Source organism: Cupressus sempervirens, chromosome 1 (assembly GCF_028749045.1).
Source record: "Cupressus sempervirens isolate cs-2001-9-10 chromosome 1, ASM2874904v1, whole genome shotgun sequence".
Taxonomy (NCBI): domain Eukaryota; kingdom Viridiplantae; phylum Streptophyta; class Pinopsida; order Cupressales; family Cupressaceae; genus Cupressus; species Cupressus sempervirens.
In genome coordinates this window covers 35,782,977-36,071,334 of record NC_143118.1, presented here as the reverse complement: position 1 = coordinate 36,071,334, position 288,358 = coordinate 35,782,977, and the positions used below count along the sequence as shown (strand labels likewise).

Below are 288,358 nucleotides of genomic sequence, written 5' to 3'. Positions count from 1 at the left end.
CTGATAATGTGTATTTTCTTCTATGTACAAAGTTATTTTTCCATTATTGGTAATGTGAATGGAAACAAGGTAAACCTACTACAAGACAAAGAAGTGAATATATTGCAAAATTGGGAGATAGTTTTGAGAATTCCTTAGATGGCTACTTTGATGAATTCAAATAGAAAATGGTGAAAATAATAAGGATTCCTACATCCTTAGTTGACAAATACTACATTGTTGTGTGTTTTCTAGTTGACACTAATTACACATATGTACAAGTAGTTAAGCCAAGGGTAGCTTGGCTTAAACCTTTTGGATATGAAATTGATATTAATAATGTGAGTGCAAAAATTACTGCACTACTTACTGAAGCAATTGATGCAAAGGCCAAGCCCTTCAGCAAGTATGAAGAAACAAAAGCAAGAATAACAATGGATATAAAGATTGCTTCTACTGACAAGAAGAGGAATAAAATGATCGAAGACCTAGAAGGGAAACTAAGCACGCCAACTAAAGGCAAAGGACCTTTAATGATCACACCAGGTTTTGGAGAAGATGAAGATAGTGAAGGTAATGTAGAGGAAGAGGAAGAAAGTGTTGAAAAATAGGGGAAAGCCCTAGCACTTGTCACCCCACTAGCAAAGAAGGCCAAAATAGTCAAAATCATAATGCCTAAGGTGATGAATAATGTAAAGAAGGTAACATCTATGCCCCTCTCTCATCCTGCACTACTAAGACCAAGAACTAGAGCAGCAGTAGCAATAAGTACTAAGCCATCATTAAAAAAGGGTGTTGTGAGGATTACTAAACCAAGTGAAGGTTCTAGTGGCACAAGTACTGAAAATAGAAAATTGTCAGCCACTAAAGGTCAAACAAAGAGAAGAAAAATGAAAGCAAAAAAAGATGATGAAGAAGAAGATGCAAAGAGGGTTGAATCTGGTGAACTAGGTCACTATCAAGTCGTTGTGTATATTATAAGCATGCTTTCAACACTTGTGTTTTTTAGACTTTGCAAATTGGTCATGTGGTGAAATTATTGTAGTTTCTTGTTGGTTTTGGTTCCTAATGATGTCTTTTTAAAGTTCAATATACAAAGAAACAGTGTTTTAGGATGGCGTTGAACTTAAACTTGAACCTCAAAGTTCAAAAGTTCAAAGTTCAAAATACGGATTGTTGGTTCAAAAGTACTTATCATCTTTCAAAGTCCAAAGTGTAGATGTAATGATTGAAAATATAAACTCAAGGGATGAAGTTGCAATCAACCAATCAATTTAATGATTTGGCTTCAACATAAATGTCTATAAAAGCTACAACTAGGTTCAAAGTGATTCAGATGGCACTTTTTAGTTCATTTGACCTTAATGTTTTTAAATTCAAGGAAATATGCAATGATTCAAGATCCCCAAATTGTGAACTCAAGTAAAGTTCAAGGTTCAACTATCCAAAATCCAAGGGAAGACTCAAGTTTGAGTGTGAAGTTCTAAATATTTTGAAGGTAAAGTTAGTAGTTTGAAGTCAAAACACAAATCCATAAGTTTAGCATAGTGATTATGAAAATTACAAAGTGGAGATTTATCTCATTCACGAGGTCACTTGATCTCATTTGAAGATAGATATAATGACTTCATAGATATCAAATTCAAAGGAACTGAATTTGCAACAATTACTTGGGGATACAAAGATATTCATAAAATTTATAATGCTGTTGAATGAAAGATATGGATGGGCTTATAAGTTTATACAGTGCTTCCTTATTTTGAATCTAATTTGCACTTAATCAGCTAACATCATGGGAGATTCCAAATGTATTTGATGTAAAATTTCAAGTGTAAATAGAATCCCTATACCATGGGCTTTAAGGAAGGAATCACATGAAGAGACATTCCTAATTTTCACGTAACATATATGAATATGCGCTTTAATGGGTTGATAGAGATATGTCTAAGACACATGTTGAGAAGCCTCAAGTGTCTTGTAAGATGCCAGGTTGCAAGATCTTTGAACCCATCTCAAAGATCAAGCCTTTGTGTGTGAAGATGGCTAGCCTAGGAGGAAACCTGAATTGTATGTGTATCCTCCTATTGACATTGTTTCAATGCACAACCCAAGTCATCTCTAAGAATGGGAACATCAATAATAGAAATCATTGATATATAAGGAAGAGCCTATTATACTCCATTTGAGTTCCCAAATAATATGAGAATGTGAATTTCATGCATGACTATATATATACTCTTTTTGAGCCATGTGGAGATAATATCCTATCCACATGGTTCAAGTCAAATGCAATATGTCAATAGTTCATGTTGGCATTCAAAGATGAAGATGTCTAAATTTGTTTTTTCTCATTCACAACATCAAGACCATAATATTCAAATTTGTATGCATGAGCACAAAGACTTAACCTCAAGATCATTAGCCTCCTTGGTGATTTACCATGATTGATGGTACAGACAATGTGTGTAAATTTTTAGACAAAATTATATCTTGGCATGAATGTGAAATGTGACATAGTTCGAGGCTATTAGTCTCTCTTTTCATAATGGACCAATATGACTCATAGAGGAAGGCATGGCTACAACATTTATGACTTATTTCTTGTATTGAAGATTACCACACCCAGGACCCTAAGCAATAGAAGAAAGGTATTATAAGAATATATCAATATATGCAAGTATTGAAGGTGTTGTAATTGGCAAGAAAACACACAAAGATAAGAATTTTGGTGTATTGGGTTACATAATGCCTTGTGTCTCCATCGAAGTATGAAGTTTCACCCTAGGTATCAACATCCTTTATTCATATTCCTCAAATGAGCTTCCATCAAGCACTAATTGAGAGAAAATGTGAAATAATCTCCCAACCAAGAGAAAAAACCAAGAATATATAGAGAATGAACATAAAGTGTTTGATAAAATGTCGATAAAGGCACACCGAGTAGAGGTGGGTAGATCTCATTTCTCTTGGTGATGATACTCCTTGTGACATTGAACCTCAACATAATTGACGAGTATCAATGTGGGTGACAACTTCTCATTATTTATTCCTCTTCCTTGTTTGCTAAGAAGACTCCATGTGTCGTGAGCCAAAGGAAGATTTTTATATGTATATCTACAGAAAAGATGGCGACATCTAAGATTTTAGGATATCATTGATGGATATTCAATCTCCCAAGAGCATCAACCATCTTTGAAGATAAATATGGCACACATGTAAAGATAAACTATGTCTAGGGATCATCATAGAGTGTGGTCACTTTTTCTATCTTCAAAGCAAAGTCAAAAGACCCATATGCAATCTAAGGAAAATTTTCCTTTTTCATAAACTTCAACTCTAATGCTATGAAGTGATAGGGGCTCACGAAGTTAAAATGAGGCTAATTCCAAATGATAATATAAAGGTAAATTTTTCAAGAAATGATTATTGGAACCAAAATGCAACTAGGAGACATTATTTATTGCAAAACCTTTGCAAGAAAAGGGGTTCTTATTTTCAGCAGTCCTAAGTCTACCGAGAAAGACATATTTTAAGTGTTGATTATAACAGGGAAAGGGGGGGTTTATTTTATTTTCTAGCACTTTGTTTATAATTGTAGGGACGGGTTATCATATGGTTTTTTATTATGTGTTCATAATAAAGATAGGTTATGTTTATCAAATCTTGTGGTTTGAAGATGTAATTCTTGGATCGTTGATGGCCACATGGTTACTTCTTTCATGTTTTGAATCCATTCCTATGGTTATTTATAGTTGCAGAATAAAATAATATTTTTCTCCATTTCTCTGTGATGTAAAGAGGATTGAATGATTGGTCGTATGGTTATTTTCTTCTTTTTTTTCTTTATTATATTCATAAACCTTGTAATTGCATGAATTCCATGTTGATGGGTGAATGTTAGCAAACCTTAATGTCTCAATTCAGAGGAGAGTTATCAATTAATGATAACTTGTCCAACTATTAGTAGATTTTTGTTCTTCCATTTTGGCATTTTGAGTCATATTTTGTGATTCTTTTAGAAGGACAAATCTATTCACTAACACATATAAAGCCTAATAATATTGACAAGGTATGCAATAACATTAGAAACTCTACAGGCTTATCAGGTTTCAAATTTATAAAGTATGGAACATTAAGTGTTGTTGATAAGTCTAAGGTAGGGGAAGCCATATTAGAGATGATGGCTAAATTCAAACTGACACCTATAGAGATAAGAAGCAAGATTCCTACTGAAGTGTAAAATAGAATTGATGCCAAGTGGCAACAAGCAACAATAATTGAAAAGAAAATAAGAGAAGGGTCATTAGCTAAAATCATGCCTAAACTAACATTAGCTAAAATAATAGATTTGTTCCTAAATATAGAGCATTTATAATATTGAAAAATAAATTTGAGGTTGTTGTAAAACAAAATGAATTATTGTGGAAGAGTAATTATGGACTAACTATAGAAGACATCAGCAATAATGGGAAAGGTAAAGGAGGTGTATAGGAGAGTAAAAAGAATGAAGTAACTATTGAAGACATTTAGAGTGATGAAGAAGACACAAGTGTGCTAAGCATACATGAACATTGAAATGTATAACCTATTCATTCCATGACACCTAACACTCCTATGATACAAAAAATAAGGGATTGCCCCAAAATAGGAGAGACCCAAGCTCTAGTTGTTAATCCTCTTGCTCATATTCAAATAGGTGACAAGGAGCCAGAAAGGACAAGTAAGCAACAAAGGATTTAGATGAGCAAACCAAGCAAGAAAAAGAATCAAATGTAGTTCAATCTACTACAGGTCAAGAAGGACCACAAGTCTTAGGATCTCTAGATGAGGGAAACAAAGAGACATATCAAAAAGAGAAATAAGATAGGAACATAGTCTCATAGATAGAGTCAAGTGTGTAAGCTCACACTCCACCCCCCACAATGTCAGATCTCACATCTTCACAATAGGTGCAAGACCCTACAAAACAAATCATGTTAATTGTTACCATTATTTTCTTTGGGATTGATACACAAACTAGACCGAGTGGCGAAACCCCTTCACCTACTCTAGTTCTAGTTGTGTTGAGAAACAACACTCCAAAGAAGGGAAAAGGGAAGAAGAAGAATAGTTCTCCTGGTAAATTTTTTACCTTGGATGAAACTATTGAAATACCTAATTGAGATTTTAAGAATATCACATTTGAATAAACTGTAATCTTGCAAGATATTTTGGAAAGAAAGAAGAGACAAGAGGAAATGAGAAGAGAGCAACAACAAAGAAAAGTATTGCATGATATTAAAGATATATTTATTGATGTTTTTGATATCCCAAACATTGATGAACAGGCCCCTATTATCTCCCAGTTAGTGTAAATTGTTGACAAGCAAATGAGAAATTAATGGCCTGGTCAAAGAAAAAGTTTGAGAAAAATGTGCTGGAAAAAGTTTCTACTATGATAGCATTGAGGAAGGTTGAATTATTGACACTTGTACATAATCTTAAAGAAATTATAAAGAAAATACAAGATCCATACAATATTCTTTATGACGTGCCCAGATTTACCAATGAATTTTAAGCTAGCATTCACAAGATTTAGGCTGATTTACAAACATCGAGAAGCTCTATCTCTTAATCAGTTGAATCAAGATCAATGCTCTATAATAGATTATTATTTACATAAGGGAGGTTTGCTAAGATAAACACAATAGATGGTAGAATGAGGACCAATCTTATCTTCATACAATCAATGATGATACATCACTTGGAGGTCATGCAATGAGAGTTGACTTCAACAAAGGATCTAGTTCAAAAAGATCATAACCTTTCTACTGTTGATAACTTAATAGACTTAATTTCCAACTTGGAAATCAAGATACAAGTTTTGGAATTAGTAAGAACCACATGGGATCATGCTCTTTTTGTGATCATCCAAATTCATAAGTCATTCATTGACAAATATGGTTTGATTCCATCCTCCCAAACCAAAAAATAGACATAAGTGACAAAATCAAGGGAGATAAGAAATAAATGAAGGATTCAAGGGGGATACTGAGGATACTTTAAAATGGTGAAATTAGAGCTCAGATGAAGAACAAACCCAAGAATAAAGGTACGAAAATCAACATAAAACTATTTGAGTCATGTAAGATAAATGAGTATGATGTAAAAGGAAGTCTTTGTAAGTCTTATAAGGACCGAGTCATGGGCATGGGGGGATTAATATCATTTTTTGAATTATATTGTAATGGTTTAATCATGACAAGGTATTTTTTCCACTAATGTCAAAGGAGGAGATTATTGATCTCTTGAAGTTTTGTTGTCTATCCGTGTCAAACTCTTAGTCATATACAAGGAAAAGTTGGTCAGTCATCACTACGATCAGGTTACTCTATATAGGTTGAGTCATGTAAAGACTTGTAAATAATTATGTATATGTTGAGCTCTATAAAAGCCAAGCAAGTCTTTGGTCGCCAAGATTTCCTATACAAGACGAGTTCAGTAAATGTCAAGTAAACAAAGCATATGGATGTCAAGTCATACAGAAGAAGCCAAGTTAGTTGAGGCCTAGTATTAGTAGGTGTATGCACCCTAAAATGGCTACCTAGACTATGGCCCCTCATTATTCAATTTATCAATTTTCTGAATCAATGGCTTGCAATATTTTATTAAATCAATTTAAATCAATTTCCTTGATCAAATTCGATTATTTCAATATTTTCTAAGGTTGATCATTTTATCCTAAGTATTATTTAATTAAAATAAAATCTCCCTTTTAATTAAATAAAATAAGTCCCCATTTAATTAAAAGAAAACCTCTCTTTTAATTAAATAATTTGTCCACATTTAATTAATTAAGAGAAAAATCTCTCTTTTAATTTAATTAAATATTTCCTATTTAATTAAAAGAACTTGCTCCCTTTTAATTAAATAAATCCCCACTTAAAGAGGAAATAAAATAAATTATAAATTATAAATTCCTCTACACTTAAATGCACATATTTCTAAGTGGGATTCCATTTAATTCTTTTCCTATTTTCTCATTGGTGGATCTTTATTTCACACGGATCATTCTTTTCCCACCCTTGATTAAATTTTTTTGTCTCTTAATCTTGATCGTCTAATCTTCTTTATAAGGGAGAGCCCTCTCCTCATTTTATATACACACGCTCTAGGCTATTGTTATGTTACAGGTTTGGAGAGCGATTTTTGAAGAAGGAGTTTGAATACTAAAGCTTTTTGTGGAGAACTTCTATCTTCTTGTCTTCTTCTCTCATGCATCCATGGCTTCCATCATCATGATCCATCCTTGAATTTTTATATTAGCTTAGATCTTACTTTCATAGATTAGATCTTGCATTGATACATTAGATCTTGCATTGTTTTGCATTGTTATCATATAGATTAGTTTTCATCTCCACTTGCATGCATATTGGATCTTTGAATCTCTCATTTTATGTTGTGCTTGCATGGGTACAAACTATTAGAATTGCTTTAGAATAACTAAGAGGGGGGGGTGAATCAGTTATTCAAGGTTCAAATGTCCTATTCAAACTTTTCACTAAGCATAGTGAAAACATTCAACCATTCATTCATCCAAGCTTTAACTTATCTAATCAACAAGTTACTGTAAGTCAACATGCAAGTAAAACACACAAGAAATCAACACATGACATAGTGATTTACGTGGAAACCCAATTTGGGAAAAACCACTAGTAACATGCTACTCAATTTTCACCCTCTTGAAGTGATGCCCTATGAAAGGCATGCCCTGTTAAAGCTTACAACACACTACTAAATGTGACCTTGTTAAAGGATTTAACCACCCTATTAGAAGTGGGCCTGGTTAGAGGACTTTAAAACATTCACTTGGAATGTCACCCTATTAAAGGATTTACAAATGGCTATTAGGCCAACCTAAGTCCATAGGATTTTCAAATCTAATACAATTTCTAGAGAGTATTAGAAAATCTTGACCTAACTACAACATACAACTTATCTTGTAGATCTCAAATCACTTCTCAGCTCATACCCTTATTTGGCCTTCAATCTCTGCAAATCTTGATAGCTTGCCTTCCCTTTCAAGCTTTATCTCCTTGAATCTTCATGCTCAATGTACCAATGCAATCATCTCTTCATGACCACTCATAGAAGCAGAGCCTTTGTGCTCTTCCTTCTCCTAGATGTCTCCTTCTTGACACCCTTTCAACTACTTTACAGATTCAACCGCAACAATATTAGTAGCTCTATGCTTCTTGGTCTATGAATCCTTAAATAGAAGTCTTAGAGTTCCTTTTCCCGCTCAATTCTTCCATTTTCCAATTTCAATTCGCATGGATTAGGTAGGATTCATTGTATCTAACCCATATTCTATTTCCTCTAGAAACTTCTTGAATAATCCATTAAAATTCACCCAAAAATGGTTTACATAAGATTCTATGCCAACAACTCATCATCCTTATCCTCCAACTCGTTCACAAAATTTAATGCAACCACTATGTCGGCTTAGATTTGATGAATCTTTGTCATTTGAAATAATGCAACAGCTCGGCACTATTGAAATACTAGTGCTTGGCACATACTGAGTTACTCGGCATCAACTATGTTTTTCATGATGCTTAACACCTGAAGATCACTCGACACCAACTAAAAATTTTCTGATGCTCGGCACCTGATCTTCACTTGGCACTTGAAGATCACTCGGCGCATACTAGAAATATTTGTTACTTGGCTACTACTAAGAATTTTCTTAGCTTCAACTAAATTGCTCGACATCTACTGATGATCTTAGTTAAGGCTTTGTAGTCAACCTTGTTACAACTCCTTCTAATGTATCTAAGTGTGACCAACCTCTGTATCTTTAAGTATGTCATCAATGCATTTCTTGACCAATGTCTTAACTAATCCTTGCACTTCATTACAACATCATAACTCAACCTTTCCCTTAGGTGCTCTTGTTACATCTTGTTGATCAAATCCTCTTCATCAATCAACTAAGTGATAGTGCTTGGATATTATAAGAAAATATCATTCCTACAAATAGCAAGTTTGACATCAATGGCAAAACAATAATTGAAAACATTCTTTTACAATGATCTCCCTCTTTGATTTTCAAAAACAATGAGATTTTCAATCAGATTTCCAACACAAACTAGGTCAAGCTGAGGGCCTCCATTACAAACCCTTGCACTCCATGAATAAAGATCTATGAGCCATCATTCAAGACCTCATTCTTGAGAAATCTTGGATATAATGACTCATAGAAGTGTGCCCACATTTTAGGCATACATTTTTGGCATCCACCGTGGGGAAACCCACCTTTACTTTCTAGTTTTGGATATTTTTGGAGTTAACCCCCTTGTGTGGATTTGTTTGGAGACAAAAAACTTTAGATCTTAATGATTTGATCATATCTCCCAAATGGCTTAGTGTTTTGGTCTGAATTTTTTTTTGTAGTTTAAAGATACATTAGAGAAGCTTAAATCTAATTTTTAGATTTTTTGAGGTATTTTCAATTTTTTCTTGATTTTTCATGAAAAATCATTTTAGGGCACAAATTAGCACATTTTCAAAAAAATTTGCACTTTAGGAAAGGTCTCCAAATTCTAAATAGGGTTGGTTCTTTGTATTTTTATTTTACAGATCATATTAGGGCTCAATGATTTGATTTGCAAAAACTGGTCTATTTTAACAAAATGGCTCCCTAGGGCATAAATGAACGGATATTTTCAAAATTATGACATTTTTGGAAATCTCTCTAATTTTTGATAGGGGTCACTTTTTTGCATTTAGGATTTTGGATCCGAATTCATATCATGTAGGTCCAATCTTGATTACTAGGTCAAAAATTAATTTAAAAAAGGGCATTTAACGAATAGCTTTCATTTAATTTTTAAAATGGATCAATACATGATGTGAGCTTTCATTTGGATTATTTATTGATTATTATCACTCTTAAAAAATAAATTTTCATAGCTAACCCTAGTTTTGCATAGGTTGAATATATATTGCATATCTTGTGTTTGCTTGTTTCACTTGTTGCTTTGTTCGTTACGAACAAGCGTGCAAGCATAAACGAAAGGTAGAACAAAGAAAAGATGCATTGCAAGGATTACTAGGTAATTTTTTTGGATCTCTGTAACATTTGGATTTGGAAGTAAAATGAACCCTTTCATGTGTTTGGCTTGAGTGCTTTTACATGCTTTCATAGATTCACATTTCATTTGGTGTTCTAAAATTGGATCTAGATTTGCTTTCACACATCTTGGTTTCACATAGTAATTAGGCCCTATGAACACTATTTGGGAGATCTTAAGAAACTGAGCTTCATTCCATTGCTTTACATGTGAAGCTCCTCTTGATGACAGATCCCCTTGTAGGTAGAGAAGGATATTTGTTATTATCTCACTATTCCGCTTGGATTTGTCCTCAACATCCATTGGTACTTTCTCTTTTAAAATTGGTGGTGTTTGTTATTGGATTTTCCAAAAATTTGGTGAGGTGATTTCAAATTAGTGAATCAAAGAATCTTGTTTGCTATGTTTGGGTAAGGTGAAGAGGCTAGAGGAGTATGCTATGTTCCCTTTTGGGCACATCAGAAACTTGGAACCCTTGAATCCAAACCAAGTCCCCATGTGGTACAACTTTGTGAGTCTTCCTTGATTAGAGAGGGTTAAACCATAGTGTACATTCCCTTTATTGGGTCAAAACCATGTGGACAGAACCTCAAGTAGTAATAGTCATTTTTGACGTGGTAGTAGCAATCACTATATAAATGTCTTTGTGGGGAAATCCTCACAGGTGTAGTCTTTTGTTAGGCTATCAGATCTTCTTAGTATCTCTAATTAATTAAATTCTTGAAATATGTCAAAACCTGGTGTGCTAGGGTTGGATTTCACCCACTCTAGATTGCAAAAGCTACAAATTTGAATATTACTAAGAACCATAGTGCTACCAAATTTTCTTTTCTAGGACTATGTGCAATATTGAAAAATATTTTGAGAACATACAACACTATTCTTGTTCATGTGTAAGGTTTCTTTGTCCCTTGTTCATTGTTTGAAGATATATGCTTGAAATCCCTGATTGTTGTCTTGTGTGCCTGGTCCATGTTTAAAAATATATTGATTCACCTAGTTGGACATTTAAAATGAACAAAATCTGAGTTCCTAAGTCAAGACTTTATGATCAAACTACTTTGTTGTCCTATTATTTCCAATCTCCCTAGGTTGATCCAGTTCATATTAGGCTACTTACCCTATTGTTAGAATCTTGTTTGCACTTTGGGTTATCATGCTTTGAATTCTTGAATTAGTAATCATTGATTTCACAAGAGACCTTGTTTGGAGTTGGTGAGTTAGAGACCATCCTTGTTGAGAAAGATATACCTTGGATTCTCTGATATTATGCTTCGAGAGTCTTAGTAATCTCTTGTCCATCCACTTTCATCAAAATTCAATTTCAATTAATTAAAATTTGGGTAAATCGTCCTCCTAGTCTATATGTGCTAAAGTATTCACCCAAAGTTGTGGGCACCTCTATGTCAGTGTTAGTTTACGCCTATTGCAATATTTTATATCTTATCATTTCTCTTTTGGACAAGTGAGTGCTTTTACTATCTTAGTTTGGTACCAACATTTCTTAAGGTTATCCTATCAACTAGTACATTTTCTTTCATGTTGGTTACAAGTGCTATTACATGTTGCTCAACATTCAAATGAAGATAAATGGTATCAAATTTCACAAAATGACTCTTGGTCTTCTTTCTTCTTCATCTTCCATGTCTTTCTAGTCTCCCATTTCCATTCTTCATCTTCTTCATGTCTTCTTTATTCTTTTCCTCCTATTATCATATAGTCTACCTTCTTCTATTCATCCTTTCTCTTCTTCAATGTTTAATTCTTCTTCTTCCAGAACCATGGATCTTGAATATCTTGTTAGGGACCCTCGTTTGAGCATACATGAACTCGATCTCCTTATTGAATTTGAAAAGTGTTGTTACTCCAATAGATATATGGATGCTAACCTTGTGATAAAAATGATAGAAAAGGGGAAGAAATCAAACATTCTTGCTAGAATCATACGCAAGATCATATCATGATATCCCTCTTCTAAATATTCCTTATCTTCTAAGTCTTATCATGATTCTTCTAAATATCATTCACATTTCTCTTCTTCTAAGTCTTATCATGATTCTTCTAAATATCATTCACATTCTTCATCTTCCAAGTCTTATCATGATTCTTCTAAATATCATTCACATTCCTCATATTCTAAGTCTTACCATAATTCTTCTAAATATCATTCGGCTGGTCTTCACCTACCTCTTCTTCATGATATCATTCTTCTACTACTTCTACCAAAAGTCTTATTGCTCTTATTGAAAAGTCTTGTGATATGCCTATCTATAATGCCTATAGTGACAATGATTATGATGATGATGACTATTATATTCCTATGAGTCATAAAAGTCCTCCTAGTTCTATGCTTGTTCTTAAAGGGGATGAGTCACGGATAGATATTGATGGTAATCCATATGACTCAAATCTTGAAAACAACAGTGATAAATTTTGTGAACAATACCTAAATGATAAATCTGCATTTTTAGGAAGAGAAAACATTTTTTCTACTGAAATAAAACATCAATGCAATAAGAGTTTCTCTTCTAAGAACCCTCAATCTGAAAATAAAGATTACACTCTTGAGCAAAGATTATGTTAATGTTGAACCTTTGTCTTCTAATGCTCCCCTTCCATCTTCTACTTCCTCCACTATCCACACATCCCATAAAGGTTCTGAGTCTCTGAAATCTTCTACCAATGCTTCATCCAACAAATATCCTAATTCTTTTCATGTAGTTCCCTATAGTTATCCTCAAAGGCTACCTCTTAAAGAAACTCAAGCTAACCTTCACTTGGCTGCAAATACTTTTGATAATGCTAAACCTAAAGAGCCTAAGGCTTCATGTGCTATAATGTCTACTTCAGCTAGTCCTTCATCATCTATTCCAAAGTCTTCCATACAATTCCAACATGCTTCCTTCTGCTTAGGAGTGGCTTCATGTCAAGAGTACTCTAAAAATGATAAAGAAAAGAATATAAAGAAAGATCAAGATCAAGAACCCTCCATGTCATCCAATTATTTTCATGATGTCTTTGATCCATTTCATGGTTCTTTTGATCCTTCGTGCCCTTCCTCATTCATTCCACCAAGTCTTAAATCTTCTCGTAAGTAAGATCAAGCTACTACTTACACCACTAAGCTTATTGACAATCAAAATGACCTTAATATAGTTGTGTCTTCCAAAGATGATACTTCCATTAAGGTTGTTAAAAATATTGTTATTACTTCCAATGATGAGTCTACACTTATGCTATCCAAAGATCTTTGTCAAGATCAAAGTCTTCCATTTTCTTGTTGTACCACTCCATGTTCCCTTCCACTTTCTACTCTTCCTAAGTCTTCTCAAGCTTCAAGTACTCTTATCAAAGAATTTTCTCCTATTCAAGATGTTCATGATCTTATTGAAAATCCTAATGCTCACTCTAAAGATGTTGATGTCCTTGATTGTCATATAGATGTTGATGAACTTATTAATTACCCTTTTGCATCTTTCACATCCATCCTTGGACCTCCCCCACCAATACTAAATGCTTCACATCTTCTTTCCATCTTGGGTCCTTATGTACCTTCACTTTCCCCTCCCAACTCTCCTATTTCATCATCCATCTTGGGTCCTTACATCCCTCCCTCACCTATCTTTCCTCAAGATCAACGTAGATGCATATCCTTGAATCCTTTTCATCCACTCACTCACCTAAACCAGTCATATCGTCCTTCTTCTTCCACAATTCCCAAGTATTTTGGAAGTAAACTAAATGTTCAATATAAGAAAAAGAAGCAATTCAAGAATCTATATAAAAAATAAGACCACCATGTCTCCTCTAATTGACATGGGGGCATAAAGTCAAAAGAGATATCTAAGAAAAAAACTATAAGACAAGTATGGGTTCCAAAATCTATCATTGAATATATTATCTCTAAATCATCAAAAAGAAATGAAAAGAGGCCTACAACTATATGGATTCCAAAGTCTCTCTTGAGAGATTCTAATGTTGAACAATAATTGAAGTTGACATTCAAGCTTCCAAAGAATTCCACTTCATCTTCTTCCAAAAGCATTCTTCCATTCCATGTGCCTAAACTGCAACCTCTTCTATCCACTCACCATATTCCTTTATGTATTCCTTCATTCATGTTTTATCCATCCTCTTGCCACCCTTCAAGGTGTGTGTTGACATTGATCTTGCCTTCATTTCCATCTTTCAATCTCACTCACTTTGAATAAAGCCATATCCTTCATTTTTGTCTTCCATCTTCCTTTCACTGTTAGAATCTTTGAGCATATCATTTTAACTCCTTTGCATGTCATGGTTTAAACTTTCAAGGTGAATTATCTAAAAATCTTGACTTTTTCCAAAAAAATTCAAAAAATTTTGAAAAAAGGAAAGAAAAAAATATTTTTTTTGAAAATGTGCCTTGGTGAAAACCTGGCAATCAGGCACCTTGGAAGCAAAAGTAAAGAGAAATAAATTCATCCTATGGTGAAAACCACTCCCTTATGGCACCATGGATAAGTACCATGATGAAAACCTGACAATCAGGCATCATGCGTAGTTCTTCTACATCTTTCATCCATTCTATCTTCTCTCTTTGATCTTGACAATGTTGACCCATACACAAACATTTGGCTATCTTGTGAGTTATCTTATGATGATCTTGTTTGCATTCCTTTCATGTTTAGCCTTCGTATCTATTTTTCTCCATTCATTCTAGTCTTTTGCTATCCTTTTCCCATTTACTCCTTTGGTTTTGATCTAATAAAAAAGAGTAAAATATGATGCTATGAAGCCTCTTGACATGTCTACTCCTTTGGATTGCATCTTTCCCACTTTTACATTATGCTTTCATGAATTATCCTATCTTGACCTAGTATCTCTTGTCCAAATGTGTTTTACATAACAATTTTTCCCTAGCTTGGGTACTCTTGAGGAGTCAATCCTTGAAGATCACTTTCACTTGCTTCATACACTCCTTGCTTATCTGTCATATCCACCAGCTTGCTAATCACTCTTGTTCTTCACCTTGCTAGACATTGGGACTGCACGATGTGATCTTTCTTGAGAGTCTGGTCCTTATTTTGGTCTGAGGGCATTGTTTATCTTTGTATATATTTATTTATCCTAAAAAAATACAAAAAAATGATATATTTAAAAAATCCAAAAACATGATATATTGTGAAAATTCTCAAAATTGGAAGATGTCCTTAAAAAATGATCATCTTAGTGAAAGCCTAACAATAAGTGTTTTGATGTATCTCCAAAATAAATTTATAAAAAGTTCTAAAAAAATAAAAAAATAAAAAATCCAAGTGGTAAAAACCTGGAAACAAGTGCTACTTGAGGCCTTTGCACCCCTGTTTCTTAGTGCACGTCCTCGACACTTAACCATTCTCCATCATGCCTTTTCCTTGTTGCCTTGGTTTAGAATTTGGATTTTTCTAGGGGCCATAACTATGTTAGCTTTGGTCTCTTGGATGAGTTAGTCTTTAGGACACCTCACAGACGATGTTTTTCAACACCACCCCAATTGTATTTTTCAATACAACCCCTGACATCAAGTGTTTTTCAACACTTATTGGTTTGGTCTTACCCAATTTTGTTATGTAATCTTACTTTTTTGGAAGCATTTGATCTGTATCCTCAGAATTCAGTATCAATTAACACACTTAAATTTTTAAACACAAATACTTAATGCTTGACTTATGTCATGATCTTTTCTTTGTGTGCTAACTGTTATTGATTTTCGTTAAGTGTCCTTGTCTAATAAGTCTCTCTGAGATGCATAGCTAGAGGACTTGGGGCATGGGACATTTTTTATTTATTTTCTGCTTGTGGGTGTAGTCTTGAAACTCTAGAGTGTCTCTTGTTGTCCTCTTGAAACACTTAGGAGATTTGAGGCATTATCCTTGACTATTTTGCACAACTGTTCTTCTGGTCATCCTAGCATTTATGCCTTGATGTGAGCATGGTTTTGCTAAATTGGGTAAGCTAATATTAGAGTCATCCTGACCTTTATATCTTTGATGCTTATGTTAGAATCTTTCCACATTCTAATCTGATATAAATCACATTCATATCTTCATAATTGTGTTTGTGACTAGTGATGATTGTGTATTTTTTGATGTCCATTAATAATGGCCTAATGATGAAAATGAGTTTCTTTACATTCTCTAATGAATGATGAATACAAAATCCTATGTTATAGTTGCTTTACTGCAAGTACACCATTGCATTTTCATGTAGCTTGCATTATTAGACTTCATGTTAGTTTGCATTTTTAGGCTGCATTATGAGTTTGAGACTGTGGTCATGTTTTGATCTTCATTTCCTTATCTTCTTTCATGATCTCAATCAAAATTTCTATCTTAAACAGTTGATTGATTTTGGAGCATTCTCTTTCTTAGGCTTTATCTTTTCTTCTTTCCATTTCTTTCCATCTCTTCCAAATTTCTATGTTCCATCTACTTTCACCCACATCTTTTCTTCTGATTCAACTTTGCGACATAATATTTCATGTTTGATGATCTACCTTGGTTTTGTGATTCTTATATCTTTTATCTTACATCAAGAACATTATCTTTTGTTTGATTTGATCAAATTTATCAATTTGGTGTTTCTCCTCTATCTCGTTTTGATTTTGATCACGAGGGGGTAGTACTTATCAAACTTCAATCCTTGATTCATTTTTATCAATTTTATCCTCAACTTTTTCAAGTCAAAATTTATTTTTATTCTTTGTCCTGATGTGTTCCCAAATCGACCACACATCTAGGTTGTTTTATGATCCTGAATCTACCTCACACTTCAATTTCTTTCTTTGACTACATGTGTTCCCAAATCGATCACACATTAGTCAAAGAGAGGCAAATGTATGCACCCTAAAATGGTCGGCTAGACTATGGCCACTCATTATTCAATTTAATAATTTTCTAAATCAATGGCTTGCAATATTTTATTAAATCAATTTAAATCAATTTCCTTGATCGAATTCGATTATTTCAATATTTTCTAAGGTTGATCATTTTATCCAAAGTCTTATTTAATTAAAATAAAATCTCTCTTTTAATTAAATAAAATAAGTCCCTATTTAATTAAAAGAAAACCTCTCTTTTAATTAAATAATTCATCCACATTTAATTAATTAAGAGAAAAATCTCTCTTTTAATTTAATTAAATATTTCATATTTAATTAAAAGAACTTGCTCCCTTTTAATAAATAAATCTCCACTTAAAGAGGAAATAAAATAAATTAAAAATTAAAATTTTCTCTAGACTTAAATGCACATATTTCTAAGTGGGATTGAATTTAATTCTTTTCTTATTTTTTCATTGGTGGATCTTTATTTTACATGGATCATTCTTTCTTCACCCTTGATTAAATATTTTTGCCTCTTAATCTTGATCATCCAATCTTCCTTATAAGGGAGAGCCCTCTCCTTATTTTATATACACACTCTGGGTTATTGTTATGCTACAGGTTTGGAGAGCAATTTTTGAAGGAGTTTGAATACTAAAGCTTTTTGTGGAGAACTTCTATCTTCTTGTCTTCTTCTCTCATGCATCCATGGCTTCCATCATCATGACTCATCCTTGCATTTTCATATTAGCCTAGATCTTGCTTTCATAGATTAGATTTTGCATTGTTTTGCATTTTTATTATATAGATTAGTTTTCATCTCCACTTGCATGTTTATTGGATCATTGAATCTCTCATTTTATGGTGTACTTGCATGGGCACAAACTATGTCAAGCTAAGGGCCTCCATTACAAACCCTTGCACTCCATGAATAGGGAGCTATGAGTTGTCATTTGAGACCTCATTCTTAGCAATCTTGGATATAATGACTCATAGAAGTGTGTCCACATTTAAGGCATACAGCAGGAAGAACAGTTATGATTGAGCATCAAAGACAAAATGTGTCAAGTAACACATTGTGTACAAAAATGTCTGAAAGGGTACAAACATTGATGCAAACCATTTTGGGCTGACATATAAATAACATTTAATGATCATAGAGTTTGTTACAGTAGTTGTTACATGTTTTGACTATTGGAAACTACAATTGGAATAATTATTGTTTTGTTATTGATGTCAAATCTACTAATGAGACATGTTGTTATCTAATCTAAATGTCATATATATTTTGATTGATGAAGAGAATTTGAAAAGTTACTTATAGCAATATCACCTAGACGAAAGGTTGAGTTATGAAAAGAAAGCTACAATGGACATTTGATTAGCTAGACTTTGATAAGACAAAGTGATTATTTATATCAAGAATGTAAAGCTTAACCAAGCAATTGAGTAAATGATTAAGGTATGGAGAGTAATGCTAGTGTCAACCAAGCCACAGTAAGTGCCAAAAAAATTTAGTTTTGATCGAGCATCAATATCAACCAAGAAAGTTAGTTGATGTTGAGCTAAGAGTCCTACAACAACTAAGTGATTAAGTGATGATCAAGTGTTAGAACTTAGTGATTGTCGAGTAACATTATTTTGAATATATTTGAGGAATCGTGATTTTCAGTCGACTCAATTGATTTCTTGGGATATGGAAGCTATGTTGAAGATAATATTGATGAGTTGGATAATTTAATTCTTGGTGAGGATTAGGTAGAATACCTAAGATCAAATTTGAAGGATGAGAAGTTTCTAGAAAAGAAGAAAGACGAACAGATACAATGAACTTGATGAACAAGATCATAAACACTAAGATCTACGGTGACCATGGAAAATGACCAAGCAAAAATTGCTTATTTAAGGAGGTATAGAGTTAAAAGAAATATAGTGAATGTGAAGCAAGATAAAGAAAAATTTTATGCAGATGTTTCTGAAGTTGATAAGTGAATCTGAGTGGAAGGCTTAAGTTTGAAAGGAGAGGATCAACTACTTGAAGGGTTTCCAAGAGAGTCAAGAACATAGATGACAGTTGGGAAATTATCAGTGAACCAACACATGAACTGAATAGTGATTTGAACCTACAAAAGTGAGTTGTAATCATACAGATAAAAACCCCACTATTTTATTTTTGATAATCATAAACAATTTGTATTAAAATTGTTTTAATAGAGGTTGACCTAATAGTTATTTGAAGGACTTAACAGTCTATGCAAATCCTTTAGCAAGATGACATTCTAAATGGAATGATCAAAGTCCTCTAACAAGGCCACTCCTAATAGGGTGATTAAATCCTCTAACTAGGTCACATTTAATAGTGTGTATTGTAACCTTTAACATGGTTGGCTCCTAATAGAGCTCACTTCAAAAGAGTGAAAGAGTGGTGACATGTTGTTGGTGGTTTTTCCCAAATTGGGTTTCCACATTAAATCATAGTGTCAAACTTGTGTTGAATGTTTTATGGTGTTTTACATTTACATGGTTACATTCAACAAGTCTTTTATAATAGGACAATGAACTACTAGTAATTCTGTTTATCAATGTATAGTAGAGATTGCGCTACAATAGGCTAAGTAGAACAATGAATGTTATATGTTTGATCGTTCAAATGGTACTTATGGACCTTGAGTAACTGATTCAACCCTCCCTCCCCAACTTAGTTATTCTAAACATTTATAGCAATTGGTATTAGAGCACCAGTGCTTACAGAAAAAATTTTGAAGGTACTTAAAGCTAAAGATCACGACTCACAAAAGAGAGGTACCAAAGTTGAACAAGGAGAACTTTCCTACATGGAAAACTTTGATGAGGTTGCACATATCTAGTATTAGTGATGGTGCTATATGCTTTTTGGACAATGAGTATGTGAAGATAACAACTTCTCCTCTGATAGCTAAACAACTGAAGCAAAAACAAGAACACAATCAGGTAATGTTGGAGACTTCCTTAGCCCTAAACTATGTTGAGTTTGATGATATAAAAGAATGTGATAATGCAAAAAAAATGTGGGACAAATTGAAAACCATATACGGAGGTGATGATAATGTATTGATGTTGGATATGATTGATTAATTGTGTATTGTATTTGATGTTACACAAATTTCATATCATTATCAGTCAGTATATGTTGAGCTCACTCGAGTAGTGAAGATAGTTTTCTATGTCTACCAAGAATTCTTGTGATTATCTAGTTCAGAATGTAGTGTCTACCAAGTTCACTAGGGCATCGAAGAAAAGTATGCAGAAGATGAGTGTTAACTGAACTCACTCAATTAATGAAGGAAAGTTGGATGGAACCAGTGCTAACTAAGCTCACTTGGTTGCCAAAGGATTTTTGTAAGTTTGCAGTGTTAACCAAGCTTCTTTTGGTTAACAAAGGAAATCATTTTTGAGTTAGTTTGTACCAAGCTAGGTTAGCTAACCAAGGATTTTCTTATTTTGGCATATCAAGCTTAATTGATTTATCTATTGATTCCAACCGACTAAGGTGATGAATATTAATTATTATAAGTTGTATTTGAGCCAACTTGACAATATGAAAGATATGAGTATAAGGTCAAGTTGTGGTTTCAAAGTGTGGATGTGAAAGTATGAAGATGTTATTGAAGATTTAATAATAAGAAGAGGAAGAAAATTTGAAGGATAAGCAGAATATCCTTGTGGAGTAACAAAGTTATATTCAATAAGGAAGGATCAAGTACAAGCTAGAACAGAGATCTATAATCAACAATTAAGTTGTATTCAAATCAGGTCATCTCATTGTTACTCTCTAACCATTGTAGTAGTGATCAAAATCTCTTAACAGAGTTGGCTTAATAGTTATTTGCAAATCCTCAAGACCTCTATATTTGATAAGGAAGGATCAAGTATAAGCCAAAATAGAGATTTGTAATAAACATTTAAGTTGCATTCAAATTAAGTCATCTCATTGTTACTCTCTAACCATTGTAGTAGTGATCAAAATCTCTTAATAGAGTTGGCTTAACAGCTATTGAATTGTCTCAAGACCTCTACCAAGGCCACTTCTAATAGGGTGATAAAATCCTCTAATAGGGTCACACCTAACAGTGTGTTTTGTAACCTTTAACAAGGTTGTCTCCTAATAGGGCTCACTTTATAAGAGTTAAAGTAGTAACTAGTTGCAATTGGTAGTTTTTTCCAAATTGGGTTTCCATGTTAAATCCTAGTGTCAAATGTGTTCATGGTATTTTCTTTTATGTGTTTACAACTAAGTTAAAGTAATGGTAATCATAGATAACATCTAAAAATTTTATTGACCAAGCTCATTTAGTTATTACCGAGTTACAACATTTTATGTGTGTTTACCGAGCATCAACACTATTCAATTTTCATTTGCATGTTTGTACTAACATCTAAGGGATCTGAGATTTACTTTGGTAGCAACTAATTCACCCCTCCCCTCTCAGTTACTCCTCTTATATTTCCAAAAATTAAGAGCCAAATCAAAGAGCCTAAGAGGTAAATTTGATGACGAGAATGATGGAATGTGGAAACATAGTACAATACTCTACAAGAGTCAAAGAAGTCAATGCTATTCGTGGTGCAAATGGAGAAATCAAAGATGAAACAATGATAAGAAAGGTATTAAGGACTCTACTTCCTATATATTCTATTAGAGTCTCTGCAATACAAGAACTAAGATGCACTCCAAGTAACACTTTGACCTTGGAAGGTGTAATTGGTAGACTTACTACTTTTGAGATGTCTAACTTTGATAACTACACACCTACTACTATTGAATATGTTTTTAAGTCACAACTGGTTCTTAGCAAAAATAAAGGAAAACATGTGAAGAGTGATAGTGACAATTTTGATGATAAGCTTGATGAATTTGAAGCCCTTATCTCAAAAAGATTTGGAAGAGGCAGAGGTAAATACAAAGGCCAACTACCTATTATTTGTTTTTCATGCAACAAGGTTGGTCATATTGCTACTAGGTGTCCTGACAGAGAAGATAAGGATGAATGAAAGAAAAGCAAGTACAAAGGAAGAAGAGATGATCGAGACTACAAGAAAAATAAGGATGACAAAGGTAAGAAATCCTAGTATACTACTGAAGAAGAAACTAATAATGAATCTAAGAGTAATGACGATGAAGTTGTGTGTGTTGTTATGAAAAAGGATTCTAATGAAGATTACAAAACTGAATTAATCTCATATGTAAACACAAGTGACAGATGGATAATTGACAGTGGATGTTCCAATCATATGACTGGTGATAGAGATAAATTTGAGGACATTGTACCATACAAAGGTGAATATGTTAAATTTGGTAATGATATTCCATGTGTTGTAAAAGGTAAAGGTTCAATTCAATTGACTAACAAGATCAAATGTGATAATGTTTACTAGGTTGAAGAACTTAACTATAATCTATTGAGTGTTTCATAGCTGAACAAATCAGGTTACAAAGTTTAATTCCATCACTAAAAGGCCAAGATATATGATACTAATGGAAAGATAATTAGAAGTGGTGATCAGACAAGAGGTAACTTGTTCTATCTAGATTTATCTATTGAGACATATTTGTTTGCACAAAAAGAAGATGTTTGGTTACGACACAAGATGTTATGTCATGTGAATTTTGACACTTTGGTGAATATTAGTAAAATAAAGAAAGTAAGAGGATTGCCAAAACTAAAGAAGATCAACAATGTTATGTGTAAAAAATATCAATTGGGAAAAATGACCAAGTCTAGTTTTAAAAGCAAAACATACACTTCTAGTGATATTCTAGAATTGGTTCATACCGATCTATGTGGACCTATTAATGTTCAAAGCTATTGTAGAGATAATTATTTCATCCTATTTGTTGATGACTATTCTATAATGATGACTGTGATGTTTCTCAAAGCTAAATCTGATGCTTTTCAATTATTTAAGCGGTATTTAGCCATAGTTGAAAAAGAAACAGGGAAGAGTCTGAAGTGTTTGAGATATGACAAAGGCGGTGAATTCATTTCGAATGAATTCAATACATTCTACAATGATAGAGGAATCAAAAGATAGATAACAACAAGGACCCCTCCTTAGAATGGGATAGCTAAAAGGAGAAACAAATCAATAATAGACTTATGCAAGAACATTGATGATAGAGAAGAATGTATCAAAGAAGTTTGGAGAGAAGCTATTAGTTTTATTGTTTATACCCTGAACAGAGTACAAGTCAATAAAGGTACAAATGCTACACCTTTTGAACTATGGTATGGATATGCTCTGAATGTGAAAATTTTCAAAATCTTTGAAAGTAAATTCTATGTATTAAAAGATAATAGGAATGAAAAACTCAATCAAAGAGTGATGAAGGTATATTCCTAGGATATTCCACTAAGAGTAAAGCTTATAAGTGTTTGAACTATAACACTAACAAAGTTGTCAAAAGTGCAAATGTGAGAGTTGATGAATTTGTAGAAAGAAGTGACCTTACATGTAATGAAGAACTTGAATATTATAGTACATTCATCTATGTGGATAATGGTGCTCCCAACACTCTAAATGGACAAGAAAACCAAGCTGCAGTTTGCCAATAGAAATGAAATGATGAAGTGAAACAACAGGTTTTTGAGATGCAAATAGTGGGTGTTGAGCAACAGACAAAAGATGCAAAGTCATAGATAAACAATGTCAAATATCAGAGAGACAATGTCAAACATGCAGATTCTAGACTAAAACCTAAACAAGAAAGAGGAAATGATCTTGAGATTATTTTTCAAGATGAACCTGTTGGAGAATAGAGAAGGAAACCACTTGTGCTAATTAAATTTGTAAGAACACATTACAAACCTGAATAATTTTTTGGTGATGTTGAATCAAGTGTTATGACAAGAAAAAGACTCAAAGATGATACATGTTTACTTTATGCATTTGAGCCTAAATCAATAAAGGATGCTCTAGACAATGAAGACTCGATTTAGGAAATGAATGAGGAAATTGAACAAATTGAGAAGAACAATACTTGGACCTCAGTACCAAGACCAAAAGACAAAAATGTTAATGGAACAAAATAGGTTCTCAGGAACAAACCCAATCAAAATGGTGAAGTTATAAGGAAAAGGGCAAGACTGGTATGCAAAGGATATTCTCAAGAAGGAGTTGATTATGGAGAAAAAATTTCTCTTATGGCAAGACTTGAAGGAGTCAGAATCTTGCTTGCATATTCAGCCTACAAGAATTCCAAGGTATATCAGATGGATGTCAAATCTACATTTCTGAATGGTATACTTGAGGAAGAAGCGTACATAGAAAAACTTGAAGGTTTTGTTAGATTATGGTGACTGATTAGGAAAGTACTATACATAATTCATAATTAGTGGGGTTTGGGTCATCGCCTCGAAAAAAAAAATTGGTACTATTCATAGATTCACCATTCGTAGATTCACCACTAAAGTTATGGCTAATTTATGACCAACATGTTATAACCCTAAAGTGTTTTAATACTTGTATAAAAGGGCTTAGGGTTAGGGATTGTTTCATAGTGTGATGTGAATTTGGTTCTTGCGGCAGTATTGAGCTGTAAGGGATTACAGATTGTAATCAGGTTGTAATTACTCGATTGTAATAAGATCGGACTTGTTGTTTGGTGGACGTAGCCCAGGGATTGGGTGAACCACGTTAAATCTTGGTGCCTTGTGTTCATTTCTGTGTGATCTATTATTTTCTGTTATTGGTTATATTTGCATGTAGTTTTTATTTATGTCTGTGGTTTTATCCTAATAGGTTTTGTAGATCTAGACGAGAAGAATATGGTATGTAAACTAAACAAATCTCTTTATGGATTGAAACAAGCCCCAAGAGCATGGTATGAAAGACTCCATAAGTATTTGGTGAAGATTGGTTTTGAAAGGACAAATGATAACAATAATCTATATTTGAAGAATGGAAAGAACAATGAAGTATTGCTATCTGAAATATTTGTTGATGACATTATATTTGAAGCAAGAGAAGCATTATGCAAATCATTTGTTGATGAAGTGAAGAAGGAATTTGAAATGTTTATGTTTAGTGAAATCAAATTCTTTGTGGGATTGCAAGTATGTGAAATGAAGTTTGTGTTGGAATACTTTAGAATAACTAGGGGGGGGGGGGGGGGGGGTGGTGAATCAGTTATCCAAGGTCTAGATAAATAAATAAAACTTTTCACAACTTAGTGAACCCATAAAACATTTATCATTGTGCATGCACCCATAAGATTATGCAATCACTTAAAACTTGTAGGTTACTGTTAAATCAATTTGTAGCAATGTAAACATCAAACATAAAAAGTTCATCAACACACTTGACACAAAGATTTACGTGGGAACCCAATTTGGGAAAAACCACCAGTAACATGCAACCCTTTTTCACTCTTCTGAAGTGATGCCTTGTGAAAGGCCAACCCTGTTAAAGGTTACAATACACACTGTTAAATGTGACCTTGTTAGAGGATTTCAATCACCCTATTAGTAGTGAGCATTGTTAGAGGACTTTAGACTATTCACTTGGAATGTCACCTAGTTAAAGGATTTACAAATGACTGTTAGGTCAACCTTAATCCAAAGGATTTACCCTGAACTAATACAATTATTATAGAGTAATAGTAAGGCTTGATCTGATAACAACTTACAACTCCATTTACAGATTACAGATCTTTATTTTAGTCCTCCATTTCGATTGGCCTTCACACATTTTAGCTCTGATAGCTTGTTCACCCTTCAAGCATTCATACCCTTAAGCCTTCTTGCTTAACATGCCATTGCAGACTCTTCTCTTAGGTCACTTGATGAAGAAAAACCCTTGACTCCTTGTCTTCCTTAAGTCCTCACACATGACAACCTTTGCTCCTGACCAACTTTTTCTATAAATAGGAAATTAAGATCTCTTGTCACTTATTCTCCATCGTCCAATTTAGCGTTAGGAAAAATTAGGTAGGATTCAATGAATCTACCCCATATTCCATATCTCTTCTAGAAACTTCTTCTTAATCCTCTTTGAATTTGCCTCAAAATGGTTTACCTTGAATTTTGTGTCACCAGCTCATCAATCTTATCTTCCACCTAGTTCATTCAATCCAAGAAAACAAACTTGTTAGCTCAGATCCATCGAATTCATGATCTTTTAAATAATGCAGCCACTTGACATTAACTTGTTTCTTATGCTCAACACATATTGCAGTGCTCGACATCCTCTATAAAATCACTTAGCACGAACTAAAGTTTACTAGTGCTCAGCATCAACTAAAATTTACTCAACATCCACTATTTTGATTGGCATACACTAGAATAGACTTTTACTTGGCTCAAACTAATTTTTTGCTTGGCTTGCACTAACTTTGCTCGGCACCTACTATCCACTCGGTCAAGCTTGGTAGACAAACTTTATTTAACTTGTTCTTCTATACTCGCTTACTGTAACCAGCCTTTGTAACCTTAAGTAGATTATCAATACATCATGTTATCACTATCTTAACTGATTCTTGTACTCCTTTACATAATCATAACTCAACCTTTCCTCTAGGTGCTATTGTTACATCCTTTGATCAAATCCTCTTCATCAATCAAATAAGTGATAGTACTTAAATCATATAAGTAGTTATCTTACTAAAAAATAGCAGGTTTGACATCAGTAACAAAACCATGATTGAAAAATATATATTGATCATACTTGTATCAATATGTTCTCAATAATCTCCCTCTTTAACAATTTTTCTCAATCTATTCTCAACAATCTCCCTCTTTGGCATTGATCGCAAACCAAACTGATCAACCAAACTAACAAGGTTAAATAGTAAGACCAACAAAATACCAAAAAGAAAATAATTCCTTGTATTGAAATCTCTCCCTCTATCAACAACTTAAATCTTCTGAATAGGTTACACAGCTTCTTTGTGTTATCCTTATAACTCTCTATGAATTTCTTCTTATATCTCCCTCTTACTAGGTAGATGTTGTAGAAACCCACGACAACTCTAGTATACCTTGTAAAAGGTGGATGGACAAACTAAACTAAAATGGAAAAATACTCAATGTGTTGCAGCACTAATATATTTCATTAACCATGTTGTCCATATCAATTACATTTTGTCCATATCAATAACATTACAAGATGCCTCTATTTATAGAGGTCTTTGATTGTTTCTAGAAACATCTAAATTAGCCGACATAGGACAAATAAACTTTTCTAGAACTTTAAAAACCTAAATATTAATTTGACCTAACCCTATTTAGTAATCCTCTTTGAATTTCTAGAATCCTATGTTATTCTTTTATAATTCATTTGAGGGGGAAATTACATATTCCAACACTCCCCCCTAATTTCAACCTCAAATGTTGTTGCATACAAAATTCAATGTACCATGTAATCTTCATATCTGTTAATGCCTTTGTGAATACATGACTATAGTTTGCCTCATCTACCAAGATTGTGACTCCTTTTGTCTTCCAAGGTGCGGCCTTTAATTTCTACAAACATTTCGTCAGCAATTGGCTGCCAATAATTTCCTCTTTTCACAAATCCACTTATAATCTTTCCTCATCTATCACAAATGTTAGTGAAAGGATTCACTAATAACCTTGATCAAATTCATGTCTTCTTTCAGCTACCCCTTGATAGCTTCATCTATCAGAAACGGTGACAGGGTTCTCCAAATAACCTTGCTCTACAAAATAAAAAAATCTTTTTGCTATCACAAATGGTGACAAACAAATTCCTTCCTTTTTCAGCTATCCCTTAATTAACTGCTTTTGTCAAAAATGGTGATAGGATTCTCCCAATTAACTTAATTATAATTTGCCTGTCACAAATAGTGACATGATATTCTTAACCTTGCTCTGATACCATTTGTAGAAACCCAAGACAACTCTGATACAACTTGTGAAAGGTGGATGGACAAAATAAACTAAAATGGAAAAAATGCTCAAATTGCTACAACACTAATATATTCCATTAACCATGTAGTCCATATCAATAACATTATAAGATGCCTCTATTTATAGAGGTCTTTGATTATTTTCAGAAACATCAAAATTAGGCGACATATGACAAATAGACTTTTCTAGAACTATCTAAACATAAATGACTTCTAGAACTTTACAAACCTAAATATTAATTTGACCTAACCCTGTTCAGTAATCCTCTTGGAATTTCTAGAATCCTATGTTATTTTTTTACAATTCATTTGAGGGGGAAATTAAATATTCCAACAAATGTTAGGATTTCTCTTTCTCTATTCTCTTGATTAGTAACTATCTCCTTCTTTCTTGTATTTTCCTTGATCAATAACTCTTTCTTTTTTCTCCTGATCAGTAACTATCTCCTTCTTTCTTGTATTTGCCTTGATCAGTAATTGTCTCCCTCTTTGACAATAATGCCAAAGACTTGTCATCTTAATATGTAGATATGAACTTCTTTCATTTTCTCCCTCTGTCACCTTGCTTGTGACTGATTTGTAGTTTTAGCTCTTTGATTACTTTAGGTAGCTCCTAAAGTAAGATCCACTACATCAATTTGCAATATATGAAAATCATCTTGTTTGATACAGGGCACTCCTTTTGTTACTTAGATAGCCTTTGATAGAGGTATCACTCCTAGTTTACCTCTGAGATACCCATGAGCATCCTTAGGTAATTATTTTGTGAAGATATTAGCAATTTGTTCTTTTGTGTTAACATATTCCATCTTCACCTTTTTATCTTGAACTAATTCTCTCAAGTAATGATATTGCAATGTCCTTTTTCTTTGAGTGCATCACAGGATTCTTTAATATGTTTATAGCACTTTATTACAATAAAGTGTTACTAGTTATGTGATCTCTTCCTTCATACCTTTGAGTAATTGTTTGATCCATACAATATTTGCATAGTTTACAACAACAACAACATATTCAACTTTAGCAATAGATTATGAAGTGTAGTTTTGTTTCTTGCTGGTCCATGTAACCAACCTCTTGCCTAAAAAAATGCTCCTCCATTGGTGCTCTTTCTGTCATCAATATTTCCAACCCAATCAGCACCAGTATAGGCTCTTAATTCAAATTTCTCATTTTTCTTATAGTAAACTCCTATGTTCCTTTCATATATCTCATGATTCTCTTTACAACCATCAAATGATTCTCCCTGAGATTAGCAGAGAATCTTGCAACTATCCCTACAGATAATGCAATTTCAAGTATGTTATGTACTACATATTGTAATTTTCCAATCATGGACCTATATAATGTTTGATTCACCTCAACTGAATCATCATTCTTTGACAATTTGTGTCCTATTACCATAGGTGTACTTACTGGTTTGGAATCCTCCAAACCAAAAGTTTTCAATATTTCTTTGACATATTTTGACTGAGTGATGTATATACTATATTTCATCTAATATACTTGCAAACCCACAAAGAACTTGATCTCTCCAAACATAGACATCTCAAATTCTTGCTTCATTTCATTTGCAGAAGTCTTACATAAAGCATCTTGACCTCCAAATATGATATCATCAACAAAAATTTTAGATAAAAAAATACCTTTTCCTTTCTCTGTCTTCATGTACAAATTGTTGTTATCATCAGTCCTTTCAAATCCAATCTTCACAAGATAATTATGAAGTCTCTCATACCATGCTCTTGGTGCTTGTTTCAAACCATATGGAGCTTTGTGTAATCTACATACCACGTTCTTATTGTTAACATCAACAAATCCTTCTGGCTATTCTATGTAAACTTCTTCCTCTAATATACCATTCAGAAATGTAGATTTAACATCCATTTGATAAACTTTGAAACCTTTGTATGCATAATAAGCAAGTAAAGTTCTTACTCCTTCCAATCTAGCAATAGGAGCAAATATCTCTCCATAGTCAATTGCTTCTTGTTGTGCATATCCTTTACAGACTAATCTTACCTTGTTCCTTGTGACTTCACCATTTTCATCTAGCTTGTTTCTAAATACCCACTTGGTGCCAATCACATTTTTATCTTCTGGTATAGAAACTAGAGTTCATGTTTTATTTTTTTCAATTTGTTCAATCTCTTCTTCCATGGCTTTACTTCAGTGCACATCTTCTAATGCATCTCTCACTGATTTGGGTTCTTTCATGCTCAGTAAACATGTATCATTTTTCAATTTGTTTCTTATCATTGGTCTAGCATCTTTATCTCTAATAATTTGTGCAACAGGATTATATCTCTTGACATATTTGGACAATCTTGGTTCACCTCTAGTTTCTTCATTTTGTCTTTCAACTTTAGAGTCACTATGTACATCTCTATCAGGTAGCTTATGTACACTGATCTCAAAATTAAAATGTTCTTCAACTTCATTTTGTAACTCGACATCTGAATGTACCTCAGTTCCTGAATGCAACTTGGCATTCATAGTTTCTGACTTGGCAGTCACTGAAATTTGTTGTTGGTTTGTAGCTTGATTTGTAGCATCTTCTTCAGCAGACATACCTTTATAAAAGTATACAAATGATTTGTACTTTTCTGGTTCTTTCATACGTTCAACCTCATATACTTTTGTATATTCATCAAAAAATTACATTTGCACTTTCCACAACTTTGTTAGTGTTAGTATTTAAACACTTATAAGCTTTACTTCTTATGGAATATCCTAGGAATATACCTTCTTCACTTTTTGCATCTAGTTTACCATTCCTGAAATCTTTAAAAATGTAACATTTGCTTCAAATACCTTAAAATATTTTACATTGGGTGAGTATCCATACCATAGTTCAAAATGTGTTGAATGAGTACCTTTCTTGACTTGTACACAGTTCAAGGTATAGACAACTATACCTACAGCTTCTCTCCAGTATTTCAAAGTAACATTTTTCTCCATCATGAGTGTCTTAGCACAGTCCATTATAGATTTGTTCCTCCTTTTAGCTATTCCATTTTGTGGAGGGGTTCTAGGGGCAGATGTATGTCTTTCGATTCCTCTATAATTACAAAACATCTCAAACTCATTTGATGTAAATTCTTCTCCTCTGTCAAATCTCAAACACTTCAAACTTTTAACTATTTTGTTCTCAACTCTTGCTAGATGCCACTTAAACATTTGGAAAGTATCATATTTCTATTTTAGAAACATAATTGTCATCATTCTAGAATAGTCGTCAACAAGCAACATAATATAATTATCTCCTTTGTAGCTTTTCACATCAATTGGACCACACAAGTCAGTATGAACAATCTCTAGTATTCTTTTAGAGGTTCGAGTTTTACTCTTAAAACTTGACTTTGTCATTTTGCCTAACTAACATTGTTTGCACATTATATTATCAGGTTTCTTCAACTTAGGAAAACCTCTAAATTTTCTCATGTGACTGATACTGACCATATTATCAAAATTGACATGACATAACCTTTTGTGCCATAGCCATACATCATCAAATTTTTCAACTAGACAACTAGCATCCTCTATATCAAGATAGAATAGATTACTTCGAGTTTGATCACCCTTTCTAATCAGTTTCTCATCAGTATCATATATCTTAGCAATCTTGTTTTCAAACTCAACCTTACATCCTGAATTATTCATTTGTGACACATTCAAGAGATTATAGTTAAATCCTTCAACATAGTAAGCATTGTCACATAAAATCTTATTTGTGAGTTTGATAGAACCATTTCCTTTTATCAAACATGGTGCATCATTACCAAATCTTACACTATTTCCATCATAACAATTCAAAGTAATGAACTTACTTTTGTCTCAAGTCATATGATGTGAACACCCACTATCAATGATCCATTTGTTATTCTTGTTCACACAAGTCACAAGTGCAGTTGACTCATCTTCATCAGATTCATCCTTCATTGCAACATACACCACTTCATCATCAGATTCATCTCGTGTTTCCTCTTCAACAATATAGCAAGACTTCTTTCCTTTGTCTTTGTAGTCCTTGTTGCCTTCATCTCTTCTACTTTTGTACTTGTGACCACCTCTGTAGTATTTCCTTCTCTGGACATCTAGCAGCAATATGACCAACCTCATTACAATTGAAACAAATGATAGGTAATTTACCTTTGAACTTGCCTTTACCTCTATGGAATCTTCTTGCTAGTAGTGCTTCAAATTGTTCTACATCCTCCTCATCTGTATGACTATTACTAGACACATACTTTATCTTCTTCTTCTTCTTCTTCTCATCAGGTTCCTTCAATGACACCTTAGCTTTGGAAGCATATTTAATATTTCCAGGTTTGTGATTATCAATGTTAGATAGCTCAAAAGCAATAAGCCTACCTACCAAACCCTCAAGTGATAGATTATTCCTTGGTATACATCTCAATTCTTGAATTGCAAAAAATCTAATGGCATATATGGGTAGTAGTGTTCTTAAAACTTTTTTTAGCACAATATCATCATCTATATTGCTAATGGCTCCTCTTATTGCATTAACAACTTATTTTATCCTTGCAACATATTGAGCAATACTTTTACCTTCTTCTATTCTCATATCATCAAACTTACTTTTGAGACTTTCAACTTTGGCTCTTAGAACATTAGCATCTCCTCCATAGATGGTGGTTAAGGCATCCCACATTTTCTTTGCACTATTAAGACTTTTGATATCATCAAATTCAACATAACTTAGGGCAGAGGAAACCTCCAACATTACGTTCTTTCTTCTTTTTCATATCTTTGGCAATTGGGGCTCCAGCAGGATCAACATGTTTAGTAGTAATGGTAGATTGTGCATGATCTTCAATTCCTCCAAGGTGTAACTTCATCAAATTTTGCCATGCAAGAAAGTTATCACTATTAAGCTTGGGTACTTCTCTTTTTGACATTTTGATCTTTGTGCTTCTAGTACCTTCAAACTAGTCCTCTTAAGCAGATGGCTCTGATACCAATTGTTGTAATACTTTAGAATAACTGGGAGTGGGGAGTGGGGTGAATCAGTTATCCAAGGTCCAAATGAATAAATAAAACTTTTCATAGCTTAGTGAACCCATAAAACATTTATCATTGTGCATGCATGCATAAGACTATGCAATCACTTAAAACTTGTAGGTTAGTTTTAAATCAACCTGCAGAAATGTAAACATGAAACATAAAAAGTTCATCAACACACTTGACACAATGATTTACATGGAAACTCAATTTGGAAAAAAACACCAGTAACATGCTACCCTTTGTCACTCTTCTGAAGTGATGCCCTGTGGAAGACCAACCCTGTTAAAGGTTACAATACACACTGTTAAAGGTGACTTTGTTAGAGATTTCAATCACCATGTTAGGAGTGAGCCTTGTTAGAGGACTTTAGACCTTTCACTTCGAATGTCACATGATTAAAGGATTTACAAATGATTGTTAGGTTAACCTTAATCCAAAAGATTTACCCTAGACTGATACCTTATTAGAGAGTAACAGTAAGGATTGATCTGATAACAACTTACAACTCCATTTGTAGATTACAAATCTTTGTTTTAGTCCTCCATTTTTCTTGGCCTTCACAAATTTTAGCTCCAATAGCTTGTTCACCCTTCAAGCATTCATACCCTTAAGCCTTCTTGCTTAACATGCCATTGCAAACTTTTCTCTTAGGTCACTTGATGAAGCAAAACCCTTGATTCCTTGTCTTCCTTAGGTTCTCGCACATGACAACCTTTTCTAATGACTACCTATTCCTATAAATAGGAAATTAAGATCTTTTGTTGCTCATTCTCCATCGTTCAATTTAGGGTTAGGACAAATTAGGTAGGATTCAATGAATCTACCCCATATTCCATATCTCTTCTAGAAATTTCTTCTTCAATCCTCTTTGAATTCATCTCAAAATAGTTTACCTTGAATTCTATGCCACTAGCTCATCAATCTTATCTTCCACCTAGTTCACACAATCCAAGAAAAAAAACTTGTCAACTCAGATCCATCAAATTCACGGTCCTTTAAATAATGTAGCCACTTGACATTAACTTGCTTCTGATGCTTAGCACATACTATGTTGCTTGACATCTTCTATAAAATCACTCGCCACAAACTAAAGTTTACTAGTGCTCGGCATCAACTAAACTTTACTCGACATCCACTATTTTGCTTGGCATACACTAGAATAGACTTTTACTCGGCTCAAACTAATTTTTTTCTTGGCTTCCACTGACCTTGCTCAACACCTACTATCCACTCGGTCAAGCTTGACAAACAAACTTTGATTAACTTGTTCTTCTATACTCGCTTAGTGTAACCAACTGTTATAACCTTAAGCATATTATCAATACATCATGTTATCACTGTCTTAATTGATTCTTGTACTCCTTTACATAATCATAACTCAACCTTTCCACTAGGTGCTATTGTTACATCTTTTGATCAAATCCTCTTCATCAATCAAATAAGTGATAGTACTTAAATCATATAAGTAATTGTCTTACTAGCAAATAGCAAGTTTGACATCAGTGACAAAGCAATGATTGAAACATATATATTGATCATAATTGTATCAATCTATTCTCAACAATCTCCCTCTTTAATAATCATTCCCAATCTATTCTCAATAGTTTGGTATTTTCATTACTCAGTCCAAATACATCAAGGAGATACTAAAGACTTTTGGAATGGAAGAATCAAGACTAGTGAGCATACCTATGTCTACATGACATAATTTATCTAAGAATGATGAATCTACAAATGTGACCAGACAATATACAGATCCATGATTGGAAAATTGTAATATGTTGTTCATTGTAAACCTGATATTACATTAGTTGTTGGGATAGTTGCTATATTTTCAAAATTTCCTAAAGAGAATCACATGATGGTTGTAGAAAGGATATTGAGATATCTAAAAGGTATAGAAGATTATGGATTGTATTACAAGAGAAGTAATAGCTTTGAACTAAAGGTATTCACTAACTCTGATTGGGTAGGAAATATTGATGACAAAAAAACACCAGTGGAGGTGCATTCTTTCTAAGAAAGTGATTGGTGTCATGGACAAGAAATAAACAAAACTGTATTTTCCAATCAACAACTAAAGCTGAGTATGTGGCAACTGTAATGAATTTTTCAAACATTATGTGGATTAAGCAATTATTGAATGGAATGAAAGAAGAAATTACATATCTAGTGGTTATCTATTGTGATAACACAAGTTGTATTAACATTTCAAAAAATACAGTGATGCACATAAAAACAAAGCACATTGCTATCAAGTATCACTACTTGAGGGAACTAGTTCAAGACAAAAAAGTGAAGTTAGAATATGTGAACACTAAAGAACAAATTGCTAACATATTCACTAAAGCCTTACCTAAAGATTCTCATGAATATCTTAGAGGTAAATTAGGGGCGATTCCCCCAAACAAATCAACTTAAGGAGAAAAGGTCTATTGCATCAAATGTGCTAATTACAATATCTTACACATTGATGCAAAAAAAATCTATTTTGGGAGATGCCTATGGTAGACAGTCAAGTACAACATAACAGATTAGTCATACATAGATGATAGAGATCAACCAGACATGCAAATATATACAGAATTCAAATGTATGAAGTAATTGAAGCCAAGAAAGCTAAGTGCCTTTGGCATTGTTGTCAACAAGAATATATAATAAAGAGGGAGAGATATACTAATGAGGGAGTAATGTACTACAAAGAGAGAGAGAGAGAGAGAGAGAGAGAGAGAGAGAGAGAGAGAGAGAGAGAGTCATTGAAGAAGAAAGAGAGAGAGAGAGATATATACCTTAGAGGGAGAAAATAAATAATGAGAATCATAATGAAACTAAGGATATTGATCACTCATGATAGTGAAACCTTTGGATTTCATGGTAACAAAGTGGGAGATTGTATTCATGCACAAATTCGTATTGTAAGATGTATTGAGATGTTGCCATCAATGCCAAAGAGGGAGATTGTTGGAAAGTACAATTGGAACAATCATTGTTTTCTCATTGATGTCAAATCTACTGATGAGACATGTTGCTATCTGATATAAATGTCATATCTGTTTTGATTGATGAAGAGGATTTGAAAAGTTACTAACAACAATATCACCTAGAGGAAAGGTTGAGTTATGAAAATAAAGCGACAATGGATTTTTGATTAACTAGACTTTGATAAGACAAAGTGATTGTTTATATCAAGAATGTAAAGCTTAATTGAGCAATAGAGTAAAAAATTAAGGTATGTTGAGTAATGCTAGTGTCAACCAAGCCATAGTAAGTGTTGAACAAATTTAGTGTTGACCAAGCATCAATATAGACCAAGCAAGTTAGTTAATGCCAAGCAAAGAGTCTTATAGTGACTAAGTGATGACATATGTCAGAACTTAGTGATTGTCGAGTAACATTATTTTGAATATATTTGAGGAATCATGATTTCTAGTCAACCCAATCGATTTCTTGGGATATGGAAACCATGTTGAAGATAATATTGACGAGTTGGATCATTTAATTCAAGGCGGGGAAATTAGTAGAATACCTAAGATAATTTGAAGGATGAGAAGTTTCTAGAAAAAGAAGGAAGATAAATAGATATAATGAACCTGATGAACAAGATCGTAAACCCTAAGATCTATGGTGATCATGGAAAAGGACAAAGCAAGAATTACCTATTGAAGGAGGTATAAAGTTAAAATAAATATAGTGAGTGAAAATAAAGAGAAAGGAATTGCTTACATAGATGTTGTTGAAGTTGATAAGTGAATCTAAGTGGAAGGCTTAAGTTTGAAAGGAGAGGATTAACTGCTTAAAGGGTTGCCAAACAAGTCAAGAACATAGATGACAGCAAGGAACTTATCATTGAATCAATACATGAACCACACAGTGATATGAACCTATAAAAGTGAGTTGTAATCATACAGATCAAACCCTACAATTTTTTTTTCCTAATAATTGTAAATAGTTTGTATTGAAATCCTTTTAATAGAGGTTGACCTAATAGTCATTTAAAGGACTTAACAGTCTATGTAAATCCTTTAGTAAGGTGATATTCTAAATGGAATGATCAAAGTCCTCTTATAAGGCCACTTTTAACATGGTGATTAAATCCTCTAACTAGGTCACATTTAACAGTGTGTATTGTAACCTTGAACAACATTGGCTCCTAACAAAGCTCACTTAAAAAGAGTGAAAGAGTGGTGAGATGTTGCTGGTGGTTTTTTTCAAATTGGATTTCCACGTAAAATTATAGTGTCAAACTTGTGTTGAATGTTTTATGATGTTTTACATTTACATGTTTACATTCAGCAAGTCTATTATAATAACACATTGAACTACTTGTAATTTTATTTATCATTATATAATAGAGATTGAGCTACAACATGATAAGCAGAACAATGAATGTTATATGTTTGATTGTTCAAAAGGTACTTATGGACCTTGAGTAACTGATTCACCCTCCTCTGATTGACGTGGATCATTGATCCCTATGAAGGTGGGACAACCAATTAGATGAAGAGGCTAGAAAGGAAACATCTAGATCATTGATCTTATTCTAGAAGACTCTACGTGTCTTTATAAGGGCAAATCCAAACCCTATTTTATACGTTGTGTGTGTGTGTGTGTGTGAAGAGAAAATAAGTGAAGTATTGTTCGAAGGAGTTAGGATTTGGAGGCTACAAGAAAAAGTTATGAAGTAATAGAGTTTAGCAACCTAGTGAAGCAATGAAGAGCAAAGTAAAGATATATCAAATAGGAGATCAGATTAGAGATTGGAAAGAGGAGATCCGTAATCAACATTGTAAGTGCAGATCAAAGGATCATGTAATGAATCATTTTGGCAAGTGAATCAAGGTAAATCTCTTAATAGAGTGGTCCTAATAGGCCTATGTAAATCTCTTAACAGAGTCCTTACTTCATCGTAAGTGTTGAATCCTTTAATCAAGGTAGACTTGACAATCTTTGTAAATATCCTAATAGGATAGACCCCTCATAGGGTAGATCATCAAAAGTGATCAAATTTTTAGTCCTAATTGGCTAACTTTTTTATTGTAGTAGTGAAGATTTGTGTGTGTCATCCCCACCCTAGTTTTACCTTCACCTTGGAGGGTTTCTAGGTAACCAAAATCTTTGTGTTATGTGCTTACATTTTCATGTTGATTGATGTGATACATAGTTAGATCTATTTCAACATTTGAAGTTTTAAATTTATGTTATGCATAATCTAGATATGAGATGAGGTATATGGCGAATGCAGTCAGGTTGTTTTGAAGGTTAAAATTTTTAGTAATCCTAATTCACCCCCCCTCTCTTAGTATCTCAATTGCCCAATAAACTTCCAACAATGACACTAATCTTGATCTTCTTTAGCAAGTATTCTTAGAAAATTATTTAAATCTATTTTAAAAGAATAAAAAATCTTATGAAATGAAAAAAATTATATTACAAGATACATTCAAATCTCCTTCAATTATGTAAGACTCTTTAATTCTCTAATTCTTAAAATTTTAGGGAAAAATAAATATATGTTTTCCTTAGTTTAAATAAAATATCTTACATTTTAATTTCACCTTTTAAATCCTAAATATTTCTTTTCCATTTCTTTTGATAATTGATAATTTTTTATTTTTTTTAAAAATAGTTTACATTTGTATCCAAAAGAGGCCTTAATTCCCGAATTTGACTTTATATCAAAATACATTTCAACAACTATCCTACTACCTATTGACCAACACCACCCCACAAACCAAACCAAAATATATACATATTAACCCTACTAAGGAAAATGGGCACGCAAACCAACATAGATTCTAGGCACAAACTTACACATTGTGCTTCTATCTTTCAAACATCTCCTCCCTAGTTTCATTCTCCATTACTCCTTTTCTTTACCTTGTTGAGTTTATGACCCATTATTGGCGGTGACACCACCCTAGGTAGATCCCCTACATCATGCTCCCAAATCTTGTTTGGTGTATGCTTCCACTTGCTCTTCCTTTCCTCAACCAACCTGCATTGATCTACATCACACTTCTCCATGAAGAATAATAGTTCCATCCAGGTCATCCATGCTTCATCAACCCTTTGCATTATGGGAGTCAAAGAGCTAAAAGCCATGAATGAATAGAAGTCATTAACCACACCCTCGACCCACCTCCAATGCCCTTCTGTTGTATGGAAACTCGTGCTAATCTCTGCCATATCTAGTCATCGCATAACCCTTAGTCTCCATTGTGGCTCCATACATATTTTAACCACCCACAATGCTTCTTCTTTGTTCTGAGCCATCAAGAAAGCCCAAGCACAAAACAAGGAATAAATTTCCACATTTGTTCGAGGATGAAATTCTTCACTTATGAACTCCTTACCAAACAACTTGCAAATAATGCGCACAAACTCCTCCTCCTCAACTCAAAACACCTTGGCCAGTCTTCATAGCATAATTTCCCCTCTAAATCCAAGTGTTTTCTTCTTCTTTCGTGTTAACAAATAGAAGTAAGCCTCCATGACTATTCTCTCCAACTGTTACTTTCAATCGTCATTCATTAATAGATTAAATATCATGTGAGTCTAATATAGCACCTCGTATATCTAGAAACTTTTGCTGACACTTCAAACCAAGCAATGAGTGACACCTTTCCATCAACTCGTCATCAAATTGCTCCCAAAAATCCTTCTCACGTAACCCAAGTCATTATCTACCTACCCAACTTATCTCACTCATTATACATCATTATTACTATTTAACCTTAAAAAATAAACAATGGGTTAAAGAGCAAGGTTTTAAAAATCTTCCACAAATTCAAATTTGTCATTAAAATTTACACCAATGTTGGCCACCTTGTCAGATATAATATTTCCTTCATGCAGTATATGACTTACATAAATTTATTCAAACCCCTCCAAAAACCTTCTAATGCACTTAATGTGTTTATCTAGGAGCAATGTTTCCATCTTACCCTTCACAACACCATTGATCATAATTTGGGAATCACCTCGAAGGTGGATTTTCTTGCAACCACATTTCTTTGCCAATTGTAAAGCAAAGATTGTTGCCATACATTTGACTACATTGTTTGTCCCTTCTAACAATAATTTTGCACCAAGAGTTAAAATGTTAACCTTTGCATCTAGAATGACACAACTCACACCACTTCTTCCTAAACTACCTTTGGAAGTAGCATCAAACTGCACTCTAACCCACCCTTGTGCATTCTCCATCCTTCCTGAAACTCACAACAAAAGATCAAACCTTGAAAACCTTTCTTTTCCAATTATTATCCATCCTTTAAAACCATTAACTTAAATTTATGAACAATACTTTTTAGGGCCTATCTTAAATCCCATAGAATTATCGTAAAGTGTTCCAAAATACTAGCTATTAAAATTCATATATAGTTAGCAATAGTATTAAAATATATTGGGCGGTGTGTCGCCTTTAGCCGAATTTAAGATAAACTCTCGCAAATTTGTAATTATATTCCAAATAAATCCATGTCTTCACACCTTGACGGTCACCCCTGCGTGTCATATGATTTTTAGTTCCTGCCATGGGCAAGAATACTTATGCATTCATGTTAGTGCTAATATGACATTAACACTGACCAATCAGATCAAAGAATTAAAAAAATTATATGAAACTTCAAATATTCATATCTTATTCTAATTTTTCATTATTTTATAAATCACATTTTTCATTCATCCTATTAATTAGTCCATATTATTTTTCTTCAATAAAAGTATAAATATTTTTCTAACAACTTCATCATGCATTAATGAATGCATTAATTACAACTTTATCTTTTCCACATTTGTGACAAGTTGATAAGATTTTTTTTTCAATCATTTTATCTTCCACCTCACACAACATGTCTAATCAAAATTAATTGTCAATAGTAATATAATTTCAATATGTTATAACTTTATATTTGAATTTATAATTTTTCAAAAAACTTTGATTTTTTAATAAAAGTAGTTAAATTATTACTATTATTTTACTTTTATCAAAATAAATTAAACAATATTATTTTTTAATTATATTTTAAAATAGTGTTTGTATTATGTATAATTAATAAGTGTTACAATTTATAAATTATATCATTTATTATTAATAATATTTTTTATTTAAACAATTTATCATTTAGTTTAAATATATTTAAAACTTAAATATATATATTTTAATATTAAATTAATAATTATATTTTACATCAAAAAAAATAGTAAAGGAAATATCCACAAAAAAAAAAAAAAAAAATCAATTCTAAAAGATATATAAATTATTATTAAGTTTTTATAAACTATGTATTCAAATTAAATAGTTATATTCTATTTCTTATTTATTACATCATATTTATTCATCAACATCAAATTTATATGTATTACATCTATTTATTATTTACAAATGTACATATTAAATTATATAGATATTATTTCATAATTAAAAATTACTTAATTTTATGAAAATTTTGGAAATACAAAACATAAAATAGTAAACCTTCTCTAATTGTGTAAAATTAAACAATTAGTTTTACTTATGAAATATTTTTATATTTCAATACATTCCATTTTTTCTTATACAAATGTATTGAAATATAAAAATTAAATTTTTAGTTTCATTAATTAAAATATAATATATTTTAATTTTTTATTATAAGCATGATTTTAATTTGACTATTGTTTTATTAAGAAAAATAATTATATTTAATTCTCTCTCTCTCTCTCTCTCTCTCTCTCTCTCTCTCTCACACACACACACACACACACACACACACACACACACAACTTATGTTGGTGTCACTCTATCTTACTATTTTATCTCTCTTCGTCTTGCTCCTCTATATTATCTATCCTTTTTTCCTCTGCATATATGTTTATATTGTTATTTTCCTATACTGCTATTTATCTCTATCTAATGATTAAAAATAGTGTGACTTCCATTTTATAATCAAGATGAGAATAATACATAAGTGGGGGAGTTTTTCCAACTACTTATGGTTCTCTAATAGCATGCTTAAACATATAATATGATACTTCAAATGCTTCATGACTTCTTCAAGTTCTATAATTCAAATATTGTTATGGATATCTTTCCTCATTGCACATATTTTAAGTTGTCAATGTAGAAGGTGCAAATTTTTCTAAGGCATATGTATTGATCGTAATATGATATTAAGTACTTAGTATCATATTGGGGACTTTGGCCTCTTATTCTTGGGCTTAAATGCCCAAAGATATAATAATGATAATAAAAGTGCATGAAATAGAGAACAATATCCAGTAGACTCAATAATAGAAGTGCATGTAACATATATTAACTAGCTATAGAAAACATTGAAGGCTGTCAAATTTTGAAATGGGAAGAAGTATGTATATAGAAGGTTGTCAAATTTATGTGCAATAGAATCTGACAATAGATAAATACATTAGCATTGTAGCAATTCTATGACTACCCATGACTTGATTGAGTTTATCATGGAAAAAATTAAAATGAAGTTCATATTTCTCTGCATTTTCATAATGCAAAATCTGCATTGCTTTTCCATTCTCTGAAGTGGGAACTGCATTCACAGAAGCAAGCACATATTAGAATAAAGAAACTATGCAATCCGTGTTTCAAAAAATAAGTAGAAATGCATGTGAATAGCAACAAAGACAATGACAATAATAAGAGCCATAGAATTTAAGAACAACTTGAAATAACTAAAATTAAGTAATTCTTCTTGTTCATACCTTTAGGAAAACACATGTAGATATTTACTAGTGACATATACGATTCATTATATGTAGGTTGTGTTGAAAATGATGTATATGCTTTGAATCAAAATAAAGTGATGCCAGAAGTGATGTTCTTGTAGAAAAAGTAACATATCTATAAATATATAAGAAGCGAACATTGAAATTCAATCAGTGTATTGGGAAATTAGATTTATTGAATTAAAGTGATGTGGTTGAGGATTTATTGATTACCATAGTAAACCTGAGATGCAAAGACAACTAAGTTATGTGCAAGAGATAATATATATGGATTTGTACATAGTAGAAGATATACACAGTGTATTTACATTGAATGCCCAAATGTGATGCCTGCAAAATTGATACCGTGATTAATGTATCATAAATGACATCTAATATTTAAATCCTAGGTGCCTATCTAATTAATATTTCACAAACCTGAGATGTGAAGACAACTGAGTTATGTGCATGAGATGGTATATATGCATTTGTACATAGCAGAAGCTATACACAATGTATTTACATTGAATGCCAAAATGTGGTGCCTGTAAAATTAATACCATGATTAATGCATTGCAAATGACATTTAGTATAGAAGATGTACTTGATTTTTATAATTATAAATAGATAAGGATGAAGCAATACCTTTGTTGTTTCATGCCTAATTTATTGGTTCATATGCAAAATTGGTACCATGATTAATGCATTGTAAATGACATTTAATAGGGAAAATGTACATGATTTTTATAATTATAAATAAATAAGGATCAAGAAGTAGTACCTTTGTTGTTTCATGCCAAGTTTATTGGTTCATAAGGACTGCACGTGTGATGGTGTTGTATTGGTTGAGTGTGTATGTGCCACTTGCTAAAAAGTCTCAGAGCATAAATATTACTTCTGATTTTTTGTCAATGTGTTGTGGGTAATTTATGTTTTTAAGAGTAGGAAGTAATTGTTTCACAACATTGTTTTCGACAGAGTAATGAATTGGTTGCTAGCTATCATTTGTGATAATTGTTTTCAGGTACAATAAATATTTGTATGAGATAGTTTCATCACATCGGTTGCAGTGACCTTTTTCTCCGTCCAGTGCTCCATAACTTTCAAATTTGTAGTTTCATTTTGGGTAGGAAGCATGGAATGGACTTGAATATGGATTTTTCACAGTTAAATTTCCCATGACATATTCACAATGTGCTTGTATTAGTATGCTTTAAAACATGGAAGATGAAATGCTGAATTAAAATGACAGAGGATCTGAAATAAGTTACCTAAACTGAAGTCTGCAGTAGCCTGTGGAGTGTATTTACTGTTATTTTGTTATGTAGTTTGCAGATAAATGTTGTTGGAATTGTTTGTAGAGTTGATTTTTGATCATTTTTTTTAGCTATGCTTCTAAAGATCAGTGATAGTATTTCATTTATTTCAAGTTGTTGATGTATTTGAATGTATTGGGGCGTGAAATTGGAATGCATATATAGCTAAACACAAATAGTAGAGCTAGTTAGTTTTTTAGTTTCATGCAATATAGCTGGTATTGTTTCAACCATGCTAGAAGCTTTTAAAATTAGTATGCAGTCACTGTCTCCCCGATCAAAATCTATTTTTGGTTCTATGTCGAAGTCTACTATTTTTAATGCCATGCCTGAGATTATTTTACTTTCATATTTGTTAAGAACGTTGATGTCATTGACATTTAATGTTATAGTAAGCTCTCCTTTGGAATCTGTAAGATCAACACTTAGAACTTCAGGTGTTTTGGTTGCTTTGTTCAAGAAAGCTTTGTAAACTACCAAGACATCACCTTTGAAACTTTGGCCTACTATTTTTGCATTCTAATCCTCTATTAATATACATGGTTCATTGTCTTCTTTTATCCTGTAACAATTAAAGGTCAATATTTTTTATTCTAAAATATTTGCAAGGATCAAAAGATTGAAAAGTTTAGATTTGAAATACCTTTTAGTGAGTTCCTGGTGATCTTGTGGTAGTTCACTTGCCACTCGCTTTGGTGAAGTCATTGTTGTTGTAAACATAATCCAAAGTAGAGTCAAACTACATATAGTTGAATGAATGTTGTAAGATGGTCTGTCCACTATGCTTCAGTCTTGTAAATAGAGCATGTACTTGTTGGTGAATTTGTCCATACATGGTCAATGAGTGGTTTGTTTATGTTGTGTGTTTCATTTAATATGAATTGAATATTGTATTTTTGCATATGTTTCATGAGTGTTGTTGTGGTTATGTTTTGTGCGGACATGTCTATGTTGAAATCTCCAACAATGTAAAGCTTGTTCTTTGATATGTAGCTTGTAGCTATTTCATCAATAAGCATTTTGATTTCAATAATTGTTGTGTGTGGTCATACGTAAACATTACAAACATTGAGTTGAGAATCTGATTCGTTAACTGTAATTGTTATAGCTTCAATATTTTTTGATCTATGTTCTATTGAATTAGTCATGAAAAGATTTCTTGAACTAAGTATTGTTATGCCATGTATATGATACATTGAATGGGTATTATATTTTCCAAATAAAATATCATTATTGCATGGGAGAGAAAATATTTCTTGTAAACACATGATATTAGTGGACATTGTATCATAATCATTTAAACTGTCATTTGCATGAGCATGTAGGCTACGCGTGTTCAATGTGAATATCAATATGTGTGCATTATGAGTTGTACAAGACTGTTGACTTTCAAGTTTCCATGTTGCATTTGAGTATAGTCAAGACATTTCATCATGGATTTTTTTGTGAATTTTGAAGTTGTCTAGAATCAAAGGTTTTAAGAGATACAATGAATTAATTGTTCTTGTTCTTCAAGGTGTTGCGTATGTTAAGCCATGCTGTGTTATGCCACTAGGATCAAATGCAAGACCATCCATTGTGAGGGCTTGGGCTCTATGCACTGTTCTAGCACATGGTAATTGTTTTCTGATTCAAACTTTTCCAGTAGTTGATATTTTTGGAATGGGTCTTGCAATTTGAAGGATGGAAACCCATTCTTTTTGAATGCCCTGAATGTAATATTGGCATAGTTTATTTCTTTGTTGTTGGCCTATTTTTGCATTGTTGAATTGTATCCAAACTATGTCCACTTCTTGTTGTTTGGTATATGCCTTAAATATTCCATCTGACCCATTTACGAGGCCATCTTTTGTGTTATAGTTTCCTGCAAAAAAATCAACAAGAATGTTTGGCTTTACAACTATTTGAGCTGGTAGAATCATTGTCTATGTATATAGTCACATTGCATTGAAATTTTCATCTTCAAGGTCTATTGCATCTAATATAATGTAGTTCCTAGGAACTTTGGAAAACATATGGTTGTTGTGTGCATTGACATCTTTATTCTTGTAGAATAGATATGGGAATGTTGGATCAATAGGGAGGGGGTCGAAGATAGGTTTGATTGAGATAATGTATATCATCATGTGTATGTTGTCTTAGACTATGTTATTTAGAATTGAAACAAATTTCTCATCTCTCTGACACATTGTAGTAGTCAGTGACTAGCATTTTAGATTATCAGTCCAAAAGTTATAAGGCATTAATTTTGTTGTCAATGGTTTGTTGTCAAAAATGGCCGAGTCAAGCACTGGAAGTGCTTGATAGAAGTTGCTATAGAAAATTGTGTCTAGATTGCCAAAGTATGATATTTGCAATTACATAATATCACGTAGTCGTTTGTCAATGTAACATAGGAAGGTGGAATCTACCAATGAGATTTCGTCTATGAGGAGTACATGTAATTGATTGTAGTTCTTTGATGTTGTATCTAATGTTTCTGTACTTAGTGCAATGAAATCTAATTTATTGAAAGGTATGTGAAAAGTTGAATGCAATGTACTTCCACTTATATTGTATCCACTTTTCCTATATATGTAGTTATTAGGCCTTTAGGTTTATCTGGATTATTGTCAATGAAATTGCTATAAATGCGAATAAGTGCTTGGAAAATGGTTGTTGGTGTAAATGTTTTCCCAGTTCCAACTCCTCTGATTAGAAAAAGATGCAGGGGAGTTTTTATGTCCTTTAGCTTTTTCATTACAATATCCTTGATGATTATTTGTTATTCTCTATTTAACTTTCTCCTTAAGTTATTTTATTCATTGTTGTTCATTATTTGAGGGAGTTGTGTGATTTCAAAAGATTTTGGACTTGTATTTTTGAACTAGTTCAAAAGTTAGGTTTTTATATCTTCATGGATGTCATATTGTTCCTCAAGTTTTCTAAGTATTGGTTGTTGGCAAGTGTTGGCTTTGTTTTATTCATTGTCATTTATCGCATTAATAACATTGTCAATATCACCCCACAGTGAATATGTGTTGTATGAAAACTTTGCTCGATTGTTCTGAATTATATTTTCATTATGCATGTAAGCTTTTTCCCATGAGCTGTAATTTTGTATAAATGTATCCTCAATTACAATGAAGGGAGCATATAGCAATAATTGTTCTCTACAATAGTTCTCTACCTGTAAATGTTTGTTGAAGTTAATGAAACGAATGATGTTTGGCTTAGCTTTTGGTTCAAGCTTACTTCTATCTTTTTATAGCTTGATACGAATTCTGCTAAACATAAATTAGCGATAGGTTGTGGGCGACGTAGGTAATATTCAATTAGTGATATGCACATTACATTTTCAAAATTATCTTGCTCTTTTTTTAATTGTTCAATTGGTTTGAGTATAAATGTACGGTCATTATGTGATCATGTATCAATAAACATGCATTTTCTAGAATTGGAGTGTAGTGGTAGAGCTAGAACTAAATGAGCTGCTTGTTGAGTGGACATTTGTTGTAGGTTTAGTAGGGAATTTCCAAGTTTTCCTATCATCTTGAGTGCAACAATATTGTCTCATTGATGATCATCACATATTTTTTTGAAAGCATTTGTCATAGACTTATCAACTTTTGCTATGTATGAACTACAATACATTGCAGCTGTGTATGCATTGAGAATAAATTGTGCATCTGTATTGGCTTTCCATAGAGGAGGTATCATTTTTCCAAAGCTATTATTCCAAATTTGTGAGGGCTTTCTTTGGAGAAATATTGTTGGTCTATGGATTGTTGGCCTTAAAGCAATAATGTAGTTTTCTTCAGTTATGTCTATTTCGTTGAGGAAGTTGTCAAATGTAAAAGATGTGTCATAGATTGCAACTTGGAGTTTGCATTAATTTTGTTAGCTATTGAGCTTATTCTTTTGTCTTTTTCAGGAAGGGGCTCAAGCATTGTTGTTGTTCTTATTGGTGGAAATGGAAAGTTATGTCTACAATGTTTATTTTTTGATCTTTTGCATTGCTTCATATGGTGATGTCTATGGAGAACAACAATATCTAGATCAAAATTTTCTGTTTTGCATGTAAGATATGTATTAATAAAATTTGTAATAGTTTCATTACTTTGCTTTCCATAGACAGGTGCATCTTTTACCCATATGAGAAAGTGATCATGTTCGGTTCGTCGATTTTGGAATTCTGTTACCGAAAAGAAATCGACTACATTTCCAAAAAAAGACTGGTTTGAAAGTATCAAAATTTTAGGGCATTTATCTGATGTCTATAGTACCACACACAAGTTATTGGATCCGTTTTAATTAGTTCATTTGTGTTGAGTTCTTATATCATATTTGATTTGTTTTGTGTTGTTCATTGATGATTGTTGTATAGTTGTTTGAGTGTGTCAATTAGAGCCTTAAAGTTTTGTTCAGCACTAGTAAATGTCAGAAAAAATGTTGGAGGCCCTAGTTGTCGTGTCATAGCAAAGATGTATTTTTTAGTTGATGTGCATAGTCTAGAGATATATAGATTCTTTTGAAGTCGACGTACCCTATATCCTATTTTAATATTTTTTCTAAGTTTGGTTTGTGTTTAACATCTTTTGCTAATAGCTTCCTTCCTTTAAGTTGTCCTTTGCGAATTCTTATCGACATTGTGGACATAACTTGATGTATGAGTATTTTTATTGTTTTGAAGAATTTTTTTTTTATGTGATATAAAATATGTCTTTGTGAGTGCATCAGTTCCCACTTTGCAATTTCTCGATATGATAGTTTTTAGTCAATGTCATGGTCACGTGGATCACTAAAAAATAGTGTTGGAAAATTCATTTCCTCTGCTTATTTGTCTTTGAATATTCCAATGGGACATTGGTTTTGTGCAGGTGCAATTTTCACTAATTTGTCTTGCATTTTATGTATGTTGATAGATTCTGTGAATCCATGTACCAAAATTTCACAAGGTTCATTCTCAGTATCACTTTCACACTCAGTTTCAATGTTATTTAGGTCATTCTTTTCGACAATCTCATTATCTATTTGTAGAGCTTGTTTCCAATCTCTATTAAGTTTGACATGTTCCATTTTGTACAATATTCTTCTTATTGGTTGTTGAAGAGCTTGCATAATAATGTTTGGTCGTACCATTCCCTTTTGAAAAGCATTTTTGTATTATAGTCTTCTTTTCAAGGACACAACAATTGTTGTTGTACTAGTAGTTGGTAGAGGCAAAGCTCTTTGTGTAACATTAGTATCTACAGGGACATTGATTATTGAACCTCTTAAGCCAACTTGAAATCTTTTGTGCCCCAACTCCCAAATTTTTGCAAATGTGATTCACAATGAAATAATATATTCTACTAATTGTGTTAGCATTTGCACATATTGCATCAGCTTGTTCATTCGAATGTTATGCGGTGTAACATATTGAGGAATCTTGTATTTCTTTAATGCATTATTTCATTTGCGACAAATGGAATATGATAACATGTTGCAATTTGATTTGACTAAACTACAATAAGTCTGCTTTTGTTCAAGTCAAATTTTTTTTGTCTTTCTTAAAGTGTAATGTTTCACAAACATTGCACACGTGTGTTGGTGTGTCCTTAATTGTGTTTTGGAATAGATCAATTGGGGATAACGTTCTCTTTCTTTTTTTAAAGAATTGTTCTACATTATTGTTTTGAATCGATTTTTTTAACTTTTGGAGAGAAGTCTTTTGTTTTGCAGGCTTGTTTTGTTGATTGTTATTTTGTTTGCTATTTTTTAATTTTTTGATGCAAGTGTTTTGTCTTGTTTACTTGTCTGTAGCTTTTATTTATTGTGGTCATAGTTTTCATATTTACATTTCTTGTTACTTAATTTTGTGTCATATTTCTAATTGATTTCTTAAATTGAGAAAACATAGTTATTTTTGGTTCTATAAATTATGTGTGATTGATTGTATTTTAGTGGTTCAAAATAGCCACAAAGTGGATTGACATCATAGAAGAGAAGTGAGTATGGTTTACTTGTTAAAAATTCGTTGAAATGCAAGTATTTTTTCCTTGTTGTAGATGACCAAACACATATTCCTACATTCAACCATTTGGACAACCATCGTATGCAAAATATATCTCTCCAAAGACGTAGTTCATTGTTAGTTGTTTTAGGATTTGCAATTTTTTGCATTCTTCACAAATATGTGTCATGGTCCCTAACTTTGTGCAATTCGTAAAGTATTTCTGGATATAATTCATGGTTGTAAGAATCAAACACCTCTGATTCTTGTTTTTCTAGACTAGTCAAAAAGTATTGAATAGTTCCTTTGCGAAGGTCAGTTGATGTATAATGATTCTCAATCAAATGTTCTAATGAATCAAATAGACAATCCCCAACATTATATGTAAATGTTGGAATTCTAGCCAATCCTTGTTCCCTGAGTGCATGGTCAATGTTGAAGGACAACTTTGAGCTTTGGTTTCTATAATTTTCCACATCTACAGTTTCAACGCTTTCTATTTTTATGTTCATAAATCTAACTATGACTATTATTTTAAGGGAAAAAGAACACTATGTTGTCTATAAAAAACAATGATGACATGCTATTTTTTAAGTGGACAACAAAAATAGAATTCTTACCATTTTCTATAATTAAAATTTCACGTAATGGCCTAAAATTTTAAATTGGACTTGTAAAGAAATTAGTCTACAGTGAGGTGATCATGAAACCTACTTTTTATTTTTTCAAATGGAAGAAAAAAATTATAAGAAGAAAAACCTCTAACAAAAAGGAACACGATGCTGAAAATATACCTTATACTAGTATTAATGTACAAACAGAATCGAGGAAAGTGAATAACAATAGCTTTTTCTTCAATACATTTACCTTGATGAAGAAGCTTTTGCTCATACAATGCCTGGGACAATTTACCCACTTTAGCTAATTGCGCGAAAATGCTAAGAGAGAATGAAATAGCATATGAGAAGCTATGTAAAGAAAGAGAAGCACAAGTAAATGTTAGAAGAAAATATTACATAATCTCCACACAATCTAATCCAGAAACTAATTTACATAACTATGATGGATTGTGGAAATCTGATTGCATTAATAAGAAAATATTACAGCCTTAGGTAATTCAATATTAGTTCAAGAAAAATATACAGTAAGTGGAGAAGTTTAAGGTCCATAGCTTAACTATAACAAATCCATTTCCACTTTATTCAATATCCAAATAAGCGTCTAATCCAAAACCCAAATCATTCCATCATTCTATCCTATCCAAATATACAAGAACTTAAAAACAAAACAAACCAAAATAATTTATTTAATTCATAAACAAAGATAATTAAAGTCACATTTGAATTAAAGTTGAAATTATTATTGCTTCAAAAATCATTAGTAAAAATATAACATAAATTATACTCAATGATATTGAAGACATTTGAATATTAAAATAGATTGCAGAAAAAGATACAGTGAACAAAGAAAATAAATAAACAAAGATAATTAAAATCACATTTATATTAAAGTCAAAATTATTATTCCTTCAAAAATCATAAGTAAAAATATAACATAAATTATACTCAATGATATTGAAGACATTTGAATATTAAAATAAATTGCAGAAAAAGATACGGTGAACATAGAAGAAATTGTAAGAAGAAAAACCTCAAGCAAAAAGGATTCATGTAGTGGCCTAAATTTTCAAATTGGACTTATAAGGAAATTAGTCTACAGTGAAGTGATCGTGAAATCTAGTTATTTCCCTTTCAAATGGAAGAACAAAATTATAAGAAGAAAAACCTCAAACAAAAAGGAAAGTGACACTCAAAATATACCTTACAATAGTATTAATGTAGGAACATAACTGAAGAAAGTGAGTAACAGTGGCTTTTTCTTCAACAATTTTACCTGGATGAAGAAGCTTTTGCTCATACAATGCCTAAAACAATTTATCCACTTTAGCTATTTTTTTTCAATCATTTTATCTTCCACCTCACACAACATGTCTAATCAAAATTAATTCTCAATATCAATATAATTTCAATATGTTATATCTTTGTATTTGAATTTCTAATTTTTTTAAAACTTTGATTTTTTGATAAAAGTAGTTAAATTATTACTATTATTTTACTTTTATAAAAATAAATAAAACAATATTATTTTTGAATTATATTTTATAATAGTGTTTGTAATATGTATAATTGATAAGTGTTACAATTTATAAATTATATAATTAATTATTATTAATATTTTTATTTAAACAATTTATCATTTAGTTTAAACATATTTAAAACTTAAATATATATTTTAATATTAGATTAATAATTGTATTTTACATCAAAAAAAATACTAAATGAAATAACTACAAAAAAAAAAATTCAATTCTAAAAGATATATAAATTATTTTTAAGTTTTTATAAACTATGTATTAAAATTAAATAGTTATATTCTATTTCATATTTATTACATCATGTTTATTCATTAACATCAAATTTATATATATTACATTTATTTATTATTTACAAATGTACATATTAAATTATGTAGATATTATTTCATAATTAAAAATTACTTAATTTTATGAAAAATTTAAAAATACAAAACATTAAATAGTAAACCTTCTCTAATTGTGTAAAATTAAACAATTAGTTTTACTTATAAAATATTTTTATATTTCAATACATTTCATTTTTTCTTATACGAATGCGAATTTTAATATAAAAATTAAATTCTTAGTTTCATTAATTAAAATATAGTATATTTTAATTTTTTATTATACCATGATTTTATTTTGGCTATTTGTTTTATTAAGAAAAATAATTATATTTAACTCTCTCTCTCTCTCTCTCACACACACACACACACACACACACACACACACACACACACACACAAAACTTATGTTGGTATGACTCTATCTTACTATTTTATCTCTCTTCCTCTTCCTCCTCTGTATTATCTATCATTTTTTTCTTTGCATATATGTTTATGTTGTTATTGTTCTATATTGTTATTTATCTCTATCTAATGATTAAAAATAATGTGACTGCCATTTGATAATTAAGATGAGAATAATACATAGTTGGGGGAGTTTTTCCAACTACTTATAGTTCTCTAATAGCATGCATAACATGTTTGAACATATAATGTGATACTCCAAATGCTTCATGACCTCTTCAAGTTCTATAATTCAAATATTGGTATGGATATCTTTCCTCATTGCACATATATTAAGTTGTCAATTTAGAAGGTGCAAATTTGTGTAAAGCATATGTATTGATCGTAGTATGATATTAAGTACTTAGTGCCATATTTGAGACTTTGACCTCTTATTCTTGGACATAAATGCCCAAATATATAATAATATAACACGAGCACTAAACAACAAAATATGAGCCATCTTATCAGATCACAAGTGCATTTATAGGACGAAAATTTAATAACAAAATATGAGTCATCCTATCAGATCACAAGTGCATTTCTAGGCAAAAATTAATGCATTCACAATGTTAATTTAGAACTATTTAACCTTATCTCACTCATCTACACCTCTACAACCATTATGCATTAAGCAGGAACTATGACGCATTGTGTCTCTTGTTTCAAATTAGCAAAGTGTAAAAGAAATGAATGTTTTTAATGAGTTTAAATATTTACTTTTTCATTTGAAAATAAATGAGTTAGAAGTTGGAGTGGTCAAATCAATTTGAATTTTATAGTTTTTGATGATTTGTTAGTTTTCAATCTTTTGATATAAATAAAGTTATAAGTAGCATTTATGATATGGTAGTACATTTAGTATAATACATGTTCTTATTATATAACAGTTTGGTCAATTTTAAGCATGTCATTTTAAGTTTTATAAAAAATATCAATTGTAAAAAATTTAAAACATATCATAAATTAGTTATAGCTTAAATCAACTAACAAGTTCTTAAATTTATAAATTAGAAATATATGCAAAAATTTAGATTAACTAGAATAATTAAAATTTATATGTTCACTTTTAAAAATGATTATAAATTTATATTGAATATAAAATAAACAAAATAGAAACATATACGCTACAAATTTAGAAACATTTATTTTGAAATATCTAAATAAATTTATATTTTATCATAAATATTTTAATATAAAAAATATTATATTATTTATAAAAAAGTTACAGTTTATTAATATTTTATTCTAAAAATATTAGATGTTAATTTAATTTTGTCATATACGGTTCAAAAGCGTAATAACGGCCATTACGGCCATCAAATTCCAGCCTGCCTCACACTATTTTTCCCATATATTTTTTCATGCTCTCATGAAAGAACTCACGCATCTACTAATTTCGTGCCACAAAAATAGAGAGAAATTGTCTCTGTTTACTGCCATTCGAATATGAGATTTCCAGGTCGGATTCCCGTGTGTTAACTTTTCTTCTTGTTTCGAGATATGCTTGGTAAAAGGAAATTAGAAACGGAGGGGCCTGATAAGGATGACAATTTTGAGGATGGTTCGCCGGTGGACATGGAAATCATTAGGGAACGCATGAAGCTCGTTCCTATTCCTGAAGGCACTTTTCAAGAAATTCCTTCCGATATTTTTGATGATCAGGTAGCTGTAATGAATCTTTTGATGATCAGGTAGCTGTAATGAATCTTTTGAGATTTTCTCATGTAAACGTTTTTTGTTTGCTTTCTTTTAAATGAATTATTATAGTTTTGACATTTTTTCTACTCTTCTTTAAAGTTCTTCTGTTTAGCATTGGGTGTGATATTAAGTGTTTTTGGTTTTTCTGTGGGCAGTTGTAAGGTCGTAGACTGCCACTTAAAAGTTGTGCTGGGAATGTTACCGATGCTCTAATGTAGCTTTTTATTATCACTGAGAAACTGATCCAGACTCAACTAAAATCATCCGATATTTCATCAAAATCACTTAAAACTTAAAATTAGGTTTCCATGTAGCAAATCATGCTGCAACTTGGATGCTTTTGTTTTTTCAGTAAGAGATTTGAACGTAGTTCATATTCTTACGAGTCTTTCTAGCTGGTTGTCATTTTATGCAATACATTGCAAGCAGTTAATAAACCGAGTGATACCTATCTCTGGTTGATGATCTCATTCAACCACGGTGTTGGTCTGATTTTTTGCATGATAAATTTTCCCAATCTAGGTATAAAAAATCAGATTTGAGTCCATTGTTAGAGGCTAGGGTTTCTGGTTTTTGGTCTTGCAGTTTTGATACGCTTTGAAAATCTTTGTTAAACCCTAGGTTTTATTCCTTTTGATTTTATCCTGGCGCAAAATCTTTTAAAAGTGCGAATATTCCTTTCCCGCTTAATTTTGAAGTCGTGCTGAGTACCTTTCTCAAAGACTTTCTCACCTTTTGATGTTGGTTAGATCCATGGCTGTCGCATCGTCGTTATAACAAAGTGCAAGGTTGTTTATCATCACGACATAGCGATTGCTGGAAAGTTGAGTCGTGATATCATAAAGTGAAAGCCGGCGCCAAAAAGTGTATTATCTTGGAAGGGATTCAGTCATTTAATTCATGACAGAGTCGTCAGTGTCAGAGAGGACACACATGGAGCAAGTTGCAAGTGGTGTCACCGGAACTCAGATTTTCCAGCGAGTCGCTATGTCGCGACTGGAAAATCTATGCGCCCTGCCAGTAGCGACTGACCGGAAAATGAAGAAAGCGGCAACCTTTAAAATTGATGGCGACCTCGGAATTCCCACGTGATATCATAAACGTGCGTGTTCACTGTTCTGACAGCGGTACTAATTGGTATGATTATGATTGACATGTCATCTTTTCTCCGTCACTGGAATACAGTTCTCACTAGAGGTCGCTATGTCGCGACCGGGAAATCATTGTGCCTTGCTGGTAGCGACATAGCGATTGGCTGGATAATAGAAAGGACGGCATTCTTTTGAAATGGGCAGTGATTATGAAGATCCCAAGAAACATATTCTGGAAAAGTGTGCTTTTAAAAATAAAATAATACCTATAAATGAAATAAAACAATTAAATGCATAGATTAAATATTAAAAAAATGAAAATTTGTTATCGCTTCAATAATTTGCCTTTCCATCTTTGCGATAGGAGAGCTCTCGTTTGATACAAAACTCTAGATCTTTGGCATTTTGAACTTGAAGAATTAAAAATGACTAACAATAGTATGTCGACCCATAGGCTTGGAATGGCTGTTGGCAGTCTTCCAACGATTGAAATGGCTGTTTAGCTGTTAGGCGTGTCAACTTCTCCTATTTTGTACTCAGCCAACTCGCGACCCCTTCATCTCCACATTTCTTCTCGCTCTCACTAGACATTAGGCACTAATAGTGAAAAAGCCTTATCAAAAACCCTAATAAAAAACGCTCGCCAATTTCCGTACGAATTTTGAAGATTTTTATGTAGATAATTTAAGGTTTGCCGAATTTCGAACATCATGGCCAAGATTCAGCGAATCCTGTGACCAAGGTAATTACTATTAGTTTTAAAAAGATAAAGATGTATAATGTAATAACTAGAGTCTAGTAGTAGTATTCAAATGATAAATGTCAAAATTGAAAAGATAAATATCAAATATAGACATTGCAATGACAAAATGTAGAATTTTCATTTCACAATCATGTTAATCAGGATCAAGTGTTCTTCAAGATTCAAATTTACTATCAATAGATCAAACTATCAAGATTCAATAATGTTCAAACTTCAAACTTCAAAAACAAAAATGACTCTAATCTTCCCCAAGCTCATCGCCTAACTTCTCAATGTCCTAATCTCTTGGACTGCTGGCTTGAATCAGAGGTTTAAAATGGAAAGTTGAAAGTGTAACTACCTGAGATGGTCATCACATGGGATAAATTGCATGTAGAATCGGCTTGAGAGAAATTCAAATCGCTAAATAGGAAAAAAACATTGGCTTGGTAGTCTTCGTTTTGGGTTTTGGTGTTCACTTTACACTGATGTTTACATGTGAAATATAATTTTGTTTTACGTTATAAACTTATAAGTTTTAACTTTCAACATTTATGTTTTGGGCATTCCTTTAATATTTTTTTTGTTTATTTTATTAATCATAAAAAGATTTAATATAAAGTATCCATAGTTACCAACAAATTCCAACACCCATTTTCCTTAGCATTTACAAATATCCAACACCAACACCTCAACTTTCTACCTGTCACTATCATCTATTTAATAAAGTGGCATATTTTCAAAAGGCCCCAAATATATTCAAATTCCCCATGTGACCCATTAACATAGACTACGAACATTCAGTTGTTGAAACACATGTACAACATGGTGACTAAAGACCAAAAAATCTTCATCACTAGTACGAGCAAACTAACATCCAACTGTGTAGAAAGGAATTTCCACCAAAAACCTGTGGCAAAAGGCGAAACTCTTCCATCTCGATGATCACTTTAAAATCTGACCTGCAGTCTCTTAATCCTAAAAGATCCCCTCCACGAAAAAATCACTGGCACTGGAGGCCACGAGAACCCACCAAAATCTTGATAATCCTTAATAGCTTGCTTTAGCTTCAGTTGATCTCCCTGATTACATTCCTTATATTACTCTTAACCCTCTTTAGCTACCGAACAAATGTCATCACATCCAAATCCTTTGCATTCTTCGGGTCCTCATAACACTCACTATAATCAAACCAATAACCAGGGTGTGCCCATTCCAGCAGCAAATCCAAACCCACAGTCAACTCACTCAACAATACTCTCATCTTCTCCTAACTCCAGGCCCCAAGCAAAAATCATAGCTGTGATATTGATATTCAACTTTCATCTATGGGTAGCATTCTGAAACACTTCACCCAAAATTTTTTGAACAGTGGTAACCACCTGTCTGGCTGGGCACTTCACTCTATGGTTTTCCACCAGGCTGAACAAAGCCTTCTGCTGCAACTTTGTTTGCAATGTGAAGATCACTTCCCTTATGTAAATACTCGCCACACACTCCAGAAACAAAACCACCCACCAAACCTTGCACTTCACTTGCACCAGAAAACTCGTCGTTTCACATAGCCAAACTTCTTCCCTCTTCCAGGCTTAAAAGCTCCCCCGCACGTGCAAATCATCAAACATTCTCAGTTCTTTGCCAAAATCATAAATGTGCCATCGAAGCTTCACACAAATTCTGCCTTTTCACTGAATTCTTTTCCAATGGCATCTGCGCCATTTCAAATATTGATTACATCTCTAAATAAAGTCCAAATGTCCACCTTTTCCACATTTTCCAATTCTATAGTCTCAGTACCCGACCAACTAATCACACATTTAAAGTGCCTTAATTTAATTCAATTTTGAATATCTATGCAATAACATAACTTCACTTTAATATCCTATAGATAATTCTCATGAACGAAGTTCCCAGTATCACAATTCTTGTAGTCCTTGATTCTGTTCAACTTCGTCAAAATTAACAACCCACTTCAAGAGTTGATCTGCCTCCTCATTGCCTTGTGTATGGATAGGAGTTATTTTATAACTCTCAAACATCTCCAATTCTCTTTTAATTACCCAGATGCAATTTTGCAAATGCCAAGCATTAGTTGTTAATTTGGAAATAGCTTGGATAATTAGTAAAAGCCACCTCCTAAATGGATCCTTCTAATACTAAATTCACTGGCTAAACACATTGCCATCAACACAGACTTCACCTCTGCAGTATTATTTGTTCCCATCTATAACTGTTTAGCTGCAATTGCAATTACATTTCCATCACTGTCCCTGATAATAACTCCAGCACTAGAGGGCCCCGGATTCCCTCTTGCAGCCCAATCAAAATTGTCCTTAAACCACCCCAATTTTGGCTTCTGCCACACAAGATGCTTCTCCCTTACATTCTTCCTCTTAATACTCAAGACTTCTACACCAGACCTTATTTAGACTATCCTTTATTGTACAAGGGATAAGAAGATTTTGCCTTTGTGTTCCGAAGCCCTTATAATCTCTTAAATCAAATTATCAATTCTCCATTGGAGCTGCTCTATAGATTCTTTCTTATCCATAAAACTGCACCCATTTCTTTCCTTCCATATCTCCCATACCACAATTGAAGAACACACATTCCATATACTACACAAGAGTTGACTTACCTCCCATCTTTGGCCAACTTTCAAACATTACCTATGCCAACCTAATTTTCTCTGAATATTATCCCAATAGTGGCAGCAACATTACACTGCACAAGAAGGTGGTCAATGGTTTCTTCTTCCATTTCACACATCACACACCTAGATGGTCCAGCAAAGCCTAATCTATTTTTCCTCTCTTCCGTCAGAATTATACCTTTCATAGCAAGCCAAACAAAGGATCTAGCCTTTGGTAAGCAATCTTTATGCCAACACAAATCCTTTGCCACAAAGGGCACATTAATATGCATATCCACAAGCTGACAACCGATTTAACTGAATACTTCCTAGATACAGCCCCATACAAAACTGTCCTATCTATGTTCTCTGTAATCACCACTCTCCTGTTCTGTAGAACTGCTTTCATTTTGTCTCTATGCAGCTGGTTCAGGTCTGCAAAGTCAAAATTTTTTCACCTCCACTCCATCCCGAAAAGCCCTTTGTGTCTTACCACCTAATCCCTAACGTTGTCTCCCCACTTTTATGTAAAATAGCTCTTTAAAATCTGCAAGTTAATATCTTCCATAAGGGCTGGCCTGCCCCTCCCAAGAATCCTCCCATAATTTAGTCATTTGATCATTACCAATCTGCCATGAATTCACAATGAAGTTCCAAAAGGTAGATCCTTTATGGGGGATTCCTGATTGTAAAAATTCTGGGATTCTAAGCTGAATCCAATCCATTGTTTTACACAACTTATCCCATGCAAGAAGGGGAATCTTGTCTTCCTCACTTGCCCAATTCAAAAAGAATTTTTGCATCAGCTGTCCAATTGCCATCATAATTTTCTTAGGAATCTGCATGCACATCATTAAGAACACATGTATTGCAGAGATGACAATTTCTAGCATAAGGATTCTCCCAGCAGAAGTCAGCCATCTGCCTCTCCAACATCCATCTTCTTATAGCAGCTATCAACCAAGTCCTTCCAAAAGCCTGCCTTATTCGCACCTTTAAACAAAGGGATCCCTAAATATTTATGCGGAAGAGCTTCAACCCTCATTCCTAAAGTTTGACAAATATCAATTTGTTTCTGCTGAGGGGTGTTAAAAACGAAAATCTCAGACATCAATGAATATATTGGCCAGAGACATGCCCATACAGCTCCAAGCTCTCTTTCATAACACGAGCTTCCCTTGCTGATGCTTCACCAACCAAGGAAGTATTGTCCACGAATTGCAAATGTGAGATAGGGTGAACATCTTCAGCCACCTTAATCCCCTTCCACTGACCTTGCTCTTTTTTCCTTCTAAATAACCTGTCAGACACTTATGCCAAAATATTAAACCGAAAGGGCGATATTGGATTGCCTTGATGGATACCCTTAACTGTTTCATATAACCCCTGTGGACTTCCATTCACCAACACTGAATATCTTGGGGAATCAATACAACTTTTAACCCGATTAATCCTACTGTCACAGAAATCAAAATTTGATAGAACCTGCGGAAGAAATCCTCCATCTACTTAATCGTAGGCCCTTTTTATGTCCAATTTAACCATCACCCTCTCTGCTTTTGACATTCTAATAGAATGCACCGCCTCATGTGCAATTATAACATCTTCAAAAATAGGATCTACCTGGAGAAATGCCACTCTGTTCCTCTGAAATGACCGAGTCCAAAACCTGCTTCAACCTATTAGCCATCATTTTTGCAATAATTTCAAAAACTGTGTTTCAGAATGAAATAGGTCTGAAATCCTCAAATATATTAATCTTAGACCTCTTAGGCACCAACGCTATGAAAGTATTATTTAGATCTCGCAAGATAAAATTGTCCTTTCGTGATTCTTCCGCCACTTCAAGCAGACCCTGGGCAAAAACATCCCACAGTTGCTGAAATAACGTTACTGAGAACCTATCAGGGCATGGGGCCTTATCCCCACCCTAACCAAATAAGACTTTTAACTTCCTCTAAAGTTACCACAACCATCAACATCTCATTCTGGGCAGCAATGTTGCTAGGAGGAATAACTTCTAACACTTCTGCAATAAGTTGATCATCAACATCCACCCTCCTCCTTGAGTGTGAGAAAAAAATAATTGCCTCCCAATTTATCCTCTCCGTATCTCGTATCTCTCACCATTAGCACCTTTAATTGAATTGTTTTTTATTATGACCCCTTTGCATCTTGACAGAGTTGTGAATTTTTTTGTGTTCCTATCACCATCCTTAAGCCAGATTTCTGTATTTTTGTCTCCAAAACACCTCTGTTGCAAGAATTTCATTATATTCCTTATTCAACTGCTTCTCTAAATTAAAATCAAACTCATTCATTCCATCCTCAGTTTCCTTAGTATGCAGAGAGTCTCTAACTTCAATTTCTCATCAAAAATATATTTGTGATGTTCTCTATTCCACTGCTTATTTTGCTCCTTTACACTGCACCTTCTTAAAGAAAATGAAAGCCTTATTGCCTGTTTTCTTTGGAGTGCATGGCCACCACTCTATTCAAACTTAAAGGGACATCAGTCAGGAGTGGCATCTTCTTGGATTCTCAAGTTGACGGGGCAGTGATCAGATCCCGTAATTGGGAGGATCTCGGCATGACAGGTGCATTGTTCCACAACCCAATCGCCAGCCAATAAAAAATGGTTTAACTTGTTTTGCAATATTCAGGAAGCCTACTCTTCTATTTGTCCATGTGAAGTCACCACATCTGAATGGCAGTTCAAAAAAGCCATTATCCAAAACAAAGTTATTGAAGTCCTGCTGACTTTCACCCATCCATCCCACACTACCCATTTTTCCTAGTTGGTTTCAGAAAGGCATTAAAGTCCCTTCCTAAAATAAGAACTTCATTTTGATTGCTAGCCAAGATCTCAGATAATTCCAGCCATAGAACCCTCTTTTGATCACTATTATTTGTCCATAAACATTAATAACCGATAATCTAAGATGAAGCTGTTTTGAGCCCACCCTTAACCATTGCCAAGACCTTTCTTGTCCATCTCCAATTCCATAATGGATTCATTCCAAAGGACCCCAAGGCCTCCCAATGCTCCTTGGGCTCCAGTCAAATGACATTTCCCTCTACTAAAGCTCTTAGTAAAAGTATTGAAATCTTGCTCCTTAATTTTGTTTCTTGCGATAACACTGAATTTGGCATCGTTTGATCCAACCATCTTTTGATCAAACAAACATTGTCAGGGTGACATTTCACAAGAGGAGTTTTATGGCTCCGGGGAAAAGCCTTTTCACGATCTCAATAATTTACTGTTGCCAAGAGCTTTTCCCACCATTGCCAAATATAATCTGATTATTTTTACGTCCCTTTTTCTTTCTGTCTCCAATTTTCGCCCTACTGTTTGTGCATCTGACTGCTCCAAGGATCTGTTATCAATAACTCTCGTCTTCTCTTCAATACCAAGGAAGTCTCCATCATCCTATTCCTCTTATGTCCCAAATTCAGATTCATAGTCCATAGCACCCCCACTTGAGTCCTAAACCCCTTCAAAGGAACTTTTTAGATTCCTTGTTGGGGAGATTGGGATGTCTTTAAAGGTCACTTTTGTCAGTGCACTCTCCTTCTCCAAATGACCAGCCCTAATTTCACTGTGCCTGGTTTCACAATCCTGTAACAATTGTGCACCATCATCTTCCCTTGTCTTGAAAGATCTCTCTAACAATATCCTATCTCTATGATTTTCTTTTTCCCTGCTGTTGAGGCTGAACACAATTTTCTTTAGAAGCATGCCATATCTACTTCTTTACCCAACCTGTCTGTCCTTGTTTGTCAATAGAACTCCGTTTGGCTGTTTAGAGTGCATTGAACCTCTATTGCAATCTTGATCAATTTTTGCTCCCAGGCTTGGCCTTTCCTTTATTTGAACCATCTATCAATTGAATTACCACCCCCCCTCCAAAGATCCTGTCTATTGCATTTCCTTGCTCAACCTCCCATCTAATATGTCCTCCTCCATTCATCTGCTCACCACCCCTTTCTTTGTTCCATCTTTGTCAACCATTCATGTTGTAGCAAAGATCCCTTTGCAGCTTTTGTTTCTGATAGATGAATCATGTCCTGAGATAACGCATCTTGTACTAAACCCTTGCCTTACTAGACACCACAAAAATTTCCTCCTCATGATCCTCCCTTGAGCATTTCGAACAAGTCAAAGCCTCCTCATCAACCATCAGTCTTTGTTGCCAAGTTCTAGTTCTAGTCTTTAACTCCACCATATCTAGCAACGAGTGCCATGATTGCCATAAAATGCATATCTTCAGATACATATGGAAGTCCTATTTATCTACAACCTCTGCTATTTTCACATATTCCTCAGCTTATTTTCTATTAACTTTAGTGTTTCACCATTCCATTCCAATTTTCATGAGGGGGACACGTCAAATTGATCCATATTGGAATGTTCTTAATGTCTTTATTGCTTGGGTCAAAATCTAGTTCCCATCGTTTAAGATAAAAACCCTTTCCATCCATCATATATGGGCCACCATTCATTATCCATTAACTATCAAGTGCATAATCACATGTTACCAAAAAGAAATCATTTGCTAATGTTTTCAAAGCACAAATTCCCCCTAGTTATGATCACACCACTCTTTAGCCTTTGAATAAGCCAACCATTGGCTTCCCCATGTCATGAACAAAGTATCGACCTTCAATTAGGTTACAAATTCATTCCATTCCTCTCCATTCACCAATAAAGAAACTACAATGCATTGTTCAATGCTAGGACTTACTTGTCTTGGAGTCTCAGTCGTTTGAACTTGTTTTGGGCGCCAAAACATTCCAACAATGCCATTGAAATCCACCTTATCCTCCAATGTGATCAATCCAAATTTATTAGCACGATAGTCCTTAGGAGCCAAGTTTTGCCCCTTTCCGTTCCTCCCATCCCTAGCCTTTGCAAAACCTGAAACCCTTGCCCACCGTTCTTTGTGAGTCTTGTCAAACTCTCTCTATTGATAACCACTCAATTCCTTCTCCTATTAAACAACCATCCAAATCGATAGCTCTCACTATAGGTAAAACCTTGGTGCCTTTCAAAACCACTCTAGCTTCCTCAATCCACCATATTTTACAACCAAGGTCAATAAAACAAGAGTTTATTGCATGTTTCTATTACTTTAATATTTTGTTATATATAATTTTTTAAATAAAAAATAACTTACGTAGACCTAGGGTTAAAAGTTAAACTTCTTTTTTAGTTTGTAATTTCTGTGGACCTATTTAGAAGAAACGTCGAGGAGATGCCTAAAAAAATTTCTTTAATGTTGGGGGTCTCAGAAACTTCACGGCATCTGAGTCTCCTTAGAAGGAGACGTCTCCTATTGGTCAAAAATCAAAGGAAACACCTTTGAGTTGGTGGAGAAATGTGCCAAAGGTGAGGAGTGATTGAGAATTGTTTTCCCGAAGTCCTCTTTTTGAAATGTCCTTATTTCTAAAACTTTGAGATTTTGTGGTATGACACCTCCTCGTCTCACAAACTTTGAGAATTGGTGGGTGGGTGGGGCGCACATCCTTGTGGAACACTGATTATAATAATGTTAGGACTATAGTTAATTGCCTGTAGGCAGTTTGTTGAAGGGTATGCAAGTTTTAATAGGAAAACACTGAATTATAAGTGAATTTAATGTAATCTGAAATCATCTAATCAATCCCGCATGATGTATCACATAGCATTTTGTTTATGCTCAATGGTGTAATTTGGAACTTCCTTGCTCACTCTCTTTTGATATGGCGAGCATCCACTGCTCCAACTTGCAATTCAAGTTTGAACTTGTATAGTCCTTAGCACCCATATTTAGATGCCTTAGGACTTATTAGAGCCCCCATTTTGGCGATTTCGAGGTCCAAATGTCGATTATGCTTGATCCTGGCAACTTGTATTTTCTCCTCCCCTCTCCTATTCACTCTTGTCAAGCTCCCATTTAAATTTGAGCCCTCTCTCCATAGGGCCATTTGGCAACTTGCCCTTTGGGTTTTAGGGCCCAAAATTCACTAGGGCCCCATGTCAGGGTCCTACTAGGAGATTTTCATTTGTGGTCATCCCAATTCAAGTTTGAATCTGGAAATGATGGAGTAAAGTATAAAAGGACCTTACCACTCCTCGTTTTGATAACTAGGGAATCATCAATCATATGCAAGCATTTTGGCAACCAAGCTATCAAGATTTCAAGCAAGCAAGAGCAATTGGATTCAAGGCTTGAAGGCAAGAACCAAGGTCAAGGTCTCCAAGTGTCCAATTCTTCAAGATCATCCAAGATCTAACACAATCTTCTGCAATTGATGCAAGTTTCTCTCCCATGATGGCCAAGTATAGGGATTATCAATCAATCAAGAAGATCCATTCTTTTATCCACTTTCTCTCCTTTGTAAGTGGTTATCAATCATATCGACACTCAAGATCTAGGAGTGACAATCATAGATCTATGCATTTTTTAAGGCATCTGTGAGTCTAGATCACATTCCAAGTTTAACTCTGGTTTTCATGTACATTTAATGACCTTAATGGGTATGAGTGATTTCTACATACATCCATGAGGATTTATTCTTATTTACTTTCCTTTGTGCAATTTCTTTTCATATTTCAAGGTTGATTCCTTTACAGGGGTTTGGACAAGGGAATCCCATTTTAGATGACCTTTTCACTGTATTTCTTTGTGCAGGAACAAGTTACAGAGCCCTTGGATCAGATCTGGGCAAATAAGGTACAGTCTATAGCTTATGAAACTTCGGACAAAAACAGTACGATCAGAGTCACAACCTTTTGAGAGAGTCACCTCCTTGTCTTCTTATCTATTAATTTTTCTTGATTCACACCTTTCCTTTTCTCTTTCTTTCCCTCCCCCTTTCAAATGAAGTTTAGTTCTCCTTTCTATTTATAGTTTCTCATGTTTGAGGGAGTCACAACATTTCATCTCATGCCTTTTGATCATTCACTAAACCTAACTAAATTTTAGTTATGTTTAATTTTATTCTTTTATATATAATTTCGTTCTTTAAAATATTTTTTTATTGTTATTGTTTATTAATAAATCCTATTTCAAAAAGGGGACATTTCAGCCCACCCTTCCCAAAATTGCTTGTCCTTGAGCAATTTCAATTATTTTCAAGTCTTTCCATGTGAAGGTCCCTAAAGTAATCCTTAGATCTCCTTGTGATACATTTAGCTTCTGCTGCACAACTATGATTTTATCTCATATATCTCCGTCTTTAATTCAATTGAGAGTTAGCTCAAGCAATGCCTCAAATTTTCCAAGGATTTTAATATTACGATAAGTTTTCTCTCACATAATGTCACAAGCACCTCCTTGAATTGTAGCAAGGGTGTGGTTTCCACAAATCAAGATGAGAATTGGAAGCATGACATGCATCTAGAATGTTGTGTGTATTAACTTTAAGAATAGAGCATGTGCACCTTGTTTTAATTGGAAATCAAGAGTATGGATCTAGAAACAACTATAAGTTCTCACACATGAAATAACTTGCTGAAAACACATCAGCGATAACGCATACAATAGAAAAGCATGTACATCCATGAAGTAACCATGCTGAAAACACCTCAAACATGAAGCAAACATATAAATTCACAGAAGATGCGAAGCATATCCATAAATACATATGAAGCATAAACATAAAGATCAGTAAGGCATGGAGTATACACCTAAGGCATGAAGTATACACATGAATACACATAGGGCATGAATCATTCACACAAATACACATGAGGCATGAAACATATACCTGAATGCACACAAGGCATGAACCATTAAAGTAAGGCATGAAGCAATATCAATGCATGTATGGTATGAACTATACACATTGGACATTTAAGACATGAAGCAATATCAATGCATGTATGGTATGAGCTATACACATTGGACATGCAAGGCATGAAACAATGCACATTAATACATGTGAGACATGTAAGGCCCAAGGCAATACACAAAGGCACAGAGCATACATGTGGAGTGTTTTCATTGAGCAAACATCCTGAAGTCCACTAGTTGTGAAGCACACATGAGGCATACATTTGAAGAACATGGATATAATACACGTGGAATAAGAATGGTTATGTCAGACACAAAGTAGTTAAAGGCACATACATATAGAAATGCAATGCTGACCTACTTGATTGTATTTTTGACCTGCTAAAGAAAAGGACAAGTTATCCCTAATTAGATGGTGGTTGAAGTAGGTTTGCCCTGTAGACTTGTAGAACTACTGCTCTGATACCAATCAAAATGACCCCTGTTGGGATATTCCTATATTCTGCCCTAGAATATCAACTGAGATATGAATTATATTGAGGAAGTACAACTTGCTGCTTTAAGTCTTTATTAAGACTGTGCAACGTGGTTAGTTATCATTATGAATGATGAAGAAATTTATAACTGCCAATATTATAAAGAGAATCCCAATTGTCATTGTAAATTATATAATGTGCTTGTGGGATTCAATAATACTTTCTGTAACAACCTCTCCTCGGTATGGAGTCCATCAGAATATCCCGGAAGGCGCCTCAAGCTTATTACTTGCCATCAAGCCCAAGAGTATTGGATGACACCTGCCATTTGGCTTGTTGGTCCCATGTGGGGTTGGTGTACTTGAATGGAACTTATGTTCTACTTGCATCCTTTAGTATGTATTTTGTTCTATCCTCCCTAATGAGACATTTTGCTGATTAAAGTATTATGATCAAAGTTGATTGTGCATGCAATAGATAAGGAAAGCAATGAAAGAACAAAGAAAAAATATTTTACTAAGCAAGTGTAAAGTGCCTTGACAATTTTTGTAGTTTTATCCCTGTTTTTCTGCCTTAGGAATTTTGTCAAACACTTCCTTGCAGTTTCAGTTTGCTGATGTTTGTTGTTTTGTTATGATTTTTGAATGCCGATGATATTGATGAATACAAATGATTGCAAAATAACTAATTGGAAATCAAAGTGATATGCAACTTCTTTTTATTATTTTTCAAATGCAAGTACATGAAATTCTGATGTAAAATGCACAGCCAAGAGGTATTTTCACAAACACTTGGTATGCATCCTATGAATGGCTATGCAATGAGACGTTTTTACAAACATTTGGCATATAAACTGAACAGCTGAATTAAGTTGATTTCCCTTCAATACTTCAATGTTTACAATGACTGAATACTTGGGTAACAAAAAAACATATATTACTTATCAAATGTATCCATCTACAATTGCCAGATGTAAATACCAAAAGAACCTGGAATAAGTAGCTGAGATGACATGCTTTTCGGCTTTGCTTTTTTCGGATTTGCTTTTTCGGACTGCTTTTTTGGATCTACTTTTTTGGACTGCTTTTTCGGATCTGCTTTTTTGGCTCTGCTTTTTCGCTTTGCTTTTTCGGACTGCTTTTTCGGCTCTACTTTTTCGCTTTGCTTTTTCGGTTCCGCTGCGAAAATTGAAACCTTTCTCCTTGATAAGTAGGAGATGATTTCCACAGCTAGTCAAATTGTGATGTGAATATCAGGATTTAACTGTGTGATTTTTGAGTCAAACTCGATGACCCATGTTTCATGAGTAGTGATTCAACATGAATCCATCTCTCATGAGAATAAATGGAACACTTAGCACTCATTGGATCTAGGTGATGCTCACAGGGGTGAAGCACCGGGACTTCCCGGGAGGTCACCCATCCCAGTACTACTCCAGCCTGAGCGCGCTTAACTTCGGAGTTTCCTCCACAGTTAAACCCAAAGCTTGCAACCCCATTTGCAAAACCTTCACCAAGTGTTGTGCCTTATGAACCATTCATTATAAAGCCCCTTAAGCTCATCAATTGATAAGTAGGAGATGATTTCCACAGCTAGTCAAATTGTGATGTGAATATCAGGATTTAACTGTGTGATTTTTGAGTCAAACTCGATGACCCATGTTTCATGAGTAGTGATTCAACATGAATCCATCTCTCATGAGAATAAATGGAACACTTAGCACTCATTGGATCTAGGTGATGCTCACAGGGGTGAAGCACCGGGACTTCCCGGGAGGTCACCCATCCCAGTACTACTCCAGCCTGAGCGCGCTTAACTTCGGAGTTTCCTCCACAGTTAAACCCAAAGCTTGCAACCCCATTTGCAAAACCTTCACCAAGTGTTGTGCCTTATGAACCTTTCTCCTTGCCAATTGATGTAAAAAATTAGATGCACGGGCTGGAAAAAAATCACTGAATATTATCTCCCAATTAATCACAAATGAATTGGCTGAATACCAATTCCTCCACTCCCAACTAGGGTTGATATCTCACAACCGAAATTGGCACCTTAGAGTCTTCAAACCCTTAGGCAAGTATGCAAGATATCAACTAGGGTTGATATCTCACAACCGAAATTGGCACCTTAGAGTCTTCAAACCCTCAGGCAAGTATGCAAGCACTAAGGCTCTCAACACAATAGATGAATATGCAACTCAAGATGTGTAAAATGACCCCCCAAAGGCTCCTTATAAAAATTTCACAAGCAACTCCAAGAAGTTTCTCGAGGAATCCAACACTTTATTCTTTTAAGTGACTTTTTGATATTTTATTATGTTAGTCACTTTAATATTAAATCATTTAAATATAAAGTTACTTTTTAATATTTCATTGTTTAGTAACCTTATAAGTAATTAATTTAATATATCTTTTCCCCCTTATTTCTTCCTTTTTAGCCTCCGGGGAAAATAAAGGCTAAGATAAAATAAGTAGCTGGTGCCTGTCAAAAAAGGGACATTACAGCAAGGTAAAGAAAACTTTTTGTGCAAGGAAATCATATAAATTATAAACTGTTCTAAAAAACCTTAAAATAATGTTGGAATAATAAACTGTTTTCTACTGCCTCCTCATCCTTGTCAGTGCGGAGACTCAGCTATGCTATATTTATATGCCATAGAAGCTTTCGAAAGTTTCAAAGATTTCAAATTTGGTATAATTATTTGACTACAATGAAATAATTGAACTACCACATCTATGATTACTATGAGTGTGTTATCTGCTCTCTGTTACATTTGAAAATTGCCAAGATATCAGAACTAAAGAAACCGTATGGTAAATCCTTTATCATTTTGTTGCCTATGTTTAAGTTTGTCTGATAATCTTTGAAGAAATGGGCCTGATCAGATTTTTACTTGGAGTCCTCCATTAGACATGAAGAGGCTCTTTTTTTATTGCTAGTAGTTTCTTGCATCTTTATAGTGTACTATCGAAGACAAGTTTTCTTGGTTCAAGATTATCAAGCATAATGTATTAGATGCACTAAGTCTTACTGTTGTTCTTAATAGGATTATAACCACACTAATAGACAGGGTACGTTTTCCTAGTTATAGTTGCTTGCATGATCCAAGTTGTGCCAAGAATCAAGTTAAGTGTTGCATTTACTTCAAGCATGAGGTGGATTTCTTATAGATAATCTGGAATTGGTATCTTATTATTTATGTACAGGCAGTCTTGAAGTACAATGATGGAGTGGAAGGCATACAGTCAGCAAAACAAAAAACTGAAGGGCCATTACTTGATAGTGAAAATTGCATGAATGGAAATTCTGGAATAAAGGGTTATTCATTCTTGGAAGCTGGTATTATTTCTGCCTATCCTGTTGCTAATCAATGTCATGCAACTGAGTCCCAGTATCTACTTTTTATGTCTCCCATAAATATTGTTGTTTTAGTGTCTTTTTTAATATAAAAAAACACATTGTAACATAATTTTGATCAAAGGACATTTCACTCTCATTTTAATGTTCAACTTGTAATAAATTATCAATCAGTCAATCCCTGGATACCAATTGACTGCCTAGCCGTTAGAGCTTTACCCTAGGGAAGCAGCACTTCTTAGTTTCTCTTACTAAACTGTTGATCTCTTAGCACTATTTGAATTCTCCCTGTTTTTTGGACATACACATCATGCACACAACTAGGAAGTCTTGTCTTGAGTTACACTAGTTTCTCTCACTAAACTTTTGATCTCTTAGCACTATTTGAATTCTCCTTGTTTGTTGGACACACTCGACATGCACTCAAGTTAACTAGGAAGTCTTGTCTTGTCTTATGCTGTGTACCTTATCCAATTTTGTCATCTAATTTTGGTGCTATAAAAATATCAGGTGAAAATCTATTCAGAAGTTTTTCCTTGAAATTCGATAATTCTATCCAAATTTATCATTATTAAAAGAGTCCAAGCAAAACACACCTAAATTGCAATCATGAATTTGTTACTTCTATTGCAAGCTGCTTTTGGATTCAGTTATGTAAGTATTTTTGCATCAATGTTTTGGATCACACTACATGATCCATTATTAGGATGAAAACCCAAAACGTTGATGGATTACGGAGTGTGATCCAAAATGTTACTCTGTGATTCATCAACGTTGATGCAAAAATACTTACACAACTGAATCTAGGAAATCTACTGACTCTTTTTGTTACTTCTACTTGAAACCTAAACTGTATACCTCTAATCAAGGTTTTCAAGAAGTAAAAATAACATATATAATCATCTTACAAGGTAACATTCTACTAACTCAAATTCTCCTATAAATTTAGGCATAAAAGAACAATCTAATGTGTATGGGTTTTAAATTATCAAAACAACAAAATGACAACACTAACAATACAAGGTTCATGTTGTCTTCTAATTAAGCTAGGATAGAAGTTAATGATCAATTTTTTTCATAGATATATTGATCTCCAAGAAAGAACTATCTGTTGATTATTGTATGGTTTATTCATTTTATTTATATGCACAATAATTTTTTATAGGAATAGGAGATAAGTAGTTAGTATAATATATCCAATGTTTATGTTTATAACAATAAATGTTTAATAAGAAGGTAAGAGAATATGAGTCTCTAAAATTCTTAAATTTATACTTTCATGATACGTGAATATAATAATATGATAGTAGAACATACAATCATTGAAATACATTGACTAAGAAAGCATGGGTATGTGACATCTTAGCACATGGCAAGTTAAGAAACCATTTTATGCATTTATATATAATAATATATCTTATCTCATCCCTTCTTAACCTACTCGAATATTAGAGTAATTATAGAGGAACCTTTTTTTAGCACAAAAATGTTCCAGATTCTTTATGACACCATTCAATTTCAGTCATATAAGCCATCTATATAATGTCCCCTTTCTAGGCTGCTCTTGTTTTATGACGAGTTAGCCTATCATTGACCCTTGTAGGCTAAGGGAGATGGTTAGGAGTCCTAGGTGGCTTATTCCCATTCTAGAGGTTAGCAGAATTTAGGGTTAGCCTTTGACTCAAATTCACACTTACTATTTATAGTAAGTGACCATTTTAGGAAAGTTAGGATTGTTATTTGTTGCAAGGTACTTGGACAAGCTATCGTTGCAATGCACAGTTGGTTTAGTTAGATAATGAGGGATTTACTATTTATAGTAAGTTGGTGGTTGATAGAGAGGGAACCTTACTATTTCTAATAAGAAAGTTGGGTGCACAGTGGACAAAATTTAACCCTAGGTTTAAATGGAATTGAGAAATAAGGATTATTTGTGAGTTATGTTATTCCTTTATTAATAATTATATATAGAGTGTAATTATAATGTTTTAAGCTCACTTTATGTACAATGGGACCATGACCCTCAATTAAATGCCACTTGAAGTATATTTATGATTTGTGTAAAAGTGAGCGCCCAACTTGGAGGTGGAATAAAGTTTTATCAAAAACTTGAACGTGTATTGAAATGCTATAATGGAGATTGGGTTTATAAAAGCACATTAAAAAGCAAATCAACCTCATTATTGCTGATTATTTGACTTTGCTTTGGCATCTTGGGATTTGTGTGTGTGGAGACAAGGGTTTGCAACATTTTGTTTTCATATCAGTCATTGGAGAGAAAATATTCTTTTGATCTATCAGAGGTTGTGTGAATGTGTCAATAAGCTTGAGGCTAGCAACATATTGCTTTGAGAATGGGTTGAATAGTTCAAATTTCAGAGCTCAAACTGGTTTCAAAATTGAATACCTCACATATCAAACACTTCTTTGATACCTTCATCTCTGAGACAACAAGTTTGAGATCCAATCTTGAATCGGATATTGAACAACTTGACGGGCTCGATAAAATCAAGGAACAACAAACTGAAATGGCTACAATACACTCTTCTCTGATTGCTAGAACCGAACAGAAGGTGAAATCATGGGCCTCTCTCTACACCAGCACAAATACTATTGCACCTTGGTTGAACATAAACAAGATTGTCCAGGGAAAGATTGATGATGAGCGTGTGCGACGTGCATGTGAGCTCAACTTGCGGGTTCGTGGTTTCCCATCCACTTCTGATCCTCTTGTTGCTGGACACTCTTTCTTCTCTGACCAGCTCGGTATCTCTGATATCACCTTAGACAAGTGTTGGTTTGGTAAGGGAGATACCCTTTTCATCAGGTTTTTCTCTTTTGCTGACAGGCTTCGTGCTCTTAGAGTGAAGAGAAAGTTGTTCTCTCTCCACTCTAAAATTTTACTTGATGAAGATCTCACTAAGGCATAGGTTATGGAGTTGAAACTTGCTCGGGGTATTGTGGCAAAGGCTAGGCAGGCTGGTAAATGGGCAGTGATTAGGAATCTAGAGCAGTTGTTCGTGATTCTCCTCCTAGTGGATGAGAAGGGAGGACGACTCCAAAACTGCATTACCGTTTCAGCAGCAGTTTGACAAGAGGAAGTCCCCTTCTCTTCTTGTCAATTGATGGAACGTTAATGGCTCTTAATGGTCATTACCTGGTCTTATTTGTGATGCTGTGGGGTTCGCTGATATTTTGGCCGTTATTGAGACTCACGAGAATGCTATGCGCCCTCTCCCAGGGTATCTTGGATATCAGTAGTTGTTTGTCTGCAGAGAGGAAGTTTGTACTTTTGGGGGGTCCGTGGGTGTTGCTTGTTTGATTAGAGATAATATTTTCAGGTCCACATCAGTTGTTCACTTTGACGCCTTTGCCAGATTCATGTGGGTCCGTATTGGTCGTCAGAATCACCAGTGGAGGGACATCTTTCTTGCTGTTTGTTATTTTCCTCCGATCTCTTCTCCGTGTGCCATTTAGGATGCTGAGGACGACAATCCTTTTGTTGACCTTCAGCAGAGCATCTCTTAGTTTGCAGCTTTAGGTGATATCATTATTCTTGGTGACTTAAATGCTCGTACCAGGAATATTCAGACTGCTACACAGGATCATGGCTCTGATTTGATTTGCACTTTTGAGATAGATCCGACCAATATGGAACTTCAGCGTGCCTCAGATGACGCCCTTGGGCCACTCACTTGTTATGGCCACCACCTTCTCCACCTCTGTAAGTCTTCTAGTTTGTTGATTATGAATGGTTTATCCTTCCTTGGCTCTGATCTCTTTACCTGCTGGCCACACTGTGGAGGTGCAAGTCTTGTGACTATGTCATCACCTCTTCCTCCTTCATTCCATCCATTCACAATTTCACCATTTCTCGTCTCCCCTTTGCTGATCATGCTCTCCTTAGCATTGTTATCCATGGTTCATCCCGTTTATTGTCTTCTCCCCATCCCTCCCACATCCCGTCTGACACTGCTTGCACCCCTACTCGCTTCTGCTACACTGAGGGAGATGGTGAGATCTTTTCATACCATCTTAGGAGACTTCTGACACCTACTACTTTTAATGATTCAATGCAGCCTTTGCCATGTTTGATTCACTTGCCTCTACCATTTGGGCTTCCCCTCTCCTTTCTATCCCTCACTGCTCCCCTCTCTCTTTCAGGTCTAAGCGTTGGAATACATGTCCTATGAATTGATAGTTTGATGCTTATTGCAAAGCTTTTCATCGTTCCGTTTGCTCTACTTTCGAGACTCATTCTCTCGTCTTCACCCACTTGCACTTATCTATCTTCGTTTTCTTCGCCATATGAAACTTTCTTTTGCCTCTTCGCAGTGTAAATCCCTTTGCTCCACGCTTATTCAGAATTGCTAGATCTTCTGGCGCATCCTTTTTCTTCGTTGTCCTCCTCCGCCCTCTACTCTTGACTTCCACTCTTTGACCTCCCACACCATTACGCTATATGATATTCTAGGGAAGCCACCTCTTCATTCCACTCCACCTCCCTATTGCCATTTATTCACCCCCTCCAGTATTTATGAGGCCATTAGATCCATGAGATGCAGTAGAGCAGCATATGAGGAAGGTTTTCAGGCTGAACTTTTCAAACTTGGTGCTTCGGTTCTTGGATCCTACCTTCCTACACTTTTTAATAAAGTCGTTTGCATTGGGTTTCCTGATTCTTGGTCGAGGCATGTGATTCACCTTGTTCATAACTTTGGACCTGTTTCTAACCTAGGTAACTACAAGACTATTACAATCGGGCATACGTTTGCCAAACTTTATGCTATTGCTCTGAACACCACACTATCTGGAGAGCTTGATAGAAAAGGATGTAGAGCTAAAGGTCAGGTTGGTTTTCGGGCAAACTATCAGACTATGGATCATATCTTCATATTACATGCTATTATTGAGGAGGCTAGACACCGCTCTGAGAAAGTCTATTGTTGTTTAGTGGACTTTCGCGAGGCTTTTGACTCCGTTCCTAGGATGGCCTTATTTCAGAGACTTAGTGAGATTGGGATCTCGGATAGGGTGTTGACTACTATTATGAGACTATATCAGAAGGTGATTGGCAGATTCAGGATGCCGGAGGGCTTTTTTATGATGATTCAGATTACCATTGGGGTGAAGCAGGGTTGCCCTCTGTCTCCCACCTTGTTCGGGTTGTATATTGATGAGTTCGAGGATTTCCTTGTGAACTCCTTGCAACCTGGTGACGGGTGCTACTTACATCAGATTTTGATCGCCATTCTCCTTTTTGCAGATGATGTTGTTCTCTCGACCTCTTCTCCCGATAGTTTACAGAGACTCCTTGATGGTTTGGTTTCTTTTTGCTATTAGCGTCAACTCATGGTCAATCTAACTAAGATTTGCATCACGATTTTTAACTGCTTAAAGACCTGTTATCTTCATTTCTTCTTCCAGGGACATGATGTTGAGATTACTTCTTACGTGTATCTCAAGAGTGAAGTTTTCGGGACCTCACTTCAGCTTGAGACCGACTATTCAGTCCAGAGTTAGTAAGGGCATGGGCTCCCTGGCTATGCTTGAAAGACAGTGCTTCAGACATCATTTCTAGGACATTTCGTCCAAGTTGTCCCTCTTAGACTCCTTAGTTAGACTAACCATTCTCTATGGTTCGGTGGTTTGGGAACCTTATCTTCTTTCTTCTGATTGGGTCTCTATTGAGCGTGTTCAAATGTTGCTTCTAGGACATATCATTAGATGTCACAGACTCACCCCCCACAACATTATCTTGGCTGAGTTTGGTGCTCATCCTTTCAAACTTGCGGCCATTTTCAACTTGATCTGGTGCCTTCATCGGCTTCGAGGCTTTATGGATTTAGATATTGATTGACATAGATACTCTCATCTTGCTCTTTGTTCTTCTGTTCGGTTAGGAGGTTTGACACTAGTACTAGATCTCGTTGTTGTTACGCCCAAGCCACCTCTTTGTTGGGTTCAATCGAGATTGATATTGATTGTCTTCCTCCTTAAGAGTTCTCGCTAGATGCTCCTGCTCACCTCCTTCCCTCAAGATAGGCATTGAATGAGCATGTTAGACAGGATATCTACAGACAGTACATTATTACTACCTGGAGTAGTCCTTTTGGTGGAGTACATCCTAAGATGGCCTTTTATGCTGAGCATTTTTTGGAGATTTAGAATGGTATTATTGTTCGTCCTGCTTATCTTTATCGGCTCTGGAGTCATGCTATGAGATTCTCTTTTGGCTCCTTCAGAGTTGGCTCTCACCGTCTTCGGGTTTGAACTAATCACCATATGGTTCGAGAGGATCAGATTTGTCGTTTGTGTACTTTGGTGGAGGTTGAGACTGAGACCTACTTCATATTCCGTTGTCCTATCTACTATGAGATCAAAGGGAGATTTTACTGCCTTTTCAGAAATTGTTTTTCTCTTTTAGTGTTCTTCAGTTATATTGACCAGTGATGTCTTGCACTTTATTTACGAGAGGCCACCTAGCTGCGTGAGCATACCCTGCAGTCACTCATACCTCAGGGTCATATTTTGGACCAGCTCATCACCGCCTTTTCCCCACTTGTCTCAGCCACCGGGCGCTAAAAGGCCATCCAGTATCACTCATTCCAGATCAGTCAGACACTGCACTAGTCTCTCCAGGCAACGACACTCCTCCAGCGGTTCTCGATGATGTTCTAAAACTAGATCGTTAACATTTATATCCTTCTGTTACTGATTTCTTTGTACCAAGGAAGGATCTTTAGTCCTTACCTTGGTTTCTCTGGCTTAGTGTTTTGTTTTGTTTCTTCTCAGTCATTGTTTGGTGCTCCTGTTTTGGCTGACTCTTCTATACGTATTAAATAGATAAAATCTTGTATAAATAATACTATGATGTCATCTTTAATTTATATCTACGTGTGCATACATAAATATTTATTAAAAGGATGTGGTGGAAAAGTCAACCAAAAACCATTTGAGGTACGCATAATTTTTAATTAAAAAAAACCTAATACTTTAAATGTTTATTTAATAGCTCATGCATGTTTAATGTGTGGATCCTGTTATGCAGTAGCTAGGTCCTCAACCATGGTAATTCATGATTTATACTCATTTGCCCAGTGGTGGTGATGCTCCTATGCTCAATTCTTTTCCGACAATGCTTCCACCCTTTTGACGTGCTCCATACAAGGAAGTTCTCCGCAGTTAAATCATATTACCATAACAAATTAATTATAAATAATCATAACGGCTAACCGCCTTTTCAATTCTATGAATTCATGATAAATAATCATCTAGCATGTTATTTTCATATGAAATTATAACGACTAACCATCTTACCATTTCGTAGGATTATAACAAATTTAACTGCCAACTGACTTCATGTGAACCTCAACGGCTATATGAACATTTTAAATTAGGTCGAAAATTGGGATGCAACAGATTGCCTTAGCAATCCAATGTTTGTCAAAGTTAGAACCTGTTGGAGTTCTTACAATGGTATCAAAGTGGTTTCTTGCAACTTTGTTGGATTTGAAAGTGAAATTTATATTGATCACACATATGACATTTGAGTGATTATCACTCTCGCAATTGTTTAGTCATGGAAAATAAAAGGGATAAGTACTTAGCATGTTTGGAGAATATGATACTCTTCTGTGACTGATTTCTTTCTACCTAGAAATGACTCTTAGTCTTCCTCTTGGCCTCTCTTTATTCATTTTCTTCTTCTTTGTTGTTATATGCTTTTCTTTCGGACATTGTTTGGTGTTCCTGCTGTTGTCAGCTTTTCGATTGTAATCTTCTAGTCCCATAGACCCCTTTGTGGTCTCTTGTTGGACATTAATATCATTATCTTATCTTATGTTATCTATAATATATTAAGAAAGATTTTTCTTTCAAAACTTTCATGGACTTTCATCCGAAGTATGCTATAATACTTATTTGGCAAAGAAACACTATCATAAGATAGCTCAAGATCTATTTGCATGAAGAGATGGTTCACGTAATGAAACAAATTGTTTCTGTTGATAAGAAGGTGGAATTTGAGGAGGAAGTTTGATATTATTAGTGCTGAAGAGGTTGTTATCAGTCATGACAATAACCCTGGTTTTATGACAATAGTTTTCCACTTGAGCGTGAAGAAGAATTTAAAGTCATGCCGAGTCTAGGTGGTGTAATGGGGGTGACCTTGGGTATTGACACTCATGACACCAGTGCCACGAATGAAGGCTGCATGGAAAAGTTAACCCATAACAGTTCTGATTTTCATGGCGACAGTAATATGATACTTTGCATAACATGAGACAATAGTGACTACACGTGCAAAATGCTACTATTGAGCTGTTACATAAAAGTACTAAAGAAATGTGTACTAATCACACATTGTATGTTGAGGATTCATGTCACAGTGTGTTTGTTTACTCAAATCAGACCTTAGAAGACAAGTTGGAAAGTTCAATTAGTAGCATCAAATCCCAAGATCGCGAGTTGGATAGGCTTGTAGGTACAATGAAAGCTAAAGTGTGCGAAGAGATTGTCTGAACAACTTCCACCTTACCAGTTGAGCCATATTTTGAAGTACACAACAATACCTTTGTTAATGTGTGTGCTGATGACAGCACACATGATGTTGCTTATCATGAGGCGAATGATGTAGATACAACCTCATATGATAGTGCAAATTTTGGGTTAGAACACTTGCATGGTAGTCATTGGTTTCAAAGTCCTTATCATTTGGCTAGGCAACTCATTATTAATCACAATATGATTGCCACAATCATAGAGCACTTTGATGTTGCTTGTCATATATTGGCTATGTTGGTTGGGGTATTCCTATGTTAGATGAGCATGGTGATAGTGGCCTTTACCTTGTAGAGCTCCTTGCTCTTCGAGAAGCTATTGGAACAATGAAACATAACTACTTACAGTTACTTTATAGGGATTATCTTCTCAAGTGGGATTGCATTTGCTATGATGTCTTCAAGGGAGAGGACGTAGATGAGCTTACTCATGAGCTTGATGTGACTATGAACTCCTTTGAGAGTGTGCAGTTGGCCCTCTGTGAGTCGTAGTCACAGATTGAGGAGCTTACCATGGAGTTGAGTTTGACACAACCTTCGCTAACTACAAATACAATGAAGTCTCTTAGAGTAGTAGTTAGTGATGACCTTATATCCATGAGTTATAGCTATGAGTGGCTTGAGGATGTGGTTACATCCATTGCTGATACAAGTGTAGTAGTCTCAGACATGATGATTATTTTGGTTGAGAGCTGTTGAGAACCGCTTGTTGCATTAGGTTCTCTTGAGGTTAGTACTATGGCAGATGATGCAGGTTCGATTGCTGATAACTCTTGTGTTGTAGCAAAGAATCCTCTAAAGAGTTATGTGTTAGTACTTGACATTAGCCCATCATCTTTAAAGGGGACTCACAATGTCTTCTATTTGAGAGTATGGTTCTCATGTAGATTTGTTTCCCTCTTTTAGAATCAAATCAATTACTTCATCCAATGTGGCTAATTCTAGATGCTAACTTATTATGCCGCATACTCGGTGTGATCAACTTAAGGTTGTAGAAGAAAAGGTTAATTTTGCCTCATATTGTTTTTACTATACAAATTCATTTATTGAATACCTACTTGAGAATCCAAAGATTCAAGAGGGTCCGTTTGGAGTCATTGAGGGTACTCCTAACCGAGGTTCATGCGATCTTCAACGTTTAGTGGGAGCAATTGTAGATTCTCTAAATACAATGCTTCCTCCTAGAGATTTTCTAGTTGGGTTTGCAAAGAGGGTTACCATAGTTTGTGCCCAATTAGTTGTTCGGGGTCAAAGATTGGAGCCATCTCTTGATTTCAGAGTTATTAGTGATGAGCCATTGACACAGGTTGGAGATTTCTATTGTGACTACATAGTGAGGAGTGCATATCATTTTTCTTTTGATCCACATGTGGAGGACTTGATTATGTGTTGGTGTGGATTGGCTCCAAGATTATACCATCCTCTGTGGGATGAATACTCCACCATCTTTGTTAGATGGAAATAGTAGTTGCAAGTATTCAAATCCATCTTTGGTGGGGGAATTACTTGTAGAGTTAGCACATGTATGGGAGTAGTGAAGGTTGGAGATAGCGGTGGTTTTGCAGATACCTATAGTCATCCATACCTCCACATAGTAGATGGATGTGAGTTTAGTTTGCTTTGGGACACAAGTGATCATAGGGGTAGTAGTATAGCTTTGGTTTGTTCCGTTTGTTGGCTTCACCACTTTTGGCATTGTGCAGTTGAGATTAGAGTTGAGCAACGACAGATAGCTAATGATATTAGGGACATTACACAACACTTGGCCTTGGGATCTTGGTGAAGCGATGTCTTCTTTGCTGCTGAGATTGTTTGAGGACAAGCATTTTTAGGGAGGGTAGATTGGAATGTCTCCTATTTAGGCCACTCTTGTTTTATGACGAGTTAGCCTATCATTGGCCCTCGTAGGCTAAGGCTAATAGTTATAGGGTCCTAGCTAGCAAAGCAAGAGGCTTATTCCCATTCTGGGGGTTAGAAGAGTTTAGGATTAGCCTTCATCTGACTCAAATTCACACACTATTTACAGTGACTATATTAGGAAGGTTAGGGTTATTATTTATAGCAAAGCAATTGCACATGCTATCAATGCAATGCACAGTTTGTTTGATTAGATAATGAGCAATTTACTATTCATAGTAAGTCTATGGTTGATAGAGAGGGACCATTTTTATTTTTAGCTAAGTTGCTAGTTCGGATTTCGGTACTGATTTAGGTTTGAGATTTGGGTTCGAAATTCGTTCAATTTTTTTTTGGGCTGGGTTCAGATTCGTGTTGGGAATGTACATACAAGAATATTTAAAAAAAATATTTACATAGATGCAACAACAAATAAGTTCATACACTACTATGCTAATATTGAAGCAACATAGCAAAATACACCACGATGTCAATGTTTTAGTTCAAAACCAATGATCTCAACATTAATAATCAACCATCATTGATCAAATAGCTCAAAAAACCATCAAACAAATCATCATCATTCTGCTGTGGCATATATGTAGCACAAAAAGTAACAGTATAGGCCCATATTTAAGGCAAAGGTTGTGATTGTTACCACATTGCAAGCTTCCGACATCAACTATCATACTCTGATTCAAAGAAAGTAGCTTAGGGTCAGATTGGATGAAGCTAAGAAAGCAGGCTTTGGATACAAAATTATCCAGATTTTGTTTGATCCATAGTTTGCTATACATGTTAGGCTATATGCATGACTTGTGTATTACATACATTCCATAATAGATGCATGGCACTTTTATACATGTTGATTCCTCTTCTAAGGTAGCATTTAATTCAGATTAAATATAATTAGTCATCTAAATCTAATCATGTGCTTAAGTCTACTTCGGCAAAAAAAAACTTGTTGAAAAAGTAAATATAGGGTGTTTTTCAACCACATTCTCTCAAAATATTCTGAAATTCTGTCTAGGTGGAAATCAAAGTCATCGAAATGTTGTCTAAATTTTATGTGGGTTCCTCTTAGAGAATTTCCAGCAAAATTTGGTGTCCGTGGCAGACTTCTGACAGAATTTGACAAGGACCAGACTTTTGAGAGAATTGAACCAGAAATTCCCATATCCAGGAGAGAATTTGGTCACTCAGATTTTTAATAATGTAATTGTGTGCATACTGGACATAATTTAACTCCTAGGTTTAAATGGAATTAAGAAATAAGGATTATTTGTGGATTTATGTTATTTTAATGATTAATAATGTGATTACTTTGTAAATAATTATTTATGAAGTGCAATTATGATGTTTAAAGCAAAGTCACATGGATACGGATATGGATACAAATACAGATACGGTATTGGGTACGGATACGGCCATTTTTTAAGACCACCAATATGATTATGGTGTTAATTCTGTAACTTGTAAACATACTGATCTGATAACAGATCGGTGTGATTTGATATGGCATGGTAAATATTGATCGAAGTCTTTGCATTGTTCTCTTAAGAATATCGGCGCCAATCCTTGTGTGTTAGTTTAAAACTAACTTAAACTCCTTTGTTTTGGTTTGTGTTTAAACTTACTAATTCATGGAAAGTCGCCGACTTCTTGAGGTTAGGCAAATAGACTTTGGAAGAGACATGTCCTTTCTAAGGACAGAAAGGACATGTACCTTGGTTTCTATATTTATTAAGGGTAAGGTTGAAGTCTAAGAGCACACAAAGAACACAAAATAGTCTGCTCCTTAGTCAATACTACCCATATACAACTTGCAGAAGAGAAGATAGTTTTTAGAATTATATTTCTAATTCAAGACAATACTTTGAAGTTATTCACAACAAGCTACAAGGAGAGGAAGAAGGTAGAATCTAAATCTCTGATTAAGTCATAGAATTTGCAGAACTTTACATGGTATCAGAGCTCTGGTAGTCGAACCTAGGCTTTGCGAAATTCAGTAATCAGACTTTATATATATCTAGCATCTATCTCCTATCTTCAATGGCATACACAATCAGACTCGAGGACAGGTTTGATGGGAAAGAACACTTTGATGCCTAGAAATTCAGAATCATGATGATTCTTGAAGAAAATGATGTAAAACAATTTGTTGATAGAGCATCCAAACAATTTAGTATTGAACCTCATATAAAACTATATGGAGTAAAGGAAATAGAAAAGCCATTCAGATCCTATTAGATGGAGTAAAGAATGATATTGTACCTATGCTAACAAAACATCAGACAACATTTGATATGATGAATGCATTACTAAATACATATGAGGTCAGCAATGCAACTAGAGTTCTCACACTAAAAAGGCAACTAAATCACATACAAATAAAGGAAGGAGAATCAATGAATTCTTACTTCCTAAGGGTTGTCAGCATTAGAGATAAATTGTCAAGTATAGGAACCATTATTAGTGACACGAAACTAACACTGATGGCTATAGATGGATTACTAGCTTCGTGGGAAACTTTTGCACAAGGAATAAGTGCTAGAGATAAACTTTCTGACTTCAACAAACTTAAGGGGGATTGTCTTCAAGAAGAATCTAGAAAATTAAAGAAAGGAGGGGAACTGAAAATAGAAGATGAAGAACTTCATGTTCTTAATACAAACTCCTACAAGGGCAAGATGAAGCATTTCAAGACGAAAAAGGGAATCAAAAGAATGGCAAACCCAAGAAAGATCTATCCAAAATAAAGTGTTTTAGATGTGAAAAATTATAGATCTAATTGTTAGAGAATTCTAAACAAGAAGTGAACTGTACAAATGTTACTAGTAAAGAAGATATCATTGGTGATAATTCAACACATTTCATCGAAGGAATTGGAAATTGCACCTTGAAACTAAAATTAGGAAATTCTCTTTTCCTTAAAGGAGTACTCTACGTACTAGGAATAAAAAGAAACCTAATCCTGGTTATAGGACTCGAAGATGATGGGCATAATATTGCATTCATGGATGGTAAATTAATAACTTGGGCAAAGAACTCCTCAATTAAGAAAGCAAAGTTGATTGGTTAGAGAAAAGGATATTTGTATGAATTAAATTCAAAATTTAGTCGACCTATTCAAGCCTTAATTCATGAAGCTGCAGAAAAAAATGAAATATGACACAAAAGATTAGGGCATCTAAATTTCAAAACCTTATCAACTATGGAGAAGATGGTTACTGGGTTGCCTAAACTAAATAATGACCACTGAAGCATATGCAAAGGGTGTGCTCTGGGTAAGAACACCAAAAGTCCATTTCATGATAGCACTAGAAAAACAAATAATGTTTTGGAATTAATTAGTTCAGATTTATGTGGACCTATGTCTGTTCCTTCTCTTGGAGGATTCTAGTACTATATTTTGTTCATAGGTGACTTCTCTAGGAAACCATGTATTTACTTCTTAAAATGCAAAGAATCAGAAGAAATCTTAAAGAGGTTTAAAAAATTCAAAATAGTAACTGAAAACTTACTAGGACATAAAATTAAAACTCTTAGAACTGATAATGGAGGTGAATACACCTCAGAGTTGTTTAAAAGGTTTTGTAAGGAAACAAGAATTAAGAGGGAGTACACCGTTCCTTATAATCCAGAACAAAACGGGGTAGCAGAAAGAAAGAATAGAACAATTATAGAAGTTGCTAGAGCTATGATATTTGATCAAAATCTAGAGTATTATCTTTGGGCAAAAGCCTCTTGTACTTCTGTCTATATTCAAAATAGAAGCCCACACTCTTACCTTAGAGATAAAACTCCTGAAGAAGTATTTACTAAGGTTAAACCTAATATAAGTCATCTTTGGATTTTTGGGTACCTCGTATATATTCATGTTCCAAAAGAAAAGAGAACTAAGTTAGAACCCTCTGGGAGGAAAGGTATTTTTGTAGGGTATAGTGAAACATCTAAGGCATATAGGATTTTCATATCTGGACAAAAAAGTATTGAACTTAGTAGGGATGTAATTTTGAAGAAGATCTAGCATTTAAAAGAGCCCTAAGTTTTGAAGAACCTTCTCCTTTACCTAGTTCTGAAAGAAATATTGAGTTCGAGTCTCAGAGGGAGAACATAAAAGAAATTGAAGATGAAATTTAAAATCTAAATCTTGGAGAAATTCAAAGTTTAAAGAAAAGACCACTTTGGGCCATTAAAACAGTCGAGAAAGCACAAGACTTTGTTGCACCTTTTGAAAGTCAGAGAAAGCGAAAGACCTAAAAGATTTTCTATTTATACAACAAACATGAATGATTTGTCCAAAACAGAACCAACCAAGCCTTCAGATGCTATTAAACATACAGCTTGGAAAGAAGCTATGACAGAAGAATACTAATCGATTATGAATAATGATGTTTGGGAAATTGTTCCAAGACCTAAAGGAAAATCTGTTGTTTCTTCCAAGTGGATTTTAAAATAAAGCATGTTGCTGATGGTAGCATTGAGAAATATAAAGCTAGATTTGTAGCCAGAGGATTCTCTTTGAAAGAAGGGATTGATTATGACGAAACTTTTGCTTCTGTTGCCAGATATACCTTTGTAAGAGTAGTCCTAGCAATTGCAGTTTCGAAGGGATGGAAAGTACATCAGATGGATGTAAAAACAACATTCCTAAATGGAAAGATTACTTGGAGCAACCTGAAGGATTGGAAACTCATGATTCTAACATTTTTGTTTGTAGGCTCAAGAAAGCTCTCTAAGGGCTTAAGTAGGCTCCAAGGGCTTGGTATGAAAGAATTGATAAATATCTCACTAGTTTAGGATTCTCCAAAAATGAAGCCGATCCAAATTTATATTATAAAAAAGATAAAGATGATATGGTAATTCTGATACTGTATGTTGATAATTTACTAATAACAGGTACGATAATCTCATAGATGAATGCAAGAAAGATCTAATTAGAGAATTCGAGATGAAAGACTTGGGACTCCTTCATTACTTCCTAGGACTGGAAGTATGGCAGAATTATGACAGTATCATACTTAATCAAGAAAAGTACACATCAGACATTTTGAAGAGATTTGGAATGTGGAATTGCAAGTCTTATGTCTTCTCCAATGGAGACTAATCTGCATAAACTTAAAGAAGCAGCAACAGAATCACCTTCCATAGATTCTACTCTCTACAGACAGATGATTGGGTCCCTTATGTACTTAGTAAATAGAAGACTTGATATTTGCTATGTTGTTAATGCCTTAAGCCAGTTTGTGTGAGCCAAAGGAGATTCACCTAGTTGCAGTTAAACACATTATGAGATACTTACAAGGCACTCTCAATCTTGGACTCAAATATAAGAAAGTTGGCTTAGATTTACATGGATTCACCGACTCAGATTGGGGTGGAAGTCTTAAAGACAGGAAAAGTACTTCAGGATGTTGTTTCAATTTAGGATCAGCAATGATATCTTGGATATGTAGAAAGTAGTCTTCAGTAGCTCAAAGCTCCACAAAAGCCGAATACATTGCAGCAACAATGGCCTTTTGAGAAGCAGTTTGGTTAAGGAAGTTACTTGTGAGATTATTTGGGCAAGCCATGAATCCTACGATTATTCATTGTGATAATCAGACTTCCATCAAGCTTTCGGTGAATCTAGTTTTTCATGACAATTCCAAGCATATTGAAATTCCTTACCATTATGTAAGAGATATGGTAGACAAGAATTCAATAAAATTAGAATACATTTGCATTGCAGATCAGACAACAAACATACTCACCAAACCTCTATCTAGAGTGAAGATAGACCACTTCAAGAGAAGACTTGGTATGGTTGAATTGTAATCCATTTGTATTCTTTAAATTATTAATAAAATAATTTTATTGTCAGGCTATTGACTGTTATGGGCTCCACCATTTGTATTCATTATTTAAGAAGTGACGATCTCTGAGATAATGAATACTTGTATAAAAGACATTATGAGAGATGATGATCTCTTAGATAATGTGCTAAATAGTAGAGTTCTACTGTAAGATCTAGATGAGTCCAAGAACATATTGTGATGTAGACACTGTTATGTCTATAAGTCACAATTTGGATTAAGGAAGAATTTTATTATTTTTTAGGGTTTATCCTGTATTCTGGTAGATCGTAACTCAGGATCATGTTGTGATATAGGAATACCATCATCTATGAGTCACAACTTGGATAAATGAAGAACTTAAATTATTCTTCAGATTTATCATGTATATTGTATTCTTTGCAATACTGTTATCACTAGTAGCAGTGATTTGTCATATTACAGGTTTAGTAATATGACATTGTAACATGTGTTCTATGATATCACATGCTAAGAAGATTCAAATAGATATAGAGTATCAATTCTTGCTTGTTCATCTTTATTGGTGTTGCTAGATATGATAACTCTCAGTATGATTATCAAGTTAAGAGGGAGTATTAACTCTGTAACTTGTAAACATATAGATTTGATAACATATTGGTTTGATCTGATATGGCATGGTAAATATTGATCTAAGTCTTTGCATTGTTCTCTTAAGGATATCAACGCCAATCCATGTGTGTTAGTTTAAAACTAACTTAAACTCCGTTGTTTTGGTTTGCGTTTAAACTTACTAATTCATGGAAAGTCGCCGACTTCTAGAGGTTAGGAAAAATAGACTTTGGAAGAGACATGTCCTTTCTAAGGACATATCCCTTGGTTTCTATGTTTATTAAGGGTAAGGTTGAAGTCTAAGAGCACACAAAGAACACAAAATAGTCTGCTCCTTAGTCAATACTGCCCATATACAATGCACAGAAAAGAAGATAGTTTTCAGAATTATATTTCTAATTCAAGACAATACTTTGAAGTTATTCGCAAGCTACAAGGAGGGGAAAAGGGTAGAATCTAAATCTTTGGTTAAGTCGTAGAATTAGCAGAACTTTACATACGGTAGGACACAACATTAATAAATAACACATACACATATATTTAACATAGTTTTAAGTTATTATAGGAGATTTTTATTACTTCAAAAGCAATATTGACACATAAATATTTATAAGTTAATTTAACACTTCACAATATGTAAACATAGTAGAGTTGCATTAGAAGATAACCCCAAAAATAGGTTGCTGAAATAGAAAAAACATTTTATTTGTTTTTCTCATTTGGTGCAGCTTTTGTTTAAACTTTAAACCATATTTTTTAAAATTGTTTTAATAAAGTTTTTTTGAAATCAAATTTGGGAAGATTTACGTCAAATCTTTTTAAAAATCAAAACCCCTAGTATTTGGCATGGTTGGAAAATCAAGTTTTTTAGGCAGACCTGGGTACAATATTTTGATGTGTATCTGGGCAGTATCGGATACATTTCCAAAATGGATACGGGGATACGAGCGCCCAAGGAGGGACAATGGAGTTTTTGGTAACTTTGGTTTAAGGTTCAATATGGACAATGGGGCCATGGCCCTCAATTAAATGCCACTTATAGTACATTTAATATTTGTGTAAAAGTGAGTGCCCAACTTGGAGGCAATATAAAGTTTTTATTAAAATATTGAAAGTGAATTTGAAAGTAATTTTAAATGCTATTAAGGAGATTGGAGTTATAAAAGCACATCAAAAAGCAAATCAACCTCATTATTAATGATCATTTGAATTTGCTTTGGTGTCCGAGGATTCATGCATGGATGCAAGGGTTTGCAGCTTCTTGTTTTTCGTATCAGTCATTGGAGAGCGGATATTCATTGGTTTTGCATTTATATAGAGGGGTTGAAATACCCATCAGAATGGCTTCATTAAGAGGTCTTCATTGTGCGAAGTTGGTGAAAGTTTAAAGGGTTTAGAGACCGAATTTTAGAGATCACTTCCAGAAAACACTTGCAGCCATAAACATGAATTGCGATCAGCATTGTGGGGTCGACCATCAGCCCTAGGTAGCCACGTTGTAATATCCCGGATGGATATTTTCCTCAATTTGTCTTTCACAGTAATTTTCAGAATGTAAATAGATGGCTCATGCAATAACTTTCAGATTCAACCAGCAAATAAACAATATTTGCATGCATGAAAACCTCAGACGTTACTATTATCTTATAATATTCAGCAATACAATAGCATGACCATAAAAAACTTATATCAACTCCTCAAAATGTGTTATTGCATTATACATCAACAATACAATAACCAGCTATCAAAATCCAATCTTAAACCAGTATTACAGTCAGATTGAAAAACTAAGAAAGAACTTGTAAGCACACGTGAGACACCTAGTGTGACGTCCCCATGGATTGGGCTTGCGTCCATTGTCTACCGGCATGTGGGTTGTTGTCCTCAAGTTGGATGAAAGCTGAAACTTTTCAAATAACTCTCCAAGAAAGAAACTGAAGTCTGAATCATAAACCAAGCATGTCCAAAGTGAACTCCTTCTTTTAAAGACCCAACAAGTGACCTCTGAGCTTCCTTCCTCTCCTCTTGTCCTTTTTCGTTCTTTGTCCTCTTTTAACTCCCTCTATAATATTAAATTGACCTATTTTATAAAGTTGCTTTAAACTTTCAGAAGTCAAATTTAATATTATATGAATTTTAACTTCGGAATTCCTAATTCCCGGGGACATTACGCACATGTTGGCATTTTGGTGAAATGATTCCATCCTAGGCTAGAACTCCTATCGCTTGTGTTTTCTTGGTTGTATCTTGAGTGGTTAGTAGCAAGGAAGTATTCTGGGCCATTATCAAGAGGGGAAAACAGTTATCAGCAGCAAATGAGACTTATATAAGAAGTTACATTGTTGGGAGTTATTTCTGGATTTCAATGCAAGCAATCAGCTTGTCCTCTTGTCATGCCTGTGCAAATTTGAGTTTGTATATATTTTCTTAAAGGGAATAAAGATCACTTCAAGCCCTTAAAAATTGTATTCAGTTTCAGTTTATTCTGTGTACAAAGCATATTTGTTTCTTGTCGATTATCTTCGTAAATTTACAATCCACAAACACAAGCAAATACATTTAAAACCAAACACAAAACAAAATAATATTTTTCATTGGCTTAGCAAATCCAATGGTTGTCAAAGTTAGAACCCATGGGTTTCTTACAATCTATTTACTCTGTTAGGTCTATTATTTGACAAAGGTCATTTTCTTTTGAGTAAAGTACTAAACACTATAAAAAATATCTCATAAGCCTTACTAAAACTCAAAATTGATTTAGAAGCTACTCTTTTATGTATAGAAGGTGATAATTTCACAATTATAGCCTAGAAATTACTCTGTTTACAAATAGCATGAGTAAAACAAAGTAGAAAATTGAGGGAATATAGATATAAAGTATGGAAGTTATAATAATTCAGATATTTGAAATGCCCAATATTTGATACAAATATTGCTATTGCTACCTTCGAACCTAATTATTGAAGAGATCTTCTACATGAATCATTCAATGGGAATTCTTCTCTCTACTAACTTACAAAATCCTAGAAGGAAAACTTCCAACTCCCTCCAAAATTCCAAATGCATATAAACATCTTTATCTTATAAAAGATAGAGAATAATCCATGACAAATTTAAAGAAAATCATCTAAGAGATTTTTAAGAAAATTATATCCACTCAGTTTTTTTTATCGAAATTATTGCAAAATCTATATGTAACTCCCAGTTATTTTCTTGTCATAGAATATGCTATGTATATCAGTATGCAACCTTTCATCAATAGTTGTCGTAGAATAATATGTCAAGTGTTATAGCTTTCATCAAAATATGCTCAAATAAAATATGAGAATTAATATAAGAAGTTGAACCATAAAATTAGAATTTGTTCATAGAATTTTCTTAATTTGTTTTTTCAAGTTCTATATAAATAATTAAAAATATAATCTTCTATTCGTATTTTTACTTTTGTTTCAAACTAATAACTAAACATTCTGTACATATCAAATTATCAATAATATAAACCAATGTTGTGCACATGGTTCAAATTATTTTATTCATAATTTGTTAATTCAATAGCTTAATCTAATACTTATGTGACATAAACATTTTAGCTATTATATGCAACTCGTTCTAATATTTTAATCCACTCTATATGATTTGGATAACGAAATCAACTTATTATCCATATACGATTTTTTTAAATAAATCTTATCTAATCAATAATTCCAAAGAAAATAAAGCTTCTCAATAATTAGTACTTATCAAATTAAACTAACGAAGACCATTTTTTCAAGACTAATATCATTATTTTATAACTGAATCATTATCAAAATTCTATTCATCATTCTGAGTTATGGAGCTAAAAACATGGATTATGACACCAAAATAGTTTGTGAATGTTTTGAAATCTTTGTTTGGTAAGGCTGTCAAAATAAAGTCACATCTATTCGTTTTGTTAGCATCTTAAATTTGTTTTTTGTCTGTAGCTTCTATCTTTTCTAGTGCAAGCTTGTGTTAGAAAATCTGTCTAGATTTTTGGAATAACTTGAATTTTTCAATATTTTCTGTACTTTGGCCTATAGTTTGACGTTTGAAACTGATGGGAAGTATCAGAGACTTTTGATGGAGGATGCTCCTTAATATTGACATTATTTTTGTTAATATTAATGCAATGGAGGATCCTGGCTCTAAGCTATGGAATTTGAGTGCCTCTTTTTGCTGTCTCATTCGCAGGTGTATTCTTCCATTGATTGCAGTTTATTTCTACTTTGGATTATATGTATATAGTAAATGTCTTCTTGGCATTATCATGAAGTAATTCAAGAACCAGTCATATTCTGTCATCCATTATCTGTGATTACTCCCTTTCTCATCACTTCTAAGCTTTGATTTTATGTAACTTATTTATAATGTTCCAGTCCCTTTTGATGGTTTTTGGTCATCTGTGAATATAGGTTTATAAGTACAACTGTTTTTTCTCTTTTTCATCATTCGACATCATTTGGTTTTGTTACTTATCTGTTGTCCAGTGAACCGGTATGTTATGTTGATTATGAATACATACAAATGTGTGATTGTTTCTGTCATCCCTGTAAGCCTTATTCAAAAATCATGCATATGGTCAAACAATCACTCTGCTAGAACTTGCAAGATGGAATATTTAACTGCATTAAAATGTTCACATTGTACATAAGTGCAACAGAAATGAAGCAGTATTATCAATTCCTTACAATGAATCTGCTCAACTGGTTCCAGCACATCATACTCTGTCAGATATCTGCCCTCCTGACTTCAGCATGTGGACAGTCGAAGATGATTTGGTTCTCAAGAATGCAGTAGAGGTAATCAATATTTTTTGTTTTTTATATAATACTTTGTAATTATATTTGGTTCTATATTATATGATTTGTAAATTAAGTCTACTGTGCGTCATTGTTTTAATCCTGCTGTATCTGATAAGTCCTTTGGTTTCAATGCCCTAAAGCATGTTATTGGACTGATCCTCTCATATTATGATTAAAAGTGATAAATTTGTTAAAGTGCTGTTATTTTTTCCTAGACATTTTGGGCTGGTACATTCTACATGTTTAGTACGTTTTATTCCCACAATATGCCTGTTTCTTCTGATCAATTTTTAACCATTTGAAGGAAGAATCCAGAATCTACTAAATGTTTAATGCTAAATATTTGATTGCATGCATATTTTGCAACCTGGAACTAGCGTTACTCTTCAGTTTCTTGAATTTAAGTTAAATATTATATCACCGAGAATCATAGTTCTAGACATAATGACAAAGAGTTTTTAGTTCCTTAAGATATTATGCTATTTGAATTTCAATGCTTTTGTATCTTGAAAAGGCTTTTATGAAATTCCAATTTAATGGAACAGATCATATGATTACTTCCACTAGTGCTAAAATAAGGTATTTGATGCCCAATCTTGTCTCTTTCAAATGCTTTCATTAACTGAATCAAATGTCGGATGACTGGTCAAGGAGTATAATACTCATTGCTGATTATGACATATGATCTCATCAAAGACTGTGTTTCTGTTTTAGGTTTTGACGCTTTGCCAAATTTCACCAAGTTCAACAGAGCTGGGTTCAGCCATATGCATGCATGCATTTATACCACACACACATACATGTACATTATATGCACAAAACATGCAAAACTAAATATAGATCACCGGTGATATTTGATGTATTAATTGCAACTGTAAAAAAGTTGGAAGTGAAATGAAATCGAACTACATATGGAAAATCAGTACAAATCATCATGCTAGTGTTTATCAAAAAGCACCAATGGCATCAATTGCTTTGTGGGAACAGAAGCTGCCTCAGTGCCACTTGCATTAGCTGTAAGGTGCCCATTTCAGATCTAGAGACAACTAAAATTGATAAACAATTAATTAAGTTTTAATTAAAGATTTAAACTTATTATTATAGAAATCAAGCATGATATTAAGGGACCATCAATAACAATATATGTCATCATCAGAACAATCAAGATCATTCATGATGAAACCAATATGTTATCAATGATATAGTACATAACGGTTAAAAGGTATCCTTTCTACCATTTAACAACGAGAGTATAAAATCCCCTTCTGGCCTAGTACTGATTTGCTGTTTGAAAATGAGAAATATCTGGATTTTGTGTTTCTTTTTCTGATTTTGAAAACTATACTTTTAAAATTCTTTTCAGAAATATATGAATTGACAAGGAAACAATATTGCAAAATGACACACTCTCAGAATTCTCCATAATTTATTCACTAACAAATTTAACAATGTCCCCAAATTTAAATGAACTTCAACAACCAAAGAACCTGATTGTAATTCAAATGCTCCTGGTATGAGCCATATGGAAAATGCAGACTCCAGATTGAAGTTGGAACTTAATGTGGCCCTTCCAATTCAGACACTCACCCAGCCGGCCATGATTTGCTATCTCCTTTATTATGACTGCCGAACAGATTCGTGGCCCCAATTGTAATGGAGATGCAGCCTTGAACCAATTTTTGGAACATAAATGCAATGCTGGGCATGTGAGTGCAGCAGCTAAGTTTCAGACCAATGGCAATGGTGGTAGTGTTTCCAAATGCTGATGCTGGGCTTGAAATTCCCTCCTGCAGACCATCATTATCAGGCAATGAACCCGTCCTCTATGAAATATGGCCTCCAATGATGATTCGCTGCGCTGGCTTTAATGTCAGACTTAGTCAACTCAGATTTTGTCCTCCAATTTGAAATCACAGTTCCAGCAATACAATTCACCAACTGATAACCTCAGAAAATAAACCTCTCCTCCAGATACAGTGAGAAACAGTAGGAGAAGATCAGGCAAGTTGTCATACAACAGCAACAATTTGAAATAAGATAAGATAAGATGCGGTGAGAAGCAGTAGGGGAAGATCAAGCAATACAATTCACCCAGTAGGGGAAGATCAGGCAATACAATTCACCAACTGATAACCTCAGAAAATAAACCTCTCGTCCAGATACGGTGAGAAACAATAGGGGAAGATCAGGCAAGTTGTCATACAACAGCAACACTGAAATATTGCAGTCGGAGAAGAGGGAGACCCCCACTTGCTCCCTTGTTACTTGTTGGAATGGCAATGGGTCTCTTTGGTCAATGCCTGGTCTTCTATGTGATGCTGTGGGATCCGCAGATATTCTTGTCATTTTTGAGACTTTGAGAGCCTAGTACATCTTCTTTCGGGTGTTACTGGCTATCAGTGGTTATCTATATGTAGAGAGGAGGTTCGTGCTTCTGGTGGGGTACGTGGCTCAGGTGGCGTGGCTTGTTTGATCGAGGAGGATATTTTCAGCGGCACCTCTATTGTACACTCGGATACATTTGCCAGATTTATGTGGGTCCACATTGACCATAAGTGTCACTGTCAGAGATCTTTTTTTGGCTGCTTGCTATTTCCTGCCAACTTCCTCCCAATATGCTATTCATGGTACCGATGACGGTGACCCGTTTGTCGACCTTCATGAGACTATTTCTCAGTTTGTTGCTCTTGGTGACATTATTATTCTCGGGGATTTTAATGCGAGAATCAGGGAACTCCAGACTCTGCTTTATGATCGTAGCTTGGATCCCATTTGCTCCACTGAGATTGATCCAACTTCCCTTGCGCTTTAGCAGCATTCTTAGGATGCTCTTGGGCCGTTATCTATGTATGGTAGACATCTGTTGCAGCTTTGTGAGTCTTCGGGTCTGGTGATCTTGAACGGCCTTTCCTGCTTTCCTGGTTCAAAGTTCTTCACGTGTTGGCCTCATGGTGGTGGTGCAAGTGTTGTTGATTATGTCCTCACATGTCCCTCTTTCATTTCTTGCATTCGCAGTGTCACCATTATGCACCTTCCTCTTGCAGATCATGCTCTCCTCAGTATTCACCTTCGCCTCTTCCCTCGTCTTTTGCTCACTCTCTTGGCCTTTCATCTTTCCTCTATCACTGCTTGCTCACCCATTTGCTTCCGTTTTCTCAAAGGGAATGCGAGCTCTTTTCCGCTCATCTTTCGAGGCTCCTCAACCCTTTGTGCTTTTTTGACTCGAGTGAGGCCACTTCCATGTTTGATCTACTTGCAACGACTATTCATAAGTTTGCCATTCTTTCCATTCCTCATTGCCCTCCTTTGCCCCTTCGCAGCAAATGCCGTAATACTTGCCCTATGAACCAGTGGTTCGATACAAACTGCAAATCTTTCCATTGTTATATGCATTCTGCTTTTGAGGCTCACTCCACTGACTTTGCCTAGATTCACTCTTCTTATCTTCACTTTCTTCGCGGTAAGAAACGTTCCTTTGTCGCTTCCGAGTGCAAATCCCTCTGCTTCATGCTAGTCCGCAATACCTAGCTTTTCTAGCGCACTCTTTTCCCTCGCAGTTCTCCTCCACCCTCCGCCCTCGACTTTTGCTCCCTTACCTTCCACACCACGACTCTTTATGACATTCTTGGGCAGCCTTCTATCCATCCCATTTCGCCTCCTTTTGACCTCTTGTTCACCCCTTCCCACATTTTTGAGGCTATCAAATCTATGAAGTGTAGTAGAGCTGCTGATGAGGAAGGTTTTCAAGTTGAGCTTTTTAAGTTTGGTGCCTTAGTTCTGGGTCCCTATCTCTCTATTCTTTTTATTAGAGTGATTCACACTGGTTTTTTGACTTCTTGGTCCAGGCATCTAATTTATCCTATTCATAAGATCGGCCCGGTCTCTGATCTGGGGAACTACAGAACCATCATGACTGGGCACATGTTTGCCAAACTGTATGCAACAACCCTTAATACTATGTTATCTGGTGAGCTAGATAGGATAGGTTGTAGGGCTAGAGGGTGGCTTGGTTTCGGAGCAGACTATTAGACTATGGATCACATCTTCACTCTACGGGCTATTGTTGAGGAGGCTAGACACAAATCGGAGAAGGTTTACTGTTGCTTTGTCGATTTTTGCAAAGCTTTTGATTCTGTTCCAATAGTGGTTCTGTTTGAGAGGCTTAGGGAGATTGGCATCTTTGAGATGTTAAGTACTGCTATTATGAGACTATATGAGATTGTGGTTGGCAGATTTAGGACTCCCGAGGGTTTTTCGGATCTGATCCATAGCACCATTGGAGTTAAGCAAGGTTGTCCTCTCTCTCCTACGTTGTTCAGGTTATATATTGATGAGCTCGAGGACTTCCTATAGAGATCCTCACTCCTTGGAGATGGTTGTTATCTTCATTAGGTTTTGATCTCCATCCTTCTTTTTGCCGATGATGTGGTTCTCCTTGCTTCCTCTCCAGACAGTTTACAAAAGCTTCTTGATGGCTTGGCTTCCTTCTGTGATCAACGACAGCTTGTGGTTAACTTGAGTAAGACTTGGGTCATGATCTTCAATTGTTTAAAGACTTTCCATCTCCACTTCTTTTTTTAGGGTCAGGAGATCGAGATTGCTACATCCTATACTTATTTGGGGGTTAATTTTTCAGTATGAGGCCAACTATTCAGCCATAGTTAATAAGGGTATGGGTTCTCTTGATTTGCTTGAGAAACTGTGTTTCAAGTACCATTTCTAGGATACCTCATCCAAGTTATCTCTCTTGGACTCTCTTGTGAGGCCAACTGTTCTCTATGGGTCTATGGTTTGGGGTCCATCTCCTTCGTTCTAATTGGGCCTCGATGGAGTGGGTACAGACTTTATTTTTGAGGCGCATCATTAGATGTCATAGGTTCACTCCTAATGGTGTCATTCTTGCAGAGTTCGGCGCTTATCCTTTTAGTCTTGCGGCCATTTTTAATTTGGTTTGGTTCCTCCATCATCTTCGTGGTTTTGTGAATCATGCTGGTGATTGTGTTCGATACCCCTATTTAGCTTTTTGTTCTTCTGTGTCTATTGCGAGTGTTGAGTTTGGTTCTCGCACACGTTGTTGTTATGCACAAGCCTCTTCTCTACTCAGTTCGATTGGGATTGATATTGACCACGTCCCCCTCTTTTAGTTCTCGTTGGATGCCTCGATTCATCTTATCCCCTCTCGGTAGGAGTTGAATGAACATGTCAGACTTGACATCTATAGACAGTACATTACTACTACCTAGGTTAACCCTCCTGGTGGGTTACGCGCATAGATGTCCTTTTATGTGAAGCACTTTTTGGAGATGTCTGATGGTATTATTGTTTGTCCTAGCTACCTTTCCTGGAGGTGGTCTCATGCCCTGTGTATCTTTTTGGGGTCTTTCAGAGTTGGTTCTCACTGTCTTTGGGTCCAGACTGACCATCACATTGATAATGGTGAGCGGACCTTCAGGCTTTGTACTTTGGGTGAGGTGGAGACCGAGGCACACTTCATTTTCTGTTGCCCCACTTATTATGAGATCAGAGGGAGATTTTTCTGTCTGTTTCGGGAATGCTTCTCTCTCTCTATGATTTTTTCAGCTACTATGATTAGCACTATATTGCACTTTATCTTTGAGAGACCACTATGCTCTGTGATAGCACGATCCAATCACTGCTTTTGCATCAACACTCGTCTACTCAACTCATTATTGCTTTTTTCACACCATTATCTCCTTTGCGTGGTGTGAAAAGGCCTTCTAGCTCCACTAGATCTACCAAGCATTCCAGATGCGTCAGGTCCTGGACTGGCTATTTGCACCAGTGACACTCCTCTATGTGTGGCCATAGACAGAGCAGGGCCTTTACTCATCGGCATGCATATCATTTAATGAATGACTTCTTTTCACCTAGAAAGGACTCCTAGTCTCTCTCTTGGCCTCCTTTCTGGTTCCTTGTTTGCTTTCTCTTGTTGTTGTTTGTATTTATTTTCGGACACCTTTGTGTGCTCCTACTGCTGTCAACCTCATTGATGTAATCCTCTAGTCCCATAGACTTTTTGTTGGTTTTTTGTTGGACATTAATATCATTATCTTATGTTATCTTTTCTACCAATTCCTAGAAATTCACAAAAACCCTCAGCCGGACAATCAATGGGAAAATATATATAGTATTCAAGATTATTCTCCTTAACCACAGAATTTACAGTAGGAGATGTTAGCCAATTGTATACTTTAGCACAATTGCCAAGAACTTCTTAGAATCTTAGGCTCAACCCTTATACTTCAGCAAGGGCCACAAATTATCAAAACTCAGAAAAAGCCACAAAAGCAACAAAAGCAAATAAATATTCAAGCGTCTTTTTCCCAATTAAATGAGCTTCTATTTATAATCCTTTGTTGGCCAAAGTTTCCTAAAAAACTCCACTTTAGACATTTTGGAAGTTTCCCAAAAGAACTCAACCCTTGAAACTTTCCAACACTTTTTAGAAGTAACTCTTAATGTCATTATTATAATAACATAAATATTATTATAATAATGCAACTGAATAATGAATGAATAAATAAGAGCTCGTGCAATTATTTACCTTATTTATTGCAGATGACGACCAACTGCCAAAGCCACCCACTCCATTGCCAAAAATAGAAACTGCAAAAAATAGACTTACTAAAAATAGTAAGTCCACAATTGGGACCCGCAAAATACCCTGTCAGCTCATGAAGGTCACTATGATGAGCTAACTCCATCAACTGCACAGAGTTGCCAAAAATAGAGACATTACAGTCCTCCCTACCGGAGATTGCTTGTCCTCAAGCAATTCGACATCATACAAAAGCCTGCACGGGGATCTTATAAGAAGCAAGTGATGTCCTTGTCCTCATTGAACCAAGTGAATGCCAATACCATCATCAGAACCAATAACATGACCTACAATATAGCACTGAATACTTGTGTTGGTGATGTAAAAGTCGTAACATCACTAATAGACAAATCCATAGGAGATCTCAACACATTCTCCTTCATTATATCTACTCAATCATCTTGCAAACACTCCAGTTTAGGCTCAGACCAACTTTGTACCCAATGCAAATCCTGAACATGTGGCAAATACCAAACTATAAATACTCATCACAGTATAAACTCTATCCTCAGTATGATCATCTCCATCAACATCCTCATACTACTGTGATGACTCATCCGCAATCATATCAATGTAAATCGACATACTACAATTCGTTGCTCCCTTCGGCCTCAATGCACAAATATGACCTTTAGAGAAAGGCCCCTTGCACCAATAGCAAAGCTGCTGCCTCCTCAAATCCTCTCCAGAAATATCATTAGACCTCCCTACTAACTTACCCTTGTCCTCAACAACTAGTGGGGGCTCATCATTGGGCGAAAGAGCAGAAGATTTTGAAGCAACCTTGCTTCGAGAAGAGGACTCAAAGTCTCGTGGCTTCCTCATCGCTACCTATAGAGAGGATGGGTCCAGTGACTTCACCCATCCACGGAGTGGCTCATTCAATCGCTTCATAAATAAAGATCACTCGTCTACGCTCCAAAATATCATAAACCATTACTGAAAGCTTCTGGAGCTCATTGATGTAACTCTCCAATCCACTAGACTGCTTCAACTGAGCCAACTCATAGAAGTACACCTTCGGATCCTTCCTATCAAATCTCTCGATCAGGCGATCTACGGATGATAGGAAGTGATCTAATCATGTTGCAAAGAAACTAACCCATGGTACCACCAGTCATGGGCAACTGCATCCAGATGCAACACTCCAAATCTAATAGCGTCCACCTCTGACATAGGACGCAAAGCCAAATATGTGTCGAGCTTATGAATCCAAGCTTGAGTTGTAAGTCTCCCGGTACCATCAAAGTGCTTGAACGTCATCTTACTAGCAACTTGCTATAACTCAGTCTGTCGAGGTCGTTGTCTCTCAAGTCTTAACTTGCTCTGGAATGCTCTTGTTTTTGAGTTAGGAACATATCAAAATTCAAATGATCTTTAATAGCCTGTGGTAAAGCATCCCACTCCGTAAAGTGTGCTGCCACATCATCAACAAAAGGAGCAGCCTTAGACTCAATACTGATTGCATCCACCTCAGGTCTCAGAAACGTGGGCCTCTGCGGCCTATCCTGAGTGCCAATATATATGTCAGCTCTGTCAACTAATCCACCAAGATCCTCAACTCGAACCCAATCTGCATCTTTGTACCTATCACCAACTCGGGCTCTATCCTTGACTCGAGATCTATGAGAACTAATAGAAATATCTTGAGCTTTCTCCCTACTCTGTCCTCGAGGAAGTGCTATCTACTGCAGAGTGTTAGACAACTGCTACAGTACACCTATCATTTGCTATTGTTCGACTGCAAGGTTCCTAAATGTTTGCATAGCCTCTCTGTCAACATCAACATCTCTAAGTCCTGACCCGCTTGAACCACCTGGACTATTAATATAACCAAACTATATCTCAGGTTCACCTTCCCTAGGTGGAGTGGTACGTCCTCTTCGGGTATAGTGTAAACCTGACACAAATCTCCTATCATCAGCCATGATACTGAATAGAAAATAACGGATCAAATATTAATTGCAATTCTAACCAAGCACTGACCACTATCAATTGATTCCCAGTTCTTGCAGGCTGGCAGGAAACTACTCTGATACCGCTCTAAAAACCCCTTCTGGCCTAATACTGATTTGCTATTTGAAAATGAGAAATGTTTGGATTTTGTGTTTCTTTTTCTGATTTAAAAAACTATACTTTTAAAATTCTTTTCAGAAATATATGAATTGACAAGGAAACAATATTGCAAAATGACATGCTCTTAGAATTCTCCATAATTTATTTGCTAACAAATTTAACAATGTCTTCACAATTTAAATGAACTTCAACAACCAAAGAACCTGATTGTAGTTCGAATGCTCTTGGTATGGGCCATATGGAAAACGCAGACTCCAGATTGAAGTTGGAACTTAATGCGGCCCTTCCAATTCAAACACTCACCTAGTCTCCTTTATTATGACTGCTGATCAGAATCGTGGCCCCAATGTATAATAGAGACGCAGGCCTGAACCAATTTGTGGACCATAAATGCAATGCTGGGCATGTGAGTGTAGTGGCTAAGTTTCAGACCAATCGCAATGGTGATAGCGTTTCCAAATGCTGATGCTGGGCTCGAAATTCCCTCATGCAGACCACCATTATTAGGCAATGAACCTGTCCTCTATGAAATATGGTTTCCAATGATGATCTGCTGCCCTGGCTTTAACGTCAGACTTAGTCAATTCAGATTTTGTCCTCCAATTTGAAATCGTAGTTCCAGCAATACAATTCACCAACTGATAACCTCAGAAAATAAACCTCTCCTCCAAATATAATGCGAAACAGTAGGGGGAGATCAGGCAAATTGTCATACAACAACAACAATTTGCAATATTGCTTCTAGCAATTCCCAAAAATTCACAAAAACCCTCACCCAGACAATCAATGGGAAAACATATATAATATTCTAGATTATTTTGCTTAGCCACAAAATTTACAGTAGGAGGTGTTGGCCAATTGTTTACTAAAACACAATTGCCAAGTACTTCTTAGAATCTCAGGTTCAACCCTTATACTTCAGCAAGGGCCACAAATTATCAGAACTCAGAAAAAGCCACAAGTGCAAAAAAACAAATAAATATTCAAGCGTCCTTTTCCCAATGAAATGAGCTCCTATTTATAATCCTTTGTTGGCCAAAGGTTCCTAAAAAACTCCACTTCAAACATTGTGGAAGTTTGCCAAAAGAACTCATTAACACTAGAAACTTTCCAACACACTTTTTAGAAATAACTCTTAATGTCATTATTATAATAACATAAATACTATTATAATAATGCAACTTAATAATTAATGAATAAATAAGAGCTCATGCAATTATAAACCTTATTTACTGTAGGTGACGGCCAACTGCCAAAGCCACCCACTGCACTACCAAAAATAGACTTACTAAAAATAGTAAGTTCACAATTGGGACCCCCAAAACACCCTGTCAGCTCACAAGGGTCGCTATGATGCACTAACTCCATCAACTGCACAGACTTGCCAAAAATGAGGACATTATAGAGATATGGAACGAAGTTTATAATGATGGATACAAGCAGGAAGTTCCCATATGGAGTTTATTCATTCTCAGACAATGGAACATCCTCATCCTAAGTAATCAAAGTTGAGATATCATTAAGGCTTCCTCTCTCCGCTAATCTAGATTGAATAGCCAAGACCGAGCCAATCTTTCTATAAGATATGATACCACAATGTTTGGATTTGAGCTCGAGTTCAGCAACAATAAAATTCACATGAAGTTGAGAAATGGTAAGAAATACAAAAAATTCGACATTGAATTCATTTATATAAATGTGTTAAATTTGAAATAAAACAATATTGACATAATATATTTGTCAACTTCAATTTAAATAGTTAGTTTTTTGTATATTTGTTAAATATTTATCTTTCAATAGTTTAGAAGTCCAAATTGAATATTTTAAAATATGACAATTTAATTTATTATATATCAGTATTAAAAATAGACCTAATCAAAATAATATAAAATTGTTAAGTTTTTTAATAGAGATTAATTTAATGAAAAAAACCGTCAGAAAATAAAATAGATAATATAGTAGATAAATGTTAACTTTTTATATAACGATTTAGTACAAATATAATAATAATATTTGACATTGTCAAACTCGAGTTATGCCATTAGTGACTGCTTGGACAGTGTTCTGCGCTTGAGCCGTGGGTGACATTCTGGTCTTAGTGGCTGCTTAATCTTGATCACACAGAAACTTGAAACACAACTAGGAAATTACTTGCACTCCAAAACTGTTGTCACAATTCATATAAAAATGAATTTAAAAATCACTCCCTTTTAACTCAATACTCTTCACACCTTCCATTTCTATTCTACTACAAATTCGCAATGTTTTCAGATGAAAAATAAATTGAAAATTGGAAAATGCCATCTTAAAACCCAAAAAAATGCTTTTCAAAATTATATTGAAATTAAAATCAAATCCAACTATTTTCGTACAAATTCAAAGGTCTATTTTAACAAAATTCATATAAAAGCTCAAAGTTCACCAAAACTCGATTCTCATGCTTGAAATTCGGTGAATCCTGTGACATAGTTCTAGACTATAATATATGAAGATACCCATGCACTTAATCATGTCTTTGTGATAAGGAACATCATGGTAACTCAGTAGTGGAAACTATAGCACTTATAGGGGTTAATCGGATACAATGATCCAATGGATCTGCTCTTACATGTGGCATTATAACAGTCTTTCGTGACAATAGACTGTTCGTACAAATTACAACAATGTAATACAATTTGCAGAGTGACGAGATCTATTTTTGTCCCACATTATGCCATATTTTAGCCTTCATATAAGCCTTCATGCTCATTTCAATACCCATTTTCTCCTTCTATGTTGCATACGATCTAATATATGTAAGTATATTTAATTTAGTTACTAGATAAAGTATGTGAATAAATAGATGTGATTGTCTTTATCTAGCATGTTGATTATAAGTTGCAGGTCTTCCTGTCACCTACTATGCATCTTCCTGTCACTATTTCACTAATACAAATCTCCATCAACTTTTAAATATATAACACATACTTACCTGGATGGAAATATTACTTAGTGATGGTTACAATATTAAAGAGGAAGACCGCAAGCCTTAATTTGCATTGCATGTCGTTTCTTGATAGCATGGAGACACATTTTGTTTTCATCAATAATTGATGCAGACCTCAAACATAAGACATGTATGTCTGGAAAGGACATGAAGGTGAGTTACGTGCCAAAGGATGGAAATAAACTTGGCCCAAAAATTAACCATTATTATTGCTGAGTATTCTGTATGTAACGGGTGTCAGTAAGTAAAGAAAATATATTGTAGTTGAGAATCTTTTCCATGAATCATGTGGACAGGCAACCTGTCAACCAGATTCTCTCTATATTTGTACTTGGCTACAGTAAAACCATTTCAAAACTGTGGTTCAACAAATATGGACGAAGGAAACAATATTCTGTTGGATCGATAACAAAAAATGGCCTATTCTTTGCATGTAGAAGATTTCTGTTACATGCTAATTATGTAATTCTTTATACATATCAAAGAGGTGGTAAAAAGCTGCATTTATATATAAGCAGCAGGAGACAGTATCAGGAGATATATATGTACAGTTCTACAGAATGCTCAACAGTGTGCAGAAATTATTATCATTTTAAAATATAAATTCCATATTTGGGTGCATGTTTACAAAGCTGTAAAACTAAATCGTTTCTTCATCACGAGCTAGCTGAGGAGGCAGGCCCACTCTGAAGTTACCCAGTGATTCTTTTTCATTTACGTATAGAGTGCATTTGAGTTTGTTTCCATTTGTATTTTTAGCTCAGCGTTACATGGAATGCATTTAATCATATTATATTAGTTTATATGTTCCATATCCATGTTTGATTGTATAATAATATTTCATATGAATGATATCATGAATTAATTAATTGTTGTGAGTTGCAGTTATTTTTATTGCTGATTATTTTTGTTGAGTTATTTCTGTTTGTGATGTTCCTGTCGCTGGGATTTATTTGGCTTTTCATAGATTTTCTTTCGCATGTTTTAGCTGCATCCATAATCTCTCAAATCACAACTAACACCCCTTGATGGCATACTGCTCGGACACCTTTCGCAAGCTTATGCTCTCGGATTGACACGAATAAACCAGCTGAACTTCATCATAAATTGTTAATTATTTCTTAATTATTTGCGCCAGTGTTGGCCTGTCACAGAGGTGTCAGATTCCTATTTCAGTAGTTAAAAGAAAGGTCACAATTTAGAGCTATGATTGATGAATAAGAAGATTATGCACCATAATTGATCTCAAAAACTAATCCAAACTATATTATTCCAAGCAACTAACAGGTGCATGAGTACTGTATACAACCCTGCTCTGGATTAAGGCAACAATTAGTAATGAAGGTGTGTTTAGTTATAAGGAAAGGAGACACTAATAAGTCATATCTCTTGGACTTTCAAGATATGCAACCTTTAGCCTTGAAAAATATATAATATCAATTCTATTATGGGAGGAGGACATAAACGGTGAATGTATTGGTTGCTGAAAAAATAGATTTGGACTAGGGAAGAATAGGAGAATGGAAGATAGGGATTATTAAATATGTATTGGATATTGATCAGGATGAAAAGGTGAATGAGAAAATATAATTGTTGCTCTTCATAGGGAAGAGATAAGAAAGGAAATGCATCCTTTACACTGCTGACTAGCTTTGTGAGACAGCAAATAAGGCTGTAACATATGTGAATTAGATATTAATTTACAAAATGTTGTATATATATGCTATCAAGGATAAAGAGCCATCATATGGTCTCACACACACACACACACAACAATTGATATATATTGTTATTTTTAGTCTGCTACTTTGAACTAGCTTTTTTCAGATTCTTCTATTAATCGTCACTTGGGAGTTTTATTTATTAATTTATTTTAGACTTCAATTTAAAGAAGCTTTTGCTTTAGTTTGAACCTCTTGTAATGGTCTATATATTTGTTATAAATCTTTTATTGAATACATTGAATGAACAAGGCATCAGAGCAAATTTTGAGGTGATTTTTTTGGTAATTCACGTGTAGAAATTGCATTAGTAAAACAAAAAATAGAAAATTTGTCCTCTGTGCTTGTGTAGCTTCAGTTTTGCATCTCAGACCTGTGCACAATTGTTTTTTTTCCATTTTGCGTGTTGCTTTGCATTTTTTCACAAGGGCTTTTAGGAGCATTTTTGGGTTGTGACTGAGAACCTAAGGTTATTTTTTTCTGTCATTTGTTGTTCTTGTAGGGTTGTGGCTCGTTTCCCTTTGTGATTCTAGTCATCACCAACCCATTTTTTTGTGGTTTGGCCCTCCTCTAAGTAATGCAATTGTATTTCGTTGATCTTGCAATCCTTGTAATGATGACTTGTGGGTACATGACCTCAAAAAATCGTGTCTTAAGCTTGTTTTCCTTTTTAATGGGTGTGTGGGTTTGTTTTTATAAGTCTTCTCCAACCAGTGATTCGGAACAAAAGATTGAGGCTTTTTTACTTTAAAGTACTTTTCTAGTCAAAATTTTTAACAACTATACAACCTAAGAGTTTTGTGAGTTTCAAAAAATAAAAGCACCCTAAGATTTTTTGCATTTTGTTCTTTTGCATCTTAGAAGTTGATCCTCAAGACTTATTTTTTTGGCTCAACAACTTCTGCTCGATATTTGTTCCTCACACGGTTGATTAGTTTGAATGGCATCTTTGACGAACAATATATTGGAGGGCAATCGTAGGTTCAACGATTGAACTACAACACATGATTATGATATCCAAATATCGACGCCTTGAGAATATTGTTTTGTATACGGAAGCACATTCTACATTAGCTGGAATAGACTAGGATAAATTTGATGAGAGCAATCGAGAAGCTATGATGCTTATCAAAATTTCTATTACTGATGATCAACTTGTTTTGGTGTTGTCTGCCAAGACAGCTAAAGAGGTTTAGGAACTCTTGAAGGGTCTTTATGAAACATCTGACAAGAGCCAAGCTTTCTTCCTAAAAAATATGCTATTTTCTATCATGATGGATGAGAAGATGTCTCACTAGGTATATCTTATGAAGATGAAGGACATCCATGACCAACTAGTGGCTATTGGCCGCAAGATGGAGGACAAACTATGGTAGTGATCATACTAAACGATTGCCTTGATTCTATGAGCATTTTATTGGGACACTCAAGATCACTTCCATTAGTGTTGATATGAAGTTTTGTGATTTCTACAACAAGCTCTTGCCGCAGGAGGATGCAATAGTTGTGAAGTAGGACTAGTTTGCCCTCCATTGAATAGATGGCCTTTATAGCTAAAACCTCATAGAAGAATAAAGATAAACCTTAGTCCTTCTAGTGAAAGAGACAAGGACAACCTTGGGATTTTTCCAAGAAGAAAAGGATCTAGTGTAACTATTGTCAAGTTTTTCCAAATGAAGAAAGATTACAAGAAATACTTGGTATCCGAGCAATCTAAACATGGTCTTAGCAAAAGGTCCATACTATGACACATTTAATCAGGAGGACTATGCCTCCTATGCATTTGTGGCCACATGCCCATCCAATCATGAGAAATCATATGCCTCGTGCACTAACATTGGTGCCTCTCAACATTTCACACATCATCAAGGTTGCTTCTAGAGTTCATGCCTTCCATAGATTCAATTATCTTTGGTGGAGGCAAAGAATGTATTTTTGTTGGAAAGGGTAATGTTTAGATTTTATTTGTAGGAAGAGGTTTTTTGTTTCACAATGTACACTTTGTCCCAATGATAAAGCTTAAGAAACATTGTTGGATGTTGTCTTCTGCTCTCACAAGTACAACATTGTTCGAAAGGGGTCCCACTCTATAGTCACTCTTGGTCTTGAGAAATGTGGTCTTTATAGACTTGTTGATAAAGGAGATTATTTCGAGTAGGCCACAATATTCAAAATTACTGTCATTAACAATCTTCGCCATCAGTTGTATGAGCACCTCAACATTGATTATCTCTCTTCGTTAGCTTGGGAGGTCTGGTTGTTGTAGACTTAGGATCATGGAGTTTGCTAAGCTTGTCATGATGAAATGCAACATAGGACTCTGTTTTTAAATGGTGATGCTTGGAGGGCATCCAAGGTCTTGCAAATGGTTCATGCAAATATTTGTGGACCTGTTGTGAGGTTTTCACACCATTGCCTCATTGCAAATGGGGACCCCCTCTTTTGTTCTAAGTTTTTGGGGTAGAGCAATTTTGGCAATAATTAAATTTTTACAAGCCTTCCAAGAGTTGAGTTGAATAGGAAAAATTGGAGAAATGTGGACTAAGAGTCAAAAATGATAAAAAGAGGCAAGATCTGGTTGTGGGTGGAAACTTTAAAATTTGACAAAATTTGGCTAAAAAAAATGTTAAATAAAAACTATTATAATTGAGCCAAAGATACATGACATGCCCATGTCCTTGGTGATCTTCACTATACACGTAGTACATGGCAGTGTGCACTTCACTTTACATGTGCCTGCCAAAGGGCATGGTGAGTATTGCATGTTACATGCACTTGCCTAAGTCACCCTTGGTTTCCACCATTCACTTGCCTAAGTCACCCTTGATTTCCACCATGGTTTTGCCTAAGTCACTAGTGGTTTCTAGTTTTTGTTTGATGGTTTTGGCTAAATGGCTGGTGGTTTCCACTCTTTGTCTGATGGTTTTGTCTAAGTGCCTAGTGGTTTCCACTTTTTCATTAATAGTTTTGCTTATGCGTGTAGTGGTTTCCACTCCAAGATTAACAAGAGATCTCAATTACAAAACCACCTTACCTCTTCTTGAGTTTAATGAGATGCTTTGAAATTTTTAAAATTATTGGTAGATTGTGAAACATGATCAAATTTCAAAGATATGAATAACAATAATTTTTTTTTCAAAGATTGAGAGTGATGAAAATTAAAAGAAAAAGATGGTTTTAAGTTGAGATGAGATCAAAGTTTGCCTTGACATCGTAGATAGTGGGTTTTAAATTGGGTGAAGACTAAATTTACCTTGACTTTGCAAAATATGGATTGATTTTAAAGATGAATTAATTATTTCATCCATTTTTGCATTGAAATTATCCAAATTTACAAATGGAAGTTAAAATTGTGGAAAATAATAAATGCTAATAAAATAAATATTATCCAATCAAATTTTCATTACCCCATTTAATTATTTTTATTGAAAATTATTATTTCAAATAATAAGTTGTGATGATTTTCTAACTCTTATTGCAATTATTATTTAAAACCTTACAATTATTTACAAGTAGCGGTTTGCCTTGCAGGTTAAGATGATGAGGTGGCATAATGGCCTTTTACCGATTTGTTTGTGGTTTCTTTTGAATTTTCTTGTTGGTTTGTGAGGTAGTGGCTTCTTCTACAAGTTCTCTCTTCTCATTTGTCCAAGTGTCGTTGATCTTCATCAAGTTGTTATGGATTTGAATATTCTTATTGGCCCATGAAGGCATTGTAATTCTTTCATTGGCCCACAAGGTGGTGCTTAATTGTAATTGGGTGAGCATTCAATGCTTGTAGCAGGTGGTTATGAAACCCTAATTGGGCCTATATGGAATAATCTTTGATTTTAAATAAATCTTGGTTGTTCATTGTATTTGAGCTCCCTTTATAAACACCTCTGTCATTTGTAAAGGGGGATTTTCTGGAGAATTCTTGCTATTATAATACCAAATTTGGTCCACTTTTCATTGTTGTTCCTTGCATGGTGAATTGTTGTGATCAAGTTTGTATTATTGCATGGTGATCCATATTTTCTCACTTAGTTTAGGATTTTGTTTCATGTTGTTAGAAGTAATTTGGTTGGATGGAAGTCATTATGGATGTTCACTTGCATGGATCAAACAAATCTGGGCCACTAGCCTCTTATGGTTTGTAAGAGTGCCTTGCATGGTGAGACGATGAAAACACTTAACTTTAATTGATGTTCAATCTTTGGTTTGCATCCAGATGATGGGATTGGAGAGAGGATATTGATGTGAAAATCATTTGTGTATTCCTTACAAGCCTGTACTAGGTAACTGGAGTTGATGGTGAGATGACATCTAGTAGAGTCCAAGTTCATCCATGATTCCTTGCATTCATAGTAGAAGTAGAAGCAGAGTTTAGAAATTTAAGTTGAAGTGGAGAATTGGAAAGTTAGATCTTATAATTTCATTGCACATCGTAAAGCCAAATCTTTAGAGGTGCAAGAGTTGATATCCGTTAAATGAATACCATAAGTCCCTTTGTGATAACCAACATATCACATCATAAAACTGAGTGAAGTCCATATTTAAGAAGGAACCTTGAAGTCATTTTATGATCTTACTTTGCAAGCTTAGCATGAGAGATGACCTTATATCAAGAGAGGATTGAGTGTTTGGTGTTTCTCCTTGAAATATTAAGTATTTGATTTTGCATGTTGTAGTGGAACAAAACTCACATCAACAAGACCCATGAACACTCCATCAGTCATCGGATATAGGTAGTTTCTGTTATTTATTTGATGATTTAAGTAGAAAAATATGGGTATATTTTTTTCAACATAATTCAGAGGTGTTGAAAATGTTTCAAAAGTTTAAGGCCTTAGTGGTAAAAGTGTCAGGTTGTCACATAGTCACTTTTCAATTTGACAATGGTGGGGAATTTTGTTCTAATTTCTTCAACTTTTGTACATCACATGGCATTGAGCACCATCTTACCATACCTTATGCCCCTTGAGGAGAATGATGTTGAGTAAAGGAACTGTATGGTCATTGAGATTGCTCAATCTATTTTGGAACATAAAAATGTTCCAAAGAAGTTTTGAGCGGAAGCAGTCTATATTGCATTTTATCTTTTGAATTGGTCTCCTACACAAGTCATTAAGAAGATGACCCTAGAGGAAGCTTGCTCTAGACAGAAGCCCAAAATCAGCCATTTTGAGGTTTTCAACTCTACAACTTATGTTTGGATTCCAGATGCCAAGTGCACAAAATCAGATTCCAAGACTCAAATATTAATGGTCACAATCTACAACTACAATATTAAGGCTTATAAATTGATTGATATTGAAACCGATAATCTCATATTTAGTTGAGATGTGGTATTGGATGAAGAATGCTGAGTATTTTAGCCTTCTCTTGTTTTGAGCCTTGAGGATCAACCTCCCCAAGCTAAAAATTTAGGTGTTTGATTTGCATTTGAATCACTTGATGTAAAGGATTCCAATGATTTTGCAGTTTTGGAGTCTCCTAGTCATGACATTGCGCCACCCACCTTTTCTCAAGACATTTAGGATTTGTATCCAAAGATCCCATGGGTTGTTCCTACTGCAATGGATATTAGTTCTACTCTCTGACCTAAGTGGTGGGCCAAGACCATTTGTGATCTTCATGATCATGAACTTATTGAGGGAAGATCAGCTAGGAATAAGAGCAAGCAATGCATCGCAATCAATTTTTCTCTTATGGAAAAAATTTATGGTATTTATCAGTCTCACACATAGTCAATCGCTAATGGTATACTCTAGTGGAAACAAGCTATGGTTGATGAACATCAAAGTCTCTTGAAAAACAACACTTGGGCGTTGTCAAATAATCCACTAGTTAAGATGCACATTGGCTGCAAATGGGTGTATAAAGTCAAATATAAGGTTGATGAAACTTTTGATAAGTAGAAGGTTCAGTTAGTAGCTAAAGGGTTTTCCAAGCAGGAGTGCATCGACTATGAGGAGACATTTGATATCATAAGCAAACTGAGAACCATTTGGCTTGTCCTCACTCTTTCAGTTCACTTTGGATGTAAAATCCATTAGAGATCAAATATTTGAACATATATATATATATATATATAGTTATATAGTTATAGACTTATAGTTATAGTTATATGTATATTTTCCTAATATGTTAACTATCTAATGTATAATGAATCATTAATTTGAGATAATAATTTATGGTAGTAATTTCAAATTGACAAGCTTCTTAGTAGGGTTTATTATAACTTAACTTAAATATAGATTTCCAAGTTCAATTCAAACCTTGGTTGGGAATTTTTAGGCAAATTAAATAAGGTCCTAGATGGGGACATTACATTCGCTACACTATGCAAGCGAACATTTGTAGCAGCTCATACCTCGGTTTTTGCCTTTTTTCATTCAAAAGCACTTTCCTTTTGTCCTAGGCTAGTCTTGTTGGGTTCACTCATGGTCTTCCCTTGACCCTATAAATTTGGGTTGGGTGTGTTTTATTGTCTGCAATTTGTATTTAAAGGGCCACAAGACCATGTATATTAGATTGATTAAGTGTTATTGTAATACTTCGTACGCAAGCTTTATGTTTTTAGTATTGTTTATTCATTTTACTTGTGCTATCATTAACACATTGTTGTATATAGGTTGGGAAGTTGTAATGAGGTTTTTCCTCAATTGTATGGGATTTAGTCATCCCTGGCTAATGTAATAAGCCAATCATCCTTGTAAAAGATACAGATTATTCTTTCAGTTTGTTGTGGTATCAAAAGTAATCTATTGAGAGCTTGTGGGAGCGTGGTAGACTCCCAAGCCTGGGAAGAGTTTTTTCCTTTTGTAGAAGGAAGGTGTTTGGAACACACCTAATTGAAGGCATGGAGGTCAGCAAGGTTTTATCTTATAGAAAAGGCTCCACACCTTTTCATGTTTGTAAGGGGAGGGGTCATGGGACCCATATCCATCCTTAGCATAAAAAAAATATCAAATAAAACATGGTGAAGAAATCTTATGCGCAGCCATACAAGAGTTTTGGAAATTATTGTTAGTGGCTTAAGAGTACTTGGAGGGTATTGTCGAAAGTGGAGGGTGTGGGGATGTAAAAGATTTCTCCCTTAGGTCAAAGTAGGTCAAAGAATAATAGATGCAGATTAGTCAGTTTTGGAATCAAGGCTGGTGCATTAATCGAAAACTTCAGCTGCTACATTCTAAAATGCTACCAATTTTTCAGAAACTGGAAAAAGGCATCAGGGTAGATTGAAGGTAGACACGAGTTGTGGGGGCCAGCATAGCCAATACCCACATTCTTTGACATTTTTTTAATGTTATATAAATTTAAATGAGTTTGAATTGAATGTCATTGAATTATTTATTATTTGACTCTAAATAGATTGCCATCTATTTATTAAGCATTATTTATTCAACTAAAAAATTAGTTTGGGACACTACTGGTTTTTTAAATTTTGCAAATAACAAAAAGGTCAGACTGTTAAGATATAAAATGAAATTATTTTTTGGAAAATTGTTGGGAAAACTTTAAGAGTGAATATTTCATATTTAAGGTGCAAATCTCGTGTGTTTGGAGTAATTGTGGGTGTTTTATGTAATTTTCATGACTGTCTTGTAGCAGATGACTGAAGGATTATAGAGAAGTGTTTGTTTGGACTTAAGAGTGCTAAAAAACTATTGAGTGAGTCTATGGACTATGTTCAAGGGTAATGGGGGCTATTCTTGCTGTACTAATTGAGGACTCACACACTTTTTCATGGAGTTTTTACATATATCTTTAAAAAGGGATTCTCCACAATACTTGTTTATCTCCTTTTTCTGATGGTTGATTCTAATTTTCTGATTTCTTTCTACATATTATTAATTTTTGAGGTGGTCTCAATTGTTGATTTAGTTATCAAATTAACTCCGAATGGAATATCGATTAATCTCACAAGAGAAAAGTTGGTGAGTTTTGCATATTATTTTTATTTTGTGTTCTTAGGAAGACACATCAAGAGGTGATTCTCATAATTGATAGTGAAATGTATCCAATGAACTAATCTAAGTGCCACTTGAATTTTTCATTGATGGAGCATTACAATGAATTGAGTCTTCCTAATTGTTTTTAAGAGGATAGGTGTTTGAGATTGTTTTAACTCTATCGACAGCTTCCTTCCTATTATGAACAACAAACAACTGATCTTGGCAAATTAATCATCAGAAATTGTTTGCATTTAAGGACCTATAAAAATTTAGGCTAATCTTCAGGGCATGTACATAGTGTAGAAGGCTAATGGTAAGACTACTCCATACAGGAGTACTGAGATCCTTTCAAACTTTACCATCAGGAACCAGTGGGTTGTTAATATACTTCAATAAATTTGAATATTAGCATCTTTTGTTTTGTTTTACTTTTAGATGGTTTATCTTATTTGTAATTAAAAAATTCAATTGTTAATTTTATATATGATTTTAATAGCAATACATGCATTATGCCCATAATATGTATTGTTTTTGTCCCTTAAACTTGTCTCTATATCTGTACGTGCCAATGTCTTAAATTTAGAGCAACATTATAATTATTTTTTGTCATATCAGTTCATTTTGTGAGTGGTCCCTCCCTTATAAGTCTGTTTGTAATTAATTCCCATTTTAAACAAATCAAAGCCATTTCATTGTGTTTTGCTAAAATAGGGACTCAATCACCTTCACACGTCTCTAAATTGTATTATTAACCAAATTCCAATAAACAAAGTGGAAGATTTTTGTGATCTTGTTACTCATATCAAGTCCTCTTAGGTGGAGTAGGTAGGAGCTCAAGGATTGAGAATCTAGGTAGCTTTCAACATGGTGGAAAGCTGATTTTTTAGTGCTCACTTACTGAAACATGTCTTATGTAAGTCCACTCTTACTGAAAAACAAAGATAATAATAATCAAATTCTTCGCTTCCATTTTGCTTTGTGAAGGTAATAACATAGACTGGGGGCATTGAGGACAGCAATTATTGAAAACTAAGGACCTGTCGAATGGAATGCAAACTCATGATTTCATCTTATTCATGGTGGTTAAATGCTCTTTCTAATGATAGCTATGAGTCGTGTCATACAAGAGGTCCCCCATACAAAAGCATGGGAGGCCACCTACATGAAGAGATCATTAATCAACATCATTACAAGCTGACTTTGACTTAACATGTCTACATGATTGCTCCCTGTCAGTTGTAGAGAAGTTTTCAATACTTGTATAACTTTTTAAGCATGGTTTTTTTTTTAGCAGATATATATTTATACGATTACCATTCTTAAAATTCAGCTTCTTTTAGTTTGTTTCTAGTTATTTTCAGGCCTTTTTTAGTTTTTTTTTATTAAAAGAATAGAAATATTGTTTTTTGTTTCTTATTTTATTTGCGAACTCCTGCTGTCCCAATCTGTTTTTTTTTTGCCATCCCCAAATCCTGTTGCCCTATCCTTGAAGCTTGGGGAACTTGTATAATAGTAATGGGGTGTTCTTTTCGGTCCCAGTGACTCAGTTTTGCTCATTTGTGGTCTTTTTTTCTTTGTTTTTATAATCTGAAAGCTGGGTTAAATGATTATAAGTATTTGAATATTATTTTATTTTATCTAGATTGTTTTATGAACTTGCTGACCGGTACGGTGGAAATGTAAGATACTTAATTGGTTAGCCATTTATCAAACTTAATTTCTGTAGCAGTTTATTTGATGTTGGGACTAAAGTTTATATTCTGCACCATGTAGTTGCTCTATTAAGGATATGATATCTTCCTTTTCTCAGAATTGATTCTACTCTTGTATATAATAAAACAGTAAAGTAATGTATTTTTATTTATAGCAATCATATCTGATATTTAGGCTGATGGAATTCTTTTCTTAACTGAGACAACTTTGAAAGATATGCATGACCTGGATGGTAGTTTGTTGTGAACTTTATTAAAAATTGACAATTTCTGTAGGATATTCTTTTTGTGATTGATAGTAGTTTGGAAGCTCCATATAAGCACCTCATGAGTAGATTGCAGGCTGGTGCAGCTCTGGAGGCTCTTGCAAAAGGTGCTGTGCGATTCTCTCGTCACTTTACTATCAGAGAACTTCGGGAACGGTGGCATGCTCTTCTTTATAACCCAGAAATATCAACACAAGCAGCCGCTAGCATGGTTGAGGTTGAGTTGTCTCTTATGGGTTTCTCAAAATTGGCCCAGTCTACCAAGCTGAATGGAAAAGATAATATTGCTCAAAAACAAAAACTGCAGAATGTTCGCAATCAATACTACCAAATGAGAAAGAGAATTGATGCTGAAAGAATTCTTCCTGTAGAGGATTATTCTCTTTTCCAAAATGACACCGTTGTTATTTGCACAGGCAATGCAAATGAAGTTGTGCAAGAAGAGAGAGCTGCGATGTATGAAGGGGTTTCTCTTGCAGTCAGTATCGAAGGTGGAGTAGCACCAACGTTTGGGCTTTCAGAAGAAAGTCTTGATATTGAAGATAAAGCCTTCAGCCAAATGGTTAACTTTTTAGCTAGTGGGGGACTTGAAGGTGATACAGGTGCTTTTTCTTCCACAAATATGGATTCCTTAGAAGTTGATCCTGCCCCCTTAAATCTTATTTCAAATGGTTGTTATGACTTCTCAGGGCATGATCCATCTGTTGTGCCAACTGTCACTGCTGCAGACAGTGGCAATGCATATATATCTAATGAAAATATTCACCAACAAGAAGTGCATAATTCAGCTAGCATTCATGATAGATCATATATCATGCAATCTAGTTCGCCATCGGACACCATTACTGCTCCCATCGTTACTAGTGAGTCTAATATGAATCCCGTCTCTTTAGTCAATCATAGTTCTGACACTTTCCAGTGTAGTGACACTAGATATAATAGAGCAGAAGGGTTCGAAAAAGTAGCTTCAGAGGAAAACATTTCTGCAACAGGTATGTTGTCACAGCCAAACGTCGGAAATTGGGAAGGTGATGCTGCTTTTTTAATGCCTTCTATGACTGTTGATATTAAGGACAATGCTGACGAACCAATTTCAAACACCAAGTATGAGGGAGCAAGTGGACCTGGAGAGTCCATTAGAGATGGTCATGTGATGTCATGCTCATTTACTACTGAAGAAAAGCTTCTCATTTCAAGTAGAGAACATGTCCAATCCTCAGGTGGCAAGGTGCAGCATGAGCCCCAACAGCAACCGGCACCTACTTTTTTACCTGAACCTCAACAGCAACCTGCTCCTACTTTTTTATCTAACTGCAGTGAGAGAGTAAATATTTATGCATTAGGAAATGGACAGGAGTTGCCATGTGATTCAGAAAATGTTATGTTAGGTACTCCTCTGAAAGATGAATCACAAGTAAGACCATCACAGTGCACAGGCAATATGGCTCCATTTTCAAACAACTCTGGAATCGAAATGACTGTTTGTTTGGAATCTAATGGACTTGAAGTGGCATCCATGCCTGCATTCACATCACCTGTTCCTGCACAAGCTGGTCAAGAGTGGAATCATGATGCAATTAAGTCAGAAGTTTTGCCTTCAAATATTTATGCCAATTGTGAGCCACACTTATTTATTCATGGACCTGTGGAGTGTATGTTGAACACAGAGGATACTAATGTGCCTGACAATGATGAATTCAATCCACAAGCATATCAGGAACCTTCATCTATATCAAGTGTTGTTCCGTCCAGTTACGTTGAGCAGACTATTACATGGGGATCATTACCTATCCATGGCAGCCTGGTTAACTCGATGCCATTCTGTAAGGGATATCCTGTTGTCAAGGAAGAGTCTGAAGCAATAGAAGCTCTTGCGCAGGCAGCTAATCAGTTGCAGCCCCACAGTTTTAATGATAATGAGAGTAAGAAGCCTTCTTCCAACTATCAGCAGGTTAAAATGGAGATTTTAGAATTCACTACACCAGCTATAGTTTCTGAGGAAGTGGGTGCAAGTAATAATCCAGGGATTCCATCTTCTAGTCTTCCTGTTGCATTACAACAAGGGATCTCAACAGTACCACTAATGTTAGAAAACAGTGCTAATAATAAATTTAATATGTTATCCTCGCACAACTGTATTCATGCCCCTTCGCATGGTAATGATGGCTATGTAGACTTTACAAGACCTTTACAGTTTGAAGGGGCAGCGGCCATTGAAGATAAGATAATGCAAGTCCCTCATGTGGCATCCTTTATTCCCATTGATAATCGGTTAAGTGATTTTCAGCTGACAAGTTGTGAAGAAGCTGTTGCTGACCAATTTCCAGGGAATCAAGAGAATGAATTTTCAGACAGTGATGAAGAGTTACCACATTTTTCTGACATCGAAGCTATGGTGAGCTTGACCAAAATTCAGTACTTCATTTTCTTATTTACTTTTACATTTTTTTTAATGCTTTCCCTAGACGGCTATTTGAGATTGTCACTGTTAGAATTATTTGCACTGAGCCTCATTTTGACTCCTCTAATGTTCAGTATGCTTCCATATGTCTTCTTTTCCTTAATTGGCATGCTGGATATAGATATTGGATATGGACCTTGATCCTGGTGATGATGAAACTTTTTCTTCAAGGACAGGTGAGTTGTATTTATTCTCTATGATAGTTATTGAGAGAGCATATATAATCCATAATATTGTATAGTTACTGGTATTAAGATTAAACAAATTAAAATTGATGGTTCTCTAGGATTTGGTTTTTCTTAATGGAGCAGTAAAATTCATTAAATCCTTAAATACTTATTTTTAATCATGGTAAATATTGGATTTTGATCAAAGAAACTTTAACATTCAAAAAAGCTACAGGCCTGGTTTTTTGAACAGGCTAATATAATAATATTTTAGAGATACTGAGTTGAAGATCTAAATTACGAGAATTCACTCAAAACAGAAATTTCATTCTTTTTCAAGTCATGAAGTTCATGATCAGGTGCCCAGGGAAAGGCAGCTAGTCCTAGCATCCTAGACATGTAAACATATTGAAACAGTAAATGCTAGGTGACAAACAACAGGATTATAACAACAATTAGAAATTATGAAGTGAAACTTGATTACTCTTGCATTCTGCTTCATTATATCATTGTTCACCTGAATAAGCACTCAAGAAACCCAGAAATCGGAGTCTTACAACTATAGGCATACAACCTTGCCAGGGAGGCATAACGGATGGCTTCATTTCATTTCAATTCCTTCCACTGCTTGACAATCCCATGAGACCTGCTAGATAATACTCAGCTTCTATGAATCTTGAGTCTACAGCTACTGGTTGGGATGTTACAATGCAGCAGTTTTCTGCCCCCTTTTTTGTATAAGTTCTCTCTTTGTCACATGTATTTGGTGTATGCACCCTAAAATGGTCACCTAGACTATGGGCCCCCATTATTCAATTTATCAATTTCCTGAATCAATGATTTGCAATATTTTATTAAATCAATTCAAATCAATTTCTTTGATCAAATTATAATTAATTCAATTATTTCAACATTTCCTAAGGTTTTGATTATTTTATCCTAAGTCTTATTTTATTAAAAGAAGACCTTGCTTTTAATTAAATAATTAATCCACATTTAATTAATTAAGAGAAAAACCTCTCTTTTAATTAAATATTTCCTATTTAATTAAAAGAACTTGCTCCCTTTTAATTAAATAAAATCCCACTTGAAAAAAGAAATAAAATAAATAAAAATTAAAAAAATTCTTTTTTCCTCTACATTTAAATACACATATTTCTAAGTGGGATTCCTTTTAATTTTACTCCTCTTTTTTCATTAGTGAAATTTTGTCTCACACGGATCATTCTTTCTCCACCTTTGATTAAATCTTATTGCCTCTTAATCTTAACCATTCCTCTTTATAAGGGAGAGCCCTCTCCTCATTTTTGACATCCACGATTATGCTATTGTTATGGTGTAGGTTTGGAGAGTGATTTTTCGAAGGAGTTTGAGCATTAAAGCTTTTTGTGGAGAACTTTTATCTTTTTGTCTTCTTCTCTCATGCATCCATGGCTTCCATCATCATGATTCATGCTTGCATTTTCATATTAGCCTAGATCCATATTTGCTTTCATAGATTAATCTTGCATTGTTATTTCTTTTCATAGATTAGATTTCCTTTTTTGCATTGTTTTGCATTGTCATCAGTTAGATTAGTTTGCATCTTCATTTGCATTCATATTTTGATCTTTGAATCTCTCATTATATGGTGTACTTGCATGGGCACAAACTAGGTCAAACTGAGGCCTCCATTACGAACCCTTGCACTCCATGAATAGAGAGTTATGAGCCGCCATTCAAGACCTCATTCTTGAGCAATTTTGGATATAATGACTCATAGAAGTGTGCTCACATTTTAGGCATACATTTGGTTGGTTATGTAAAGGATACCAGTAACAGGCACAACTATCATGGATAAGTATATACCTATGACCTACAAGCCTGGAATAAATAGTGGAAGCTAGTGGCCTTCAAAATAATGAATCAGATATGAGTCAGGGTTTTGTTAGGAAAAATTCCAGCTAGACACCTTTAGAGTAGAGTTGCTTCCAAACCACTATGAATGTGATCTTCAATCAGGGAGGAATTGATAAATAGGAGATAATTTCCACAACAAGTCAAATTGTGATACTGCTATCAGGATTAACTATGTGATTTTTGAGTCAAACTCATTGACCCATGTTTCATGAGTAGTGATTCAACATGAATCCATCTCTCATGAGAATTAATGGAACACTTAGCACTCAATGGATCTAGGTGATGCTCATAGGGGTGAAGCACCGAGACTTCTCGGGAGGTCACCCATCCGAGTACTACCCCAACCTGAGCGTGCATTGTCGAGGCTTTTTAGGAGATAAATTACTTGTGTTGAATGTTGAAACTAATCCACTCATAAGAACCAATGCTATTGCTAGAATGCTTGTTTGTAACTGCCATCAACATGAATAATATTTATTAGAAACATATGCCTAGTAGATAAGACAAGATAAATTTATTAATGTTCAACAAAAGACCACAAAGGGTCATAGAGACCGCCATACAATAGACAAAAGGCTAGCTGCAAGCAAGGATACCAAACGATGTTCGAGGGAAAAAAACCACCACCAAAGAAAACAAGCAACAACGCCAAAAGAGAGAGGGTGGAGTTTTCCACAAGAAGACCCTCAAAACCTCACTATAAAATAGGAACAATAGAGAAGAAACCCAAAACATAAGGATAAGATGGGGGATTGGCAAGGTGCACAAAGCATCTTTGAGACTTTGGAGGAGGAAGAAGAAGAGCAAAGCTGCTGTTGAAGAAAAATCCTCTGGGGTCTCATGGATCTAGAATGACTAGAAGGATGGTTACCACGTTGACATGTGGTACCATGTGCTAGTTGAAGCTTGGAGGAGGAGGTGATAAGTTAACAAGATCGCAAACTAGTCGGGTGCTGAAGCTGGAGTGAGTGGTCACGAAGTCTAATGGTCTTGTAGGGATAGACAGTAGGGCATCTCTAATCTGTGAAACTGAAAAAATGTTGAGCGATTGAACCCCCCTAAATAAGTAGTAGAATCTCCCTTTGATCTCATAGTCTATAGGACACCAGAAAATGGAGTATACTTTTGTCTCGACCTCCCCAATATTGCATAACCAACATGTCCTCTCCTCCCTATCAAGCTGATGATCTTCCTTAATATGGAGCTAAGCCCACTTTAAAGGAACCAAGGGGAATCTAGAGTGAATGTGACTGGTGAGATAAGCAAGGCTGGAAGACAATGAATTTGTCATGGAACTCTAGAAAGTGCTCAGCATAGAATGTCATCTTAGGGCGAAGACACCCATGGGGGTTCACCCAAGTAGTGAGGATTATCTATCTGTAAATGTTTGTTCTAATGCGTCACTCTTGTTAGATGAGAAGAGGTGGTGAGGGGCATTAGAGAATACTAAAAGTGTGTGAGACAATCAATCTTGATTCCAATAGACCCAAAAAGGGATGAAGCACTAGCAAACCAATAATGAGCCAACCTGAAGAAACAAAGGCAGCAATGGACTCAATGGAGCAACAGGCGAGGTATGGTTACTTGCAACACCCTTCATGAGAATCAACAAAACCACAACCGTGATACAAGAACCACATAAGATAAAAAATATTCCCAACCCTAAAGGGGTGAGCCCCACAATTTGCAGTTACAATGTTGTGAGGCATGACCTGTTTGCACTATATAATGCACTGAAAAGGAGAATTTGAATTTGCTCCATGAAAGCCCAATAAGGCTTCTAATAATTTTTGTCCCGAATTCATAGACCCATAAAGATACAATAGGTCTAATTATAGAATCCACGAGGGTTATCTTGTACATGGTGTCCTAGTAATGGTGCTAGAAACGCCATCTCTTAAGGACATTCAAAGAACCAAACCTGTTAATGATGTGAGGTTGTATGACAGATCTCAAATTGAAATGGGGACTAGAGAACTTGACCCTTCATAGGTGTAGGAAGAGGAGATCTCCACCTTTGAACCTCTAAAGAAAAAATGCAAGTGAGAAGTTTTGAGATAGTTGGAAACCATTACCTTCATTTCACCCAAATTGACGGTTAGCTATCCTACCGCAAGAAAAATATAGAAATTAGAACTTGATAGAGAAGGAAACAATCCCCCCACTGAGAGTGCTCATAAAGAAACTTTTGAAGCTCATCAATATGAATCTTGAAAAGAGTAGGAGATAGGGGGCAACCTTGTTCTACCTTAATGGCGCTCTTCATAAAATCAAAGAATCCTCCACAAGTTCTAAGACGACCTAGAACACTCGTATAAGTGGCATAATAGTTGTGAGGAGAGCCTTAGATATACCAATGTCACGATGCCTTTAGAATACGACCAACTAGAGAACTGAGTCAAAAGCCTTGCAAAAATTCACAAAGAAGCAATAGACCTTCCAGGAGTAATGCTAAGCCTCCTTGATAATAGCCCAAAGAATCAAAATAGGTGTGTGGAATGAGAAAGCCAAGGTCTAATTTGGTGTGAAGAGGGGAGTGGCGTGGGAAAAGGTGCACCAAAAAGATTTAGGGGAGTGGATAAGAGAGGTACAAAGGGATTTCCCACATTGAGAGATGTAAAGATGTTCCTTGCAAGAAGATTTCAGCTTATAGTGGTGGTGGATGAAAGCATCTCGCAATACATGATGTTGGGTTTTGTTGTTCTCATTGTATTGTTTGTTCTTAGGACAAGTATTCTAAGGCCTAGAAGGAGGGAGCGATGGGGCGAAGGAATGAGGAAAGGTCAAAAGGGCGACTTCCCAAATAGAGGTGGAAAAGGGGTCAAACATGGCAGTGGTGCACTCAAGAGGAAAAAATGTGGCAACATTAGGAGGAGGAGCTGCCTAATGTGGTGGGTAAAAAGATCACAATCACCATCCTCAAAATAGAACAAGGCACGAGAGAGAAGGACCATATGGATATGTGAAGGGGAGGAGGGGGGAAGGGGACACAGTGGATGGAGAGAAAAAGGAGAGCATGATCATCGAGGGGAATGGGGTGACAAAATGTGGCGAATGGATTGGGATGAACCTCTGGATGGAGGGAACATAGTCAACCACACTTGCACCACCAAAATAAGGCCTACAAGTAAAGAAGCAGGAATCTGGGAAGCAAGGTAAGCTATTCAAAACCGACATGATCAGAGGACTCAGAGCTAAATGAGATGTCAATTGTATTTCATGAAAGGTCCTAAGGTATTGTTTGAGGATCTCTAGAACCCCAAAGTTGTTGGATCTATGTCCACAATATCCATTGTATCTGTGGTTCTAATGTGAAGAGGGGGTTGAGCTACTTGTATTTGAGTGTTGAAGTTACCAAGAGTGATAATGCCCCCATCGACAAAAAATTGAGAGATACTATCATACAAATCAAAGAAGGGGTCACCATTAGGGCCATTATGTACCATATAAGCAAAAGAAGTCGTTGGAAAGTAACAAACTCCAATAAAGATGTCTGTAAGGTGGAGGACAGCATGATAGACTCAGAACCACAAGAAACTAGCTAAAACATCATAAAAGACAATTGAACTGCGCTGTAGAAATCGATTGTTGAGAATTCAAGTCACATTCCAAATCCACAAACACAATCAAAAGCTCTGATCTCTTGCTTATAAATCAAAAGGCAATGAAAGCTAGTGACACCGGGAATAGGATGAAAAAGCTCTCATGAGTTTTAGTGAGGAAGAGTAGATTGGTGGATCCTAGGGCATCATTTAGTAGGCTCACAAAACACCAAATGTCCCATTGGCATTCCAACAATGTATTTGAAGTGTATCACCTTTTAGTTTTCTGTCAACTGACTTGGTCTGTCAGGATTGGGATTGTCATTTAGTAAGCACACTAACTCTAGAATTTCGCTCTAGAGGGAATGCTTTTGATAACAACCTTTAGATTTCCAATAATTGTCCAATTTCCAACGCGTCTAGTGGTAGCCACAAGTTCTCTAGAGTGTTTAAGTTTAATAACTTGTGTTTTTGTAAGGTCTTAATCTAGAAAAATCTTTGTAGGTAGAGGAAACATCTTCCTCTTTGCATTGAGAACCTGGAGGAGGTTAATTGTGGAATGATAGTGAAGGAAAAGTATTGGCTCATACCCACTTCAAGATCTATCTAGAATAGTGTCATCAATGCTGCGATAAACCTTGAGCAAGGAGTGATTGACAAAGAGAGGGTTGAGGGAGGTAGACGTAGACCACATGCTTTAATATTGAGCTCACGTAATCTCTGGGTCCTCTCTTCAACTAGTTTGGACTGCACTAATTTTTCTATGCCAATAAGAGGGGGTGCTATTTTACTATAGATGGATGGCTAGGACTTAAACTATTTCTCAGTTTCACAAATATTGGAATCTTGCTTGTGGTCAAGTTCAAATTGTCTAGTTTTGAGTCCAATGATAACAAATTCTTTAGTCATATCATGGTTGAAGATCATGTTTGCAATCTTCTTGAGATAGACCTTCTCAACAAGCACCACAAATATCTTATTAGATAAGCCTTGCAAAGAGATTTTAAGAGCCAAATTCTTAGCTTCTTGGCTTCCAATGCGATCTGGGAGTTTAGTGTTAGCAACATTAGACTTCCTTTGGTAAGTCAATAGAAAAGTGTAAGAGGCTGGAGGAGGAAGCGGGAAAGGATCCGTAATAGTGTTTAACGCTATGGAGATGATTATAGAGGAAGCTACACCCAAGGAATAGATGAATGAACACATAGTGAATGTAGCCCAGGGAGAAAGAGAAAGAGTGCAAACATTGACGACCAATCATGGGGGAAATAGTTGAAGCAAAGGCGGAGGGAGAAAGACTACAAAAGTGCCAAGGGAAACAACAACTACAACATAGGCAACTACTGTAGAGAAAATCAAGGAAGAATTCGAGCACAAGTAGTAATTGCAGCAACAACACAAGCACAAAAACTCAGAGAGCCCACATAGACAAGCGCCCTCACAAGGGTTGACAAGCAACAACAACAAAACAATAAAAACAACGACCAAAACACAACACTAGACATACAAGAAGGACCTAGAAGATGATATCGAGGGACAAACAAGCAAGCAAATCAGGTACGTTCACCCAACTTATGCCAAGGACATGTGAGCAGAGGGCTCCATCACAATTGTGGAGGTCATGGTTGTGCAGGTGGATGCCAATATAATGTCCAACATAGTAGATAATGGGTCAAATGTCTAGAATAAGGTTTTAACTACTAACATTATAAGGTGGGTCGCATGAGGTAATCAATGCTCAACAATGGAAATGTATTTGGCAAAAGGATAGGATAAGTTTCATGGGAACCAAAGAATTAGATGGAATATTTGTTTCTCGCAATAGTTTTCTTTTTATACTCCAAAAGGACGCATGCCCTAGTTTTTTTCGACCCATTCCCATCCATGGTACAGCTGGGTGAGTGGGGGCATCTGTAAAAACCACTTTTTTTGGGTCTTAACTAACAACTAGCATATCATAGAAATATAGTTGCTACATTTTCATGGAAAGGCAGTTATAACAGTTATTTCATGTGAATGAGATTAATGGTTACAATCAGTTAATCGGAAATTCCATAACTAGCAATTGATAGCATCATCAATAAATCTAAATGAAAAATTTGAGCTTTACATACCCTAAATTTTGAAATTGGAATCCGCCTAGGGCAACATCTGCAAAACCCAGGTTAATCCATATATACAGCTTAGGGAACAAATAGCTATACCACTTTATCGTAATGACAAATACTATCAAATACCACTATATCATCTAGGGCATCAAATACCATTGTATCATTTTGGGCATCAAATACATGGTATCATTTAGGGCATCAAATACCACTGTATCATTCCTTTTCTTTTTATTGCTAACTATGGCAATAACATACAGTTAGAAGATACACTCATATTCATTATTCACATAAATGAAAGACAAAAACAACAATCCATTGGATAAATCTATCTCTTGCATATAGATATATCCCATGTTCAGTTGGAAGATCAACTGATCTAAATGGTTACCAATTACATTGATGAGAAAAGTTGTTTTCAGTAAAGGAAATAATTGAATCAATGATATAAATCAATCCATCATATCTTCTACTTGTATAAACATAATAAAAGTAAAATACCTGTTACCAACAAATGTTTGAATGCATAACTTATCTTTGTTTGGTGCATGTCCTGACATCTTGTGGAGAGGGGAAACATTGTCAGGTGCTTAACCTCCCAACCGCGGCCATTAGAATATCCCCACATAGTTTAATTCGAGAAAGACCCTCCCTACCTGGAATAGACATGGAACACCTTGTCAAGCGACTGAGCATCCTGGTACTTAATTCTACCACTCGACTTGACAACAAGGTACGTATTGGACAAACATGAGCTTACTTGGGGAATCTGTAGAAGTTTATTATAAAATTTATCATGTTGTCATTTATGGTAGTTCTGATTTTTGTTCTTCCCTTGCAGGTATTTTCTTACCTCTCCACCCCATTTCATTGGCTTTTCTAGCCAGGGTGAGTCCTTGGTGTTGTTCAACTTTGTTAATCATGGAGTTCTTATCCATTGGTGGATGCACCACTGGTAGCAACTGATGTAAAGATGTATTTTAGATCAGGCATCATGCTGTTCTTATGTTTCAGGACTGTACCTGTTCAAACAAAAGACAAAACCACAAATGTATCATAAAAGGCAAAGATTTGTTCTTTAAGAAAATCTTTGATACAGTATATCGGCCCTAAGATGATATTGATAGTTTGCATTGATCTTGAATTAAAATAAAATGAATTGATTGAACATAAGTCGAGTGTATAGACAATGAACATACAACTGATGCATAATTGAGAAGCATCGGATGCATGATATATCCATCAAGAAATATTTGCTTCGCTTAAGAGGTATGACGAAAAGAATTTATAAACACCAACATAACCTGAATATATGCTTTGTGGGAATAAAGGAGCCTCTATTGAGCGGCTCTAGCTGACTTGACTGTGAATGAAATGCGGTCACTGTTTGGAGAAACCCGTGTTGAATCGGAGGTATTATGCTCGATGTATAGATAGAACAGTAAGAGCAGAGATGAGGAGAAGAATATCGTCTCCACCAGATGTGAAATGCTTAAATATTCTTTAGGCTCAAGCGAGCTGTGGCTCAAGGTGGCAGTATCGATGAAGACCATCGGTTTCAAGTTCACCAATTTTAAAAAAAAGGTGGTGCGGAGTGTACATGGTCGCCTCTCATGGAGAGTTATAAGTTGATTTAATAAGGAGTTCTATTGAAAAACACACACACACACACACACATATATATATGTATATTATTTTTAAATGATTCCATCATGCTATTATTGTATCTAAAGTCGCACTCATAAAAATATGTATAACTATATACATTCGTAGTTCGGAGAATATGGTTTATTATAACATCATATCCTCTTGATGTATGCACATGTATATATATACATATATTAATAAGTATGAACTATAGATATTATGTTAATATTCTGGTGGTATCATATATATATATATATATATATATATTGGTGATGATAAAATAAAAATGGTGACGACATCACCAAACAACAAAGGTGATGGTTTTGAACATGAATTTTGATAATGATAGCTATATATATTTTTATATGTTTGACCAAGTAGCTCATGTTATTGCCCAACGTACACTCTTGCTTGCCTAGTTGTTTACCCTTAGCTATGGTGATTCAAGATTCATACCTATTTGCTTAGTGATGGTGGTGCCCCTGTGCCCAATTCTTTTCTAACAATACTTCCACCTCTTTGACGTGTTCCCTACAAGAAAATTCTCCACAATTAAATCAGATTTCCATAACAAGTTATTAATCATAAACAATCATAATAGCCAATCGCCTTTTCAATTCCTATGAATTCATGATAAATAACCAACTTTCCAAAATAACATTAAAATATCATCATAACAGTTAACTAGCATGCCAGCTTCATATGAGATTATAACGGTTAACCATCTTACCATTTCACATGATTGTATCTATTTTCACCTGTCAATAGACTTCACATGATACTTCAACATTTATATGAACATTTCAAATGGACATTTCAAATGGAGCCAAAAATTGGAATGCAACATACCCTCCCCCTTGTGATTCATCGTCCTCGATGAATTTCGAAATTCTAACGAACACTATAAAGGAGCATTTAAAATTGGGATGTCACATACTATCCCTCGTGTTTTGTCGTCCTTGATGGTCTCTGTAATTTTAGACATTGAAATAATATTCCAAAAAGAGGGTGTATATAGCACAAAGTAACAAGAATCAGAATCGAATCGGAATCGGCAAGGCTGAATCGAATCGTAAATCGGCCACGAATCGGCAAATTTAAATAACTCTTGAAATTTAGTGACTAACTTATTTCATAAACCCTTCATCGCTGATTCAATTCATTGATTCACAAAAAATCATTTGGCTTGAATCGAATCACTGAATCGCATGAATCGCGTGAATCATCGTGATTATCGGAACTATGATATAGCATCATGAAATCTTTTCATTTCAAAATAAAATCTAAGTCATGACCAAAACTCATGGTCCATTATTCCTTTACCTCCATTATTCCTTTACCTCAATGCTTCTAGAAAAAATGCTTGCATTATATCATAAAATCGAAAATGAAACACACACCTGAGTTTACTTTATCGTACTTGTGGCCACATCAGCATCACTTGAGTTGATCATGTTTTAGGATATTCCATTTCATATTCCCATCATACTCATGTAGACACTCATAATGTCTTTAGTTCAATTCTCATATAAGAGAATTTTTCAGTGTTCAATAATTGAGAGTAAGATAAGCATTCGAAATTGTAATTCCTCAACTAATATGTTCTAGATCATAATTTGATCACATAATTTAAATAATTCATACAGACGATCTAGCATATGGTACTCATTAATGAGCTGATCATCCTTGTAAGCTCACAGATCACCTGAAAAAGATTAGTGGATCCACGTTTTCATTAACGTAACCTCGGCCTTCATGCCTATCCTATCACACTAACATTTCATTGGGATAGTCATCTCATGATAGAAATATACTTCATCTCTAAAACAATATAAAACAGCTCCGTATGTCATGATATTACCATATAAATTCAATATCGCCTGTGTATGTATAACAATGTGTCAAAAGGTTAAAACATGTTATACCATGAAAGATCACCATACATCCAATCCAAATCATAGAGGTTCAGACAGACATGGTACCACACTATCTGTATCCCAATATCTTAGCATTTGGACTACATGCCCACATGCAATTCTTGAAACGGGGGTGCAGTCTTGGTGCTTGTATGTTTTGTCTACCATATTCCGATTGTGGCTTAGACTCTAAGGCCTATCTATTCACAAAACTCTTACATTTTCATGGAACTCCACCTTTCATGCCGAAATTTCTTAGCTCAACCCATCCTTAGGTCATGAGTTGATCATAAGCATCTGAAACCAATTTACATAGGCTTCTTATTGAGTAGGTCATCTGGGCGTGCTTGCCAATTGTCTGTAAATATTTGGGAATTTACCATTCCCATTCGTGTGACCTAGGATTTCATGCCCATCTAGTCATCATTATGTTCAAAAAAAAATTAAGTCAAACAAAAGTTACATCTATAAATAAGCATTGATAGTTTCAGTTATGCAAGTGTGCTTACTCCAACTAGAGCACAAAATGGCCTTCTTGACATTTAATCAATATTAGAAAGGATTATCATTTTCAAGTTAAAAGAGTTCCCAAAATCATGGTTCGCAATTTTATTTTTCCTTCAGTTCAAGTCCAAAAATGGATAACAAAATATTACAACCATTTCATATGAACAGGAATATAATTGCATAAAGTATAATGCTGAAGACATGCAACTAAAAAGAGATATCTAGTCACCATCAAGGTTTAGACAACACCGCATCAAGGTTATAGTAACTGTTTGTATTATGCAAGCCTCGACATTTGGACCTAGTGCAATATTCTCATTCTCTATCGAGAATGGCCGTCCCTCTTGGCATAAGGCACATGTGCCATCTGAGCATACCAATGTTTAAAATGTTCGCTCAGTAATAGGCTGACATGCTTGATTAACTGACATCACCGACATCTTGTGGTCAAATTAGGCAATGATGCCTCTAAATAACCTTGGCCAAGGATTCAGATGGGCAATGAACAACCCGATCACCACCTCTCGACTTGACAATCATGTTATTTCTCTTGGTTCTGATTCATTTGTATGATTTTGCAAATTAATCCATTTGTCCATTTCATATGGACCGGACCATCATCTCAACCCTTCCCGACTACTCTGGATGACCCCTGGTGTATTTTTTTTCTAGCTTACATTGTAAAATATTCAGTTATGCAATATAAATATCATTCAATATTACATTATCAGTTCCTATAAAACTGTGTTGGGCCCAAGTTTCATTGTCGAACCCAGAGCTTTGATACCATATGTAACAACCACTTTTTCTGGGTCTTAATTAACAATCAACATATCATAGAAATACAATTACTACTTCATTTTCATGGAAAGACAATTATAACAGTTATGTTCATGTGAATGAGATTAATGGTTGTAACCAGTTAATCAGAAATTCCATAACTAACAATTGATAGCATCATCATTAAATCTAAATGAAAAATTTGAGGTTTACATACCCTAAATTCCAAAACCGAAATCCGCCTAGGAAAACATCTGCAAAACCTAGGTTAATCTATATATACTGCTTGGGGAGAAAATAACTATACCACTTTATCGTAATGACAAATACAATCAAATACCACTATATCATCTAGGGCATCAAATAGCATTGTATCATTTAGGGCATCAAATACCATTGTATCGTATAGGGCATCAAATACCACTGTATCTTTCCTTTTCTTTCTATTGCTAACTATGGCAATAACATACGGTTAGAAGATACGCTCATATTCATTATTCACATAAATGAAAGACTGAAATAACAATCCATCAGATAAACCTATCTCTTGCATATATATATATATCCCATGTTCAGTTAGAAGATCAACAGATCTAATTGGTTACTAATTACATTGATGAGAAAAGTTGTTTTTAGTAAAGGAAATAACTGAATCAATGATATAAATCAATCCATCATAGCTTCTACTTGTATAAACATCATAAAAGTAAAATACCTGTTACCAACAAATGTTTGAATGCATAACTTATCTTTGTCTGGTGCATGTCCTGACATCTTGTGGAGATGGGAAACATTGTCAAGGGCTTAACCTCTCAACTAAGGACTCTTAAAATATCCCCACATAATCTCATTCGAGAAAGACCCTCCTTACCTGGAATAGACATGGAATATATTGTCAAGCCACTGAGCATCTGGGTACTTAAATCTACCAATTGACTTGACAACAAGGTACATATTGGACAAACATGAGCTTATTTGGGAAATGTATAGAAGTTTTTTATAAAATTTATCATGTTATCATTTATGGTAGTTCTGATTTCTGTTCTTCCCTTGTAGGGATTTTCTTACCTCTCCACACCCTTTTATTGGCCTTTATAGCTAGGGTGAGTCTTTGGTGTTGTTCAACTTTGTTAATCATGGAGTTCTTATCCATTGGTGGGTGCACCACTGGTAGCAACTGATGTAAACATATATTTCAAATCACGCATCATATTGTTCTTATGATTCATAACCATACCTGTTCAAACAAAAGACAAAATCACAAATGTATCACAAAAGGCAAAGATTAGTTCTTTAAGAAAATCTCATATAGTATATTAGCCCCAAGATGATGTTGATAGTTTGCATTGATCTTGAATAAAATAAAATGAGTCCACAGAATATAAGTATGAACGTATAATTATTGCATAATTAATAAGAATCGGATGCATGATTTATCCATCAAGAAATATTTGAATTGATTAAGAGGTATGAAGAAAAGAATATTTAAACACCAACATAACCAGAGCAAATGCTTTGTGGGAATAAAGGAGCCTCTACTGAGCGGCTGCAACGGACTTGACTATGAATGAAATGCGGTCACTATTTGGAGAAACCCGTGTTGAATTAGAGGTATTATAATTGGTGTATAGATAGAACAATAAGAGTAGAGATAAGGAGAATAATGTTGTCTTCACTAGACATGAAATGCTTAAATATTCTTTAGCCTCAAGCGAGCCATGAGTCAAGGTGGTAGTTTTGATCAAGACCATCTGTTTCAAATTTAGTGATTTAAAAGAAAAGGTGGCGCCAAGTGTACAGGGTTGCCTCTCATGGAGAGTTATAAGTTGATTTATTAAGGAGCTCTAATGAAAAACATTTATATATATATATTATGTTTAAATGATTCTATAATGCTATTATTTTATCTAAAGTTGCACTCATTAAAATATGTATAACTATATACATTCGTAGTTCAGAGAATATGGTTTATTATAACATCATATCCTCTTGATGTATGCACATGTATATATATACATATATTAATAAGTACTAACTATAGATATTACGTTAATATTTTGGTGGTATCATATATTTATATATATAGATGATGATAAAATAAAAATGGCAACGACATCACAAACAACAAAGGTGATGGTTTTGAACATGAATTTTGATAATGATAGCTATATTTATTTTTATATGTTTGACCAAGTAGCTCATGTTATTGCCCAACGTACAATCTTGCTTGCCTAGTCGTTTACCCTTAGCCATGGTGATTCAAGATTCATACCTATTTGCCCAGTGATGGTGGTGCCCTTGTGCTCAATTCTTTTCTGACAATGCTTCCACCTCTCTGACGTGCTCCCTACAAGGAAATTCTCCACAATTAAATCATATTACCTGTTAGTTGTCCAATGAGTCGCCATGTTTAAAACTCTTTCCTTAAATTTTCGCTCATCTGGCTCTTAAAGTCTTTCCTTTGTCGCTCCGCGTATTCGCCATCTCTCGAAGTATTGTCCAAAGTCCCTAACACTCCCTATCACTGTTTTTTCTTTTGAACCACTTTGCACCACTTTGAACTCCGGTTCAAAGCAGTTCAAAGTAGTTCAACCAAAGGTTTTTGCACTAACGATTTTTCTGCAGGAAACGTGCGCCAAAGCAGCGAGGTGTTCTTTTGAATTACTTTGAATCACTTTGAACCTCGGTTCAAAGTAGTTCAAAGTCATTCAACGATAGAGGTTTCTTGGTGAAGGTGGATTATGATGTATGACGCGCCGTCATTTTGCAAGGCATTGATTGCTATGTCAGAGAGTAATAATTAAAAGGACGTTTTTATTCCCAATGTGAAAGATCATCATTATGAGGAAAAGTGGAAAATCTTTAGCTGAAAAGGGGATCGGATGTCATAATAAGGCTAATCATTATTGATACAGCCACAAAGGAGGTTATTAAATGAGAAGATTATGTCATAAGGCTTTTGAACGTGTAAACCTTAATAAAGAGTGATTTGCCATAAATGCCTCATAATGAGGCTATACATTCGCATGTAAGTACTTTTTCTTCTTAAAATAAACTTGGCTTTCCCTTTTTGTTTATCGTGCGAAGAATTGAAAGTTTGAAGGAGAAGCTGTTAAAGAGGGAAAGAAGGGAAAATCATTGTTTTTCGGCAAATCACAGGTGAGAAACATAGAAATTCTTGTTTTTGTTTTGCAATCTCTATGTTTTCCAAGAAAATCAGTTTGAAGCCTTGCTGTTTTGATTAAGGATGAAGTCTGTTTTACATTTCATTGGCAATGTTTCAAGTCTAGAATGTAAAAGGCCTGTCATAAGTGATACGAACTTAGAGGGTGTTAAGTTGGAGAATTTGCAAGCAAATTTCCTTGAGTATGCTGATGAATGAATGGGTGCATGGAAGTTCTAACTAGTGGACTTATTGCAGCTGCGGCTTTTCCCTCATCCCTTTTGAGTTCCGAGTTGCTCCAAATGTGTATCGACCATTATGATGTTAGGAGCAAGAGTATTGTAAGCAAAGATGGTGAAACAATGCTCTCAATTTCAAGAGAAACTATTGCCTCCATATTGCGTCTACCAAAGAGCACTTTTGCCGCATTCTCTTCCATTCAATCCCTGGCTGAATATAGAGAAACTCCTAGCACTTTCCGTAATACTTTGGCTAGGAAATGGACCGAAACCAATTATGGTGGGGGCTCTAGGTTACCTAAAGTTGTCACCAAAGATCACCTTAAACCTCATATTTACGACCTTGTGGTGCTGTTGCATAGAGTCAAAGGTTCAACTGATGTTTTTCTCTTTGAAGAATGGATGTACAGATATATAGAAATCATTTTGAAGGGAGAACAATTGATGGATTGGGTCAAGATTATCGCTAGTTCACTAAGGATGCAACTCAAGCACGCCAAAGAATGTAGGAAAAATTTCTATATGGCTTCCTACTTGACTTATTGCATTGCCTGTGTTTGTGACCTTACCCCTCTTCCTCATGGGACTTGGAATGGAGAAATAACGGTGTACTAATATTGTCCTCTGCTGCAAACAGATAAAGTGCTGGAGAATTTTAGGAAGGTTCATGATGTGTTAATTGAAAATGTGCATGCAGCCTTGAAGAAAACACCAATGCCTAGGTTGTCCTCCTAAGCTCAAAGGTTGATTCAACAATATGGAAGTTATTTCATACAGTTTCCCAAGTTCTATTACTTGAGAATCGGCGGATTCGAAGAGGAACCTGTAAAACTTCCGTGATATGCTTTGGATTGCTTTGTTTTGGCTGAGATTTGTAGGCAACTATTCTTTGTCATTAAGGATAATTTACCGCAGGAGGATTGGGAGACAGCCTTCCCGATTAAGTTGGGTTCTCTAGTCTGTAACAGGATGATTAATGCTTTTGTTATTGGAAGCAATTTGCTTGGATTTAATTTTGGTTCTTATCATAACAGAATGAATTTTGATAGTAAAGGATATGCAGTTCAGATTCTCGGTCTTGTAGGTCACCCATTAGCATCTCCACAGTTAGAAGATCTATGGCAAGATTGTAAAGATGAGAAGGAGGTTCTGAGAAAAGATGATTGATATGACATCTTGAAGATGGCTCAGATATGGTTGAACCAGGCTGGGAAGAATCCAATGAGTCAAAGTCATTGGTAGTAGATTGGAATTGGGATGAGGAAGAAGATATAAATCTAAGAGCTAGATTTATATTTACTTACACAGACGATTGGCTAAAGAAATAGAACAAGAAAGTTGTCAATGAACCTCTTTAGAGGTGGTTTCTTTTTCTGAACCATCATCATCCGACATCCAACTTTCGTCTCCTGTTGCAGGTAGTGAGTTGGCTCAAGGTAAACAGAAGAGGAGGCCCATCCATATACAAAATACGGCTCCTAGGACCAGGTCTCAAGCTAAATCTGAGGCCCTTAAGCAACACAAGGTTCAAAAAGAAAAGATGTCAACTCAGGGGCAGGATTCAAATGATGGTCTCAATTTTTCGAATGGTGCTGATGGTGATGTGTAGTTCATCGAGGCCCCTAAGGTGGATCAGCCAAGTTTCATGACTCCCACTAGAGATGCTCAGGCAATCTCTGTAAGCCCTGCTATCCCTTCCTGGTTATCCAATACGATTAGCAAGAAAAGAAACCTGCAGTTAGTTTCAACACTTATGAAGGGCATTGTAACCAAATATGCTGCTTGGGGTTCAAAAATTAAGAAATTGAAAACGGATGCCCATCTAACCAAAGACCCAGTGGATGGAAAGATAACGGCTGAAATAGCCACTTACAAGTAGAAAACAAAGTCCGGGGAGATTGGTAATGAAGATTTCAAAATAACCTCAGTCGAATTAGGGACCATTAATAGAAGCACTGGTAATCACTTTTTCAAATTTTTTGCCGACCATATGTTAACTCAATTTGAGAAGGATGGTAGAGAGAAAAAGGAACTTAAGGGTATGGTGATGACTATGGCCGTGTATATCAATTCTTTGATGAATCTTGGTGCATTGCTAGTTGTCTTTTCAACTATTTAACAAATTCACTCATTCCTTAAAGGATGAATTCATTGCCCTCTGAAAGGTTGCTCCTGCATTGATTAAATCGAGTGGCATCCAATTATAAGCAAAGGTACCCCATGGAGTAATGAAGGCTGTTTTATGCTAATCTTCTAGTGCAAAGCTGATTTGATTGTATCCTGAATAACCATCAAGCATTGACATGACCTCGGATCTAGCAACTATCTGCAAAATATGATCCATAGTGGGAAGTGCATAATTGTCTTTGAGACTCACTTGGTTCAGGTTCCTGAAATCTACACAAATCCTTATTTCACCATTTTTCTTTCTCACAGGAATGATGTTCGCTACCCACGTTGAATCATGAATTGGGTATATTATGTGAGCCTTTAACATTTTCTCAACGTCTCTAAAAATAGCTTCAGATATTTTAGGATTATAGTTTCTGAGCTTTTGCCTGAAAGTAGTTGCTTCTGGTTTCAAAGGTATATGATATACAAATTCTCCATTTTTGAAGTTCTTTAAGCTTCATACCCCCAAGAAAAGACATCCTGATGCTGAGTAAGGAGTTTAGTCAGCCTATCTCTCTCCCTCTCCGAACAGGTCCTGCCAATAGAAATCCATCTAGGAGTTTCCTCATTTCTGATATTGATTTTGTCATGTTCCTCTGCATTTTTATCGGAATCAACTTCTCTTTTTAAGGCACTGTCATCTTTTCTTCCAAACAGGTGTTCAAGAGAAATCAATCCCTTAGGAATTCGATTACCCTTTAGTTGAACAATTTCTTGTGATTCATCTAATTCCTCTCCAATTGATTTACCATCATGATCAGATCCTTCAAAGAAGGTTTCAGCAAAATTACCAGCACATTCAGTGAACTCTTTCAATTGTGTATCGCCATTAAAAAACTGCCAATGATTAACATTGTCTGGGACTCTACGCCTATAAATTATCTCAATCCTGTAGGTATCATTTTTAAATTCTGGATGTGGTAATAACAATGATGCTGAAACAGCTAAAGAATCAGCTTTAGTGTTTTGGGAGCGAGGTATGAATTCAATAGAAAATGCTTCAAAGGACTTAATTTCATTCCAAACCAAATTTCTATAATGCTTCAGCCTATCATTTTTAACAGAAAATTGCTTTCTTACTTGTTTTACAATAAGTTCAGCATCACCCTTCACCTTTAATTGCTTCACGCCTTTCGCTTTGGCTTCTTGCAAACTTAGTAGCAACGCTTCATATTCCGTAGTGTTATTGGTATTATGAAAGTCTAATTTAAAAGAGAAAGGAAAAATGTCCCCTGAAGGTGAAATGAGAACAATGCCTGCGCCTGAATCTGAATTTGAATAGCTTCCATCAAATTCTAGAGTCAAGAGGGCTTCTTTGCCGCTTACTGCCTCACTTCCCTTACATTTGTTCATTAGGCAATATAACATAATTTCCAAATTGACACTCGTTGTACAGTATCTGTGCTTTAGGATTATCTAAAGGCACAACTATATATTTATTCTTTGGCTCGGGTTCCAGTTTTATTCTTTTCTTTCCTACTGGAATATAAGCTTCAGACCAATCCATTTTAATTTCTCCACCCATATCTTTACAGAAAGTTTTGCTAAGCAACATTCCATAACTGGTTGGTATATCAGCTACAAGAATGGTGAGCTTCACTCTTTTCTTCGGGCAAGCATAGAGGACAGCTTGTACATCTTTCACTTGACCAACCAAGGGTACTTGTTTCCTGTCCATAGAATAGCAACATCCAATGGTTTTTGTGAGCTCTAGCTCGAGGGGGCCTTTGCGATAGGTTGGGGCATAATATTACCTAATCCTTTAGAATCAATGATGCAGTTACTGAGTTTTTGGCCATTTAACAACAACGATATATAAAATGGGTTGGGCTTTTTCTCTCCTGTTTCCTTTTCAACAGAATTAGCAACTGCTTCTCCGTAAGGAAAACCTATCCTACACTTTTTAGACACAAAAACAGGTTCATTCGAAACCTTTGAGTTTTTAGTCATACCATCAGCAAATTGTGCATTATTAGTAGAACCTCCTTTCACATATTGAACTAATTTGTCTAACTCCTTAGGATTAAGTTTTAGATATTCGGTCGGAGAAATAATATAGAAGAAGATTTGCAAAATTGTACAATATCAAAAGCCGATGTACTGGCCGCTGATTCTGTTCTGGACAAAATTCTCAGTGTTATAGTCTTTGTTGAATCAGCTTGTTTATGTTCTTTTCCTTTAGAAGTTGACACATTTAGATTAGCCCCTGTATAAGGTTTTTGGTTTCTTTGACCTCTAGTAGTTACTGTGCAAGCGAGATCTTGAAGTGTCATGAAAACATTACCTCCCCTTTCTGGATGAAATTCGTACTCAAGAAAATAAACACCTGCATCTCCATCTTCAACTTTATCATTTTCAAGTGTTTGTTATGTTGTAAGAGCTTTTTTCACTAATTGAACACAATTGAGCCAATCAGGACAATTCCGTTCATCATGGTCTGAAGTCATATGGAAGGAACACATTGCTTCCTTAGGAGCTTCTTCAATTTGTAATCTTGTTTGAGGGGCAGTCAATGTGGGAGCTTTACCAAAATTTTGAGGTTGTTGTCGCCTATAAATGTCTTGATAAGGAGTCTGATAAGGACCATGTATTTTATTTTGCTGTCTCTTCATCATTGCTACATCATTCGTCAATTTCTGCAAAATAGGGTCTGTAGAGGTAGAAGATGAAGCGGTTCCAGGTGTTTGAACTTCTCTTTTCCATTTACCAGCATTGATAAATGCATCTTCTAATTGAATAGCTAACCTCTGAGCAACAACCAAATCAGCACAGACATCTTTAATGAGATGAAAACATATATCTGAGGGAACAACATTAATAAAGAATGATTTCTGGTTCTTTGCATTAGGTCTAGATGTTGCTGGAATTCTTTGAATCAACCTATTAAATTTAGCAATGAACTCTCTCATAGGTTCATGCATCACCTTTTTCATTTGACTAAGTTGAGAAAATAGAGAACATTCATTTTCAGGAGCCTTGAATCTATTTTCGAATGCATTTTTCATATCATCCTAGCTAGTGATGGAATGATGAGGTAGGTGATTGAACCAATCAGCAGTGGCATCAGTTAATGTCCAGACAAACAATCTTACAACGACTTCTTAAGTAGGAACGCTTATAACAACACAAGCTGAATGAAAGGCACTCAAATGATCATTTGTTGAAACTTTACTATTCAAGATTCATACCTATTTGCCTAGCGATGGTGGTGCCGTTGTGCCCAATTCTTTTCTGACAATGCTTCCACCCCTTTGACGTGCTCCCTACAAGGAAATTCTCTACAATTAAATCATATTACCATAGCAAGTTTTTTATCATAAACAATCATAATGGTTAACCGCCTTTTCAATTCCCATGAATTCATGATAAATGACCAACTTTCCAAAATAGCATTAAGATATCATCATAACAGTTAACTAGCATGACAACTTCATATGAGATTATAACGATTAACCATCTTACCATTTCACATGATTGTAACTATTTTGACCTGTCAATAGACTTCACATGATACATCAGCAGTTATATGGACATCTCAAATGGAGCCAAAAATTGGGATGTAACATCATTATTTTTCCATCCCGCTCTCATACCCTTAATTGCAAAGTTTGGAAGTGGTCCCCAAAACAACTCCAAATGTGGTTCGTGATTTAGGGGATTGCTAGAACTCCTTGGGACACCTAGAAGTCCTGACTTGTCCTAGGGACTTTTGGCTGCTTCCTATGGCCCAAACCATTTTGGGGCTACGAAATTTTAAAAAAGAAGACATGGGAAAAATGAATGGCTGGCCCAAAAGGACACCCATACCACATTTAACAATACCGAAATGCAATCTAACTATAAAATAAACCAAAAGAAGGAAAAAAAAAACATTTTCACATTCACAAAAGAGTAATGCAGCTAGAGGGAACAATTGGTCAAGGAGTGAACAATAGTTGAATGGGGATGTCCGAGCTTCAAATCTATTTGATTTGAACTCTTAGACCTACCATCTGTTGATTATGGGTAGTTATATATTATTACAGTTTTCTATGTTTATTGTTTAGTAGTTTAGTTATAGTATATACATTTTAATATTTTATGTCATTTAATGGTTGAAATTTGGACCCTTCAGGCATTTTTGCTATATGTATGCCAGTTATTAACAGTGAAAGCATTTAAATTTTATTCATTTTCTTATTGATTCACATGTGAAATATCAGCTCAAGTTTAATGCTATGTAGTAAGCTTCTAAAATGTCTACGATGAATGCTTTATCAATATTATGATATGCATATTTGAAATTTCTCTCTATAAAAAATTTATTTGTTTTGTAATAGTCGTTCCCTTATGTCTCCTAAAAATTGGCTGAATATCCTACTTGGACTAGAAACACGTCCCCATCCCCTAAACCATCCTCATCCCTGAATTTCCGTTGAACATAGTTATCATTCGTAGTGTCCAACTTAGTTCTCCAATGGGCCTGGCACAAAAACATAGAAAAAGTGAAAACATGATTTTGATGATTTGGAATTTTAAAGACATTATGGAAGCATCAAATGAGAATTTATGAAAAGCACTTCTTTTTTCCCTGCCAAAATTCCCACCCTCTATTCCTTGATGAGCACACACTTCACAATATATCAAAATTATCAACAATTTAATCCAACAATATGAACAATCATTGACAATAGTGAGAACTATACAACACCCACCCAAGATAGAGAACGCCAAATTCATATGGAAACCCATTTGGGAAAAATCATTGTGAGACAAGTTGCTTGGATGTATTGCCCAAATATAGCATCACAAAATATATAGTAAATTTTAGGATGGTTTTGCAGACACATACCCACTAGAGGCACCAATTTCCTAGTTCAAAAATTTGTAACTATTGACCTACTAGAGACAACAATCCCCACAATGAGCACCCATTGAGCAGGATAAGGAGGCATTATCTTATGTCACCATTCCTAAAATAGGATTTGGTAATTATTAATTAAAATATATCTATGAGAAAAAAATAAAATACTATGATCTATTAATATAAAAATATTAATATAGTGGTAATTGACAATAATATGTTATTTATTAAGATAATATAACATTTTTTGATCAGAAATTAAGATAATAAAACTTGATATTAGCATATTAAATTAATATTATAATATATAATATTGATATTCATATACTAACATAATACAATATAATATAAATATTATCATCTTCATATTAATATTTTATTATCATATTCATATATATTAATATATTAATATATAATGTAATAAAATTAATATCATAATTATATGGTTTATATGACACATATTGGGAAATTAATATTTCATCATTATGTCCTAGCATGGCAACTATCGTTGGTTGGAATCAAATAGTTAATAGGAGGATATCAAAGACTCATGCAAGGTGGTCTTTGCTAGGAAACAACAGAAGGAAAAAAGACTTAGTCAAAATATCAGGCCCGATGAGGTCCACCTTGAGCAAGCTGTTGTAATCTAGGAGAGAAGGTGGCACATATATCCTAAGATTTCCATAGGAATCAACACAAAACTTGGAGTCTTTATCTATGTTAATAAATGACGCCAGTCATTAGCAGTTACCAATCAATACAAGGAAAAGCCAACCGGTCAATCTCCTATACGAATCATAGAAGAAGCAACTAAAAGCGATAAAGGAATGGAAGCCATAGATATCATTCTTGATTGCCATATATTGAAGATATGGTGTGGCTGATCATTAAGAGTACCATGGGAAGAAGTTAATAATCACGAGGAGAATATATCTTTGCATTCAAAGAGGAAAAATATCTAACAATTGATCATCATTAAAGATCGATTATATGCACCATTAATAACAATAAGTGGGTTTGGGTAAAGAGACAATAATATATAGATTAAATATGATCGACTCAAGCAAGTAGTGATGGAAGATAGTGACTTGTATAATATTATGCAAGATCAATTTAAGGAGAAAACAATGATAACAAATCTGTTGCTCTCAAATATTACTATTACCCAACATCGATTAATAATGTTTAATTAAGGCAAGTGGATGCTAAATTATCGTTAGCTAGCAATTACAAGCTAATCGATAACTTGCAGAATTAATTTGGCAGTAATCTATTGGAAACAACTACTAATAAGAAGAAAATTAATTGGGAGTCTTGAGAGAACTAAAGGGTTATCTATGAAATGGTGTGCACTAGTCTCAACGATCATATATCGATTATGATGGCAACAGTTAGTGATGTCTAATATACAAACAAACAATTGTTATGAAAAGATCGATCAAGCAAAGACATGATCCATTAAACTCATAGGTTGCCACTCTTTGATTTGAGAGATATTAACTGTTGTGGGTTAATAATTTTTTTCACAAAAATTATTTTGTGGGTTAATAATGTTTTCCTTGAAAAAAATTCTAGTGGGTTTATAAATTTTTCCAAAAAAATTATCTGTTGGGTTTTACCGTTTTTCCTCATAAACAAATCTATGTTATCTCTGATTCGTGTCTCAGATTCTGTTGTCTTGTTTTGATTGATTTCAAAAACTATGTCTAGTTTTTCCGAATTTTCTTCTAAAAAATTGTGGCTTTTTACAGTCTGTTTTGGGGCATCATACTCATATGCAAAGTTTGGAGGGGTTATCAATATTTTCTCAAAATCATGGTAGGTGTTCTCAATGTTTGTCTGTCTTTAGGGAAGAGTAGGTCCGTTATCCAACATCAGGTTGGATGCTTTGTGATGATACCTAGTCAGATTTTTTGCTGATTCTGGGAGGGTTAGTGGCAGACTCATCACAGTGGCAGGCTCTTGTCTCTTTTCGCAAAGCTTTTTGATGAAGGGGGCACCTTTATTTGTTCATTTTTGGATGGATTTGGCTTCTTGGTCACAGTAGCAGCATAATGTTTTGCAGAGTTTTTGACCAAAAGACAACAGATAATGACCATTACGGGAGGGTATTAGAAGATTGTAATTTTTTTTAATGGTCATGTTAGGTAGTCTTTTGTTTATTAGATAGTTTCTATTTCCGTCTTTAGTTCATGATTGTTTCTTTTAGAAACATTGTTTTTGTAATTCTATATAAGGAGCTTTCATCTCCTTTGTTTAATACAACTACAACAACATCGATTTACCGTAACATCAAATACAACAATTATATTGCTAGAAGCGATAATACCATCAGACATTGCATAGTTTTCTATTAGCAGTATCAGATTATATCTCATTTTATACTTACATTGCCATATTTGACATAGCAGCAATAGCAAGTGGCATTGATTATTGTCATTTTATACATAATTATATTCTTATTCTCAATTAACACATTTTTTTTTTTTTTGTGAAATCAGATATTGTAATTCTAGGGAATCGAAGTAATTGTCCAATAATCTCTAGTTATCCTAAAAGGGGACATTACACATACCCCTATTATAATGAATCAAAAGAATAACACAAATCTCTTCTCAGAAGTTCTGCACCAATCAACCTTGCTCAGGTTTGATTTTGCTTTGTCATTTTTATTTGTACTGAGCCAATCAGTCAATCTTTTGCTTTTCTCTGCAATACTACGAAATGAAACATTATACTCATCTTAGAGTCATAAACACTTTTTCCTAGAATGAACCTTGTACACAAACTCTTCTTAATATCAAAAGATCTTCAATAAATACTTATTTGTACACTTAGACACCACACCCATGTCAGCCATGAACGGTTATAACCATCGCTGTAATGTGTGGAAGTTGGCATATGGAAATATTATCTTCGTCACCTGTTGCAAAATTTAAATATTAGTCACTGATCTCGTCTCTTCTTGGGCAGATGAACATTTTCATGATAGACCAAGTTTGAATAATTGGCAGAGCCAGCTATGTGACATTGAGAATTCGTTACCCAATTAGGACACAGTCTCGAGTGCATGTCAGCAGTATAAAGACATGACATGTGGCAAAGACTTTGACCAGCTACATTTACCCTGCACTAGTATGATATCATGACATGCGGCATTATCACAATCTTGCATGACTCCTCTCGCATATCCTTTGCCTTCGTGCTGATTCTGCCTAATAGCTGCTGCAAGCCTTCGGCTTGCCAAGCACACATGGTGCATCTGCATGCCTATATCAACTAACAAGGGACCAACAATGTGCAGAGCACATCCTCATGCTATCCTAAGACTTGTCATCAGCATGAAGTAGGGTCCTGTCGAGATAGCTTGCACCCATGCACAACCAATGAGCGAGGACTATAGATAATCACAGGGATATGAGCTGGGGCCACCAAAAATATTAACGTTGGACTTTGTAGGCATAAATACAAAATATTTCAAGTGCTTGGTAGATGGTGATACTAGGAATGTGGGGTCTGCATCTTCATGATGCGAAAGGGTTGATTTATTACCTAAGTGTCTGTTAACATATCAGAGCCAATCAACGACCAAATAGAACAAAATTAAGCCAGAGCACAGAGTTGGCTAAGGGTTTAAATCACAGGGCAAAATGATAAACTTTTATCAGGTAAGTGCAAACGCTAGGTTGCAACAGAGATCTCTAGATTGCAAAATGATAAAACTTGATCATTCTATCAAGAAAGGATAAGTGATCTACTATAGTGCTAACATGACAACCTCTTCAACAATCTTTGTCCTTAATTCAGCAATATTCTGCAATTGGCTACGATATGCAGCACATCCTTTGACATCAAGTACAGTAACGACCATATTTGTAACATTTCTTGTATTCTATATAGGCTTTCCCAACAATCTCCATTGTTTCACCACTATGCATATATGCAACGAAATTACCTCTGTTGCTCAGAAACTCTCTTTCAATTTTTACTAAGCTGGATTCTGTGTAATAAATTTGGAAATTGATTTATTGGTGGTTAAACGTTCAAACCTTAGAAGGAGATTGTGCGAGAAAATTGCAATATCTTGTCATGTAGTGGATCTTGGACCAGATACTAATATTTTCACTACAAAATCCCAACATTCTCCCAAAAGCTTGGTGACCAATGTGTGACTGAGTTTTTCTTCATTTTTTGTCCCAATATTTTGGCTGACATTTTGTCATCATTTTCTGATTTTTTTGAGATGCTCCAAGTTTCTTTGCACATTGTAAGGAAGCGACATTTTCCCTTATTTAGACTGAAACAGCTCTGATCATTATGCAACATAGCAAACTGGATATTGGGGTGTGTGTATTTTGACGTATATCAGTTGTTTTTGATATCTTTAGGATATCTGAGGTATTTAGTCAGGAGCAGCTGAATCAGACTACTTGTAAACAAAATGATGCAGCTTCAGCATCAGGAACTACATTCTATTTTTTTATGATATTGTTTTGTGATCTTTGTTAATTTCGCACTGTTCACTTTTTGTTGATTGGGAGCCTGACATTTATAGTTTATCATTGTTTTTGAGGATTGTATTTTGAAGTTGAACCATGTCTGTATGCTATATTTAGTCTGCACTGTAATCAGTAATCTCAAATTAAATGAGGAAAATCCATATTGCAATATTGTTCACTCAAGTTCACTAGGATGTTTATACTCTGTATGCAGTTAGGATGGTTTTAAATGTAAAAACTGTTAATTGTTTCTGTTTTGTTTTTAATGTTTTTTGCATTTTTTTGTTTCCTTATATTTTCGTGATGATAACTGGAGAGATTGAGAATATTGTTATCTTTTGGTTTGCTAAGATAGTCCTGCGATAGATATTTGTTTCTGTTGTTAAAGAAGCTGGACGATATTTCTGTTCCTGAATCAAAATTTATTGCTTGATTGCAATTGTTTATTCTCTGCTGATGCTAAAATTGTCTCATTTGCTAATTTGCATTCTGTTCCTTATATCATATTAGTCTGAGGTTTTGTTAAAGGTATGAAATATTCTTTGGTTATGCAGAATCTAAACGTATGTACAAGCAACATAGGAAGGCCATCATCAGATTAGAACAAACAGCCAATGCAGCCATGCAGAGAACACTTGTTGCCAATGGAGCATATGCAATCTTCTATGGGCGCTATTTACGATATTTTATTAAAAAAAATGAGGTATGGGAAATTTATTTGAAGGATCAAACTGTGAAAATCCATATGACTTCCTATTAATCCATTGATGACTTGCTTTATTAGCTGTTCTAAGTTCATATGTAAAGAAACCTTGCAATTTAGTAAAATGATTTGGTTCCTTCCTTTCATGTGGGAGGCAAAGATGTATCATTGTAACTTTGGAGATCAAATATAGTATGACTGTGTGCTTAGATGGGATCATTAGTCCATTAAAATCAATTAGAGGTCTGGAGCTCTTCTACACATCTTTGCAAGTGACTGTACTCCATTACTAGGATTGTTTATAAGATTCTGAGTGGTAATTTTGTTTGTGGATCATCTGTAGTTTTGATATTCTGAAGTCTGCATCCTTCTTATTGAACATAATAGTCTCCAAAGATTTCACCATTACCAGTCTGACTGATGTGAGTTTTTATACCAAATCTAATTAAGACAGCAATTTAATATACCCTGGGATCAAATTAGTGTCTTATGCAGATGTTTACTGGTAGGTAGTAATTTATTATCAATATGACTGACCATGAAAATTTCACTACCAACAGTGTCACTAACAGGCATTTTCATGCACAGTCTCATAAAGTTAACGAATAATTGATAAATCTTCTCTAGGATCAAATGAGTGTCTTATGCAGATGTTCGCAAGCATGTAACTAATTTATTATTAATACGTTTAGCTAGGCTAATATGTCACAGAAACATAAAGTGATATTGCCTTGCTTCTCCTAATCCTACATGGTTTTAAATTATTAATTTGAATGTATTGCCTCCTGAAACTGTTGGCTTTTCTTTTTTTGTAGATGAGAGTTGTTACTTGGTTGACAGTATCTCTTAGAAACTCCTTTAGTCATTGTATCAGCATATTTGCCTTGCCGTAGGTGAGCACTGAGACTTGTGGAAGGTCATGCATGTTGCTAACTGGTAATCTTGGCTTTCGAGTTTGAGTAAAAGATATTTAGGCTTATGGAATACATTTTGCATTTTGGCTTGCGTAGTTTAGTGTGTGCTTGTTTTTGTTTTGTAAACAAGAGTCTGCCGGATTTGTTTGTCAATCTTTGTATTTTAAGTACTGTTTTGGTACATGATTCAAGTATTGAAATACTATATTTTTCCTGCAAGATCCACACAGATATAATTGATGACCATAGACATCGTCAAGAGATAAGACGGACAATATTGATATATGGTGAGTTCCAGGAAAACCAAGAAATAGACAACTATACTTTGCTAATTTTCTGTTCCCAGTTCAGATTTGGATTCAGGTTCACGGGTTCGGTCAAATTTTCTTTAGGGTGGCTTCAGGTTTGTCCATACAAAAATATATAAAAATAATAAATTAAAAATACATCCACATGCAGCAGCAGGTAAGTTCATAATACACCACTATTCTAATAGTAAAGTAACAACTCAAAATACACCACCATATATATTCATGTTTTAGTGAAAGCAACAAAACAAAATGCCAAGTACATCACCATATCAATGGTTCAGTTAAAAAATAATAATTTCAACTTTAACAATCAGTCGCCACTGATCAAAAATCATTCAAAGCCATCAAACTTATCCTCCTCTTGCCGTGGCAAATTAGAAGCACAAACAGTGCCACTATTATTGGTACTAGCAGTCTTAGTGTGAGGATCATCTCATGATTTTAGGTAGCTCATGAAGGCGAGCAACTGAATCATGCAACTCTGCATGCATTGGCTCAACATCCCACTGATTTACCTCCCTTTTTTATAGTTGTGTTCTTTGAATGTTGGAAGCCTCAAGTTGAATGCACAATGAACTAAGAACCTCTCAAGAATTTCAATTTTGAAATTAGAGAGTTAGTTATGAATAATTCTTTTAAATATAACTTCAATATTCATCAACAAGAAATAGAAATTAGAATCTTAAGAACATGTGATAAAAATTTCATGGCAACGGGTTGTAGGTGCTGCTTATTTCTCCACGGAAGTACCACCATTAATGAGTATCAACATCTTCCCTATTTGTGAGATTGATCAAGACTGCAATCATTTGTGCATGTGAAACTCATGAATTCGTACCTCACCATAAGTTGTATGCGATTGGGGAAAGAGTCTATGAAGGTCTGCCTTGGACTCATGAGCAACTCTATGATTTCTATATGGGGCAACTCTAGTGCTACTCTCATCAAGAACTGCCTGACTATAGTACTTGGGGCTCAATTCAAGGGGAAGGAGATGCAACGGACTAGTCATTTTGCTCCATCTTGTTATGTTTTAATCAGATTCAGATTGTAGAAATTGTTAAGTTTTATTTCAATTGCATTTTGATCTCAATCGAATAATAGTGTAACTGGAATAATGGCTCAATATGATTTATTCTTTGATTTACAAAGATTCTAATATTGGTATCAATACAATATTGCAAAACTTTTATGAGAGAACAAATTTATCTAAGTACGATAATTTTCTGCCAACTTGAGGAGGTATAATTTATCCTGCTGCTGTATCTTGTAATTGCACTTTTTGTTTCTCTACTTTCCAAGACAAATCACTGGTCAATATATATATTGTTATGAGGAGACATGCCTCCTATAGAGGCATGCCCCTACATGAACGTAGTCTCTACGTGAGACATGTCCCATGTACAATCTGTGCTATAATATTGATACTGATTCATAAACACAATCTTATTGTCGTTGTTATGCTTAATGAACAGTCAACAATTATTATTGATGGTGAAGTTTAAGTCGATGACCATAATGCAAGTTGGTACTTTTAATGAAGATGCACAGATCGATAAATGCTAGCAATTATATATGATTGATACACACAACAATGTATATACTTAGTTTAGATAAGTCGACTCTCAATATCAACACATCACCTGATTAATAGTTATTAAGTTGACCAATACACACACACACATATATATGTTTGTTAATAATTATTAATCATGTAATATGTTTAACATTTATTTAGATCAGAATACAGAACAGGGATAGATATCAATTTCTCAAGACCAATAGATTGCATATGCATTTGATTTCATTGATTGGACTACCCCGACCAAAGTTGCCAATCGTTAACACTCCTTATCTAGGGAGGACAATTACTACCCAAATGTAAATATAATGAATTCACACAAGAGTTTGAGAAATATCATTTCAATATGATATTAGGAGTTATGGCTTATCCATGGGTATCAGGTCTCATGATATCCGCCATAAATGATATTACCTCATGGTGATAGCAGGGGTAACGGGATGTCCACGAATGTCACATCACATGATATTCACCATGCTCACAATACCCATTATGGTATACGCACACACATCATGTCTTACAATGCCTACCATAAGTATATTTGCTCATTGCATATCCATGGAAATTACATCACATATTATCCACCATGAAATATCTTAGTAAAATAATCCATTGTGGCTATCATAAATATCGATTCTGAGGATATTTACCACTCAGTTAATTTACTTAAGAGATATCAATTAACATGAAATCCATCATGATAGTGAGATTTGATTATTGTAAAGTTGTCACCTTACAATAACAATCAAAATACAAGTGTTCATTATTGAAAAGTTGCTATCTTTCAATGACGTTCACTATGGGGCCCTTTGAGTCATGAATCACACATGATAGAAGAGTTTACACATTAAACATCTTTAGAATATATTAATATTGTTTAAACTCAATTTCAAATAATATTACATTTCCATCATACCAAATTTACCTCTAAGCTGTTCCACCTTTGTATTAGAGAGGGGCTTGGTGAGAATGTCTGTTTGTTCACTCATGCTAATGTATCTTAATTCGATAGCATTTCTCCCCACCATATCTCTAACATAATAGTAGGGAATTTCAATATGCTTTGATATATCGTGGAATATTGGATTCACTGAAAGCTTTATACAACTTTGGTTATCACATTGAATGATAGTGAGGGGCAAGCATTGTCCAAACAATCCCACAAGAAGCTTTCTTAACCATTTAGCTTTGTGAGCTCCCATAGATGATGCAATATATTCAGCTTCTATGGAACTCTATGCTACTGAAGATTGCTTCCTACTAAACCAGGAGATCATGGCTGATCCTTGACTAAAGCAACATCCTGACGTGATTTTACCAATAACTATACCTCCTACCCAATCCGAGTCAGTATATCCATGTAGATTTAAGTCCTTATTATCATATCTTAAGCCATATCCAAATGTGCTATGTATGTATCTCAAAATGTGTTTACTGCAACTAGGTGTAACAGTCTAGGTTCACACATGAACCGACTGAGTGCATTTGTTGCATAACAAATATCTGGTTTGGTGTTTACCAGGTACGTCAAGGACCCAATCATCTGTCAGTTTAGAGTGGAATCTGTTAATTTTGCGTTAGCTACTACTTTGTTTAACTTATGTAAATCTGTCTCTACAGGTGTAGACATTGGTTTGCGGTCCATCATTTCAAGTGTTTTAATAAAATTATCAAAAGTTAGTTTCCTTGATTTAGGATAATACCACCAGCCTGCTGCCATACTTCTAAAATAAGAAAACAATATAGAAGATCCAAGTCTTTCATGTCAAATTCAGATGCTAGATCTTGTTTACACTTGGTGATGAGGTGGTCTTCTCCTGTAAAAAGTAAGTCGTCAACATAAAGAATGAGAATCAACATGTCACCATTTATTACCTTGAAGGAAAGATTCGGATTTGCATCATTTTTGGAGATCCTAATTTGGAAAGATAGTTGTCTATCCTTTCAAACTAGGCTCAAGGAGATTGTTTAAGACCATATAGAGCCTTCTTTAATTTGCAAACATGAGAACCATTATCATGGATCATAAATCCCTCAGGCTGCTCCAGGTAGACTTCCTCTTCTATTATACCATTAAGAAAAGCAATCTTCAGATCCATTTGATGAATCTTCCATTCCCTGATACCACAATAGCAATCACAACCTTGACGGAGGTATATCTAACAACTAGAGAAAAGGTTTTTTCATAATCATTTGTTCCTTTTGAGAAAAACGACCGTCAACAAATCTTGCTTTATATTTTCTAGTACTACTGTTTGCAAAATGTTTGATTTTGATGAGCCATTTAGATGAAACCACTAATTTATCTTTTGGTCTAGGTACAATGTCCCAATCGTTCTTAAGAATAGATTGATATTCTTCTATCATAGCGTCTTTCCAAACTTGATGTTTAAAAGCTTCCTCAACATTAGAATGTTCTGACTTGATAGTTCCACTCATAAAGGCAACATAGCTGGAGTATCTATGAGGCCTTTTGTTCTCCCTTAAGGTTCCTTTTGGAGCTACATAACTTTCAGCATCTTGAATCATCTTTCTTGCCCATAGAGGTCTTTTGTAATTTACTATAGTGTTTCTAGGGTCATTACTAGAGTCCATGGGTTCATTTTTATTAATGTCTTCCATATGTTCAAGAGTCTCCTTGTGAATCTCAAGAGTGTGATCTTCCATATTTTGAGGAGACTCTTGATCTTTGATGTCCATTTCATGAGTGTTTTTGGATCTTTTGAACGCAACATGTTCTCCGAAGATTACATCTCTACATAGTTCAATAATTTTTTTCTAGGGATGTAAATCCTACAGGCTTTACATGTTTTACTGTAGCTGACAAATATTCCCTTTTTCCCCGATGGCTCTAGTTTTGATCTCTTTTCTTTGGATAAATGAATGTAAATGAGACAACCAGAGATTCTCAAGTGGCTTATATCAGGTTAACTTTTGTAAATGCTTCTTTAGGGTTTTGTTATTCAAATAGGAGTTGAGGACATCTATTACTAGTAGCTTTAGTGCAAATAGAGGTATTAAGGTTTTGGTCATGCAACATGGCTTTGGCTGCTTCTACAATTGTCCTATTCTTCATTTCTGCTACCCCATTTTGTTGATTTTTTTGCAAAAAAAAATTACTATTTTTCCATTGTATAATGATTATAGAATTTCATTTCTTGTCCATTGGCCCAAGTACATGAATACCTAGAATGCTTGAAAACAAGGGTTTGAAGATGAAAGCACCATTATGGATGGAGGAAGATCAGAAAGTTGGCGACAACCATGAGATAGAGTTGAAACTTATGATAGGAGATTTACTAAGAAACATTGAAATGCATATACATATAGGATCATCATAGCGCCTGGTGCAGGTCTTGAGTAAAGAGAACGTGGTAGTGTGTAACAAATGGAAGGGTAGGAAAATCAAATTACAAGTCCTTAGGGAGGAGTCTTGGGTAGAGAAGGTGTTTCATTGTTTCACTTAGAAAATGGTGTTGTAAGGGTTGTTCCAATTAGGATTGTAGTTGTACCTACACCTAGTACTGGTACTCTTTACAAAAGTTGTGTACATAAAAAAAACAGACTTCAGATTGAAGGATTCAAAGGATTATTGTAGCCTTGCCGCTAGGAAAACCGTTTTGCGGATGCATGCATTTCCTATTAAATGTACAAAAGTAATTTTTGGAAGTGACAGAGAAATTGTCTTTAAACTACATGCTGAATATGATCCAACCAAGAATATAAAACCAAAGGATGTTCTCCATTGTGTTGTTGAACCATCTCTTTGAGTGGATCTCTTTAAAGTAGAAGTTAGATAATTTGATAAGCTATTTCTATTAGAGAATCCAAGTGAGCTAGACAATTGGTTGTCCGATCTAAATCCTAAGTCAAAAGAAGTGACAATAGAGACATTTGTAACTCCCAATTTGAAGAAGGCTAAATTTGGTGAGAAATTTCAGTTTGAAAGGATGGAATACTTTAAGATCATTTTTAACCAAACTGTTACTTTATATGATTCCTATGCTATTGTGGCAAGCAAATAGAATCAAATTAGATGATATTGAATTGACAAAGATCACTTTCTAGATGCTTAATATACAACTCGTGAATCAATGAAGTCAATTTGTATGGTATCACATTCTAATGTCTGAGAATTGTCTCAAAGACTTTCCAAGCAAAAATATGCCCTAGGGAACTCTTACACTTGAAGATGTAGATGTAACAATGTTTGCTACTCAAGTGACTTAGGTTGACCTGTCGCGGAGTCTCCACCCAAATATGGCCTTCTATGTGGAGCACTTTATTGTCATTTAGGATGGTATTATTGTTCGACCTTAGTACAATTCCCAGCAGTGGCCTCATGCCTTACGTATCCAGTTAGGCTCCTTCAGAGTTGGCTCTCACTAACTTTGTATCCAGACATATCACTAGACCAACAAAGATGACCAGTTTTTGACAGTGTTGTGGTATGGGAGTGACTGAGATTGAGATCCATTTCCTATTCTATTGTCCAATCTACTATGAGATTCGAGGGAGGTTCAATTGCTTATTCATAAAGTGCAGGTCCCTATCCTCCTTCAGGTATGATGATCAATGATGCCTTGCACTCTATCTCCAGGAGGCCTTCCGTCTTCAAGATCTTACTCTCCGGGAGTCTTCCCCTGTTGGATATGCATCCCTTCATCATCTTATCATTTCATCATCTTATCACTTCCTTCTTCACTTTGGTTATCTCTCCTAGAGAAACCAAGAGGTGTGGGAGTTGGTGCAATGCTACTCACATCAGATCAATGAGACCGCGCAAAGATTACACACATATGTACCACCAATGACAATGACTGTCCTCTCTTAGGCAACTGTTTCAAACTTCTCCGTGCATTGATAGTTATCCTTCAATGTTGGGCTACTTTTCGACGATTATGAACCGCTAATTGTTTAGCAGTTTCGTAGTATGTCATGTATAGTGTTGTTTCTCTTTGTTTGCTTCTTGCTCTGTTGTTTTCCCTTTTATCAGACACCCTTAGGTGGTACTGCTGACTTTTAGTCTCTGTTTGTACTTTCAGTCCCTTAGGTCTGTTTGTGGTCTCTTGTTGGACATTAATATCTTATCTTAACTTATCAGAGTCCTTACCTGAGGTCATTTTATTAACTTCAGCTATGGAAGCTTGAGGTTTAGGCATGTTTGACTTTGGACACTTCATTGCAAGATGACCAAATTTGTCAAATCTAAAGCATTGTACTTTAGATAGGTTCCTCTTACTCTTGAATGAGTGATTGAAGAGCACACAAATATACTGAGGGGGGGGGGGGGGTGGGGTTGAATTAGTATATTAACAAATTTGCCAATTGTATCATTATATTAACCATTATATCATTTAGGGCATCAAATACCATTGTATCAAGTAGGGCATCAAATACCACTGTATCATTTAGGGCGTCAAATACCATTGTATCATGTAGGGCATCAAATACTATTTTATCATTTCCTTTCATTCTATTGCTAACTATGGCAATGACATGCAGTTAAAAGATACATTCATTTTCATAATTCACATAAATGAAAGACAGAAATAACAATCCATTAGATAAACTGATCTAACTGGTTATCCATTACGTTGACGAGAAAAGTGGCTTTCATGAAAGGAAATGACTTAATCAATGATATAAATCAATCCATCATATGTTCTACTTGTATAGACATCATCAAAGTAAAATACTTGTTACTAACAAATGTTTGAATGCATAACTCATCTTTTTCTGGTGCATGTCTTGGCATCTTGTGGAGAGGGGAAACATTGTCAAGGGCTTAACCTCCCAATTGTGGACCTTCAAAATATCCCTACAAATCTCATTCAAGGAAGATCCTTCCTACTCGGAATAGACATGGAACACCTTGCCCAACCACTGAGCATTCCGGTTCTTAATTCCACCACTCGACTTGGCAACAGGTTGCATATTGGACAAACATGAGCTTATTGAATATTCTTAAAAAATAAAGTTATCATATCAATTCTGCATCCTATTCTTTGTTTTTGCAGAACTTCCTTTCCACCTCTTCATCCTCTCTCTTGGCCATCCGGCCGGGGTGAGTCTTGGGTGTCTGTTCATAGAGGATATTAATTCATTTGCTGAACTCAGTTGATGGAAAATAATATTTTAGTATTAACATGAAGCCGTTGTTTAGACTCAAGGGCTTATCTCAAGAAAAATCAAAGGATTATAATTTAGAAATTTAAGGCAAGCTGATTTGAAAATGGAAACATAACATGACATATTCATTCGGTTTCAGACTCAACATGGTCAGATAACTTGGTAAGCTTGATCGAATGAACTATTTGATAGTCTTATTTCACTTCACAATCAAGCATTGAACAAATAACATTGGAAATCCTTGAAACTCCCTTGCTTCTAGGTTTTGGATGCAATAAATATACCAAATAAAGAATAGAAGCTATTTACATAACTTGATCAAGATGGATTTGAACTTGGTTAATCCCAATTGGCCAGCTCTTAAAATCTAGATTGCCAGCACGGATTTCAGAATACTGAGTCCCTTTGATAACAGAAACAAGCAGCTTGGATTCGCTTCCAATATCGGCCACATGAAAGAATAAGAAAATAAGAAAAGGAAGAATGGTGAAGGAAATCATTATCAATGATAACTGCCAGACACACTTCGAGCTTAAATGTAAAACAATATAGAAGGCTTCAATTGAAGCCACGACTCTTGGTGGCAGTTACAAGAAAGATTATTGGCTTCTTGGTTCACCGATTCAAAAGAAGGAAAATCTCCAAGTGTACTCATCGTCTCTCATAGAGACTTGTAATTTTAAAAGAAAGAATTCGAAGGACTCCTTATTAAAAGAATAACTTATAATTATGAATATATATATTTGCATATATATATATATATATAAATTTTTTTCGAATGATGTCATCATACTATTATTGTGTCCAAGGTTATACCTATTAGGATACACATGTCTATATATGTGCATAATTTGGAGAATTTATTTTATCTTCATGTCCTCCCAAAGTATATGCATATATATATGTATACGTATGTTAATAGAGACGAGCTTTGGGTAATTTAATACCATGGTGGCATCATACCTTTATACATATGTGCATTTATATATTTATACAATGAAATGATGAGGATACCAAAATAAATCATCAAAGGTACGAATTTTGATTGTGTTTAAAAATATTTAAATGTTTTATATGTTATCCAAGTAGCTCATGGTGGTGCCCTTGTACCCAGTGATGGTGGTGCCCCTGTGCCCAATACTTTTCTAACAATGCTTCCACCTCTTTGACATTCCCTACAAGGAAATTCTCCATGGTTAAATCATATTACCATAACAAGTTATTAATCATAAACGATCATAACAACTAACTGCCTTTTCAATTCCCATGAATTCATGATAAATAATCAACTTCCCAAAATAGCTTGAAAATATCATCATAACGGTTAACTAACATTTCATCTTCATATGAAATTATAACGATTAACCATCTTACCATTTCACATGATTATAACAAATTTTAACTGTCAACTGACTTCACGTGAAACCTCAATGGCTATATGAACATTTTAAATTGGGTAAAAAATTGGGATGTAACAGGCATCCTATTGTACACATCACCCCATCTTCAACGACAAACGTGGTTTTTAGTTTATCTTCCTCAACAATACTAATTTGATTATAGCCCAAACTTGTCCACGAATGAGTACATCTCATGCCCTACCACTCCTTCCAATATGTTATTAATGAAAGGGATGGGGAAGGGGTCTATAACATCCCGTTTTCCCGGGTCTTAATTAACAACTACAATTATCACTTCACTTTCATAGGAAGTCAATTAAATCAATTTCATTCATATGAAAGGGATTGATGGTTAAAAATTAGTTAAACAAAATTTCTTAACGAAGAGTTGAAAACACCATCAATGAAAATTACTATAGAAGTTAAAAACCACATACCATGAAATGTGAGAGTGAAATTATACTAGGGATGATTCTGCAACCACTCGGGTTAGTCCACAAATACCACTATAACAATATCACATGACGACTACCATCTAAAAACCGCTATCTCAAAATCAAATTATAATTACTATTAAATACCATTACCATTATATTAAAAATTAGGCATCACATACCACTGTATCAAATAAGGCATCGATTATTATTGGATCATTTAAGGCTTTCAGTTACTACGGTATCACTTAGGGCTTCTAATACCACTGATTCAAATAGGACTTCCGGTACCACTAGTTCAATTAGGGCTTCTGATACCACTGTATCATTTAGGGTTCCAGTTACCATTGAATCAATCAGGGTTTCAAATTCCTTTCTTCTGATTACTTAACTGTGGCAATAACTCAAGATTAGAAAATATGCTCATATTCGATATTCATATAAATGAAAAACAATCCATAAATCTATCTCTCGCATCTAGGTATCAAATATTTGTAACGATAAAATAACTCAAGTAATCTTACCTTCTCGTATATAAAAGAGATAATACCTATTGCTGATAAACAATTGAATGTATAACTTATCTTTGTCTATTGTACATCCAACAACTTGGGGAGAAGTGAAACATTGTCAAGGGTTTAACCACCCAACCTCGGACCATAACATATCCCCACACAATCTCTAACGAGAAAGGCCCTCCTTACCCAAAATTGGACTTGGAACATCTGTCATCTACTGAGCATCCTGGTATTTATCCACACCACAAGACTTGACAACAGAAGTTTACAACAACGGATCATGCATGAGCTATTAATCAATTATTATTCCAATCTGATTTCATTATTGTATCTGCAAGTTTATTTCCACCTCTTCATCATTCATTGGCTTTTCTATCGGGTGAATTCCTTGGTGTCCACATGATTCTGATTTCGGTTTAACACCTCTTCACCATTTCTATGGCTTCTTAGCTAGGTGAATTCCTCGGTGTCAAAATGTTCTAAATATGCATGGATATTTTATTAAAGCATGTGTAATGATATGGTTTCATGTAATCAATCAAGTTTATTACAACTTCCAAAGGATTTCATAAATGATGTAAGCTCAGGAAAAACTTGGTGACTGATTTCATATACACCTCAGATTATAAACAACTAGTACTATGGATTGATCTCTTCTTAACAGGCTTAGCCAGCTGTGGTTGGATATCGAATCAGAAAGAGAGAAAAGATTTGAAAATCATATGCAAATTATTCTCTATCTAATCTTTTTATGTATCCGCTGAGTTAGACATTGAGTTTAGTAAGATCGATTTACATTATACATTGCTTCTATGGTAATCAAGCTTGCAATTAGAATATTCATTCCAGTCAGTTTATCATGGAATCCAAAAACAAGAAAACATTATCAGAATTCGTGACCTGAGACTTAATTGTTTCCTTTGCTTAAGCTGGCCTCTTGTCCTCCTGCAAATCTGAGACTAAATTCCGGACTTCCAATCATCAACAATGATATCTTGGAATAACAACAAGGATTAATATAATGGAAAATCAGCAGGGATCAGTATGTTGGAAGAACAACAGGGATTCAGGGTGTGAGAAAAGAAGGTAAACGATTGAGAGTTCAATGTAGACGTATGGGTTTTGATGAGATCAGGAGATGGAAGGAGTATGTCCGCCTAATTCGACCATGGCTCATTAATAACTTAGCCGAGGCTCCTCAGTTTCTATCTGTTTTCAAGATGACTATTCGGATGCAATAAGAATTTCGATTATGAAAAGAATTAAAGCCGGAAAGAAATGAGGAGGAAATGAAGAGTTTTAATCTTTTAATTTATTACTATGCTCATTCGAATTCTAAGTATTAAAGTATTAAATCGATTGGAAAAAGAGAGGGAAAAGAAAATAAAGGTTGGAAGAGAAGTTGGAAAGATTATAAGACCATTCAAATTGCCGAATATTAGATTGACTTATCTTGCCAAGTGTTATCGATTAAAAGCAAAGAATATTAAATTGGAAAGAATAGAGTTGGAAGGTTGTAATTCAAAAATTATAATAATTCAAATGTTATTATAATTCAAATATTATTATAATCTTATACGTACATATAAATATCATTTTATTAAATTATTAAATTATAATGGTGCCAAATCATTTTTATATTATATGCACGTTTATAAATATTTATTAAAAAATAATATGATGAAAGATAAATTAAAATCCTTTGAGATACGTTTTATATTTTAACCCAATTATTTTCTCAATTTATTTATTTAAATAGCTCATGTGGGTCCCACAGATGTATCTTGTTTCAAGTCGCCAGGTCCTCAACCCATTTGCCCAGTTATGGTGATGCTCCTGCCTAATTCTTTTCTGACAATGCTTCCACCCGTTCGACGTGTTTACTGCAAGGAAATTCTCCATAGTTAAATTATTAATTCATTTATTCATAAATAATCATAACGGTTAACCTTCTTCTCAATTCCATGAATAATTGATCAACTAGCTTGTTATCTTCATTTTGAAACTATAATGACTAACCATCTTACCATTTCATAGGATTATAACCATATTAACTGTCAACTGACTTCATGTGAACCTCAACGGCTATATTTTAAAATAAGTAAAAAATTGGGATGTAACAGGGTCCTTAATTGTAATGGCTTTGAGACATTTAAAATGCACAGAAATTTGGATTTGGTTTGCTACTTTGTTCAAGGAGATGATAATGAGAAAAACCCATTCAATGGTTTGTACCTTGAAGACAATGCTTGCCTCCAACATCTTCTCGATTCTTCTTATACCTTGGCAGTATAGTTCTTGTTCATGCAATATGGCCTCTTCCATGTGAACTGGGCACCTGATATGAGCGAAATCCAGTCAACACATAGTGGTTCACCTTTTTGATCCTTGTATGTCCAAGCAAACACTTTATATTCTAGAAGTATTCAGAATGTTGTTATCTTGTGTATGGGGTCCCAATCATCCTTGACCAAAGTTAACTTTGGATCATCCTTCTTCGCCAAGTTAATCTTTTCTATGCTTGGTTCTTCCTACTTCACTACCTTTTCCCTCTCGAAGCAGTGTGTCGATGTGTCATTTACACTTGCCACACCTTTCCCTATATTAACTACACTTCGAAGGAAACATGCCACTCTCAAATGCCACTTCTTCAATTTCCAACATGTTCTTGTCGGATAGAAGGCTTCATAGTCTTCCATTTGCCAACGAAATAGCCCATCAAGGGAATTGGTTAAGTCCTCTGAACAATTTTTCAATTTCAGTTTCCCTTAGTTGTTGGGGTCCATCCCTCCTTCCATGTCGAATTCTCCTTCTTCAGACTCAAAATCTAATGCCAACTCCTAGCTGACTTTCTGGTTTTGCAAATCATGTAGTACTTACTGTCACCCTCGGTCAAGAGTGTTTTTCTTCTTGTTGTGCTTGACCTTTGCTATGATTAGCCAACCTCTTCCAAAGAAGGGCATTGCACCCCTTCTTCTGCTAAAATGACCATGAAGTCTAAGAAGAAATGTTAGGGATTGATAATTACTTTCTAGGCCATGAATGTTCCAATTGGTTTGATGTCATGTTGGTCAACTCTTATGAAATTGAAGATTGATGGTCCGAGTGTTGGTTTTCCAAGGGCTTTCCATATTTCCTCCGATAGTACATTTTCCTTCGTCCATGATATTTTTCGTTAGTCTTGTCCCATTTTTTCCATTTCGACCATTATTGTGGTCCTGACGCCAACGACTAGTAATATTGGATTTGTGGTGGGATTGTCCTTTTGTTCTTTGGTTGACCTGCCATTGTACTGGTTGCTAGGTTTGTTACCAACTACGTTGGTAAGTGCCACCTTTATTTGTGGTATGGTCTCCAAAGGGTCTTCCACTCGTATAGGTGTGGTGGCTTGCAACATTTGCATAATGTTTGTTTCTGACACTAACCATAGGGAGTGCTAGTAGTGCTATGTGGTATTCTTCATTCCTCCATTGTTCGTTCAATGTCGACTTTTGCTTCCCTCAACCTTTCTTTCTTTGTGTAGCAATCAAGGTATGTTGCCTTCTTAGCTTGCATCCTAGTAGTTGTCAACACCTCCTCATCTAGGTTTGTGATGTGTAATGTTTTTACTCATTTTTTGTATGGGACAATTAGTGTCCTCATAGTTGCTTGGACTGCATCATTTGCACAACATACTTCCACCTCCTTGCTCGCTTTGACAGTTCCGTACAAAGTGGCCCCACGCTTTGTATCTCTGAGATTATATCATGGGTTGCTCCTTTGCATTATATGTTGGAACTACAATTGGAACAATTGTTATGTTGTCATTGATGTCAAACCTTACTGGTAAGACATTTGCTAACAGTGTAGAGTGCCATATCAATTGATTGATGAAGGTGATTTGAAAGGAGAGATAACAAGATGAATTAGTAAAATGGTTGAGTAAAGAGGAGTAAGTATTGTGGAACTACAAAGGGCACTTAATCAGTTAGTATTTGACAAGATAATATGTTGTTTGATAATTGTATTCAGTGAAGCAGAAGGATGTGTTGAAGTGTAGAAGAGATGTTTGATAGAAGTCTAGAATTTGAGAAAAACATGAGCTTGATTGAATGATAGGTTACTAGGTCAATGAAGAAGTCGAATCAAAAGATTAATAAACTAAAGTAATAGTTGAGCAAAACAATATTAGCCGAGTGATGGTAATGGCCGAGCAAGATGAAGGAAAAATTGTAGTAATGACTGAGCACACTATTGGCCGAGTGAGCTAGTGTAAGTTGAGTGAGACGTATCAGTAGTGATCGAGCTACCAAGGGATGACTGAGCTGAAGAACACTGTGATGACCAAGTGTCAACAAATTAACAGTTTGTGAAAGAGTCAAGATTTGAGGCCTACATAGTTAAATTTACGGATGAGTCAAAATGCATTGAAAATAAAGATTGATGCGCTGGCATTTTTAATGTATGAATTAAGTTTGTTAAGTGAACCAAGGTGAGGATTTAACGAGAAGTTTAAAGGAAAGGACAATACGATGGAAATATTCAATGAATCTAATCAAACCCTAAGATCTACAGTTATGTTTAAGCGACAAAAGATTAAACTCGTCTATTTAAGGGGGCATAGGAGATGTTTTACAATGGTTGTTGGACTAGCGATTTTGGGGAGAACAAGTGAAGAACAAAGTTGCAAAGGAAATGTGAGAAGTTTGTGAGAGTGCGATTGCTTGAAGAGTTGCCAAGCAGATCAAAGATGGAGAATTTGATGAAGTCCAGTCAATGAACCGAGAATGAGCCGAATGGAGATATGAACTTGGAAAGTGAGTTGTATTTTATCAGATCAAACCTAGCTGTTACTTTCTAACCATTGACGCAATAAAATCCTTAAATGAAGGTTGAACTAACAATAATATTGTAAATCCTCTAATCAAGGTGACATTCTGATGGGATGTTTTAAAGACCTCTAACAAGGCCACTCCTAGCAGGGTGATTATATTTTTTAACAATGTCATACCGAACAGTGTGTTGTGTAATCTTTAACATGGTTGGTTCTTAATGGAGCTCACTTCAAAAGAGTGAAAAGTGGTAGCATGTTACTTGGTAGTTTTTCCCAAATTGGGTTTCCATGTTATATCCTGGTGTCATACTTGTTTGAATTTTTTTTCATGTTTCATGCTATTTACTTTTATATGTTTCTGTTGTTCGGCATATACTAAACTGAGAGCTAAGTGATGAAAAGAATAAGTTGAATTAATGAGTTACTATTTTGACCAAGTGGATTTATGAGTTTGATTAAGTTGTTTGAAGTTGTTAGAAGTTGAATTGGTACATTTGGACCCAAGGATAACTGATTTACACCCCCTCCTAGTTATTCTAATCATTCTAACAATTGGTATTAGAGCTTTGGTGCTTGTAAGGAAAGTTTCAAGGGTCTTAAGCTAAAGATCAAGATGTACAAGAGAGAGGTACCCAAGTGGAACAAAGAGAACTTACCAACATGGCAATGACTAATGAGATTGCATCTATCTGGAGTTGGAGATTTGCACTATACTACTTGGACAATGAATATATTGAAGTACCTAGACCCATGATATTTGAGCAAATAAAAGAGAAGCAGGAGCACAACGAAATGATGATAGGTTTGGCATCTTCTCTAAGTTATGTTGAGTTTGATGATGTGAAGGATTGCACTATTGCAAAGCAAATGTGAGATAAGTTGGCACAAATTCATGGAGAAGACAAAAATGTGTTAAGGGCTAAAGCAAAAAGTTTTAGAGGCAAGTCTAATGACATAGGAATGAAAGAAGGAGAAACTATTGCCTAGTATTGTGGCCGAATCAGAGAAGTGGTGATGCAGTCAGAGGTGCTGGAGGAGACATACGTGAAGCAACTATGATCAGCAAGGTGTTGAGAACTTTGCTTCTTGTTAATGTCATTAGAATAGCTGCAATACACGAACTGAGATGTACATCTGGTAGTGATCTAACCTTGGATAGTCTAACTAGTAGACTCACTGCATTTGAATTGTCAAATTTTGATAACTATACACCTACTATTGAATGTGCTTTCAATTCTCAACTAACCCTTGATTAATCTAATAGAAGGAAAAGGTCAACTAGTAAGCTTGTGGACAGTGATAGTGAATCAAATGACGACCTTCATGATCTAGAAGCATTATTGGCAAGAAGGCTACCAAGAGGAAAAGACAAATACAAAGGGAAACTTCCTATAATCTTTTCTATGTACAGCAAAATTGGGTGTCTCAACAGAGATGAAAAGGAGGAAAGGAAAGACAACAAATACCGATGAAGGAGAGACAACATAGACAACTGAGGTAACAAAGACTACAATGGGAAAGGGAAGAAATCTTGTTACATTGCTGCAGAAGATGGTTCTGAAAGTGATTCTGATGAACATGATGAAGATGTTGTTTATTTTGCAATAAAATATGAATCTGATGAAGATGAAAAGTTTGAGAAAACTGCTGTTATTTCACATGTGAGTAGAATGATAAATGGATAATTGATCGTGGTTGCTCACATCATATGATTGGTCATACAAGTAAGTTTGGAAAACTAGAACACTATAATGGTAGTTGTGTTAAGGTTGGAAATGATGCACCATGTTATGTTATAGGTGAAGGATCTATTATATTGAATGACAAGATCAGATTTGACAATGCATATTGGGTTGATGGACTGAAATATAATTTTGTGAGTGTGGCACATGCCGAATATTTCAGGCTACTAAGTTGAATTTCAAAACAAGAAGGCAAAAATCTACGATGCTACTGGTGAATTGATTGGAAGTGGAGAGCAAACAAGAGGAAACTTGTTCTATCTAGACCTATTTGAGAATATATGTTTATTTGCACAATTTGAAGATATTTAATTATGGCATAATAGGTTGTGTCATGTGAACTTTGATAATTTGGTAAGCATTAGTAAGATGAAAAGAGTAAGAGGATTCTAAGATTGAGAAAACCTGATAAAGTGATGTGCAAACAATGTCAAATGGGAAAAATGACAAAGTCTAGTTTCAAGAGCAAGACCTATTCTTCTGATGAGAGTTGGTTCATGCTGATTTATGTGGTCCTATTGGAGTGCAAAGTTATTATGGTGACAAGTACTTTATCCTATTTTTTGATGATTTCTCTAGAATGATGATTGTAATCTTTCTCAAAGAAAAATCTGATGCTTTTCAAATGTTTAAATGGTATATGGCTAGAGTTGAAAAGGAAACAGGTAAAAGTTTGAAATGATTGAGATCAGATAGACGAGGTGAATTCATATCTGAGGAGTTCAATATATTTTTCAATGACAAAGGAATCAAAAGACAAGTGTCAGCAACAAGGATTCCACAAAATGGGATAGCTGAAAGAAGAAACAAATCAATCATGGACTGTGCAAGAACTTTGATGATGGAAAAGAATGTTTCACTTGGAGATAAGCTGTAAGTACTGCTGTTTATACACTGAACCGAGATCAAGTCAAGAACGAAAACAATGAAGAAGAATGCATAAAGGAACTTGAAGATTACATAAACTTTGTATACATCTATGAAGGAGAACCAAGTACTTTACTTGAACCAGAGAAAGAGATTGCTGGGCATCAACAAGCAAGTACTGTTGAGTCTCAGTAGAGAAGCTTTGAGCCTCAACAAGCTGTCGAACATTAGGCTATAGGAGCAGAGTCATAGAGAGAGGAGACTGAACTCCAAACAGATGAAGTTGAGTTACAACAAGAGATATATGGAGAAGATGAGCAAGTTGGACCAAGTGGACTACAACAAGGAGAAAGAAGATCTGAACTTGTTTTAGCAAAATATGTGAGAAGACACTAGACAACAGATCAAAGCATTGGAGACAAAGATTTAGGAGTCATGACAAGAAACAAGTTTAAGAGTGATACATGTTTACTATGTGAGTTTGAGTCAAGAATAGTTAAAGATGCATTGGAGAATGAAGATTGGATTAGAGCAATGAATGAGGAGATTGATCAAATAGAGAAGAACAAAACATGGACATTGGTATCAAGGCCAAAGGATAAGAATGTGATTGTAACCAAATAGGTATTCAGAAACACGTTGAATGAGAAAGGTGAAGTCACAAAGAATAAAGAAGAATTGGTTTATAAGAGATATCCACAAGAGGAAGGAATTGACTATGGACAGACTTTTGCCCCAATTGCAAGTTTAGAAGGAGTGAACATTACTTGCTTTAGAGTATATCAAATGGATGTAAACTCTGCATTTTTGAATGGAATCTTGGAAGAAGTCTACATTGAACAACTCGAAGGATTGTTGAATGTCGCAAGAAGAACATGGTATGTAAGTTGCACAAAGCATTGTATGGTTTGAAACAAACCCTTAGAACATGGTATGAAAGATTACATACATATATGGTGAAAATTGGTTTTGCAAGCACTAATGATAACAACAATATGTATTTGAAAAGTGAATATGAGGAAAGGATATTGTTAGCTGAAATATTTGTTGATGATATCATATTTGGAGTACATGTTTTAATGTTCAAATCATTTGCTAATGAGATGAAGTAGGAGTTTGATATTTCAATGATTGGAGAGATTAAATTCTTTGTTGGTTTGCAAGTCTATCAAATGAAATGAGATATATACATTATGCAATCAAAGTATATGAAGGAGATATTGGAAACCTTTGGAATGGAAGACTCAAGACCAGTTGGAACACCTATGGCTACTGGACATAAACTTTAAAAGAATAATGATTTTGCTAAAGTAAATCAGACATTGTACATGTTAATGATTGAAAAATTACAAGATGTTCATAGCAGACCTGAGATTGCATTGACTGTTGGTATTGTTGCAAGATCTTCTGCTAATCCTAAGGAGAATCACATAATGACCATGAAAAGGATATTGAGATATTTGAAAGCATCATAAGACTATGGTTTATGGTATAAGAAAAATGATAAATTTGAGCTGAAAGTTTACATAGATGTTGATTGGGTTGGAAACATTCATGATAGAAAGAGTACAAGTAAAGGAGCTTTCTTGCTAGGCAGGAGATTGATTTCATGGACAAGTAAGAAGCAAAATTGTAGTTCACAATCTATAGTAGACGCTGAATATGTTGTAGCAGCAGCTAATTGTTCAAACATAGTGTGGATCAAACAATTGTTGGAAGGAATGAAGGAAATGATTACTAAACTTGTGGTGATATATTGTGATAACACAAGTGCTATAAACATATCAAAAAATCCTGTGATGCACACAAAGACCAAACATATTTCAATTAAGTATCGTTACTTAAGGGAATTAGTGCAAGATAGAAGTAAGACAGGAATATGTGAATACAAACGAACAAATAGCTGATACATTTGCTAAGGCATTACCCAAGGATTTAGTGTATCTAAGAGATAAGTTAGGGGTCATTCCCATTGTTGAAGCAAACTAAGAAGAGATGTATCATTGCATCAATTGTTATGATCAGAATAATTTATGGATTGAAGCAGGAGGTCACACTTATGGAGTTGCCTAAAGCTGTGAAAAGAAAGACAATAGTATGAGTTGATGAAGCTGCAAGTAGGTACATGAGTTGATAAAGATGAGGACAAAAATGAAAGAGGAAGAGATATTTCAAAGATTAGTCAGTACAAAAGATAAAGAAGGAGATGCGTATAGTGGATGATGTCTTTGGCATTGTTGTCAAAGAGGGAGATAAATGTCAAATTACCATCCAATATCTAAAGATACGTGAGGGAGAATATGTGCTAAGTGACCATCATGAGAGACACGTGAAAGAGAGAGTCAATACAATTGGTATTACAGAGAAGAATCTAAATTGGTATCATAGAGGGAGAAGTGTAAAGAAGCAAGAGGAAGCATATTAGAAATTTCATGGATGAGAACTAGAATGAAACTAAGGATATTAATGAAGATTTGATACAGATCAAAGAGGGAGTTGACAGTGAAAATCCAGAGAACAGTTTTGCCATTGCATGGTAACTAAAGGTGTTGCCATCAATGCCAAAGAGGGAGATTGTTGGAACTACAATTGGAACAATTGCTATGTTGTCATTGATGTCAAACCTTACTGGTAACACATTTGCTAATAGTGTAGAGTGCCATATTAGTTGATTGATGAAGAGGATGTGAAGGAGAGATAACAAGATGACTTAGTAAAATGGTTGAGTAAAGAGGAGTAAGTATGGTGGAACTCCAAAGGGAACTTGATCAGTTTGTATTTGACAAGATAATATGTTGTTTGATCATTGTATTAATCGAAGAAGAAAGATGAGTTGAAGTGTAGAAGAGATGTTTGATAGAAGGCAAGAAGTTGAGTAAAACATGAGCTTGACAGAGTGATAGGTTACTAGGTTAATGAAGAAGTTGAAGCAAGATTAAGGAACTTAAGTAATTGCCAAGTGAAACAATATTAGTCGAGTGATGGTAATGGCCGAGCAAGATGAAGGGAAAACTGTAGTAATGACTGAGTGTAGTATTGGCCGACTGAGCCAGTGTAAGCCGAGTGAGACAGATCAATAGTGACTAAGCTACCTAGTGATGACTGAGATGAAGAACATAGTGATGACCGAGTGTTAGCAAATTAATAGTTTGTTAAAGAATCAAGATTTGAAGACGACACAATTGAATTTATAGATGAGTCAAAACACGTTGAAGATAATGATTGATGAGCTGGCGTATTTAATGCATGAATTGAGTTTGTTAAGCGAACGAAGGTGAGGATTTAATGAGAAGTTTCAAGGAAGGAAGAAGGACAAAGCAATGGAGAAAATCAATGAATCTGATCAAACCCTATGATCTACAATTATTTTTAAAAGGCAAAAGGTCAAACCCTTGTACTTAAGGAGGCATAGAAAATGTTTTACAGTGGTTGTTGGACTGGCGAATTTGTGGAGAACAAGTGAAGAACATAGTTGCAGAGGAAAATTGAGAAGTTGGTGAGAGTGAGGTTGCTTGAAGAGTTGCCAAGCAGATTAGAGATGAAGAATGTGATGAAGAACAATTAATGAACGGGGAATGAGTCGAATGGAGATTTGAACTTGCAAAGCGAGTTTTATTTTTATCATATCAAATCTAGTTGTTACTTTCTAACCATTGTGGCAGTAAAATCCTTTAATCAAGGTTGACCTAACAGTTATATTATAAATCCTTTAATCAAGGTGGCATTTTGATGGGATGTTTTAAAGACCTCTAACAAGGTCACTCGTAATAGGGTGATTAAATTCTTTAACAAGGTCACACCTAATAGTGTGTTTTGTAACCTTTAATAGGCTTAGCTCTTAACCGAGCTCAGTTTAGAAGAGTGAAAAGTGGTAGCATGTTACTTGGTGGTTTTTTCCAAATTGGGTTTCCATGTTAAATCCTGGTATCATACTTGTGTAAATGTTGTTTTCATGTTTCATGCTATTTACTGTTATGTCTTTGCTATTTGACATATACTAAATAGAGAACTACGTGATGAAATGAATAAGTTGAATTACTTATGAGTTATTATTTTGGTCGAGTGGATTTATGAGTTTGATTAAGTTGTTTGTAGTTGTTAAAAGCTGAATTGGTACATCTGGACCTGAGGATAACTGATTCACCCTCCCCGCCTCCTCAATTATTCTAATCATTCTAACATTATAATGTATGCGACTGCTAGGGCTGTTGTTTTTGATATTGTTTCATCACTGGTTGTTGTGGTACTGAGCCAACAAGACATTAAAGTTTGGAGGCCTAGGTGGTATAGTAGTTGGGGTTTCTTGTTCTTCTATTCTCCTTGAGTGAAGAGCATTTGACTGTTCCTGCCTTCCAGGTTGTATGATCACTTCTTATTGGTGATTGCTTGAACTTGGCAGATGTAATAGAAGGACTTCTTTTGGCAATTCACTTTTGTGTTGCCTTCAACCTTATAGTCAACCCATCAAAATTCTTTGTTATCCATTATAGCTTCTTTCTTTGCTCTTATCTCCATCATTCTCATCATATCCCTTTAGAGCACTTGTATGGTCTCAGATTCTCCATTGCTGCTATTATCCTTACTGTCATCATCATTGGCTTTTTTCTTCCCTCGGGTCATAGATGTCCATTTTGGGGGCACCCTTTTTCCAATCCATCCACCGTTTGGTTTTCCAATTTATTGAGGAGTTCTCTTAGCCTACTGTTGTATGCCCTTACAATCTTGTGCGTTTCTTGTTGTGTGTTGTAGATTTTTGCAACTACTTTGCCATCTTGCTGAAATCTGAATTCTTTTGGAAATGCCCTTCTCAAGTCATCCCATGATGTTCTTTACATTCTTAGTTGATATGTGAAGCAGTCAATGGCGACTCCATGTAAGGTAACAGGGAATGCCTTTATTGGTTGTCTTCGCAATTAGCCTTCCATATGGTCACACATGTTTTGTAGTGGCAAGCAGGATCCTTTGCTCCATCAGTCGTGAACTTGGGGAGTTTTGCTTCTTCAGGGTTTACCATCTTTGTTGTTCGTTGGATTCAAGTGGATTGGCTCTTTCTTTTTGTACTTGTGTTTCACTTACATTTCCAGTCATGCACGAGCTCTCAACCCTTCCACCAATGTCATTTACACGTTGGTTACCTCCCTTGTACTAGTGTTCCTTTTCACTAAAGTTTTTGGTTATGGCTCCCCTATCCTTAAGTACCCTTGATATGACCAAGTTTTGGAAGCCAGATAGAATGTTTTCAACTAGTTCTGCTACTTTCCTTTGGAGGTCTCTTTCCTTGTTGTCGTCCTCTATGTGGAGTGCAGAGACAATTCACTCCGTAGTGAAGGATTGCTTGGTTGGCAAGCACCTTCTCTACCTCATCAAGGAGTGGTAAGTTTCTTGCATTTCGTCCCACTTTTTCCGTGTAGGTTGTGTTTTGACGTCCTTGCCAATAGGCCTCCCCTTGTCGTCATTCTGACTTCAGCTAACCCTCCCAATCTCTTGCTTCATTGGGGACTTAGAGATTCTTCAACGATTCTTTGCAACCATTGTTGCCTCTCACTATGCTCTCCTGGATTCATCGTAGCATGGCTCTTTCTATCCATGTTTGGTAGAAGCAACATTAATTATTTTAATTGCTGAATTACGATGCCTACTCGTGTCATGCTCCTCTTTCCTTGAGTTCCAGTCATTGCACCATTGTAGTATCTGTTGCTTGTGATATTCCTGCTCTCTTGCCTCATGCCATTCTTGGAATTTGGTCAATTTGAAAGCAAACAATCTGCAAGGCTTCCTAAAAGATCTTACATAGGAGTGCTCAGCATGAGTTCGACATCTACTGTGTCAGCCAAGACTGCTTTCCTGATCCTCCCACTGCACATGCTAGTCAACCCAAATGTCCCATGCTTGAACCAAATCGTTTGTCAATTGGTCTTCCCAGTATCTTCCCTATTATCCTCAATGTTTCTGTTAGTCACCGCTATTTGCTGGTTGAAGGCATGGCCCATTTTTCTGCCATCTTGCCTATTTACACTAACTCTGATCTCCATATTTCAACTTGGTAACATCGCCAAAATGTTTACTCACTGTGGGTTATGATTAGTTGTTATACATAGAGTAACAAGAATATTCACACAATAACATAAGAAACATGATAACCTAGACTAGACACCATACACATAATAGACGCAGAATGATAAGCCTTATTCCATGTAATGTGATTTTAGCAGTGATATATTCTCTGTGCCAGATTACATTTTCAACTGGATGATTGGTTGAGCATACCAACCTTCGGTTCTTATAACCACCCAAGAACCAACTTTCATTACGGTGCCATCATTAATTGAAACATAACACATGAAGTACTATTCTAATTATTGAGTAACTGAACTGTGGCTAATAGCGTTGAATTAGTATAATAATTTTTTTTACCTTTAAAAACTTATTTAATTACTACAAGATTTAATCTAAATCAGCACATATGAGAAATCAAATAATGAGCAAAGTTTATGTAGAAACTTTTGCAGCAGAGAGTTACGACAAACTATTGCTTGTTTAATCTTTTTAGCAATTCGTAATCACCAACACATTCAAGGCATCAACCCCTCAATTTGTGAGGATCAATACTAGATTTCTCTTAAAAATTCTGTTATAACTCTCTTACCAATCTGCTATAATTCACTTCTTGAATATGTTATAAGGTGATCAAATCTGCACATTATCTTCTTACAATCTCGTTATAAATCTACAAGTAATCTGCTCATAAATTGCTTTTCGAAACTCTGCTTTATATGGTGTATTTCTCTTTTTCTCCACAACACACTCTTGAATCCAACATCATAAAACTCTTTATGCACCTTTATCAAGAAAGGTGAGAAGACATCACTCTTCATGAAAGACACATCTTCTTCAAGGTAGGTGTCCTTTACAACCTCTTATTCTTTCATCAAACATAACCAAACACAGTGGTTGCCTTTATAATCTTGTATGAGTCACACCTCTTGCATAAATTACTAATATCTCTTTTCAGTAGATAAATCAGGCCTTTGCTGTTAACAAATCTCACCACTTTATCATATATTAATTACTTTTTAAAACCAAACATTTTACTAATTATTTCATATTTGCTTGTTACATTGTAACGGATTGCATTAATTATTCTAATTTTTCTAACAAATATATTAGGTCAGCTGTCTTCATAATAAATATTGAATTTGCTGTTTTATTAAGGAGACCTTATCAAGGATTTTGATTAATGATTCTTATGAAGTCAATCAAAACTGTGTTTTTGATATCTCCATTCATATCTTTGTTTTGAATTTTGCTCCTGTAATAAACAATAAAAACAAATTTAAAATATAATAGGAAAAAAAGAAAAATTGAATTAAAAATGTAAAAGAATAAAGATTAAATTCTAACATAATTAAAATTTAGTTAAGTTAATGAAGGGTCAAAAGGCATGAAATAAAATGTTGTGACTGCATCGAATATAAGATATAAAAAGGGAGAAGATAATTTAATTTGAAAGGGGAGAGAGGAAGGAAGAGAAAAGGGAAGGCGTGATTCGAGTAGGAATCAATGGAAGAGAAAAAGGAACAAGACGAAAATAAGGAGGTGTCTACTTCAAATGGAAAAAGTTATGAAGGGTTATGACTCTATGAATGAGTGGTAACCATGAAGGGTTGTGACTCTTCAAAAAGATGGTAATTATGAGGGGTTGTGATTCTTTCAAAGAGGCACAATTGTGAGGGATTGTGACTCTTTCAAAGAGAAGAAATGAAGAATGGTTATGACTCTTCAAAAGGGTCATAATTATGAAAGGTTGTGAATTTGCTGCCTTCATCTTAGGAAATGATTTCCACTCTCTTGCTATAGCGGACCAAAGCAGGATGGATTCCAACCTCTTGCCATAAAGATCCTATCCCAAGTAAGTTTGTAAAATTTAACACTTAATTTCTTAAACTTAAAGTTAACTCCCTCAATTCCTTGAATTTATCTTGATTGTTGTATTGATATTCATTTAATTTCTCTCTAGGTTGCCAACTCTTTTGCAGCTGAGTGGAATTGGAATACTTACTCCTTTATCCACTTGGTCAAATGCAATTTGTTGTCTGCAAAAAAGAAGACCTTGTGTTCATTTACAACAATTTGCGCTTGTTGTCACAGGAGGATCCTAAGTACAAGAAGGGGCCCGAAAAGCTTTGTGATGTAGCACCCGAGACACCTGTTTTAGATATATGACCATCTTGGATCTTGCTAGATCCACTTTGGCTGATGTGGATGATGGGGAGGAGGATTATGAGTTCACAATCCCCTTTAGTACTAGTGGAGCTGGTTTGGGTTCCGGTGATGTAGATATGGCACTTGTAGCTCATCAGTACCCCTCTAATGCGGATTTTCTTGAAAATCTATTTGATGATTGAAATCAAAAACTTTAGTCTTGACACTTGACTCTTTTATGAGTGAATCATGTTACAAACTTTAAATTTAATGATCCATATTTTGAATTTTCATAATTTCATTTTGTAATTCAGTAATTCAATGTGAATGTGTTGATTTTCTTTATAATCATGAAAATAGATCAGTCATTAAGTATACTAGATTCATAGATCAATACTAGAATCATAGATTCATACTATGAAATGATTCAGTTTTAGAATTATGTATATTTCTCTATTTTTTAGGGTGTGTGTATACACACACACACAAACCTTCCATAATTTGGGAAAACAAAAATCCCGAATCCTTGGATCCAATTCACGTGCCCAGATCAAATTCGTTTCATGAATTAGTAACTAAGGTTGTGATCATTACAGCGGACAACCATGATGAAGAGGTGTGAATCTCCCCTACATTGGAAGTATAAAAGGGAGAAGGTTTCATTTGAGGAGAACATCCAAGGGATAGCAATTTGGGGAATAATATATTGTTTTTAAAAGGAGTAATGAAAAGTGGTGATTCTTTCACCAATAAAGGAGATTTCATTCTGAGCATTGAAGGACTTATCAATCATCATCCTTCATCCATCAATCATTAATTGCTTAATAAATCAAGCAAACAATCAAATAACAAGATTAAGAAAACAATCATCAAATCCACCATCACGTATCGTTCCATGTTGGGATTAAGAAAACATTCAATTCAGCAATCGAGAATAACTCTATCATATTAACATTTATTCAATCTTCATCCATCAATATGTCAAATTAGCTAACTTTATATCATCAGTCTTCAATATTCTAATCATGATTACTTGATCATAACTCACCAATACTTAGAATTCTTTAATCAAGAAAATTCATTCATTCATTCCATCTTTCAACAAGTCATCAGCAGTAGAAGTAAACATATGCTGAGCAAAGAGTATTGATCAAGACATCAGAAATATACTGAATCAGGAGATACAAAAGGACTTATCTACAACCTCTAAATTGTTGTGCATGAAAGAAAATGTAACTAGATATAGATGGGAATTCATAATGTTTATATCACTTTAATTTAATGTCTATTTTTATCAATATAATTTTCTTACAATAATCAATTTTGTTGAGGGAAGGGAGCGAGTGTGAAGAGAAATGGTGAAAGGTTCCTCACTAGATATGGTGGCTTGTAAATATGGTTAAGGGCCCATTGGTTAAGGACCATGAGTGCACCTCATCATGATGGTTAAGGACCACATGAGACCAAGGAGGATAAGGACTTGATCTTGGGCCTAGGGTCGAGGGTCAAGGGAACCCTATTGCAGCTCCTTTACTATCTCTGCCTTGATCAATTGTTGAAGTGAATCAATTATAATAGATGAGAGGTTGATACACCATCGAATGATGATGGTTAAGGGCCACATGAGGCCACTAGGGACAAGGTCTTGCTCTTGGGCCTAGGCTAGAGGATATTGGGGCACCTCATCATGTCTCTCAATAGAACCCTCATTATGGTTGAACTCCTACGAAATCATTGAGATTTGTGATGTAGATCTATATATATTTCCCAACCTTGGAATTGGATACTTTTTCATGAGTTATATCTATTTTATTATCTAATTTGGTTATAGGTTTCCAAAGAAGTTTTATTTCATTATATTCTTGAGTGAGGATTATATCTCTAAATTAATTTTTCTATTTGCTTCATTTTGATTTGTAAGTTCAGAGCTAAGGATAAGGTGGTCCAAGAGAGGGACATTGCATCTCCTTAGGTATGTGACATTCTTTTGACAATGAAATTTGGCTTCAATGTCAATTTGTTTCACAATTTCCTGCTTTGTCATTGATAGTAATGTCTCAAGGAAATGATCTTGACTATACGATGCCTCTCATGTTCCAATGCTTTTCCTTGGTACAATACTCCCCCTTATTCATCTTCTCCGCCTTTGACATCATTGGCTAATGCATCCACCAAGGTGTAAGATAATGCAATTAAGAGCCCTCATTTCTATAAGCCTACAATTATAAGTCTGTACTCTCATTTTGTCTTTGTTTGGTATTATAAATTCTGACGACAATCTCATTGTGTCCATAGCAAATTAAACTTATCGTTGAATGCCCTCCTGAGTGAATCCTAAGAGGCTATGGATGGAACACCTAGTTTTGTGAAGTAGTTGATGGTTGTATCTCGTAGCCTTGTTGGATCTCATAGCTAATAGTCCTTGTCATCCTGACCATTTGTTATGGAGATAGTCTTGCATGTCTTCCATTGCCTCGTAGGGTTTTCTAACCCCTTCCCCATGAACATTGATCTGCATTTGGACTTGTTGGAGTCACCATCTTTCTCGCTTACTCCATTCTGTGTTGGATTTGGATGATCTGATTGCTACGTTCTAGTGATCCAACTACGTTCTAGTGCTTTCCTTGCACTCTTGGACACACGTGTTCTCTACACGTCTACGTCTAGAGTCCCCAATGCATTGGGTACTTACAAGCTCTGACTTGTTCTTGTACTCCCTTTGTTTGAGGGTCTTTGATCATGATCCTGCAATTCTAGGTCCCATTGAGATGGAAAGATTCACAATGTGGCAGAGTATGCTCGTCTATTCAATATTTTCCTCTTCATACTCCTCGATTGGTGTCATTAGTACAGACAATTGTCTTGCTTGGTCCTTAATGTATGTTTCGTTAGGGAGCAGTAAATTTATGGCAATTTCTCTAATCCTTAGAGATTGCTTTATCACTTGGTCTTGATCAACTTGTGGTCTCTTCTTGCCTTTGTTGGGATCCAAGGGCATAATTACACAATTCTAACGTAATGTCTTTTAAGACAATGATGCCAAATGTTTATGGATATACTTGGTGAGTTATATAAATGAAATAATAATAGAGATGGTAGTGTGTAATGGATACATGAGTAAATTATATCTTTATTTGGTCATGAATTTGTTAGAGAAAAGAAGACCAAAGATGGCTGACCAAGGATTAATCTCATCCTACTATACAATACTCCCTCCCTTGGTGGTATATAACATACTTAAAGGGCCTAGTGGTCGCCAAGAGGAATACAATCGTCAAGCAATGACCACTTAGAACCTAAGTCTCAAGGTTCGGATTCAAGTTCAAGTTCGACAACATTAAAATTTGTATGAAGATTAGTAAGGGTAAGAAATTAAAAAAAAATTGACATTAAATTTGCCTTATATAAATGTGTTAAATTTAAAATAAAACAATATTATATTAGAGGCAATATATTTGTGAACTTTAATTTAAATATCTAGTTTTTAGTATGTTAAATATTTATCTATACATAATTTGAAAGTCTAAATTGAATATTTTAAAATATGGCAATTTAATTCATTATATAGCTATTAATATAATGACAGTTGAAATGTTATGATTATACATTATTAAAGATTTATATAATACATAATTACTTTCGCTAGATGAAAAAACCTTCATAAATAAAGTAGATAAAATATTAGCTAAATGTTAATATTTAATAGCAATTTTAGTACAAATAATAATTATTTTTGACATTGTCCAACTCAACAGGTATCATTAGTGCTTGCTTGGACGGTGTTGCTGCCGTTGAGCCATGGACAACACTCTGCTTTAGTGGCTGCTTAATTTCAATCACACAAAAACCTGAAACATGACTAGGAAACTATTCACACTCCAAACCTGTTGTTACAGTTCATATAAAAATGAATTAAAAGAACACTTCCTTTGTAATCAAAACTCTTCACTCTTGCTAATTCTATTCTACTACAAATGCACAATGTTTTTAGATGAAAAACAAATTGAAAATGTGGAAAACACTTTCTGAATGCCCCAAAAAATGCTTTTCGGAATTATATTGTAATGAAAAACAAATACAACTTTTTTCTGTACAGATCCAAAGGAGGTTTTTAGTGAAAATTACAAAAAAGTTTGTAAGTTTGCCAAAATTCGAATCACATGCTTGAAATTTGGCAAATCCTGTGACACCCAGGAGCGACAACAAACTGAATACAAACAATTAATATATTGACGGATAACCAGTATTATCTAACATAACAATAGGTGTTGTATGCTAACTACAAATAAATCCTTCTTGGAGAAGCCTTGACATAAAACATGTATATTGTGGTTATTGTAGATATATGTTATACTTTTCTTGCATTTGATTTTCTCAGATTTGCTGAAGTCATTGAGTGCATTGCCCATAGCAAGCACACTACATGGAGTTTAATAGATATAGTTGGAGGAGGCTTCAAACAACATATTGAATGCGTTGCACATCTTTACTGCATTTTTAAAATATTGTATTGCATTCTTGGGGCTAATCTTCTCCATGAATTCTGTAAGCAACTTAAATTGGAACTTGAAAGCAACCTGAAATTCTACATTGTACACTATGGACCTTAGCATCCAATTTATCTGTTTAGTTATAACATCTTGTAATCCATTAAATGTCTATTCTAATTCTACTGCATTATTTTAGTTTTAGAACTTATCAATATGATTGCAGTGAAGCAATGATAATTTTTGACCTGTAGCACCTTTACTAAATGTAATTATTTTTTCTAATTCTGAAGAATTATCTTTTGTGCCCGGTGATTTTAGAATCTGAAACTGCTTTCTGATATTATTTCCATTAAATTTGGTTCTTAATATATCTCTTAGGTGACTTATTTGTATGATGCAGGTGACAATAGGAAGGGTTACACAGGAGAACCTTGTGGATATTGATTTGGGCAAGGAAGGTCGTGCTAATAAAGTATCTCGTCGGCAGGTGAGTTATAGCCATGCTTTGAAGTTCCCTAAGTATTATTTTTTGTATGTATCAGGCAACCTTCAGTGATGACAAAATGTTCACCTGATTCCATTTCAAATGCATAATGATCCTTTTTGATATGTATCTAATGTTTCTTGCATTATTTAAAATGGATGTAATGAATACATCTATATACAATATGAGATCTGTGCTGGCGGAATGACTTTCTTTCATATTATCCTTAAACAGTATCTCATATTGGCTACTATGTTTATGGATTAGGGTTTACTGCGTTAGGTTGACCCTTGCTTGTTTTGTTTACCATTCTTTTGTACTCGTTCTGTGTTGTTTTTAATAATCTAGGGCCTCTCTAGCATATCATTTCCTATTTAATGTCTGGTTTTAATCATTGGATCCCATAGACTTAATATGGTCATCTGTGTAACCGATTGAAAAAAAAAAGGTTATTTGTGTAGGAACTATGCCTTAGTTCTTCGTTTTCTCCATTGGGCAGCCTTTTCTTGCATGGTTATCTCCAAAGTTAAACATTCTATCTATTTGCAAAATTTCTTTTGCTTGGGAGGAAATTGATGAAGAGGGTTCTTTTTGAAGGAGAATCTTATTATTAAAACATTACTATTGGATTGGTTTTGTGCAATTGTATATGACAAGATGTCACTGGATTAAAATTAAGATACCATAGTAGATAATCGACAACATAAATGCGCAGGGGAAACAATTACAATGCTTTGACATGGGAAACAGTCAAATGGTGCTTCTATCTTCATAGCTGACATCTTCTCAACCTGTACAGTAGGATGGAGGCAATTGAACAATCATTAATCAGTGAAAAAGCTAGGGACCAACTTGTTGAGGTGATTAAAAAGACCAAGCAGCACATGACTGCAAGAAGGGCAGATAATCCAATAGGATTTTCTTTTACTGAAGCTCCCTTTAGATGCAAGAAATGAGACACTGCAGCTACACTGAGTCTGGAAGTGAAGCTAACCCATGGTGGGAGCCATAAAAATTCGTGAAGTTAGATATCCAAATATCCAGTTGTACCTGACCACTAAACTCTAATGAAGCTAGATAATAACCATTTCTAGAAGATATGCTTGTTTTCCACTGTACCTTTATCTTTGAAATGTTCATACTTTCTGTAATTCTTATATGTATGGAAGTTTAATATGCCCCTCATCTAACAGCAGAAATACTAGTACCTTTTATTTCTATTCATCTTCATAAATAGAAGAAATGTTTTTACCATATAGTTTGTTTGCAATTTTAGTGCTGTTATTTATGGTGTTCAATATTCATTGTTCATAGTGCCCTATCACTTCCCAGCAGCCTTCTGAAGAGCCCTCAGTTATACTAGGGTGGGGGTGAATCAGTTTGGATTTTTGTGTGCTAAAACACACAAATCTAACAAAGTAACAATAGAGTTTCTGCCTCTCACATGCATCAGTTTTTTTAGAAGATGAAACTTTCTAAAACCTGAACAAAAATCTTTAAATCCAAAGAGTAGAAAGCACTTATTCACATTCCTAAATCAATTAGAGATTGCCCAAAACATTCTCCATCACAAAGTCCAAGTATAGGAGGGTTTTTGTTCACTGGAAGTTCAAAAACAAGTGTTTTAAAAAATGAAGTAATTTCCCAATATAAAATTCCATTGCCTTTTTTCTTTTTAAAATAATAAATAAATAAATTAAACAAGCCTTACGTCTAATTTCCCATTAACCCAAATGGTCTTATTATGCAATTGTCATCACAATGGATGCACATAAGATACATTTTTCTCTTTTAAATAAAAATAAAATCCATTGAATTAGTTTTGAAAATTGATGACAACATGCAATTAAACCAATTTGCACAAACTCTCTTTATTGGTTGTCCACAAACGGGCCAATAAGGTTTTCTAGACGTTACCAATATTGGTAGATGGGATTTAAATTGGTAAGCACATAAGAATCACACTCAGTAAGGTATGATGGGTAAGGTTCAATGATAATTTGGCCAATGTTGTATGTTTAATTAACCATCGTTTGGGAGGGTAAGTTTTGACCTGTCAAGCAGGCGAAGTTGATACCCAATACTTGCAAACACTAAACACACATGAAGGGTACTTGTATACATCTATATTACACTGGAGCTGGGGTATGTTGGGACGATGAGATGAGTTTCTGGGATGGAGACCTGTCAAGTAGGCGAAATTGATACCCAGTACTTGCAAACACTAAAAACACATGAAGGGTACCTGTATACATCTATATTACATTGGAGCTGGGGTATGTTGGGGCGATGAGATGAGTTTCTGGGATGGGGGGACAATAGGCCTCAATTTCAGAACGATGGGGGGATGACCTGAGAACGACGGTGAGGGGACACTTGAGCAGGGAGGGGCATTGTATGCTATACATATAGAGCTTGAAATGCTAGTTTTGAAATGATGTTTCATTACAATACCAAATTGAAATACTTGAACATAGCAAAATTGTAACACAAACTAGAACCTTTGGACATTAAATATAGTAACATAGTACATACCCAATATTGACATTAAAAAACCAAAATTCAAATAGAAAATCAAGTATCCATCCCAATTGTGGCATGGTTGCAGAATGATGGAGGTGGGGGTACTCAAGTATTTCAAGTACCCAGTGCGGGGATGTCTAGAGGACGGGTACTTCGAGGTTTCGAGGGGGGTGCGAGTCCTCGGGTTTCATTGGTATATATATATATATATACATATATATATATATATATATATATATAAACTATTTAAAAATGGCAAATTTAACGAAATTTGCGAAAAATGCAATAAAGAACAATTCCTTCGCTGCTCTTGTTCCCTCGAAAAACTTGGCTTTTTAGTGAAAGACAACACTTGCAAATGGCAGAAAGAATATTGGAAAATCGATGATGTTGGCCTCACATCGCCTATGTTAATGTTTAGATTAGTTAAACATAAATTACAAAGATTAAATTATGAATCTTGTAAATATTTATGTTATTATTATTTGTGTCTAGATATTAAAATGTAATCATGCATATATATATATATGTATGTATATGCAGATTTAACTTGCAAATATCTTTTAATAAAGTGAATAAAGACTGTCAACCTTGTTAACATTATGATAGTGGTTTAATGCAAGTCGACGGCATTAACAAAGGATATCGGGGTGATATTAAGTCACGCCTGATAGACGTGATTCAAGCATGAGTCATGCCTATCGGTCGTGACTCACTGGTTGCCCTCCTACATACATATATCCTTACCTCCGCTGATCTTCAGAACACACAACGAACACAAAAATCATCTAAGTCTTCAAGTGGATATTTTGCAGATCAGCGGATACATCTAAAACATCTCTGTTTTACATACTCATCATCCAGTATTATATTCTACCTTTATCTTGAGAATTTTATTCTAAGTAATATAAGTCATACAGTCTAATACATTAACATGGTATTAGAGAAGGTTTAAAGAAGTGATCCTGATATCAGACTTTAATCAAATATTATTTAAAATAAAAATGGTGAATAGTATGAAGCTGGAAGACAGATTAGAAGGTGATTCAGATTTTGCACGCTGGAAATTACGATTGAAACTCATACTAAAAGAACATGGCCTAAATAAGTTTATTGAAAATTCTGATCCACCATCCAAAGGAATTGATGAACTGGAAAAATGGGAGAGTGACAACAATAAAGCTATGAAACTTATTGTGGACGGTGTTAAAACTCATCTTCATTCTGTAATCTCAGAACTAGACATTGTACATGAGATGTACAATGCTCTTGGAATTATGTTTGAGATAAATAATGCTGCTTGGATCATTACATTAAAGGACAAAATGTCAAATATTAAAATGAATAAAGGAAAGAAAATTTCCTCTTTATGAGAATAATTGATCTTCGAAATCAACTCTCTTCCATAGGATACATTTGTGATGGAAAGGAGTTAACAATGATGGCTCTAAAGGCCTTCCATCATCATGGGATACCTTTAGACAAGGGGTATGCTCCTGGTCAAAACTACCTAAATTTGAAAGACTTGAAGTTGACTGTATACAAGAAGAGTGTATGCAAGTAGCTTGAGGCCAAAATGTTTCCTCCTCAAAAGAAGAGTTACAAGTTCTCTCCACTCAAGTAAATAAGAAGAAAAGAAAATTCAAAGGAAAGAGAAAGCTACCTGACTTCTCGAAAATGCAATGTTTTGGATGTGATAAAATTGAACATCCGGCATCCAAATGTCCTGATAGAATTGAACCAAAAGCTTCATTTACAACCACTCAAAACTCAAATGGAAATTCTGAACATAATGCTTTCTATTCAGCTCTCTCCAGTGAAGTATCAACTAGATCAAGTACTTAGGTAATTGATAGCGGAGCCTCTCAACATATTATAGGTTTTAAAGAACAGTTAGATTGTATCAAGGAAGACTATGTTGATGAAGTAACCATTGGAGATGATACAAGCTATCCTGTAATGGGAATAGGAACTTGTACTATTTATCTAAAATTAGGGAAAACAATTGAACTTACTAAGGTACTATATGTACCTAGTATAAAAAGAAACTTGCTTTCTATTTCTGCTCTTGAAGATGAAGGATTAAGAGTTACATTTATGGAAGGAAAGGTCTTAGCTTTGCCTAAGAATTCTAACATAAAAAATGCATACAAGTTTGGCTCTAGACATGGATGTCTTTATTAGATTAACTCTCTCACTCATTTAGCTCTAATTCATGATTCTTTGAAAGAAAATGAAATTTGGCATAGGGGACTAGGTCATCTTCATTTTTGAGGATTACATTCTCTAGGAAAAATGGTAACGGGTCTACCTAAACTTAATCCATACCATGAAGGAACCTGTAAAGGTTGTGCTCTGGGGAAGAATATTAAAACTACATTTCAAAATAGTCAAATCGAATCCAAAGAAGTTCTAGAACTTATTCACTTAGACTTATGTGGTCATCTGTCTGTTCCTTTTCTAGGAGGTGCTCTATACTATATCATATTTGTGGATGATTTCACTAGGAAGACTTGGATCTATTTTCTTAAAAGTAAATAATCTGAAGAAATCTTGACAAAATTTAAAGAGTTTAAAGCCCTTGTAGAAAACCTTTCTGGAAAGAAAATAAAAGTCTTAAGAACAGACAATGGTAGAGAGTACATTTCTAATACCTTTCTAAATTATTGTAAAACTGTTGGGATCAAGAGGGAGTGTTCTGTTCCTTATAATCCTCAACAGAATGGAATAATTGAGAGAAAGAATAGATCAATAGTTCATTCTGCTAAAGCAATGCTTCATGATCAAAATCTTGAAACTTTTCTTTTTGGAGAAGCCTCAAATACTGCTGTTTTCCTTCAAAATAGATGTCGTCACTCTCATCTTGAATTCAAGATCCCTGAAGAGGCATTTACTAGGAATAAACTTGATCTTAAATACTTGAGAATTTTTTGGTTGCCTTGTCTATTTACATATTCCTAAAGAGAAGAGAACCAAACTAGAGCCCTCAGGAAAGAAATGAATCTTTGTAGATTATAGTGAAACTTCCAAAGCTTATCGTATCTATATCCCTAGACAAAGAAATATTGAACTAAGTCGAGATGTAATATTTGATGAATTTTTGGCCTTCAAAAGATCTAAAGATGAAAATGAATCAAATTCAGAAGAAACCCTAGAAGAAACTCTACAAGAACAAAATTCTGATAATGAGAGGGAGTTTCTAATGGAGGAAAATAAATCAATTGAACGCATGGACATTACTCACACTTCTGAGGAAAAGAAAAGACCACTATGGGCCAGAAAGCTAATTAAAGAAAACAATTCCATTCCCTCATATTTCATTAGGGAAAGAAAACGTCCTAACATATACTCAAGTTACATTGCATTAATGAGTAAAATCTCCAAATTTGAACCTATAAAACATCAACATTGGAGAGATGCCATGACAAAAGAATATAACTCCATACATAAAAATGATGTTTGGGATATTGTTCCTAGACCCAAAAATAAATCAGTTGTCTCCTCAAAATGGCTATTTAAAATTAAACATGCTGTAGATGGAAGTATTGACAAGTACAAAGCAAGGTTTGTAGCAAGACGATTTTCTCAAAGGGAAGGAATAGACTATGAGGAAACTTTTGCTCCAGTAGCCAGATATACTTCAGTTAGAACTGTCTTAGCCATTGCTGCATCCAAGGGATGGAAAATTCGTCAAATGGATGTAAAGACTGCATTTTTGAATGGTGTTATAGAAGAGGAAGTTTATCTTGAACAACCAAAAGGATTTGAAGTACACAATAAACAATCTCATGTATGCAAATTAAAAAAGGCTTTATATCGATTGAAACAAGCTCCCCAAGCTTGGTATGAACTGATAGATCATCATCTAACTAAACTTGATTTTTCTAAAAACATTACAGATCCAAATTTATATTACAAAGTAATACAGGGGGATATGTTAATTATGGTTCTATATGTTGATGATCTTTTGATTACAGGAGAAGATCATCTAATTGAAAAATGCAAACAAGATCTCATATCTGAATTTGAAATGAAAGACATAGGAATGCTGCACTACTTCTTGGGACTAGAAGTATGACAACATTCAAAAGGAATCTTCTTAAATCAAGGGAAGTATTTACTTTGGACCTTCTCAATATATTTAGCATGTTGGACAGCAAGGCAATGAAAACTCCTATGGAAACAAAGCTCCAGAAACTAAAAGAAGCAACTGAAGATTCTGAAAGTGTTGATCCTACTCTGTATTGACAGATAATTGGTTCTTTAATGTATTTGGTAAACATAAGACTTGACATCTATTATGCTGTAAACGTTCTCAGTCAATTCATGTGCAAACCTAAACAAACTCATTTAGTCACAGCAAAACACATTCTCAGGTATCTCAGTGGTACAATTGGATATGGTCTCAAATACACTAAAACTAAACTAAATCTAAGAGGATATACATATTCAGATTGGGTAGGAAATTCAAAAAATCATAAGAGCACTTTAGGATGTTGTTTTACCTTGGGTTCAACAATGATATCTTGGTTTAGTCGGAAGCAGTCTTCAGTAGCACAGAGTTCTACAGAACTCGAGTACATAGTTGCATGTATGGGGGCAAGAGAAGCTATATGGTTGAGGAAACTTCTATTTGGATTATTTATGAAGCCACTTCCACCTACTACTACTTATTGTGCTAACCAAAGCTGCATCAAGCTATCTCTTAATCCAGTGTTTCATAATAGATCAAAACACATCGAGATACCATACCACTATGTTTGAGACATGGTTGAGAAGGATGTAATCAAGTTGGAATATATTAGTATAGAGGATCAAATTGCAGACCCTCTTACCAAACCACTTGCTAAGACAAAAGTGGAGCATTTTCATAAAGAACTTGGTATGATTGTAAGATCTGAGGAAATGTCTAAGCGAAATTGATTATTGTACATTTTATATATTATAATTTTAGAAAACCTGTGTTAATCATTGAGAAGTGACGACTTTAAAATGATTTCACTTGTATTAAGAGAAGTTGTTGTAAAGTGACTTCCTTACAATAACTTGTAGCATGATTCATTTTGTGAAATTGTTTCATGTAAAGGCTTTATCTTATAAATAAAAAATTAGTTGTTTCATATCATTAATTTGTTATCTACAAGTTGCTTGTATAGATATATTTTCGGTACTTGGTGAATATCTTGCCTTGATATTCTGATAGGCCAATACCACACTGAGTACTTGATGATCATCATTCAATTGATGTTTCTGATAGGCCAACTGTCATCTTATATAATGTCAAATATAAGTTGATTTCGTTGATGAATCAACCCTTATCTGACGTTAAGAAGTCTTTTGATCAAAGACTTCTTCTGTATATTTTTTTACTAATCTAAGAGGGAGTATTAATGTTTAGATTAGTTAAAAATAAATTATAAAGATCAAATAATGAATCTTGTAAATATTTATGTTATTATTATTTGTGTTTAGATATTAAAATATAATCATGCACACACACACACACACACACACACACACACACACACACACACATATGCAGATTTAACTTGCAAATATCTTTTAATAAAGTGAATAAAGACCGTCAACCTTGTTAACATTATGATAGCGGCGTAATACAAGTCGATGACATTAACAAAGGATATCGGTGTGATATTAAGTCACGCCTGATAGACATGACTCAAGCATGATTCATGCCTATCGGTCGTGACTCACTGGTTGCCCTCCTGCATACATATATCCTTACCTCTGCTGATCATCAGAACACATAACGAACATAGAAATCATCTAAGTCTTCAAGTGGATATTTTGCAGATCAGCGGATACATCTGAAACATCTCTGTTTTACATAATCATCATCCAGTATTATATTCTACCTTTATCTTGAGAATTTTATTCTTAGTAATATAAGTCATACAGTCTGATACATTAACAGCCTACAAATCGAATCGAAGCACCATCCACATCTGAAAAAAATAGAAGAACAATATTGCACTGTAGCAATAGCTTTCAGATCTTGACTAAACTCCATGAATGTAGGGACAAGGAGATAACTAAAGCACTCAAAGCAAAAAAACAAGCAACACAACAACTCCTAGATTCTAGGAACAAGCAATGGCCCTAAGAAGAAAGAAAACATACAAATCTCCCCGAAAAATCCCATGGACTCAAGAAACAAGCAATGAAGGATGATGGACTATATGCAATAAGAAGAAGACCAAGCGGCCAAGCCCTAATCAATTAAAGAAGAATGACTTGGAACATGAAGCCGTGACCCTAAAGAGCATAGAGCATATTCATAACAACAACAATCCCCTTGCTATGAAAAAGGATCTGGCAAAAGATGTCATCAAGTGACCAGAAATATTCTTCTCCAAAACAAAGTGTGCAATCATTGAATAGGAAAAACACGAAAGTTTTCAAAAAACACTCCAAGAGGTACCGCCTCAAACTAACGTAAACCATTCCTCACAAATAACCCTTAGAAATAAGGAATTCAAAAGCATATATTTAACCTTAGCATATTACCTCCCAAGATCATCTCTGAAGCTAACAAAATCTTAATAGGAAAGAACATTAGATGCCTTAAGCGGCAGGAAACCATCAATAACGAAAACATCCAATTTCATAAGCCTAACGTACCAATGCCAAAATACCAAAAGTTAGATCTCCCAGTAGAATCCCTCATGCTCCACCTAGGGTGAAAAGAAGCTATTCAAAAAATCCTCTGAGTAACATCGGTCACCAACCATTAATCAATAAGAGAACCCCTCTAAATTATCAACAACTCATCAGCACATAAAAACCCCTATAATCAGCAACACTCTCATTGAAAATCAATGGATGGAGTGCCAAGAACTAGGGTTGTATGCTTACTGGAACGACCCAAAATCCAAAAGCACCAATATTGTGAACTAGTTAAAGGACTTCTGCAGGAAACAAGTATCTCTACCATGTCAACTAGACTGTTATACAAAGTTGCCAGAAACTCCTCTGTCCTTCCTTGGGTGCACGTATCCCTTATCCAATTTGGAAACGTATTTGATATTGCCTAGATACACATTGGTTGACACCTACAGTGGATGTGGTAATTAATTGCATTAGCTTGTATTTATTGATTATCTATTAAAGTTGTATTTTTATAATAATATTTTATAATAATAATGATATTAAGAGATATTACCAAAAGAGTTGAGTTGGAAAGTTTCGTGAGCTAAGTTCTTTTGGGAAACTTTCTCAGTTTCCTGAAGATAAGTTCTTTTAGAAACTTTTGTCTAGAAGGCATTATAAATATGAGCTCATTTCATTGGAAAAACCACGCTTGGTTAATTTTTTTGTTTTTGTTGTTTGTGTGGCTTTTCCCGAGTTCTGATATTTTGTGGCCCTTGCTGAAGTATAAGGGTTGAGTCTAAGATTCTGAGAAGTTCTTGGCAATTGTGCTGAAGTATACAATTGGCAAACATCTCCTACTAAATTTGTTGTAGCTAAGGAGAATCATCAAAATCCCCAAAATCCCCATTTGTTGTCCCCTTTTGTCCCCAAAATCGGCAAAAATATTGTCGTCCCAGGAACTCATCCTGTTGTCCCTTGCTGTCCCCATCCTGGAAACTCGAGGGAACATAGGTTCCAGGTATGCATTTGATCCTTCCTTTGCTTCTTTCATAGTTCATTTTTATTTTTTTATTGTTCTAAAATTTTATCAAGAAGAAGTTTTGAAATATCTTTTATATTTTTCTTATAGATTGCAAGAATGAGTAATAAGAGTTCGGTTGGGGGAGGGGTTGGGATCCCAAAGATTTAAAATGGATAAAAATTATCCTTTGTGTAAGTATACAACAAGGATTGAGCAATGTGTTGGAGGGGGAGGGTATATATGGAAATGCAATTTTTTTCAAACTCAATATAGAAGCTCATATTACCGAGTTACACACATTTCATAGGTCCAACAGGTCAAGTGATTAGCATGTGTGAGGGGCCTCCAAAAGGAGGTAGAAAGGGGTTGCCGACTTCTCAGATAGTAGGCATGTTAAAAGAACAACAAGAGGCTGATAGGTTAGTGTCAAAGGGGAAAATAGATAGAACAAAGAAAAAACCACCAACACCACCCTCTCAAACAACCACTAGACAACATCCCTTCCTACCTACCCCTTCTACGGATGAAGAAGAAATAGAAACATCCTCATCTCGCAACAGAGGTCCATTGGATAAGGTATTTCAAAGTGAATTCAGAGAAATTGTTGACATAAAGGTTGGGCGTTGCCTCTTTACAAATGGTGTTCCATTCAATCTAGTGAAATCACCATATTGGAGTGAGATGGTGCAAGGAATAAATAAAGCACCTCCTAGTTATTGAGGCCTTGGATATGAAAAGTTGAGAACCACCATATTGCATAGTGAGAGAAAGAATGTAGACACCCTCCTTAAACCAATTAGAGATTCTTGGATCCAAACATGGTTTAGTATTATCTTTGATGGATGGAAAGATTGCAAAAATCGTCCATTAATAAATGTGATTGCTGTCTCCCCGAAGGGGTCAATGTTTTTGAGGGCGGTTGGTTGGGAAGGATAGGTAAAGGATGCAAATTTTATTGACCGACTTCTCATTGAATCCATAGAGTCCGTGGGAGTTGACAATGTTGTCCAAGTAATAACAAACAATGCTAAAGTTTGCTGGGCTGCAAGTGCTTTGGTAGAAGCACTTTATGATCATATCTTTTGGATACCATGCATCGTGCACTCCTTGAACTTGGTGATGAAAGCAGTTGGCACCTAAATTGAATGGATGAAAAAAGTGTATGAGGAGGGTGAGTAGATCCAAATGTTTGTGACAAATTAGAATATGTCACAAGCGATTTTCAAAAACTTCTCTAGCTTGGAATAATTGAAGGTAACTTTATTTAGTTTCATTTATCATTTTGTGTCATACTTTACGTAATTGAATAATTTTTTTTTTGTGTTGTTTACATATTTGAAATCTGTTATTAACTTCGAATTTATAACGAACATGGTAATAGGTTGCTGAAACAAGGCTTGCTTCACACACAATCCTCCTTAGATGACTTGTGAGGGTGAGACAAGCATTGTGCCCAATGGTTATTAACAACCAATGGGATGGATGGAAGCAAGCTGTACAGAAAGGGTTAAAAATGTTAAAAGGATTTGATCTTGAGTGATGATTTTTGGAATAGGGTGGAATATGTATTAGAATTCACCGAGCCCATCATGTATATGCTTTGGTTTTCCGACACTAATGAGCCTTGTTTGGGGGAGATATATGATGCCATGGACTCCTGTTATTGTATAGCATCAGTAGAAGTAATGATGCTCGTCTAATATATACAAATCTGTATTTAGGTTCTCAGATAAATGTTTATTATTGTTATATTTGTGTGTGTGTGTGTGTGTGTGTGTGTGTGTGTGTGTTTAGATTAACATACATGTAATAAAATTATTGGTAGACAAACTGTATTATATCAGCAGTCTTTATATGTATCGGCAATGTTGCATCAACACAATTTATATCGGCAATATTGGATTATATATTACCGATGATGTTGTGTATATTACACTAACTAATGTTTGTTAGTCATGCCACCGTAGAGGCATGGCTCTTCATGGCCAAAGGCGACGTAGAGTCATGACTCTACGGGGGGTCATGATCCTTCACCGTTATATATATGGATAGGTAGATCGCTAAGGACAACAATCTATACAAGGCATTATAAGTCCCAATGATCTGCACTATCATCACTCCTCTGCACTCTTTGCTGAAAGACATATCATATTCACTCTACAGTTTAGGTTATTAGTAGACACCATTGAAGATCATTGTCATATCAACAATCATAGAATAGTCACCATTTGAGAATCAAATCGATTTTGCACTCATACAAGTAAGAGTATTTATCCATATTTATTGTAATAGTTTTATCTATTAGAGATCTATAAAACTAACATGGTATTAGATCCATTCTTATAAGAAAAGCTATTACTCAAAAGTAAAGTCTAAAGTCTCAGATTTTCAAAAGCTAAATTATATTATTAAATCAAAATGGTCAATCATGTGAGACTAGAAGATGGGCTTGAGGGTGCATCTAATTTCTCATCATGGAAAATTAGAGTGATGATAATATTAAGGGAAATGGAATTAGAGGAATATATTGAAACAAACAAATCCATGCTTGAAAATGAACCAGAGAAAGTGACATGGAAAAGACATAATAATAAAGCAATGAAAATTATAATAGATTTTGTAAAAGATCATATTCTTCTATCCATATCTAGTCTCAAGACTGCATTTGAAATGTTCTCCACTATACGAGATACATTTGAAATCAACAATACTAGTAGATTATTAACCCTAAAACAAGATCTACTATATATAAAGATGAAAGATGGAGAATATATTACTTCCTACTTTCTAAGGATTTCTAAATTAAAGATCAACTTGCAACAATGGAAAATCGAGTTGATGACAAAGAACTCAGCACGATAGTACTAAGAGCTCTTCTTCTATCATGGGAAACATTTATTCAAGGTTTAAGCTCTCGACCCGAACTCCCAAAATTCGATTTATTAAAGAATGAATGCACACAAGAAGAATCGAGATTAGTCTCAAGAGGACTAAGTACAAATCAAGAGGGAGACATTCAAGCACTCCATGTAAAATCAAACAAGAAAAATAAATTCAAACACAACAAAAGGGAATCTAACAAATCATATAAGCAATGTGATTGGTCCAAAGTTAGATGTTTCAAATTTAATAAAATTGGTCACTCCCATAACTTCTGCCCTGAAAAGAAGAGAATTCAAGCTGCCTTAGCAGAAATCAAAGGGGAGGAATTAGAGAAAGAAGAAAGAGAAATTTATGCTTTTTACTTAGCTCTTTCAAGTGAATTAAACTCAAACCACAACACTTGGATCATAGACAGTGGAGCATCTAGGCACATCCTTGGTATTAAAGAGAAATTTGAAACTTTCTCTGAATAATCCTCAGAAGAAGTTACCATTGGAGATAACTCTACTCATCCTATCAAAGGGCTTGGTCCCTGTTCAATTTACCTAAATTTAGGAATTACCCTACAACTCAAAAATGTTTTATATGCACCAGGAATAAAGAGAAACCTAGTCTCTATTTTTGGTCTTGCTGATCAAGGATTCAAAATCACTTTCCAAGAGGACAAAGTTCTATGTTGGCCAAAGAACTCTAATATCTAGAAAGCCATTTCCATCGGATTTAGAGATGGAAGTCTATATAAACTTTGTAATAATCAAAACCTAGCTCTTAGTCATAAAACTTCAAATTCCACCGAAATTTGACATAGGAGGCTAGGTCACCTTCACTATCATGCATTATCATCCATAGGAAAAATTGTAAAAGGTTTACCTAGTCTCAAAACTAATCACTTAAGTATTTGCAAAGGATGTGCTTTAGGCAAAAATACTAAGCAATCATTTCCTAAAAGTGTTCACAAATCAAAATCCATACTTGAATTGATCCACATTGATCTTTGTGGTCTTATGTCTATACCTTCTCTTAACAGGTGCTTTTTTTATGTAATTTTTATTGATGATTACTCTAGAAGAACTTGGATCTATTTTCTAAAACAAAAAGAATCAGCTGAAGTTTTATCAAAATTAAGAGTTCAAAGCCTTAGTTGAAAATCAGTCAGGACAGAAAATAAAAATTCTAAGATCAGACAATGGAGGTGAATTCATTTTTGATATTTTTAAGAACTTTTGCATTGCTATTGGGATTAAGAGGGATTTTTTTGTACCATATAATCCTCAACAAAAAGGAGTTGCTGAATGTAAAAATAGATCAATTGTTCAATCCACCGGAGCAATGATGGACGATCAAAACCTTCATACTTCCTTCTGGGTTGAAGCGTTTAACATTGCAGTCTACATTCAAAACAAATGTCCACATTCACTATTAGAGAACACCACTCCGGAAGAAGTATTTATGGGCATTAAATCTGATCTAAGTCATCTGAGAATATTTGGATGTCCTATTTATATCCACATTTCTAAAGAGAAAAGAACAAAACTAGAACGATCCAGAAATAAGGGGATACTTATTGGATATAGTGAAACAACAGAAGGATATAGGGTCTTCATTCCAGGTCAAAGACACAATTGAGATTAGTAGAGATGTGAAATTTGAAGAAGATATTGCCTTTAATATCTCTAGAAACAGTGATGAATCCATTACTGAATCTATTCCTGCAGTAGATGAAAATCACCAAGCAGAAATTGAGAGGGAGAATGATATTGGACCATCTTCTTCCACTATGTCTAATCATGAAGATTCTGAAAATGTCAACAATAAAAGGAGGCCACTTTGTGCCAGGAAAATGATAGAAGAAAATTAGGTTGAACCTAATGAAGTGATTTGAGAAAGAAAAAGAACGAGAAATCAATCATGTTATGTTCCATTATTAACTAAACTCATAAAAACTGAACCTTCTAATGTTAAAGCACTTTCAAATCAGTCTTGGAAAGAAGCAATGATTGAAGAATATATCTCTATACTAAAAAATGATGTATGGGATGTTGTACCAAGAGCTAAAAGCAAATCAGTTGTTTCTTCCAAATGGCTGTTTAAAATTAAGCATGCATTTGATGGCAGCATTGAAAAGTACAAAGCCAATTTTTTAGCATGAGGTTTCTCGCAGAAAGAAGGCATTGATTATGAATAAACATTTGCACCAGTTGCTAGATATACTTAGGCGGAACCATCTTGGCCAAGCATCCAAGGGATGGAAGGTTCATCAAATGGATGTCAAAACAACATTCCTCAATGGCAAAACTGAAGAAGTAGTTTATACCGAGCAACTAGAAGGATTCAACACTGATGAAAGCAACACTCAAGTTTGTAAATTAAAGAAAGCTCTTTATTGTCTCAAACAGGCTCCCAAAGCGTGGTATGAAAGGATAGACAACTATCGAATGAAGTTAGGATATTCTAAAAATGAAGCTGATCCTAACTTATACTTCAAAATTGATGGTGATGATATGATTATTCTTGTGTTATATGTTGATGATTTGTTAATAACAGGTGAAGAACATCTCATAAAGAAATGCAAACAAGAACTCACAGCAGAGTTTGAAATGAAAGACTTAGGTCTACTTCACTACTTTCTTGGATAAAGTCTGGCAACAGGATAAATACATTCTTCTGAATCAAGGAAAATATATACTCAAAATTTTAACAAAATTTGGAATAATGGAATGTAAACCGGCTGCTACTCCTATGGAAGTAAATCTACACAAGTTGAAGGGTGGTATGATCAAATCAGAACTTACGGATTCTACTTACTACAGGGAGATTATTGGATCTTTAATGTATTTGGTGAATATTCGTCCTGACATATGTTATGCTACTAACACTTTGAGTTAGTTTATGTGTGCACCAAAGAAGATTCATCTACATGCAGCTGAATACATTTTGAGATATCTAAAGGGTACTATTGGAATGAGAATCAAATATGATAAAGTTAGCATCGAACTTCATGGATATTCTGATTCTGATTGGGTAGACAGTTCTATTGAATGTAAGAGTACTTCTAGATGTTGCTTTAGTCTAGGATCTGATATGGTTTCTTGGTTCAGCCGAAAACAATCTTCAATTGCATTAAGTTCTACCGAAGTAGAATAGATTACATCTTCCTTGGGTGCTAGAGAAGCGGTATGGCTATGGAAGTTGTTAGCAGACTTGTTCAAAAGACCTTTGAAGCCCACTATGATTCATTGTGATACTCAAAGTTGCATCAAGCTTTCAACTAGTTTGGTTTTCCACAATCACTCCAAACATATTGAAATTCCTTATCACTACATTCGAGATATGGTGAATTGAGGAATTATTCAGCTTGAGTACATCAGTACTAATGAGCAAACAATTGATATCTTTACTAAGCCTCTTGCTAAAGTGAAATTGAAATACTTCAGAGAAAAACTTGGTATGATTGATTTGTAATATTGAATATTGAATTTAATTTTTCAATTCATGTGAGTTTATGCTTCTATTGTTGTTTAGTCGCATCATATATGTAATGAAAGGTGACGATCTTTCATGGACATATTTATTTAGAAGGTAATTATTTGTAAGGTGATGATTTTGCAAATGATAGGCCTATTATCATGGACATCTCTAGATATTGTTTCGGACAATTAGAGATCATAGATGACGAACCCATTATGTTACCATGGACATTCTAGATATTGTTTCGGACAATTAGAGATCATGGGTAACGAATTTATGATGTTATTATGGACATCTCTAGATATTGTTTCAGACAATTAGAGATCATAGTGTACGTTATGATAGTTTTCATAGCATGGTGATTTTTTTATTATTTGACTAGTCACTATTTCAGAATGTTAAGATCAGATTAAGTGTTCAAATATTCTATTCTGAAATCTAAAGGTGTATTACTTCTCCCTTGCTAAGAGGGAGTGTTAATGTATAGCATTAGTAGAAGTAATGATGCTTGTCTGATATATACAAATCTGTATTTAGGTTCTTAGATAAATGTTTATTATTGTTATTTATGTGTGTGTGTGTGTGTCTGTGTTTAGATTAACATACATGTAATAACATTATTGACAGACAAACTGTATTATATCAGCGGTCTTTATATGTATCAGCAATGTTGTATCAGCACGATTTATATCGGCAGTATTGGATTATATATTACCGATGGCTTTGTGTATATTACACTAACTAATGTTTGTTAGTCATGCCACCATAGAGGCAAAGGCCACATAGAGTCATGACTCTACTGGCCACGAAGAGTCATGCCTCTATGGGGGGTCATGACCCTTCACTGTTATATATATGGATAGGCAGATCGCTGAGGACAGCAATCTATACAAGGCATTATAAGTCCTAGTGATCTGCACTATCATCACTCCTCTGCACTCTTTGCTGAAAGACACATATCATATTCACTCTACAGTTCGGGTTATTAGCAGAAATCATTGAAGATTATTGTCATATCAGCAATCATAGAACAATCACCATTTGAGAATCAAATCGATTATGCACTCATACAAGTAAGAGTATTTATCCATATTTATTGTAATAGTTTTATGTATCAGAGATCTATAAAACTAAAAACTTCATGCTAGAGAGAGTGAAAATGGTATGTTTAAGTTTTTATACAATACTTTATCCTTGTTTATTGAGAGATTTTGATTTTTTAATTTTAATTAACACTACATCAAGTTAACTTACATTAACATAATTTGACATCCTAGGTCATTCGGAGGAGGGATTTGGATCTTGAGGAAACCTTCTATAAACAATTGGAGAAAATTGTTCTACGTCGCTGGAACAAGATGACAACATCTTTACACCTTCTGGCATATGCACTTCCTCCCAAGTATTATAGCAGTGAGATACTTCCTATTCCTAGTAGAGTGACACCATACAGAGATCTTGAGGTTGCTAGTGGGTGATCTTGAGGTGACATCTTATATTAGAAGAGAGTTTGCAGATTGTCGTAGGAAAAAATGTAGACCCTAATGCAATCAATGACCAAAGTAAAATGGAATCCATTGGATGGTGGTACTTACATGGGCAAGGTTACATGTACCTCCAACTTCTTGCCATTAAGATCCTGTCACAAGTAAGTATTTAAGTTTCTTTTTTTTTGTCCTTTTTTTATGGCCACTTAGCTTGTAGAATTAAAACTCTTAAATTTCCTATCGTATTAATATTATTATTTACAATTTCTAATTTAATTGTTTTTATTTGGTTGTCTCTCTAGGTTGCGATCTCTTCTGCTGTTGAGTGAAATTGGAGTAAATACTCCATTATCCACTTAGTGAAGCGTAACCGGTTGGGTTCCAAGAAAGTAGAGGACCTGGTATATATTTGCAACAACTGGTGCCTCCTGTCATACAAGGATCCAAAATACAAGAAGGGGCTAGAGAAGCTGTGGGATGTATTACTCGAGACTACTGACTTAGAGATGATCGTCCAAGATCTAGCTAGAATTGCCTTGCTAGATGTTGAGGAGGACGAGGAGGATGTGACAGCATCTGGGGCTAGTGGAACCAGTTTGCGTTCCAATTGAGGGTGTAGATATAGTTGGGGATGAAGCTTTTGATCCCTCATTTTTTTATGACCCATTTGACCCTTGAAGGGCATTTGCATCTTTGATACTATGAGTCTATGATCATTGATAAACTATTAAACATTTGTCATATATCATTATGTTTCAAACTTTATTGTATGTCAATATGATGAACTAGTTTATGTTTTGAAATTTCATTTTGCAATTTAGTAATTCAATGTTTGATTTTCTTTACTATCATGAACATAAACTAATGAGTGAGTATTTAATGTTTATCTTTGACACTTGACATTGATCAATGATCAAGTAGCATTGATATATTCATACTATGAAATGACTAAATAAGTTAGTTTTACAATTATACATACATACATATATATATATATATACATACATACATACATACATACATACATACATACATACACACACACACACTCACGAACCCACCCACGTACCTAAATGGGATTTTTTTTTTGTTGCTTGAACCCACGAACCCGAACCCTGAACTTGAATCCGTCCCCAGACCCGAATCATTGTAAATTTTTCCAAGTTTCATCAACACTTTGAGTTGGTTAAATGCCCAACGAATTGAGCCCATGCTATGGCTTCAAAAAGAGGCCGTAATTGAATTCAATAGTGAAGGAATTGGTATTTAGAATCTATAACTACTTTTAGAATTAGCTTGAGGAATAATGAGCAGGGTAATTGACAATTTCCAGCCATGCATTTCAGCATGAGACATAATTAAAGGCAGCCGTTGTGATGACCAGAAGCCATGCGAACCATCAAGAGTTTGAGAGTGCTTGGAAAGGGGTCCATTTCATCAATTGACATTGTCAGGGCTTCTAATATCCATGGCCTTGCATTTCTCTTGTTCATTCTAGGCGGCTGCATCATTATGAATTTCTAGCAAGCTGCGTGTGAAAAGTGAGGTTCCAGTATTATATGTTAAATTACTTTAGTGTAGATATTTGCAAATAACTTTCATTGTAATTATTTAAATTCTTAAATCAGAATTCTGAAGTTTATGGAGATGCCGATCAAGTCCTCAAAATGTTTAGTGTGATGCCTTAAACATCACCGTCATCTTTTGAATGGCAATTGTTTGGTTTAAGGCCTATGTCTTTTCTTGTTCAACGATTTTAGACTTTATATATGTTGCTAGTATGTTTTTTATGACAGCATGATGTAATAGTGTTTTTAATTAGGCATGTCAAGTGTTTGATGGAATTACTTGGCACAAGAAAGATCAGATAGTCTCTTAATTATCGATTCGAGTGTGGATGCAGATGCTGGTACAAGAATCCTTTACGAGGATGCATGAAATTATTTGTTGGGTGTATATATATATACATGCCATAGTTGGCATACTAGCAGTTTAATCAACGAGTTTTAGAAACTCTCCGATTTTTTCCCCCAAAAATTCGGCCACCAGCAAAAATTCACTAATTAATCACTGATTACTTGCGAGTTTTAAGGAAAAACTCATCTGCGTGCGCAGGTCAGCGATAAAGGCCAAAAAATATATTTTTCTTTACTAGTTTCATTTGTGCATTTTAGAGGCTTGGGGAGTGGAGAGAAGAAGTGTTCAAAGGCATTCTTAGGCATTTTAGAGGCTTGTTTCTTTTGTATTCTCTTTAATTAACTCATTAAATGCATCTTCTGATTGAAATTTGCAAAAGGATGCATTTTTTATTGAGTTTTAGCGGGTTTTTTAGGTTCCCAAGTTTTCTTGAGTTTTTTAAATAAGTTGGCCGATTTTTTCCCGAATAAACTTTTAGGGGCTTCGCGAGTTGTTGGCTTTCGCAAGTTTTCCAACTATGATATACACACCAAAAAATGCAAAAAATATATAGAATGAAATCATTTGATAGTATGATACTTCACCATTGATCAAGATAAATATTAAATGCCTATAGTTCCACATGTTGCACTTGGGTTTAAGAAATCATATGTTAAATCCTGAATAAATCACACCTTCAAACCTTTGTTTCTTTAGTTATTGCGAATATTCAGGAATTTATAGTTTAGTTCTGTTTAAAGGCTTTTTAATACACTAATAAAATTAACATTAACTACTTTTTTTTAATTTTCAAACCTCAGATTAGACAGAGGTCAAAATGGGGTAAATGATTAATGATATAGATATGTATACACAATGTATGATTAAGATTTCTCATGACATTTCTAATCAAGTCTGTGATCTGTGAGGGAGTGTCAAACCCTATCCTACAAAGCTTGTTCATTTCTTTGAAAAATTATATGCAAAATTGGAAAAAGTTCTATGTCATGATCCAGGTCAATATATTCTGACACTTTTAAATCTTATTTGGTACATATCTCTACAACCATGTGTTCCATGAAATCAATTTTTTGTTCAGGATGTTTTTCAAATACCAGGCTATAATTTCTACATCACCCTAATTACTTTTATCTTCGTAGCTACCACACTACCAAACAACTTATGTGCTTGAATAACACATACTAGTTATGAATGTTCATTCAAAGGTCATGACAATCTTTCTCGAAATATCTTCCAACAGCTCCTGGAGTTGAAAGCCCTGCAATTTGGACAGAACATTAGGTAACGTGGCTCTGATACTCTCAAATCATTATTGATTCAAGGTACATTTAATATTATGCTCCCTGTGGATGTGCATCCATGCATGTCCGCAGGGATTTGTAACACAACCTATGGTCTTCCCCATGCATCAGACTCTGCATTTGTATCTGCACACATCCACATCTGCATCCGCACCCAGGCAGTCATCGGGAGCATCCAGTAACTAAGTAAAAGCCTGTTCAGTTTTTGCACACCAACTGTTTGACAAAATGCATTTAACATAAATCTAAAAATTTAACAGTAGAAACACAAGGGATAATACAGTGGTGATGTTAGAACCTGTTGGGGATCTTACATAAACTATCAAAACCTAAAGGAGTCTAATTTTTGTTCTCATGTTATCTGGTGTCTATTTCGGCTTTTTGCTAAAGAAATATACAGACTCTGAATTTCTGAATTAAAATTTGTTGTCTGTTCTACTCCAGGGCCTCTTCAGGGCCTCTTATCTGTATCCTAGCTAGGGCTTGCTTGAGAGTTGGATCCCATTCCTGGATCTGCTGCTTGGCTTAGCATTTGAAACTATTCAAGCTTAAGAGAGGTTGGTTTTGGAGAAAGCTCATTGAAAGCTCATTGCCGCCTTCTTTCTTTTTTTTAATCTGTATTTTGGATGGGTTTTCCTCTCGAAAGTCCTTTTCTGCTGGACTTTCCAAGTCCTATTGACCTGGTTTTCTAACTCATGGACATTAATATGATTTCTTCCTCTCTTTTTTGAAAAATTATTTTGTGACCCACTGCTCATCCTAGTAGGTTCCTCCTACTGCATATCTATTGGCACTTCCTGTGTGAGCCCTGAGCCTTGGATCATGGCTTAAGATACAGCAGAAAGAGCCATCTCTTTGTTTTGTCCATTTCCTGTACAGTTTCCTCAAACAAATTGATATTTGCAGAAGATTTTGATGTTTCAGGTACAGTTGTCAGCTTTTTACTTGTGTCAAGCTATTTTTTTTCTATATTTTTTTTCTATTCTGACTTCTGCATATTATCTTGAGAGGTTTGTACTGCGGTTGAGGCTGGTGGACTATAGGGTTTTCACAAACAGCTGGTTAATTTGATTTATTTTTGCATCACCATTTTTAACGTACGAAGTACACTCCTAGATGGCCACACAGATCTAAATTTTGCATCTGGATGAATGTTTTTATAGTAGCATAATTGTTCAGTTAATTTTTCTTCTAAGATTCCATTGTTTTCTAGCATTATGGTCATTGTTTGGCCAGCGAATTTGGCTTAGTCACAAGAGTTTTGTATACTGATGCAGACATTTCCGCCAATAATCTCATAAGGTCTGAGAGTTCTCTGTTGCTGTTGCTGCCGGTAAATAATGCTGACATAGTGTGGAAGATACCATAGACATTCTGGTTTTTGATGTTGAATCAGAGCTGAAACTAAACATGCTCACATAGCAGTATGGTCATGAAATTTTAATATAATGTTATTGATGCATGATTTCATCGCATCTTAGAGAAATAACAACTTAAACATTTCTAGATTTTAATTGGATGCTTAAGTTTAAAATTAAACTTATTGATGATCTTCATAGTATGACTGTGAAGTAACAGTATATATTGTTATTAAGGCTAAAGCCTTTTATTGTCATTATAAAGAAGATTGTGAAATTTATTTTTTGATGTTTAATGCTATTTTTCTTTCCTAATTGGTATACATTTTTGAAATTCAAGCACTTCAAAAACTACAGTTTTAGGTTTGGATCTAGAACTGTATCGCCAAAAATTTATAACAATTTTGTTACATGCTTAACTCTCACAATTTTATTTGTTTCTGATACTTATAGGCAACCATAAGGCTAAGGGAAGATGGATTATTTTATCTAGAGAACCATGGTAGACGTGCAATAGCTGTAAATAGCCGTGACATTATGACTGGACAGTGTATTAGACTGGGCTCTAATTGCTTGATAGAGGTATTACATTTCATCCTCATCAGAAAAGAAATTTTTTGTTTTAGAAGACCAAATATTTAAAAATTCCTGTAACTCCAATAATACACTAGTTAGCACTTACATGTTCCATACCACAATCTTTTCTTATTTACATTATCTGGCTATCATTACAGATAAGTCTTGAAAGTCTAAGGAGACTATCTTTATTATTGGAAGTCTAAATGCTGAATAATCTGTTAGCTACAACCCAGGCACTTCCATATTCAATGTAGGCATTCCCTTGCGATGGTTCTTCTTGATGTGCTTGTTAGTAATTTAAGGGCATTAAGATATGTTTTGTTTCTTTCAATTATTAACTGAAACTATGTTAATTCTGTAACTTCTCAATCATGTTGATGTAACAGTACAGATCGTACGGATCAGAGTATGAATTCTATGCCTTTCTTGTAACAGGCTATATATATGTTTGCCTAGTCTTAGTAAGGTATTGGCGTCTCCCTTGGGTTAATTAGATAAGTCTAACTTTTCTTTAATAAGTTAGGATAAACACTAACTAATGACATTGTCCCTTGAGCGCCGATTCTGGAAATACCAATCAGGGCCAACCTAGATAGGGACATGTCTCTTAGAGAGACATGCCCTTTGGTTGCATATTTATATAGGATGGGAATGTAGTTAAAGGATAGACAAATAGATAATGTCTGCTCCTTTAAGAAATTCTGCCAAAACTCAAATACTTACTGAGACAAAAACATTTCAGAATAATAATTGATATTGACATCTCTTCTCCAAGTTCAGTTAGAAGGAAGTTCATCTTCAGCAAACAATTATAGAAGTTATTATCAAAGTCTGATCACATACAATTTGCAGAAACTTTACAAACTATTCTTAAGGTTTGCATGCATGGATAATGATTGGTGTAAGTAATCTGACTCGTCTCTAACTGAAAGTGACTGATGGAAATAAAGCTCTTTTTTTGCATTTTTAAAGTTTTCAGATTTTTTTGAATTTTTTGGGATTATATGTTTTTTTTTTGAATTTTCTCCTTGGCAGAAATAAGGTATTGGCATCTCCCTTGGGTTAATTAGATAAGTCTAACTTGTCTTTAATTAGTTAGGATAAACACTAACTAATGACATTGTCCCTTGAGCGCCGATTCTGGAAATACTAATTAGGGCCAACCTCGATAGGGACATGTCTCTTACAGAGACATGCCCTTTGGTCACATATTTATATAGGATGGGAATGTAGTTAAAGGATACACAAATAGATAAAGTCTGCTCCTTTAAGCAATTCTGCTTAAACTCGAATACTTGCTGAGACAAAAACTTTTCAGAATAATAATTGATATTGACATCTCTTCTCCAAGTTTTGTTAGAAGGAAGTTCATCTTCAACAAACAATTATAGAAGTTATCATCAAAGTCTGATCACATACAATTTGCAGAAAGTTTACATGGTATTAGAGATCTGGTAGTTGAACCTTGGCTCTGGAAATTAAATAATTAGACTTGATATATATCTAGCATTATTCTCCTATCTTCCGTGGCATAGACAATCAGACTAGAGGATAGGTTTGATGGGAAATAACACTTTGATGTTTGAAAATTCAGAATCATGATGATTCCTGAAGAAAATAATGTAAAACAATTTGTTGATTCAGCATCCAAACAACCTATTGTTGAACCTCATAAAACTATCTGGAGTAAAGGAAATAGGAAAGTCATACAAAGCATATTAGATGGAGTGAAAAATGATATAGTACCCATGCTAATAAAACATCAAACCACATTTGATATGATGAATGCATTAGTAAATGCATATGAGGTTAACAATGCAATCAAAGTTCTCACACTAAAAGGGCAACTAAATCATATATAAACAAAGAAGGGAGAATCGATTAATTCTTACTTCTAAGTGTTGCCAGTCTAAGAGATGAACTAGCAAGTATAGGAACCATTATTAATGACATGGAACTAACACTGATGGCTATAGATGGATTACTAGATTCATGGGAAACATTCGCACAAAGAGTAAGTGCTAGAGATAATCTTCCTGACTTTAATAAACTTAAGGGAGATTGTCTTCAGGAAGAATCTAGAAAACTTAAAAAAGGGGAAAAATTGAAAACTGAAGATGAAGAACTTCATATTCTTAATACAAATTCCTATAAAGGCAAGAATAAGCACTTCAAGAAGAAAAAGGGTAATAAAAAGAATGAAAAACCTAAGAAAGATCTATCCAAAATAAAATGCTTCAGATGCGAAAAGTTTGGACACTACAAATCTAATTGCCCGGAGAATTCTAAACAACAAGTAAATTGTATAATCATTACTAGGGAAGAAGATAACTATGATCTTGAGAAATATGTATTGTATTTGGCTCTATCAAATGAAGTCTCAAGTAAGGCATGGGTGATAGATAGTGGACCATCTCGACATATTACAGGATACAAAGAAGCACTAGACTTCATATCATAAAAGGTTAATGGCAAAGTCACCATCGGTGATAATTCAGCACATTCCGTCAAAAGAATTGGAAATTGCACCTTGAAACTAAAGTTGGGTAATTATCTTCTTCTCAAAGGAGTACTCTATGTACCAGGAATAAAAAGGAATCTAATCTCGATTACAACACTTGAAGATGATGGACATAATGTTGCATTCATGGACGGTAAAGTGATAACTTGGGCTAAGAACTCATTTAAGAAATCAAAATTGATTGGTCAAAGAAAAGGATACTTATATGAATTAAATTCAAAACCCACTCGACCTATTCAAGCCTTAATTCATGAAGCTGCTGATATAAACGAAATATGACACAGAAGATTAGGACATGTAAATTTCAAAACCTTATCAACTATGGAGAAGATCGTTATTGGTTTACCTAAATTGAATAAATATCACTCAAGCATATGCAAAGGATGCGCTCTGGGTAAGAACACAAAAAGTCCATTTCATGATAGCACTAGAAATATTAACAATGTTCTGGAATTAATCCACTCAACTATATACTTTTTATAGATGACTTCTCTAGAAAAACTTGGATTTACTTCTTAAAATGCAAAGAATCAGAAGAAATCCTGAAAAAATTTAAAGAATTTAAAACCTTAATTGAAAATTTATCAGGACATAAAACTCTTAGGACTGATAATGGAGGGGAATATACCTCAGATTTGTTTAAAGAGTTCTGTAAAGAAACATGAATTAAGAGGTAGTATACCGTTCCTTATAACCCACAACAAAATGGGGTAGTAGAAAGGAAGACTAGAACAATTATAGAAGCTACAAGAGCAATGATATTTGATCAAAATCTAGAGTATTATCTTTGGGCAGAAGCCTCTTGTATTGCTGTCTATATTCAAAACAGAAGTCCTCATTCCTACCTTAGAGATAAAACTCTCAAAGAAGTCTTTACTAAGGTTAAATCCAATATAAGTCACCTTAAGATTTTTGGGTGCCCAATATATATACATGTTCCTAAAGAAAAGAGAACTAAGTTAGAATCCTCCGGGAGGAAAGGTATTTTTGTAGGGTATAGTGAAAATTCTAAAGCATATAGGATTTTCATACCTAGTCAGAAAAATATTGAACTTAGTAGGGATGTAATATTTGAAGAAGATTTAGCATTCAAAAGAGCCTTAAGTTCTGAAGATCTCTCTCCCTTACCTAGTTTTGAATGAAATATTGAATCTGAGTCTTAGAGGGAAAACATTTAAGAAATTGAGGATGAAATTCAAAATCTCAATCTTGAAGAAACTCAAAATTCTAAGAAAAGACCACTTTGGGCCATTAAGACAGTAGAGGAAGCACAAGACTTTGTTGCACCATCCGGAACAGTCAAAGAAAGCAAAAGTCCCAAAAGATTTTCCAGTTATACAACAAACATGAATGATTTGTCTAAATTAGAAGCAACCAATGCTTTAGATACTATTAAACATACAACTTGGAAGGGTGCTATGATGGAAGAATACCAATCCATTATGAAGAATGATGTTTGGGAAATTGTTCCAAGACCTGAAGTAAAATCTGTTGTTTCTTCCAAGTGGATATTTAAAATAAAACATGTTGCTGACGGTAGCATTGAAAAATATAAAGCCAATTTGTAGCCAGGGGATTCTCTCAGAAAGAAGGGATTGATTATGAAGAAACCTTTGCTCCTGTTGCCAGATACACCTCTGTAAGAGCAGTCCTAGCTATTACAGTTTCAAAGGGATGGAAAGTACATTAGATGGATGTAAAAACAACATTTCTGAATGGAAAGATTACAAAAGAGGTATATTTGGAGCAACCTAAAGGATTTGAAACTCATGATCCTAAATTTTTTGTTTGCAGGCTCAAGAAAGCTCTCTATGGGCTTAAACAAGCTCCAAGGGCTTGGTATTAAAGAATTGATAAGTATCTCACCTACTTAGGATTCTCCAAAAATGAAGCTGATCCAAATCTATATTATAAAAAGGGATAAAGATGATATGGTAATTTTAATACTTTATGTTGATGATTTACTAATAATAGGTGATGATCATCTTATAGATCAATGCAAGAAAGATCTAATCAGAGAATTTGAGATGAAAGATTTGGGACTCCTTCATTACTTCTGAGGATTGGAAGTACGATAGAGTTCTAATGGCAATATACTTAATCAAAGGAAGTATACATTAGATATCTTGAAGAGATTTGGAATGTGGAACTGCAAGTCTATGTCTTCTCCAATGGAGACGAATCTACATAAACTTAAAGAAGCAACAACAGAATCACCTTCCATAGATTCTACTCTCTAAAGATAGATGATTGGGTCCCTTATGTACTTGGTAAACACAAGACCTGATATTTGCTATGCTATTAATGTCTTAAGTCAGTTTACGTGTGAGCCAAAGGAAATTCACTTAGTTGCAATCAAACACATTATGAGATATTACGAGGCACTCTTAACCTTGAGCTCAAATATATGAAAGTTGACTTGGATTAACATGGATTCACAGACTTATATTGGGGTGAAAGTGTTAAGGATAGAAAAAGTACTTCAATATGTTGTTTCAGTTTAGGATCAACAATGATATCATGGATATACAGAAAGTAGTCATCAGTAGCACAAAGTTCCACAGAAGTAGAATACATTGCAGCAGTAATAGCCTCTTAGGAAGTAGTTTGGCTTAGAATGTTATTTGTGGGATTATTTGGTCAACCCATGAATCCTATGATTATTCATTGTGATAACCAAAGTTCCATCAAGCTTTCTATGAATCCAGTTTTGGATGATAGGTCCAAGCATATTGAAATTCCTTACCATTATGTAAGAGATATGGTACATAGAAATACTGTAAAATTAGAATACATTTGTATTGCAGATCAGACAACAAATATTCTTACCAAACCTCTCTGTCGAGCGAAGATAGATCACGTCAGGAAAAGACTTGGTATGGTTGAATTATGAAATTTTTATATTTTTTAAATTATTAATAAAATAATTTTTTTGTCAGGCTATTGACTGTTATGGGCTCCACCATTTGTATTCATTATTCAAGAGGTGAGGATCTCTGAGATAATGAACACTATTATAAAATACATTATGAGAAATGACGATTTCTTAGATATTGTGCTAAACAATAGAGATCTACTGTTAGATCTAGATGAGTTCAAGATCACATTGTGATGTAGACATTGTAATGTCTATGAGTTACAATTTGGAAAGAGGAAGAATTTTATTATTCATTGGAGTTTATCCTGTGTTTGGTTGATCTTAACTCAGGATCATGTTGTGATATAGAAATGCCAGTACCTATGAGTCAGAGCTTGGATAAATGAAGAATTTAATTATTTTTTGGATTTTATACTGTATATTGTATTATTTGCAATAGTATTATCACTAGTATCAGTGATATGTCATATTACAGGTTTAGTAATATGACATAGTATCACGTGTTCATGACACCATAGATATAGAGTATCAATCTATGCTTATTCGTCTTAATTGATGATGCTAGATATGTTATCTCTCAGTATGATTATTGAGTTTAGAGGGAGTGTTAATTCTGTAACTTCTCAATCATGCCGATCTGACAGTATAGATCGTACGGATCAGAGTATGAATTCTATGCCTTTCTTGTGATAGGCTATATATATGTTTGCCTTAGTCTTAGTAAGGTATTGCCTTAGTCTTAGTAAGGTATTGACGTCTCCCTTAGGTTAATTAGATAAGTCTAACTTGTCTTTAATTAGTTAAGATAAACACTAACTGATGACATTGTCCCTTGAGCATCGATTCTGGAAATACTAATCAGGTCCGACCTAGATAGGGAGATGTCTCTTAGAGAGACATGCCCTTTGGTTGCATTTTTATATAGGATGGGAATGTAGTTAAACGATAGACAAATAGATAAATTCTGCTCCTTTAAGAAATTCTGCCAAAACTCGAATACTTGCTGAGATAAAAACATTTCAGAATAATAATTGATATTGACATCTCTTCTCCAAGTTCAGTTAGAAGGAAGTTCATCTTCAGCAAACAATTATAGAAGTTATTATCAAAGTCTGATCACATACAATTTGCAGAAACTTTACAAACTATTCTTAAGGTTTGCATGCATGGATAATGATTGGTGTAAATAATCTGACTTGTCTCTAACTGAAAATGACTGATGGAAATAAAGCTCTTTTTTTGCATTTTTAAAGTTTTCAGATTTTTTTGAATTTTTTGGGATTATATGTTTTTTTTTTGAATTTTCTCCTTGGCAGAAATAAATATCAACTTGAAGAAATATTGAAATGGAAATATAAACTATAAACTATAAATTTCGAAATCCGTTTTGCAATCCCAATTGGGCAAATATAGATTGGAATTACAATTTATAGTATTGGCACCTGAATTTGATTATTTCCTTGCAAACTGTCCATACAAATTCTTCTCCCTTGGGTTAAACACTGCTCTCACCAACACATCTACAGCCTGTAGTCAAAGATTGATTCCACACTCCAAATCGCAGCCCTCACCAATTAACTTCTGTCCATCTCTGAATGCAGATCATTCACACAATACAGTCAGCCACAAATACATAAATCGCAGGCTTAAATGTCAACCATGGCCAATGGAAAATAAGGCTGGAGGGAGTAATGTAATCGCAGACCACTAATTGCAGATGAAATGGAATCAGCAAGCCACAGGTAATGAGATAAATATTATTCAGACTTCTTACAAGATCTCGCAGCCCCTTCTCTCCATGTGGGTTCATATGCACTCACAGAGATTCCCAATTTTGTGAATCGCAGTTTTGAGAGACAACTAAAATTGGGATGGAAATTCTTAATCGATTTGCCCTCAAGACTAAGTACCAACTCTAGAATGCAACTCTTCATAGTTCATATACACAGATATCATAGTAGAAGAGGAATACAAATTATATACCTCAACATAATTTGCAATAACCAAACTTCAGAAATCTCAGAAATCTTCAGAAATCCTCAGCCAGATAATTATATAAAAGATATAATATTCACGATGATTTATATTCTCCGAAGAAGTCATATTTATAATGCATTTTGAGCCAATTAGCTTCACCCACACACCTTTCACTTAGAAATAACTTATAATATAAAGTCTATTTACTTTATAATATAAAGCATAATAATAGTTAAGTGTACATAAAATACTTATTAAATTCTATTATATTTGAAATAAATATGACTCCACCAAATAATCCATTGGGTGATTGAGAGCCAGAATGCTAGGCAACCACCCGACCTAAACTGCTCAACTAAAAATAGTCAGTTCACGAGGGTCGCGATGATGAGCTGACAAAACCATACTCCAGAAACTTGTTAAACTAGGGACATTATAGTCCTCCCTCCCTAAGATTGCCACTTAATCAGAAACTCTTTGATGGTCCTTCACCTCAACTTCCTCTCTCTAGTATCAAGGATTGCCTCTGGAATCAACTCAAGTCTCCCTTCATCATCTAATGGAGGCAATACAGGAGATGGTACCACATGTCTACCCAAAGCCTTCTTGAGGCGTAAAATATGAAACACATAATGAACCCTGCTATCCTTAGACAAATCTAACTCATGCCAAATCTAATTCATATGCCACCTCACCAATACGTCGCACAATACGAAAAGGACCATAATAATGTGGCTTAAGTTTCTCTGATCCACTCTTCTTGATAGAGGACTGCTGATATGGTTGCAGCATCAACTAAACCATGTCACCCACCTGAGAAGCACGAGCTGTCCTCTGTTGATCAGCATACTGCTTATGCTGATTTTGCGCCCTCTGTATTTTGTCCGTCAAAGACCTCACTACATCCTGGCTATGCTGTAACAAATTCCCTGCATTGGTCACTTTGCTATCGCTGCATAACAAATCCATAAAACGAGGTGGATCATATCCATATAAAGCTCTGAAGGGTGACATCTGAATGATCATTTGGTGAGTGGAATTGTAACAATACTCACATAAATAAATGCACTTCACTCAAGCCTTCTAGTGGGAAGAAACACAATTTTGTAGATATTCCTCAACTCATTTGTTCACAATCTCAGTCTGACCTTCTGTCTACAAGTGATAATTTGTGCTAGGAATTAACTTAGTCCTACATAATCTAAAAATCTCCTGCCAAAAATGACTCATTAACCTACCGTCACGATCACTCACTAGTCTTGGATAGACCGTGCAACTTGAATATCTCGTTGAAGAACAACTCAGCTAATTGCAGAGCTGAATATGTAGTAGTAATAGGAAAGAAGTGGGGATACTTTGTAAGATTGTTCGCTACCACATAAATGCAGTCCTGACCTTGGGCTTTAGGCAAGCTCACAATAAAATTCATGGAAATACCCTCCCACTTCCTCTTAGGAACAGGGAGTGGCTGCAACAACCCCGCATGATAAGTGTGGTCTTGTTTGTTTTGTTGACAAACAAAACACTCAAACATAGTGTTGAACATCAGTCTTCAACCCCTTCCAAGTGAATTTGTTTTGAACGTGTCTATATGTTTTGAAGAACCCGAGATGACCAACCATAGGAGAATCATGAAATGCGCGTAGGATAATCTCATGCACACCTAATCCTGGAATCAAATATATCCTCCCCTTGTAGAGGATCAACTCATCCATGAGTGAATAACTACCATCTTGGATACTACTATCCACAATACCTAAAGCCCATTGATCCCTGGCATAGTCAGCTATAATCAAATGTCTTTAGTCCTTTGTAATCTCAATAACTACACATAGATGATGCCTCCTCAAAAGAGCATCTGCAACAACATTTTGAGTCCCCTTAATATAGCAGATGTCAAAATTGTATGATTGTAACTTATTGACCCACTTCTGCTGCCTCTCATTTAAGTCCCTCTGTCCAAGAAAATGCCTCAAGCTATTATGATCTATCTTAATGCAAAACTTGCTGCCCACTAAATACTACTTGAACTTGGCCAAAACATGCATGATGACCAACATCTCCTTATCGTAAACATTGAAAGATCTCTCTGGTCCCTACAACTTACTACTCTAAAAAACAATGGGATGTCGATCCTAGGATAGAACTACACTAATACCCTCTCCAGAAGCATCACAATGTAAATCAAAGGGCCTAGAGAAATCTGGTAGAGCCAATGCCAGGCACGAAGTCATGATGGTCTTAAAACTCTCACTACTTTCATGTGCCTGAGCAATCCATTGAAAAAGTACCCTTACGAGTTAGATCTGTAAGGGGAGCCGCATGTGTTTATCTTGCCACAAACCTATAGTAAAAAGCCAAAGGACTAAGAACCCCCTCAACTATGTCAGGTTCTTTGGTGTGGGCCACTCCACAATAGCACAGATCTTATTTGGATCCATGCATACTCCATTAGCACTGATAATATGCCCCAAGTAGAGTAACTTTATTTTACCAAGAGTACACTTGGACTCCTTGGCATACAAGGAAGCTCAATGCAATATACCTAAAACTGTACTCAAAATTCCCAAGTTGCTCCTGAAAAAATATTGTCCTCATCATCATAAAACAACTTCATCATCTTAGTTTTGCCCTTATGCTTCATAGGGAAATCATGGTCAACATCATAGGGATCCCTGTAGTAGAAACACAACTTCATCCTCCTCAAATCATTAATCCTTTCCTGATCTAGGAGAGCTGCAACAAGACACTTAACCTCAGATTTCTCCTCTCTCCTATGAGCTATCCTATCATAGGATGAAGTAGCGAGCTTTGAAGCAAATTTGCCTTTAGGAGTAGAAGCCTCTAAGTTTTGGCCCTTCTTCATGGCTACCTATAGTGAGGGTGAGTCTAGAGGCTTCTGGCCTTCTTCATGGCTACCTGCGGTGAGGGTGGGTCTAATGACTTAACCCAACCCCTAAGTGGCTCAACAAGACCCTCAATGAAGAGCATAACCCTCCTCTCTGATATGTCATACACCATCACTGACAATCTCTGGAACTCACCGATAAAAGCCTCCAAACTAGCTGTTTGTCGCAATTGAGCCAACTCTCTAAAATAAAGCTCAAGGTCCTTGTCAAAACACTCTATCAATGTATCAACAAACTCATAGTATTTTGTGATATGATCATGATGGAGAGATACTAAACCATGGTGCCACCAATCATGCACAACTCCATCAAGGTGTAGAACAAGAAATCTGATCAATTCCTCCTTAGTCATAGGACACAAAGCTAGATAGGTGTTGAGCTTGTGAACCCAAGCTCTGGCAGTCAGTCTACCACTCCCATTAAAATGTGCCAGTGTCATCTTACTAGCCACCTGCTGAAGCTTAGTCTGCCTAGGCGAGTGTCTATCAAGGGTGGGCCTACTCTTGGAATGCTCACGCTTTTGTGCCAGGTTACCTGTCAAAGCTTAAATTATCCTTCAATGCCCGAGGTAGAGCATCCCACTCAGCGAAATGAATTACATCATCATCAACAAAGGGTGCAACCTCAAAAGTAGTACTAACTGCATCCAACTTAGGTATCAAGAAAGTAGGTCTTTGTGGCCTTTCATGAGCTCCAGTATAACCTGTCCTATCCATCCTATCATCAATCTTGACATAGTCCTCAACCTTGTGTCTGTCACTGGCTCTAGACCTCTCATCCACTTGTGATCTATGGGAACCAACTGCAACATGAAGAGCTCCCTATCTACTCTGGCCTGTGGTTGAGCTAACTGTTGTAGGGTGTTAGATAGTTTCTGTAGTACACCTATCATTTGCTGTTGTCTAGCCGCAAAATTCCTAAATATCTACATGGCCTCTCTATCAACCTCAGCATCGATACCCTGAAGTCCACCACCAGAACCATCCGACTTACCTACAAAACCAAATTGAATCGCAGGTTCTCCTTCTCTGGGAGGAGAAGTATGTCCTCTACGAGTATAGTGCATACTTGACACAAATCTTCTGTCATGCTCCATGATACAGAATCCAATCTCAGAAATGAAAACGAGAAATAATGCTGAAAAATGATGCCCTGCTGAATGGGTCCAATTCTTGCAGGCTGGCAGGAACCTGCTTTGACACCACTGTAAATAACCTGACTTTTCTCTAACTGAAAATAACTGATGGAAATAAAGCTCTTATTTTGCAATTCTAAAATTTTCAGATTTTTTTGAATCTTTTGGAATTATATATATTTTTTGAATTTTCTCCTTGGCAGGAATAAATATCAACTTCAAGAAATATTGAAATGGAAATATAAAATATAAACTATAAATTTGGAAATCCACTTTGCAATATCAATTGGACAAATATAGATTGGAATTACAATTTATAGTATTGGCACTTGAATTTGATTATTTCCTTGCAAGCCGTCCATACAAATTCTTCTCCCTTGGGTTAAACGCTGCTGTCACCAACACACCTACAGCCTGTAGTCAAAGATTGATTCCAGACTCCAAATTGCAGCCCTCACCAATTAACTTGTCCCTCTCTGAATGCAGGCTGGTCCCACAATACAGTCAACCATGAATACATAAATCGCAGGCTATATGTCAGTTGCGGCCAATGGAAAATAATGCTGGAGGGAGTAATGTAATCACAGACCTCTAAATGCAGATGAAATGGAATCAGCAAGCTGCAGGTAATGAGATAAATATTATTCAGACTTCTCACAAGATCTCATAGCCCCTTGTCTCCACGTGGGTTCATATGCAATCACAAAGATTCCCAATTATGTGAATCACAGTTTCCAGAGACAACTAAAATTGGGATGGAAATTCCTAATTGATTGGCCTTCCAAGTCTAAAATACCAACTCCAGATCACAACTCTTCATAGACACAGATATCACAGTAGAAGAGGAAAGCAAATTATATACCTCAGCATAATTTGCAATCACCAAACTTCAGAATTCTCAGAAATTGTCAGAAACCCTCAGCCAGAGAATTATATAAAAGATATAATATTCAAGATGATTCATATTCTCCCAAGAAGTCATATTTATAATGCATTTTGAGCCAATTAGCTTCACCCACACACCTTTCACTTAGAAATAACTTTATAATATAAAGTCTGTTTACTTTATAATATAAAACACAACAATAATTAAGTGTACATTAAATACTCATTAAATTCTATTATACTCTAAATTAATATGACTCCACCAAATAATCCATCAGGAGATTGAGAGCCAAAATGCGAGGCGACCAACCCGGCCTGAACTACTGAACTAAAAATAGTAACTGGCCAAAGGTGACTTACTAAAAATAGCAAGTCCCAAAATAGTAATTTCGCAACAAACACCCTCAAATCCAAATGTCGGCTCACGAAAATCGCAATGATGAGCTAACAAAACCATACTCTAGAAACTTGCAAAATCAGGGACATTACAATTGGTAGCTTTATATCCATTCTTTTTCATCCCAATTTAATTTGTGTATCATGTTATCAGGTGCAAAGTGAATGGTTGCGTACATACTTTTGTTCGTGCTTTCATCAATGCAATGGAGTAGTATTCTGAGTGCACATGCATTTTGTATCCCGTTTTTTTGTGCATTATTTTCTTACCTGAATACAATTCTATTAATTGACTACATACTTGTTTTTGTATAACCTAAGGGAGTTGGTGACATTATGAAAATCATCATACTAGAAGAGTACACAAATTGAGGATAATGTAAGAGAAAATGCAAGTGGTTTTGATTGATCATGTTAGTGGGAAGATATTTAAGAGCCCTGCTGGCTCACTCAAGAACTATGCTGGAGAAACATGCCTTGTTTTTTGTTTTTGGAATTTTGCATTTTTTTAGAGTTTTGGATATATATGCTTTTTAATGTGTTTTTTGAAATATAAAGAAATGCTCGTACAAATAACATGAAAATCAAATCACTATGAATGCCAACACAATAACTATGAATTGCAATTATGAGATTTGAAATTATTAGAAACAATTTAGTATCTAAGTGAACCTAGATGCAATTGGCCTTGAAATTTATTTGCAGCTTTACGTAATCCATGCCAAGGCTCAAGAACATTTAAATGCAGCCCTAATGGATCAGTCGCTGCTGCAGCTGATTAGCGCAGCCTGTAGAAGGAAATCGCTGCTCCAAGAAACCTCATGTCACCCATCTAATTCAGGCCACTCCAGTATAAATTCAAACACAGGTTTGAATGATTAATTTATAGCTCCTTAAACACCTCCAAATAACAGTAATTAAATCAGAAGTTATGGCAAGAAAATGGTGCCAAAAATCAGAATGCTTCCTTGATATAAATCACAGCATATAGATGATTTGGAATGACATACATGAGCATCATCCAAGTCACTGATTGATTCAGAATAATCCTTCAGCGCTAATACAATTCATTGATATTAAGATCGGCTCAAAGTGCAATGGAGGAATTACAGATTTCCTCAAAACCACACCCAAACCTTGGAGAGAAATCTCAATCAAAATAAATGCAATTATAGAATGAATTGGCTTGTCTCATGAAGTCCTTTTATAATATTTGCAAGCGAAATCTTTATCAAGACACTAGATGCCATTTCGCTTCTTAGTTAAACATTTCACTAAAGAGTCTTCAACTTTAGACCATTAAATTAGAATGAAGATTTATAATTTATTCATTGAGTATAACTTAATAAAATAATTTACAATATGCTATTCAACAACGAAGCCCAATCAATCATTGAAGAAGCCAAGTCTGAAGGTGCCATAATTGCGCTGCTCAAAATAGAAACTCTGCTAGAGCTGACTTTCAAAAAATAGCAAGTCACTGCATTGAGACCGTCAAAGCACAGTGCTAGCTTACGAGGGTCGCAACGATGAATTGATGTCGCCAAGCTTCTTGAACTTGCTAAATTGGGGACATTTTAGTCCTCCCTCTGCAAGATTGCTTGTTATTGAGGAATTGTTGTTTGGGGTGCTTGATGTATATCCTTAGGCTCCCAATTGGCATCCTTATCTGATAAACCCTGCCACTTCACCAGAAACTCTTTTATAATCCACCGATGCAAATGCCTCTCACTGGTATCCAGTATAGCCTCAAGGATCAATTCTAATCTCCCTTTATCATCTAGTGGGAGTAAAGTAGAAGATGGGACAACATGCTTGCCCAACTTCTTCTTGAGACATGGCATATGAAATACATTATGAACTTTGCTATCCTTTGGCAAATCAAGCTCATAGGCTATCTCAACAACATGTCTAATAACACAGAAGGGGCCTCAATAGCAAGCTATGTCACAACATTCGAATTCGAATTTGAGTTCGTCAGCCATAAAATTCAAAGGAAATTCGACAAGGGTAAAATTTCGGAAAAAATTTCGACATTAAATTTAACCAATATAAATCTATTTATTTTTAAATATAAGTAATAAATCCAAAATGTTGTCAAAATGATTTGACATTGATAAATAATTAAACTAAATAACTCAATATTATTTTAAAATAAAATAATATTATCAGAAATATCATAAAATTTGGATGAAGATCGAAAAGGGTAAAAATTCACTGAAATTCGAACTTCATTGATGAAATTCAGCATGTCTTGTGACTTGGATAGCAAGGTTTGAGCTTCTGGCTCAACTCTTCTTGATGGATGATTGCTTGTAAGGTTTCAACATTAGGTACGCCATGTCACTCACTTGAAAAGAGCAAACCGTCTTGCTTTGATCAACATATTGCTTCTGCTGATTCTGTGCCCTTTGAATGTTGCCCCTTAGCATCCTCATGACATCCTGACCATCCTGTAATATGTCTCCTACACTGGGTAGCCTATTGAATTGAATAGCAAATCTGTAAAGCTCAAGGAATCATACCCTTACAAGACTCTAAAAATGGGCATCTGAATAGACATGTATTTAGCAAAATTATGACAATATACAATTTTATCCACTTCAACCATGCTGGCTCCTATGCTGACACATAATAACATAGATAACCCTCCACCCATTTGTTAACAATCTCTATGTGACCGTCAATCTGTGAGTGGTTACTAGGTGCTTAGAGTCAACTCTATCCCACACAATCTAAACAACTTCTACCAGAAGTGACTCATAAAATGAATATCTCGATCACTTGCAATACTTCCACCATGCAACTTGAAAACCTCTCGGAAGAACAACTCAGTAATTTGTGTAGCTGAGAATGTAGTGGAGATGGGAAAGAAGTGTGCATATTTGGTGAGGCCATCCACCACTACATAGATGCAATCTCTGCCTCGGACTTGCGTCAAGCCCACAATAAAATCCATAGATAAACATTCCCACTTGCTCTCAGGAATGGGAATGACTACAACAACCTGACCGGATAAGTATGCTCCGATATGTTCTGCTGACAAACAAAGCATTCTCTGACATACTTCTGCACATTTGACTTCAAACCCTTCCATGTGAACCTCTCCCGAATTCATCTATAGGTCTTAAAGAACCCGACTTGTCCAACTTATGGAGAATCATGAAAGGCCTGCAATATAATCTGCCTAACACCTAATCTTGGGACCAAATAAATCCTCCCCATGTAAATGATCAGCTCATTTACAAGAGTATATATGTTGTCTTGAATATTGCCATCAACAATACCAGCTGCCCATTGATCCTTGACATGCGCTGCAATGACCAAGTGTCTCCAATCCTCACATATCTATGTAATCACATATAAGTGGGGTCTCTGTGAGAGCACATCAACAACTGCATTCTGTGTACCATTATAAAAGAAATGTCAAAGTCAGAGCATTGAAGTTTGTTGACCCACTTTGTCTACCTCTCATTAAGATTCCATTGTCCAATGAAATGCTTAATGCCATTATGATCCGTTTTGATGCAAAATTTGTTACCAAATATTGCCTGAATTTGGTCAAAGTATGCATAGTGACCAACATCTCCTTATCATAAACATTGAATGATCTCTCAAGATCCTTGAGCTTCCTGCTCTCAAATGTAATGGGATGGCAATCTTGGGAAAGAACAACACAAATGGCCTCACTTGAGGCATCATAGTGCAACTCAAATGGCCTTGAAAAGTCTGACAATGCTAGCACTAGGCATGATGTCATAATCTGTTTGAACTTCTGAAAACATTTGTGTGCTTGACCAGTCTACTCAAATGCACACTTATGGGCCAGATCAGCAAGGCAAGTTGCATGACGAGAGAAACCTGCCACAAATCTATGATACAATGCACACAACTCAATGAAACCTCTACGTTGTGTCAGGTTCTCTAGTGTAGCTCAATCCAGTATAGCATGAACCTTATGAGGATCTATGTGAAATCTCTTTGCACCGATAATGTTCCTAAGATGGAGAATCTCTGTCATGCTTAATGCACATTTGGACTCCTCGGCATCCAAGGAAGCCCTATTAAGAATGTCTAGAACTGTATCCAAGTGTGCCACATGATTATCCCATGTCTTATAAACAAGTATATCATCCAAAAACACTAGAGAAAATCATTAGCTGACTATGGAAGACTCTGTTCATAGTAGATTGGAATGTAGCTGGGGCATTAGTCAAACCAAATGCCATGAGTAAGAACTCAAAGTGACCATAGTGACACCTGAATTTTGTCTTCTCCACATCTTGGTCTCTGACTTTGATCTGATGATATCAGGATCTCAAATCAATCTTGGGGAAGAAACACGCCCCGTGTAGCTCATCTATAAGCTCATCAATAGACCAAATAGGATACCAACTCTTAATAGTTCTTTTGTTCAACATTCGACAATCTATGCACATTCTGAGCATCCCATCCTTTTTCTTCACTAAACCAACTGATAAAGAAAGAAGAGACAAACTCGGCCATATGTTCCATAGTGAGCTCCCAAATGGCCTTATCTATCTCATCCTTTAACCGCTTAGGGTGCCAATAAGGAGTGATCATAACAGACTTAGTGCTTTCCTCTAGCTCAATAATATGGTCTATCCCTTTGTGAGGTGGCTTGCTAAGTGGCAAGTCTCTAAACACTTTAAAGTGTTTGGTTCTAAGCTACTGTATATTTGGATGGTAGTCTGGTTTTCTTGTCCCATCAAATGTAGGCAACATGCTATACTTTGGTGCCTGATCAACTGTATCGTGATCAACAAGACGTTGCATTTAGCTAAAAGAAATTAAATTCAGTTTGCTATTTGTAATAGCCTTAATGCATCTCATCTCCATCTTCTTGGTGCTGCGATAAATATTCTCTATGGTGTTTAACTAGCTCATACCAAGAACCATATCAGTGCTGCCCATATCCACCACATAAAAATCTGTCTTGAAGAAATAGTAGTCAGCTTCATGGGAAGCTCAAAAATCATCGTGTTACACTTGAAACCAGCCACCTGCACTCTAAGACCTTCAAACTCTTTTGCCTTAATCCCTCTCTTGGAGACTAAATGCGAATCAATGAAATTGTAATCCTGTGTCAAGTGGAGCAATAGGACGCTGCCCTGCCAAGAGACCACGCATCCTAAATGCAGCTTCCGTTCTCATGCTAGAAAGGTATACCACCTTAATGTTAGAATCATCAATCACTTCATCACCATCACTTGCTGCCTTGTGTGTCTCATGCTCATTATCAACTATTTCTTCAGAAAATTCAGAACTTTTATCCTCTTCATAGAACTGCTCCATCATCCTATTTTTGCCTTTAGGCTTCAAAGGGCAATCATATTTTTCTTCATAGGGACCCCTATAGTAAAGACATAGTTTCCTCCTCCTTAGGTACTTAAGAGTCTCTTGATTTAAAGGTGCTTGCATAGGACACTTAGAATCAGATCTTTCATCTTTCTTAGGGGCTTCTCTATTATCATTAGACAAAGTAGTAGGTTTGGGAGAAAACTTGCTTCGTGGAGTAAACATCTCAAGGTTCCTTGTTTCTTTCATTGCTTCCTACAAAGTAGGTGGATCCAAGGACTTAACCCACCATCTAAGAGGCTCAACCAATCCCTATACAGATAGCATAACCTATCTCCTCCCTAAAATGTCATCTATCATCACAGATGGATACTAAAACTTACTGAAAAATGCCTCAAGGCACCCTATCTGTCTCAACTGTGCTAGCTCTCGGAAGTAATTCTTAGGGTTCTTCTTATCAAATCTCTCTACCAGTCTGTCAACAAACTACTGGTAGAATACCATCTAATCATGATACAGTGAAACTAACCCATGGTACCACCGGTCATGAGCTATCCCGTCCAAATGCAACACAACAAGGAAAATGGCATCTTCCTTAGTCATGAGGCACAAAGAGAGATACATGTTGAGCTTATGTATCCAAGCTCTCGTTATAGCCTTCCCAGTGCCATCAGTCAAGGTCATCTTCTTGGTTGCCATCTTTAGATCAATCTATCTAGGCCTCTGTGTCTCAGGTGCATGCCTACCTCTAGTGTGCTCCCGCTTCTGTGTCAAGAATCTATCAAAGTTCAGGTTTTTCATAATAGCCCGTGGTAGAACATCCCACTCAGCATAATGAGCCACCACATCATCAGGGAAGGCTGTAACCTCAGTCTTCGTACTAGCCACATCAGACTTAGATCTCAGGAATGCAGGTCATTGTGGCCTATCATATGCACCTGTTTGCTCTATCTTGCCAATCTTGTTCTTAGCTCTAGATGTGTGAGAGATGACTGGAATACTCTTGGTACATCTATCTTTGTGTCGTCCATTAGGGAGAGAAATGCCTTGCAATTTCTCAGAGAGCTGCTACAATACATCGATGACATGGTGCTGACCATGTCCAAGGTCTCTTAGCGTCTCTTCAACCTCCCTATCAATCTCAACACATGTACCAACATCCCTATAACTTGTACCACCAAAACACCTAGAACCACTAGAACCATTAGCACTCCTATCACCTTTGGTGCCAAATTGTATATGTTGTTCTCCCTTACCTTGTGGTGAAGTCCTTCCCTGGTACAATGCAGGTCTAGTATGAACCTCTATGCCATAATGAACCTAGTTCCCTATAGGCTGGCACGAAACCACTTCGATACCAGTGTAAGACCCCTGGTGGCTCACTCAAGAACTAAGCTAGAGAAATGTGCCTTGTTTTTTGTCTTTGGAATTTTGAATTTATTTTTTAAATTTAAAATATATGTGTGTGTGTGTGTGCGCGTGTGTGAGTGCGTGCGTGCTAAATATAAAGAAATGCTCATACAAATAACATGAAAATCAAATCACTATGAATGCTAGCAAAATAACCATGAATTGCAATTATGAGTTTTGCAATTATACAAACAATTTAGATAAGCTATTTAGTATCTAAGTGAACCTGGATGTAATTGGCATTGGAATTTATTTGCAGCAGTACCTATTCCATGCCAAGGCTCAAGAACATTGAAACACAGCCCTAATGGATTGGTCGCCGCTGTAGCTGATTAGATGCAGCCTTTATAAGGAAATGCTGCTCCAAGAAACCTCATATGACCCCTCTAATGCAGGCCACTTCAGTATGAATTCAAACACAGGTTTGAATGATTGATTTGCAGCTCCTTAAACACCTCCAAATAATAGTAATTAAAGCAGAAATTATGGCAAGAGAGTGATGCCCAAACTCAGAATACTTCCTTGATGTAAATTGCAACTGATACATGATGATTTGGAATGGCATACGTCAGCACCATCTGAGTCACTAATTGATTGAGAACAATCCTTCAGCAGTAACACAGCTCACTAATATTAAGATCAGCTCAAAGTGCAACGCAGGAATTACAAATTTCCACAAAACCGTACCCAAACCCTTGGAGAGAAAACTCAATCAAAATAAAATGCAATTATAGAATGCATCGACTTGTCTCATGAAGTTCTTTTATAATATTTGCAACCCAAATCTTCATCAAGACACTAGATGCCATTTGGCTTCTTGGTTACACTTTTAACTCAAGAGTCTTCAACTTCACACCATTACATTAGAATGAAGACTTATAAGTTATTCCTTAAGTATAAGTTAATAAAGTAACTTACAATATGCTATTCAACAATAAAGCCCAATTAATCAAAGCTGCTATAACTACACTACTAAAAATAGAAACGCTGCTAGAACTGACTTACTAAATATAGCAAGTCACTCCACTGAGACCCTCAAAACATAGTGTCATCTCACGAGGGTTATAATGACTAAATTGACATTGCCAAGCTATAGCTACCTGCTAAATTGGGGACATTACAAGATATCAAAGTAAAACCCATTTGATTTGAAAACTATAAAGATGCTAATAAAACTTAATCTGACATTATTACATTAACTTCAAATAAAAAATGAGACTTGAAAATTTTGCAGATCGTATTGTTTGATATAGGCACCTTGGAAAATAATTGCATAGGAAGAAAATATGAATCACTCTTCATTGTTTTGGTAAATAAGTTGAAGATAGTTACAAATGGGTCCTTTGTAACACTTTGCATCTTTGTGTATAACTAAGTCACAAGGTTCGAATTTGAGTTTGCTTTTGAAAGCAATAAAATTTGAATGGAATTTGGCAAGGGGAAAAATTTCCCAAAAACAACATTAAATTCGCCTCATATAAATTTAGGTTTTATTAATATATAGGTAATATATCCACAAACTTATCATCTTAATATTTTTTAATTTAAAGTTGTACTTGAAAACCTAATTTTTCTATTTTTTATCTTAATATTTATCTTATTATTAGTAAAACACGGGGAATCGTACCCCCTCCAAAACCTTCAAGGACCCATTCCCAAGATGTGTTATGTCCCCTTTTCAGTGACATGTTATTTTTCAATAAATTTGCCTATTATGGACTCTCGTAGGCAGATGGTTTTGGTGAGAGAGTCATTCTGATGATTATTTGGGGATTGGATGGTCTCCATCATATTTTTATTTTTATGTGTTATGCGGGGCCAAAATATTATAATTTTGAATTGAGTTGCACTTTTTATTTTATTAAATTACTTTAATATAAAAGTGCATTATAAAGGGATTTCATTAAAAAAATATTTTATTGATACTTCTAGAAGTTCTTAGAGGCTTCTTAGAAAAGTGCATAAATAGAGTGCTTGGCCTCTCATTTGGACATCCCAAGTTTTGAGTGACACTACTTTTCTCTTTGAGCATTTGTGGCGCCATCTTGCTCTACAGATTGTCATTTGATCTTTGGGAACAGAGTCTCTTAAGGATTTGCATAACTGAGGAGGTGAAATATCCTTTGAAGGGTTGCACTTTGGAAGTGGTATTCAGCTACTTCAAGTTGAGCTTATTTGGGCATTTTCAGTAGGGTTCGATTTTCAGCCTGGACATACATTTTTGCTCATATTTCACTATTGGCTGGGAGTTTGATTTTTATTTTCTGGGAGAATTTTCCTTGGAGCCTGACGATTATTTCTATATCATTTTCAACACCTTTCAGCTTAGCAGTTATTTTTGCCAAGAGCTGTATCAGTCCCTACATGTACAACTGTACTTGCAAGCCGTACGGTTAGCAAATTGGAGGGCAGTTCTGGGATGCATTTTCATGATTTCATCTTCAGCATTCAGTCTCCAGCATTTGCTCAATCTAGGTTCTTTTATTTTAGTTTGTATTGCAAGAAATTCTCAGTTGTATTGAGCTAGTAAGGGTTTGTAATGTGTCATATTGTAATGCCTTGAGTTGAAAATTGCATAACATATGTAAAAGCATTTGGTTATCATTGAATGAATCAATTAGCACTATTTTAGATCAGTTATTTGAGTAGATTTGTTTCACAACAATTTCCTTTATTCAGCATTTTACTTTCAGCAGTGTATTTAGTTTGCATGCCAAGTGTTTGACGAAATTCCACAGTTCAGTATTAGTGTTATTAGTGGCTTATTGGTAAGGGTCATTATAGTGGTATCAGAGGTAAATCCTGCCATTCTGAGGGTTTAGCAATCACAGTAGCCAAACACCATGGGTGATAGGCACGAGCGTAGCCCATCAAAAGATGAGGATCAGGAGACAAGGGAATTTTTCAGAGCAATGGTTACAAGACAAGAGCAGATGGCTCAGGTTTTGCAAGCACTCACCACCATGGTTGAGCGCATGAACCCACAAGAAAGACGTAATCAGGAACAGGATAGGGGGACACCAGAGTAGCATAATAGGAGTCTAGTAGGTTCACAGGGTGCTCCTAGGCACAGGTCATGGACTGCAAACAAGCCTACACGTCCTACATTCCTTAGAGAGGCAACCCAAGAGGCAGTAGAGGATTATATGCCAGAGGACTTTCAGGATGATCTTCGAGCTGCAGATGCAGAATGACAGGCACTTCCTCCACATGTTCATGAGTTGCTGAATTTTGATCGCTACCCGAGTCAGAGAAGAGAGCACATAAGGAGTAGCAGGCAAAACTGGAAACCTAGAGGAAGTCAGGACAGTGAGTTGCAGCGAGCTGCTAGCAAGCTCACCTTACCATCTTCCGATGGTAGTGGACAGATGACAACACAAGCCTGGATCCATAAGTTAGATACATTCCTAGCATTAAGGCCTATGTAAGAGATGGATGCTATCAAGTATGCCACTTTGCATTTAGAGGGTGCAGCACATGATTGGTGGTCACATGGTATGGTTATGTTGCAGCATAATTAGGTGACATCCTATCAGGATTTTGTGGATAGACTGGTAGAGCGCTTTGTTAAGAAAGACCCGGAGGGCTTCTTCCGTGATCTTGCACAGCTGAGACAGACAAACAATTTAGAGGTCTACATCAGTGAGTTTCAGAGATTATTGGTGATGGTGCAGGATGTGTTCGAGAGGAGGTTGGTTATACTATTCACAGAGGGATTGTTTGAACCTCTAAAGGGGTGGATCAAGGCTTTCGATCCCCCTTCATTGCAGGAGGCTATGAGGAAGGCACAAAGCATGGAGCTCACAACACCCTTCAGTAGGTTCACCTCCAGGAGCACTTCTTCATTCAAGGACAATAAGAAGTTTGATAAAAACAAGGGCAAAAAAGGTGACACCAAGGGTAAATCTACTGCACCTTTGGATATGGAGATGCTAAATGATTTGCGCAGGAAGAAGCTATGTTTTTACTGCAACGGTCCCTACGATAGAGATCATGATTGTCCTATGAGGCCTAAGGGGAAGGCTAACAGGGTTGTGTGGGCTTACTATGAGGATTCAGATTTAGATAATTTTGGACATGAGATTCATCATACTGATGCAGAGCCCGAGGCAGAAGCAGTAACTCCAGAGACTAAGGAGGGGCCTGAGTTGCACTTCCAAGAGGCATGCTTGTCTAGCATTCAGTAGGAAGGATCTTTTAGACTGTGTGGTGTTCTAGCAGGGTAGAGAGTTATTACTTTGGTTGATACAGGTGCTATGCACAATTTCATTTATGCATGTTTTGTTGACTGTCGTGGTATTATGACTGAGGAGTTTGAGGGACTACGAGTACAGGTTGCTGATGGTTATACTCTTAAGTGTAATAGGATGGTTAGAAATTTGCCCTTACGCTTGAACAACTATGAGTTCAAGGTAGACTACCATGCTATCAACATGGGTGATCTAGATATTGTTCTTGGGATGGAATGGTTGCGCTCATTGGAAGAGGTCACCTTCAGATTGAAGGACATGGAGATTAAGTCTGAAGTGGATGGGAAGCAACACATTTTGAGAGCCATCGGGAATGGAGACATCAAGATTATTTCCTTTAGACGGCTGGAGAGGTTAGCTAGACATGATGACATTGAGTGGGCAATCGTATGTACTTTCATGCCTACACAGGAGGGATAGGATAAGACAGAATATCATCCAGACATACAGTGGTTGAGAGTGAAGTATGACAGAGTCTTCAGTGACATCCCACTTGGCAGACCACTAGACAGGGGTATTGAGCACATCATTGAGTTGGAGGAGGGTGCTAAGCCCATGATGATTACACCATACAGGCACCCTAAGATGCTCAAGGATGAGATTGAGAAAACTATCAAGGATCTTCTTGCGATGGGTCACATGAGGCCTAGCAAGTCTCCTTTTGCTTCTTTGGTCGTGATGGTGAAGAAAAAGGATGGTGCATTGATTACAGGGTGCTGAACAAAAGGACCATCAAGAACAGGTACCCCATTCCACGAATTGATGAGTTGATTGATGAGCTTCATGATGCATGTTACTTTAGGAAGATTGATTTGAGATTCGGCTACCATTAGATCAGAGTTAGAGAGTAGGATATTGAGAAGACTACTTTCAGATGTCATTGTGGGCACTTTGAGTTTGTGGTCATGCCATTTGGACTGACCAATGCGCCAACTACTTTTCAGTCCACCATGAACATGGTCTTCCATCACCAGTTGAGGAAGTATGTGTTAGTCTTCTTTGATGATATTATGATATATAGTTGGACTTGGCAGGAGCACATGGAGCACTTGGAGACAGTTTCGGGGATCTTGCAGTCAGAGTCCTTGTAGGCCAAGGAGTTCAAATGTGATTTGGGTATGATAGAGCTATTGTGTTTAGGTCACATCATTAGTGCAAAGGGAGTAAGGGTGGATCCTGATAAGATCCGTGCCATTGTGGAATGGCCTACTCCAAAGAACCGAACACAGTTGAGGGGGTTTCGTGGGTTGTGTGGTTTCTATTACAGATTTGTCAGTGGGTATTCACGTAATGCAGCTCCTATGACAGATTTGCTAAAGAAGGGAGCCTTTGTTTGGACACTTGAGGCACAAGCTTGCTTGGAGAGATTCAAGGAGATCATGACTACATGTCCTGTATTAGCATTGCCTGACTTCTCGAAGCCATTTGAGCTTGTGATGCATCCGGAGAGGGTATTGGTGCTATTCTGATGCAGGACAAGCACCTCATTGCATTTGAGAGCAGGAAGCTCCGTGGGCTAGAGAGATCATTTAGTATATATGACAAGGAGATGTTGGCTATTATGCACGCATTGGCTGAATTCAGGCAGTATCTGGTGGGTGGTAAATTTTGCATTAAAACTGACCACAATAGTTTGAGACATTTCCTTGGACAGAGAGATCTCAATGATAGGCAGCAAAAGTGGGTTAGTAAATTGCAGGCTTATTATTTTGACATCTCCTATGTGAAAGGGACTTAGAATGTGGTAGCAGATGCATTGTCACGTAGACCACATCTCAGTGCTATGATTTAGATATCAGAGGATTTGAGGCACTTGATTATTACTGAGTATACTAGAGATTCATGGGCATCCGGGATTGTTGATGGGACAGTTGTTGATACCAGGTATACACTTGTGGATGATTTGATTATCTACAAGAATAGGATATTCTTAGTTCAGGATCGAAGGTGAAGCATATTGTTATGAGAGCAGTTCATGATTCATCTATTGCTGGACATCCTGGATACTTCAAAACATATAGGTAGGTACGGGAGCGGTTCACATGGAAGGGGCTCAAGGCAGATGTGTTGTAGTATGTTAGAGAGTGCCCTATTTGTCAGTAGAACAAACAAGAGCACACATTCCCAGTAGGGCTCCTACAACCACTTCCCATTCTTGATAGGAAGTGGGAGTGTATAGCCATGGATTTCATTACGGGCTTGCCTAAGGCCCAAGGGCGAGATTGCATCTATGTGGTAGTAAACAGGTTGACGAAGTATGCACACTTCTTTCCCATCACTACTACTTACACGGCAGCGCAAGTGGGTAAGGTCTTTTTTAGGGAGATCTTCAGACTACATGGGATACCCCAGAGCATAGTGAGTGACAGGGACAGCAGGTTCTTGAGTCAGTTTTGGCAGGAGGTGTTCCGTTTATGTGGCATTGAGCTCACACCTAGCACTAGTTACCACTCGCAGACTGATGGGCAGACAGAGATAGTAAATAAGTGGGTGGAGGGATATTTAAGGAACTATGTGGTTGGTTAGCAGAAAGCATGGGTTAGATGGATTTATTTATTGAGTATTGCTATAGTACTACCTATCACATGTCTATTCAGATGACTCCTTTTAGAGCACTATATGGCTATAATGCACCAAGCTTTATTGATTTGCTTATGAGTGATGTTAGAGTTCCTTGTGTTGGGGATTTGCTTCAGGCGAGCAAGGACATTGTTGATGCTCTTAGAGATAATATTGCCAAAGCACAGAATCAACATAAGCAGTATGCAGATCAAAAGAAGACAGAGAGGAGTTTTGAGGTTGGTGACATGGTTTACCTTATGCTGCAGCCTTACCAACAGTCTACTCTCAGGAAGAGGGGGTCAGAGAAGCTTAAGTCTAGATATTATGGCCCTTTCAGGATTATTAGGCAGATTGGTGAAATGGCTTATGAGCTTGAGCTTCCAACAAACAACAGGGTGCACAATGTTTTCCATGTGTCACAGCTCAAGAAGGCGTTGGGTCAGCATGTTGTGCCTTCAGTAGTTCTTCCTCCATTGGATGATGAAGGGAAATTGGTTCTTGTTCTTGAGTACATCATTGACAGCGGAGAGAGATAGCTCCGTAGGAGGACTATCAGAGAGTACTTGGTGAAGTGGAGAGATTTACTCGAGGAGGATGCCACATGGAAGGGAGAAGATATTTTGCAACATCCAGCTTTGAGATTGCTGGAGGGCAAGCAATTTCAGGAGGGGCGGACTGTCATGTCCCCTTTTAAGTGACATGTTATTTTTCAGTGAATTTGCCTATTATGGACTCTTGTTGGCAAATGGTTTTGGTGAGAGAGTCATTTTGATGAATATTTGGGGATTGGATGGTCTTATTTTCTCTTGGAGAGATGGGGTTTATCATTTTGTTATTTTTATGTGTTATGCGGGGCCAAAATATTATAATTTTGAATTGAGTTGCACTTTTTATTTTATTATATTACTTTAATATAAAAGTGCATTATAAAGGGATTTCATAATTTTTTTTTTATGGATACTTCTAGAAGTTCTTAGAGGCTTCTTAGAAAAGTGCATAAATAGAGTGCTTGGCCTCTCATTTGGACATCTCAAGTTTTGAGTAACACTACTTTTCTCTTTGAGCATTTGTGGCGCCATCTTGGTCTACAGATTGTCATTTAATCTTTGGGAACAGAGTCTCTTAAGGATTTGCATAACTGAGGAGGTGAAATATCCTTTGAAGGGTCGCACTTTGGAAGTGGTATTCAGCTACTTCAAGTTGAGCTTATTTGGGCATTTTTAGCAAGGTTGATTTTCAGCCTGGACATACATTTTTGCTCATATCTCACTATTGGCTAGGAGTTTGATTTTTATTTACTGGGAGAATTTTCCTTGGAGCTTGGCGATTATTTCTATATCATTTTCAACACCTTTCAGCCTAGCAGTTATTTTTGCCAGGAGCTGTACCAGTCCCTACATGTACGGATGTACCTACAAGCCGTACGGTCAGCAAATTGGAGGGTAGTTTGGGGTTGCATTTTCATGATTTCATCTTCAGCATTCAATCTCCAGCATTTGCTCAATCCAGGTTCTTTCATTTTAGTTTGTATTGCAAGAAATTCTCAGTAGTATTGAGCCAGTAAGGGTTTGTAATGTGCCATGTTGTAATGCTTTGGGTTGAAAATCGCATAACATATGTAAAAACATTTGGTTATCATTGAATGAATATATTGACACTATTTTACATCAGTTATTTGAGTAGATTTGTTGCACAACGATTTCCTTTATTCAACATTTTACTTTTAGTAGTGTATTTAGTTTGCATGCCAAGTGTTTGACGAAATTCCACATTTCAATATTAGTGGTTACTAGTGGCCTATTGGTAAGGGTCATTACAAGATGTCCCCGCACCAAGTACTTGGAGTACCCGAGTACCCCCACTTTTGTCATTCCTCAACTACGCCACCCCTGAATTTCTATTTGAATTTTGAATGTTACTATTAGGTATGTATTATGTTACTATGTTGAATATTCAATGACTCTAGTTTGTGTTGCAATTTTTCTATGCTCAAGTATTTTAATTTGGTATGTTATACTGAAACATTATTTCATAACTAGCATTTCAAGTTCTATATGTACGGTATACAACACCCCTCCTTGCCCCGTTATTCCCTTGTTGTTGTCCCCTAGCCGTCCCAAATTTCAGGTCTATTGTCCCCTCGTCCTAGAAACTCTTCCTGACGTCCTGTTGTCCTAATGTACCCTAGTACTAGTGTTACACCACTTATTGTAGATAATATATCTATAGAGATGCTATTTGTTGCTGAGTTTTGGGGATGGGGACAACTAGGGACGATGATATGTGTTTTTGGTATGGGGGTTCCTTTGGACCATTTTTTAAGAAAAAACAGGCGAACTTTTAGAAATATAGAGAAATATCAAATATGCATATCATAACATTGATAAAGCATCCATCATAGACATTTTGAAAGTTTACTACATAGCATTAGATTTGACATGAGAATCGACACAATGGCATAAGTACGGCATAAGTACTCCGTTATCTTCTTAGTTCCCAAATAAAGAAGCAAAAGTTTTATATGAAATTATGATCATATGTTTACTCCCTTTGGGGTATATGTGTAATACTTAGAGAAAATAGAAAGTGAGTAGACTACATATAACATAATAATTCAAGTGAAACATAAAACAAAATAAATAGAAGTATAGGTTTTATTTCCATGTGATGATTATGCAATGGTAGCTCTTTTTCCTAGTACCAATCCACAATATAAAACACTTGATGGTTGGTAAGTATGCCAACCATTGGTTCCCTACAACAATCTATTGATTTGAGTTTTATTCCACTACAACATGCAAAATCAAACATTCAAGGGGTCGAAATGAAACGCTAAATACTCAATCCTCTCTTGAATAAGGTCACTTCTCATGCTAAGCTTGCAAAGTAAGATCATGAAATGACTTCAAGGTTCCTTTTATCATGGATAATTGCTAAGTGAAATAATGTGATTTGTTGTAATCACTAGGTGACTTACAACATTTGTCAAGAGTTGTTGATTGGATTTCTTTAGATTTGGCTTTGCATTGTACAATGAAAATATAGTTTTTTGATTTTCCAACTCTTGAACTTTGAATTTGAACTAAACTTAGCTTCTACTATTTCTACTCCTAATTATTAGTGCAAGGAAGTGTGGATGAACTTGGATTCCACTAGATGCAATCTTGTTAGTGACTCCACCCACCTAGTGCAAGCTTCCAAGGTATACTCACATGATTTTCAAATCAATATTCTTCTTCAATTCCATTAATGGATGCAAACTAAAGGTTGGATTAAGTTGAAGTTAAGTACTTTCAAGTACTAGTTAAATATATAAGGCACTCTTACAATTAACAAGAGGCTTGTGGTCTAGTTTATATTTGAGTCAAGCAAGTAGACATCAACAACTTCTTTCATCCAACTAAACTACTTAAGAAAATTTTATTCTATTTTAACAACTTGGAATAATTCAAACTTGTTCACAACAAAGCACTATGCAAAACAAAACACTGATAAATAGAGCAAATTTGGCATTATCTTAGGAACAACTCTCCAACATCTCCCTTTACAAATGAGAGTAGTCCTTATACACAGTGTTCGAGTACGATGAACTAGAAAGATTAAATTAGAATGAATTGGCCAAATTGAATCCTACAAACCCTAATTAGGGTCGCAACCCATCATCTAGTGAGATTCAAGAATCTCAAAATCAGCCAATAGGAAAATTACAAATTAGTAACAACCAACGAAATGGCACCAAATGGTAAGCCAATCAGATTTAAGCATCTAAACTACCAACCAATTAAAAATTAATTTGCTACTTAGGCTTACATCAAATTGTCATCCAAAATAATATTTCCTTCGTCTCTTTCTTTGTAATGAGCGCTGCTAGTTCTCAAACACTCTATGCTAAAGAATTGATTTCCTTTTTTGTCTTTGAGGTTTTGCAACTTTTGATACAACAATATAGCAGCAAAATAGAAGATGGTGCAATAATAAGTACAACTCAAATATTTGAATATTACATAGGGAATATACAACTGAAAATTCCAAATTTTAATATCAACTGAGTATTTTCACGAAATACCAACAACCTAGTTGATAAAATATCCTATATTATCTAAATCACCAATACCTAGAAAATTAGAAGTTTCAATCCATGAACTTACACGTAAAACGTGACTTTAAACCATCTAAAATGAAGACTATCAGTAGCAAAAGAATTCTTCAACAAGCAAATTGATGCAGAGGTAAAACACAACGGAAGCAAACACAATAGAAATAGGAACCAGCACCAGCAAGAGATAGATTATAAAATTCTTCTATTTAATTTATCAAATAAGCAGTACATACATTAGCTCATCCTGCAGTTTTCTTCTCTTCGTAACTTTGTATCTAGAAACTTTTCTCTCAAGCTTGACCTAAACCTAAACCTAAAACTCTATTAATACTTGCTAAGATGGTCTACGGAAAATTCTAGATTATTACAAAAAAGAAAATTCTAGATCAGTATAGAATAGGGAAGAATGACCCCACAATGGTCTGAACAAATCCCAAGAAAATATCTTATCGTAATGACAAAATCAAGATAATTTTCTCGTCGGCTCGTGCATAAATTATGTCCAAAATTCTTTATGTGGGTGCTCCTGCACCATACTCCTAGGGACAACAGAATCCAAGTCCCTTGGATTTTCCTTCCTCTTTCTTGTCTTCCAATTCCGTGGTATTTGTTGTTTGTACTCTTGCCAAGTACCCAAGTCAACTTTCATATTTTCATAAACCTCTTCCACATAAGAACTTAGATAGAATTCCTGCAAACCTGCAATAAATGGATTAGAAAAAGCAAATGGGACCTCATTATATATGAATTCATCAATTTGGTTCACTTTAGGAACCTTTGCATCCTTTTTATCAATGTCCTTATGCTGCATTATCTCCATGCTTGGAGACAAATTCATCACTATTTGATCCTTATCTATCCTCATAGCTTCATCACAAGTCTTTTGCCTTGCTGCAACTATTATCCTTTTGATAGGCCATACCACTTTTTTTCTTAACCTCAAATGCCATCTCTTGGTTCCATCAAGAACCAACACATCCACCTCTTTTTCATCTTTATGAACCTTTTCATCACAAGACTCATCAACAATTACCACTTCAACCTCTTTCGTATCTTCAAGAACCTTTTTATCATCAGGTTCATCAACAACTATTTGTTGCAAACTTTTCATATCAGCATCTATTTGTTTATTTTGTCCTTCTAATGGACAAATCTTCTCTTCAATGGAAACCGAGTTCTCTATTCCATCTTCACAAGCTTCTGTAACCTCAAAGGATTGTTTCTCCAGATCACTATTTTCTTTTTCCATATTTTTCTTCAACTCCTCTTTTAGTCTTGCTAAATTTTCTTCCCCTTTTTAAAGTTCCCTCATTAGGAATCTCATTTTCTCTTCTATCTCTTGATTCATTCTAGCTTCCTCTTCTCTTTTCTTTTTTTTCTCTTCCTCTCTTTTCTTTTTCTGAAAATTACAATATGAAACCCATGCATCTAAAAGTATCTTCTAATCATGAGATAAATCTTCTCTTGTGACCATTGTCCCCTATCTAGGTTCTCTCCACTCAACCTAGTCTTGTGGCCACACTTTCTGGTTCTTTCCTCAACTTGTCACAAAATCCAAAAGCTTTCCCCAAGCTTTACCCAAGCACCTTAAGAGCTTTCCCCAAGCTCTGATACCAAAAATGATGTAGAGGTAAAACACAACGGAAGCAAACACAATAGAAATAGGAACTAGCACCAGCAAGAGATAGATTATAAAATTTTTCTATTTAATTTATCAAATGAATAGTACATATATTAGCTCTTCCTGTAGTTTTCTTCTCTTCGTAACTTTGTATCCAGAAACTTTGCTCTCAAGCTTGACCTAAACCTAAACCTAAAACTCTATTTATACTTGCTAAGATGGTCTACGAAAAATTCTAGATTAGTATAGAATAGGGAAGAATGACCCCACAATGGTTTGAACAAATCCCAAGAAAATATCTTATCGTAATGACAAAATCGAGATAATTTCCTCAAGTCGGCTCGTGCATAAATTATGTCCAGAATTCTTTATGTGGGTGCTCCTGCACCACAAATGCATCTGCAAATATGGAAAACACTGCTCCCAAAGTCTAGATAGAAAATAATGCCCAATAGCAGATATAAATGGGTGCTCAACCAACTCCAAATTAGCCAACGCATATTTTGATAAAACAATTCTAGTGAATCCCTTCACAAATTCCAGAACAACCTCTAACAACAAGAGAAAATTATACTTCAGCAAGGGCACAAAAAATCAGAACTTCAAGAAAATTTCACAAAGGCGGCAAAGCAAAATAAGATAATCAAATGCTTTTCTCATCAAATGGACTCATATTTATAATCTCTAAATGGCACAAGTTTCCCAAATGAACTCCACTTAAGAAGTTTCCTCAACACATAATATAATTTATTAGCTTTGGGCTCCCAAAAAAGACCTTTTCCACAATAACATAATATTTTGACACAAAGCCACTGTTTTTTTGCACATGATTTAAAACTTTTCAACCCAGTTCCAACGCGCTATGATACTGAGTTGACCAACATACAACACCAACAAAAATAACAACCTCAACATATTTAGATGAATAATAATATTTCACCCCTCTTGTGAAAACAAGTGAAGAGGCATCAAAATTGAAATTTGACAACATCATAGTGATCCCGATGAAGAAAGATGATGAATAAACCCGATGGGGCGACTTACTATAAATAGATGCTCCTTTCAAGATTCTTGGAGCCCAAACTGAAAGCCCGAAGTAGAAATCGATAGCATCACACAACTCCTCTAACTCAATTGAGCTCATCGGAACCAACAATTGACATACTATAAATAGTAAGTCCCTTAGACGGAGCCAAAACATACTATATGCTGTTGGAAAGCCTATAACCCCACAATTGCGACCCTCAAATCCCATTGTTAGATCACGAGGGTCACGACGATGAACTGACCAAGCCAACTGCAAGAACTTGCTAAAAATGGGGACATTACAGTCCTCCTTCCCTGAGATTGCTTAGATCCCAGAGCAAAATGAACATCATAGTCTACTTGGATCCCTAGCGTAGAACTACATACTATCCTACTGTGTACAAGCAACTCTTGTAGCACCAACACCCAAATAATTGATATCCATGACAAAATCATCGAGAAACTGACTATAGGCACTGATGGCGGTAACAACTCATTAGAACTGAATCTAGCTGAAATACCAACTCTGTAAACATTCGAGTCCCTATCAAACTGATACCCACACCCAATTGCATTTTGGAGATGATAACGACCATAAGTACTTGAATCACTATCACCAACTCCAATCTTTGATAAATTGTTGTGTAGATACTGCAAGTGGTCTAACTTGCAGTTGCTGATCCCATTTGCAAAAGATGGTGCTAACCCATCCCATAATGGATGGTATGAAACTGGAGCCAACCCACATTGACATGAAACCAAATCCTCTACTTGTGGGTTAAAAGAGAAGTGATGAGCACACCCCATTGTATAATGCTAGTAGAAAGCCCCAATCTCTGTCAATGGCTCATCAGTACCAAACCGAGAATCAGGAGACAACTTCAATCTCCAACTCTGCACAACTACTGGCTAGTAGGATCCTAGGAAACCCTCCTAGCAAACCCAACCACAAAATCCTTGTTGGGAAGCATTATAGCCAAGGTCTCTACAATCTTCCGCACCAATTGCCGTAGAGCACGAGAGCTCCGAATGAGAGTACTCTCTGACACTCTGTATGTATCCTCCTGCAAATCTGAACTCTCAAGCAAATACTCCATGAACAACTTAGTGTAGTAGAAATTATATGTGGAAGCATCAACCTGCTCACCTGCAACCTACAACTGATCCCTTTGAAAATGTGGCACTGCCAACTGTCGAATGCTACCAGCTGTATGAGATGGAGAAATAGATTCGCTTTTAGCAAAAAGAAGCAAATCATCATCAGAGCTCGTCTCCACTGATGCTCTTACCTCGTTCGTACCTACTACATCCATATCCTGGATGGATGTGTCAACCACATCATCACGTCCATCATCCTTAATCATAGAAGGATACTCACCACCAACCACAATATGTAGCTGAGTAGGGTTTGGGGCTAGTGTCAATTGTATCCACTCTAACTCCACAATAACCTCATCGAATTGTGATTGTGATTGTGACTCTTGAAGAGCCAAGTGAGTCCACTAAAGAGAGTCCATAGTCACCTCAAACTCCTGAGTGAGCTCAGCTAGCTCCTCTTTCCCTAATAACATCTCATAACAGGTGCTACCCCACTCAAGAAGGTAACTTTTGTTAGCAATTAACGAAGAGTAACTATGCTTAAATATCCTGAAAGCCTTTTGAAGCACATGAACCTCTGCTAGGAAAAGACTACTATTATCATGCTCATTTAACATAAGAGCACCCCAACCAAATGTAGCTAGCAGCTGACGGATAACATCATAATACTCAAGAGATGAAGAGATGTCATTATCACTCACCTTCAACTCACTGGTCACATGATACATCTATAACCCTTGCCTCATATGCACGCTCTCTGTCTCACTAGCTGCATTGTAATAGGAAATTGAATCATAACTGCTCACCCCAATATCGCTCGTTGCATGTGTGCTACTGTCCTCGCACACATTTGCAATCGAGGTACAACTACTTGGTACCTCAATTTACACCTCTGAAGAAGCAAAAGCCCTCGCTGTATCGCACTCCTCGCATGACTCTACTTCCTCAACGAAAAGTCCCTCCAAATCTTGATCTTGGGACACATCCAAAACCTCCTCGGAGTCATCACCCAATAACTGACAAGTGGTATCATACTCAGTGCAACTCATAGCATCATTAGATGTGTCCATACTCTAGATGCTCAACTGCCATTACCTAACTCAGCACACATGACTCAATGTCGGGGTGTGAATCAATAATGATAGAGTATGATCCAACATCCACCGACTCCATTGTAATACCTATATCACCAACATCACAGTTGGGTGACTTCGTACATGCATCGGTCCCACTTGGGGAAGCAACTACCTCTTGTATTGGAGCAACACTATGACAACTGACATATAAATCTCCAATAACAATCCCCTTCTTGAGAGAGTGCAAACAATCAGCAATAACTACTAACCCAATAGCAGTTGGACTATCTGCAGTAACAACTCTGGAATCTTCAACACGCTGACGCTTAGTGCTTTTGTCAACCAGTGAGATTAACATATCCACATGTCTTTGTGTAGAAAGTTCACTAGAACTACGGCTAGGGCTAGTGGGTTTTATATTGAACACAAGTACTTTTCCCCCCTGAATGCTAACTAGAGAGAACTCAAGCCTTCTTCCTTGCATCCTAGGTGTCGGTCTCCTAAAAGCAGAAACCATATACCTCGCTGCCCTATCTACCATCACTGGATCCGATAGCCTATCCTTCAATCTCTGCTAATGAAGCTTAAGTTTCTTTACACTCTCTAAAGACATTTATTTTACTACTATCTTCCTTATTACTCCACGTTCTCCAAAAACTGCTAGGCCTCATGTGTTTGTTTATAATTGGAAACAACAAGAGTGCTGATCACTCCAATAACTACTGCAGATCTGAATTAATAAATATTTTCCTACCTCACATGATGGCAAAAAATCACTCTGATACCACTGTAATGAGCCTTGCTAGTTCTCAAACAAACTATGCTGAAGAATTGATTTTCTTTTTTCTTTTTTGAGGTTTTGTAATTTTTGCTACAACAATATAGAAGCAAAATAAAAGATATTACAATAATAATTTCAACTCAAATATATGGATATTACATATAATATACAACCGAAAATTCTAGATTTTAATATCAACTCAGATACTGAAATTTTTACAAAATACCAACAACCCCGTTGATAAAATATCCCCTATTATCAAAATCATCAACACCGAAAAACATTAGAAGTTACAATTCGTGACCTTGCGCTTAAAACATGCCTTGAAACCCTCTATAAAGAAGACTATCAATAGTGAAAGATTTCTTCAACAAACAAATACATCTGCAGATATGGAGAACGTTGCTCTCAAAGTACAGATAGAAAATAACACCCAACAACAGATATAAATGGGTGCTCAACCAACTCCAAATTAACAAGCACACAATTTGATAACAATTCCAGTGAATCCCTTCACAAATTCCAGAACAATGTCCAACAACAAGAAAAATTTGAACTTCTCCTTAGCAACAGCTAATATAGTAAGAGAAATGATAAATTGTATACTTTAACACAATTTGCCAAGCAATCTCGGAATAATTCTAAGAATTGAATCTTCAATACTTCAGCTATAGATCCCAAACCCTTATACTTCAACAAGGGCACAAAATAGTAGAACTCTAGAAAAACATCTCAAAGACAAAGAAAAATAAGATAATAATCAAATGATCGAATGCTTTTCTCATCAAATGCACTCATATTTATAATCTCCAAATGGCACAAGTTTCCTAAATGAACTCCACTTAAGAAGCTTCCTCAACAACATCATTAAAATATAATCAAATCTCATTATAATATAATTTATATATTTCTTTTGACTACCAAAAATGACCTTTTCCACCATAACATAATATTTTGACACTATTTCTTGTGCTAGCGATATAAAACTATTCTACCGAGTTCCAAAGAGCTATGATACCAAGGTGACCAATATACAATACCAAGAAAAATCACAACCTCAACATATCTAGATGAATATTATAATTCACCCGTCTTGCGAAAACAATTAAAGAGGCATCTGAGTTGAAATCTGACAACACTAGACTGATCGCGATGAAGAAAAATGATGAATGAACCTGACATGATAGGGTGACTTACTATAATAGACACTCCCTCCAAGATTGTTGGAGCCCAAACCAGAAGCCTGAAATAAAACTTAGAGCATCACTCAATTCCTCTAACTCAACTGAGCTCATCAGAACCAATAGTTGACTTACTATAGATAGTAAGTCCCTCAAATATAGCCAAAACACACCATAGGTTGTTGGAAAGCCTATAGCCCCACAATAGAGACCCTCAAATCCCATTGTTAGTTCACGAGGGTCACGATGATGAATTGACCAAGTCAACTGCAAGAACCTTCTGAAAATTGTGAGATTATATTCTTTCTTTGCTAGTTCAATGAACCTAAACAACATACTATTGAGCTTAAGTTGATTTCTTTTGTAGTTGTAGCAATTATTTTCTCAATGAATGGAAGTCCTCTCAATATTGTCATATGTCAATACCACTCTCCTCAACGTCAAGAGCTCTCAATTTCGTTTTCAAATTTTTTATGTTTATGTTCTTTTCCCTTTTCTTCTTAAATTTGGAGATAGTATTAATTGCACTGAAAACATCTTCAAACATAGTATGGATGGAAATGCCAAGATGAGCACTATCATTTCTTATCTTTTCCAAAGTATCCAACTTAATGGATTTGGGCAAAGTACCGTGATGTGATATCTTCTGTTCCTCTCGCCTTGATCACCTTGCTTCTTACCAATAGCTTCTAGGAACCTCTTCCATAACTTGCAATTGTGGTATTGTTTTATGCTTGATAGGCTGAAACTCATCCCAAAGGTTGGTGAAAGCATAGTTCAAAATCTCGCCAAAATATCAGCGATATCTCGGCTTCTCACAAGATTCTAGACTCCACGAGATATCTTGCCTTCTCGCGAGATTCTAGACTCAGCGAGAAAACTTATCCTTTTCGTGTGAGATTTTGGTCCAGAGAAAATGAACTTCTCACCACGATAAAAGACCAAATTCTTGGCGATGTCTCTGCAATTTCTCGTGAGAAGTGCTTAAGTTCCCGCAAGCAGCACATGAGTTTGCCAGTAAAATGACAAACACACCCAAAAACAAGTTTATTATTTCCTTTTTGCAGCATTGAGTTTGTTGGGTGTGCTAGAAAGGTTTGGAAGGAGAAAATAGGTGTTTAATATTGATTGAAATTCCTGATATTTTCTTGAGAATTTGTCAATTTCTCTCTGATATTTGCCAAGATTCTTTTTTTTGCTTCGTCGAGAAGTGACAGAGAATGCGATCTTGAACTATGGGTGAAAGCATGAAATTTGGCTCTAAGTCCTGTAATTGCTTGAAATTTCCCCACAAATCTTGGAATAAAGGCTAATCCCTCTTTCATCTTTCATCCAAGCTCGAGTTTCTTGAAATGAAATCCTTGAACCATCTGCATTATCAATATCTTCCCTATCAAGGGTGACAAGTGGTACAAAAGTGGGATCTCTCTACTAGATTGGTTTCTAGACATTCCTATAGTACTCTCTCAATCTCTTATTATCCTTCTTGTATTTGTCCTTTGCAATTTTTATGTTCACTCTATTTTGCATGGGCTTAAGAGTATCTTGAGCCTCTTCGTATTCTATTTTCTTTGTAGTAGCCCCCAATTCTTGTCTAACTATATTATAATCTTGAGACTGAATGTTATCCCTTGTTTTGTTCACCTTAGGAATGACAATTTGAATTTTGTGGGCTCTTGGATCATCTTTGTTACCTTTGCTACCCTCCTTGCCGTTCGACTCCTTTTCTCTTCTTTAATTTGTTGTATAATGTTTTCAATATTCTCAATTAGTTTATGCTCATAGCCAATTTCTTTTCCTTGTATCTTATCCCACAATCTATCAGGCACTATCCACTCTTCTAAATCCAAGCTAGGATCTTTTCTTCATTGGTTCTCAACTGGGATGAGTGGACATTATCGCTTGTGCTTTGATTAGCAGGTGAGATTCACTCATCTTGTGGAGAATCTTCAATGTCTACCAACTCATTGACATTCTATGTGGAAAGCATTCCTTCTAACTCAATTGCACTCAATGAAGAATATCTTGAAGGACACTGGCTATTGTTGTTCTCTGATTCAAAGTGATCTCCTATCTCACTTCCATTCCTTTTGATGGCCTCTAGATGGAATGCCAAACATCTTGGTGTAATTTTTTGGCTAGAATTATACAACTACTGGCTCAAAATACTTCATTGTTGCCTTCTTTGAGTGTTGGTCGTACCCTACACCTATTGTGCACAACACAGGCTTGAAGTCTTGGAGATTGGGTATGGGCACAATCCCTTCTCCTTGCACGTGTTGCATGTCATTGTCTATTTGTATGAGCCCTCTTGCTTGCACTTTGCCTATGTGTGTGGACTATGGATTGTACGGTGTATTTGACTTCTCCTTTGCTTTGTATGGTATATGTCATGTCCCCTTTTTAGCTCTCTCTAGTAGTGACATGAGAGTTAGCTTATTATGGAGTCTCATAGGCTAGCAATGGTGATCAAGGACTTAATCAGGGTTTTCAGAGTCCGGATTTGGTATTACAAGCATTAGTAGATTAGTTGAGAGCAATTCCTTGATATTAGGGGGCAGTTCCTTGATTGTAGGAGGAGATTCCTACCTTTTAGGAGGTGGTGATGTTTCTAGAGTTGAGGTTCTATGAGATCACCCCTTGGTCTCAATTTTAGGAGATGTGGGTGTGTTCCCTATATTTTAGGAGTATCCCTAGATTTGAAGGTGTGACTGCTAGTTGGCCCAGGTTGTCCAGCATCAGTCACAGGTAGGTGACAAACTCAGTTTCATGTTTTAGAGGTGTTTGGGTTGTTCCTTGGCTACTTGGGAAATATTTTAATATATTTAAATATTCTCCTAAGTTAGCATTTTAATAATTTAAATAAGGCTAAGTGTTTAGGCATTTTGGAGTAATAAGGAGTTTTTTTGGCTCCATTTGGATCGATTTGCCTATGTGTGATAGCTCATTGGGAAGAGCTCAATCTCTAGTATTTGATTATCACTTGCCAGGATTTATTTGATGCTTGGAGCTATTTGCCATTAATAAAGTAATGATTTCCTTCTATTTGAACGCTTTTATTGGGAAACTGATGTTATATTATAAAGTTCAAATGAAATCCACTTTAGGGTTTTTTTAGGGTTCGAATTGCCTTGGAGAGGGGATATAAGGAGAAGGCAACCTAAAGATGAGTATCTTTATCATTTTGTCAGCCTATTTTGGACGCTATTGCTCTGGAAGAGCATTTCTCACTTAGGACGCAAACCCTAGTGTTGAGAGTAGATTTGTTGGGACGTAGCCCTCAACAAGATCAGATTTGAAGGTTCTTATGCTTACAGTTTGATCACGAAAGAGGATCAATTTCTAGTATTGCAGTCACACTTTGCTTGCAATGGATTTATTGGGAAGGCGACTACTTTGGTTCAGCTTGGCTTTTCCTTATAGCAGCTCACAGGAGGAATTCTAGAGTGTTTATTTGCAGTAGAATAGAGTTGTTTTATTGTAGTAGTTTGGGCCCTATCATTTGAACTTGTTTGGCTATAGCTTGTTCCCACCCATCTTCAGCTGGCGTTAACCTTGTTTGATGTACATCTGTATTGGTACTATTCTGAAATAAATCAGAGTCTGCCAGTATGGTTTTAGAATCATTTCCAGAATAGTATGTATTGCTGCATATGATTTCTATCACTTCTATTTTATCAGTCATTGTTATTTGTTCATTGTAATACATATATTCTGAAAAATACAAAAAGAAACAACCTTCTTTTGCAACTTCTGTTTAGCTCTATAAGATCAAAGAAAAATCTACAGGAAAATATAATTTATATAATTAAATAAATAATAGCAGTAGAGCAAAGATCCATTTGGGATATTTCAGTGGTATCAGAGCCAAGGTCCTGCCAGCTTGTTGGGTTAGGTGCAAGTCAATACCATGGCTAGAATGAGAAATGGGTGCTCTAAGGTTTCATCTTCGTCAACAGGTACAAGTAAGAGGCCTCCTGCTAAGGCTTTCAATGATGCAATAATGAGCAGCTACCATCAATATTGTTCTCTTCCTAAGGAGATACAAGACATGCTTGCATTCACACAATTTATGGGTATACCAGATGCCGAGGATGATTTGGTATCCAAAAGTTCATATCAACAACAAAGAAGGAAAGAAGAATCAAGGGATAGAAAAGAAAGTATTGGGAGAGAAGATAAGTTAATAAAGGAAACACGGAGCGACAATAACCAATAGGGAGAATTACCAGATGAAGATCTTGAGGGGGTATCAAAAGAGGATATTGAAGAGAGCCTTGCTCTTCAATGGCAGTCCACATCCTTTGCTTATGGATTTACACATGTCCATAAGTTTATTTTGGAGAGCTAGCTGAAGGTTGGTGAAGAAAAGGTCATTGCAGCCTTGTCACATTTTGATAGTTCCCACAAGTTAGTAGAGAGCCACATTTGGAAGGTCCAACTTGAGGGAAGACATAAATGCAAAGAAGAGGCTTCATCAATCTTTGATTTGCATCTGCTTAAGACAGCCATAGAGGCAATGAAGAATAATTACTTAAACCTCCTTTCAGATAGAGATCATCTTCTTGACCTTGGTGTTATTTACTCTATTTCTTTGAGGGGGGAAGAAGAGGAGATTGATCAGCTTATTTCAAAACTTTTGAAGGTTAGAGAAACTTTGGGAAATTCTCAAGTAGCTCTCCTCATGGCAGAAAATCAGATTGAAGAACTGAGTAGGGAGTTGAGTTTAATCCATGCTTTACATACAAAATCAGAAAATCAGTGGGAGAAACATTGTGTGGAGCTGAGTCTACTATATTCTACTTCAGTTCAATCAAAAAACTTTCCTCTTGCAACAGCCTGTTCAGATAGACAACATATTCATGAGGTGAATGAGGAAGAGGAACCACTTGATGATACATTATCCAGTGACACCAGTAGTTCCATTAATATTGAGGATATACAAGATGATTCCAAAGAAGGTATAGAGGAGGATTCCAAAATTCTGTGTTTGGATAGCAGCAATTTTACTTCCCATTCTCATGAGTTTGTTGCCTGTAGTCTTGAAGAAGTTGATGACATACATTCAGGCATTGCTGATATCCCTTTTCCGAGATGAGTTCTGAGTTGATTTTAGATAACCCACTCTTTGAATTGGATGATGAGGAGACTCTTGATCTTGATGACACAAATGATATGAGGAGCTCAATCTTGGAGTATGATTGTGAAGTTGAGCATACACTTGGTGGGCTGGCCACTCAAGGGTTATCCCTTATGGGCATGGATGACACATATACTTTTGTTAACAGGTGGCTTCATGGTTTCCTTGACGGGGAAGAAATAACCTTGGTGATTGGTGACTTTGTACACTTTAATCAATTGAGGATTAGTGACTATCCTAGTGGGGATCTTATGACTCATTCGAGTTTTTCATTGTCTACATTAGGTTTTCAACAGTATGGGAGTGTTGGGAGGTGCACCTATAGGTTAGCTATGGAGTGGGGAGCGTTGTTGATTGGAATTGGTTTGATAGCATGTTTGATATCACTTGTGTTGCTGATTAGAGTTATGATAGTGAGATAGGGTGGCCATTGTTGATAGTTTTTGAGCATGCAAGATATTACTCACCCATAGTTATGGTGTCCTGCATACATAGAGGGTTGCTTGATAGTGATGGTGATAATACGAAGTTCTTCTACATCACACACAGTACGACATGTGTCTTGTTATGGGACCCAGGTATTGATTTGCAAGATACATCACTTTACACAGACTTCCATATATTGCTTCATGGTTTGGAGTGTTTGGGCATTTTTGTCAGAATGGAACAGCTGGTTGTATGTTTGAGAGATATGGAGGGTCACATGTTGTGGTTGAGCATGTTATTTTGTCAATTTCCTTGGATTGCATCAGGTTCAAGGATTGTTAGTAGGGACCTCACGGAGAGGCATTGCCAATATGGGTTTGCACATCTTTTCAGACAGGTGCAATATGAATATGTTGCATTTTTTTAAAATTGGTTTGGAATCTAGGAATTGACATGTATAATACATTCCTTCAGTGGATTCATGGCGAGATGCTACACTTTGAAGATCTTGTTGTTTATACCAGAGTAGCGCAATAGAGGACATGGGTGCATTGGTTGTTTTTGGGCGAGTATTGTTATAATACTATGTATCATATGTCAATTGCTATGACTCCATTTAGAGCCCTCTACAGTTATGATGCTCTATCTTTTGTTGATTTGGTGATTAGTGACAACAGAGTTCTTTTGGCATAGGATTGGGTACAGGAGAACCAGGACATCATGAGATTTCTTAGATAGAATCTTCAGTAGGCACAAAATTGGCAGAAGGTCTACATTGATTGACACAGGATTAAGAGGATATTTGAGATGGGCAATATGGTGTACCTACGACTGCAACCTTACCAACAGAGCACCCTTAAAAGGGGTGGAGTTGAGAAGCTCAAACCTTGTTTTTATGGACCATACAAGATTATCAGGCGTGTTGGAGAGGTTGTGTATGAGATTGAGTTACCATCTGGCAGTAGGATTCATAATGTGTTCCATGTGTCATGTTTAAAAAAGGCATTGGGACAACATATTATATCATCTCCAGGTCTTGGAAGAGAGGGAACGCTAGTTGAGAAGTAGGGTGATTCGAGAGTATTTGAATAGAGGTTGCCACTTGGGAGGGTGAGACTATTTTACAGCATCCAACTTTGCAGTTGCTTGTGGGCAAGCATTTTCGAGAGGGGAGGATTTGTCATGTCCCCTTTTTAGCTCTGTCTAGCAGTGACATGAGAGTTAGCCTATTATGGAGTCTCATAAACTGGCAGTGGTGATTAGAGACTTAGGGTTTTCAGAGCCCGAATTTGGTATTACAGGGAGTAGTAGATCAGTTGAGAGCAGTTCCTTGATTTTAAGCAGCAGTTCCTTGATTGTAGGAGGAGATTCCTACCTTTTACGAGGTGGTGACATTTCCAGAGTTGAGGTTCTATGAGATCACCCCTTGGTCTCAATTTTAGGAGATGTCGGTGTGTTCCCTATATTTTAGGAGTATCCCTAGATTTGAGGGTGTGACTGCCAGTTGGCCTAGGTTGTCCGGCATCAGTCACGGGTAGGTGACAAACTCAGTTTCATGTTTTAGAGGTGTTTGGGTTGTTCGTTGGCTACTTGGGGAATATTTTAGTATTCTCCTAAGTTAGCATTATAATAATTTAAATAAGGCTAAGTGTTTAGGCATTTTGGAGTAATAAGGAGTTTTTTGGCTCCATTTGGATTGATTTGCCTATGTGTGATAGCTCGTTGGAAAGAGCTCAGTCTCTAGTTTTTGATTATCACTTGCTATGACTTATTTGATGCTTGGAGCTATTTGTCATTAATAAAGTAATGATTTCCTTCTATTTGGACACCTTTATTGGGAAAATAATGTTATATTATAAAGTTCAAATGAAATCCACTTTAGGGTTCTTTTAGGGTTTGAATTGCCTTGGAGAGGGGATATAATGAGAAGGCAATCTAAAGATGAGAATTTTTATCATTTTGTCAACCTATTTTGGACGCCATTGCTCTGGAAGAGCATTCCTCACTTAGGATGCGAACCCTAGTGTTGAGAGCAAATTAGTTGGGACGTAGCCCTCAACAATATTAGATTTGAAGGTTCTTATGCATACAGTTTGATCACGAAAGAGGATCAATTTCTAGTATTGCAGTCATACTTTGTATGCAGTGGATTTATTGGGAAGGTGACCACTTTGGTTCAGCCTGGCTTTTCCTTATAGCAGCTTGCAGGAGGAATTGTAGAGTGTTTATTTGCAGCAGAATGGAGTTATTTTATTGCAGCAGCTTGGGCTCTGTCATTTGAACTTGTTTGGTTGTAGCTGGTTCCCATCTTCAGCTGGCATCAACTTTATTTGAAGTACATCTATATTTTACTATTTTGAAATAAATCAAACTCTACTGGTACGGTGTTAGAATCATTTCCAGAATAGTATGTATTGCTGCATATGATTTCTATCGCTTCTATTTTATCAGTTAATGTTATTTATTCATTGTAATAAATATATTTTGAAAAATACAAAAAGAAACAACCTTCTTCTGCAACTTCTGTCTGGCTCTATATGATCAAAGAAAAATCTACAAGAAAATATAATTTATATAATTAAACAAATAATAGCAGCAGAGCAAATATCCATTTGGGATATTTCACTATAACTGACCTTCATGACTTATATTGTCTGTACTTATTTCTTTTGTACAAGTCTATGCCATATGACCACGTACTTGTGTATAACTCCCCAATGTACGTGTTTTTCACTATTCTTCCTTTGTACCAGCTTATGCTATATTTTCATCATCTCATACGATACACTTTGTTAATATGGTGACTGTTCATATGATAACTATATCTGTATGGTGTTGCTGTTTGTATAATTTGCCCTTCGGTACACTTTGTATGACTGCTAGGTTTCATTCCCTTTTCCTTACATGACAACCATCTAGTGGTCGACAATCTTTATCTCATGTGTTAGTTCTCCTTAGCATTTTTTAATCCAATAGTCCTTAGTGACAATTTGTAGGCATAGTTTTCTCTTTTTAGGGTTTGGGTTTTCACAAAAAAAAAAAATTACTTTATATCCTCATTTAATTTACACTTTTCTTCTCTTTTGTCTTCTTTATATATTTTAATGATATTTTCCAATCTTGATTCTTAACATTTCGTGAAACAATATTTTCTTTTTTACTTTCTTGACCTTTCTTTTATTCCATTTTTCAATTCCAAACTTCTAGTTTTTAAAAATTCTTGAATTAAATTTTTTATAAAAAAATCTATCTTTTGATTTGTTAGTTTGCTAGGGGCATACCTTCTTGCATCCTTGATACTAGTATAATGTGTTTTCTTTTAGTTCTTTTATTATTGTTTTGTCTTTGGTCCATGTTCGTTTTAATTTTTGTAGTATTCCCCTCTTTCCATGTATTACCTCAATGCTTCTTTAACAAGTCTTTATTTTCTTCTATTGTTCTCTATTTCATTCCCTTTGGTTCATTATTGGTGCGGATTTTAACTTCTAATGCATAGTGCCACATGCAAGTTCTTGGAAGTGTTTGGTAACATTCATTTACACAACAAGTTGCCATGTATTCTAGTTCAAATAGTTTGTCTACTAGGGGTGTTAGTCCCATGCTTTTATAAATCCGTCCATGTAGTGACCACCGTACTTGTGTTACCATGTGTCTTTTTTTCCACATACCATCGGAGGTTCGAAAAGGTTTGGAATTACTTTTCGTAATGCATTAGAAGTAGGCTAATATGTACTTGTGGTGCTATATGTCTTTTTCTCCATACACTCTTGGAGTTTCGACAGGGTTTGCAATTACTTTTTGTAATGCATTGGAAGTAGGTCAATATGATACCCTCCTTCCTTCAATGATGCATTTTTAAATGATGTGATTAGTGTAGCCATCCCCTTTGCAATGAATAGGCTTTCAGGTTTTAGGTTTCACGACCATTTTAAAGCAGGGCTCGAGAGTGAAACCATACACCAGGTCCTTTTGAACCTCTTCTTTCCCAGTTGGCTCTTTATTTCCTTTCTTCTTCGTCATCAATATCATGTGCAACATATCCTTTATGTCTCCCTTCATAAGGTGCCTTCCGTTTCTAGTAGCAGTTTATTCGTACCCATAATGTTGGTGTACCAAATAATACATCAGTAAGATTACTATGTACCTTGGGAATGACAAGACTTTCTACACACCTTCTTGCCATTCACTCCTTTGATGCCATCATGGGCTTGGCCTAGTTGAGGCCTTGATCTAAAATAGGTGAGCACCCAAAGAGTCTTTATTCACCCCCTCTGGGGGTTCTCTCGATTTGATTCTAAGAGTTGATTTGCTATTATGTGGCTCTTCCAAGGGCATACTGCAATGTTGAACATGAACTCTGGCAGCAGGAGTAACAACCTACTTGCTCTCTCTTGGATGATCATCTTATTCAAGAAGTACTTTGATGCTTGATGTTCCACATAGAAGGGCTCAATCAAATATTTTCATATACATTATCTTTAAGTAGAAATATTGTTTGAGCCATTCTATTTGGATTGACATCCTACATCAATGTCTGATGGTCCACGTATAAATTTCTATAAATTTCTATAATGTGTAAGTGTATTTTTATCTATGTTTTCATACGAATATTTTTAATTTCCCTATTTTTATGTAGTTGACCCCTTTACGCGCCCTATCCATCGACAAAATTGGTGTCCCTAAAACCTGTTCGCTACCATACCTGTCCTGAAAACATCTTTTCAAGATGCTTCTAGGTCCTATTCAAGTGTAGGCTGAGTATTTTCAGCACTGCTATTTAAATGGGGTCCTAGAAAGGTTGCAGCTTGTTCTTTTCTCGTGACAATTATATGAGAGAAAGTTGTATGGTTGGGTTAAATTGGTTCAACTAAGTTGTAAGGTATCCCTAAATGTAGTCTTCAAGTCAAATGTATTTTGTTCATAGTTGGTGGTAAAATCTTATAAAAGCTGAGGTATAAATATCAGGGGTTGCGATTTTGTTTCAGTTCTCGAGTCCCCACTTGCTGAATGTCAAACACAAAGTTGGGATGAATTAGCATTCATGAATTCTTGGAATCGATGGCAGATGGGAAAAGATCTCCATTAGCAGAGTGTTGGATTGTGGGTTGACACATGCTGCAGATTGGATTGTTCTTCAATGATTCGAACTAGTTTTAGAATGTATGAGAGCATTTTTCCAAAAATTTAAAAGGCAAGAACAGTCAATGATGGCTTGGTGGTGAAGCTCGATTCAAATTTTCTTTAAATTATATTTAGATTGCCAGTTAGAGACCAATTTACAGATATCGACAAGGAGTATGGAGACAAATACTTTGTCAAGAAGCCTCAGTGCCTCAGTATCGTAGTCAAATGGTTAATGAAACCTAGGAGAGAATCACAGTTGCTTCAATGCGTCTGTATCATAGCCAAATGGTTAATGAAACCTAGGAGAGAATCATAGTTGCCAAAGACTCTTCAAAGGTCTATGTAGATGGAAGATATTCCAATAAGTGACCAACGTAAATCATTAGTGATAATTTACATGACCAGCTCACCCAATATGGGGCAAACCATTATTTCTTCATGACATTATACCTCTTCTATGCTTGCATTTGATTGAGCCCTTCTATGTGGTCCATTAATTGCTACTGCAAGCATGAAAGCATGACTAGGGCTCAACAGTTGCGGTGTTTATGATCATACCAATCAAGATGTCTAACTTTATCCACAGTTGCAGTTAGGACAGAACTACAAGAATTTCCGCAAAGTAAATGATGCTTTCACTATGTTAACAGTTAGAGAACTTAGGGAAATATTGGGCTCAGGATATCTCCCAAAGCAGCAGTTCAATGGAAGTTACTACATTGAATGAATGAGATTCACCTCTATTTGGATTGGAGGGTTTGATGGGTGTCCTTCCATGCTACCAATGTTTGTAGATCATAACCTTGTTCTAGTTTAAGTATGCAGAAAAACCAGTCAAGTTAAGAAGACATGTGGAGGTAAACGAATAAACAACATCCCTTTTCCAATGAGCATTGGTCACTAAAATTGTAAATCTCTTTAAAATGCTCTGAATATTGAGAGATCAATTGTTAAATTCAATTTGTATGGTCATACCATGATGTTGAAGAGTACGTGAAAGACAATCTAAATCTTGACCAGGTTACTCTCATTTTGTAGAGCTTGAAGGCTTCTAGAAGGACTGTGAGGATGATTTGAGGTTTGGAGAAGGGAAAGGATTAAGCTTACTGTTGGTCTAATGCCCCCTTCTCACTAGTACTCTGATTTACTGGAGATTGGCCTATAATCAGACTATAGTAGGCCAAGGTATTCAGGAGAGGGTCATGTGGGCAGTTCTTTCTGTTGTCACAGTCTTCCTGCAGCCACAAATGTATGGCAGATATAGGTTTCCTGCAGCCACGAACTTCTTGTAGCCTATGATATTTGCACTTTATGATAAAATATATTATTAATATTACTTTAAAGTGCAATTAATTATTATTGTAAGAAAGGGTGAATCTTCTAGAAAGTGAAATTAATTAATTAATTTTTATTTATTTTTCTACAAGGATGCCAACCTCTTGGAGGAAAAGAATAAATATGGAAGGAAGCCTCATTGTTGGACATCGAATGTGTTGCCATCTAGCTTGGCTAATAACTTGCGGATCCAAGGGTTTTTGCAGTTTTCTACATTGGTCATTGGGAACAAACACTCCCATTGATTCGCATAACTGAGGTGGTGAAAGATCCTCCGAAGGGTTGTAACTATTCGAGAAGACAAATCCATATTTTTATTGTGCCAAATATGTGGCCTAGGGCGAGATTTGAGGAGTTAAGTTTGAAGAATAAGTCTAATATTAATCCATAGACATATTGTAGTAGGGTTGGGATATTTGGTTAATGATTTTGGAAGAGTTTGGAAAACTATCCTGTAGCTGAAGGTGAATAGTGTCTCTGCTACAGTGCCACTGCTACAGTATCACTGCTACAATGTTTTTGCCACTGTACCGTTGCTACAGTAAAATCCAGATATTTTGAGTGGTTTCCAGGCTCCCTATTCATTTACATTTTGCATTGCATTGAGGTTAGATCTGAATATCTTAGGGCATTTGTAAAGATTTAGAAATAAGTTGTGGAACTTTTGTAATCTGATTTATATCAGAATCTTATATCAAAAAGTTGTCAAATGGGATTAGAATATTGTTGAAAATCATAGGAGGCATTTCCCTAATGTCTTATTGTTGGAGATGCATATTTTCTCATTTGTAACCAGTGCTATATGTTTCAAAAAATACAAAAACATTTGCATCTTCATTGTTAGATGTTTTGGAGTTCTTTTCAACCATATTTATTAAAGTTTGGCATTTAGAAAGAAATCAAGATTTTGATCTGCAATATATTCCTTGTGTGCAAAGTGTTTGATGAAATTCTCAGGTTAAGGAATCAAAAAATTTAATTCAGAATTGAAAGGGATATTACTGTGGTACCAAAGCTTTGATCCTACCATACTGGAGGATTGGAGTTTCATATGCTGCCATAGCAACAAGGTCACCTTAGGGTTTGCTCTCGTAAGAGAACAAAACAAGAGCAAAATCTGTTTGAGAATATACCCTTAGAAGAAATGGGTGACAAGGAAGGAGAAGAGATGGCAAGAAACAAAGAAAAGGGTGGTGGAGACAATGAAGCAAGAGAAGCACGAGAGCTTTTGAGACATTCAACAGTGGGGCAACAACAAGTGGCTGAAGCTCTACGAGCACTTACCACCATGATGCAACAAACAAATGCAAAAGATAGAGAAAACCGAGAGTTGGATGATGATAGGAGTACAACACAAAGAGCTCCCTCCCGGACCATTCATAGCCTACATGCCCTACCTTTTTGAGGGATAAACATGGAGATGGTAATGCTGAAGGAGAGGCAACATTTGTAGACCATCTTATGGTAGAGAATGTTGAATGGGAATCATTGACACCAGAGGTTAGGGAACACATGAGCTTTGACAGATTTTTAAGTCAAAGGAGAGAGCATTACAAGACAAGGCGAGATCGAACACCAAGAGACCAAAACAAAGATTTCAAGCATGTTGCTAGTAGATTCACATTACCTATGCTTGATAGAAGTGGGAAGGTTATAACACAATCTTGGATTTACAAGCTAAACACTTCCGCGAATCTTCAACCCATGGCAAAGGATAATGACTTTTTGCCTTATAGATCCAATAAGGTATCTAAAAATTTATACAATGAATTTGATAGACATGCAAATTTGAATCAGGAAAATAATGTGACAGCCTTGGGCGATGATTTCTCTACATCATCTTTACAAGAGGATTCATGAGAGGTTATGGAAGTGACCCTGGGTATTGACACTCAAGATACGAAGGCCATGAATGGAGATTGCATTAACACTTCTGATTTCTATGACAACAGTTATGAAACCTTGCATTTACAAAGGCCAACAATGTAAGATGTAATCCTTGAGTTGTCACATGGTAGTACTAAAAAATGTAGTACTAATGAAGCAATGAATGATGCAAACTCTTGTCATGGTGAGTCCGATTTTTCAAAACAGCCCTTAGAAAATGAGTTTGAAGATTCAATTGTTGGCATGGAGTCCTAGGAATTCAAGCTAGATGAACATGTAGTTGAGTTATCTGTTGAGGTACACAGCAGTGGTTGCTTGGATGTTGGTATGTGTATGGATAATAGCACACAACATAATGCTTCTGATTTAGACTAGTTTGAGTCAGAGATATTGTTTTGGAATAGGCAGGAACAAAGACCTCATCTTTGATTGAACCTCTTAAGGTGGATATGAAGGTTGACCCTCTACTTAGTGGAGCAAACCTTAGTGTTTTGATTATAAGTGATGAAGGCAATATTTTACAATGGCAAGATATCATTATTGATTTGTTTGAGGACAATTGTGTTATACACCATCATTCTCATGAGATAGAAGCTTGTGTTAATGAGAAAGCCAATACAATGATATCATCCAGTAATGGAAGCCCTACACCTATTTGTAGACACAAAGATAGCAATCACATTAGAGCTGGTCTGATATACTTTGGCATTAAGGAGTTAAAGAGGTTTAAAGAAATGAATGACGAATAGTTACAAAAAGCCAAAAATGTTAAATTGGTGGTTGCCAATGCAAGACAACATCTTCAAGAAGTCAAAGGTCAATCTCCTCAACATACAAAGGCAAAAGAGGATGGATAACATCAGAAGACTCTTATTTCAATCAGGGAATGAATCTGAAAATGTACTTGGTTTCAATGACAACAATGAAGTTGATGAGTCTGGTCAATTAAAGGATTTGGTAAAAGATTGCAAACATGAAGAAACAAGAACAGTTTGAGGGGTGTTCATGTGTGGCTGAAGTTGCTCATAGCTTGGAGACTAAGTTGAGGGTGAAGGAGGATGAGATTATTGCAGCATTATCTCATCGTGACATGATGCACAAAGGGATTGAGGATCATCTTTGGGTGATTCAGAAAAAGGTAGATCCAAAGGGGGAATCAATAACCCAACATCGAGAAACACTTAATGATTTGCACAAAAAGTTGTGTATTTGTTGCAAAGGGTTGAATGAAGCAAACCATGACTGTCCATTAAGGCCAAAGGGGAAGGCTAATTGTGCTATGTGTGCATTGTATGTCGATTGTAAATCTGAAAATTCAGATCAGCAATCAGGTCAAGAAGACTCTGAGGCAGCAAGATCAAAACATGATAAAGAAAAGGCTGAAAATGAAGAGAGAATTCAGCTACAGGAAGCATGCCTCATTAGCATATCGCGTGACAGAACATTTAGCTTACATGGAGTTTTAACTGGGCAAAAGATCATTATTTTGCTTGACACAAGAGCCACACAACTTCATTAATGCCCAGTTGGTTGAGAGATGCAACATACAAACAAAGGACTTTAATGGTACAGGAGTAAAGGTTGCAGACAACTACCCTCAGGTGCAACAGGAAGATTCTAGAGCTTTCCATGACTTTGAATAACTTTGAGTTTAAGGCAGATTTTTATGTGGTGAACATGGGAGATACTGATATGATATTGGGAATGACATGGTTTCATGACATAAGTGAATTTATGCTTAATCTTCATGACAGGGAAATAAGATTTTAGATGAATGGGAAGAGCCATTTGCTAAAGACCATTAGAGACTCTAGCTGTAGGGCTATATCTTTTAGGAGGATGGGACAATTCATGTGTCATGACATGGTTGAGTGGGCAGCAGATTGAGTTTTGATGCCAGTACACGAGGGGAAGCAAAAACCTACTTATCATCCAGACATACAACAGTTAAGGTAGTTTGTGTTAGTTTCCTTGGATGACATCTTGATGAACGACAAATCATGGAGGTAGAATATTACACATCTTAATAATTGTAATTAACATAGGAAAATAACTATCACAGAGGAATACAAATGAATCCAAAATCTCAGAAAGCTCCTCATTCTCGCTCAGACAATAACAAAGAGTCCAAAAGTTGTGTAATATAAAAGACCATGCTTTCAGAATGGTTGTACTATTAATTATAAACCTTTTTTTTACCTGATATGTTTTTGTACAGATGAATCCAAAGTGAATCCAAACCTACCCTTTTTTGACAAAACCCATGAACCTGAATGCCAAACCCGAATTCGAATCTAAATTGGGACCGGCAACTTAGGTTTAACAGCAGTATCAGCACCATGCAAATGCTGCTGTTTAGCAGCCTTATGCTCCTCATCCTTGATTTTGACCTAGTTAGTTAGGATTGAGCTTTTCTTATTTCCCATCAAAACTAGTTTTTGTACAGAACTCAATAACTGGACTGTCATGTCCCCTTTTCTGGAGGTAATTTGATTTAATTAATTAAATTAATTAAGTTCTCCAAAATAATGAATATTTTATGAGGATGACTAACTAATTATTTTAATTAATAAATAAGTGGTATTAAGTTAATTATTTATAAAGTTATCAAATAAACAAATATTAAAAGGTAACTTTATATTTAATTAATTTAATAAAGTGACTTGAATTATAAAATATTTTATAAAGTCACTTAATAAATAAAATAATGTTCTAGAAGTTTCTGGAGAAAACGGAGAAAAAAGAATAAATAGGCATCCTGGGCTTCATTCTCAGCAGACAGATTTGTTGTTGTTGATGTTGATTTTTGTTGATGTGCATTGTGGAGCCTAGGGTTTCTGTAGTAGTCACAATTGGCCATTGAGAACGGAAACTCTCAATTGGTACGCAATTTTGAGGGTTTGAAATATCACTTGAATTATTGTAGCTGGGAGGAAGATACTTCAGTCTTCTATTTGTGCTACATTGAGAAAAAAAAAGTCTGAAAAAGCATCCGAAAAAGCAGTCCGAAAAAGAAAAGCGAAAAAGAAGATTCGAAAAAGCAAAGCGAAAAAGCAAATCCGAAAAAGCAAAGCGGATAAGCAGCATTGGTGAAAATTATTACAGCCATCTATAGTCAGATTCCTTTGGATATTCCATGCATTTTTTTAATCATTTAGATGCATATTAGAAGGTATGGCTGTAGGTGAAAGTTTGTATCAGATTTAAGCATTATTCTTGGGGATGTAAGCCAAGAGTCTTGCCATCTTTTCATTGTCATCATTATAGGAAAGATAACATTTCAAATTAAGTGTCATCCTTTGGGAGTTATATATTATTGTAATGATCATTTGAATATTGTATGAGGATGTATGCCAATTGTATGACGAAAAGTCACTTGGCTTTAGGTGGTTAGTTTGGTGTTAGAATTCATTATTATGCATATAAAGTATATAAAAGACTTGCATAAGCATCGTAGGTGTTTGATAGAATCATTTAGAAGCGAACTTCAAACAATACTTGCAATCACAAGTGCTAGAGCAAACTGAAATTTATAACAGTCATAGATCCCTTGAATGCCAACTATCTGACATAATGTCAAGTGGCTGAAGATGAATAATTTGCATATAGAAAGCATTGAAGTGCATAAAAGGGAAGTTTTAAATGCATCTAAGTGATTGTTTATGCACACTAGAGTTGTTTTCAAGCATTGGAAGCGTTCATTAGTGAATTTTCAAATAACATATCAGTCTGATCACATAAACCAGCAAGCTGGGAGGTTGCAAGTGAATTGTTTGATGATATTCCTTGAGTTCCGTATCAGCACTTTGAGATCAGATTTGAGCAGGGACATTACAGTGGTATCAGAGCTATTGACCTGCTATCCTGTTGGGTAGATTGGGCATTGAATCAGTTAGTTAATCATGTTTACTTCAAGTACCCAGAAGCAGTGGGACAAGGATATGAGGAAGCTTAAACAAAATTTGAAAAGGTTGGATGAAAGTTAGAAAATGATGAATGAATTGATGGTTTCCATGTTTAAGAGGACTACATCACAGAACAAAGAGAAAGAGGAACAAGAGGTCTCTACAAGGAGTTTGCAGTAGTTGGTGACCAGCATATAGCCGAATCTAGGGAGGACAAAAATCAGACTAGCCTTGAGGAAGATGTTGGGCACACAATACTTCAGGAGGACTTCAAGGATGAAGCTAGAGATACTTCGCATGGTTTACACAGTTTGAGGAACCTGCTAAAGATGAATGAGGATGAGGTAGAGTCTGAGTGGCAAGAGTTTGTTTCAGCCAGGGCTACCTTGTCAATTGAGGGAGTTACTTTGTCAGTGACCCCTGATGATATTTGTTAGGATCTAGACTCTCAGTTAGTTGCAGACATAGTTACACCACCCTGGGGGACGGGGGAACGGCGAAATGGGGGGACAAGTTTCCAGGATGGGGGGACAGAGGGGCCTTAATTTGGGGACGGCGGGGGGACGACGGGGGGACGGTGGGGGGACGGCGGCAGGGGACAAGAGGGGTGTATATATCTATGCATATGGTATTTAAAAATGTTAGTTATGAAAATTAGTATTGCAATATAGGATGTAAAGATGTAAAAGAGTGAATACTTGAAACATTGCATTGAATTGGAACATCGAACATTAAACATAAATAGTTGAATTTGCAAATAGTGAATAGCAGGATGTCCCCCATCCTCGGTGGAGGTAGTGGAATCTAGTGGCACCGCTGGGGATGGGGAGACAGAGTCCCCAAGTCTCCGGTGCGTTGAAGTCTCCGAGACGTCGGGTAAAAAGGGGGGGGACGCGTCCCCATGTTACTATGGTTGCAGAGGACGAGGGAGTTGGAGATTGTGATGATGAGATAGTTTCAGCAGCAGCTTCTTCGGAGTTAGCTGAGGATGAGTTCAATGCTTGCATTCAGAGTGTGGAGTTAGATGTAAGTACACTGAGTGTTGATGATCTTGAGGGGAGTTCGTTTGATTTAGCTTTCTCTCATAGTGTGGACAGTGTATTTGAGACGGTTAATAGGAGGCCCATAGTGCAGAGTCACCATGTGACCGACCAGTTGAGAGTTGGCGAGAGAGATATCACTACTGCTCTTGAGCATTTTGATACTGCTTGTCAGTTGTTGGCCGTTATTGGTTGGGGTGTTTCTATGACAAATGAGTCCAACAGTGATTACCTTTCTTTCGCAGAGGGTCATGCCTTGTGTGAAGCTGTCAGGGTCTTGAGACAGGATTACTTACAGTTGGTAGCCGACCGTGATCACCTAGTTGAGTGGGGGAGTACAGCCTATGAGGTACTGTTGGATCGTGAGGAGGAGGTGAGTGAGCTTACCCAGGAGCTCACAGCAACTACTAAGGCTTTGGAGGTCACATAGCGAGATCTACAAGGGTCGCAGTTTCAGTTAAAGGAGGTGACTGTGGAGTTGGAGCATTTGTAAAGTGCCTTGACAATTTTTAAAATTCTATCCCTGTTTTTCTGCCTTAGGAATTTTGTCAAACACTTCCCTTGTAGCCTCAGTTTGCTTATGTTTGTTGTTTTGCTATGATTTTTAAATGCCAATGATATTGATGAATACAAATGATTGCAAAATAACTAATTGGAAATCAAAGTGATATGCAACTTCTTTTTATTATTTTCCAAATGCAAGTACATGAAATTCTGATGTAAAATGCACACCTACAGCCAAGAGGTATTTTCACAAACACTTGGCATGCATCCTATGAATGACTATGCAATGAGGCGTTTTTACAAACATTTGGCATACAAACTGAACAACTGAATTAAGTTGATTTCCCTTCAATACTTCAATGTTTACAATGACTGAATACTTTGGTAACAAAAAGACATATATTACTTGTCAAATGTATCCATCTACAATTGCCAAATGTAAATACCAAAATACCAAAAGAACCTGGAATAAGTCGCTGAGATGACATGCTTTTTGGCTTTGCTTTTTTCGGATTTTCTTTTTCAGACTGCTTTTTCGGATTTGCTTTTTCGGTTTTGTTTTTTCGTTTTTCTTTTTCGGACTGCTTTTTCGGATCTGCTTTATCGAATCAGCTTTTTTGCTTTGCTTTTTCGGATCCGTTGCGAAAACTGAAACCTTTCTCCTTGTCAAAAAATCACTGAATATTATCTCCCAATTAATCACAAATGAATTGGTTGAATACCAATTCCTCCACTCCCAACTAGGGTTGATATCTCACAACCGAAATTGGCACCTTAGAGTCTTCAAACCCTCAGGCAAGTATGCAAGCACTAAGGCTCTCAGCACAATAGATGAATATGCAACTCAAGATGTGTAAAAGGACTCCCCAAAGGCTCCTTATAAAGATTTCACAAGCAACTCCAAGAAGCTTCTAGAGGAATCAAACACGTTATTCTTTTAAGTGACTTTTTGATATTTTATTATGATAGTCACTTTAATATTAAATCAATTAAATATAAAGTTAGTTTTTAATATTTCATTGTTTAGTAACCTTATAAGTAATTAATTTAATATATCTTTTCCCCCTTATTTTTTCCTTTTTAGCCTCCGGGGAAAATAAAGGCTAAAATAAAATAAGTAGCTGGTGCCTGTCCAAAAGGGGACATTACAGTCCTCCTTTCCCGAAATTGCTTGTCCTCAAGCAATTGCAAACTTGGGTGCTGTAAAATCTGCTCATTCTCCCATGTGGCGTCGTCTACAGGCAGATCCTTCCATCTCACCAAGTACTTATTAATCACTCTGTTCCGCAATTTCCTCTCTTTGACATTAATGATCTCTTCAGGCACCAAGACCACATGTCCCTCCTCATCAAGTGGTGGAAGATCCGTGGAAGAGATAACCTGCTGACCTAATGGCTTCTTGAGGCATGAAACATGAAATACTTTATTAATCTTGCTGCTCGCAGGCCGCTCTAACTCATATGCTACCTCCCCAATCCTCCTGGTAACCTTGTATGGACCGTAGAACCTTGGTCTTAGTTTCTCTGCTCCACTCTTTTTAAGAGAGGACTGTCTATAGGGCTGCAATTGTAGATATACCATATCACCAATCTCAAAGTTGTGCTCAACCTTGTGTTTATCTGCATAAGTCTTTTGCTGATTCTATGCCATTACCAGATTATCCTTGAGTGCCTTCAATATATCTTGGCTTTCCTGAATCCAATCTTTTGCTTTAGGTGCCCTACTCTCACCAAAAGCCATCTTCACGAATGAAGGTGCATCATACCCATACAAGGCTCTGAAAGGACTCATTCCAATGGATATATGGTGTGTGGTATTGTAACATTAGTCTCCTAAATGCAACCACCTGATCCAATCCCACTGTTGTCTTGCCACATAATTACGCAAGTACCCCTCAACCCACTTATTAACAATTTTTGTTTGCCCATCACTTTGAGGGTGATAACTGATGCTGGGTGTCAACTCAATACCTGTCAGTCTAAACATCTGCCAAAAAGCACTTATAAACTTGCTATCCCTGTCGCTAACTATGTTCTTAGGTAGCCCATGCAATCTAAAGATCTCCCTGAAAAATAGCTCAGCCACCTGTGAAGCCCTGTACTCTATTGGAATAGCAAAGAAATGTGCGTATTTTGTGAGCCGGTCTACAACAACAAAGATGTTGTCTCTCCCCTGTGCCTTGGGTAGGCCTGTGATGAAGTCCATCGAAATTCTCTCCCACTTCCGCTCAGGAATGGGCAAAGGATGAAGTAACCCAGCTGGATGTGTATGCTCGGACTTATTCTGCTGGCAAGTCACGCACTCCTTCACATGCTTCAACATATCATCCTTGAAGCCTTTCCATGAAAATCTCTCTCTAATCTGTCTATAAGTTTTGAAGTAGCCCTGATGGTCTGCTAGGGGTGTATCATGGCAAGATTGTAGTATTTTCTCCTTCAATTTTGATTCCGGTACCAGGTAGGTCCTATCCTTGTAGTAAATCACATCATCAACTATCCTGTACCTGTCATCCCGAATCAATCCATCCATCAACTCACAAGCAAATGTATTCTTGGAGTTCTCCACTAGTAAGATGGATTTCCAATCTGCCGAAATCTTAGAGAGTGAGCAAGCTAAAGGCCTCTTGGAGAGGGCATCTACAACAATGTTCTTCTTCCCCTTAACATACTCTATGTCGAAATCATATGCCTGTATCCTGCTAACCCACTTCTATTGTCTCTCGTTCAAGTCCTTCTGCTCTAAGAAGCATCTGAGACTGTTATGATTTGTCCTCACCACAAATTTTTCCCCAACTAGATACTTGTCTGAACTTCGCCAAGGCATGCATAATGGCAAGCATCTCCTTATCATAGATGGAGTATAGTCTCTCAGCTCCCCTCAACTTATGGCTCTCAAAGGCGATAGGGTGTCGATTCTGCATCAATATTGCACCAATACCTTCCCTTGAAGCATCACACTCTAGAATGAAAGGCTGCGTGAAATCAGGAAGTGCCAACACTAGACAACTGCTCATCACCTCCTTGAGCTTATCAAAAGCTCGTTGCGCCTTTGCTGTCCAACAAAATGTACCCTTCTTGTTCAAATCTGTCAAAGGTGCCCCCAACTGTGAGAACCCCTTAACAAAACACCTGTAGTAACTGCACAGTCCGAAGAAGCTCTGTAGCTCTGTAAGTGACTGTGGTGTGGGCCAATCTAGAATAGCTTGTATTTTCTCTTGGTGCACTTGGACACCCTCTGCACTGATCATGTGTCCCAAATAAAGAATCTCTCTAAGGCCGAATTCACATTTCGAAGCCTTAGTGTACAAGGACTGCTCCATGATGGTAAGGATCTCATCAAGCTGCTGCAAGTGTTCTTCCCAAGTTTTACTATATATGAGCAAATCATCAAAGAATACCAAGAGGAACTTAACAACTGTTTGTTGAAGATATGATTCATACAAGACTGGATTGTGGCAGGTGCGTTAGTTAATCCAAATCACATCACCAAGAACTCATAGTGCCCATAGTGGCATCGAAAAGCAGTCTTGTGCACATCTTGTTCCCTCACTCTAATTTGATGGTAACCCGATCGAAGATCAATCTTTGAACAATATACTACCCCATGTAACTCATCGATCCTGGGTATTCGGTACCTGTTCTTGATTGTTTTCTTATTGAGGGCTCGGTAATCTATACACATTCTCATGGTCCCATCTTTCTTCTTCATCAGGACAAAGAAGCGAAAGGGTTGGAGCTAGGACGAATGTGTCCCATATCAAGCAATTCCTTGATTGCTTTCTCGATTTCATCCTTAAATTTCTTAGGATGGTGATAAGGGGTAGTAATCACTGGCTTGGCCCCTTCTTCCAACTCAATAGTATGCTCAAAGCCTCTGTCCAGTGGCCTCCCTGGGGGCATCTCACCAAAAACCTTGTCATGTTTGCCTAATAGCTCCTTGATGTCAATGTGGACTGGCTGTCCTGAATCTGTAGATTCCTTAGGAGTGATCACACACTCTGCTGCCCAAACTATGTCATCATGCTTGAAAATACTCTCCATACGTCTAGCTGAAACAATCTTAGGTGCTTTAGATGCCATACCTCTAAGCACCACTCTACGCCCATCAGCATCTGTGAACTTGAGTTCCATGGTTTGGAAGTTCTGTGAGTACTTCCCTAATGACTGCAACCATTGGACCCTAAGTATGGCATGGATATCACCCAAGTCAACCACATAGAAATCATCTGTAACTGTGTGGTTTCCCATCATAATAGACAACTGTGGAATCCACTGAGTACAAGCTATCTTACGCCCATCAGCCACCATCACACTAAATCCCTCAAAATCCTCTAGAGGAATTTGTCGCTTGTTCACCAATGATGCATCAATGAAGTTATGAGTAGCTCCACTATCAATCAATACTGCTATCTGATGACCTTGTAGGACCCCACGAACTTTGAAAGAGTTGAACTTAGGAGCACTGGAGATAGAAGCAATGATCTCATCATGATTTTTCCCATCTGAACTGTTATTGTCTTCCCTTTGAGGTTCCTCTTCCTCAGAACTGCTCTCATCATTTGATATCACCTCAATTAAGTGAGCCTTGCCTTTCCCTAGGCAACGGTTTCCACTAGACCATTTCTCCTTGCAATGATAGCAAATCCCCTTAAGCCAACACTCCTCTCTATAGGCTTCATCAAAGTTCTCTTTATTACTTTTTTTCTGGAATGGCTTCTTCCCTTTATCCTTATGGGACATGAAAGGCTTGCTAGGAGCCCTAATGCTAGATGTAGAATATTCCATGTCTCTAGTCTTCATGATAGCATCTTGGAGAGAATCTAGTTTTAAGGCCTTAACCCAACCACAAAGAGGCTTTGTCAATCCCTCAATGAAGAGCATAACCAACCGTTGTTTTGAAATATCTGTCACCATAACTGCCAACCATTGGAACTCTGTGATGTAAGCATCCACTGAATTAGACTGCCTGAGTTGTGCTAACTCCCTAAAGTGGAGTTCAGAATCCTTACGATCAAACCTGTCAATGAGCTTCTGGGTGAATTCCAAATATGAAGTAATGTTGGCATGCCCCAAGGTGACAAGTCCATGGTACCACCATTCATGTGCTTCACTTTCCAAATGGAGTGTGGCGTACTGGATAGTCTCTGTTTCCAACATAGGATTGAGCTGCAAATATGTGTCGAGCTTCTGAACCCAAGCTCTAGCTGTACCTTTGTTACTTCCATCAAATGATGGTAAAGTTAGTTTTCCCACCTTATGCTGCAAGTCTTGATTTTGCACTCCTCGTTGATTGTTTCTTGTTCTATTTCTCAATTTAAGACCACAAAAGTCTACTGGTGACATGGTAGCCTTGAAATCATCACCTAGAGAGTTGTACTCCCTCAAATAATCACCATATCCCTCTTCTCTTACTTGCTGGTCGTGATTTGCAGTACCCTATTCTCTCAAAAATGTAGACATAAGAGGCCTAGGAGTAGCTCTACTTGCTGTTCTAGCACTGCTTTGAGCTGTGTCATTGTTTTCTTGACCCCATTGTGTCCATTCTGCCCATTAGTCCTGTTATGGTTTTTATCATTTCCATTGTTTCTGTTATCTACCAGCTGTCCAAGGATAAGTGACAGTTCTTCTCTTCCTCTTGCCATTTCATCTCTCAATTCCTGTTGCCCTCTTGCAAGAGCATTAAGCATTTGCTGGGTACTGCTTTCTTCCATGAGTTCTAAAGGACTTAAGCCCTTTCTTGCCCTGTTATAGAATTTATCCAAAGGATTTATGAATGGAACATTTGGAAACTCTTCACTCATAACCTGTACAGGAAATGCAAAGTGATATGCAACTTCTTTTTATTATTTTCAAAATGCAAGTACATGAAATTCTGATGTAAAATGCACACTTACAGCCAAGAGGTATTTTCACAAACACTTGGTATGCATCCTATGAATGACTATGCAATGAGACGTTTTTACAAACATTTGGCATACAAACTGAATAGCTGAATTAAGTTGAGTTCCCTTCAATATTTCAATGTTTACAATGACTGAATACTTTGGTAACAAAAAGACATATATTACTTGTCAAATGTATCCATCTACAATTGCCAAATGTAAATACCAAAAGAACCTGGAATAAGTAGCTGAGATGACATGCTTTTTGGCTTTGCTTTTTTTGGATTTTCTTTTTCGGACTGCTTTTTCGGATTTTCTTTTTTGGACTGCTTTTTCGGCTTTGCTTTTTCGCTTTGTTTTTTCGAATCTGCTGCGAAAACTGAAACCTTTCTCCTTGCCAAAAAATCAGTGAATATTATCTCCCAATTAATCACAAATGAATTGGTTGAATACCAATTCCTCCACTCCCGACTAGGGTTGATATTTCACAACCAAAATTGGCACCTTAAGAGTCTTCAAACCCTCAGGCAAGTATGCAAGCACTAAGGCTCTCAACACAATAGATGAATATGCAACTCAAGATGTGTAAAATGACTCCACAAAGGCTCCTTATAAAGATTTCACAAGCAACTCTAAGAAGCTTCTAGAGGAATCCAACACTTTATTCTTTTAAGTGACTTTTTAATATTTTATTATGTTAGTCACTTTAATATTAAATCAATTGAATATAAAGGTAGTTTTTAATATTTCATTGTTTAGTAACCTTATAAGTAATTAATTTAATATATCTTTTCCCCCTTATTTCTTCCTTTTTAGCCTCCTGGGAAAATAAAGGCTAAAATAAAATAAGTACCTAGTGCCTGTCAAAAAGGGGACATTACAACATTTGCGGTCTACACCAGCCTCAGATCCAATTCATTTGTATATTGAGGTGGTTGGTGGTGAGTACGCTCCTGCAGTTGTTACTGAGGAACATGTTGTTGGGGTTGACACACATGTTCAAGATTTGGGAGTCCTTGGTCCTGATGAGTTTGGGATACCAGTGGAGTCGAGTCTCCAGATTGATTCTTCTCACACAGATGACAGTGTGGTACAGTTGGTTGTGCCACCTTTACGGAGGGATCAGTTGTGGTATGCGGGGGAGTATGTTGATGCTTCTTCGTATAATTTTTACTGCATTGAACCGTTCATGGAGTATTTGCTGGATAGTGCAAGTGTTCGTTTGGACTCGCATAAAGTGTTAGAAGGTGTTCTCATCCGAGGTACTAGTGCTATTCGTAGATTGGTTGGGGAGATTATAATGATCCTATCTACTATGCTACCTCACAGGGATTTTGAGGTGAGGTTTGTTGAGCGGATTGCATAGGGTCCTATCCAGCCTACAACCACTCGGAGTCAGAAATTGGAGCCATCTGTAGATTCCTAGTTTAGTGATGGTGAGCCAGTAGCGGAGTTTGGGGGTTCATACTTGCATTATACGGTGGGGTACGCTCATCATTTTTCTTTGACCTAGAAATAGAAGATTTGATTTCACGCAGGTGTAGATCGACTCCAGTTTCTTACCATCCATTATGGGATGGATTGGCACCATCTTTTGTTGATGGAATTGGCAGTTGCAAGTTACATAGTCTGCAATATCGACACACCCAGAACAGTTTATCATAGATTGGATTTGGTGGTAGTGACTCAGGTACCTATGGTTGTTGTCATATCCATAGTGCAGTTGGGTGCGAGTGTCAGTTAGACAAGGACTTGAGTTTTGACAGAGTTGATGTTTCAGTTGGCTTGAGTTCCGCAGAGTGGGTTCTTCTATCGGCATCTACAGTTGGTCTTCAGATGATTTGGTTAGTGATGTCAGTTGTTTGGGTGTTGAGTGCAGTTTCTTAGTTGCTGATTTTTGTACTGTTGATGTTGATGATTTTTTTACAGAAGTATGGTGAGGATTGGGAAATTACATAGATTTTCACTTGGGATCTAGGTGGAGGAGAATGGTACTTGTTGCTGAGATTGCTTGGAGACAAGCAATTTTAGGGGGGGCAGACTGTCATGTCCCCCTTTTTGGAGGTAATTTGATTTAATTAATTTAATTAATTAAGTTGTCCAAAATAATGAATATTTTATGAGGATGATTAATTAATTATTTTAATTAAATAAATAAGTGGTATTAGGTTAATTATTTATAAAGTTATCAAATAAACAAATATTAAAAGGTAACTTTATATTTAATTAATTTAATGAAGTGATTTGAATTATAAAATATTTTATAAAGTCAATAAATAAAATAATGTTCTAGAAGTTTCTGGAGAAAGCGAAGAAAAAAGAATAAATAGGCATCTTGGGCTTCATTTTCAGTAGGCAGATTTGTTGTTGTTGATGTGCATTGTGGAGCCTAGGGTTTCTATAGTAGTCACAATTGGCCATTGAGAACGAAAACTCTCAATTGGTACGCAATTTTGAGGGTGTGAAATATCACTTGAATTATTGTAGCTGGGAGGAAGATACTTCAGTCTTTTATTTGTGCTACATTGAGAAAAAAACAGATCTGAAAAAACAGTCCGAAAAAGCAGATCTGAAAAAGCAAAGCGAAAAAGCAGATTTGAAAAAACAAAGCGAAAAAGCAAATCTGAAAAAGCAAAGCGGAAAGGTAGCATTGGTGAAAATTATTACAGCCATCTACAATTAGGTTTCTTTGGATATTCCATGCATTTTTCTTATCATTTAGATGCATATTAGAAGGCATGGCTGTAGATGAAAGTTTGTATCAGATTTAAGCATTATTCTTGGGGATGTAAGTCAAGAGTCTTGCCATCTTTTCATTGTCATCATTATAGGAAAGATAGCATTTCAAATTAAGTGTCATCCTTTGGGAGTTATATATTATTGTAATGATCATTTGAATATTGTATGAGGATGTATGCCAATTGTATGACGAAAAGTCACTTGGCTGTAGGTGGTTAGTTTGATGTTAGAATTCATTATTATTCGTAGAAAGTATATAAAAGACTTGCATAAGCATCGTAGGTGTTTGATAGAATCATTTAGAAGTGAACTTCAAGCAATACTTGCAATCACAAGTGCTGGAGCAAACTGGAATTTATAACAGTCATAGATCCCTTGAATGCCAATTGTCTGACATAATGTCAAGTGGCTGAAGATGAATAATTTGCATATAGAAAGCATTGAAGTGCATAAAAGGGAAGTTGTAAATGCATCTAAGTAATTGTTTATGCATACTAGAGTTGATTTCAAGCATTGGAAGCGTTCGTTAGTGAATTTTCAAATAACATATCAGTCTGATCACATAAACCAGCAAGCTGGGAGGTTGCAAGTGAATTGTTTGATGATATTCCTTGAGTTCAATATCAGCACTTTGAGATCAGATTTGAGCAGGGACATTACACGGGCTTTATTGATAAAAATACATTTGTGGTTATTTCTGGACATGTTAACAAAGATTTATGTTATTTCTCTAGCAATGAAAATCTGCTCTTTACATCTTAAATTTGTGTTAGGAAAATGTGGGCTCGTGTCTTTTAACATATATGTATATATATGCATTTTATGAGTTCCATATCTAGCTGATTCTATATTTAGGGGCCCTGAAAATTAGCCATAAATGTATCTGATACTGTATCCATGTCGATGCAAACTGTCCGAAACAGCTAACCCAGTTTCCTGAACTAATGCTTATGTACAATTCACTTGTATCTATCTTCTTATAAGAATCTAGTTGGAGGAAAATTCAAGCAAAATAATTTGTATAAGATCAATTTCAGCGCTCGTGTCAGGTAGAAGGTTTAACCATTTTTCTTATATATATCTTTTGCAACTAGCTGCTGTCCAACAAAATGGCCCGAGTTTCTGTTTGGAGCCTCTCGTAAGCCAAAGTTTTGTCTTTGGCTCTTTGCGACCACTTCAGATTTTTCATTTTTCAAGTTTCACTTTTAGGCCCATTGGGACTAATTCTACATCCTGTTAATATTGGCTTTATTGTTTTTAATAAGAATACACAGTGGGGTTGCTACAGTTATCTTAATTGAATTAATGATGTGTTGACACTGACAGGGATCATTAAAGGTTTCCACCTTCTCTATCTTATGTTTCAAATACTTGAATTGAATTTTTTTGCCAAGCACAGTTACCAGATTTAGATGGGTCTGGTTCAAATCCGTCAGTATCTGGATGCTTGCCAGATTTGTCTGATTTGGTTTCAGGTTTCTTCTTTTTTTGAAAAGTTGTAAATTGCCAATCTTGTTTAGCCTTTAGAACAAGTCCAAATTTTCAGACAAGAAATATAGGATAAACTAATCAGTAGCTTTGAGAACTTCTTTGCTTAATGTTAATGGTAATTAATGTTTATCCTTTAAGCTGTCAAGTCAAACATTACCTATCCGGGGCTCGGCATGGTACTTAATAGTTGATGGGAAGTTGTGTATACCTATGGCATCAGTATGAATGACTTCACCTTAGCCCAATACAAATCACCGGTATGCCATAAACGAACCACTCAAAACCTGGTTGTAACTCAGAGACCATCCTGTAGGTGTTAATTTGGGGGGCAATCTTTTATCTGTATGTGCTATGTCATTGTGCCATCCAGGTAAAGTCCTGTGCTTAGAATTGATCAGTGTTGGTAAATTATGTTGAACTATTCTCATGCCAAATACAAAACAATTGCCCTCCTAATCTGTTGAGTATCTTTCATTTTTCACTTTTTCCAAGCAGAGGAGATGACAAGTTACCTATTACTAAGAATAATTTTATACGTTGCATTTAGAAATCTCATGTCTTAGAGACAAAGCTGTCAATGACCAAACTTGAAAGAACTTTGAAGCTTCATTCAGGGCAACTGTTTTTCATTTTATGAACGTTTGGAGGTTGGTTTTTGTAGTACCAGTGCCAAAAAGTGTAAACAAAGTGAAATTTCTAATGAGAAATGGCACCAATTTCATCCAAAGCTTATATTCACTTTTTAATGTGAAATTTGTTGCAGGTTGGAGGAATGACTTTCATCTTTGAGATAAATAAGAGAAGGGAACAAACTGATCGAGAACACCAGGCCAGGATGAATACATAGTACATGAATAATTCCACGTTAAGATTAATGCTGTATGCCACATTCTTAAGCTTTCCAAAAGCAATTAACACTTGTATAAAAGCTTCCAATTTAGATTTATTATATCAGTGATGTTCTATTGCTATCAGTTTTAAGCCAATCTTCAATTATCATGTTATTCATTACTACTTGAGATCTTTTGATGCAAATATGTTTACAAGGGATGATGTTGAAACTTTCCTGACAAACAAAAATGTTTGACATCTAGGCCACATTTTTCGTGTACCATGGATTAAGACTGCCTCTAATTGGTGAAGGCAGTATTTGTTCTACCAGTAACAATCAATTCAAAGCTATGAACGCAGACCAAAACATGAGAATTTGAACGCAGACCAAAACATAGGAATTTGATGCATTACTTTCAGCTATTTGAGGAATTCTAATGAGTAATGCCTAGAAGGGTCCTGGTAATGTTCCACTGATACAGTTACCATTGTAAAATTTTGTTTTCAATATAAAAAACTTTTTCTTTGACACACAAGTACAGTTGTGTTTACATGACTAATCCATTCTAGTATAGTGCATTTCCTTTTTTGTCTATGTTTTATGTTTTATGTTTTCTTTATTGATAGGGAATTAACCACTGCCTATTCCTGAAGCTACATGATTGGGACTCGAGACTATGGCCGTGTAAAATTCCAGTCCTTGTCAAAATACAAGACCAAAATGTTTTGTTAAGTCACTTCACGTTCATTGATATGATATGATATGATAGATTTTAATGACGTCCACGAGACTAAAGTAGTCTATGGGACCCATGCAATCACCCTCCCGAGTCAGGAGCGGAACTAGTCAGTTGTAAAGTTTTGGTTAACTTGTCTCTCATTCTTTGAAGTTTGGTAATCAAATCTGCTGCTCTCTTCACTTGATCTTCCTCGAATAAATAGTTGAAATCCTTGTTCTGTAGTATTTTTGTATAACTAGATCTGATGTCATTGTAAGCCAGGCACTCCTTGACAAAGTGCTGCTCTGTCTCGACTGTTCCCATATTACAAAATAAACATGTTCTGTCTGCCCACTCTTCCTTTGGAACTTGCCACGGACCAGTTTCACATCGCAGCTGATGTGAACTAGTTCTAAGTTGTGCCATCAACATTTTTGCTTTCCAGTTAATAGGTGCTCTTATATAGGCCTTTTCATCATGACTAGAAGTGGGATTAAATTCTTTAATGTAATAAGATTTTTTCCACCCTGTGTCTTGTCCACAGAATATTGCAAAATTTTTCATTGACAAACTTTTTTTATTTCTGTAATGTTATCCGGGCAAGTTTGGATGTTGATATCTCATTTTGGTATCCATTTGTCATTTTGCTTCATCCATGTGCTTTTCCACCTCACAAGTTTTTCCTCTATGATCAACTTGGGTCAACGATGTGTTTCTAGACCTTGGGTTTTCTTTAAATAGCTTATCTGGACCAAAGCAATGGCTTCTAATGGAAAGGAACCCACCTCCGCTAAAAGGATCTCATACGGAACTGTGGTCTTGACTTTAAGATTGCATGTGATGAAGTGTTTTTGAATTCTTTTTACTTGCCATCATTTCTGTTCGGACATACTACCTCCCCACACTTCACATCCGTATAGAATAACCAGAGTGACCAACAAACCAAAAAGAGTTTTCATGGTCATCCAATCCCATAATTCTACATTCATGCACTTGTTTTGTAAAGAGTATAATGCCTTCCAGCCCCCTTGGATCCTTTTTGATCTGCAAGTATCCCGGTTGAGTTTGTTATGAAAATCGATGTCCAACTATTTGTACTCTTCCACAATCTCAAGTGGGCTATTTTCAAACAGAAACTCGTCTTGTATGCCCCTTTTCTTCTTCAGTGAGAAGATCATAATTTTGGTTTTGCTAGTGTTAACTTGCATTCTTACTTCATGACAAAAATTTTCTAGTGTTGTCAAGTGCTTTTTCAAACTTTTAGCTGTTCTAGCAAGAATTATGAGATCATCTGCATATAAGAGCAATCTTATCACAAAGTGGGCTAGCTGCACCCTCTCACCATTGGTCTTGTTTATTCACTCTTCTAACTTGTCAATATAGAGCCCGAATAATGTTGGAGATAGCCCGAATAATTGATATTTGTTTAGAGGGTTTTAAGAAACTTGCACTTCATGAAAAGTGTATTAAGATGATCTAAAAATTATTGTATAAAATGTATGATTGAAATGGTAGACCAAATACTTGTTAAATATAAATCCTCACAAGAAAATACATTTTATTATACTTAAGTAGCGTTTCACGTGTAAGCTTTAGTTACATTCTAATGGGATTGGGTACCAAAAATATATTGTTGGAATCATGACTTATCAATTAAACACTTACTAAAACCAATGCATCATTAAAATAAGAGAACGCATTGCGTCAAAATTCCTGCCAATAGTTAGGAAAGAAGGAAATTAGAGAGTAAAATATATGAAAAGAGAGTTAAAAGAGATATATTTGTCGTAATAGTTAGAAAAGAAGGAAAATTGAGATTTATATATATGAGGATAGATTGAAAAGAGAGATAATGATAATAGAGATTTATAGATAGAAATGAAGGATATGAAGAGATTTAAGAGAGAGAGGCTGACATGTTATTATAGGGACACTAAATAGAAATATTTGGAAAAGAATTTTAAAAAAAAAAGATTAAGGATTATGTTATTTTAAGAAATGTTTAAATAACAATTATAAAATTGAGTTGAATCAATGAAGTATTCGTTTCTATCTTTTCCAATATAAATTCAAAAATTAAATTTTAAAAAATAAATTGTTGACTACTTGATCCAAACCAACAAATAGTAAATTTGAAGAACAATATTAGTTTTACAAATTTTAAAATGCAAAAAAGAATTAAAACAAGATTGGAAAAAATAGCCAGTTAAACATAGTGTGAAAAAAGTTAGCATTTTACAATTGACAATGTAAAACTAATAAATATATTTAAAATAGAAAATATAAAACATTAAAAATTAGTGTAACAAAATTTATAAATATTTTTAGTAAACATTTATCAAATAATTATATTTTTAAAAATATATTTTTGTTATTTATTAAATTTAATTATAATTTAGAATAAAAAATTAATTTTAAAATTAGAATAAAATAATTTTAAACTATTGTGAAGGAAAAATTAAATAAATATATTTTAAAATGATATGATAATTAGTTTTTAAGTAAGATTATAAATAAACTTAAACTAACAAGATGTAAAAAATAATCGATTGATATATTTACAAGAAAAATGATTTAGTTATTATTGTTGATTAGACATGCATTTATGTCTTAGGTAGTGAGGTGGAAGATAAAATAATTACTTTTTGGAAACTCTAATCAATTTGTCACAATTGTGAAAAAGATAAAGCTATCATTAATGCATGACATCATTGTTGTTGGAAAAAATATGTGAATTTTTGTTAAGGAAAATTGATTTTTCTCCCTACCAAAAATAGTATGGACCAATAGAATGAGCACAAAATGTTTTTTATAAAATAAGCAAAAATGATAAATAGATATGCACATTGCAAGTTGCATATAAACTTTTAAATTTTTTGATTTGATTGGTCAAGTTAATGTCATATTAGCACTAACATGAATGCATAAGTATTCCTGCCCATTGCAGGAACTAAAAATTACTAATTAAATGAACGTTGTTTTTCTAACTTATTTGTAATTAAGTAATTCACGTCTATAATAAACATACACCTCCTAAGTAATAATGGTAAATGGACCACCAAACATTAATGATCTTAAAATTGATGATCTTTTCTGATTCAACCATTGCTATAATTTCAAATTTGATTGATATAAGTGATGTTCATATTAATTTATAAAAGGTTTTATATACATCTAATATTCATCATTCTACTAAACATGTATGAATTGTAAAATTCATGGCCTTTTCTATTAGTCTATGGCTAGTATTTTTAAATACATTGATTCACTTAATTATAGTAAGATTCAATTAATTATGATAAATTTTAAATATGAAAAGAGGAATGTTGATATACACAAGATCAAAATTTAATCTAAATAATAATGTTCACATGAGAAACTTGTGTGAATATATAAATGAGAACATGCATATGTATGCATGCATGTAAATATGTATATGTGCATTCATGTACATCTATTCAAGCAAATAAACACTCATGCATGCACGCACACTCACACACACACACGAAGACAAAATGAATGTGTTTGTGTAAGCACAAATGCATGCATGCATTTATATCATGTAAAGTTAGGATTTTGTCTTATACATTATTGTTGAAGGATATAGTATCTATAGACAAACATTCATACATAATACTTGTGCAAAATCTTATGTTGGGTTGGGTTCATTCTCTTAGTTGTAGCTTATCCTTATATACTATTTATATTCAAGAAATGTCTCTATACATTTGTCATACCTTCATATCTATTATCAAATACTAAACTAACCAATCTCGAAAATAGGGATGTTGGAGAAACTAAAAAATGTGTTACCTAGTTGTATCATGATGTTAATGTTTGTTTTGATAATTTGTTTCACTTTGACCCTCTTAGTGATTTTTAATTTTAATTATTTAATAAAAACATTATATGTTAAGGTTCCATAAATGCATACACACATGCTTTATCCATTTTTTCGTGTGTGTGTGTGTGTGTGTGTGTGTGATGGTTCTATAATGCATGCAAGCATGCTTTATCCATGTTACCATATAGATATTTAAAATTTCTCTATATATTTTAAGTTTGCCTCCTTTTTTAAATAGCCATCCCCTTTGTCCTTAAAATGACAATTTTTTTTTTCTTACAAACTTGTTTCCTCATCTCTGTCTCAAAAACTCAAGGTAAGGTAGTTTATATCCACTATATAATTAGCTTGATGTAATCATTAGACACTTGGAATTGATTGCTTGCTTAATCTTAGACATTTGTGTTATTGTAGTTTGACTTAATGTCCATTTTCTTGCCAAATTCTAAATTTAAAATTAACAAACAAGCCCCTTCCATCTTCTTGTCTTGAGCCAATGAGACACGCATTTTATAAATTCAATGCTATGTAATAGTTAAAAAAAAACATTCAATGTATATAATTTAATCATCATTTGCCCAACTAGATTATATATGTTATATATCATTTAGAGCATAACGTATTACTACTAGCTATAGATTTTGATTTGAGAATTTTTAGAAGTGGACCTATAAGAACTCTCCTTGTGCTGAATTGATAGAGGGATTTAGAAATGTCATCGTAAACTTAAGTAGAGCAAGAAAGTATTCATTGGGAGGGTAGAAGACCAAAACATGCTACATGGGATGATGATTTTAGACGTGAAGTATTAGTTTGTGTATGAACTCATTCCAAATATATGATAAGCTTTGACATGGTAACTAAATAAATATAACTTTTGAAGCATTCATTTGATAGAGATGAATGCTTTCAGGTCAAAGAAATGTAGCATTCATTTGATTGTCTATTGGAGTGACAATCATTTTTTGATTGATTTCAGCCACTTTCCTAAAATATGCTTGTATAATTAATTATTTGTGTAAGTTATTTGCGCTTATTTGTATGCACTAGACTATCACTAAGAAAATATTGTATTTTTCTTCATTTTGGTAGATCTTTTTAATTTTGTTCTTTTATACAACTTTCTATTGACATTATGGCATTTAAGATATATATTTTCATGAAACATGTAACTTAGCTTTAGATATGAACTTTTTTACACTACTTTGTTTTATTTATTTTATATTATGCTAATTATTTTTACATTAATATCTCTATTTGAGCTTAGCTTTAAATTATTACATATTAGAAAATATTGCTTATTTTGGAATATAAAATTGTAAATGAAGAATTGCAGATAAAATAACAAAAGTAGTATGTAAAAACTAAATTGAAAACTGAGGACAAAGAATAACAATTGAGACATCAAATTTACAGCAGACCATCATAAATGGCTTCATCCATTTTTAAGAAGTTTTTATGTTTTCATCTTAGTTTTACAACAACTACAACAACAATAGATTGAAATATATAAACATAAGAAGCCTTGTCCTGGTCAAAAGTCTCTTGGAGGGAAATGTGAGTGACTATTGAGCTTTAATTATCCCTAAATCTCCCACTTGAAGTCCAACACCTATTCTACAAAAGCCTTTTCCCTATTGTGCTTCTACTGCACAACTTGATAACATCGATAAAGGTGCTACAATATTCCAACTTGTCTTTTGGTAACACCTTTGTCAAAGCATCAACTAGACTGAGCATAGTGTCAATCTTTCCAAACTTCTAATTTGCTCTCTTCTAGCACATTGTGAATGGAATGATATCATAATTCAATATGTTTATTGTGATGATGAAATGTAGGATTTATACCCAAATGAATGGCATTGTGGCTATCACAAAACATAATTAAATCACTTCGTTTCCATCTCAAATCATTCAACACTATTTAAGTCGTATCATCTCCTTTGCTCCTTTAGTGTGAGCCATATGTTCCACCTTAGTAGTGGAAAGAGCCAATTATGGTTGTAATTATTTGACTACTTCTCCAGTAGAAGGGAAAATATAACCTACAATGGATCTTCATTTGTTTAAATATTTCTCTAGATTAGAGTTAATAGAACCTCACAATTGTGCATTATTCCTTCCAAAACACAAATCATAACCTGAAGTACCATTGGAATATCTAAAAATTCACTTGCCTCCATTCTCTAATGAGCGTTACCTTGATTTCTCATAAACATGCTCATTACTGTCATTGCACAATTAATATTCAAATGAGTTCAAACCATTACATATACGAGGCTACCAACTACTAAAGAATTTGGAATTACCTTAAAAAATCTTAATCTACTTGCGCTTGGGGGCATTTTCCAAGAGATAAAAAAAATTTACTAGCAAATGAAGTGCTTGCAATATTAGTATCAATCAATCCAAAACTTTGTCAATCAACCAAGTCGACCTATATTGGTATAGATTGGCCAAGTTGACCTATACCCAGACAGTTTTGGTCTTGGGGTTAGTTTTGTTTTAGGGAGTTCATTATTAAAATCAGGTGACCCCGTCAACTTGCTTTATTTTTTAGCCTAAAATTTAGTATAAAAGGAAGCCTAGACACCTCATTTTCACATCAATCACAAGCTTTCAAAAAAATATGGGTCGACTTTGTTTTGGTGCTCTAGGAACATGTCTATAATTTTGTAAACTTATTGATAGATGTCACCCAAGTCGACCTATACCTACAAATATGAGAATTTAAGGGTTTTCTATTTTGATCACAACTCTATAGTTGGATTCTTGATCATTGTTTCAAATCCATTGTTTTCAGAGCGAAAAACATTTTCCTTGGCATATTTCAAGGTTAGTTTTTCCGTCCTTCTTGGTCTAAACCCACTTTCATATTTAATTGGGCTAATTGCATATATTGCTCCTAGATCTATTAGACCTTTGTCACTTAATCAATTAGTTCAATTTAATACACATTGACACATCTAAAGCTAAATAACATTGAATCAAAGGGGGCTTGCTTGCATACTTCCTTAGTATAACATGGGTTTAGTATTGGCATAACGTCATCATATTTGATTTTTGCTAATCTAAATTGAGTTGTATAGAGAGTTATGTTTGGAGGCACATATTTGTCTTATTTTGAATGACTTAGTGTGAAAGTTTGTTGGTAATGAATTTATCTTTCCTAGGTTATGTTGTTAAATTAATTGATGTCATTTCCCCCCAAAACAATAACTAATCTCTCATAACATTTCCTTCTGCCTTCATCCTCTTATATTTGTACATCAAGTGATTTTACAACAATCCCAAGCATTATTTTCCCATTAAATCATACAAATCTTACATAGAAGACATCCACGTGTTATGATAATCCATATTAATGTCATCATTTGACGAAGATAATGGGGACAATTGTAATATCATGATGTTTTCATTGTTAGCAAAAAGGTTATGCCACACATGTGTACCATAGAAATAAGACTAAATGGAAGGGTGTTGATCGGGTTAACCTATGTGTTCTTAACTGACTAAGCTCTTAATTCACTAAGTCATGAATGAGTAGATGCACTGCATCTTATGTTGTGTATTATAATGTGTGATCATAAACATAGTGTCTAGACATGTTGATGATAATCCTATGATCAAATATGATAATCATACATATGGTGAAAGTCATAGCCAATTTGGTGAACAAAGGAAGTCAGTTCAAAGTGCAAGAACATAACAAATAATTTGACTAGTGTAGTCAACATGAATTTAATTAGGTTTTGTAGTTGAAGATATAGGATCTTGATGATGTTAGCGAGTTGATTTTGCGACCTTGCATTGCTTGGTAATAGATATATGAAGCTACTAGATTTTGATGTTTGATAGATAGAACAATGAAGAACAATTAGTTATATTTTTTGTCAAAAAAGACAAGTTGGTTTGTGGAAGCAATCACTATATGTGATGACATGTCCATGTTGATGTGGAAATTTAGGTATAAGTTGTGTTGGTTGAGCTAATATAATATTCATGAAGAGATGCATGAACCTACATACATAGAAGATGTTTTTAATTTCTTCTCACATCAATAGACAATTGGATTTTGTGGTTAGAGCAAGCTGGAGATCGTTTCCAACTATCTTGAAGGACTTATGAGGAAATTTTGAATTTATCTCTACATATTGTTGTCTATTAGTGTCAAATACTAAGTCATATACTAGGCAGAATTAGAAGGTCATCACTGCGACTAAGCTACTCTATATAGGTTGAGTCATATAAAGACTTGTAAATAAACATGTGTACCAAGCTCTATAAGAACCAAGCAAGTCTTCCGTTGCTGAGCATTTTTCGCATAAGACAAGTCTAATGTTTACTAATTAGTTTGAGCATATTGATGCCAAGTTACATAGAAGGTGCCGAGCATAGTAGAGACCAAGCATTAATAATGTATACAATGAATGTTGAGTATTAGAGACATTAAGTGCCGATAAATGCAAAATTGACATTCAAGTAAGGAATGATACAAACTTTGAGGTAAACCGTTTCAAGCCAACATGGACAATATATTTAATACCTGTAGAGGTTGTTACAAAGGTTATTAAATGTTTTATGATGTGGATCACATATCTCTATGTGATGTGATTAAACAATCAAATGAAGAGGTGAAATAAGGAAGCATCTATGAAATTCTTTATGAAATCTTTAAATATAGTAGATCCAAACCTATTTTTGTAGAGTATGATGATAGTGATGAGAAGGAGCAAACAAGTTATTCATGCAATTCAAGTATGAATGTGTGAACATTGAGAAGGAGCAAACAAGTTATTCATGCAATTCAAGTATGAATGTGTGAACATTGCAGATGATGCAGGAGCATCGAGCTTGGATTTTGGTGGATTTAGCTTTTCATGGTTAGGGATGTGTTGGAGACACATTGGAGAACCTTTCCTCATGATTGCATAGAGATTAGATGGATTGAGTTGAAGTTGGAGTCATTTTACCTTGTTGCTGGAGCTATATTTTCTGGTTTCTGGGTACCTGTAGTGGGTCATGTAACTAATTATTATTAATGAATGAGAGGATGAGAGCTTCAGGGATTGAAGAGGGCCTAGATTAATTTCTTGTGTCAAAGGAATAATTTCTAAATCCTCATAAGTTGGGAGATATGGTGATTCTCCTAGAGTATCAATTTCTGGCAGTTCTACGCGATAGTTTTATGTGCTTGACTTTCAGGATGGATACACACTTATCCTTGGTGAATCAATCTTTTCAAACTTAAGGGGTTGTAGAGGACCTAAAATAATAGCCACATTTTGAAGCACGAGTTCTAATTCAATCGAAGCTAGGAGTTATCACAATTTTTCTCGGACATTGATTTCTGGACATTTAATTGCTGATGCAGGCTGACTTGTGGCTCTTCAAGTATTTAATGTTAGGTTTATTTTCATGATTGGTAGTTAATATTTTCTGAGAGCTAACTTGTGGCTTCTCTATGTTCTAGAATGATCTATAAGCCATTTTGGTTAGTATAAATACAGTGTTTAGGCTTAGAGCTAGAGCAAATTTTGAAGAGAGGATTAGAGAGTAGAACTGGAAAGTGTGAATTTGAAGCTAGATCTTAGATCATGAATGTATTTGTACCTAGTCATAACCCAGAAGGCCTTACAATTGGGCATCTATGATGATATTTTCATGAATCAATAAAGAATATTGTTCTTTCTCTATGGTGTTGTTCTCTGTTGTGTTTGCTTTAGTTGTGTTAACTCTCGCATGGTGGTTTGGGTAGCTGAGTGTGCCTATTGGCCTTAGTTACTTGCAACCTCCCTGCATTAGGTGGTATAAAAGATAAGTTGTTCCTGAGTGTGCAAGCATATTGCCAAAGTGTGAGGTAGTTTGTACTAGGACCTTGGTCGGGCAAAGTTTATCAGAGAAGGGTTTTGATTTTGGAATTCCTAGCTAGTTGGCAATTTGGCGTAGGGTGGTAGATCTATGGATTTGGCTTGCACTTGTAGAGGACTCACCCTTTGATTGTTGTTTGTATGTGTAAAGATGGTTTGAGGAAGGAGAAATGTCAATCCAGAGTTATTTAACATGTTGAGGAAACTTGCTGCCAGAGTAGAACCTATTGAGTTAGCACAAAATCATGGAAGACATCTTGATGGATATGATTCTTTTTGGGATGATTTACATGAAAGGATTATGAAGAGAAGAAGATAGATCGTGGAAGTACATGATGATTTTTTTGAAATGGAGGAAGTATCTTTTGGTTTTCATGAGCAGATGGATAGATCTGACATGGAAATTGTAGAGCATCTTGTTGTGCGTAATGGGATTGCGAAAGAGGAGAGTTTCACTTATGTTGGTAAGGAATTGGGTGTTATTATATAGAAGGATATTAATGTTGGAATGGATGTGTTTGAGGACTTATCTATTTCTGTCATTGCTGATCTAGAGTTACATGTTCATTCTATTATGAATGATGTTGATCTAGATGTTTCTCATGGTAAGAAGATGGATTTACTTGCTAGTAATATGGTTGAGGGTTTCAGAGGTGTTATTGATATGGATTTACATGATGTTGTTGTTGATATGGATCCGAAATTATATGTTGCTACCGAGGTGCTGAAGGATATGTGTTGGTGTAAATACGTATTTACTATTTACACTTACTTAAGTTTACTTAGGTTAATGCATATATTTTTTAAATTTATTAATTAGCCACTTAGGAGTATGTGCACTCTTATGAGTTGTCATGTTGACAACACAAGAGTCTGCCCCTCTTTTATGCACGTGGTGTCTACAACACAGGAGTTAACACACTAATTAAGCACATGGTGTCTACAACCTTGTCTTTCTTATCCACTCATCTATAATGATGGATAATGCATGTGCTTAGTTGTCATGATGCTTATCTTATCTCCTGGTTCCTTCTAGAGACATTCTAGGTGCTTCCTGAGAGGCCTTTATATATGGGCACTCCTAGTGTGTTTGTACATCATATATTGAACAAAGCAATGTATTAGGACATACTCTGATTAATTGATCATATCCATTTTTCGTCTACAGTTGTGCTTGTGTTTGAGTTCTTAGTTCCTGGGTGAATTTTGCCTTATCGCAAATTCTTACATGGTATCTGATACCATATAAGAATTTGGTATACCTCTGATACCATGGGTGAATTCTGCCCTATGACAAATTCTTACAATATGGAAGTTACAACTAATGTGGATTTTGATGATGCTACTAATTTATATGTTTCTTGAAGAATGAGTATATATAGTGTTATGAGTATGAATGACATAGGGTTATTGTTACATGTTCCTAATATGAATTCATTTGTTGTTGATTTGGTGGAAGATTCCTATGTTATGGATTTAATGCTTTTGATATGATAGATTCGATTTTATATATTGTTGATGATCAGGTTGATGGTTGCTGATTTAGTTTTCATGTATGAGGATGATATTATGGATGATGCTGATGACAAGTTGCAGATGGAGCATTGTGATTTTCAGTTGAGTTTGTATGTTGATTAGTTGGATGAGATTCTAATTTTTGAATGGATGAAGCATAGATGGTTGATTTTCAAATTTGTTCTATTAACTTTGATGAAGTGGAAGCCTTTGGTAAAGATGAAGTTGTTTGTAGATCTTTCTTTGGGCATCAAAGTATGGGGCATACTTGTCTATTTACCTAGGCAATCTGATGTAGAAGCATCGACCTTGGATTTTGGTGGAGTTATAATTTTCATGGTTAGGGATGTGTTGGAGAAACATTGGAGAACCTTTCCTCATGATTGCATAGAGATTAGATGGATTGAGTGAAGTTGGAGTTGTTTTATCTTGTTACTGGAGCTATATTTTATGGTTTCTGGGTGCTTGTTGTAGGTCATGTAACTAATTATTATTAATGAATGAGAGGATGTAATTTTTAGGGATTGAATATGGCCTAGAGTAATTCCTTTTATCAAAGGAAAAATTTCTAATTCCTCATAAGTTGGGGGATATGGCAATTCTCCTAGAGTATCAATTTCTAGTAGTTTTGCACGATAGTTTTTTGTGCTTGACTTTCAAGATGGATGTGCACTTATCCTTGGTGAATCAATCTTTGTGCACTTAAGGGGTTGTAGAGTACCTAAAATACTACTCACAAATTGAAGCGCAAGTTCTAATTCAATCAGAGCTAAGAGATATCACGATTTTTCTTGGACATTGATTTATGGACATTTAATTGCTGATGCAGGTCGACTTGTAGCTCTTCAAGTATTTAATGTTAGGTTTATTTTCATAATGGGTATTTAATATTTTTTGAGTGTTGACTTTTGGATTCTCTATGTTCTAGGATGTTTTAAAGCCATTTTGGCTAGTATAAATAAAGTGTTTAGGCTTAGAGCTAGAGCAGATTTTGAAGAGAGGATTGGAGAGTAGAACTGGAAAGTGTGAATTTGAAGCTAGATCTTAGATCATGGATGTATTTGTATTTGGCCGTAACCTAGAAGGCCTTACAACTAACCATGTATGATGATATTTTCATGAAGTAATAAAGAATATTGCTCTCTCTCTCTCTCTCTCTCTCTCTCTCTCTCTCTCTCTCTCTCTCTCTGGTGCTGTTCTCTTTTGTGCTTGCTTCCATGTGTTAACTCTCGCATGGTGGTTTGGGTACTTGAGTGTGCCTATTGGCCTTAGTTACTCTCAACCTCCCTACATTTGTAGAGGAGACAAAAGAGTTTTGTTATTGTAGAACAAAGAAAGTGACCTTGTCAAACCAATGAAGGACAATAAAGCTATATCAAATTAGAGATTAAATCAAATTGAAGAGAGGAGATCCAAAAATAACTTATCAAAGCAAACTGAAGATCAAGTACTAAATTAGTTTCAACAGATTGAGTCAAGGATAATCTTTGAACATAGTGGTCTTAATAGATCTTTGTAAATCTCTTAAATGATTGCTTACTTTTTTGTAAGTGTAAAATCCTCTCACAGGGTAAGACCTAACAATTTTAACAACCTTTAACTAAGCATGCCCCTCATAGGGTAGGTCATTAGATATGGTCAAATATTGTAACTCTAATAGGTTACCTCTATTACTACAGTAGTGAAGATCTATGGGTGCCATCCCCATCCTAGTTTTACCTTCACCTTGGAGGGTTTCTGGGTAACCAAACCTTTGTTTAATGTGCTTACATTTCATGCATGTGATTGATAGATTAGATATATATGTTACTACAATTTAATTTTACAAGTTATGTTATGTATGCATTAGATATGAGATGGAAAATGTGTTGAATGCACTAAAGAATTGTTAAAAGATAAAAAGTATTACAGTTCTTGATTCACTCCCCACTCTTAGTATCTTTGCCTCCCAATTAAGACTTCCAACAAGCCCTAATTGAGGAAATATATTTATAACAAATTTTGAATGAAGAAAATAGTGCAGTGGAAGATAAGACAACAAATATTGTGTGTGTAGTGGTAACAAATTATGAATCAAGGAGTGTGATTTAAGATAGGAGTTCATTTGCATATGAGAAAGAAGTGAGCTTAATTGGGTCTATTCAAGAAAGGAATTATTTCTATGTGTTAGATTGTTCTACTTGTTGTTCTCTAATAGTTGGAATAGGATAAATCCCTTAACATGGTCATGCTTACTAGTGTAAACATGATTTTCAATAGGATTTGAATGCTTAATCCCTTAATAGGGTAATACATTAGCTTACACTTTGAATTTTTTAGAAGAGTAGTCTTTAACATGACTTTCTAGCTCCTAACAAGGATAAGATACTCCTAAAAGGGAATGCCTTTAACAAGGTGATTGTAATAGGTCCTAATAGGCCATATTTGATATAGCTCTATGAAATATTATGGATTTCATCCCTACTATGCTTTTTCCCTCTTACAAGGGTTTTCACGGTACCAAAAATCTTGGTATCTTGTGTTGAATAGTGTGGATGTTGGATATTATAGTATTTTGAATTTCTTTTAATTTTGTATGTTGGTTGCTTTTAAAGCTCTTAATCTTAGTTGTCATATTTATTGCTACATTAATCTACCCCCCTCTTAGTGCCTATTTAGATTAACAATTGGTACAAGAGTTAAGTTCCTTGAAGAAGTCTAAAAACCTAGGCGAGATCCTTAGGATATGCATGGAATATTACAAGTACAAGAAGTAGCTTGTGGAAGAAGAAAGGGTGATTAATCAAGTCAAAACTCAATTGAAGATGTCCATAGACAAGAAACAAGAGCTTTGTGAAAAACTAAATGATATTCAAGACTACATTGAAAAACTATAAGAGGAGAGTGAATTAGAAGAATTTCAGGAGGCAATTGTAGACCTAATGGAGAAGAATGGGAAATTGATCAAGGACAGGGAGAATCTAAAAAAAAATTGGATTCCTTAGTCATGAGATTGAGTTAATATCCCAAAGCTAGGATATCTACAATTGATTCTCTAAAGGACACTGAAAAGTTGTGAAAAGAAAAAGAGGAAGATCATTACAAGAGATCATTATCATGCAAGAGAACTTACATGAAAATAATGAAGAGATTAAAAGGTTGATGAAAGATGATGAGAAATTGAAGAGTGAATTGAAAGCTTCCAATGAAGCAAGTGACTTATTGAAGAAGCATAATGAAACTTTTGTTAGAAACAATAGTCGACCAAGATAATTGAGAGTGGGGGAGCCGGGGGGTGGCGGGGGGGGGGGGGGGGGGTTGAATAAGTTATCTAATAATTAAAACATTTATGTTCTTTAAACAAACTTAACCATTCAACCAAAGTAAACAAAAATCATAATAAAATGCTATTAGACAATTACACCAGATATTTTGACTAGTGAAACCCTTGATTAGAGGGAAAACCCCAGTGTTATTGATGCCCACAAGATGATGTACTAATATAAATATTCCCTATTAGAGGATGGACCTTGTTAGGAGTCTATTACAACATTCAGTACAATGAGTTCTTGTTAGGAGACTTTGAATCCCTGTTAAGAGATCCCAACCCTATTAGGAGTTGTGGTATAATGTATGCAAGAAGAGCCCACAAAAAAAAAATGATAAAGGAAAATGTCATTCCTTTACACTAAGTCCATATAAAAATTTCCTGAGTCGGCTGTTAGACCTTATCAATTAATTATTATAGGACCTCATTAAGAACACTTAGTGATAACCTTAATCTTTCGCCTTGCAACTTGAATAACTTTTTGTACATGCAATATTATGATGAGTGAGCTTAGCCATGTCATCGTTAACATGTCTTTTTCATTTCCTCAACCTCGATCCTCAAGATATCAACTCTACTAAGAGATATAAAAAGTTTACCAAAACATGCCTCTACAAACTCTATCTCAAAATAGACATCACCAAAACTTACATAACTTCTTCTAGGCTTGTCCTTTCTACTTCTAAAATTAACTACATATACTAGATACTCATAAGTATCTCCCATAACCTCAGGTGGTTATCATGCTCAACTAGTCATTCATAGCAACTTGATCTTTCCACTATTCTTCTATTAGATACCACAGAAGGCTTGCTATGTTGACATCAATCAAAAACTCAGTCATGAATGTAACATATCATTATAGTAGTACTCCCCATAGAAATATCATCAACATTCATGCTTCCAACCAATCTTCCAACAATCTCTCCCATTGGCATTGATGGCAACATAGATGAAAAACATCTAGTTCCAAGAATACTAACAAAAGATTACCAGCCTTCAAATCCTCTTCATCAATCATTCTTCCCCATTGATATACATCAATGTGCTCAATACCAAAATGATATTCTGCATACTACCAAACTTCTCCACTTAGTATAATATTTGTCATGCCAAACTTCTCCCCCATTGATATCAATGTCAAAAGTTTCTACAACCAACATCTCTGCATCAAACTCTACAAAAATTGATACTTTCTAGTTTGAGTGTCAAAAGAGATTGTTCAAAATAACATCAACAAGAGTCCTAGATGACCCTGTTCATCATAGATACTCCCCTATATAGGAAGCATCAACATCCAATCAAGACAAACAATGGTGCTCTATTACCCTAGATTGATGCACTCTTGCATCTTCTACTCTGATATAGGAAGGGGCATAACCCAATGCATACCTTGCAAATACTCAAAAGTCTCTTTGGGAAGAGGCTTAGTGAATATATCTACAATCTTCTCTTTAGTGCTTACATAGTCCAATCTGATTTCCTTTTCTGCAACTTTCTCTCTCAACATATGATACTTGATAGAAATGTGCTTAGTCCTCAAATGCAATACTAGATTCTTAGACATATTTACCATGCTTGTGTTGTCACAATGTATAACAACAGGTTCATTGATTTCTATCCTTATATCCTTCATCATTTGTTTCATCTAAATAACTTGATTGCAATTTTTTTTGCTGCAACATACTCTGCTTCTATTGTACTTTGAGATGTACAATCCTTCTTCTTGCTTAACCAAGAAACCAATCTTCCTCAAAGAAAGAAAATTCTTCCACTAGTGCTCTTTCTATCATTTGTACTACTTGCCTAATCTGCATTAGTATAAGGACTTAGAGTAAAATCATTATATCTTTCATACCACAGTCCAAACTCAGATGTTCCCTTCAAATATATAAATATCCTTTTCATTCCTACATAATGTGCTTCTCTTGGATCAGCCTAGAATCTTGCAACAATTCCAACTGCATTTTCTATATTAGGCCTTGTGTGAGTCAGATATTGCAATCCTTTGGTCATAGATTTGTACTTCTTTGGCTCAAAGGTAGGTGTCTTATTCTTTGCAGATAACTTGTGTCCAGTTACCATAGGTGTTCCAAGGGGTTTACATGTTTTCAAACCAAACCTTTTCAATAAATCCTTCAAGTACTTAGTATAAGAAATAAAGATTCTTTCTTTATTCTGTACAATCTACAATGATAGGAAATATTTCATCTCTCCTATCATACTCATTTCAAATTCTTTCTTCATTTCTTCTGCAAACTTCTTACTTTCTTCATCATTTCCTCCAAATATAATTTCATCAACAAATATCCAAAATAATCAAACCATCATCAATTTCTTTCCAATATAGATTACTATCTGCCATACCTTTGGTATATCCAAGCTTTGTCAAATGCTTGTCTAACCTCACATACTAGGTTTTGGGTTCTTGCTTTAATCCATACAATGCTTTCCTTAGTCTACATACTATGTCCTTGTCATTTGTCAAGGGACATCCTTTAGGCTACTCAATGTATACCTCTTCTTCAAGTTCTCCATTCAGAAATGCTGACTTGACATCCATCTGATATACTTTGAATTTCTTTTGTGCTGCATAGGCTAAGAATAATCTTACTACTTCTATTCTAGCCATTGGAGCATATGTCTCCTCATAATCTATCCCTTCTTTCTATGAGTAACCTTTACATACCATTCTTACTTTGTTTCTTACAACTTCTCCTTGCTCATTCATCTTGTTCCTGAATACCCATTTAGTTCCTATCATATTCTTGTCTGCTAGTCTAGGGACCAATTCTCGTGTCTTATTCATTTCTATTTGATCCAATTCCTCCTTCATACTTGCTTCTAATAGTCATGTTTGCATGCTTCATCTACATTCTTAGGCTCAACTTGAGATATCAAGCATAGTTCTTCATTCACTCTACTTCTTGTCATCACACCTTTTTCTTTTCTTTTGATGATCTATTTGGATGGGTGACTCTTTATCATGTTCTTTCCTGAAGTAGGAGTTGCTATCTCAACTCTTAGCTCTACTGAAAGTTTTGAGCTTTATTCTTGCCATGGTTCTTCTTCATTCATAAAATCATTGTTAGTCTCAAGAAATAATTCATCATTCCTTGGCTTAGTAACAACATCATCATTTAAATTGTAATCAACTATTCTCTCTTTTATTCTAAACTTCTCATCAATTCTCACATTTGCACTTTTCATTATAGTCTTAGTTCTTTGATTATAACATGTATAAGCCTTGATTTTCAATGAGTAACCAAGAAACACACCTTCATCACTTCTAGCATCAAACTTACCAATATCATCATCTCTCTTTATGTAACACTTACTTCCAAATATTCTAAAATACTTAATTATAGGTGAGTGACCAAACCACAATTCATATGGTGTCTTGTTTGTGTCCTTCGTGACTTGCATTATGTTCATAGTGTAGACTGTTGTATTCACAACTTATCTCCAAAATGTCTTCGATACATCATTCTCTACTAACATAGCTCTTGCAAATTTTTTAATAGACTTGTTCCTTTTTTCTACAACGCCATTCTATTCAAGGGTTCTTAGAGCTAATAGCTATCTTTTAATTCTATTTTTCTCACAAAACATGTTAAACTCATTTGAAGTAAATTCTCCTCCTCTATCTGATCTTAAATATTTAATCTTCATACTAGATTCATTCTCAACTCTATTCTTAAATATCTCAAACTTGTCAAATGCCTCAAATTTCTCTTAAAAAAATGCAACCCACATCACTCTAGAAAAATCATCAACTAGAATCATAAAATACCTTTCATCATAGAATCATTTAGTTTTTGTAGGGCCCATGAGATCTTTGTGTACAATCTCCAACTATGTTGTAGTGGTAAACTTCTTGCTAGTAAAAAAAGTTTTGTTATGCTTTGCCAAAACACACACCTTGCAAAAATTGTTAGTAGACTTCACAATTTTTGACAAATCTCTGACTGCAAACATTCTATTGGTCTTTACAATACTACCAAAGTTTCTATGATAGAATCTCTTATGCCATAAAATTTTTTTATCTACCTTTACAACCAAACCTATCATTTCAGTAGGATTCAATTGAAATACATTACCTCTAGATTTAGTTCCTATTCAATTACCTTTCCATCCTTAACTTTGATCATGCATGTCTTTTCTGTGAATTGCAATTGATAACCTTTGTCTACTAGTTGTCCAACACTCAAAAGATTGTGCTTCAAACCATCAACAAAGTATACATCAGTATTATTTTTACCATTAAGAGTTATAGATCCAATACCTTTTACTTGGCATGCTACATTGTTTCCAACTTTGACAATTCCTCCATCCTCACTTTTGAAGTCAACAAACTTGTTCATATCACTAGTCATATGATGTGAAAAAACACTA

The 288,358-nt window shown here is 35.3% G+C and overlaps 1 protein-coding gene and 1 long non-coding RNA gene across 11 annotated transcripts; both read left to right on the top strand.

The window, feature by feature from the left end:
- The first annotated feature begins 54,126 nt into the window (after window positions 1-54,126).
- On the top strand, window positions 54,127-269,244 carry EMB1967 (Forkhead-associated (FHA) domain-containing protein). 10 transcript variants are annotated; one of them, XR_016361349.1, is made up of 10 exons: window positions 54,127-54,463; window positions 70,422-70,554; window positions 92,192-92,277; window positions 115,677-116,202; window positions 116,290-117,995; window positions 118,136-118,237; window positions 146,095-146,243; window positions 178,049-178,135; window positions 201,156-201,284; window positions 268,641-269,244. XR_016361349.1 is itself a non-coding variant. In XM_089816172.1 (10 exons), the coding sequence occupies exons 1-10, from the start codon at window positions 54,302-54,304 to the stop codon at window positions 268,722-268,724; spliced, it is 3,117 nt and encodes a 1,038-aa protein (XP_089672298.1). In that variant the 5' UTR covers window positions 54,127-54,301; the 3' UTR covers window positions 268,725-269,244. The 10 variants fall into 10 exon arrangements, 5 of the variants coding, with proteins under 5 accessions (XP_089672298.1, XP_089672297.1, XP_089672295.1 ...); XR_016361337.1 differs by adding an exon at window positions 208,282-208,422 and having other exon boundaries at window positions 115,611-117,995; window positions 268,641-269,075; XR_016361296.1 differs by adding an exon at window positions 208,282-208,422 and having other exon boundaries at window positions 115,611-117,995; window positions 118,183-118,237; window positions 268,641-268,851.
- LOC149576048 (uncharacterized) lies at window positions 195,917-196,929 on the top strand. Its single transcript, XR_016361355.1, has 2 exons — window positions 195,917-196,287; window positions 196,429-196,929. It is a non-coding gene; the product is annotated as an uncharacterized LOC149576048 (long non-coding RNA).
- Window positions 269,245-288,358: the final 19,114 nt, after the last annotated feature.

What these genes read in the sequence shown, in the direction of transcription:
- EMB1967 (XM_089816168.1), top strand. Translation starts at nt 54,302, where the DNA reads ATGCTTGGTAAAAGGAAATTAGAAACGGAGGGGCCTGATAAGGATGAC. An exon ending in TTCTCAAGAATGCAGTAGAG is followed by an intron (nt 92,278 to 115,610) that starts GTAATCAATATT and finishes CAATTTCTGTAG; the next exon opens with GATATTCTTTTTGTGATTGA. An exon ending in AACTTTTTCTTCAAGGACAG is followed by an intron (nt 118,238 to 146,094) that starts GTGAGTTGTATT and finishes TTGGTTATGCAG; the next exon opens with AATCTAAACGTATGTACAAG.